Genomic DNA, 287,050 nt, shown 5'->3' with positions numbered 1-287,050 from the left:
CTGGTTTAGCCCTTGTTTAGCCCTTGTTTAGTCCTGGTTTAGACGTGGATGAGTCCTGGTTTAGACCTGGTTTAGACCTGGTTTAGACCTGGTTTAGACCTGGTTTAGTCCTGGTTTAGTCCTGGTTTAGTCCTGGTTTAGTCCTGGTTTAGTCCTGGTTTAGACCTGGTTTAGACCTGGTTTAGTCCTGGTTTAGTCCTGGTTTAGTCCTGGTTTAGTCCTGGTTTAGTCCTGGTTTAGACCTGGTTTAGACCTGGTTTAGTCCTGGTTTAGTCCTGGTTTAGTCCTGGTTTAGCCCTTGATTGGTCCTGGTTTTATCCAGACTGAATCCTAATATAGTCAAAATATTGATGTTTTTTTTTAAAGTTTGAATGCAGCCAACATGAACAAGATTTCCCACACATAATGTTTAAAATGCCATATATCTGTACGGTGTGTATTTATCTGATGCTACTTCCGAGTTTCTGCAGCACCCCTAAGCCTTTCTCCTCGTATTCTTCTCTGGTCAGCCAAAAGGAGTCCTTGTCCTTCATGATGTTGGCCAGAACTGCTCCTCCCATAAAAACCATGTGCTTTCTCCTCGGAGGATCTTCAATGCGGATCTTAAATTTCTACAAAAAGAAAGGTGATGTTATGGAAATATGTACCAGCTGATTCAAATTACTATTACTATGACGTATTATCTATTATTACAGCTAATTAGTTGGGTCTTTCCACATGGATAACCTGTCTACACTTCACTGTACAGCCATTATCTATATGTTATTCATATATGAATTAATCGTAGCAAATTACATAGTGTTTTTGGTTTCAATTACGTAGTGTTTTTGGGTTTCAATTTCCTGTTTATACCCAACATTTTGAGGCATTTTAAGCATTCATAAGATAGAATACTTGCTATGCCAACAGTGCTCATTTCTTATTATTCCGATTGTCTCCTAGACTGAGTAATTCATCAACTTAATCAAGTAAATCCTCTTTTAAACTGCTGCAATAATGAATAAACAATCGCCTGTTTGTGGCAGTAGTTAAAGTGTTATTACTAATCTCCGTTTCAAACTTACAGAAAGTTTCTCCGTGTCTCCGTTCAGGACTCTCTCCAGGTAAAGCTGCTTGATCTCTCGCTCCAGTCGAGATGGAAGTCCTGGGTACATGGTGCTCCCCCCGGACAAGACAATGTGCTTGTAGAAGTCTGACCTGCGAGACGGATAAAGCAAATGAATACAATCTTAAATAAGTTAGGTCGGTTTCTTGTGAGGAGAAGCTCAAGTGAGCCTCTTGGCCTTAAGGTGTTCGTTACCTTAGGTCGATATCTGCGGCCTGGATGGTGCTAAACAGTAGTTCGGCCACTCCTGCCCCCTCGATGTTGATGAGATGAGGCTGAAACAGAGCTTCTGGAGCCCCAAAGCGCTCTCCGCCCACGCGCACCTGCCGCCCGTCAGGAAGCTGTGGCGTGGACAGCAAATACATGCATCATCATTCGACACCAAGAGCGTCGACGTGAAAAGAGGGGATTTCAGTAAAGTGCAGACCCACCTCATAGGTCTCGACCAGAAAAGTGGTCTCATTGGCCAGTCTCTGCTCCTGCTCGACGTTGTATGCCACGTAACAGTACTTCTCCTTCAGCATCCTCACGGTCTCAAAGTCGGCCGTGTGGTTGAAGGCATAACCTCGCAGCAGCAGGAGCTAAACACACAGATTGTTAAGAAGTGTTTTATCTCTGAGGTTTTATCAGGCTAATCACAGAAAATAAACTCTTCCAAACCTACACCAGGCTCTGGAATGATGTCCCCCTTATCTGAGGACAAGCAGCTCTGATGTCCATTTGAAAAAGGCATAAACCTAGACTTATTTGGCTGAACTAGTCACTGACTGTGACGGCTTGAGTGCTTAGTTATTGTAATGATTGTGGTTGTCTGTTTTTCTGTCCTAATGCTATAGAACAGGAACATGCTGAAAAAATAGTTTTAACTGAGTCAGACCTGATAAATGTACAGCTGCTCAGCTGAAATACTTATCTTTGTATCTGTTTGTATTGTAATTTTAATGAATATTTTCCTGTTATGTAAAGCACTTTGAATGAAACAGATTGTGTTCTTCAAGTAAACGTGCCTAATCTTAACTATTTTTAAAGGTTTTTGTTTCAAATGCACTTAAAATAAATGCATCCCATCTTTAGGGTACTATTTTCTGTCTTGTGTAAGACAAAGAGCTAAGCAAAGCTACCTCTTAAATGTGCATTTTGTACCTTGATGAGATAGCGTGTGATGTCTCGTCCTGCGATGTCGAGCCGGCGAGTGAGGTGAGGCAAAGAGAATCCCTCATACACTGGACAAATGTGGGTCACTCCGTCTCCTGAGTCCACGACCACACCCGTCAGCAAACCTTCAGATTCCAGACAAGGAGAGGTAAGTACTCGCTTGTTTCATCAGCCACTGCACAGTCTGTTTATATTAACGGCACCTTGTGCATAGAGGGTGAGCACAGCCTGGATGGCCACATAAATCCCTTGAAACTGGTAATTTTCAAACATAATCTCTGTGATCTTCTCCCTGTTCTTGACTGGGTTCATTGGAGGCTCAGTCAGCAGGATCTAAAATGGTAAATCATCTCATTTAAAATGGCTCCTTTGTTCAACAAGGTTAGTGCAAAAACTAATGGAAATAGCAATGAATTTTTGTGGATTTTGTGGGTTCTTTTTGTACCTTGCAGTCTTTTGGGTTGACGTCCAAGCGCTCTGGTCCAAAAGTGTGGTCCCAAAGGTGCACCATGTCGTCCCAGTTGCGCACCATCCCATTCTCCATGGGATAAGTCACCTCTAGCATCGAACGGCAATCACTCGCCTCGTCTCCCACCATCAAGTCCTGACGAGTCAAACTACTTTTTATCATTGAGTTTTAGACAAGAGCAATAATAAAAATTAAAGCCGCGGTAGCGGCAATGATGGCTCTCGCCACCCGCGCGACCGTGTTTTGATGGCGATCGCCCCGACACTTCACTTACACTTTATTCTTTAGACTTTATTCTTTAGACCCCCTCCTCCCTGTACCTCCGTCACCTAGCAACAGAGACCCGCAGCTAATGCTGATGCTAACGCTAATGCTAAGACCACGGTACGAGAGGAAATGCTCCATCAAAATAAAAGAGGAAGAGGAAGTGAAGGCATTCATTGCGCCCCTACGGGCCAATTGTGAAAATACACAATATCTGCAATGCACTTTTTTCATGGCGTCTCGAGGAGAATATAATCCATGAGTTTCAATCAAAACAGACAATGTTGAGTTTTTCACACAATGGGTAGGGGGCGCTATAGAGTAAATTTGTTACATGGTATTAATTATTTCCACTCAGATCATAAAAGCTCATTAGTGAGTGAAATATGAGCTCCGTAGATCCATTCCATTAGGCGTGACTTGGAAATTAAGCCTTTTTTGAGGGCGTGTTACGCGGAGACAATAAAGAATATCAACATTCTTTTGAATATTTATTAAATTTCAATGTCTTTAGATGCAAAAGGTGTTGTTTTGAGCTCGATCGGACAAAAAACCTAGGACAAGTACGATTTTGAGAAAAAAAGCCACCTTTGACTTTTTTTTATAAACAGTAAGTCAACATGGCTGACTTCCTGTTTATCATACAGCGATGCTGCCAGGTGTGTTTTACTCGTCAAAGGTCAGAGGTCAAAGGTAGCTCTATCACTGTCCCAAGTCTCATGTTTTTTCTTTTTCTTTGTTTTTTTTTTAATTGGAGTTCGGGCCGTGCAGATCGCGTCTATGTCCCCATGTGTGACATTCATCAATGTTCAGGGGGTCAAAAATGCCCGAGTTGTGGCAAAATGACCATGAAAGAACAATAATAAGAATAAATTAAAGCCGCGGAAGCGGCGATGATGGCTCTCGCCTCCCACGCGACCGCCTTCCCGCCTGTCCAGAGGCAGGAAAATAAAGAGGAGGAACTACAAAAATGGAGTGAGACTACAAAATGACCCGGGCTAGAGTGGAAACGCGTCAAAAATCCTACAATCTCCCTCCCTCTCTCTCACTCCCTTTCTCCCTCTCCCCCTCTCTCTCTCCCCCTCTCCCTCTCGAGTTGTGGCAGAAAGAATAAAGTCTAAAGAATAAAGTCAAAAAAATTAAGTCTAAAGAATAAAGCCTAAAGAATAAAGTCTAAAGAATAAAGTCTAAAGAATAAAGTCAAAAAAATTAAGTCTAAAGAATAATAATTCTAATGCGACTTCCTGTTTATCATAGAGCGATGCTGCCAGGTGTGTTTTACCCCTCAAAGGTCAGAGGTCAAAGGTAGCTTTATCACTGTCCCAAGTCTCATGTGCCTAGGCCAAAGATTAAGCATTTCATGTTTTTTCTTTTTTGAACTAGTCGGCACTGCTGCGACGGGCGTTCTCACAACTTCCATTTTATTGGAGTTCAGGCCGAGCCGATCGGGTCTATGTCCCCATGTGGGACATTCATCAATGTTAGGGGGTCAAAAATGCCTCCTAAAAAGAATAATAAGGAGGAGAAGAAACCTGGCAAGAACAAAGACTCAACTATAGTCTTGCCTATGAAGTGAACCTATTTGGCTTTTTTAAAATTCCTTTTTTCAGTTTATTCAAGGTTGATGGGAAAAACATGTTTTATTATCACAATCAAAGTAGGTTTTTGATAGCATTACTTTATGACACTTTATTGTATTATTGTTTATTAAGGATTAATCAGTGGGAGAATACAGTTTTCTCAACATGCTGGTTTATTCAACTACAATATAAACTTGCAATGACTAAAACGTGTTAAAACAAACAGTAAGATTCAAATTGTATTATCTAACCCGCTATGAATAAAGTTGATTAATGCAATGGTATTTATTTATTTATTTGTCTATGGGAGTTTTTATTTATTTATAGGAGATCTTCTACTGAAAGTGTTTTTCAGACTTCCTATAAGTGATCTGTTCTTCTGTATCTACCTCTGTATCTACCTGCGTTGCACCAATGAAATTTCCCCATGTGGGACAATAAAGGAATATCTTATCTTATCTTATCTTAAAGGAAGATGGCTGGAAACGATGTATGAGCTAGAAATGACACACTAACAACACATACTTTACCTTTATTTCATGGTTGCCCACTTTAACACTGGATCGTATTATGGGCCGGCCGATCATAGCAGGAAATATGTGATCAGGGAAGTTGGACCCAGCAAAGCCGCACTTGACAAACTGTGAAGAAGATAAGACAAGTTAATCTTTCCCACTACAATGGCTATTTACTTACCGATCTTACTTTCATAATATGGCATTTGAATCAACCCCAACAGGCAAAACCAAGGTGTGATTTACCAGATTTCAAATTCAATGAACAATCTCATACTCATTTCCTTCCATACGCACGCTTCCTTGAGAAATCATTTGAATATGATGTCATTTTAGGTTTCTAAGAGCTTGATTTACACTCATTATTCCACTAAAGTACCAATTTTAAAGTACAATATCTGAATACTATCTCTCTTTCTGTTGACTGACTTAAAAAAATGTTCTCAAAGTCAAATTACCCTATTCAAACATTTACACAGCACTATCTCAAGTTACTGTTTACATGATTAATACTCCATCTTCCTGGGGTCACATCTTTGCAAACGTTCAAACTTTTGCAATAAAAGCTTTCACCACAATAACCAATGTCAGCAGCTGTATTATTCAGATTTTTAAGACTTGCTTGAGTCAGGGCTGCACCTCAAAAGCACTGTCCCAACATGCCCAGGTGACCACAGACACATTCCTTATCCTGAGGGCAACAGAGTCAAACCAGGAACAATCTACAAGCGTTTGGTAACAACAACAAAAAACACCCACAAAAGCAACCAATGGCCCCTTTAACTTTTTTTATAGCCTTCTCTATAATTGTGCACATTGCAAGCCACAAAACAGAAGTGTGCTCACGCGGGGGTTTCACTGTTGCACTTTCTTCCTGTTTTGTAACCAATGCGAGCGCAGTTCAAAGCATCACAACCATTTATGGCCGTGTGAGAGCAGAAAACATGCAATTGACAAGTTCAGACGCATGCACGGTGAGGCTGAGCACACCCAAAGTACTCCTGTGCAGCGTTAGTACGTGATAACAATAAAGTCACCGATTCAACGTGAAGACTGTGAAGACTGTAGTTGCACAAATGTCACTCCAAAAAAAAAAAAACTTGACTTAAAACAGGAAATGTCACTTTTTACTCACCCCAGTCCCATTGTCACACACCACCACCTTCCTGCCCTGGCTGTCCATGGTGAAAACGCCAGCAAAGTCCCCTCCGAATTAGGACAATGCTGCAGGTGAGCGGATGATCAAATATTGCGCATGCATTAGCTGTGTATGGACAGACAGAAGTGACAGGTATGTGTGTGTGTGAGCTGTTTGTGCTTGTCAGAGAGGGGGCGGGGCTACAGCCGGGGGAACGCCCATTGTTCCTTAAACTGAAGAAAGACGCGCAAAGAAAGCGGAAGATTAAATGGCAAGATTACCGCTAAATACACTTCTGACACACACATAATCAATCATAAATAACTGGATTTTGTTTGAAATACTTGAATCTCGTTTAAAAGTATCTCTCAAATAGAATTGTTTTACATAACTCCGGTCAAAACAACATAGTTCTACAAAGTTGTGTGTTTGTGTTGACTTTTTGTCCCTTTGGAAGATCCGTAACTCCCGTTTGTTTTGCTAGAAATGCTAAATTGGATTAGCATAGTGCAGTGGTTATTATGAAGTTCATCATATTTAGAATATTAATTTTAGATTATAATGTTTTTAAATCGTACGATACCTGTATTATTTGTGCCGATAAGACATAAATATATAAATACTGTGGAAATGTGTAATCGTAAGCAGGACAGGAAGTATTTTGCGAATTAGCTAAAAGTTAGCAATGAAGGTGTAACTAGCATAGCCACTTGGCCTTTATAAATGTTCTATTATGAAATGTAAGTGCTGTTTTTTAAATTAATATTCATTTTAGTGAACAGTGGACATATTAAAATGTAATACTAATGCTATAGGATTAGCTTACATAATATACAGTAACTTGATAACATTGCATTTCCAAATAAGTTAGCTAATATCTATCTGACTGTTGGCTAGCACGAATCTAACAGCTAGCTTGCTAACTAAGAGCAATGTATTTTCTTGTATACAAGTGAAAACATGTTTGGATAAAAAAATAGTTTTATTTATTTACAGATAACATGTACAAAATCAGAAACAAATGAAACACAGTAATGAATGTGATGATAAGAAAGCAAGGAGTAGGCCATTGTGAGTGTGTATTAGAAGTATAAGTTCAGATCTCAAATGTAAGAGGCACGTTGAGTCAATTATTGCTTCATTTTCTCTCTGTTTCAGCTTCAGCCGAGCCCATCTCCAAGGTGGGTAGTACATATACTTGAGATACTTGTACTGCATACTTTTACTCCTACTAAAGTAATATTTAGTTTGAAATAACAGTACTCTTACTTAATTTAAAGTTTTGGTTGCTCTTCCCACTGTGATTGAGTGACAAAAGGTTTATGTTGAGTGACAATATTAAATAATTAGATTTTTTGCATCCCTTCTTCAGATATGATTTCCTTTTCCTGAAATACCAGATTTTGTGCATAATTTAATGGTTTGTACTTCTATTTGGGTAACATTATTTAGAAGTAACGTCACTCTTATTTGAGTACAGTTTTTTTTGCTAAACTACCCACCTCTGCCCAAACAGCGGGCAAAATGTAAGTTAGATGAGAAGGTTTTAAGCAGCATAGTGTAACATGTACTTTGCATAATAAGCCTGGTGCCCTTCGTAGTGTCTTGTAAGGCAATTGCATATGTTCATAATCATCTTATTTCTTATTTTACTGTAATACCAGTATCACAGCAGCTCTACGCATGTCTATTGTATCTTTAACTACAGGCTTTTACAATTTATTTTGCATAACACTTGCTGCTTCTTGTATCACTGTGGCTTATTGCTACAAGTAATTGCAATAAAAGACAATAAAATACTTGTTTACGTAAAGGTACTGCTGCATTATTTTGTATAACAGTCAAGCTGATGTGTCATGGCGCATTTAAGTGCATTTTAAATTTGCATACAATTTTCTGCTTTGAAAATCTGCCCCGTCGCAGCTCTGTCCAGTGTCCACAGCTCTGTCCAGTGTCCACAGCTCTGTCCAGTGTCCACAGCTTTGTCCAGTGTCCACAGAGCCTCCGGTGTCCACGGGCAGTTCAAGTGTCTTTCCTCGTGTGTTTTTGTGTCAATAGTCTGTCGCCGAGCCGTCATTTCACGACTCAAACTCGCTGTCGCTGCTCACAGAAATCTCCGGAGTGGACGCCCCGGTGCCCCTGTGGTCAGCGCATGTGCTGGAGTCGCTGTTCCCCGGACTGCCCAGACGGTGGCGCGCTTGGACCGAGTTTTCAGGAGAGTTCTCTGACGGCAGTAGTGAGGAGTCCTGCTGTAGTCTGCGCACACAAGAGGTGGGGATTAGTTAACAAGGTACAGTACTATACACTCAAACTGCTATTACAAACAACTAAATCCTCTTTTATTTATGGTCGACTGCAAACGCCATAACCACTATGAAATGTAATAGAGTTGTGATATGTTTTTCTTTCATTACAACGCATTTTGACATTTTTTAATTGAAGCATTTATGGCTGTCTTTGCTTAACAAAAGAATACAGTATTTTCCGGACTATAAGTCACACCTTTTTTCATAGTTTTGGCCGGGGTGAGACTTAGACTTATATTTATACTTATATACTTATACTTAGACTCCGGAGCGACTTGTATGTGGTATTAGTTGTTATTTTCACATTTGCAACCACATTTCATAATTTTTTGGCTGGTGCGACTTATGCTCTGGTGCGACTTATAGTCCGGAAAATACATATATATATATAATTAAAAAACATTTACATTTAACAAAGACATTTCTTGCTGTCAGTATTTTTTTATTTACAGTAAAACAACAATGTAACTGCAAATTTTTCCAAATCTCAAACAGTCTTATTTGTTTTGCCGAACAATCAAGGCAAATCTGGTCAATCTGTATTTTGTTTTTGGTGGTCTATCACTTGCCTGGCTAAATATTGGTTGTTTTAATAATGATGTGGATGGATGGGAGAAGTTGAACACACCTGTTTTTAGCCGAGGCAGCGCGGTCTCTTTGGCGTCTGTTTTTGAACCAGTTTCCGACTTGTGTTGGGGTGAGTCCCGTGGCTTGGGCCAGGTGCCGTTTTCTGGACGGGTTCGGGTAAGGGTCCTGGAGATACCACTCCCTCAGTAAGCTGCGAGTCCGCTCCTGCAAAAAACGAGGCAACTTTTCAACACACACGGCCAAGTTTTGACATTCAAAACTCCACGAGACTCGCAAATGGCACGATCCCATTCCTGAATGTGTATAATCATATTAGGCTGGTTCTAAACATGTAATCAGATAAACGCCTAAGCCATGTTTGTATATGAAAGGATCATCTTAAGTGGATTAATATGGTGCTGCAAAATTAGTATCTATTGAGCAGTAACTAGCTGCAGCCACTAGAGGGCGCTTAAACACGTCAGTAAAAGCAGAAAGTTGTTGCTCTTTCACCTGTTGCGGTCTGGATGAACCATTTGTATTTTTACATATTTTGTATATTGAGTTAGCCTACCTTGTATATGTGTATTTGCCTATTTTTTTTAACAGTATTGACAATAAAAAAAGTGTGGATCAGGTTTACTCTTTGATATCCGTCAGAATAAGTAGACTTCTGTGGTATTTGCAAGCTGTCTTAAAGAGAAACCGCGGCATTTTCTGGAGGTGGCACTTCCCCTGCATGATTCATGGGATAGAAAGTGAAAACCGTACTTTGGGGGAGCTGTACGGTTTATTCTGTATAGCCAAAATAACATCATTTCTATGCAGAGAAGCAGAATGATGCTCCTCAAGGCCAAGTAAGAGCCAGGTTTGTGGAGTTGCAAGTTCTCTCACTGTAAGGACGTTTTCCAGTGCAATAATTAAAAGTTACATAGTGATGATTTAAGTGAAAGACCTATTGGGACAACTTATTAACTGATCAAAACTAAATGTGCCTTTGTTTTTTTTTTACCTTGAAGCAGTGCGTCTTCTGCTCCCCGTCCCAGATGGTCCGGGGCAGCGGGAACTTCTTGCGGATGCGGTACTTCTCCACGGGCCCCAGCGGCCGGCCCCGCAGCCTCTCCGCCTCCCGGTAGTGCGCGTCCAGCCACAGGTCCTGCAGCTTGGCGTGCGACTCGCGCGTGAACCGGTGGCTCTGCAGGATCTGGTAGAGCGCGTCGAAGTTGCCGCCGTGGAACGCGACGAGCGCCCGGGCCCGCATCACCGACTCGTGCCGGTTGAGCGCCTCGCCCGCGGAGCCCGGCACGGCGGCGGGCAGCGACCACAGGAACCGGCCCAGGCGCTCGATGTCCCCGGTCTCCTCCAGGTTCTCGCAGACGCGCGCCACCTGGTCCGGCGTGAACATCGGCAGCGGGAACATCGTGAAAAGTGACCCAAAGGTGACCAAAAAGTGACCAAAAGTGAACGATCAGCGCGTCCGGAGCATCGCCGGTTCCTCGTCCACGGGGCCCCGGTGCTTGTAGTGGGTCTGAGAGGAGGATCGAGTCACGGAGGGTGGACAAGTCAACTCGTATTTATAGCTTGATACAATTAGCATCTCTGTAGTTGTTTTGAGAAGGATTATACGTCCCCGGCCATTAGCTGCTTAGCGGGGGGCGGTATGTGCAGAGGTGACGGCTGATCAGCTTGTTTGGCTTAGCCCGGGGATACATTGACTGTTAAGAGTGGCTGCAGTGAGCAAACAAGCAAAGATAGCTTATTAAATAGGTCGGATCTGGAGACGTGCCTCAGGGGGATGCTGATGATGAGGAGGATGAGGAGGAGGAGGATGGTGATGGTGGTGATGATGGTGATGAGGAGGAGGAGAAATGGGGTAATACAGCAGGCAATTAGTCCATTTACAAGAAGAGCGCGATTATTGTCGTGCACAGAATAATGTAATCCTGAAGTGACATGTTCAAGCCATTTAAGACGTTTCGTTTGACCTACAGAAGGAGTCGTGGCGCAAGGTTAATCCGTTAGGTCTATATAATGACATATTGTGGTATCGTAAGTGGATTTTTCATTCTGATACCCGCCTTTTATTTTGTCATCGTGTTTGTTTTACTATTATCGTTCATCATTTCATGTTGCACTTATCGCCAAGTTAGTCCCTGTATCAATGATCAAGTTTACATATATTTATAGATAAAGTGTGCGATAAAAAGTATGTTTAAATCACAAATTAGGATCAGATTTTTATATTTTAAAAATCAAGACTTGTTTCAATCAATTTCTATCTGGTCCAAATTTAGACTTTGAAACAGACTTACTACATAAATAAGTTGATAACACAGAAGCACACACATTACAACATAAAAACAATGTGCAAAAATGTTCATAAATTTGCTAGAATTTCACCTGTTGAGGTAAACGTAGGCATATATTATCCTTATTCTATTGTGCAATTATATTTGCCTGATAATTGTTAATGTCTTATTGTAAATCTTAGGCTTATTTTGCCATATTATTATTTACAGTTTTTTCATAGTTTTGGCCGGGGTGCGACTTATACTTATATTTACACTTATACTTATACTCCGGAGCAACTTATGTGTAATTAGGCCCGAGCGCCACAAGCTGGCGAGAGGCCTATTAATCTCGTAAGGCCGTGCGAAGCACGGCTGCGAAAGTGCGCACGTAGTGCGCACGAAATCGAGCGCGAAGCGCTCGCCCACTTCCAAACACTCACTAACGCACTCCTTCACTCACGCACGCCCCGTGCATACTAATTAGTAGTAGGAAAAATGGAACATTACCGTTGTAAACGGGCGAAGCCCGTGCAAAAGTGCGCACTAAACGAGCACTTTACATTAAAGCGGTCGTCATCCCCATATAAAGCACTCATTTGCGCTAAGTAGCTCACGAATACGTTCCCCATCTCTTGCATGTTCCGTGCATATAAGCATGTAATGCAAAAATTGAACATTATTACTGTATAGAGGGCCAAAAACACAAAGTGGGCAGAGCCCACTCAAAATTAACGAAAGTACCCGTCAGTGACCAGGGACCCACACTATGAGGTAGGAAAGCACGAGCGCTTTTCGAAAATGTATAGTTTATGATATTTGAAAAATGGGAAACCTTGTTTTCGCATCAGAATATTATTCTTTCTTCTTTCTTTCTTCTTGGGACCAACCCCCCCCCCCCTATTTTTCACCCGGTGAACATTGACGAAAAGTCACAAAAATGTGCACACCTCTAAAAATCGTGCCTCTCTACATTCTGGCTATTTCCCTTTTCTAAAATAAAAAAATTGGCGCGTCAGCGCCCCCAAATGTATCAAAAATGCATTGAGAGATAGGAAATGACCCCAAAAAAATCTGATCGTAGAATCATGAAATTTGGCGCAGAGGTAGATGGTGACAAGAGAAGTAAAAAATATTATTACGGTAACGCCGTCCGCCCAACCAAATCTCGGCCATATTGGTTCAAAAATGGCTAAGCATGACTCGGGAGTTTTTCCAAACATCGTACTTTTACGAACTCCTCCCAGGGCGTTGGCTCTAAAAAGCTGAAATTTGGTGAAAATGGTACTGAGGAGTGGGACATCAAAAGTTATTAAAATTACATTGATACCTGTCACGGTCTCTGAGCGGCGAAGCCGCAAACTTTAGCTAGAATTTCAGAAATCTCCCAAATTTAACATTTCTGCCGTTTGCGCAGATAAAGTCCGAATTGCGTCAAATTAGAATCAGTTGTTAAACTCTTTGCCCTAAACCTACTTGAAGTGAAATTAATTAATTTGGCGCCACAGCGCCCCCTACAGATTTTATATGGAGGTTAAATGTTTAGTTTTGCAAAATTATATGAAATTTGACACACAACTCAATTTTAGCATCCCCATCAAAAAAGTAAATGAGACCCATGTCATAATTATTATGGCTTTGCCGTAGCGATGACCAAAACCTCCCATGTTATTCCAATGGGGAAATCACCAGAATATGTTTACACTTTATACTTTCACAAACTCCTCCCAGGGCGTTAGCCCTATTAACCTGAAATTTGGTGAGACTCATCTTCAGGGGTGGACCATCAAAAGGTATCCACATTTTTATTCGAAAAGTCACGGTCTCTGTGCGGCAAAGCCGCACATTTTGCCAAGAATTCGAAATAAAATTGCTTTTTGATGGTACAACAAAGGGGAGAAGATGTGACAGCGTCACAGATTCAGCAGTAGGCGTAATAAAAGGACAATTGGGGCGCGTTAGCGCCCCCTCCTCTTGCGGCGTGGCGGCGTAGCGGCGGCGGCGTGGCGAGGGCCGATCATTGCCGCTTGCGGCTTTAATATTATTTGTTATTTTCACTCTCTTGAAAGTAGCATTTCATACTCCAGAGCAACTTATAAATGTTTTTTTTCTTCTCTATTATGCATTTTTTTTCCAGTGCGACTTATACTCCGGAAAATACGGTACATATTTTGCTCATCCTCTATAAAAAATATTTGATTTGAAGTGTATTTAATGATTGTTATTTGTGAATCAATAGGTCTAATAGGAATGTGACTCTCAGCCGTCGTGCCCATTGTTACTTTTGCCACTCGTTGTTGATGTGTGGTGGAGCGATGCCAGCGCGCAGCATTAAGCATTAGTTCTATCCCTGTGATCTGCGCAGCTCATTAATCAGTCTTAGGATAATTTTCTTATTATAAATTAGGTTAAGGGTCCCGTCAGCATCTGTCAACTCGAATACAAACGCAATACGCTGAACGCTCCCTATAGTAGTGCGGTGTGTCACTTATTATACTGCCCTGCTCAATCAAACCGAGACAAGTTTGGAGGATAATCTGTGTAATTATATTGATTTATCCCTAAACAACGGCGGCCGCAGCAGATGTACAGATTTACATAAAGGTTGCAGTCAGGTGAAGGATGAGCTGGTTCAGAATGAGGTAAGGGGCTTTAATGACTGACTCCAAATCTGATTTTCAGACAATGAGCTGATCCAAAACATCGGAGATTTTTAATTTAATTCAAGTATAGTTCAAGTACAGTGATGGTTTTGTGAATGCCAACAATAACTAACATATAGTACATACCCATACAAACACAGAATGTTGTAGTTAAAATTGAGAATTTTCTGTTTTTATTGATTTCAGATTATTACTTGTTATTAGAATCACAATGTACTGTATTTTCCGGACTATAAGTCACTCCGGAGTATAAGTCGCATTTTTTAAGGAAAATGTATTTGATAAAATCCAAGACCAAGAACAGACATTTCATCTTGAAATGCAATGTAAGATAGTAACAGATTAGAGAACATGGTGAATAGGTGTACGTATGCTAACGCGAACACCTTCAGCAAACATCACCAACGACCAAGGACTGCACTGGACATAGTAACGAACATAAAACAAATGGAAAAAATAACAGTCAGACTTAATTTGGAAATGGACAATTTTCAAAGACTTTGGACTATTTGAGACAAGTACTTTAATTTAATTTAAATATGGCGTGATTTTGTTTTTGAATATTAAGTTGATGCTTATTTTTTATTTCAATTCTGCTCTTCAGTCAGTTTCTGTTTTCTGTTTGTTCTGTTTTTTTTATACATTAAAAAAAAAAGAAAAGAAATGCACATTGCTAAAAAATAAAAAAGGGGTTATAAAATGTATTTGTATTATTTATTTCAAAGGCGTTGACCATTGCGTCCACAGTAGTTAAATGCCTCTAGCTTTATAGTGTAATCGGCGGTGAATCGGTGTGATATAAGATAAGATAAGATATTCCTTTATTGTCACACAGGGGGAAATTTCATTGATGCAACGCAGGTAGATACAGAGGTAGATACAGAAGAAAAGAACAGATTACTTATAGGAAGTTTGAAAAAACACTTTCAGTAGAAGATCTTCTATAAACAAAAACTCCCATAGACAAAACCCAACAAGGGATGGAGGGGAAAAAATAATAAAGATAAAAATAAATAAATACATAAATACCATTGCATGTGATCACGACAGTAATTGCACATTAATATGTTTCACGACGGCACATGGACCCAGGCGGGTTTGGTTGTATAAAAGGCCGGCAGCAGGTCGGACCGTGCGGGGATCATACTCCAGGCTAATCCAACCACTCGCCATTATGAGTTTGAGGCATTTCCCGCCACTGCTTTAGTCACCTTCATTTTGCAAATCCTCCTCAAAATCTGTTTAACACTTTGAGGGCAGACTGAACCCAAATCTGCTTAAGCCTCTCCAAGCCGCGACTGCCCCGCGATAAGAATGAGACGGCCTCGGCAGACGACGGGTGCGTGTGAACAAGGGGTTTGTTGTAGTTTGTGCTTAGGTTTGTCAGCACCTGATCCGGCTGCCCCTGAACAACCGTCCCCACCCTTTAGGTTTGCTCAGGTAGGGCTGGGTCTGTGTGCGACGAAAAGATGCACTGAAGACAAGGCAAAGGTTGTAAGTATCAACCAACTGTGTAATAACAGCAAAACATTCCATTTCTCATTGTACTAAACTTATATTTTTGTACAATAATTTATCGAGAGTATCATTGACATTGAAAAGCTAGCATGTACCCACTCTTTATTAGGTAAAGAAGCCTATGTTAAGTTAAAATGTAAGTTTATTCTGTTTATAGAATATCAGATTCAGCTGATAAAAGATTAAATTAACAGAATTCACAAACATAGGAACTTTGGTGATTTAGTGCAACTTTAAACAATGAACAATGATAAAACAACCTATATAAGTCAAAAAGAAAAACAGACATTGTAGTATTTTATTCTTATTCTGTGATCGCATTATTTAATTTAAAAAATGTCTGTCTTAAATTGCTGGTCATGAATAAAAGAACTTTGAGGTGCACTTTGTAACTTTTCTGGGTGAAGATCCCCCACCCTTCTAATCTCCATGGAGATGCATGTTCAACAGTATGACAGCAAACTTAGCCATATCCATGAAGACAAGCTGGTGATGAGTGACAAGTCAGATCTGTGGAGAGGGGACTGCGCTCACAGTCAGAATCCATGTTTTCCGGATATTATTTACCCATTTAAACACCTGCTGTTAAATAAATGCAAAAAAGATAAGTTTCGTGCCATACTGTGAAATATTGTGAAACCTATAGCAAATCAGCTCGGTATTTACTACAATCTGGTCATCACATGATTGGCTGTACCACCCCCAGCAAAGTAGCAGTATTTGAATTTATTGCTAATTAAATGCTAGAATTAATTAACTTGTTATCCACTAATAAAGAAAAAAATCAGTCTGGCATTCATAAATATTGTGTTATTAATATATGGCCCCCTCTTGGCATAATTAATTAGTGTCCCGCGCCGATGCCCCCCATCATGCTTAGCGAAAAGACCTGTTGCTTTTGCCGACGTGCCGCTTCCCTGGGGGCAGGCGTGTGGAGGCGCCGGGGGGCGATTTGGGTATTAACATGTTGTATAAATCCACACTAAACGCAATTAACAAGCAATTGGGAGGAGAAGTAATTAGTATTATCTGCTTATCACTGACAACCCATTCGGAGGAAAATAGGTTAGAAAACACACAATGACACCCACACAGGCCGGGCCCCGCAGGCAAATGTGTCGCAGCTAATTACCAGCTCATTTGCAACTCAATAGCGGTATCCTCTCAGACAGGCCCGAGCCCCCTCCGCTCCAGTGTTAGCTTTAGCTCTCAGACACCATAAGAACAACTAAACAAACTACAGCGGTCACTTCCTCCTTTGCCACCGCTGCCGCCGCTGATAAGGGCAGATCTCCTCATCCAATAGACACAGCTGATAAAAAAGAAAAGCCCAGAGGAATGCAGCCGGCAAACACTCAAAGACACATTTTAAGTGCCGCCTGATAATCACGTGTTTGTCAATTGATTTTTAATTTCCCAGACGTCCTAAAAAACTGGGTAATATTTCTTTAATAGTTTAATGTTTTAATGCCGTATTTTCCAGACTATAAGTTTCACCTTTTTTCATAGTTTCGGCCGGGGTGCGACTTATACTTATACTCCGGAGCGACATGTGATATTATCTTTTATTTTCACACTTGCAACCTTATTTCATACTCCAGTGCAACTTATATATGTTTTTTTATTCGCTAAATAATGGAGAAATCAGTGCATTTGCATCATTAAAGAAATAATCAAAGCACTTAAATTTTGTACTGAAAGTGCTTAAACTCACGGGAAACATCAACATCTTGATCATTATGTTTTTTATTTATTTTATTTGATTTTTCATTAAGAATAAATCCCCATTACAATTGTTATCAGTAAAGCTATGTTTGATATGAATGTATTTATGTATTTGTATCTGCGGGTCGTTTTTGTGAAATCTGAATCTTAAACTGTTCCTTTAAACACAATTAACAATAGATGGAAAAAGGTGATATTTCTGGTTGTTGTTGGTGTCCCTTAACACAAATCCAGGCTATATTTACTTCACCTTTTGTGCCGCTATAAAAGCCCCAGCCTCCACAAACGCGCTGATGTTTCGTGGGAATCCGATCTTGCCAAGAACGGATCGGTCGAGATAATGACGCCGCCTTTGACAGTATCGCTGCTCTGTGTTTGAGGCATCGGCTTACACATTTAAGCCTTTTGCAAAACAACACTCAGAAAAAGAGATCCGACATGACGGCATGCCCTCAATTTGGTCATTCTAAAACAGATATCTGACCTCTAGTGTGCGAAACGGGCTCAGACAAAATGACCGATCCGAAAAGCATTTGGCTCGGAGCAAAGTTCAGCCGTTTGGAGGGATCCGCCTTTTAAAATGTTTGCGTTAAATGGCATTGACAACATACAATTTGTATTACAAGTCAGTATTTGTTTTAATAAGCTTACAATTCACAGATAAAGTTTGTGTTCCATGCGGATAGCTCAGATTAACTTCTATGTCTGAGCTACTGCCACTACTTCAAGTTCATAGTTACTCTTTGGCGACGCATTGGGCGAATGACATTCAACGTGACAAATGGGAAGAATCTTACGAAGCATATGCGTGTGTATTGCTCCTACATTAGCGGCTTAGTGTTATGCTAATCCCACCTGGCACTGGTTACAAAACGCCTCCATTATGTGGGAATATCCTCCCTGTGCTCCCTCGTTCATATGTAACAGGTGCTGCTGGAGTTGTTTAGGAATCCCCAGGGATTAAAGGTGGGACTTATTCTTACCTAATGCTCTAATGCTCATTAATTCCTGCTTTGGTGACTTACCTCCCCCTGATCCTCCCTGGACGTCCCAGCCCTGCCTCTGCTGCTCGAGGGCCTCCCCGCTCCTCGCTCATTGGCGGGAGCAAACAGACGATGGCTGAAATGTCATTGTCGGTGTATTGTTTGTAAAAGGCGGGAAGTGGTTGGCCCGCGATAGGGTTTAGACGAGATGTGTTTGACTGGTTATTAGAGCCGCCACCTGTTCGAGGATGTGTGTCGGAGACCGGGGTTAAACACATCCATGTTTTCAGTAAATAAAACTAACCGGGTTTGCTTTAGTGCGGCGGCGACGTGAATACTTGAAATGTTTGTCTGCTTTTCTTGAAATAGCAAGGATTGTTAGTTATTAATTCATTTTATGCAACATTATAAAGTAGGGCTATGCAATATGAGAAAACAATTCATTATTGTTTTTCTTTAAGTGATCATTCACAATTTTCGATTATATTTCATTTAAATTTATTAAACAAACTATAAAAATTGCTTTCTTTCTTAATGATTATAAACAAAATATCAACAAAAGCAAATATTTGCGTTTGTTCAATGCTTTTGAAACGAATGTAATAAAAGTACTTAATTTGAACTGAAACACAGACACTCTGAGAAAACGTCACTGTGAGTTCCAACACCTGCAAAAGGCCGAAGAAAATGTATCTTGAAATGTCTGCATAATCCTTTATATTTATTTCATGAAGATGCCGTATCACTGGAGCAGGGATGCTGTCTTCTGCTGCTTTCAAAAACTCCATTTGAGCTGATAAAGACCAATATGAAATTGACCTAAGGAGACACTGATCTATGATATGGCCTTGGAGCCAATGCATACAATGCATTAAATGTAATTGAAAAACACTTATGACTTATCCAGAGCAGCTACAGTCATAGAAAGGCTTACAAGTTTATTACTATTTTTTAAATATGTGTGTTATCTTAAATAAGTATAGTTTTCAGATTTATGTAAATCACAGCAATAATAGTTGTGAGCTAAAAATAGCAAAACAAATCAGACTTTGATTGATAAAAAGGTTTGGTCTTGTTGAGTTGGTTCGACTAAAAGCCAGTTCTCGAGAGCAGTGAAATCGGATATTGAAAGTAGTAGTAGTAGTACTTGTAGATTTGATTGATTTTGTTGAAAGTCTTGTAGTGTGATCCTTGATATAAAGTCTGACAATCGATCGGCCGACAGCTAAACTTTAATCCTCTTTATAAATCCCAATTAATCTAATCTTCAGCTGCTTTATTTAATTCATGAGGCAGCTGTTCTCTAGTCTACAAGTCAACCGAAATGTACTGGAAGAACTTATTTTAATTGAATTTCAAGCTTCATCAGATTTACATTGTGCCCAGCCCCCATCTCTGAATATTATCAGACCCCCCCACACCCTCATGTTAGTAGTTAGTGATATCATTTATCATTACATATACGTCAGACACAAACAATCTGACGATAGTTTGTGTGTTAAATGTCAACTTATCAGTCTTAGGACTAAACCCTGAAAATACTTTTACTTATTATTATGCAAAATCGACTTTTAGGAGTTTTGAATTATTACATATTATAATTAATTCCCTTCTAATGTACACACTGTGTGAGAACGACTCACAATGTACATTTGAATCATCGTTATTTTCCTGCATTCAAGACACCATTGCTCAAAAATGTTTTCCCCTTACCCCGCATACTATTTATTTATTTATTCTTTCTTTCTTTCTTTCATTCACGCACACATTTTTCAACTGCACGATCACCAATCACAATGATCAGGGATTATAAATAAATAGTAGAAAAACCATACAACAGTGTCATTTGGATTTCGTAATATTATATTATTCGGGTAAAGCGTTTTAATTTTCTACCTGTGTTTTTGTCAATGCAAAGTTCAACTTGCTTTCAGACTATTCAATTCAATCACTTTGCTTTTCTCCAAGGGGCATTATTCAACAGGCACGGAGAGATGCGGCATTACGAGAATAAAAGTAAAAGTAAAACATTCATGTGCATATAACTGATGAAAATAGAGTGTTTATTTTACCATTATTATTAGTATTATCTTGTCTTACACTAGCTGTTTTTTATTTATTTATTTTATTTTTATTTTATTCTTATCTTTATATATTTTTCCCCTCCATTCCTTATTACGGGAATAGGCAAGGCAAGGCAAGTTTATTTGTAGAGCACATTTCATACACAAGGCAATTCAAAGTGCTTCACACAGCAGGAAAAAGTGCATTCAAATCACAAAGAAATTACAGAAATACAATAAAATTAACTAAATTAAAAATTATCAATCCAACTGATTTTCTAAACTAATAAAATCACAAACAAAAGAGAAGAGTGCAAAGAAAAAATCCTTTCAGTCATATGCGCAGCTAAACAAAACTGTTTTTAGCTTAGATTTGAACATTGTCAGAGTAGAAGCCTGTCTCACATCTTCAGGAAGACTGTTCCAGATTTTAGCTGCATAAAACTGAAACGCAGATTCCCCATGTTTTGTCCTGACTCTGGGCACCAGCAGGAGGCCGGTCCCTGAGGTCCTCAGAGTCCGAGATGGTTCATATGGCACTAACATATCCAAGATGTACTTTGGTGCTAGGCCATGGAGAGACTTGTACACAAGCAGAGCTGCTTTAAAGTCTATTCTCTGAGCCACAGGGAGCCAGTGCAGGGACCTGAGAACAGGACTAATGTGCTCATTCTTCCTGGTTCTGGTCAGGACCCGAGCAGCAGCGTTCTGGATGTACTGCAGCTGTTTTACAACTCGTTTGGAGAGACCAGTGAGCAGGCCGTTACAGTAGTCTAATCTACTGGAGACAAACGCGTGGATAAGTCTCTCTAAATCTGGTTTTGACAGTATATTTTTGATTTTGGCAATGTTTTTTAGATGGTAAAAAGCTGCTGATGTTATTGATTTGACGTGGCTATTAAAGTTCAAGTCTGAGTCCATTATTACCCCCAGATTTCTAATTTGGTTTGTAGGTTTTAGAGCGAGACTCTGGAGGTGACCGCTAACACTTTCTCTTTGTTTCTGTGGGCCAAAAACGATTATTTCAGTCTTGTCTGAGTTCAGCTGGAGAAAGTTGTTTTGCATCCACACACTGATCTGTTGGATGCAGTGACAGAGTGAATCTACTGGTCCATAGTCACCTGCCGATAGTGAAACATAGATCTGAGTGTCGTCTGCATAATTGTGATAGGACACATTTTCACTGCGTATCAACTGACCCAACGGCAGCATGTAGAGGTTGAACAGAAGGGGACCCAGGACTGACCCTTGGGGCACTCCACAGGTCAGGGTCATGTGGTCTGAGACACAGCTACCAATTTCAACAAAGTACTTCCTGTCTTCCAGATAGGACCTTAACCAGTTTAGGGCAGTGCCAGTGATGCCCACCCAGTCCTCTAGTCTCTGTAAGAGGATCCCATGATCGACAGTGTCAAAAGCAGCACTCAGATCTAACAGAATTGAGACTGAGGCTTTGCCCGTGTCAGTGTTCAGGCGCATGTCATTTGTCACCTTGACAAGAGCAGTCTCAGTGCTGTGATGAGGTGTAAAACCTGACTGAAAAACATCAAATGAGTTGTTTATTAAGAGGAAATCTGTGAGCTGTTGGTAAACAACCTTTTCAAGGACTTTGCCCCAAAATGGTAGATTAGAGATGGGCCGGTAATTACTCAGTACTGCGGCATCAAGACTGCTCTTCTTTAGGAGAGGCTTTATGACCGCAGTTTTCAAAGACATTGGGAATGTTCCAGATTGAAGCGACATGTTAACTATGTGAGTGAATGGTGCTAACAAACTGTTCAGCACAGACTTTAGAAATCTGGTGGGTAACACATCAAGGCAGCATGTAGATGAACTTAGACTGGTGATGATCTCATGGACAGTTTTGTCAGTTACTGGTGCAAAGTGAGTTAGCTCTAAGTGTCTTGGTGGTTTTAGGGTATTTTTTTGCATTGTGGGATTTATAGCATTTTTAATGCCCTGAACTTTGTCATTAAAGAATAATGCAAACTCATTACACTTGGATGTGGAAATGAGTTCTAACGGCAGCTGAGCTGGAGGGTTTGTTAATCTGTTTACTGTGGCAAACAGGAGACGCGAGTTGTTACTGCAGCTTCCAATTATTTCAGAAAAATATCTTTCCCTAGTTCTACATAAGATTAGGTTGTACATGTTCAGCTTTTCTTTGTAAATCTCTTTTTGAACCTGGAGCTTTGACTTGCGCCATTTCCGTTCGGCCCTGCGGCACTCCCTTTTCTGTGCCCTGACCGAATCATCATTTCTCCACGGCGCCTTCTGCTTATTTTTAACCATTTTAGCCTTTATAGGGGCGATGGTGTCCAGAACATTCAAAACACTAGATGTAACAGAGTTCAACAAATCATTTACATTAGAACATGAGACATTTTCAAAGTTTATCATTTCCATAAACAGTGCACCTGTGCCATCACTTATGTGTCTCCTCTGAACAACTGCAGGACCAACCGGAGGTTTGGGAGAAACAGACAGGTCAAAGAAGACACAGAAATGATCAGACAGAGCAACATCGATCACATTAACATTTGAAATATTTACCCCCTTTGTAATTATGAGATCTAGAGTGTGTCCTTTGCTGTGGGTGGGGCCTCTCACATGCTGAGTAAGACTGAAGGTTTCAAGGACATCATCAAGCTCTTTAGCGTTTCTGTCACAAATATTATCAACATGCACATTGAAATCACCTGTAATGACCAAACCATCAAAGTCTGTGCATATGACTGAAAGCATCTCAGTAAAATCATCAATAAAACTTTGGCAGTGCTGGGGAGGCTTGTATAAAACAATGAAGAGAATGGATGGAGACCGTTTTAGCTCCATTTTAAAGGGTACATACTCAAATGATGAAAACACCCCAAAAGACAACCTGCGGGTAATTATTTCATCTCTAAAGACAGCACAGACTCCACCCCCTTTTTTGTTTTCTCGTGTTTCAGATTCAAACTTAAAGTTGGGTGGAGCAGATTCTATCAGAACTACATTTTCTGTGTTTTTGTCAAGCCATGTTTCAGTTAAAAACATAAAATCAAGATTATAAGAAGAAATAAAATTATTAATTAAGAGAGATTTGTTACATAAGGATCTGACATTTAGCACAGCAAGTTTCAGACTAGTTTCAGTGAGACTGGGCTTTATCTTTTCACAGGGAATATGAATCACATTTCTCAGATTGGGCCTGACTCGCATTTTGTTTTTCCATCTCTGTGATGATGTGACTACAGAAATAGCACTAGGGGGGGCTCTTTTTACATAGGGCCTCGGGTTGGTTTGATTTTTAATGTGACAATAAGTCCCGGCAACGCTGAGACCCAGTGCATCCTAGCTATGGGAGATACCAGGTGAAAGGCGAGGTTGGATGGGTGGTGGGGCTTTTGTAGCCAAGGAGAGTTTGGGACCAGGTGAGAGGCGAGGGGGGATGGGTGGTGGGGCTTTTGTTGGTGTAGTCGGCTTGTGCAGGGAAGACATAGCCCTTGCTATATTGGGCGTGAGTGGAGCCATCTTAATGCCTGATTTGATCAGACTTTCAAAATGGCTGGGAAGGCCCATGGGTGAGAGTGGAGATGAGAAGGAGAATGATGAATCTTTAGTGGGAGTAGATGTTGCAGGGGGCTGGTGTGAAGGCAGGGGCGATGACAGGGATGTGTTTGGGCTTGTCACAGATGGGTCCAAGGCCTTTGAAGATTGTTCCTTTGCTGGAGGCGGTGGAGGTGAATGCGGAGCAGCTGGAGCTGAATCCTTTGCTGGTGGTGGTGGAGCAGCTGCTGATGAATCCTTTGGTGGAGGCTGAGGTTGTGGTGCTTTTGATGTTGAAACATTGGCTCGGTCTCTGGTTGATGGAGCAGGAATTCTTCTCTCATTCCTCTCTTCTCTAACTATCTGCTCAGGACCCTGTCCAGGCCCAGTCCAATGCCTCAGAGCGTGGAGCAGGTTCTCTGTCAGCACCCTCACTCCACCTCTGCATAGGTGGGGGCCATTTCTCTTAAACAGGTCCTCTCGTTTCCAGAATAGATAGAAGTTCTCAATGTAGTGTAGTCCTCTTGGGGAACACTCTTTGGACAGCCATGTGTTCAGCTGAAGAAGCCGGCTAAACTTGTTTATCCTCCTGTCGATGTTTGGAAGAGGTCCACTTATGAATGTTTTGATTTCCATTTTATCAAGCACGTTGAATAACTTCAAGAAGTCTTTTTTCAAAACTTCAGTCTGTTCCCGCCGCATGTCCACTGCACCCACGTGCACAATCAGCTGTTTAGCTCCTCCATGCTTAGCCATAATATTTGGAAGGAGTGACGTTATCTCAGAAACAGTGGCGCTTGGAAAAGAATGTGTGTTTATCTTTTCATGCGTCACGTGACTTATAACGGGGAGCACTGGTTTCAGCTCAGTTGCAGAGACAAACCTGCAGCGCGCGCCTTGTATAAGCGGCGGGTCATTGTTTCATCAACAGTGTCACTCAATGATAGCGGTTTATGAGCCTTGCATTAGCGCACCCGTCCGCCCAGAATAAACGTACGGGACCAGTGCAGCTTGTGCTTTTGTGTAACCTCAACACGGTCAAAACATTGATCGCTGACGGTATAGAGGTGTGTTTTTGGCCTTGATGGTGGCTGTTGAGCCTTTTGCCGGGCTCATGTAACAGCCGGGCAGGAGGCTAAGAGGCGTTAGCGCTGGTGAGAAGGATTACCCCGATCTGATAGTCCTCCGATCAGCGGTGTCACGTCTCATTACCGCTGCCCTTTCCGCGTCGATCGCCTGACTTTTATTGAGATGCGTTTAAGGCCCGGGCGGTTCAGGCGTTCAGGAGTGCCAGATTTAGACGGGCGGTGATACGCGCGGGCCTTCTCCTGAGAGGCTTTTTGCCGCGAGCAGACAGGTAAACATCTCCCAAAGCTGGCTTCGATGGCCGCTAAGCCCTCATCGTTTAAGCGAAACGGGTGCCTACAATTCGAGAGCTGCTCGGGTCAGTCCCACTAAAATAGAGCAGACTGTAACCCGCTTTTAGGTGCGTTTCCACTAACATATGACGGCTGCGTGCACGGAAATGAGACAAACACGCTGCAGTCGAGGTGCCGCAAGGACAAGACTTACATGTGGGTGCTTTTTAGATTAACTTGAGAGGCAAGATTATTCGGGTTGAGCAATGATCATGATTATTCAGCTCAAAATATATGTGTATGTATATGTGTTAATACTCTTGAATAATTGTACTGTAAAATCCTGATGTTTCTTTGTAAGAATATGTTAAGATAAGATAAGATAAGATATTCCTTTATTGTCCCACATGGGGAAATTTCATTGGTGCAACGCAGGTAGATACAGAGGTAGATACAGAAGAACAGATCACTTATAGGAAGTCTGAAAAACACTTTCAGTAGAAGATCTCCTATAAATAAATACAAACTCCCATAGACAAATAAATAAATAAATACATAAATACATAAATACCATTGCATGTGATCACGACAGTAATTGCACATGAATATGTGTCACGACAGCACATAGATTGCACATGAATTCCAACAGCAATTGCACATATGACAGAATTGCACATCAGTATTAGGTTAGGTCAGTATTGCGCCGGGATAACGTGACGATCTCCGGGTAAGACGACTGTTCTCCGCAGTTTCATGAGTTCCTCCTTTGTGGAAACGCGGTACGGCGCCGGCCGGGGGGCGGGGCCGGAGCCGGGGGGCGGGGCCGGAGCCGGGGGACTCAGAGCCAAGGCACATCGCAACGACACGACGAAAACACTCAATCCAGCCGAATAAAGTCAAAACAAGTTAATTTAAAGCGATTCCAGTGCGTGTCCCGATCGTTCGTGAAGTTCCTCTTTCATATAAACGTGTACATAAACGTGTACCGACGACACGCCGTACTTTAGCGCGGCCGGAGGGCGCGGGGGGGGGGCTGGTGGGCTCGCTCGGAGCTAGCTCACGTCACAACAACACAACGAACGCAACGAAAAACGCTCAAATCCAGCCGAAAAAAGTCAAAAACAGTTGAATTAAAAAACTATTCCAGCGCGTGTCCCTATCGTACAGTAAAATAGAAAAAATATACTAACTATATTTACAAAATATAGGAGATAAAGCACAATAAGTGTGAGAAAGAAGAGAGAGCGTTTACACCGGGCTGCCAGCTGTACCAGCGCCTTAACATTATTGACATTCCTAATTCCATAAGAGTATTATTGCATCAGATTCACTTTTTTTTATTTTTACAAAGCATTATTCATTCACCCTCTGCACGCCCTGGGGCTGAGTGACTGAAACATGGCTGCCAAACTGCACCGACCACTCACACGCCACATGAGGCAAGGTGATGTCTTTCATTATTGACAGAACAATTCAAGATAAGATAAGCCTTTATTTGTCCCACGATGGGGAAATTCCAGTGTTGCAACACAGAGTAGGTACAGAAGTAAATAATAAAAAGCAGATGACTTATAAAAAACACTCTTGTAGATTTGTTTAAAAAGTTAAAATATACAACTTGATGTTTAATGAATTGACAGCAGTACTGTATTAAATGGTGTTTAATTGGAACATATACCATTTATCTATCGTTTCACATTAGGAATTCTACTGCCTTATTCATTGAAATATTTTTTATCACTTGATGGTACATAAAATAATGTTAACAATTTCATGGTTTGAATTAGAGGATGGGAAATTATTGAAATGCAGTGCATCCAGAAAGTTTACAGTTTTCCCTTTTATTATGTTTCATTCTTGTTCCAAAATGGATTAAATTAATTATTGAATAATGACAACGTGAAAGAAGCTTGTTTGAATTCTTTGCACATTTACATAAGTATTCACAGCCTTTGTGCAGTACTTTGTGACGTCTCAAATCTTTTGGATTATAATGCTATAAAATGGCACACCTATTTATGGGCAGTTTGTCCCATTCTTTGCAGAACCTCTCAAGCGCCATCAGTTTGGTTGGTGAGAGTCGGTTCACAGCCTTTTTCAGATCTCTCCAGAGATGTTCAATTGTTCAAGTCTGGCCTCTGGGCCACTCAAGGACCTTCACAGAGGTGTCCTGTGGCCACGCCTTTCTTCTCCTGGCTGTGTGCTTAGGGTCGTTGTCTTGTTGAAAGATGAACCTTGGCCCAGTCTGAGGTCCAGAGCTTCTGGAGCAGGTTTTCATCAGCATGTCTCTGTAACTGCTGCATTCATCTTTCTGTTGATCCTGACTAGTCTCCCAGTTCCTGCCAGTTTAGAATCGCTGCACGCTTCAAGGCAGATCTTTTGACCCAAGTTCGACAAAAATATCAGGAGAAGCAACCATTACATATCACAAGTATTTGGTGTACTTGTGACTGGGTAAATCCTCAGAGTTCTTGGTCACCTCCCTGACTAAGGCCCTTCTCCTCGGGTGCTCAGTTTGACCGGGGGGCCAGCTCTTCCATTTACAGATGATGGAGGTCACTGTGCTTAGAGGAACCTTCACTGCTGCAGATGTTTCTGTCCCTTCCCCAGATCTGTGCCTTGATACAATCCTGTCTCTGAGGTCTACAGACAGTTCCTTGGACTTCATGACTTGGTTTGTGCTCTGACTCTGTAAACTGTGGGACCTTATCTAGACCGATGTGTGCTTTTCCAAATCATGTCCAGTCACAGGTGGTTTACCACAGGTGGACTCCAGTCAAGGTGTAGAAGCATCTCAAGGATGAGCAGGAGAAAGCAAACGCTGTGAATACTTATGTACTTGGGCTTTTTGTGTGCAAATATTTCAAACAACCCTCTTTCATGTTGTCCTTATGGGGTACTGTTTGTAGAATTTTTAGGTAAATAGTTAATTTAATTCATTTTGGAATAAAGCTGTAACATAACAAAATGATGCACTGTAGATACTGTCATTAATGTCATTTATCCTGGAGTAAAAATCGTTAGTAATGTTAGTCATCTGGATGGAACAAATATCAAAATCTGGATGTTACTATTATTAATGTTGTCATGAAGTTATGCTAAATTTAAATATTGAGTTTATTGTGTATATAAACTTTATACATTTATATTACTGCACATTGTCTGTTACTTATTAACATTATTATCGGGACGCTCCCAATTTTTCGTCCATATTGCCCAGCCCTCATTTGAACCACAATCCAACCAGAAGAATTGTGAACACAGTTGCAGTCATAAGCCCTTGTGTTTTTACTGTTTGGAGTCGGCACTTGTGTTACAATCACACCTCATTGTAACAGCATTTCCTGGTTTATCCTTGTTTAGTCTTAAGTCAATTGTCCTTTTCACACACAGTTTTAAATACGTCGCCGCTCTTTAGTTCGGACGGCTCCACCGGCGGGTCCGTGAATGCGAGGCACTTGTCCCGATTGAGAGCTGGAGAGCCGGGGTCCCTTTTTTGTGCGAGTGGCTCATTAGAAAAATCACTGCTGTTAATCCAGGGAACACAAACACACGGACTATAGGCCTTTTCTTATGGAGCTAACAGTGCACAGCCAGCCATGCAGTCATTAGTCGAGTTCATTAGTTTTGTTGTAAAGTCCTCTCTTATATGGGTCAGTGGCTGCAGTGTCTCGAGTACGCCGCGCCACATTGACCCGTGTCTCCCTCCAGCTGGTGGACCGAAGCCGTGCAGCTCCCCTGGCCTTAGCGGGACGGGCTAATCTAGGTGGCGGGAGGTCTGCCCTCCTGCTAGCACACACTAGGGAGGACAGCCCTAATTGCTTATGTCGTAAAGCTCCCTGACCCAGATAAGCCGTCACTCCCCAAAGCTGCGGAGATAAACCCCACTTTACCTCACCAAACCTGGCTCGCCTGATCCGCACAGACACCCCCGCTGGACACTTCTGTACCTTCTGCCGTGCAAACACAGCCGGCAAAGAGCAGAGAGAAGAGAGAACGCTGTCAAACGGGTCTGCGGTCGAATCATCCGTTTTACAGAGTCACTACTGGAGGCAGGAGCATATGGTTTGTAACGTAAAATGACACGCAAATGAATTAAAGACAAGCCTAACTCAGGTTTTATAAATGTCATCTCTTATATACATGTTTTGAATGTATTTAGATATCTTACTTATATGTTTATTTCAAATTGCTTAACAACTGTTGGTATTGAAGAGTATTGAAAATGATGATTCAGACTTGGGTTCTCTGGGATATCGGATATTCGTGTTTTCGGTACCAATATCTTTTCTAGCCGTGTCATTCCCAGTTTGCACTCAAAGCATCAGATTTGTCTTTTTAAATAGATGATGTGTGAAAAAAAGATGAGGCTAAATTGATGGCTGTATGATCAACAAATGGTTTTATACCGCAGAAAAGTACAATTTGTCATTATTTCTGATGACTAAGAACTGGACCGACGCCATAACTGACATACAGGAAGTATGGGGGGTATTTGGGTTTTTTAAATTTGAAAAATTAAAAGTGCTTATAAACACTCATTGCGGTGAATAAATGCATTAGGAAAAGAGGGATTACCTTTGGACCACTTTAAAATGTACTAGTTCTGTTTTTCACCCATTTAAGAGATGAAAACTTCTTGCTTGGTATTTTTTTAATGATGTAACCCACATTTATGTAGAGAAGAAGCAAACCTGGGTAATGAGAGGAGCGTTTTAGTCTTTATAGTTAGATTAGTGCCGGTAATGAGCACGTGAACTGTCCTTTTCATTAAAGATCAGTCGACTGGAGTAGATTGAAAAGCAACAGTTTGGTTTGTGTTTGCCCGTTAGAGCGACAGTAATCGTGGCAATGATGAGGTGCCTTTAACCAAACCCGAAAGCTACACAGAAAAAAAAGGAAGCAGAGCGTGGCGTAGCGTGCGTTCCGTGTCTCGTGCCCGGATCGCCACTGAGCTGTGCATAAAGCAGGCTTAGCTTCAAACGCCGCTCGGGCAGTTGTGTCACACGTGGTGCATCACAAACATATGGCCTCGGCGGCAAAGCAGCACGGTGAACGTTTAAGCCGAGGCAAGTTCATATGTTTGTGATCTCTGTTCATCAGCAATGGCAATAAACCGTTTCCTATTCTGAATCTGAAACTGTATCAAACAAAAGATTGGCATTGATTAACACCCCAATATTGAGATATACTGTATTTTCCAGACTATAAATTGTTATTTTCACACTGGCAACCGCATGTCACACGTTGATTATTTTCACAAACCGCAAGAGGGCGCTCTAGGCTCTAAGTGACGCAGAAGAAGAATCAGCACTGCCTCTACCTCTGGAGTTTGTGGAGTTGTTTAGAAGTGACACAGAGGAAGAAGAATTCAATGGATTTAGTGATATGGGGTAAAACTGATGCTTTGGTAAACTTGTTAGCATGTTCTTTATGCTATAGTTATCTGAATAACTGTTAATATGTTACGTTAACATACCAGACACTTACCACAGTTCTGTCTGTGCGTCATGTAGCTGAAGGTGTTAGCGTTAGCATATGTACACCTATTCACCATGTTCTCTCATCTGTTATTATTTTAAATTGCATTTCAAGATTAAATGTCTGTTCTCGGTCTTGGATTTTATCAAATAAATGTCCCCCAGACTTATACTCCAGTACAAATTATATGTTTTTTTCTTCTCTTTTATGCATTTTTTGGCTGGTGCCACTTATACGTATAATACGGTATTTCAAAACAATGTCAACTACAGGTGGTAGATTTATCAAAGCATTTTCAATATTGCAATTATTGTTTTGGAAATATGCAGAATTTGTATGTATTTGTTTTGAATTAAAGCTATTAAATATTACTGCGAATAAATGTATAACCGCCCTAATAAGGGTATAAAGTGATATTTCTACCCTTTTGTAACATAATATTGACGTGTTTGAACACATTTCTGTTGGATTGACACAATATCTTCTGACTGATCATTATTGGGATACTTTCTTTGTAAATATTGCCTGCAGCCCGAGTCCATTCACGCTTTCTGTGGCACGTTTAAGCACTGACGCATTGTGGAAATATCGTCTAAATATAGTTATCAAGGTTTTGATGAATGTTGTAAATGAACTCGATGAAGATGTGAAATGTCGTTAGCTTTATCGTGGTCAAATGTAAAAACGACTGATTGATTAATCACAGGAATAACTGCCAGAATAAACTATGACCAGAATAATCTATTACCAGCAGAATAATCTATTACCGGTATAATCTATTACCAGAATAATCTATTACCAGGATAACCATTTGTTGCAGCCCTGATCCTAATGATTGATGATATAATGGCACTCAGTCAGAAATGTTCAGAAAAGTACATTGTATACGTTCAAATTATTTTCAATTCACTAATTTTGCAGGATATTGAGATTGTTTATTCCAATAAAACATTGACTATAAACCCCATATTCAAATAGCACTAAGTCCTACTTACTTGAAGGGATTTTTCAAATACCAATTTCATTTTATCAGTAAGAGTTCTTCTACCTTAAACTTCTTTTTGAAACACCATCTTTTACTCAAACTCGAGGTTGAATATATTTAGTAGACCTGACACCTTCCTGTACCGTGTTGAATTGATACCGTAATTGGATTTGCAAGTCGACACATCCTCCATATCGTCTTTAGGACCTTTTAATTGACAGTTGACCTTCGTCACCTGGTGATCAACATCACACGGACAGGGCAAAACGCCTTTAAAGCCCGACCTTAAGCCGCGTTACACCACAGCTTTACGCCGACCGTGTCAAGCACCTACCTACACCTACTGCTGCTGACACCGACGTGTACTACACAAGTACATTTGAAGACGTAAATACAGTGCTATCACTAGTTTGTCGTCTGGTCCCATTCATTAAATTGTTAGTAACTTTTCTTGTAGATTTGACAGTTTTGACCTGTAACTTGGCCCTTGTGGTGTGACTTGCTCGTCTCCATTAGATACACTACCTCCAAACTGACCCACCACCACAAAAGTTACATAGTGTACCTTTAAAAAATATTAATTTTCCTAAAAACTAGTTCACGTAATGATATTGAAGATTTTGGTGACGTTTATCATTTTACTTCCTGGTTGGACACGGGCAGAAAATGTGACATAAGTAAACAAGAGCCATTTAATTAGTTACCATAAGTCACTATTTGACAAATAATAATAAAATAATAAATAGTAAAGATAATTTACTTTGTGCTAAAACTGTCCCTCCATTTTGGATGGAATTTTATGTACTTATGTCATTAGAAATTCCTTTAATTTACAGCGTTTTTCTTCAATTTTTCTTCACATACAGCGACTTGACTAATGTAAAACTATGAGAGATATTTATCTTACCAAACAAAATCATAATTGGAATTTATAAAAAACGGTTATAAGTGATAAATTACATGTCTTTATAAATCCCACTGGGGAAGATATGCAATTGGATTTGTACATTTGACACTTTTTTGACGTTAAAAACAACTAGTGGTTATCAATAGAAGTCAATTTATTTATTAAAACTCACAACACAAGATTAAAACAGCTTTCAGTCACTTCTGTCAAAAAAAATAAAGAATTATTCAATGATATACAACCAAGTACCACTGATAAACAATAAATTTCAAAACGCTGTGTGCACATTGTATAGCAAAAACTAAATATTAACTCCAGAACGCGTTGTGCTACAGTTTTCCTGCTCGGAGACACGTCAGTCAACACAAAACATGACACGATAAATATTAATTATTTTAGAACGGAACGAATTAGCGAATACCTTCAGCAACACCACAGATAAAGAACACGTAGCACTCGAGATGTGATAAAACGTGCCGAACAGCGAACAAGCACTGTCGCCGTCGAAGAGGAGAAGCTTTATTTTCAGTCCGGTCAATGTGTCCGTGCTACAATTAAATGCTTGAAAAGAGCTGCCATTAAAACGGTTGATAAATGCCATAAAAGCAGTGTTGATTTGACTTTTCCCGTGTGAAAACTTCGGCCTGAAATGCTCATCCTCTTGTTAATTCCACTAAAAAAATAAAGAGTCAACACAAGCATAAAATCAACACGTCAAACTCCCAGCTACATACTGTGCAATACACTTTGGGGCGAGGTAATCTGTGTGGCCCTCTAGTGGCTACACGTCGTCACTGATCATCGTGGCAGTAGTTTTCAAGTGGTTTTGAGAATAACCTGAAACTTCTGATTGTGTTTTTGTCTGCATCTGCTCGAAGCCACGGTGAAAATGCTAAACACGTCGCTAAAGAAGCCGACAACTTCCAGGAAGTCTATTTGGACAAAAGGCTGAAAAATGACAACAAACGAGCTGAAATACTAAAATAAATACTGGCAACGTTTAGCTCTGAGGTTAGTGATGTCAAACTGAGTGGTCAAACTAAAAAAAGAACTTAAATAATCTGTCAGCAGCTTTGTTGAAGGCGTATGAAAGCTATTACCGTATTTTCCGGACTATAAGTCGCTTTTTCATAGTTTTGGCCGGGCTGCGACTTATACTTTTATACTTATACTCCGGAGCGACATATGTGTGATATTATTTGTTATTTTTACACTTGCATCCGCATTTCATACTCCAGTGCGACTTATATGTTTTTTTCTTCTCTATTATACATTTTTTGGCTGGTGCGACTTACACTCCAGTGCGACTTATAGTCTAGAAAATACGGTATGTTTTAATGTTCAGAAGTCGTAGTCTTTTCGATATTCTCCTTTTATGAAATGTTTTTTGATGACCGGATGACCTCAAATTGATCAATGTATAAATATTATGCAGAAAGTCTTAGTTGTTTTTGTTCTGTAGTATTTTTGCTCGATAAGAAGCGCTGATGAAAAATCCCTACGGCCCTATTTAATTAATTTAAACTCCTCCTTGTGGCGATACAGCCATTTAAAACTGGCACAAAATGTAGGCCAACGCTTGAATCCCGACTTGAAATCAGAATTTAGGCCTCGTTCTCAGCTTCATTTAAAAACTACAAAAACCCTTAAATTCGTTATCCCGGCAGGGTCGTTTCAGCATCTCCGCGTTGACGACGGATACTTGGTTTTCAGTCCCTCTTTGAAGCTACGGAACAGGACTCTATTTCGCTTGTTCTCCTCGTCTTTTTTGGCGTGGAACTCGCCTTGGATCTTGAATCCTCGGTGGACCACGAAGGCCGAATTCAAAACGGAGAATCTGTATCCGGCCACGTGTAATTCACAGGTCTATAAGAAACACAAGGATGAGAGGGATTAGAGAGAGATATATTCATGGGGAAAAGAGACGACATTCTGGCACTTTAGAATAGAACATCTGTTTGTTACAGCGGGTGAGAATACTAGAGCTTCAGAATGACAAATGTATTGCTACTGCTCGTTATTATATTGTAATTTGTATTTTCTAAGATACTGTGTTTAAGCTATTTCCTATGTGGATCAATGAACGTTGCACTTTTTCAGCCTTTAATGAGGTGGACCTGGAATTGCATTAATGTTGGGAACTGTTTATAAAAAGGGCAAAAAGGGCAATTGTAATTCTTGAGCTTTGCAAAATTATAGGATCGAGCTTATCATCTGTAATTAAACGTATTAAAAACAAGACAGACAGAGACAGAATCTGCCAAACAAGGGCATAAACAGGTGATATTTTGGGAGATTTGGACCTCAACCAAGGCATTCACAGCACTTTTTATTATTATTTTATTTTAGCACATAATAACCGAAAATTGTTATTGAGATAATGCGGAATAATCATAATTTAATAGTAATTTTTAGCATTTATTTTGTCCTTAAAATCTTATAAATTTCACACACTGGGAATATAAGGGTCGAAAATGTGCTATTTTTTATTTGTCTATACGTATAAAGCTTTAAAGGAGAAGCTTGGGTTTGTCTTGATCAAAATACACTAAATCTGCCTCCTGTCTGTCTCCTTTAAGATGTTATTACTTTACTTAACTCGGAATGTTCCACAGAATGACGAAAAACTTGTCTTATTTCTATGGAGACAAGTTACAGGTCAGATCTGCTGAGAGACACTTACTATTTAACTCTTAATAACACCACTTGAATAAATGCAAGATGCTGTAGATGTGTTTAATGCCATACTGTGGCACATTCCAGACAAAGGCATAACATCTTCACTGAGGCAAGCCGAAGTACACAGTAGAGCTTAAGATATTCCCTTTAGTATTATGAAACTGCCAAGATTAATAGCGGGTAGAATTGAGCTGCTATGAGATGGTCGTATGTAACTGCATTTAAAATGAGTTATGCATGTTTTAGTACTTCATTTGATCTGGGGCTGTGTTTCTAGATGGGAGTTGTACTATAATTTTCAATGAAAGGAAGCAATTAAATCACTTTAAAGTGCATATGACGGGTTGTTTTATTTGTTGTGATAGTCCTTGAGGTAAATATGCATCATAGTTTTACATCAGTCAAGTTGCAGTTTTTTGTGAGGAAAATTTTAAATGATAATAATAAAATTACAGGAACAAATAGTGCTGAGTTTTAAACGGAAACCCCCATCTATGTCATCAGTGAGCGACAATCCACCATAAATGCAGGCACAAACTACACAAACTACACTTTTATATTCTGACTGCTTTAACAAAATAAAAAAACTGTTATTGAGTATTATTATTTGTCAAATCAAGACAATTGTGTATGAATTTTGGCCCTTGTTTACAATAAGGTTGCTAGGTAAGAGTTGTGGTGACCTCTACATATGTCGCATCACATCTGTCCTAGCAAGAAGTACAATTATAAATGTGAACAAAATGGTCAAATGGGTTAAAAATAGACACAATCTTATAATGTTGTTATATGTAGTAAGTTTTCTAATCCATTTGATGCAATTTCTCATAATAACATTGTGCAATTCATGGCATCGTTCACATTTCTGCAGTTCAGCACCCACCTGACTGATGCAGCACCCACCTGACTGATGCACCACCCAACTGACTGATGCAGCACCCACCTGACTGATGCAGCACCCACCTGACTGATGCACCACCCAACTGACTGATGCAGCACCCACCTGACTGATTTAGCACCCCCCACCTGACTGATTCAGCACCCACCTGACTGATTCAGCACCCACCTGACTGATGCAGCACCCACCTGACTGATGCAGCACCCACCTGACTGATTTAGCACCCCCCACCTGACTGATGCAGCACCCACCTGACTGATGCAGCACCCACCTGACTGATGCAGCACCCACCTGACTGATGCAGCACCCACCTGACTGATGCAGCACCCACCTGACTGATGCAGCACCCACCTGACTGATGCAGCACCCACCTGACCGTGACTGATTCAGCACCCACCTGACCGTGACTGATTCAGCACCCACCTGACCGTGACTGATTCAGCACCCACCTGACCGATTCAGCACCCACCTGACCGATTCAGCACCCACCTGACTGATGCAGCACCCACCTGACTGATGCAGCACCCACCTGACTGATGCAGCACCCACCTGACTGATGCAGCACCCACCTGACTGATGCAGCACCCACCTGACTGATGCAGCACCCACCTGACTGATGCAGCACCCACCTGACTGATTCAGCACCCACCTGACTGATGCAGCACCCACCTGACTGATTTAGCACCCCCCACCTGACTGATGCAGCACCCACATGACTGATGCAGCACCCACCTGACTGATACAGCACCCACCTGACTGATGAACCACCCACCTGACTGATGCAGCACCCACCTGACTGATTTTGCAGCACCCACCTGACTGATGCAGCACCCACCTGACTGATGCAGCACCCACCTGACTGATTCAGCACCCACCTGACTGATGCAGCACCCACCTGACTGATGCAGCACCCACCTGACTGATGCAGCACCCACCTGACTGATGCAGCACCCACCTGACTGATGCAGCACCCACCTGACTGATGCAGCACCCACCTGACTGATGCAGCACCCACCTGACTGATGCAGCACCCACCTGACTGATTCAGCACCCACCTGACCGATTCAGCACCCACCTGACCGATTCAGCACCCACCTGACCGATTCAGCACCCACCTGACTGATTCAGCACCCACCTGACTGATGCAGCACCCACCTGACTGATGCAGCACCCACCTGACTGATTCAGCACCCACCTGACTGATGCAGCACCCACCTGACTGATTTAGCACCCCCCACCTGACTGATGCAGCACCCACCTGACTGATGCAGCACCCACCTGACTGATGCACCACCCAACTGACTGATGCACCACCCAACTGACTGATGCAGCACCCACCTGACTGATTTAGCACCCCCCACCTGACTGATGCAGCACCCACCTGACTGATGCAGCACCCACCTGACTGATTCAGCACCCACCTGACTGATTCAGCACCCACCTGACTGATGCACCACCCACCTGACTGATGCAGCACCCACCTGACTGATGCAGCACCCACCTGACTGATTCAGCACCCACCTGACTGATTCAGCACCCACCTGACTGATGCACCACCCACCTGACTGATGCAGCACCCACCTGACTGATGCAGCACCCACCTGATGCAGCACCCACCTGACTGATGCAGCACCCACCTGACTGATGCAGCACCCACCTGACTGATGCGATTAAAGCCGTACTGCTTGAAGCCCTCGTCGTACAGGGGCACGGCGCGGGGCCCGATGTAGAAGGGCTCCCAGGGGTCCGTCCACGTCAGCGTGTAGGACACCTCCAGAGGCACGCTGCCCCTCACGTGGCTGTTCACCCACTGCGAGTAGTTGGTGGGGGCCTGGCACCGCGGGCACAGCTCCTCGTAGAACGGCCGCACCTCCCCGACCTGGTACAGCTGCACCAGCTCCTGCTTCGTGGCGGGCATCTTGCGGTCGTGGCGGATCTCGAACGCGGGCAAGACAAACACCTCGTCGCTGGTCGGCTCGCGCGCTATGATCATGGCCACGAACTTTGGATGGAGGTCCGAACTTGGCATCATATCAATGTCAATGACCAGGACGTAGGCGGAATCGACGCCACCTCTGGCCACATTGCGAAGCAGGTTATTTGGATACGAGATATTCCCATTCATGGCGTAGTTTTTGGATTTATCCCTGTGATTTTCCAGTCTTTTGAACACAGAAGGGCAGTCCTCAAGTCCAACAAAATGCTCCCGATCTTGCTCAGGGAAGCTGGCCATCTCTCCGGAGAGGCAAACCAGGTGGAAGTCCACGAGTGCTTGGATTCTGGGGCAGAAAAAGCTGAGTGCATAAGCCAAAGCTGTAGCAAATTTAACATCTTGATCGTGTGCAAATATTGCCACGGACAGAGGGTTTTGCCACCTCTCCAGAAGCGACTCCAGGTGGTGCAGGTTGTTGAGGCTTGTGTGCGTGGCCAGAGACAGGACATTCGGGGCGTCCTGGGATCCCGGTTTCAGATTGGCCGTGAAATCGCTCTTGATCAGGTTCTTGTAGATCCTGTACTGGCCGCTGTTGTCGAAGATGCCGCCGGTCGACAGGGAGTACCGCAGCCGCTCCTTCCGCGCATTCTTCTCCGGCGGCGCGGCTTTCGCCTTGGACGCGGAGCCGCCGAAGAGCTCCGAGTACCGGTACCGCTGCTGTTTGCCGTGGAACTTGGACAGGAACGACAGGTAGATGAGCTGCAGCAGCGCCACGAGGAGCAGAGCACTCAGCACCACTTTGAAAACGGAGCATTTCTTTGACAGATGCATCACAGAACGGAGTACCGTAGTCGAACAACAGCGAGGCAGGCGCAAGCTATTTCTGTCCCAGGCGCACCAGCTACTACTATAACCGCCACCGTGCTAACGCTGCGGCTAAACACGCGGGAGATGTGGAGCGGACATGTCGTTTGTACCTCATGTGTCGTGACAGCGGCGAACACGTCGGTTTAGTGGCTTATAATTGTCTTCAATCGTTCATTCATCGCCATCGACGTACAGGTTTTTGCCATTTTGCAGCGAGTGCGACGGTGGCGGCGCACAATGACGCGTATTACCGTAACTGTGGTAGGAAAGGCGCATTTTGATCCACACCATGCACTCAAAATGAGTCAATACAGCTCATGTTTCAGGATTGTGAAAATACACCGATAATGAAAACATAACTATATTTATAACAGGCATATTTAAACAATTTTATTTCATCTGTGGCTGTTCTTAAGTAGGTGCGTGACGGCATCTAAGGACTCAGAGACGAGGTGGCCGAGTGGTTAAGGCGATGGACTGCTAATCCATTGTGCTCTGCACGCGTGGGTTCGAATCCCATCCTCGTCGACAAACATTTATGTTTTTGATTGTATTGGTATAAAATATATTTTTACAGTGAGCGGAGTCGCCTCTCCACAGATATGACCTGTAACTTGTCCTGTCTCCATGCAAACAGATAAGTTTAATGCTATACTGTGTGTAGGTGAAGCATCTCCAATGAGTTTTTTTGTATAAGAGTTTTTCTACAAGAGTGTTTTTTATAAGTTAACTGTTTTTTATTATTATACTTATATACCTACTCTGTGTTGCAACACTGGAATTTCTCCACTGTGGGACAAATAAAGGCTTATCTTATGAGTCAATCAGGTGGCGGACCTTCTACAAGAAAAGTGACATAGTGCTCCTTTAATCAGTTTGGAGCTATAAGTGTGTGTTTGGAACCATATGAAGTTGATCTGAAAAGTCAAGTCACCACTGCCAGTCTAGAGACACAAATGTGTATTCGATTGTATTGCCAGTGTTATTTGTAACGTTGTAGTTGGCGGTATGTCAGTGGATCATTTCAATTGAAAAATGCTGTGCTACAACTCAAAAGCTGAAAACACTTCATTAGACCTGTGTTTCCTTTCAGTAACATAAAAAGGCTCCTCCAAAGTGATACTGGATGTAAACTCATGTCTAATGATTTTATTATCAGGATATAGCCCTAGATAAATGACTTTGTTAAGCCAACAGACACTAATCTACATTTAATACTGCATTTGAAGGATGTCAAGCCCCGTCTTAAACTATTGTATACATTCCCCCATGAGGGTCCCGACCCCCAGGTTGAGACCCACTGCACCAGACAATATGAAACTGCTCCAAAAAAAGAAAAGAAAAAAAGGGACCACATTGAAACATTCTGAATCTATTTTAATACTTTAGATGACACTTCACCTGGTCAAGCTAAAATATAATGCAACATGAAGTGAACTGCAATTTCCACTCTGAACTTTAGCCTTGGTGAGAGTGAACGTGTATTACAGTCTCAGTACCAATATAAAATCTCAAGTTAAACTCAAATTAAAGTACAATAACAAGTCAACACTGCGTGGTTAGTTTCTCGTCTTTGAATTTATTCCAACATGCAGAGAGTAAATCTTCGGCTACACATTTGCATCAAAAGGCAGCTTCACTTAAATGGAGAAGCAAAGAAACACAATTGCTCTTACAAATGACATAAATACTAAAGTAGAAATGACTTGACATTTCCCAATACAGTTGCGTGATTGTGGAAAAGATGAAAAACTAAACTCAGATTTAGTGACCTGTAAGAGTACATCATTCAGATCTAGCCAATGCAAACTTTTATAACAAATTAAGACACTAAAACACCAGTCCCGCTTTTCGACCCGCCTCCGTCACTGTTCTGGGCTGCCGATTGGCCTTGGGATTCCGCCTCTCCTTCGCCGACCAATCGAATGTTGTACTTCTCCCTGTACTCCGTAAGGTCCCGCCCTTTTGTCTGCATCTGCGTGTTAATGGTCTCAATAATTTTGGAAATCTGTTTGAAGAGAAATGACACGGTTATTACACGCTTTACACGCAACAGAGAAACTCTTTTTTTTGTAGATGACCTGTTCTTTGTTGTTTTCCAAGGCTGGCAAAATTTCTTTTACCGTTCTTTCAACCAATACTCCTCCGACAAGGCGAAAGCATTTTCTAGAGGGGTCAACGTCTTTTAGGGTCTCTATTACTAAGCTGGAAAAAAGACAGAGGTTTTAGATGTTTGCAGGATTAGAGAACTTTCATGAAATATTAAAAAGGTTTCATTTTTAAACCTACCTGTGTTCATTGATCTCCATCTCCAGCTCTGCAGCTTTTGATGCCATACTGCGTTGTTCCTGCCGCATCCTCTGGAACGTGGCCACCACCTGAAGACGACAAAGAATTAGCTACATATTTTAAAGGTATAAGTCATCATGGGTCACGTTTAAAATCTACCAAAAGGCAGATGGGACACTCCACACTAAAGTGTACAAAAGTGTTACATAAAAAGTCAAAATTTAAAATAAGGATTTTTTTTTTCAACTCGCATCAGAAAGTACCACCTTTAGGCATCATAAAAATACCTCCACACTCGGGGCACCTCCACGGGCACCTCCACACTCGGGGCACCTGCATGGGCACCTCCACACTCGGGGCACCTCCACACTCGGGGCACCTCCACACTCGGGGCACCTCCACACTCGGGGCACCTCCACACTCGGGGCACCTCCACACTCGGGGCACCTCCACACTCGGGGCACCTCCACACTCGGGGGCACCTCCACACTCGGGGGCACCTCCACACTCGGGGGCACCTCCACACTCGGGGGCACCTCCACACTCGGGGGCAACTGCGAGTAGCGCTGGCATCCTTCACTGCATCCACTTTCACCTCTTTACCTGACACTTTCTTGGATATGCCTCGAGTCTTTAATTTTCTGCACCTCAGCAGCTCTTTTGCTAAACTTGCATCCCCCGTAGGCAGAACTATGTTCTTCCCCACAGTTACAGCACTTTTTATCACATCTTTGCTTCCCTCTGCAGACTGCTGCAATATGCCCAAAGTGCTGGCACTTGAAGCAACGCAGGGCAGAACATATGACGCCATAGCTCACGTATCCGAGGAACATCTTACTAGGCAGGCAAATTTACCTTCATGTTTTATCATTACCGACAGGCTGTCACATCTTTCTCCAAACCGGGCTGTTTTCAACCGCCTAGCATCCAAAACCTCAGCTCCAGTTAAATTCTCCTTTACTTCATCCACATTCACCATTGTAGGGACGCCTGTGAGAACTTCTCTGACCGTGTTTTTCTTTCAGCGTCCGAAACGAGAATGTTCTTTCCACCCAGACTTTTAATCTCAATCGCTTCAGCCGCTTCTTTGCACACAACCAGCAGCGAGCCATCTCTACGGACTATGGCATCCTTGACCTCTCCCCACTGCCTCATGTAGGCTCATCGTCAATGCCACTGGACTCCACTCCTTAAAGGACGCATTATCCTGTGCAAGCTTTATGATCACCTTACACTCTTTGCTCTCGTTCCCGATATTAGCAGCTTCACCTACTTCCCACTGCCAGAACCTTCCGACACGGCTGAGCTAAAGGAGAGTTTACGTTCCCGGGTACCAACAGCCAGAAAAGGTCCCCGCGCTGTCTAGATCGCTACTGACCATTGATCCACTCCCCTCCGCCATCTCCTGTCCCTCAAGACAGCGTATACCTGACTCTTCTTCTTCTTCTTGCCCATTTCCTTCGTAGTTGCACGTCGTCTTCCACTTCTAACTTCTATGGTGTTTTATGTTGTTGTTGTTGTTTTATGGAGGCTGGTATCCAAGTGTTACATTACCGCCAGACTTTATTCTTTAGACTTCATTTTTCAGCTCAAAGCCCACAAGTCCAAAGCACATGAGTTCCAAATCTCACCCTCTTCTTCTAAAGGATAAAGGATACAACAACAAAGACATCTCATGACCTCATGGGCTTTGTAACACCAAAGCAATGGAAGAAGTACTTTTAAGGACTACGACAATGTCTGAGGAATAAAGTCTGGCGGTAATGCAACACTCGGATGCCAACCGCCTTAAAACAACATCAAAAATAACAAAGGGCGCAAATGACGTCTAAAGTTGAAGATGTACAAATACAATGTCACACTTGGATACCAACCGCCATAAAACACCAAAGAAGATCGCTACAGGCTCTCGTGAGTAGACACAACCAAAACAGTTCCACAGTCGAGTACAGTAATAGATAAAGCGTCGATCTGCTCTTCTAATTTAATCTTATATGTATAATATACAAGGTTTAAAAAATAACAAAAACCTTGTCATTTTTGCTTTTGTAATTTTTGTAATGATGCCCTAGTTAAAGACAATGGTCATTGTACACTTTAGTGTGGAGTGACCCAGATACATTGTCAGATACATTGTATAGATCTTGCATATTTCAAGTACAGCTGAATCCTTCCTGAAACACTGTTTCCTATTATATTCTACAAGCTTGGTTACTATTATTTTAATGATAGAAATTATAATGCAAAAAGTGTTGTATTTTTAATAAATAAAGTGATATGGAATATTAACCCTCTTCCTTAGAATGAATACTGAGTTGGATGTTAGTACTCTAACACTAGGTAGATTCATTTACAGAAAAATAGAAGTGCCATTGTAATATATTTAGAAATGAGGGGTTATTGATCCCACTTCAGGGACAAGTAAAGTAGAAAATACAATGTCATACTTTCATCATAAAACAAAAGTTACCCGCAATAGTAAGTCTAAGGGCTCAGGTTGTGCATTGAAAAGAACGATTGGACGGATTAAAATATATTTAAAATGGTAAATTACTGTATTGCTGAGCTCATGTCCTAAAGCCAAATATGTCAAATGAGTAGAGATAAAAATAGCAACTCTAGCTGTCAAAACCCACTGAACAGACCCTACATGTCGTGGAATATGGCAAACTATGACCGACTTAATTGTGAACAGTGGCATGTAACACGCTTGAACGTGGCACAGTTAGTTTACAGAAGTGAAAGTGGTCTGTGTCCATTATGTTAAGTATCATGTGTTAGCCTGACGGTGGCGATAAAGAAGCTAATGCTAGCCTCGCTTAGCAACGTGACAACACCGGGGCACTTTTACGTGGCTCTGTTCGGACTTTAAGAGCAGATAATGGACAATACTGCTCATAAATCCTCACTATGGACTTATTGTACCTGTTCTGCGGTCAGGCCGGACTGTTTAGCGCCGCCGCTGCCGCTGGATTTGCTAACCGTGCTGCTGCTGTTGGCCGCCATCTTGGGAGGGTGTTTCTGCGAAGGACCCGAGCGCGAGTAATGAACTGCCCGCGGTGAATGCCTGACCGAAATAATCTTTTCACAAGATTGTTTTTAAATCTCGAAGCACATATTTTATTTCTGTTATTTTGAGATGCATTTCAGAAAGTTTTGTATGCTAGCACTTTGATTAAATGTGACAATTTTGATACCAAATGCATTGTAATATGTGTGTATTTAGAAACCATGTCCAGCAGGTGGAGACGTTGCATTTTAACAGGCAGACGAAACAAGAGAAGCAGGCAGGCTTAGTAGTAAACACTGGACAAGCATGTTAATATTGCACTAACCGCAAACTACTTCGGCTGGGTTCAATGTTCAGAAGCAGGTGTATTTTGACTGCTTCAAGTCATTTGTTTCTTTCATCAGTGTGGAGGACTCAGCTGCTAAACAGGTAAGATATGCTTAAGTTTATTACACTGTCAACAATTATGTTCTTTTATAACGATTCAGTCATGATGAGCACTTAACACAAGAATATCCTGCATTGTTTGAACTTAAATGGCACATAGGATGTAGTTAGATTTGTATTTGCATTAAATATTATTTCTTTTGCATGGGTTATGTAAACACTTGACTGTTTTTTCACTGCAGGATGTCCAGTTCTCCTCTTCCAGTGGCTGCTGTCTGTCAGATGACGGCCACTCCGGATAAAGAGGCAAATCTTTCTGTCTGTAATAACCTGGTGGAGGAAGCCAAACAGAAAGGGGCCAGCATGGTCTTTCTGCCAGAGGGGTTTGACTACATTGGATCAAGTCGAGAGGAAACGTTGTCACTGTCGGAGAGCCTCGAGGGAGAGACAGTTTCAAGATTCACTGATATAGCCAGGTACATTATGCAGATGTATGCAAGATTGTAGCAAATAGTTATGCAACAAGTTATGCATAAAAGATGAAAACGTTGTAAAAAATAAACCAAAAATAAGCAGTTCTGAACATAGGTGTTTTAATATTTTGATACCAGGCAGAAGTTGTATTAAAGAGGCACAATAAAGTCAAGGTAATCCCTCATTTGTCTAGGAGTGTTCCATGATATACTGTGTCCAGATGACAACCTTTGAAATCTTTCCTCCCTAAAAGAAAAACAGCTGTATTTATTTAAAAGTTGCAAACAATCTAGGAGTTGGCAGTGTTCCATCAAGGCCAGGGCAAACAACATTTTCTAACGGCTTTAGATACCAAGAAATATTTTGTAGAGTAACGTCTTTTCTATTTTTTTCTTGACCATACACATGTACATGCATGTATTTTACTGACATGATCTTTGTTTTAGGAAGTTGGAGGTTTGGCTATCGCTCGGTGGGTTTCATGAAAGAGGACCAAACTGGGAAACTGACAAGAGAATTTATAACAGTCACATCATAATAAATGATAAAGGTTATTCCTGTGCTACCATAATTATACTATAGTGAAGTTAGACCATGCTTTTTTGTATGCATTAATATTCATGTCTATTTTGTAGGGGATATCGTGTCAATCTACAGGAAAGCCCATTTGTTTGACGTGGAGCTGCCAGAAAAAGGAGTATCCCTCAAAGAAAGCGCTTCTACCATTCCTGGACCTTCACTCATTGCACCAGTTCAAACTCCCATTGGCAAGGTCTAGTGCAATGTTAATTCATCCACCATTAATAGACAAATGCTTTAAATATCATACCATAGTAGGCCATACCAAACCAGGTTAGTACTTGGAAGGGAGACCACTGGACTGGGAGCTGGAGTGCATACTGTTGTTGTGTCCTTGGGAAGACACTTCACCCACCTTGCCTCCAGTGCCCATGTACGCTGTGTATGACTCAGAGCGTTGTGAGTGTGGAAATTAGCCCATAGCTACAATCTAGCCTGTTGAACATGTGTATCATTATGTTCATTAACATGCACTATCCCCACCAAGTAAAAAACTGAATAATGATTATTATATTATTAATTAACCATTATGTTTACATCCAGGTTGGATTGGGCATCTGCTATGATCTGCGATTTCCCGAACTCTCATTGGCTTTGCAAAGACAGGGAGCAGAGATTCTGACCTATCCATCTGCTTTCACTGTAGCAACAGGAGCGGCTCACTGGGAGGTAAATGGAAAAATCTGTAATATTTATCTACCAATTAATACGCCATTATGACACCAGTTAAGGCCAATATCAGGCGGCAAAATAGATGTATAAATTAGAGTATTACAATATTGTAAATGTGTAAAATGAACCGTTTTTCAAGCAGGTTGGACTATGATGAATTTTTTATAGCTAAACGTTGTCAAATATTGATCAAAAGTGTTCCAAGGAAAGAACAGTCAAGGTCAAGGTTTATTTCTAGCACATTTAAAAACAGACTTTGCTTTCCCAAAAGTTCTGAAAATTGAAGAAGTTAATCTTTTGAAATGTTTTTGTTTGTTTTATGCTGTATTATAACTGCTGATGGTCATAAAAGATAGCATTTTAACCCCAAATATATATCAACAACGAGGACTTGCGTAGGTCAATGTCAAAATTAAATTGAACGTTTACTAAACAATAGCATTACCACATGTTCTCCTCAGACCCTGCTACGTGCCCGGGCCATAGAGACACAGTGTTTTGTGCTGGCAGCGGCTCAGGTCGGCCCGCATCACGACAAGCGCTCGTCGTACGGTCACGCTTTAGCCGTGGACCCTTGGGGAGAGGTGCTGGGCGACTGTGGAGCGGAGCAGCCGGGACTCATCATGGTGGAAATACATCTGGAGAAACTTAGAAACACAAGGAGAAACATGCCAGTTCAAGAGCATCGTAGGAACACTGACTTCTACCACAGTCTGGAGAAGACGTAGAGCCAATGTAGTCACAAAAGTCGGATGGATAGTATTAATTTACAATAGATTGAGACAGATTGTTGAGCTGAATGATGCTCCAAAATCCAAACAGTTGATTAAGTACATGCATTCTTACTTTCCAGCAGATGGCGCTGTTTAATCGTTTTATATTAAAGCAAAAGTTTTTGAAATGTTATTATCTTCTGCATCAACTAGTAAGAAAGTGATGATAGTTTTGATGATTGTGTAACAAAAATCCAAAAAATAAAATTGTATCTTGAGTTATAACTTATTCATAACTAAATGTTGTATCTGTTATTCATTCAAGTTAATATTGAGTGAATAACAGAAAGAAATCCTTTATTTTATTATTATCTTTTTTTTTTTTAACACAAGAAGCATTTTGAGCTGTTCCAAGACAAACCTTTAACAACAATGTCACAATAAATGCTCATGATTATTCCCTAGTGTCATCATCACCCTTTATTTTCTTATTTTTTTTGTATGAATGTATTTGTGTGTACGGCAAACATGAACATAAAACAAAAAGCACCTCCTTTTTTATGGCTTTAACTGACCATATACATTGCAATAAGGGAGTGTAATAAAGCCTAAAAGAGGAGCAAAAGGAAAAACTAACATTCTTTCCAGTCCTTGATTGCAGAGCCAGACCTGCCTGTCCTTAATACATTGTGTTATTACAGATGAATAATTGATCCATCCTCCTCTGATCTCTCACTACCACAAAGCACAGCGGACGGAGGAGGTGATGGAGGAGGAGGAGGAGGAGGGCAAGGAAACAGGAAGTGAACGTCACCGACACGGGAATGAAACCTAAAAGACACACAGCAGCATCGGGATGAGGGGAACGTCTGCTCCGAGCGCCTGAACGCCCCAGAAGCGGGCGGCGGAGGATGCGTCGATGTGCGCGCGTCAGATCTGAGGCTTCGGGAAGGTAAGCGAGACGCGCGCGCGCTTTTGTGTGTCGTGAATTAGCCAGTGGACCGCCCGTGTTCTCCCCCGTGGCACCGGTCACTCGGGACGCGCGCGTTGCCTCCCCCCCACACACACATCCCAAGGGCGTCCAACCCTCGTCTCTGCGCTGGCGAATTTGGCGAAGTTACGCGCATAAATTGAGCCACGTCCCGCCCCGTGGCAGATGAACAGGTGCTAGTTTGTTAGCCGCGGTGCTAACTCTGCAAAAAGGCCTCCGAAATCACGCTCACTTTTGGGGCACCACCACGGCCGATGTTGTGTCATCTGCCGCGGTTTGACGGTGGGCATCGGCCTGCTGCGCAAAGGGTGTCGTTTTGCCACGCGGTTTCACCCAAAAAGCATCAAAATGTGTTTAAAATGTAAGGCTAGTGCATCCAGATGTTTGGCTACTTCAAACCAGTGGATGCACAGAGAGAGAGAGAGACTTGTGGATGCAGTTGTCATCACTCATTAGCATTGTAAATTAGTGGGAGGCTCGTTTGAATCGTGCCCAATAATCATAATAATACTAATAATTATAAGATCTGTATGAAATGGAAAGCTTCTGTGCACTTGTTTTAGTGGAAAATACCCTTTTTAAAGTTCCTGCACCCCAAGCTGCTTTGAGAGTACTGTTTGTATATGTTAATAACTTGACCAATAATATTATTTCCTTGATTTTTTTTGTTTTGTTGTCTTTTTACTTCTCCTCATAGTGACAGGGGTTTGGAGAACGCGAGCTTGTGCATCACAGTATAATTATATTGTAATATGATCTAGGCAAGGTTTCCTGGTATTCATTGCTCCATATTGTCATCTTACACTCTTACACTTTACACCTGGGTAAACAAAGGTTAAATAAACGTTAACTACATGTTAAACCTTTATTATTATGTAAAATTCAACTTATCTATTCCACTGCCAATAACTGGCCATGAAATGAAAAAAGTCAATTCACCAGCGCTTTAGCATATCATTTAAGGATGCATACTAAAAGATTGTGATATGGCTGTTAGTAACTGTGATATCAATAGTATTCCAAAATTTGAATTAACCTTTTGACACACAGTTGTATTGAAACTAAATGTGCATAAAAAACAGTACATTTCTGTCAAATGGAGAACCTTGGTGTTATTATAAGATAAGATATCCTTTATTTGTCCGACAATTGTGATACATTTATTTTGTTGTAATATCAAATATAACATCAGCCAATACTGCAATGTCGATATTTTTGCAATATTTGCTGCCTTAATATGATTAATAGTTATTGAGGAATATGCATTTTAGAGTGTTGTTGAATATATACATTTTAAAGTTTGCTTGTTGACCAGTGTTTTGTGCATTCCAACATTTCCTAGTCTTACATTGACCGCAGCAGTCATTTTCTTTTTCTGAAGTTGTCTAACCTACTTTGACCAATTTTTTTTTTAGTTAAAGATAAATCAAGTTAATATGTATTCAGCCCTAAGCGTCCCATGTTGGATTTGTGGTTACCCGGACATGCTGTTGAACTGAGTCACAAAGACAATCTTTTATTGATTTGTGTTTGTTTTAATCACAGATCCCGATCCTATCAGACGTTTATGAGCAGTGGCACTATCATAAAACTATTGTAAAACTGAAATAATATTTGCTTTTTCACAAGTTTGTTTGCTACTTCATGTGTATGTAAGCACTTATTCTGACGGTTGTAGGCAATGTGGGTGTAAAAAGCATACACTTCAGGCAATCCTGTGTTTGAAGGGCAAATGTTGAGCTGTTGCTACTTTCCAAGAAACTAGTCTAGAAGTGCACTTTTAATTACACATTTATTTTCTGCAACACTTCCATAGAAAGTGTTGTGTTTTTGTTTTAAATGTGTAACTGTTTTTTTTTAAATCCAAAAATAAACTTTTAAACTAGGATTTCTTCAAACAGAGCACAATTTCTCCTAAATCAAAATCATCACGGCTGTTATTTATCTCTAATTCAATTGATTACTAAAATGTTGGTTTGTTAGAGTTATAAAACAACCAGTTTCACAATAATAGCATCGTCACAGGGATCGGATCATGATCAGATTATGGTCACATCATCCATAGAGATGTGATTATGCAGACGTGAAGTGCTGCTTTACTGAAGATGCTTTTATCTTCCTGGTTGCAGCTCGTGGCTGTAGCTTCTGTTGTTGTTGGTGCTGTTTATTTCACATGTATAAATCCATAGATTGAGCGCACATCGCTCTGTGATGGACGGTTGTCCGTCTCTGCTCCAGACGCTGACTCACAACCTGGCAACAGTCGCCCCGAGCAACTCCTCCATAGTGACCAGTGATAAAATAAACTGATGTTACACAGCTAAAAATAACTAAGTACTAGTTTATACACTATATAATCCATCATTTCATCAATTTAAGTGATTTGATGTGGGGCTAAATCACAACTATCCTACTGCACTATATGTACAATTTCGAAATAAAAATAAGAAAAATGACAAATTCCTCCCAAAATGCATTTCTTTTGTATTTATTGTATATTTTTATCTGGTGAAGACCATGACAACTCCTCCGTAGTGACCAGCCTTTCAGATCAGCTCTAACCTTGCCGCATGCGACATCAAAACAGATTTACTTTAGCCGTTGGTCACACTTTTATCTCTGCCCACAGCTCCTCTGCCCACCCACGTCCTTGAGGTAAAATGAACTCTAAATCTACTGCTGCTTCTTCACGTCCTTGAGACGGCTAATCACTGTTTTGACAGAGCTGAAAACACAAAGCCAAAGTTACACAATTACAGCTTATCGCGTTTCAACGAGGAACGGCTCAATATGTGACGGTTTATACAATCAAATCAACAGCGATAGTTGCTCTGCCGTTTCATTCTGTATTGCGTTATAGTTCTATAAATGTAAGAAGAAAACAATCTGAAATTACGGCCTCAAATTCCATGACATTGTTTAACTCCTTCAAACACTCATTGTTTAATAGTGACTAGCTCAAACCATTATTGTCTAAAGTGTGTTTACTGTACGTTTGTCATAGTTTATCATTCCCAAAGTACAGTATGGGACCAGTTTTTGTTGAAATCAGATATTAAATGATGTTTAAAGTTAATGTTACGCGAAAAAAGCACTATGATTATATTGTGATAAGTGGGTTTTGTCCTGAAATAGACGTGGTTTGGTCCTTTTAGTCAGATTAAACTCATGATTTAGTCAAAAATCTTGTGCAACTCACTCCGTATCTTCTCCTTTTTGAGACTGTCTCCTTTTAATCTAAATAAAATCATTACTAGTAAAAAAAAATGTGTCGACTAAAACACCATCGACCGATTAATCGACTAAACGTAGTGCGTTTGTGTTTATGCGCGTATATCTGTATCTGATTAATGGTTTAACTGGCTTGTTGTTGATCTGCAAACTGCAATAAAGAACATTTAAGTCAATTTCCCACGGACCATTGGACCGTTTCTCTCTCGCTGAATTGAATTTCCGGATGCAGCTGATTTGATATACATCATACAGGAAAAGCCGGTGAATAAGTGCGATTGTTTTGCACTGAAGCCGTTTCTCTTTCCTCTTTGTAAAGCTTTGATGCCAGCGTGGATTAGCCATTTTTCACTGTTGGCACGAGGCCGGTGTCTGTGGCCGGCCAAACTGTCAGCGCCAAAACAACACCCAGAAATCGATTTGTTGATGTTCTTACGCCACAGAAATGCCATTATTTTTTTGTGGGATTATAGACCACTAGAGAAACGAGACAAATGTGGTGAGAATGCTGTTTTCTCTTCATGCCCAAACTTTAATAAATTCAAATGTAAGAAAGCCTGAACCCTTGAAGCCTGATTTGAAAAGGAAAAAAAAAACAGTTATACATATACCGTATTTTCTGGACTAAAAGTCGCACATTTTTTCATAGTTTTGGCCGGGGTGCATCATATACTTTTATACTTATGCTCCGGAGAGACTTATATGTGATATTATTTGTTATTTTCACACTTGCAACCGCATTTCATACTCCAGTGCAACTTTTATATGTTTATGTTACATATATGCATTTTTTGTCTGGTGCGACTTATAGTCCAGAAAATACGGTATATATTATCTCTCTATATATTATCTCTTTCTTGTGTTTTTTACTTAAACTGTTTTCATGAGCCTTTCGTTCAGCTATTTGACAGCTTTTCCTTCACCATTTAATACCTGGCCATCATTTTCCGAGAGGATTGAATGAAATTTCACAGCGCCATCATTAAACATCATAATTTAGCAAAGCCAACTTTCCACTTTTGCTCTGCGACCGCATGACTTATCCGATCTGCACGGCCTACAAATATCTTAAAGTTATCTCCAATCTCCATGGTCACGTGTCGTCTTTTATGACTGTGCAGTTCCCTCGTCCACCCATAAGCGGCGTGCTCTGATCGACTTTAGCGTCGCTCTGGGTGATCCTGTGTTAATATCCTCGGCGTTATCGTTTTAATCTCCCCGTCTATAAATACACAGAGAGGCCGAGCGGCGTGCTGTAATGGTTTTGGTGCGCGTAATGAAAAAGGAGTCGTGATTTTCCAGTCAAAACAAAATGTTGAACTTGGGATTGAGGGAAAGCCATTGGCTGCCACACAAGCCTCAGAAATGAACATGTTTTGAGTGGAAATTATTATTGTCAAAGGTCGTGACGCACAGGGGGATATGTTAAGCTAGCTATATAAATGCATGTAATAAAGTGTAACAGTGTCATTAATAAAATATATTGCAGTGTTTCGCATTAATGGAGGAGGAGACTATGGTGGCCCCCACTGTCTAATTTCTACCTCCATAGTTTAAAAACAACATGATTTATTTTTTAAAATACAAATTATACTTCAGTATATAGTATCAATAAAATAAAAATGTTGAAATATGGATCGCTGGTGCCTCAATAGTCTCTGTATAAATGATATATTGTCATTAAATACACCAAAAGTGTTGTAGATACAAAGTCTTCACCACAATACAGTCATATTTCAAATGCCAGTAAACTTTTGTGCATAAAATATGGACACTTTATTCAAAACTGTATATGATTAAAGGGGCCATATGTAACTTTTGATCAGGGCCAAGTTACGTGTCAATTCTGTGGAGAGGCGCATCTGCTCAAAGCAAGAATGCATGTTTTTCAGGGTATTTTTTTAGCAATAAAACACCTATAATAAAAAGTGCAGATACTAGATGTGTTTAATGTCATCACATGCTTATTGCTTCTCCTGGAACATTCCAGGAGAAGCAATAACATCTCCATGGAGACGGGCGGCAGACCTCCTGCCTGAAAAAAAGACCCTAATCATGATGCAGTAATTTAGAAAATGCAATTCATTCACGTTTGTGCATTATGGACCCTTTGTTCCAAACTATATACATATACTATTCTATATATACTATATAGAATTGTGACTAGTTGACTATTAAAATATGTATGTATGTACGTATGTCTGTATTTATTTATTTGTTTATTTATTTATTTTATTTTGTTATTAAATCAAAATGTCAAAAAGTACTAAATATGCTCAGGTTTTCGTCATTAATACACTTTATTTGTAAATATTCAGTCTAAAATATTTCAGTCACCATAGTTCAACTCTTGTTAAAATTGTATTTAAAGAAAACATAATTTGACTAGTTGACTTCTAAAATAGTGGTTAGTTGTAGCCTCTACTGTCTATTTTCCTTTTCTATCCCATTCTAAAGTTCAGTCAGACCCTTTAACACGTCTGTAAGTTATGAAGTGTTTCCTCGTCCCTCCCGACCCTCTAACATCCTGCCTTGTCTCGTCAGGGTTGCTCTGGTTCACTGCTAAATGGAGTCGGAGCAGTTGTACCACAGAGGCTACTGCAGGAACAGCTACAACAGCATCGCCAGCGCCAGCAGCGACGAGGAGCTGCTGGATGGGGCCAGCGGCATCATGGACTTCCACACCACCGAGGACGACAACCTGCTGGACGGGGACGCTTCCTCTCCAGGTCAGATGAGAGAAGTGGTCAAACGGGGAGATAACTGCCACTTGAGTAGGTGCCACTATCACATCGCAATGTAATGATTTTCAGTTCTTGAATGTACCAGTACACAACAAAATATCCTGCTACTCAAAGGTTAACATGTCTTTTCTCAAATTTGCATGCTCCTGGACGTGTTTGAAATGAGCACTCTGACCAGAATCATACTTTTTATACTTTTATTCTATGTGTGCGGCGTCAAAACCGCTTTCACTACAGTTAAACTTAACGATCTTCTAGAAATTAAAACGATCAACATAGACAGCCACTGTATTGCAGTTTCTCATCGCAGTTTTCTCATAATACACCCAGAACATTACATACAGAACGCTATTCATGAATCTACTTACTACCGTATTTTCCGCACTATAAGGCGCACTTAAAAGCCTTTCATTTTCTCACAAACGACAGAGCGCCTCATAATCCTGTGCGCTTTATACATGGATCAATTCTGGTTGTGCTTACTTTTTGTGTGTTACACGTTTTGTTTCGCTTAATGCACCTTATAGTCCGGTGCACCTTATATATGAAAAATGATCGAAAATAGACCATTCAATGCCTTATAGTGCTGAAAATATGGTACTGCTAATACTTCTAAAGACATTTAAACTAACATAACAACATTAGCTTTTTGCACATGCAGGAGAAGTTAATTTCCATCACCTGGAGACATAAACCCGTAGACATTGCGACTGTGCGTTCCAGTCTGACGATGCTTCCGTTGTAAATAGCCACATACCACTCCGACCGTCGTAGATTCGCTCGGCTAAAAAGCTAATATTGTTGTACAGCCCATGCCGTTTTTAAGTGGTGTATTAGTCGGATTATGAATGACTTTTGAACATGGCTTGAACATTTGCGTCATTAGTCTCCTCCTCCTCGTCCGTTCACAAAAGCTCCGCGGCCTTCAACTAATAACTAACAAATGTAGTCCTAAATTTACCCAAAACACCACTTTATCTCATGGTAGAAGGTTTCATTGTCGTATTGTTGTGGGTGAATTACGGTAAATGTTGTACAAAGAAGTTATTTGACCCGGTAAATAACAAAGTACACCCATTTATCAAATACTAATTCCCTCATGTTCTGGGTCAGAAATAGCCACGCACAAGGCCGCATTGTTAAACGTCTGCGTCAACATGCGGTAGTCATGGAAGTTCATTCAACGTTTAGCTACAATGCTGTTGACATGGCAAATAATCATCAATCATCAACATTAATCATCTGTTATTTACCTTTAGACATATTTAGACCTGTTCCTACTTTCAATACGTTTTGTTAGAATCTGTTGAACACATTTGGACGTGAATCATTCGTTTGCTTCGTTACATCTGTGAAATGAAAAGTGCGTAATGACAGACAAATAGAAACCACGTGGCATTTTCAACTTCATTGCGTCATCGTGCAAGGCTATAAATAACACGCCTGGATCGCTGCTGGACAGTAAAATGCATTTGAAACTTGTGGCCAAAGAGCATTGTTGTTTATAGATTTGATGACTTGAGAGATCCTTTTTCGCTAATTAACATAAGAAAACCTTTAGTTGTCCCACAAAATGTAAATATTTCAGTGTTAAACATGCACAATTAAATATAATGATTAAAAATACAACTTCAATCCAACCATTTACTTTGAATGTACTTAAGGTACAAAAGTCATCATAGAACATGGGCTTTTTTCATAGTTTTGGCCGGGGTGCGACTTATACTTATATTTATACTTATATACTTATATGTGATATTATTTGTTATTTTCACACTTGCAACCGCATTTCATACAACAGTGCGACTATGTGTTTTTTTCTCTATTATGCATCTTTTGGCTGTTTGCGACTTATAGTCAGGAAAATACGGTATTTGTTGTGGCGTATATTATTATATTTACTTTGATATTTTGAAGAGTTGCAAAGACGTTCACACAATTTTCACTAACGGTACATCCAAAAAACTAAGTGAGGATGTAACAGTAATTCACCCTGGAGAGACTCAGAAGAGAATGATTAGCAAGCTTTCTTACAGAGGTTATTTGGCGCTCAGACCCCGGTGGAAGACAGTGATCATGGGCACTCCATAATCTAATTGAATTAGATGTCTCCCCCCGGAGCCTGGAGACTGGTGGTGGTAGATGTGGAGAGAAGGTAGAGGATGAGGGGAATGCAGAGGAGGAGAAGGGGATGCAGTGGGTTGCAGTACGGTTTGAGTGGTCGAGCCATCTGCCTGAGGGCTTAAATGCGACCGCCTGGGCGCTGATTGGAGCGGGGTGGAGTCACTTGAGAGCGTTGATTGGGGATGAGGAGCAGGTGCGGGGGCCATGATGCAGACGTCCCCTGTCCTTACCCCTTCCTTCTTGGCCGGGAAAAACATATCATGCATAACCTCTTTGGGATAAGCGCAGAAACCTGGAAGAGTCCATGGTGAAGTGAGGGATCTGACTCTCACAGACGGACAGGCGGACGCCGCTTGAGTGCGATGATGGCGCTGGGGAGACGGGTCCTTCCATGGTGGCCGACGCCGATTTAAGTTAGGTCTTCCAGGTGAATTTACGCAGGCTTCATCTCTGATGTCGTATTGTCAAACGTGTCATGGTGATAACGTTTGTTTGAATTACAATTTCCAAGCTCTTGTGCTGAAAATAATAGTTTGGAGCAGCAGAACTTGTTGCTCCTTTCCACTGTTAAGATACAGTTAAAGAAACGCTGTTAAGCTAAAGATCCTTTTTATACAATAGAAAGCCATTTTAAACACAAAATAACAACTTCAGTTTCTTCAGTATTACCATGTTATCTTATTCTAATTCAGATACTGATTATACTGTAAAACCATCAATGTAAAACTAGTCAGAAAAGGTCCAATTTATCCTATTTATGTAACTTTTGTTCCGTATCGATACCCCTACTGTAAAAGGTCCATTATTATTTTAAGTATCGAATAAAGCCGTATTCTTGTGTCTCATTAGTATTGCCCACAGCTGTTTCCATTCACCCTCATCCTCCTCTGCAACAGAATCTTCTCCTTCCTGTTTGTTCTTCCTTGTCGGGGGGCGAAATCTGCTGAGTATTTTATTGTTGCCTCATTTCACTTCTCAGTTTGGGGCTCACAGCTGCAACAACACGAGTCAAAACGGCTGGATCTGCTCTCTTCTGGTGTTTGCTACGTGTGGGGGAAAGCATCAGCGATTTGTATTGCTCAAGATATAAAGCGATTACAACTGCTCATACACAGACTATCCCCTCTTTTCTCGTCACTGAACACAATCCCAGTGACAGTGGACCTTGCAAATACCGATTTAAATAAACGCTAATGGACTGAATTTTCGGTTTGTAATCAATTGAAAGCGGCGTGTCGTGTTGGATGTGCACAAATGCAGTCACACCTCAAAATATGGACCCAAAAGCTATTTTAATTATTATTAATTTTTGTTTTTATTTGTATCTTTTTAATCTGATCAATCAGGTCAAACAATATGACATATTTCTTTTCTTTTTTTTTGGGATTTGCTGCATTTTAATCTGCTCATTCAAGTGAAATAATATAACTTATTACCTATGGCAAATGTGAGCACTGGCATTTCACTCTTTAATTTTCAGTAAGTCTGGTGTTGTCACGTGCCCGTTCTCACAGTTGAAGGTCTGCGGGTTATAAATGTTCTCAAGAGCGTCGCCACCTTTCAGTAAAATGTGATCGAGCAGTGAGATGAGAGCATCCAATGAATCACGCACGTGTCGTTGTAGATCAGATCATCAAGCTCTTATGAACTGACAAATACATCGTGACCAGACCAAATCATTACTTTACTCTGGGAATTATTGATTTATTTGGATCTTGCTTTTCACAAGGACACCATCTATCATACTTTGTTTGTCTTGTTTGATTTTAGAAGAGCCAGTCATTTCTTGCTACTACTTAATCGACTATGTTTGTGGTGGTTGATGATATTGGTTAGTCAAAGAACTGCATGCACGTAACATTATAAGTACCAGTATTTGGCTGCATGGTAAAGGTATACACGTTTTAGAAAGCCTTATTGTTTCTTATGGCGCTCAACAATGTGCAGAGGTTTTAAACTGTTAGTTGAAAGCTTGAAAAAGGCTACAAGTTTGTAAAATAATCAAACTTTGTTATTGACTATAAATGTGTTAGTCTCTGTCATGCCATTAAACTAGAGATGCAGGACATATGGAAAAGTGTATAGGCTATTGTTGAATATTGTCATTACCATATCTTCCGGACTATAAGTCATAGTTTTGGCCGGGGTGCGACTTATACTTATATTTATACTTATATACTTATATAGACTTATATGTGATATTATTTGTTATTTTCACACTTGCAACCGCATTTCATACTCCAGTGCGACTTAAAAAAGTTTTTTTGTTCTCTATTATGCATTTTTGGGCTGGTGCTACTTATAGTCCGGTGCGATTTATAGTCCGGAAAATAAGGTATTTGATATGATACAAACCCTTTTGGCGTAATTCTCACATCTGGACTTTAAAAAAAAACATTGTCCAACTTTTTCGACAAAGAATACTACATGTTGTCGATATCCCTCCTCCTTTAAACTCTCCTCCTTTAACTCCTCCTTTAACTCTCCTCCTTTAACCCTAATGTAAAAAATGAATGGGAATGTTACTCACGGCCCTGCCCACTATTGTCACCGGTCAGAGTAAAGGATAACTTGGCTCCACCTCCAACAGTTGCAGGAGTGACTCAGGAAATGTTGGGATTAGTGGTCTTCCTTTGCGCTGCTGTCCTGTTCCTTGCCTGTGTCTCGGGGCTATTTGTGTCCGGTTTGACTTGGAGGCGGGATCACAAAACCAGCTTGTCGGGGCTTCCACTTCTGCCAGAGTTCACCACCGGCTTGGCTCGCTACAGCGCGACATGGAGGCGTGGACGGCTAAAAGATCTGGCTCTGTTCGTCCTAAGCAGTAAAAGTATTTGAGAAATGCCTTTGAACTGAAGTAGATCGGCTTGGAAACTTTACACGTTGAAAATTTTGGGATTATGTTGCTTTTCGAGGTACAATTTTGGACCTAAGAGTGGGGGGGACATGGCTGATTTCACTGTTGCCTAACAACAAGAGCAACCCCAAAAGGTAAAATCAAGTTTTGTATGCGTTTTTTGTATTCATTTATGTATTGGTCGATTTGTTCAATGTTGTAGTGACTAATGCAACCACAAGGGGTCTCAAGAAAGCTATGAACTCTTTGTGACGGTCCCAAGCTTAGAAAACCGTTTTGTTTTTTTCTGGTACGGAAAGGCATATCTGTCTTTTAACCTGTATTTCAAATTCTTGCATGGACCTCATTTCACTTGACAGAATAGCAATCCCAACGTTTGTTTTGATAACATTAAAGCTCAAGTTTTGTCATAAATTAATACATATTTTCCTTCCCAGAAAGTGTATTGTAAAAGTAGAATTTTGGTACAAAAAATATACCATTTCATTGACCGTCCTCATCTAACTGGAAAATATTTTATCTATGGCAAACTTTTAAGATGAGATCTGCTTCACTTTGTCTGTAAAATCCGTTTTAAAGCTATGTTAGTGATCAGAAAATGCGCGTAAATGTGAATAATAGCGTTGTAAAAGCGTTTTTATGAGTCAAGAATGAGTTAAATACATTGAAAAATCTACTTCCCTTTGTCACACGGTATTTAGGCTTCGGGACAAGTTTAGAAACTGTCTTGGCAGAAATAAGTCGGGGAAAAGGACACTGATCATATCAATTCTTGCTTTAGTCATATCAGCGGCATTTATTCCGCGCTGTAGTTACAAAACCAACCCGAAGACGCCGGTGAACGTTTAATTGCAACCAATATGCTAAATTATTACTGAACTGCTACACACTCTGAGGCAGATGATTAACTTTAGCAACCTGTTAAGAGAAAATTAAAAAGACGAGAAACAAAGTTATTGTTGTAGTAATAACAAATGGAGAGTAGTACCAGAAACATTATACTTGTTTTGGGAAAAGAGGGACAGTAATGGACTTGTCTGGGCTGCATGAGCTGATATGAAAACACACAGACAAAACAGTCATTGTCCAGTAAAGCAGCGGTTTGTAGAGCAGGCTTAGAACAGCACGATGCATTAAGGTTTTGAGTGGATTTGTATCAGACTCTCTTTGATGTTGTGCGGCGGTTTTGCGTGTGTATGTTCCGGTTTGTTTTATACTCGCCAGCTTCTAGTCATATCAGTCACACGTATTTCACAATTCTTAAAAAAGTATCATTGATTATATAAAACTATAGCATCTTGGTAATACTGTGTAAATAAGTCCCTATAACTCGTGCAAAGATGTTAGTTACACTCAAAGGTCCTAGTGCCCCTTATTTGGGGCATATGTGTGGTTTAGTGTAGTGCTTTTCTAGTTTATAGTAGATTTCGGGGAGTTTCAATTATTTTTTTTCTTTTGCAATTAGTCTAAAAATATACTTGATGTATTTGCTTGACTTATGCAATACGCCATTTGTATAAGAAGGAATTGCATCTTCAAAACATACAAAACAGGTAGCACTTCAACATCTGTCTTGCCTTTCAAGCCTCATACAAACCGTGGCGGCCGTGTGGCAAGCAAATGTATACGCTAATAACCACTGCAAAATAAAGAGACGGTTAAATTTGCTCATGAAATGCCAGAGAGTCAATAGCCCAGACATTAAATGCCTCAAAGTTGATCCAAGTTCATGATAACTTTGCCATTAACTAAATTAAATAGACTCTTGTTCCACCGTTTCCCTGTAAGCTGTTCTTTGGTCTTTCCCATGCACCACAGAAACACAAAGCAAGCGACTTGGAAAAAGCACCCACGTACAGTATGTTTTTAATTTTATCAACAAACACACACATAACTTACATCTGTCACTTTAATTTTTACATACATCGATGGGAACACCATCCCAAAAAGATTATACCCCTACGTTATAGTGAATTAGCATATATTATTGCTATGCTGGAATCAAAATTTAAGTTTACCTCTTTTCATTAATTGCATAATTTTCAATGAACTTTGGGTATAATAGCATAAGCCTACATAAATACAATACATACAAATACAATACAAATAGTTAAAATTTATTTTTGAAGCTAGAAAATATATATTTTTGTGTATTTTGTAAAATCGGCTCGAAACAATGTACATCTTCACACTGAAAATATGTAGCTTTTTTAATCCTAGTCTTGGTTATATTATTACTCAAGTTAATGGCTGTTAACTGTAATTATTATTATTATTATTATTATTAACAGCAACAAGTATTATTTTGTACAAGTTTACACCCATACCCATCAGTACAATTAAGTAACAGGTCATGTAATTACTAGGAGATCTCCGTGTTCCCGTCACATTGCTGGGGGTGCATTTCTCTCCACTACACCTCCTTTCCCCCTCCGTCAGCTCCCGACGCAGCGCAGCGCCGTCACCGCACCGCAGCCAGTCACGTCCAAATACCCAAAGACCCGGGGCTAAAACCACCCGGGTAGGGGCGGGGGCTGTCGCTGTCGACTCGGATACCCTCGCGGAGCCGTTCGTCGTTGTCGTCCCGCGTCAAACATGGCAGACACGGGCGGAGAGACGCGCAGAAGCCGCCGCGGTGCGCGCTAGCAGCAAGCGTTAGCCTAGCGTTAGCATTAGCATCCCGACTGTCAACAACATGGAGGAGGAGGACCCAGCGGCCGATCCTTACCTGCCGTACGACGGGGGAGGCGACACCATCCCGCTGCATGAAATATCAGTCAATAACAGAGGTACGAGCGAATAACCTTTACAAAATAATAATAATAATAATAATAATAATAATAATAATAATCAACGCATTTGAACGAAAGGCCACGCGAGCTTAAAGGACTGACGTGCGTAATAATGAATTGGTCAAGGCTGCTCATGTCATGACTAACCCCCTGTCAGAACAGCCTTTTTCATTGAAACATGCGGATTAAAACATCTTTGCCAATCTCTTATGTGTTTTCTGTTAACACGCAGCATTTGTCCCTTTTTTAATAAAATGCTAAAACACTGACCTAAGGGAAGCCTACAGTGTGGCCTTATGACATTACAATATCCTTCACCAATCTTTCCATTTCCATACAGGCGCAACACACGTCTTGTTGTGGTGTTTTTGCGGTGTTTGGGTGCATCGTGTAAGTTATTGTTTGTTGTCAACTAATTTTGCAATCGAATAATCGCCATTTGGACTATAAAGGTCAGACTTCAAATCAATCCTTGAGTTGACAAAAGGAATAGTTGGTGGATTAATGATTTGTAAAATGCTTGTCACTGGCAGCCCCTGAGCACATGTCTTAAAATGTCACCTTTTTCCAGTTGTCTTGATTGTATTTCACATTTAACCCGTTTATCCAGTGTTTGTCACTGCTGTTATGTTCTCTGCTGCTGCTCCTTCAGGGCTTGTTACTTCATTAGGGTGAACCAGCCGAGACAAAAAGCCCCTGGTGAGTTTGAAGCACATTATGGTCGAAAGGAATCACCTCAAGTGGTTAAGTGTCTTTACTGTTCATGGGTTTTGATGTCCTGTTTGTAGGCAACATTTTGAGGACTTTTGAACCGTACAAAACATGATGTGATGTTATGTTTTGGTTTGTTAAATGTTGAGAGAAAAGTCTTGATTTGTTTTACCTGATTTTCTAGGTATTTTTGTTAGTTGTGTCTTAAGATGTTTGTTGGGAAAAGTAGGGACATTTTATTGAGGCAATATTTACAATGTGCATGGAATTTGCACCGAGCTGTTTGACTGCAAAGCCTATAATACAGATTTGGTTGAATTGGCTATTTTGATTTGTCACTGTGTTGTTAGATTTGTGATATAGGACTGTCCAGGGACGTCGAGATTGTTAGTTTGATCGATAATTATGATTATCACAATGTATACTGAATGTAAAGTGCTTTTATCACGCTGTTTCAAGTAAAATTGTTCTTTCAGAAAGTTTTATAAAGCGGGTCACATATTGAGGAGCGACGGGTAATGTGTTACGAAAACAAAGGAACAAGGACATTTAGAATATTGTTGTTTTGGTCGTGATGTTAAAATCGTTAAATTGGTCGTGATGTTAAAATCGTTAAATCGTTAAATGTTCATTCTCACAATAATCCTTAAACTGACATTTGAAATCGTGACACACCCTAGGCCTGTCACACTCACCCACATTGCAAAGTGCAATGCGGGACAGAAAATACCACAATAATATTGACTTAACCCAAAAGCAGGATAATTCCAGCCGACCTTTATACGAGCTGCAGTAGTAGTAGAATTTGTAGAATTAGTTTCATTATGTGTTATAGCTGTGACTTATTTGACCCTTTGCAGCTCAAATGTTGCAAAGAAAACATACGTACAATACATTGCAATCTACGAAAAATATTGTTCCAGCTTCATTAATGAAAGTGACGGTATTTTCGGGGATATAATGTGCCGTGCTGCTCATTTGCCTTTCATTGTTGGACCTGGCCGCAGTCAGTCTACTTTAAGTAATTGGAATTTGTATATTTATCACGGGAAAAAGCAGAGAGTTAAGTAACAATCTACTATCAGTCGTACATTTGATTCCGTAATAATTTCATTTATTTATATTTGTCTGTTGTCTCACCTTCTGCCTTTTTAATTGATGGCGACATCTGATTACTTGTAAATACATAAAGCTCTGATGATAAGACTTCAGTACATGGCTAAAGCTCCTGTCCCATCAGGCCACACACGGGGTCGTCAGGGTTTGGATCACATGACTGGTCACCTGACACAGAGCCGTCCTGCTGACCCACAGTAATCGGTGGTAAACCTCTGATCTGATTTACTTCCTGTAGAAGAGTCTAGGCCCCACATGAGCTACAGACACATGTAATCTGTGCGAGACATCACCCAGGAAATCTGCTTATTTTAATTGTATTATTTAAAAGTACACTCTGCCGACCCATTTCTAACGATGAAGCTTCACATGACTTGGACTGCAGGATTTTAGTCGTTTAGTCAATTAAACGCTCAATGGTGTTTAAGTCGACCATCATTTCATTTCATTAGTGGACTAAATATTTGTATTGGTTTTATAACATTAGATGGGGATTTGGGAATGATCTGAGGATCTATTATGTCTTTTTACATACCAACATGGTTGATTAATTATTTTATATAGTGCACTTTAGGTCAAATATTTGGTCGGATTATAAAGAGTTTTCAGAGCTTTCGTTCGACTGATTTAAGTTGACCAAAAAGGCCTTGAGTCGATTACAGCGCTACAAATCACATGTTGCCCTGATGAAAAATGTTTTAGCACTTTGAGAGGCTTCGACTAACTGCAGGTACAAAACAAGTTTAATTGAAAGCTAGTTTACCAGGCCAAGTCCTGCTATTATTGCTTTAAATGATAAGATTTGCTGTCATCATAAAACCTCATTTTATCTCATTAAGTTGAGAAATACATGTGTAGTTTAACAAGGCCAAAAACATTACCAAAATCAAAAGTATAGTGTCTAAACCAGATTTGGAGAGACTTATCCATGCGTTTGTCTTCAGTAGATTAGACTGTAACGGCCTGCTCACTGGCCTCTCCAAACGAGCTGTAAAACAGCTGCAGTACATCCAGAACGCTGCTGCTCGGGTCCTGACTAGAACCAGGAAGTATGATCACATTAGTCCTGTTCTCAGGTCTCTGCACTGGCCCCTGTGGCTCAGAGAATAGACTTTAAAGCAGCTCTGCTTGTGAACAAGTCTCTCCATGGCCTAGCACCAAAGTACATCTCGGACATGTTAGTGCCATATGAACCATCTCGCACTCTGAGGACCTCAGGGACCGGCCTCCTGCTGGTGCCAGAGTCAGGACTAAACATGGACCGGCCTCCTGCTGGTGCCAGAGTCAGGACTAAACATGGGGAATCTGCATTTCAGTTTTATGAATTGTGCTCTACAAATAAACATGCCTTTTAAATACAGTGAATATTGCCACTTGAAAGTCCGTTAGCATCAGTGTCTCGTCTCGTCGTCGTAGTGACAGTGTCTGTGGGCCTGGAGTGCGTCCGGCTCGACTCAGAGAAACCAAAGCCCTGCTCAGCTGTGTTGGTCTTTTGTGTTTGAACCATTCGACCGATCATGACGATGCTGTGGTCGTGTACACTTTCTGTTTCTTATTCTTCACTTATGCGGCTGGGAAATCCAATCCAGCTCAAATCATTTGCAGTATTTGCTCTGTGTTCTTAAATCGACAACATCAACACTGTGGCATTGAAAGCAGCTGGTTTGGCGAGAGGATGTCAGACTTTACTTACGTGTGTACATTTTAGTTAATTAAATGGCACTAGAGTGGGAAACATTCTTTGGCTAAAGTTTATTGAAAAAAATCTGCTTCGTCTTTGTTCATGAATCTTAAAAGTCATATTTATTTGATTCTTTAGAAAACAATGAATCATAATTTCAGGAAATATTTTGTGTTGCATTGGATTTTGTTTCGTTTTAATTTGATTCAACCACGTGCATATTATATATTTTGTTTATCTATAAGGATTTAATATAAGCTCTTCTGTTTGTTTAGCCTGTCCTTGCACATACTTCTGTTGCATGTTATCTCCGTGCAAATAAAAAATAAGCTTCAACTTTGATCAACATAAGGAAAATAGTTTTTTAAGTTTAAAAAAAGGAGCCGCTGCAGAGAAATGTATGAATGTTGAAAATATCAGCACATCAATCTCACACCACTGTCTTTTTCATAATGTCACATGGTAAAATACGTCCATTTGTCTTGTGCCGTGGCCAAGGTGGTCTCGGCTCAACCTCCCAGGCTCTGTGCCGACTCCAGTGGGTCAAATAAAGCTCTCGATTGAAAATAAAATGAAAATAAATATGTAGTTTGGGTTGCACTAGGTAGAGAAATGCAAGGACATGATCCCTTGCGTCATCAAACCTGTCGATCTGATTTACGTGGTCACTCGGATCGCTCTGTGCTCCTTCGGGCAGCAGCACATCTCAGTCGATAAAAGAAGAGAACATTTGATAAGACCTAGGAAAATGTCCTTCGCTTTTTACATGAGTCATCCAAAAGGGACAGAGTCAGCGAGACAGACGCTTGTGTTTGACAAGTGGACAAGAAAATACAGCAAGAAAATCTAAGCTCCACACTGACTGAAGAAGCAAGAATGTTACTTAATTTGAATCTAATCTAATGTTTAAATGTATCATCATTCTAAATTGGTCGTCTAGCCAAGTTGTATCTTAGTTTAAATCTTAATTGTATCTTAGTTCATCCTGGTTTAGTCGTCTTAGTTTATACATATAATTGTTTAGGCCTAGTTTGTTTAAAAGTTTGCTTCATTTGTTGCCAAAGTTAACACTTTGAAATCATTTAATTTGAATGCATAATTAAAGCTAGAGAGCTGTCGACCTTAGTCGTTGTGGTTCTCAAAGGGGGGGTCGCGGGGCATGAGCAGGAGGTCAAGGAGCAGGAGCTGGGGGTCGCGAGATGATGTAATGTAATGTTTAATCCTTTTTTTTTTATTTGAAAGTCAGTTTTAGTGAAACTTTGTCAGATAACTCCATAAACATCTATAATAAATCTAGTTCAATTCATTACAGACATCTCATGAATTTTGCTGTCGGTTTCATGGTTATTTTTTGGGGTCCCAGCCCAAAGTTTATGTACAAAAGACTCTGTAGAACCTGTTTGGTCTTGTTTGTTGCTGTGACTTCAGTTCAGTTGACATTTACATGCATTTGTAGCTCGTGGAGTGTCGTTCTGTGGTGTGTTATGGCAGTTTGTATCTGCTGTGTTACAGCCATTAAAACTTGTGGAGTGTCCAGTGGAGGGCGCTCCAGCCATTGCAGGATAGGGACTTTCACATGAAATGAATTCACATGCGTTCTATTCCTTTTCTGATGTCTTCATGTGCTTTTAACTCGTGCTTTGAAGATGGGGAAAACGGGCAGCGGTACGAGCCCAAAGGAAGTCTACTTTTGGAGAATCAGAGTAATCAAAGTAAAGAAATGGAGGTCGCGGATTGTGTCCTGACCCATTATCCAAACATCTTAAACATCACGTTATTACAGTCCTCACTACAGTCTAGCCCCTGCTTTAGTCCACCGAAATTTGTATTAGTTAATTTAGATTACAAGGATTTTGATTGACCTTATTTTTTAGATTTTGGAGTGAGTTTTAATCTTTCTTTTTACCCACTGTTTTCCAGCACTTCTCTGTACAAATAGTTGTTTTTGCGTGAACGTCTGTGCGTTATGGTCGCAGAGAAACTGACAGGTTTTGAAAGCTGTTGCGGGTTTCATGCGCTGCCTTTTTTAGTCAAGTAATCGATCAACAAGTATTGCTTTAGTCAACTACAGCCAAGGAAACGACACAAACTAGACCCTTCTCCTTTCTTTCCCTAGTGTCACTCTCAAACCTCAGCTGTTGTTTTGCTCGTATCAGTTTGTCTCTCTCACTCTCTCTCCCTCTCTCTGCTGACACTGTAAGACACCTTCTCTTCCTCCTTTACCAAACGTCCCGTCTTGTGAAATCATTGCAGTTTCTTTGCATCTGTGTTTGTTAAAGGGAGATTCGAGCTCATGAGCTGCTTGTGTTTTGTGTCTATGATCTGGATTTGTGGGGGGAAAAAACTTTACCTTTCCCTACTTTATAAAACAAATGATGTAAAAACAGAACAACAGAAAGTGTCAAATAATCTTGTCCCATCTGTTCCTGTAATTTGTGTTTAATATATGTTCTTTTTCCTGCTGACAAAATAATTTATGTAAATGTTTATTTCTATGGGAGTGTTAAGTGTGACGTCACGGGTCCAAATGTTCAGAGTTCCAGTTTGTCTGAGTCTCCTGATTATTTAAAGACTTAGGGAACAGAAACGGTAAATCACTATAAATAATATCAGTGGATTTAACTTGTGTATTTTAGATTTGTTAAAAAAAAAAAAAAAAAATCAGGCTCAGATTTTAAAGGGAAAATGATTTGATAATTTATGTCTAAAAATGCAGATTTAAAACCCTGGAGCGGGCAAAAATCACCAAACTGCCATAGTAAGAAATAAGAAAGATGACATAATTGCTTAACAACCCCAAATCTTTACAAATATTTTTCTTTTTAAGTATTATTGTTAGATATATAATAAATTGGAGCACAAATTTGACCACAGAAGCATGAAAATTGACAGACAATAAACTGTTAAAACTAATACAAGATTCACAGTGTCAGCAGCAGGTTTTATCTATATTTATACAGAATAAGAAGATATTTGTTCGCAAACGACATAAAATCAATTGCAGCCTTTTGTGCATGATTCAGTTTCTGTTTTCGCCGCCTGATCTGAGACGTAGTTGATGTTAAACTGTTGTAGGGACTCAACACAGAACAAAAACTAAACCAGGACGTATTAATGAGATCCTTTTGCGTGTGTCGTGTCCAGGGTCTAACTACGTCATGTCGAACGGGGGCGGGGCCAGCACCACCACCCACCTGCTGGACTTCCTGGAGGAGCCGATCCCCGGAGTGGGAACGTACGACGACTTCCACACCATCGACTGGGTCCGCGAGAAATGCAAGGACCGAGAGCGCCACCGCAAGGTCAGTCGCCGTGGTTACGTGACATGTAACCTGCTTTTGAACTTCGAAAATAGCACAACAAATGCTCTCATGTCATTTTGAACAGTATTTTTTTTTGCCTTTACTCAATATTTATATCTGTAGACTGAATTGTTTTATTTGGACTTTAACCTGTTCACATCCACCCGCCCGATTACCATACTTCAAAAGTTCTAGTACGTCATAACTTTTATTTTCGTGGTCAATACCAGCAAGTTATACATCATTTTAAAGATTATTTTCTCAACAAAACAAATATGTCATTGATTTACATTGAATAATACGCCCCAAGAAGCAATTACCAATAGTTTGTCATAAAGTCTCAACTTTTCATCAAAATGTTTTACCTGTTTTGCGAATTATGACGGCCTCATCAACGTTCAATCCTTCAGTAAGTGGACTTGTTCTGTCCGCAATAATCCACAGAAAAACAATATCCACTTGTATTTTTCCTGAAGTTATCCGATTTCGAGATATTGTCAAGTAAACAAAGTTTTCTTCTGTGAAAATATTCACGATGAACGCTCGTCCGGCGCATTTCTCCGTCCATAACAAATTACCTTTTTGACTTATAAGATGGTGTTTGGCATCGATCTTTTCTTCAGACTGTTAGCTACAGAATGAGACCACCCACAATTTTTTCTGTCGACGGGTTTGTTTTTTACAGCCTCCGCAAAAAAAAATGCGGCGCTTCTGACGCACGCGGTCTTCTTTGTTTACACCCAGATAGCGCGTGCTTAAGATGACGTAGAACACTTGACATATTATTCTAGCCAATAAAAATAGCTTTCTTCTTCACACAGAATCGTCTGTATTCACATGCGTAAAGACGGTCAAGAGCCAGACTTTTCGGCAGGAGGCGACTAGATTTTACGCATCACGTTTTCTCATTTTATTAGCCTTTTGGACGCGCATTTTGTTAGACATATGAATTATTATATCAATACAAAAATAAAAATAGATATATTTTTTACCTCTATATGGGAAATTCATGGGTAAAATCATATTTTCGAATACATTGTTTTTAGCAGTTATAATAGGTATTAGTTGTCTACAAAACATCAAAATGTATGTTTTATGATCATAGAGGAGCTAAAATTTTAATAACAGTTTGGCACAGTTGGCACATATTTGGATTACTAGTTCCGAATATACTTTTTGACACAAAAAGGTCAACAGCACCAAAATGCCTGTTCCTAGAGATCTGAAACTTTACACAGTTGTTGTCAACAAGATAAACATCATGTACAGTGAACAGCATATGCACACAATGAAGTATGTCATGCTCAGGACTTTTACAATATTCAGGCGAGACTAAAAAAATGATGTATTTTGTATGTTTGGGCTTCTGTAGTGTGAGTTGACAGTGTTCATGTGCACATCTGCAGAAACTAGAAGACCTAAGCTTTCTAACGATGCATCACACTCACATGTGGAACGTAAGATCCTCTTTTAATAAGCAATGGCATTTGGGTCCAACCATTGTGCACAGGGCCAAATAGGTGGATGTGAACAGGTTAAGGGTTTACCGTATTTTCCGGACTATAAGTCGCACCGGAGTATAAGTAGCAGCCAAAAAATGCATAAAAGAGAAGGAAAAAAAACATCTCGCACTGGAGTATGAAATGCGGTTGCAAGTGTGAAAATAACATAATATCTCATAAGTCGCTCCGGAGTATAAGTATATAAGTATAAATATAAATATAAGTCGCACCCCGGCCAAAACTATGAAAAAAGGTGCGACTTATAGTCCGGAAAATACGGTATATGGAAAAACAGAAAAAAGGAGATGTGGATTGAGCTAACTGAAGATTTGGGAGTGAATCATGTGTTTATCTGCCTGTTTCCATGTAAATAGAGTTTCCTAGTACTTTTCTGTTGTTGTTTTTACATAATCTCCTGTGCGGTTGTGGTCTTGTGAGAGCAGGAGAGCAGAGCGGGTCAGATCACAGAGATACAGAAATGTTTTGAGAGTTTAAGTCCGGGAATTTCTTTTGTCGACAACAGACCCAATATTTACACAATTTTAACTCCGGCAAAATGTTTACGTAGAACCATAGATAAAGCAACTGTGAAGGAATGTGTTAGTAATTGAGATGGAAAAGAGTTTCAATCCAGGTATACAGAATTAAAATATGAAATGTGGTCCCTATAATGAATAAATTAAGAAGAAATGTGAAAAGCTGTGCAAAGTTTATTGTGAAATGAAGGAAAGACTGTTCCATATTTCTTTCAAACAACTTATTAAAGTGACACTTAAGCACGTTTGTTTTCAATTTGACTGTCCATTCAGGCACGTTTTAGCACGCCTTTTGATATATTGTTAAGAATAATCTGATCGTTGTTATGAAATATTGGGACATCCATTTTTTGTCACGATTTCCCAGCTCTAGTTAATCATTTAAAACTCTTCTTGCTGCACAGGTTTTGTTGTGAACACTTTTCCAGGAGCAGATATTACTCCCCTGTCCAAATATTGACTTTAGTCTTTAGTGCTGCTTCAAAGGAACGTTATCTCTGAGAATTTTAATGTTGGTTGATTCAAAACGTGTCAACGACCTGGTCCCACTGACAAACTGTAAGTGTCTTTGTCGACATAAGTAAAGGAACATGCACAGAAGCTACAGGACAATATAAATCTGTCTTTAGATCGATTGTGGATGGATAAATATTAAATTCAGGGAACACGCAAAAAGCTATGTCAAAGTGCTAGAACATAAAAACATATGCAATAAAACCACACGTGAATCGAGCACACGTCATTTATTAAGAATGACCTTAAACAGAACCTTAAACAGCCTTCAGTGTGAATAATAAAGAGAAGTCCTTTGCTCAGAATGATTTGAGCATAATACCGTATTTTCTGGACAATAAGTCGCACTGGAGTATAAGTCGCACCAGCCAAAAAATGCATAATAGAGAAGAAGTCGCACTGGAGTATGAAATGAGATTGCAAGTGTGAAAATAACAAATAATATCACATATAAGTCGCTCCGGAGTATAAGTATATAAGTATAGATATAAGTATAAGTCGCACCCCGGACAAAACTATATAGTCCGGAAAATACTGTAATTACTTGATCAAAGAGTTGGAGAAGTTCATAGTTTCTCGGTTTCATAGTTTTGGCCGGGTTTTATACTCCAGTGCAACCTCTACATGTTTTTTTTTTCTTCTCTATTATGCATTTTTGGGCTGGTGCGACTTATTGTCCAGAAAATACGGTATTATGCTCAAATCATTCTGAGCAAAGGACTTCTCTTTATTATTCACACTGAAGGCTGTTTAAGGTGACGTTATCATAAAGTCAGATGTAATTACAACACAATTAGTGAATGTGTGAATGTTGTTGTTTCGTTCTCAGATCAACAGTAAGAAGAAGGAGTCGGCGTGGGAGTTCACCAAGAGTCTGTACGACGCGTGGTCCGGATGGCTCGTGGTGACGCTCACCGGTCTGGCCTCGGGTAAATGAATGAAAATACTCATTAAGTGATAACAATAAAGTCTTAGATAAAGTCTTCCTGCCGCAGAGCCTCACATGAGTCACCGGGGGGATTTTAATCTGGTTTAGCTCCAGTTTGTCTCTCAATTTCTCCATTTAAACGCTTGTGAATGATCATTGTGCAGCTAAAGACACACATTTCACAGTCGGTCAAAAACAGTTTTCTACATTCGTTCTTTTGTTTTGTTTTCTCAACATTTTGATAATAATTAGCAATAGAATCACTTCGTAAAGCAAAAATAAGTTGAAGTTCTTGTTCTAAAGCGCTTGAAAGAATGTACCGTAATTGTCTTTTTACCTTTTATATCTGACTTTTCTCTTTTTTTCCATTTTTGAACAAGAACAAATACAAACACAAAACAAGAGAGATAACACAAAGCAAAAAAAGTGTTGGAAATGAATCATCTAGAAAATGTCTCTTGACCTGAACCAGAGTGACAGTGAGTTATATACAGTGACAGTGATACAGTGTCTGTTCAGTGCGTCAGCCATTTCTTTGGGATTTTAACTTGTATCCATCTTTTGTTTACATTGCAGAGGCTTATGTCCTAGATACATAATTATTTTTTTAAACTCAAATGGGATGTTGTAAATAATTGAGATTTTCAACAGTAAATAATAGTATTTTCTTTATGTTATGTGGTCTTAAACTAGTTCTGATAAAACTCGATTAGTCAAAAACTGTTCAGGAAAAATCCAATTTATCCTGTTTATGTGATTGGAAAAAGAAAAAAAAAAACAACTTGTATTTATTTATTATTCATGCAATCGTTATTTGCTCAAGTGAATGTGTAGTTTTGATAATAATTTAGTATCCGATACTTTGACGACCGTATCCCAGACACAGGTATTTCTCTGATGTCTGTTCTCATCTCCTCTGTTCCCTCTCTTCTCTCTCTCCTCCTCAGGCGCTCTGGCCGGCCTGATCGACATCGCCGCAGACTGGTTGAACGACATAAAGGAGGGCGTGTGCCTCAGTGCCATGTGGTTTAACCATGAGCAGTGCTGCTGGACGTCCAACGAGACGACCTTCGCCGAGCGGGACAAGTGTCCACAGTGGAAGAGCTGGGCCGAGCTCATCCTGGGACAGGCCGAGGTGCGGTGACACTTTAAGGCCTTTTTGCACTGTTCTGCAGGGAAAATGAGCAACAGCAGTTTGGATTTAGAGAAGGTGGTTTAAGGAGTGGACAGTGTAAACAACCTCTGCTTGCAATTACCGTATTTTCCGTACTATAAGGCGCACTGTCATATATAAGGCACCGGACTATAAGGCGCACAAAGCTTTGACTCGAACGTTCCACTGTATATCATTCGTTATTGCTAAAGAAAAAGGGCCTTCAATTTAAAAAAAACAAGTACGCTTTTCTTTTACGGACAATCCTTATTTACACATGTGTTTTTTACAGTAGAATAATTTTCCCAGTTTTTTCTTGTCAATGTGACTGTCTTGATGTAACGCTTGACAGCTGTTTCACGTCTCTTCCTGCAGGGCCCGGGCTCCTACATCATGAACTACTTCATGTACATCTACTGGGCGCTGTCCTTCGCCTTTCTGGCCGTCTGCCTGGTCAAAGTGTTTGCCCCTTACGCCTGCGGCTCCGGGATCCCTGAGGTGAGAACTGCCACTGTCCTCAGATCTCCATCTTACCCACAATTACCCACGATCTTGCCTTACCCGTGAGTAAGTCTGCTGGCAAAACACTAATACCATACTCGCTTGTAACACAGATTAGACGAGCTTGTCCTTTTACGATGACATGACAATCGTAACATCATTATATTCTTGGGACTTGTGTGGCTTTTTATTCCTATTCATTTGTCAAGCAACAGTTTTAAACATTAATGAACTGCGCTGCCTTTGTTTTGCCTCTGCTCTGCATCGTTTCTGCAGACACTCGAAAACCTGTGCGTGAATTAGTTGTAAATTGGTTTCATTGAGCGCTTTCTCGGTGAGTCTGTGGTTTGTCTTGAAAGGCTTGAAGTGGCTCGGGGTTTAAACTCGGCAGGAGGCGCAGAGATGTGGGCGCGGCGCTGCCAAGGAAACATGTCGAAGTGTCCGACCTAAGCTTTAAAACCATTTCCGTTTGTTGCCATGACCACACAAGTCTTTCGGTTACGTAAAAGAATGAAAAGCTGAGGTGAATCTAGTGTTGCAATCAGCGTGTCTGGATTGACCGTTGATCAACATTTACCGTATTTTGTGTGAAAATATCAAATAATATCACGTATAAGTCGCTCCGGAGTATAAGTATATAAGTATAAATATAAGTATAAGTCGCAAAACTATGAAAAAAGGTGCGACTTATAGTCCTGAAAATACGGTATATGAATTGTTTATGATTTTAAGTTAAAATTTTCTGTCATTAAGAGCCGATTGGCAAAGGTGAATTGTTTTACCATGAATGTAAATTAAGTACACTATTAAACTTCAACAATTAAGTGGAATAATTGTGTTGGGATGTGCTAAAATATCGATATATTGCGATACTGAATTTGGTGGCGCACTTATTGATGTTGTGAGCTGCTGTATCGATAAAGTGCGTCAGTATTTTTTCTATATTTTACTTGGCAAAACAAAAATATGCGTTGAATGTGTTGCTTGTTTACAGAAAGAACATATTCACAATTTTTTTTCACGATTAAAATGTATGTTATTCATATCGGGTTGGTGCAGGTCACGCTTTAACAAAGAAATACTGTTGAGGACATGTAAGTTGTTCTTAAAAATAGTGATTTATCACAGAATATAACATGCGATTTAACGATTGTTGCCAAATAGTGACATGATCGTATTGTGAGCGACCCTGTGATTCTTTGTCTACTATTTTAAAAATCGTCTCTCATAATATCAAACTACAAACAGACTATAACTTCACACCATTTGCTCGGAAAATTATTGCAAAGACGGCACCATTATTAATAAAGAATGACATATATTGAACAATATATTGAACATTTTAACATATTTGAAGGTTAAACTAGTTGAATTGAATGAAAAAAGCTTGTCGACTCATCAAATAATTGTTAATTGCAGCCTTATACACTACTGTATTTTAGTGTTTTGCTATCAAACTTACAATTCACATTACACAAAACAATTATACAGCTAGAATACAAAAAGAAAATGCATCTTGTCTGTCTCAATCAATACCACACTGTCTGATGAACGCAGCAAAATCACACAAAAACTGAGTTGGAAACGATGTGTATTTCCCTTTTTGCAGATTAAGACCATCCTGAGCGGGTTCATTATCCGAGGTTACCTGGGGAAGTGGACGTTGATGATTAAAACCGTCACTCTGGTTCTGGCCGTGGCGTCGGGACTCAGTTTGGGGAAAGAGGGCCCCCTGGTGCACGTGGCCTGCTGCTGCGGGAACATCTTCTCCTATCTCTTCCCCAAATACAGCAAGAACGAGGCCAAGAAACGAGAGGTGAGGGCCGCAGTGTGAAGGAAAAATGGTTGAGTAATATGAATGTGAATGTGGTTTTCTGAGGTGCGTTTGATTGGCTCTGCAGGTTCTCTCGGCGGCCTCAGCTGCAGGCGTGTCGGTGGCGTTTGGAGCGCCCATCGGAGGAGTCCTCTTCAGTCTGGAGGAGGTACAAACCAGCACTAACTGAATGCATGATTTTGTTTTTGCTTGTTGAGGTTAAGAACAGCACAAAATATTTTAAAAACAAGAGGTTTTGTTGAACTTGTCGCACAGGAAAATCTGTACTTTTGATTCATGTCTTCATATCGTACGCACCGTCTTATTTTTCCTTCTTCCCATCATTTTATTACTATTCTTTCCTTCATAAAATGTGATGTTTAGCTTTTTGAAAATGGACAAAACTGAACTACTTTTCCCCCAGAGAGGAAACTGTAAACAAAGTACTCTGCTAAAAATGAGATTGCCGTTTGCATCCATCTAAGTATCTAAGTATTTATCTCTTGTAAACCCGGAAGTAAAAGCGCTCTGACTGTGCTTTGGTGGTTTGCTGTTTAAAAGACGTGTCTAAAGCAGTGCACACGCCTGAAAATGAAGCTACGTGAATATCAAAGTGTTTGTGAATGCTCGGGATGAGTTTTAACGTAAATACAAACATATCAGGTACACCAGCTTCGATACTTTTTGATTATTTTCTACCAAATAGCGATATATACTTCTTGTTTACAACTACTCCATCAGCACCTTTTCACTTGTTCTCTTTCCTCAGGTGAGTTACTACTTCCCCCTGAAGACGCTGTGGCGCTCCTTCTTCGCGGCCCTGGTCGCCGCCTTCGTGCTGCGCTCCATAAACCCGTTTGGGAACAGCCGCCTGGTGCTGTTCTACGTGGAGTACCACACGCCCTGGTACCTGTTCGAGCTCCTGCCCTTCATCCTGCTCGGGGTCTTCGGGGGGCTCTGGGGTGCCTTCTTCATCCGAGCCAACATCGCCTGGTGCAGACGCCGCAAGTCCACCAGATTTGGTACGTCACGTTTGACTTTAAACGTTTGTTTCCTGTTCTACATGTTTCCACACTGAAGAGAGCCATAATGAAACACTTCGGTTCACATTTAGTTTAGTACAGCGTTCTCGCTGAGGGGTTTTGAGCATGGCGGGTCGGTTTGTCCCACCGCCATCCTTCAACCTCAGCCCAGCGAGAACACTGTAGTATAGAAAAACATTTGTGTGGTGTTTATATAGAGCCCATGTTTTCTGAAAGCAGCTGTAACACAAGGTTAAAGGTCATATGAAAACACTTTTATGCATAACGTTATTTAGGACTGACAAGAAGATACTACTTGATGTGTTTACTTGACAGAGACTGACAGTGAGTCTAATTAGCTTTAAAATTAGCATGTAGAGTGTAGAACATTTAAATACTTCAGAAAGTGTGGATAGGAAAACGTTTATTTGATTTTTCTTACATTCTATTTCCATTTGTAGTGGAGTGAACGTCTTCCCAGTGATGACAGAGGCGATCGTCTTTGTTGTAACCTGCGGGTTACCGTTTATTATTGAACGGCTGCAACGCAGCACCGAACTTAGTTTCGTACCCTTTTTTTTTATTAGTCAAGATGGCGGACGACACACATTTCACATCCGGGTTTTTACTCTTCAAAATAAGATGTAGCGGTATTTCAAAATAAATGTAACATAAATAATAAATTGCACTATGCCATTTTCGGAACTCACAAATTAATGCATAGACACATAAATAGTTACAACATTCTCCCGCCCGATGAACAACTGTTCATCACCATTGGATCATATTACATCAACATATTTCAAGATTATACAATAACTGAACAGGCCTTCTCAACAAACTACCTGTAGAAGTGCGAATGATACATGAACGAATTAGACCATCCCTGCCTGGAAAAACCTCTGTAATTCTACCCATTTTCCAGGTCTGTCTTGGCATGTTATCCTCCCCTATCAGTACAATATCATCTACTTTGATCGCAGTAGGTGTAGGAGTCTGACATTTGTGAGCTGATTTCAAGTCCATCAAATAGTCTCTGCGCCAGCTGTTCCAAAAGCTGGTCAAAAGTCTCTGCCGGTATTTCCACCTTCGACCCAGTTCCTCACGGTTTGCAGTGACCGGAACAGGTGAAGGCACAGTCTTTGGTGGTAGTGATGTTAAGCGTTTACCAACCAGGAAGTGAGATGGGGTAAGTGGCTGTGGCTCTGAAGCCTCACTGTGTACATACGACAGAGGTCTGGAATTCAACACTGCCTCAACTTCAGTGAGAATAGTAGTTAGTTCTTCAAAGTTTAATGAAGATTTCCCCAGTACCTTCTTCAAACACGTTTTTACAGATCTCACAAGCCTCTCCCAAAACCCCCCCCACCAAGCTGCTCTCTCAGCAATGAATTTCCATGTGATTCCTTTGTCACTAAAGAACTCTGTAAGCTCTGACTCTTTAATGGTTTGCCATAGTTCTTTCAAGTCCTTGTCTGCTCTTTTGAATGTCTTAGCATTATCAGAGTAAATTGTCTTACATAGTCCTCGTCTTGCAATAAATCGTTTTAATGCTAAGAGAAAATTTTCAGTTGTCTGATCTGATACCAACTCCAAATGCACAGCTCTAGTTACTGCACATGTAAACAGAGCGATGTATGCCTTTGTGGGCTGTCCCTTAGTTTTTACATACAAGGGTCCTGCAAAATCTACCCCTGTAACTTCAAATGGAGGGGACTCAGTCACTCTGTCTCTTGGTAAAGGAGCAGTAATCTGCTGTGTCGCCTTTACCTTTAGTTTTCTGCAAATGTAACAACCTGCAACACTGCGTTTTACAAGCTGTCTCCCTCTCAAAACCCAATAATGTTCTCTGATTTGAATCAAAGTGTCTCTTACACCAGAATGCAGTACCTTTTCATGACATGACTGAACCAGTAACTCAGAATATTTGTGATTTGTAGGTAATACCCAGGGGTGTTGCTCTCTGAAACTGAAATCAGAGTTTTGTAATCTTCCCCCAACACACAATAGACCGTTTTCATCCAAGAAAGGTTTTAAATCTTTGATTTTAGAGTCTCTCTTCACATTTTGTTTTGACTTTAGCTGGGATATTTCAGGATGAAAACAACTCTCTTGTGTAACTTTTACCCAGTGAATTTCTGCTGCAGTTAGCTCTTCTGCAGTTAACTCTCCCCGACACTTCTGATTGGACCGTGCATTAGTTACAAACCGTTTGACCCATGCAGTTATTCTTAACACAGTCTTAAGTCTACTGTACCTTTCCAAATTCAACAGAGGTTCAGTTTGTTCAGTGCTGGTGAGTTGTACAACAGTCTGATGCTTTGATTTCAGTTCAGTGTTTACCTCCTTTAACACATAGTTTTCATCAACATTTGTTTTCCCTTCAGCTGTAGACAATGAAGTGGGTCCACTCCACCACAACTGATTACCAATAAGGTTCTGCGCATGCTGACCTCGTGTGGGCAAGTCAGCAGGGTTCATTTTGCCAGCACAGTGGGACCACAACTCCGGATTTGTGAGTCCTTGTATTTCAGTCACTCTGTTAGCCACAAAGGGCTTCCACCGCTGGGCTGTGCTGCAGATCCAGTGGAGAGTGATCATTGAGTCCGTCCACATGTTTAGCTGGTTCCTCTCCAAGTTCAGTGGTTTGAGAAGACTATGTCCTAGTCTCGCTCCAACAAGTGCTCCCATCAGCTCCAAACGAGGCAAAGTCATTTTCTTTAGTGGTGCAACTCGTGACTTTGAGGCCACAAAACTAGTAACAGTCTCTCCTAGTTTGTCTTGTCCTTGTAGATATGCCACAGCACTGTAAGCCTTTTCACTTGCATCACAGTAGACATGCAACTTTACAGCGTGTGAGTCTGGCTGGATCTCAATGTAGTACCACCTGGGAATGGCCACCAGGTGGAGCAGTGGTAACTCTGCACACCACTGTTCCCATTTTTCAGTCAAATCAGTGGGTAATGGCTCATCCCAACCAAGCCCTCTCTCCCACATCTCTTGAAAGAGGCACTTGACTCTCACAGTAAACGGAGTGAGAAACCCAATAGGGTCAAATATGCGGGCTGATGTCTGTAGTACACCTCTCTTTGTGTTTTCTTTGTCTTTTAAAATGTTCATTAGTCCCTTTTGATCAAACACAAAATCGTCCTTCTCTGGTCTCCACACAAGCCCAAGCACCTTGAGCACATTTCCACAGAATTCTGCATCTCCAGTGTCCTCTACACCTTTTTCTTCCCACAATGCTCTCAGATCAGGTGAGTTGGTTACCCATTTGCACAGGTTCATGCCTGCCTCAGAGAGAATGTTCTTTGCTGCTGTTGTTACATGTAGAGCCTCCTGCACATCTGGAGAGCTTGAAATAAAGTCATCCACATACAAAGAGTCACTTAGTGTCTGTACTGCCTTTGGTTGTTCTGCTTTGTATTGTTCGAGATGTTTTCTTATTGTGGCAGCGAGCAAAAATGGACTGGGAGACACTCCAAATACAACTCTGTTCATTCTCAGAACACGTACCTCCTCGTTACAGTCTTTGGTTGGAGGTCCGTGTAGCCACAGGAACCTAACAGCATCCTTGTCCCTTTCCGCAAGAGAGATCTGGAGAAAGGCTTTGGTTATATCTGCAGTGAAGGCTATCTTGTGCAGTCTGAACTGAATTAGTACATCCAGCAGATTTGGGTTTAGGTTAGGTCTAGTGTATAAACAGTCATTGAGTGATGGGCAACCTTCCTCATGTGATGATGCATCAAATACCACTCTAAGTTTCGTTGTGGTCTTGTCTTCTCGTACAACAGCGTGATGTGGCATGTAGTATTTCACTGTCTCTTGGTTCTCTGCCACTGTTGTGTCCTCTATAACATCCTCACAAATACCTTGCTGCAGATAGTCCTGTATAACATTGTTGTACCTGGCATACAGGGTTACATCAGTGTTCAGTTTTTTCAAAAGGCTCTCAAAACGCCTCTTTGCTACCCTGAAATTATCTGGAAGTTGCGCCTTATCTGATTGCCATGGCAACTCAACTTGGTAGCGACCATTTTCAAACGTGATTGTCCTTTCAAAGTCACGTAGGACTTCTGAGTCCTCTGGGCTCTCCGTCTGCTTGTTTACTATGCCCAAAGACTCCACTTCCCAGAATGCATGAAGCTCTTTAGAGATCTGGGTGTCTTCTGTCAAACTAATGTGCATGCAAGTGGTGTCTGTAATACTGGAGGTAGTCACTGGTCCCTGTAAAGCCCACCCAAAAATGCTTTCAACTGCTACTAGTGAGTTTGTAACCTTTTGGACTTTACCAGTAACTGCTTGCCAGTAGTAGTCTGCTCCAATTAACACTTGCAACTCTTGTTCATTAGCACCTTCTAGTGGAAAATCTGCAAGCTGAAGCCCTCTTTTCTTTATTTCTGTTTGAATCGTCTCGCATGGGACTTTAATCACAGCTGTACACACCTGAGGAGTCTCAACTGCTTCTATCTCAAGTCTCTTTTCAGTGTTCCACATGTTCTCAAGTTGAACTCTTACAATATTGCGTTTTTCTGTTACCGGACTGGTGGAACCAAAAACATGGAGGTTTAAAGTCTCTTGCCTAACAATTGGCAGTCCTAGCGCTCTAACAACATTTTTGTGAATGAAACTACGCTGGCTGCCTCCATCTAACAGGCATCGAGTTATCTTTCTCTCCCTGGGACCTACAGTCCATGCCTTAACCGTCTGAAACAGTACTGTGTTCTGTGTTTCAGCCTTAACTTTGACAGGACTGGTCACAGAAGACAACACAGCATCTGTAGTCCCACTGCTGGTGGAGTCAACATCTGTCTTAGCTTCTGGTTGTTCACAAACTGACTGGTGGTGTCTGCGGTTGCATAATCTACATGAAACTTTAACTCTGCAGTACTTTGCTATGTGTTTGGGCCCTAAACATACATAACATCTACCCAGCTTTTTCAGCTTTTCTCTGGGTGCACTTACGTTATAGTCTGGACAGTTCTCTGGTTTATGGTTACTACTGTCACAGTACACACAGGTCTGGGGTGTGCCGTTAGCTGTGTGTAAAGCAGACGCTGACGGGACGTTCCACTTTCTGTGTTTAACATCACCGGCGTAGGACGTCCTCCCTGTTGGCTTGTAGTTTGGAGTAGGGTCCTTCGTAGTGTGGCCGGGTCTGGTAAGCTGGAGCGCCCGTTCTCTGCTCTGCACCTCGTTCTGTAGAAACTGGATGAGCTCTAGCACTTTCCATTCATTAGTCGAGTCTGGTCTGCGGGTGTAGTCTAATGCTATGTCTTCAGGGATGAGCTGCATGAGCACTGGACATAGCAGGCAGCCATATGTGTCACTGTAAATTCCCAATGACTCCAAACTGCGTATTTGAATCTCACATTCATCATACAAGTTCCTCAGTGCAGCCACATCAGAAGATCTTTTCACAGGAGTCAAGTTCAATAGCTTTGACATGTGGGCACTTATCACAATGTCCTTTCTCCCAAAGCGGGTCCGGAGTAACTCTATTGCAGCATCATAGTTGTCTTCTGTTGTTGTTAGCCCTGCAACAGTTCGAGCTGCTGCTCCGGTCAGATAGGATCTGAGGTAGGTGAATTTGTCCGTCTTGCATAACGCTTCATTTTCGTGAATAGCTGTTTCATACTGAGACCAAAATTCCTGCCACTGGCTTATTTCACCATCATATTTGGCCATCATTAGCTTGGGAAGTTTAACAGTTTGTCTGGAGTGTGATACATTTGAGCTGGGACTTACATCACTGATTCGCTCACTCATGGTCTCTCTTGTAGCTTGTTGCGATCTTTCAATGATGCAAGAAGATCGAACCTTCCAAGTGAGAATGCGGTCCATGTAGTCCATAGTGCTCCCAATCTCCGCCTCCAGATCGTCTGTCGCCGTCTCATCTTCAATCCCTTTGTCCAAGTCTCTTAAACTTTCTTCCTTGGATGATAAAACTACCAGCAGTTCACGTATTTTACTTGTATCTGGTCTTTCTTTAACCACCTCCTCCTCGAGACGAGTTAACAGCCTCGTTGTAGCGGCACGCACGGTGGCGCGCTTCCTTCTCATCCGCTCTAGTCCCTCTGTCATCTCGGCTAGCTAGTTAGCAATAGCCGATAGATGTTCACTTCGCTTCACAAAAGTTCATAAAGTCCTTACTTCCCGGGTTTCGGCACCAAAATGTAGTGGAGTGAACGTCTTCCCAGTGATGACAGAGGCGATCGTCTTTGTTGTAACCTGCGGGTTACCGTTTATTATTGAACGGCTGCAACGCAGCACCGAACTTAGTTTCGTACCCTTTTTTTTTATTAGTCAAGATGGCGGACGACACACATTTCACATCCGGGTTTTTACTCTTCAAAATAAGATGTAGCGGTATTTCAAAATAAATGTAACATAAATAATAAATTGCACTATGCCATTTTCGGAACTCACAAATTAATGCATAGACACATAAATAGTTACAACACCATTAAAACACTGTAAAACATTCAAACATCACACATCAAAACTGATGCACAAAAAGCTCAAAACAGAATTACAAGTAGAATTTAATTATTTTAATGGGGCACAAATTTTCCCAACGAAGGCAGTGTTCATGTAGTTGTTACCTAAAGGTTCCTACTCTGTGAAAATGCATTAAATAAGGACTGTTACCAGGAACTGCAAACGTTCTAAAAACACAAAATTGTTAACTTGCTGTGTTTCATTGAGTTCAGCACATGAACATGGCATGTTGTATGTTTAGGGAAGTACCCGGTCCTGGAGGTCATCCTGGTGGCGGCCATCACGGCGGTGGTGGCTTTTCCAAACCCGTACACGCGTCAGAACACGAGTGAGCTGATCAAAGAGCTGTTCACTGACTGCGGGCCCCTGGAGTCGTCCCAGCTCTGTCAGTACAGGAGCCAGATGAACGGCAGCAGAGCCTTCACCGAAAACCTCAACCGACCGGCGGGACAGGGCGTGTACGCCGCCATCTGGCAGCTGTGCCTCGCACTCATCTTCAAGATCATCATGACCATCTTCACCTTCGGACTCAAGGTGAGAGGCGTGTCTTCTGGTCTTTACTTCAAACACACACGGAAAGATGCAGCGCTAAAACACAAACATAAATCAATGAAGTTATTTGTATACGATTACATGTACATTTATTTGACTTTTACACAAGTTGCACTGCCATTATGGGCCAAACTGACTTTATAGAATAATATAAACGCTATCAACATCTTCATCGTCTTTATTTTTAATGGACTGAACCGCATTTGTTGATATTTTTGGAAGACAATTTGATGAGGTCTTTGCTTTGAATCTATTAAAGTAGGTATGTTTGTTTAAAAAAAAAAAAAAGGACTTTTGTTTTTAAATGACATGTGGAAGCACTTTTCACTTTTTAAAAAGTTGTATTAGTTTCATTGTGCCTGTTGTGCTCCCTCAGGTTCCCTCTGGTCTGTTCATCCCCAGCATGGCCATAGGAGCCATAGCAGGGAGGATTGTGGGTATTGCGATGGAGCAGTTGGCCTATTACCATCACGACTGGTTCATGTTTAAAGAATGGTGTGAGGTCGGGGCCGACTGCATCACCCCCGGGCTCTACGCCATGGTGGGGGCCGCCGCCTGCCTGGGTGAGTCCAGACTGTGAGCTGTGTCTGTGCTCGGGCTGTTTACTATCATCAAGTCCTAATTCAAGAATTCACTCCACGTCCTAAACCGTTAAGCTGTAAAAATTGAGAGCATACCATACTTTATTTCAGTCAGGTGTTCCCTCACTGGGATTTAGTGTTTGCACTCCATCTACTGTTAGCAGAGGGAATTACCATGGGAAAGAAAAGCTAGCTTATCCCGGCATGCTGATACAAGCATATAGTTGTAATGAATGTGGAAACATACAAAGCTCTGACTTTGACATAAAAAACAGGGACATTTGAAGAGTGTATTTTTGAAGCTCAGAGAAGGTGAGCTCCCAAACAGGATGAATAAAGTTAAATACAACTCTAGGTTTGTGCATTAAGGGTTATGGCCTTTAAATCAGGTTCTGGTGTCTTACCAGTTGATTCTTTTTAGATCATTATTAAGTCTTTGTAACAACATTTTGTTTTAATTTTGAAATTAATTTGTTAGAGATTCATATGTTGTGTCAAATCCATAATTTAAGCTCTATCAATGCACAATGGTAGAACTTGTGGAGTACATTGATGTCTAATGAATGCACTTAAAATCTAAACATGTTCTCCTCTCTTCAGGGGGCGTGACCCGCATGACCGTGTCTCTGGTGGTCATCGTCTTCGAGCTGACCGGCGGCCTGGAGTACATCGTCCCGCTCATGGCCGCCGTCATGACCAGCAAATGGGTGGGCGACGCGTTCGGTCGCGCGGGCATTTACGAGTCGCACATCCGCCTCAACGGATACCCCTTTTTGGACGCCAAAGAGGAGTTCACGCACACGACTCTGGCCCGCGAGGTGATGCGGCCGCGGCGCAGCGACCCGCCGCTCGCCGTCCTGACGCAGGACGACCTCACGGTGGAGGAGCTGCAGGCCGTCATCAACGAGACCAGCTACAACGGGTTTCCTGTGATCGTCTCCAAGGAGTCGCAGAGGCTCGTGGGCTTCGCGCTGCGCAGGGACATCACCATCGCTATAGGTGAGAGCCCTGTGGTCCAAATCAATTATCATATTTTCTGGAGTATAAGTCGCACCAGCCAAAAAATGCATAATAGAGAAGAAAAAACATATATAAGTCGCACTGGAGTATGAAATGCGGTTGCAAGTGTGAAAATAACAAATAATATCACATGTAAGTCGCTCTGGAGTATAAGTATAAATATAAGTATAAGTCCCATCCCTGCCAAAACAATGAAAAAAGGTGCAACTTATAGTCCGGAAAATACGGTACTTAATAACAATTTGAGTGGATTAAAAGTAGAAAAGAGCTATATAATGTGACTGTTTCAGGTATTTTGTGAAAACATCTTGTTGTCTGCGTCTAACTGTAAAGGAAGTAATGCGTGTGCGCTGTTAGCATGCTAGTTGTTGTTACCTTTTACTGTGTTTGCGCTCTGGCCCCCGAAAGTTGTGACAAGCACTTATAAACTCATCACAGTGAATAATTGGGACGCTCAGAACGTGTTAGAAAAGTAAAGAATGATTTTGTCCCGCTGCAAACTTTATCTCATTAGATCCTACTCCTTAATCTTTCTGTAATTGAAGCGTATGCTTGATTATTTAAAATGTGTTTTAATTACTTTTACATTTGACTCTTTCTTACGGAAGCGCTCTGAATGTGCCGTCTCAACAAAAATCCCATGAAACGCTTATTTCCGACTATTATCTGATTTCTAGAGTTATCAGATTATTGAAATGCCTCAAACAGTTACGTATGATTGTGCAGGTTTTGACAAGGAACATTATATTATTAAAAAGGGCAAACTAATGTGACAAAGACGAGAGAAAACGTTAAATATTAAGAGTTATTTTAAAAATCATTGTACTTTTCAGAGTAAATGAAAGACACAAACTTGACACACGCCAAAAATTTGATGTACCGTATTTTCCGCACTATAAGTTGCATTTAAAAGCCTTTAATTTTCAGTGCGCCTTATAATCCAGTGCGTCTTATTTATGGATTAATTCTGGTTGTGCTTACTGACCTCGAAGTGATTTTATGTGGTACACGTTTTGTTTTTCGCTTATACATGAAAAAAGATCGAAAATAGATCATTCATTGCCTTTATAGTGCGGAAAATACGGTAATTATTGAGTCGACTGATTCTTCTCGTTCGGATCAGATGTTTCTCCCTCTGAAATAAAACTTGTCCGTGCAGAAAACGCTCGGCGCAAGCAGGAGGGCATCGTGCAGAACTCGAGGGTGTACTTCACGCAGCACGCGCCCACGCTGCCGGCCGACAGCCCGCGCCCGCTCAAGCTCCGCTCCATCCTGGACATGAGCCCGTTCACCGTCACCGACCACACGCCCATGGAGATCGTGGTGGACATCTTCAGGAAGCTGGGGCTGAGGCAGTGTCTCGTCACGCACAACGGGTGAGCGGCTCGTTATCCTCGCGTGATGAATGAACCTAAACCAGGACTGATCCGGGGCAAAACCGAGACTTAACCTGGACTGGGTTTTGTGTGGGGTGCTCCGGTCTAACCACTGTGCCACACTTTCTCCTCTGAAGTGTCCAAACTAATCACATCTAAACAAATACAACACTGGGATGGTGTTTTTAATTGGCTAACAAAAAGAAAAAGTGTTAGTTAAGTTGACATTAGCAGCAGCGAAGCTCCTTGGTGGCTGTAGCGGTGGTAGGTTTGTGCTAGTGCCCCCTGCTGGGTTCAAGGTCTTTCATTCAATCTTAAGTTTGCCGTGTTTTGCATGTTCTTCTGTACGTCACGCCTCCTGATGATGAAGTTGAATCTACTTCTAATGTTCAAGTCAGTGGTTCTCAAACAAAACTAATGCTGTAGATGTTTTGGGCCGAACACGCCTGTGTCATGTCTAATGAACTCATGTTGTTTTAAGTTGATTGCCTTTTTATTGTGTTTTTATTTCTGTTTTCCTCTTTTGTTTTGGTCGTGTTTGTTCGTGTGTGTGTGTGTGTTTGTGCGCGTGTGTGTGTTGTATGTGTGTTTGCGTGTGTGTTGTGTGTTGTGTGTTTTGTGTGTGTGCGTGCGCCCGCGTGTGTTTGCGTGTGTGTGTGTGTTGTATGTGTGTGTGTGGTATGTGTGTGTTTGCGTGTGTGTGTGTGTTGTATGTGTGTGTTTGCGTGTGTGTTGTGTGTTGTGTGTTGCGTGTGTTGTGTGTGTGCGTGCGCCCGCGTGTGTTTGCGTGTGTGTGTGTGTTGTATGTGTGTGTGTGGTATGTGTGTGTTTGCGTGTGTGTGTGTGTGTGTGTGTGTGTGTGTTGTATGTGTGTGTTTGCGTGTGTGTTGCAGGATTTTGTTGGGCATCATCACAAAGAAGAATATTTTAGAGCATCTGGAGGAAGTGAAGGAGCAAGCCGAGCCCCTGGTACTAAGCCCCACCCTCTCTCTTTTTAGCCCCTCCTCCTTCTTCTAACCCCCTCCCACTCTCTTCTCTCTCATACTGTCTGGGTAGAACGCTGATGTAGTGGAGTCTTTGCTCACTTTTCTCTTTGTTTGGGGCGTTTAGATGGTAAATGTGTTTTCAGACGTGGAACTGTCTCTTTTACATTCAGCTACAACTAAAGCCTCACGATATTGACCAAATTTAACATATTTATATATTAATATTTGTTTGCATGAACTCGACGACCATATCATAATGAGCTAAAATGTGACTTTGTTGAGGTTCAAGTTCTTCACTTGTTTGGGAGATTACACTGGACCTTTCTGTCTCTTTAGAGGGTATTTTTAATCGTTTTATTTCTAAACTATATTCTTGATTTCATAATTTAGCATAGGTCTAAAAGATTAATTGCTGTATTATAATTGTTTTGATAAATGTCCCGCCTCGAGCCACAACTGAAGATGGATTAAATAATGTTACTTGGACTATTTATTTTTAATATAATATAATATAAATAAGGATCTAAAGTGATATTTCTGCACTTTGTGGGTCATTTTACAGTAATTATAATATTGTAACTTAGTCTAATACTTATAATGACGAGATTTACTGTTCTGAATATCGTTATCGTGATATTTTATGCCTTTGAATCAAACTCCATGTTCATTGTCATTAAAGGTGGTATGGACGATTTTTTTCAGCAAATTTTTTAATCATATCTCCTCGTGGCGTGGATAAATCATTAGTCCTGCCACGTATCAATCATAAAACGCACCTACCGCTCACCTGCAGCCGCGTCAGGCTCGTCCCCACGTTTCCTCGTGCCTAAGCGCATGGATCTATCATAATATAGTTCCTCAGTGTACGGGGCAAAATGAAGACGGAGAAAGACAGTTCGAGCTGACGCAGAAGTGGACAGAAATCTACGGGAGACGAGAGATGCGATGCGCTCCGTTGCGCTAATAAACAAACGCACGTGTGTGTTGTATCAGTCCACACGGGGGAGTGCGCATGCGCACTTCCGCCTGCCTTCTCAAATCATCAAAAAATCGTCCATACCGCCTTTAATATATATATATATATATCCCTTTATTTATTCAGTGTCACAAAATCATGTCCAGGCTTTGTAATATTTCACGTTACTCGTTCCACTCCAAACGTGTCGTAATCTCTTGCATAGAATGACCCTAAAGCTGGAGCTGAGCAGACTAATAATAATAAGAATAATCCAGTCCGTGTCTGAAAACGGGGCTGTATATTTTTAGTATTTGGCCTCTTTTTTCCCCTGCGTCAGCTCGGGCGAGGCCCCGTTCTCTTAAAGTTCCCTCTGTCCTTCTGCAGTTTGCTCAGACTGTTCTCTGCATGTCCCGCTGTAGTGTCCTTTCCCCTCACAACCGCAGCACCTTTCACACCGCTCACTTCTTTGTCTCACAGTAACGTTTTCTCTTGTGTTTTGTGCGATTTCGCCGACGGCGCGACCTGCAGATCGAAGGACACTGACGCGCCGCCTTAAACCGCACGTGGCGCCTGTTTTAGAGGGTGATGCTTCATGACGTTGTAGCATTCCAGTGACGACGCCCATTTCCTTTTGCTCTGTTTGTAGTGAACAGTGAATAGTGGAGTGTTGTTGTTTGGTTTCCCCCTCGATGAGAGTACAAACCAGCCCAAACCGTTTACTGTGAACCGACGTGTGTCCAGTCCAGTGGTTTAACTCTGAGTTTTACCGTATTGTCCGGAGTATAAGTTGCACTAGCCAAAAAATGCATAATAGAGAAGAAAAAAACATATATAAGTCGCACTGGAGTATGAAATGTGGTTGCAAGTATGAAAATAACAAATAATATCACATATAAGTAGCTCCACAGTATAAGTAAGTATAAGTATATAAATATAATATGTATAAGTCGCCAAAATTATGAAAAAAGGTGCCACTTATAGTCCGGGAAATACGGTAATAGTTAATGGAGACGTAATTGTGCAAAATCAACTTTTTACACGCGCTCCCTCATCGTTCTACACACATTACTACTACTGCGCTGTACGATAATATCACAAAACGGTGATGCGTGCGATAATTGATGCATCGTACACGATACTCTACGAAGTCTCGCAGATTTAAAAGGGGCGAGTACACATTAATAACAGTTTTACTCAATCAGAAAGAGTGAATACAGCACCAGCGCCTGTGTAAATACTGCATTTTGTCAGCAAATGAAGTATCACGATGTATAAAAGTTGATTTTGTGTAATATATCCACGTTTGCACAGTTATAAGCCTGTTTTTTCCACACAGTCTACATTTCTTTGCATTTTCCTGATCTAGAAGTGATAAAAGTCGTGCACTGGCTCTTCATAGTCACAGATACGCTTCACTAAATTATCCTCTCAAGTGAAATGTAAGATTCACAGTTAAACCACGTGTGTTGGGCTGGTCCTCTTGGTGTTTCTCTCTTTTCCTCACTCACTTGTGTTTGGGGGTTTCAACATGATGAACCCGGTGCTTCAGTAGATTTAACGTAGTTCTCTAGTTTTCACGGCTCAGTTCGATCTAAAATGTTTGACAATCACCAAATCTGCCTCTTGTAATGACGTAATAACAGTCTGAACTGAATCAGCTCTTGTGCTTTCATGTTTTGGATGTTTTTTACTCTGAATACGTCCCAGGATTGGACTCGTTATGTTTGTACAAACACGTTTTCGCTCCTTTCACTGACGCAATGTGGTTTCCTCTGCTCTAGTCACTCCTCTAACTCTGACGGTTGCCATGACGATGCTTCATGTTTTTGTTGGGGTTTCGTTTTAAGTTGTCCCTAAACGACACAATCACAGACAGTAATTAAGAGAACATATGTTGTTTCAAACATTTGTGAGGGCCACGTTTTAAAAGGGTCGATTCATTACAATTAATTTATTTAATTAAATGTTAAATAATGTATTCATCCTTTTTTATCTGAAGATGGAGACAATAAACAGACTTTAAAACAAGAGGAACTAACTGTCCAAACTGGGACTAAACCTGGACTAAACCTGGGCTGGATCATGACTTGATCATGACTAGATGAGGACTAAACCTGGACCAGATTTGGACTAAATCAGGACTAGATGAGGAGTAAACCTGGACTAGATCAGGACTAAACCTGGACTAGATCAGGACTAAACCAGGACTAAACCCTACACATTAGTAAAAGTTTGTCTTATTGTCTCTTCAGAGCTCTAAACTCACCCACAAAAACATGAAGCTCTTTCTCACGCTCAAACCTTCGTCCGTTTCCACCTGCGTCCAACACTAACCTCGTGTCTTCATCGTTTGTCCCGTCCCTTCTGTCTCATTCCCAGGCGTCTTCTTGGTATCATCACAAAAAAAGACATCCTCCGTCACATGGCGCAGATGTCAAACCAAGACCCCGAGTCCATCATGTTCAACTGATCCGCTCTTTCCACGAGCGAGGAGGCCACGAGGAGGACGACGAGGAGGTTTTACTACTGGACGCCTCGGACTCCTGACGTTCGGAGGACCGGGCTGTGTTTTCCTGTGTGTTCGTAGCTCCGCGCTGCCCGCAAACCGCGGAAACCTTTCGTAACGGGGACCCCTGGTGGCCGCGAGAGGGACGGTGATCAGACGGGACCGTAAAAGGCACTTTCTCTCTGTAAAACACACTTTGTTTTTTTTGCACCTGGGTCTTGCATGAATCCTCAGTCCACTCGAGTCAAAACACAAGGGTGAAGCTTCATTTCCTAACACTTACTTCTCGATTCCTCTGCTTTTAAATGGAGAGAAACGCCTTCTAACTTCTACACAGGGATGTCAGTCACACGTGTCTTTTTGTATTTCACATTTATTGGACTGTAAAAGATCGATCTGGACTGTACAGACTGTAAAATGCGCGGGAAAAGACCTTTTATAACAAAAACGAAGCATTGTTATTCAATCAAAATGTCAGAAAAGAGTAAATAAATCCTCATTTTCATCTGTATCCGTAAATATTCTCCACCCGTAAGTCTTTTATGGCCATGTTTCGATCTAGAAAGTCGGTAAAAATTGAAATAATCATCTACGTACGAGTAGATTAGTAAAATAATCATTAATTGAATATGTATTTTGCATTAAACACTAAAAGAACATATTTTGCCATTAGTCAAAGCTGGTTTTGTAATTATTATTAGTATTAGAGGGTTTCCACTTAAAGAACTGTTCAAAACCCACTGTTTAATGTATTTGCTGCTCGTATAAATCATTTCTCTTCATTCGTCAGGATTAAAAGCAGAGGAATCTTTTTTTTTTTGTTCCATTTTGTTCTGCATAAATTGGGACTCGCCCGACCCACAGTTGCACTTTTCCTCGTGCCTCGCTCACTTTTTCCTGTCCCTGAAGTTCGACGGCGGCGCCTGGCAGGGGTCAAAGGTCACGATGAAACGCAGACAACAACAAAGAACACAAAAAAAAACCACACACAAAGCGATGAGAGACTGAGGAAACCCTCCAGGGACAGCGCTCAGAACGTTTCATTCAAATAAATCTCCGTCCGCCGCGGGCCACGGTCACAAAACGCTCCATCCATCGTCTTTTCTTCCATTTTGGATTATTTTTAAACTATTTTTTTATCACATTTCTTTTGATATTCTGTTTGTTTGATTTGACTTTGTCCCAAGAGAAACAAACACATTTATTACAATTTAAACCCCCTGAACAAATCATAGACTTCTAATAATTGCGATTTAAAACTAATGAATGGACATTTTATTGTATCTGGTATCGATTCCTTGTCTACCGATACTGATCCGATACTCCCAATTGGCAATACTGAGAACACAAACGTTCACAATTCAGTCGCAAACGTTATTTCACGAGGTTTCGCTGTGGTAAAGTGACTAAACCATAACTACGTACAACTAATACTATCACTACCGCGTACTTTTTGGGGACGTTTTGGGATACGTAAACTGGTATCGGTCGATATCGGAACTCGAAAAGGTGACATTTCTTCCTCCAAAGTCAGAACTCAGAACCACACACTTTCACTGACAGAGGATCGGATCATTAACGATTAGAAATGACTGAAGCTTCATTACATATCTCTTCCCACAAAAATGAATAAATCAAAAAAACAACATTATTACATATCGGGAATTTTTACAGCCGCGATTAATACGTTGAACTGTTGTTTTTTTCTGTAGACGTGATATTTCTGTTTTAAACTTGTCTAAAGCTTCGCTCCGGAACTTTTCGCGTGAGCCATCTTGTGAACGTGGCCCCCGAAACGGAAGATCCCATTGTTTACCTGTGAAATAATATAATCGTACATTTGTGTGTGTGTGAGAGAGAGAAAAAGAATCATGTGGTTCAGCGCTTACATTCCAGCCTGGTTACTACGGCAACAGAAGAAGAAAAAAAAACACTGACACGACCCCTTGACCCCTTTCGACCTTCGCCGCGGCCCTCGACTCGGCCGCCTGACGAGAACGGAAACTGCTTTAACAAACTGTGACTGAAAGTGTAAAAGTACATTTGGGATTTTGGAGTCTCGCTGTTTTTGTTGTGGTTTTGTTCTTGGTTTTTTTTGGGCAGAAAATGAATGATTTTTGTCAAATTTGGTGAATTCTTTTAAACTTTTAATACCAAGTAGAACCACTGAAAACGTGTGTCACAAGTACCGTCTTAAATGAACTAAATCTGAGCTAAAGGACTAAACGCAAGCAAAACCAGGACCTATTCTGAACCCAAGGACTAAGCTAAATCAAGCCAAATTCTAAGCCTAAATCAGGTTAAAATTGTGTCTAAATCAGGTCAAAATCTAGGTCTAAATCAGGTTAAAATTGTGTGTATACCAGGTTAAAATCTAGGCCTAAATCAGGTTAAAATCTAAGCCTAAATTAGGTTAAAATTGTGTCTAAACCAGGTCAAAATCTAGTCTTAATCTGGTGAAAATTGTGTCCAAACCAGGTCAAAATCAGGTTAAAATTGTGCCTAAACCAGCTCAAAATCGTGGTCTAAATCAGGTTAAATGTATGTGAAATATGTGTCTAAACCAGGTCTAAACCAGGCCACAATGACGTCCAAACCAGGTTTTAATCCAGGCCATAACGAGGTCCACTCGAGACAAGCGTCAGGTTCAGTGTCACGATACTAAAACTCCACAAGACTAATGCTAATTATCAACACAAAATAATAGTTATTTCTTTCATTTTAACACATGTTCTTGTGAAAACATCAGGTTTGTCTTGTTTATTTTTGTCTGTACATCAAATGAGTCTCAAATTTACATTTTACATAGTTTTAGTATTGAATCAATTACATCTGGGTCTCAAACCTCAACCCAAAAAACCGGGAAAACATTTTTATTAACACAAAAATACTCGATAAAGAAAGAGTTAATTCTGGCTTCTACATATTTTGCCTAAATAAATAATTTAACTGTCATTGCGCAGTTCTTGAACAAAACCAGCAAAACTTTTACTATTTGTGAATCTTGCTAAATACTTTATTTTCAACACTTAAAAACTGTCATCGCTTCATTCTGGCTTTGAAAATCCCAAACTTCTGCTTTTTACCAAGAACACATTTTCTTCCTGAAGTTTAAAACGTGAAGTATTTTTTGGGGAGAGTGAACTTTGAGCCGCACTGAGCCAAACCCCACGTCTAAACTGGAGCGACTGCGACGTTTGAGTGAGAAAGAAGGAAAACGTGAGAGATTTACTGTTACTTTCAATGTACGCGGGGAAAAACGGGAACTATATTTGAAAATGACTTTAAAATTACACTCCCATTTGTCTGAATATGTCAAACATCTAAAGATTTTCAAAAAAAAAAAACGTTTTGTCAAAAGTCAATATTTGGAGTTTAATTCATCTAAAAGCCATTTTATTGATTTCCTGTCCATTTAATTTAACGTTTTGTTGCAAATGATCAAGATAATGTATATTTTTTTCTTTAGATTTTGTTTTTCAAATTGTGTTTATTGCAATTCATGGAATATATTCACTAAAATCATTCTACAAAATTACCACTAAATCTACAACCACTTTAAACACTTCTAACAATCATTTATGATCAAATTGCATTTTCCGTGTGAGAATTTACCCCTGAAGTAATGTCTGAAAGTGCTAATAGTGAAAGGGAAAAGTGGCACTTTATTCCAGAGGCAGAAATGTGTGAAACCAACTGTCATTTCTTACAACTCGATGTTTTTTCCTTTTTTTTTTATTTATGGAAACTAGTGTCGATAAAGTTGTGCATTCAATATGAAGACTTTTACGTATGATTATTACATTGTTTGATTGTACATTTGAAAAACAAAATATGTAAAGATTAATTTTTGTTTTAAATTAAAAGTGAGAAGATGAATTTGTGATCTTTGTCATTTTTACTTGACTTTTGTGACTAATATCTCATTTGTCTTTTAAATTTTTTGCATGATTTTCTACATCCAATTAGTCAATATTTTCATTCAAAAGTAATAGTTTTATTGTTTTTCTATTAATTTAGCTCAATGCTGATGAATTCTTGAATTATTTGAAAAGAAAACATGTTAATGTCGTAAATTTGCTCAAATTTGACTTAAAAGTGCCTATTACAAGTTGAGCGACTCATTAAACTAAAATGCAGTTACTATATTTATTAATTTAGCTAAAAATTATAAGAATGTTATCCCAGAATTATAATAAAGCTAACTTTTTAGGGTTTATAATTTCACTTCCTGTTTCGTTGTTTCACTTCCTGATGTAATTGTCACATTAGGAAATTAGCCAACTTTTTTGTTTTTAATTTGATAAATAAAAATATGATCACACCTTTATTTAGTTGAATTCGTGTTTAGAATGTCAAAAACATTGCTTCTTTGTGTAAATTCTGCTTAAACGTTTGCCTGGAATGAGTGGTGTGATGTCACTTCCTGTCATTTTCTACAGATATTTTCAACGTTTTCTCCACAAATACCTCCTCGATTAATGTAAAACTAATGTATATGTACAAGAGGTATAAATACACAGAATAAAGTCAAAATTAGAGAATGGTAAAACCCCGTCATACGTCACTTTAAGTGCAAAATAAACTACTTTAAACAAAACGTTCAGTGACGTTTTGCTCATTATTTCACTCGCCACAGTTGAGTTTTCATCAACCACGACTTTAACTGACCTTGACCTTTTGCCTCGGCGTTTCAAAGTAAACTGAGTCGACGTCCCTCCGCCGCGGTGTCTTCTTTCGGCGCATGTATCATTCATGAATCTGACCGAGCGGGAACAAAACCAAGTCTGGGACAATTTATTCAACCTCATGAATCATTCAAACGGAGGCGATTTTCTGCGCGTTCAAATCTGTGTTCAAATCACGAGAGAACGCCCAGTCTTTTTTTGTTGTTGGACACAGCACTTTTTATTCCACTACAAAAGAGGCGTTTGAAGAGCACCGGTGAAAGCAGAGGAGGTTAAACCGCCCGGCGCAGAGAAGGCGACTGGTCTGAGTCACATGCAAAAGGAACGGGGGAGGCCTCTGCGGAAGTGTTCGGGAACTTAAATAATAATCATGGTAATAATCGCACACATTAGGAAAAGTAAAGCTCAAACTGAACACGCCACAAATGCAAAGAATATCAATAGAATAAAGACTTTTGCAAATCAAGTGTAACGTCTATCCTTATTTGACCTGGGTTATCGTTTCGTCGCTGTACAATCGTGAGAATGCGAGGTTTTCGACTCCAGCCCGTGGTTCTTTTGGAGTGAGATTGCAATGACGCTGGGACCGGTCAGTGTCCAGTCAGGCGGTCGAAGGCTTGGTCTGAAATGGCATCGACTTGAGGCAGGTTTAAATGTGTTAAAAACAATAAAAACGCACCAGTCGCACACAATATTTTGACCACAGACGAGTTGTAATTAGAGTTTAAATAACGCGTAAGAAATGTCCAATGACCAAAATAGAGACAAAATGATTGATTGTGAAGATATTACGTTAAAAACAACAATAAAAACATGTTTATGGGCAAATTGTGATTGTAATTTGAACTTTTGTTTACATTATGGCACTGGTTATACCAGTGTAATATGTCAAATGTATTTATTTACTAGCCCTGGATTGGTTTACTCGCCATGGTTCACTCGCCCTTGACCGGTTTACTCGCCCTGGACTGGTTCACTTGACCTGGTTTACTCGCCCTGGACTGGTTCACTTGCCCTGGTTCACTCGTCCTGGTTCACTCGCCATGGTTCACTCGCCCTGAACTGGTTTACTCGCCCTGGACTGGTTTACTCGCCCTGGTTAACTTGCCCTGGACTGGTTAACTTGCCCTAGTTTACTCGCCCTGGACTGGTTCACTCGCCCTGGACTGGTTCAATTGGCCTGGTTCACTCGGCCTGGTTCACTTGCCCTGGTTTACTCGCCCTGGTTTACTCGCCCTGGTTTACTCGCCCTGGACTGGTTCACTCGCCCAGGACTGGTTCACTCGCCCTGGACTGGTTTACTCGCCCTGGACTGGTTCACTCGCCCTGGTTCACTCGCCCTGGACTGGTTCACTTGCCCTGGTTCACTTGCCCTGGTTCACTTGCCCTGGTTCACTTGCCCTGGTTCACTCGCCCTGGTTCACTCGCCCTGGACTGGTTCACTCGCCGTGGTTCACTCGCCGTGGTTCACTCGGCCTGGTTCACTCGCCCTGGTTCACTCGCCCTGGTTCACTCGCCCTGGACTGGTTCACTCGCCCTGGACTGGTTCACTCGCCCTGGACTGGTTCACTCGCCCTGGACTGGTTCACTCGCCCTGGACTGGTTCACTCGCCCTGGACTGGTTCACTCGCCCTGGACTGGTTCACTCGCCCTGGTTCACTCGCCCTGGTTCACTCGCCCTGGTTCACTCGCCCTGGTTCACTCGCCCTGGACTGGTTCACTCGCCCTGGACTGGTTCACTCGCCCTGGACTGGTTCACTCGCCCTGGACTGGTTCACTCGCCCTGGTTCACTCGCCCTGGTTCACTCGCCCTGGTTCACTCGCCCTGGTTCACTCGCCCTGGACTGGTTCACTCGCCCAGGACTGGTTCACTCGCCCTGGTTCACTCGCCCTGGTTCACTCGCCCTGGTTCACTCGCCCTGGTTCACTCGCCCTGGTTCACTCGCCCTGGTTCACTCGCCCTGGTTCACTCGCCCTGGACTGGTTCACTCGCCCTGGACTGGTTCACTCGCCCTGGACTGGTTCACTCGCCCAGGACTGGTTCACTCGCCCAGGACTGGTTCACTCGCCCAGGACTGGTTCACTCGCCCAGGACTGGTTCACTCGCCCAGGACTGGTTCACTCGCCCAGGACTGGTTCACTCGCCCAGGACTGGTTCACTCGCCCAGGACTGGTTCACTCGCCCAGGACTGGTTCACTCGCCCAGGACTGGTTCACTCGCCCAGGACTGGTTCACTCGCCCAGGACTGGTTCACTCGCCCAGGACTGGTTCACTCGCCCAGGACTGGTTCACTCGCCCTGGACTGGTTCACTCGCCCTGGACTGGTTCACTCGCCCTGGACTGGTTCACTCGCCCTGGACTGGTTCACTCGCCCTGGACTGGTTCACTCGCCCTGGACTGGTTCACTCGCCCTGGACTGGTTCACTCGCCCTGGTTCACTCGCCCTGGACTGGTTCTTAGGACTTTAGGGCAGGACTACTTTAGCTCTCCTCCACTGGGGGAAAACTCGCACACAAAGTGGTCCAAAATATGAACAGTTCCAACATGTGAAATGTATTTCTCGTCGTTTTATGTTTCATGATTAGCAAAACATAAGCTAGTCGAGTGGCCACAATATTATGTGCGACTGGTTTATGTACTGTAGTCATCAACAGTTGTTACAATTCTTTGCTTATTATTATTATTACATGAATTTAACAGATGAAATGACTCTTTTTGAAATACATTCAAGATGGAAATGATTTAACTCAAATGTGATTGGACAAGAGGGTTTTTTTTTGCCGTCAGTGAAATGCATAGCAGGTTTAGACATGGCTCTCGTAGAAGACCTGGACTGGCTGAGGAGTTGGTTCGCATTCGGCCCCGCTCGCCTCGTCCTGCAGGAGCGGGGTGACGGGGGGGGTTTTGGGGTTATCGTCAGCGGCGGCCTGGGGCGGGGCTGGGGGCAGGTCTTGGGGCTGGGCTGGGGGCAGGTCCTGGGGCTGGGCTGGAGGCAGAGCTATTGGCAGGGGCAGGGCTTGGGGCGGGGCTGGGGGCAGGGCTTGGGGCAGGTCTTGGGGCTGGGCTGGGGGCAGAGCAATGGGCAGGGCTTGGGGTGGTTCTTGGGGCGGCTCCTGGGGCGGTTCTTGGGCCGGCTCCTGTTCGACGGCGCAGTACCCCCCTGACTCCAGCGGGGGGTGCACCGACACTTGTATGGCCATGTGCTGCGGCTGCTCGTGCATGGAGGAGTTGTCGGAGTCGCCGGCCGGGGACTCGCTCCGCTCCTGCTCCTGCGCCCGCGTCTCCCGGTCGTGGCGCTCCTGCCGCTCCTGGAGGATGCTGAAGACGTCGCGCGGCCCCATGGCAATCCGGCCCGCCGCGTGCCGCATCTCCTCCACGCCCACCACCTCCAGGATCTCCTCCATCAGCGTGCGGCAGTTCATGATGAGCGGCGGGAGGGGGATGCTGCGCGCCAGCTCCTCGATGTACCGCGCAAACTCCATGGTCTTGAACTGCGTCACCTTCGCCAGCTCCAAAGTCTTCGCCGACGTTATGATCGGGATGCGCTTGGCGATCTCGAAGGCTTTCTGCAGCTTCTCGGCCCCCTCTGTGCGGAAGAAATCGTTGATGGCTTTTTCGGTTTTCTTCAGGTGGCTGCTCATCATGCAGAGGCGCGTCACGTTCAGGATCATGATGATGGTGAAGGTGACCAGGCACACCACCATGTAGTACACGCCCATGTCGCCGTTGGTGAAGACCACGCGCAGGGTGACGGTGCAGTTCGAGCTGCCGAAGGCGTTGGCGGCGACGCACGTGTATTTGCCCCGGTCTGAAAACTTGATGTCGGTGATGTTCAGGACGGCGTCGTCCAGAAGCCACCACTTTTCACCTGAAAACACACAGTGGTCATTTTTTTTAGCTTATTGTACATTTGTGGCATTTACATTAGCAGTTAGCCTCCTAGCATTGGGAAAATAAACACAGGGAGATTTGGAAATGTTTAAAGATGCAAAGATACAAATTTAAGTGCAAGATGTTTTTGATTGCTGCAGTGGTAAGTGTTAAGTTTGTCTTGTCTTATGTTTTTGTAATTTCCACATTCTAATATTGAATGTGGCATGAATGTCAATTAGTTTGTCCTTAAAGACGTTATTTTGTCGGGAATGTCCCACAGTGCGCTATTAAATATGAACAGTTATATTTTTTCAGTTTTTCACTTTTTATTTCATGGTGGAAGCTGAGACGAGGCGAGTAGGTAAGAAAACTATTTAAGTTACTGCTGCTCACACTTGACTTTTAGAATAGCATTTGAACAACGTGACCCGGTGTAATATCCATTTCATTTATTTATGGTATTTTTTCTATATTATTAGTATTTACACTATTTACATCAACCTGCTCAGGGAATACAGGTGTTAATGCTATAACTTGGCACCAGCATCTTTCTGTTGTTGTTGTCGTTGTTGTTGCTGTTGTGCTGTCTCTGTACAAATAAAAGCATAAACTACCAACACGCTAACTAACCTAAACCATTTACCCAAATAAGCTTAACCATGACTCGTTTCTAACCTAAATTACAACCATGTTCCTAAACTTCATCACTTCTGAGTCAGATTGACCAATCAGTCTCTAGAATGAAGCTTTTTATGCAATTAAAACATCTATAATTGAATAATATGCCACTTATAAAACATGTTTGTGGCCTTCTAGTTTTACTCCACTTTTGTATCGTAATTTGAATCAAAGTATATTTAAATTTTGTAAATAGTTGTGCATCTTGATCATTTCTATCCTTCTGCTGTTCTTGAACTTGACGTTGCAACACTGACATGTCCTGCAAGAGCGACACGTTTAATACCATACTGTGGAACATTCCAGGCGCTGCAGTGACATCTCTATGGAAACAAACAAGTGGCACAGACCCTCCACCTTTTTTAGTAGTTTGTTCTTTGAATTTGGACGCTAATATGGTTCCAACTCAGTACAAAAAACAATGAAATTTACTCAGAAATAACATTAAGAAACTGTTACAAGATAAAGCGACTCATTGACTGAGGGGCAGAGAAACTGCTCTAACGAGGAGCCAAAATGGACGGACAAACTACACAATCGATATTCCATGAGAGCGTCAGGAGGTCATCGATCTCAGGGCCAAACTGCCTTCAAGTTGGAACACAAAGTACAAAAGTAAGAAATAGTGACCAAACTTGACGGAGGACTCATGCTGTAGCTGAAACGTGAAAGTAAATGTATTCAGAGTGTTTATGTGACGCCTGCAGAGCCAAGAAACTCAACTCAACTCAGTCTGCAGAGTGTAAACCAAGTCAAAGGTGAATCCTGAACAATCCCTGCACAAGCTTTCATCCCAAACGCCTGCTCTCTGTCTCAAACAAGCTCTTTTAATGCACGTTCTGCCGTCGCTTTCGTTCAGAATGTGCAGTTGAGGCTTCGTTCGTGCCACATTTGACTAGCAGGAGCCGCGCGCTGGATTCAAACTATTCAAACATACGCAAAACAAACGCGGCTTCAGATTGTCCAGTCGACGCACCACTTCACTCTCTTATATATGAACAATCGACGTAACACGGCACAATCTTTTATTTTGTAGTACGAGTACAACACAGGAAGTCATCCGAGAATCACTCCGTAACGTAAATGCAATCACACTATAGTAACAAACTACTACTGAAGTCATTAAGAGTCATTATGAGATCGCATCAACTCTAATCAACGCTTCAGATCTTTGCCACAGTCATTAACGTAAAGACAATTACTGATGGTGTGAAAGGAAATATCCATTATTATTGTTTAGAATGATGCTACAAACTCTGAGGTTGAATAGTGGCATTACTTTGTGAACTCAAAGAAATGCTTCCCTTTTGTTTATTTGTGCTGACAGTGAAAACTAATGCCAGTTTTTGTGTCATGTGAATAGCTTCAGTCATTAGAAATATAGTAATTAACCAGGACAAAAGATCTTCCTCTTATAAGAGACATTTTAGGACTTCTAATCATTGTTTTGAATTGGCAGCGAGTCTTACTTTTCATCACTCTGACCCGTGTGGATTTAATTAAAGATGTGTGATAAGCTTTAAGCAATTACAAAGCCCCGACACAGCAGAGGTAAACAACAACAATATCAGATCACACAGAAGGTCTGCGAGGAACAGGAAGTCCCGCCCATCCGCCTCCATTATGTCCGTGTGAGGAGGGGAAATGACACACACACACACACGCACGCACGCACGCACGCACGCACACACACTTTAGTGATTGTATTCAAGTAATTTCCCTTGTGGATTAATAACATTTGTCCAAGTACAAAGGCTGCTCAATTATGACAGTAACAATCACTTCAATTAAGAAACGTGGCTTTGCTGCAGGCTTTGCAGGGCAGAACAGTGGCACACACTGTTCCGTTCTGAGCCAACGTTGATTCATTTTACAGCCGTTATACAAAGCTTACAAAATGTCAGTTTTAATATAACGAATGACCTCAATTATTGGAAAATATATGTTAAGCACAAGTACAAACTATGCAAACTCATTGTACACAGTGACAAACAAAGCACTTTATTTGACTGGCTGTGCCAGCACCATGTCTTCGGCTCTGAAGTATAACCTTTGTTGAGTATGTACTTAAAGATCTGTACTATGAGAACGCTGCACAAACATGATGCTCCGTTTGAAACATGGAACCAGCTAAACTAACCGGAGTGAGAGAAGCTCAAAGTCAAAAGAACACATAAAACTAGCTCAAAGACAATGACGAGTTTCAACAGGCTTTACTCCAAAGGCTCTTCCTCCTGCATTCCTCCAGAGACCACAAACACAGCCTTGTTTTGAGGAGACGTTTCAGTGAATTCGTGAAAGGCCTGTTTTAAGTGTAAAGCCACAAAACTCAACCACAGCCTGTCCTAACCTATGTTCTTATTGTGAGAGCTGATGGCATGTTTAATATTGTGATCATACTGAACATTTAACATCGTAACACAACACGTCTGGTTCAATTGAAACTGTGTAACCGGAGAGTAAAGACCCAGAGCAAAGCGAGGCTCGACGGGGCATGGAAACTACTCCGTTTCATGTTTGCACTATTCAACGTGGAGAGGCAGACCTTTAAATCCCTTTCACGACTCACTTCATGTGCGGCCTTGACATTTCTGCACCTCGTTGTGTAAAGTCCCTCCGTTTCCTCCTGCACTAAAAACTGAGATGTACAACTTTCACTGGTGATGACTCAAAAGTCTCAAAAAAGCAACAACAAACTGACCTTGAACATCAGTGTCATCCAGATTTCAAGTCGGTAAACGTTACATGGAGCTTTTCACATCAAACATCTACCAAGTAACTACATAACAGATATATACATGAACAATGCTGTGATGTTTATCCATTATTGCTCATTTCATTGATTCACTTAATTCTGCGTCTGTGTGTTGTTCTGAACGTATTTCAATCATTGCTAGTTACTGCGATCCAAACCATCAAAAGTGTTGTTTGTTTATGTCAATAAATGCTATCTTTTCATGTGAAAAAGTGACGTCTGTCTGCTCTTAAGTGTCGCCTTTTATGTTACGCAAGCGTCGTTTTGTATTTGTATTGAACATGAATTGAATGAAAGGAAAACAACCATTGAATCTTGCTGAGAACTTAATGCAATAACAATAACCTTCAACAATATTAGTTTGACAGTGATGAATAGTGCATAAATATAGCTCAGCCTTAATTCAGGTTACCAGGTTAATAGTTATTGTAATTCAGGTTACCAGTCCCTTTCACGACTGAAAGAAAAGTGGTGAAAGGGACTGGTTACCTGAACACGGGTGGGACGTCCTATGCAGAGATATGGAATTCAGGTCACCAGGTTAATAGATATCTGATTTACCTGGTTAAGAGAGTTAAACAGTGAAGACAATATCTATGTCTTCACTGTTTAACTCTATTAACCAGGTAATTTAGGTTACCAGGTTAATAGATTTGTAAATCAGGTTACCAGGTTAATAGATATTGTAAATCAGGTTACCAGGTTAATAGATATTGTAAATCAGGTTACCAGGTTAATAGATATTGTCTTTAGTGTTTAACTTGACCCGTGTTTGGGCTTGTGTAATCCCGACCGTGTAAACCAGTGCCAGGTTTAGTGTGTCAGCGCCGTGTCTGTCGCTCTCACCGTTGTCAGTGTCCAGCCTCTCTCCGTGGGAATTGAACCACCGCACGCTGGGGAAGGGCTCTCCGGTGACATTACAATCAATCAGCACGCAGCTCCCCTCGCGGGCAATTATCTGGCTCACTTTGGTGTGCGCCGCTGGGACCAGCCCGTCGCTGGCATTCTGAGCCGCGCCGCTTTCCGTCCCGTTGGCGTCCGGGGCGATGGCGGCGGTTTGGGAGGTCGCGCGGGACGCCAAGACCAGAAAGAGTAGACAAACGACCCCCGCGTCACAAATAGACCGGCACATTTTCTCCAGTTATCAGCGTTTCAGGCCAAAGGGAACAGACTGTCATTGCCCCCGGGACGCCATTGACTCACTATCTCTTGGCGGAGGAAGGCAGCTCGGTCTTCTGACTTTGGTGCATGTCACTGGGGAAACACGAGAGATTTTTAAACATTCAGAACAGAAAAAAGACGTGAAATCCCGACAGGCGCTCGCCGATAAGTTGACGTGTTAATGCTGGTCATAAAAAGATAAGAAAGCTGTAAAAATGTCTAATCTCACATTACCGTTCAGCTGTTCCAAAGAAAACATCAACCTCAACGTTCAGTTATTTAGATAGCATGCATGTTTGAGATCAGATGCCCTTCCTGAAGTCATTTTACGATAATTTTTCCGATTATTTTATTGTTGTTGTTGTTGTTGTTTTATGGCGGTTGGCATCCGAGTGTTGCATTACCGCCAGACTTTATTCCTCAGACTTTTCGTAGTCCTCAGACTCTCGTATTTTATTTTTTAGTCATTATTATTACTGTATGATGTATTTCTTACGCCATAAACATGTATTCGTGTAAACTTACATTGAGAATTCCAAATTGCTTTAGATATACGCGCAAGTGCAGCTGTAAAAGCGCTAACAAGCTCAATATAACGGTGCAATATGGGCGCCGTCTAATCCCCGAAACCATCGGTCCATTTCTCCGCGTACCGAGCACACAAAACCACCCAGAACGAACACAAACGATGCAACATATCTGTCCAAAGTGTTTACGACAACAACTGCCTTTTGATGATGAAAGATGACGTGATAGAACGGCTAAAATAACGACAAATTATCAAACGCGACGCGTCTACCGCCTGGACGAAGGTTCTTTTTTTTTTATTATCGCGAGACACACGTCCGCCGCTGTTTACAAAAGGCTAAAAAACGTTAGCGTTTTTTCTGCATTTATTTACGCACACGACAGAAAGCTAGATTATTAAAGGTGAACGTTAGTACAATGTGCGTATTCATATTGTGGAAAATACGTCGCGTTTAGTCGGGGGAAATATGCTCCTCGACGGGGACAGTAACGCATAGCAACGCAATGCTAGCGGCTAATTCCGAGCTAAAAAAAAATGAAAAAATGCTGCAAAATGTCAAATCGTTCGGGTTTTTTTCCGCGCGTGACACTCACGTTATGGCGCGTGTCCGTGTCCGTGTCGGTGGCGTGCGGGGAGCTCCGGTGTCAGGGCGGGCTGTGGTTAGCTGTGTGTCCGCATCCTCGCCCTCCTCGCCCCGCTGTGTAATGATGAGCTCCGGGTCCTGGTTCTGCCGCTGCTGCAGGAGGCGCGCGCGCGGAGGAGAGCGGGAGGAGCGAGGCGCGCGCGGGGGAGAGCAGGAGGAGCGAGGCGCGCGCGGGGGAGATAGAGAACGTTCATTTAAAGTGTGTCAAAGGTGCAGCTCGCGCGGGACACGGTAAATATTTACTGTGGAGTCTGTTTGGTTTAGGTCAGAACAGGTACATTTAATTTGACCGGTAACATATAGTCTTATAATTCTGAAAACATCTCCTCTATTCCGTCCTGTTATTTATGTTGAGGACTTTGCACATTGCTATGACGACCGTCCTATTTTCCATCAACCTAAACCAAATGATAAAACAAAGACTAAATGGATACAATTAAAGATTTAACTCAGAAACTCAAAGACAAAGATGTGTGTCCAAAATGTACTGATGTTTTAAATGTTTATCTGAGCTCTGTGTTTTGTTTTGTGAACTATTTAAAATGGCGTTATTGTAAATTTTCTGGTGGGGAATCTGCCACCCGCTTGTCTCCATGGAGATGCTATTGCTTTTTCTGGAATGTTCCACCGCATGGCATTAAGCTTCTCTAGCGTGCTTTTTTGTTGTTGTTAAAATACCTGAACCATGCATTCTTACTTTGTGAGAGGAGCTTCTCCACAGATCTGACCTGTAAAAGCCTGTGTAGGTGCCATCAGCTCGTCTCCATGGTGATAAGGAACATTCAGGCAAACTGGCAAAGCAAAGCTATTTTGATGGAGACAAGCAGATGGCAGACTCTCCACCCAAAAATATACATTGTGCACCTTTAAAATACAATATTGTTTTGGGGAAAAAAGAATAAAGATGTGCTGGATATTTTTAATTCTAAACATGATGAAACAAGGACTGAAAACAGGGGGGATATATATATGTAAAACTTGGTGACTTTAACCACGCTTCTCCCTCTTCTGTTCTACCAACATACACCCAGTATGTTACCTGCCCCACCAGAGAGAATAGAACATTGGACTTGTTTTTTGCCAACACCAAGGAGGCTTATTCCTCTTCCCCCCTCCCTCCCCTGGGCAGCTCGGACCACAACCTTGTACATCTGAGGCCTGTGTATGAACCCATCGTGCGCAGGCAGCCTGTGGTGTCCCGTGAGGTGAGGATGTGGTCTGCTGAGAGCGAGGAGGCTCTGAGGGACTGCTTCAGCACCACTGTCTGGACTGAGCTTTATGACCCACATGGGGAGGACATCAACACTATCACAGAGTGCATCACAGACTACATCAACTTCTGTTTTGAGAACATTGTTCCCTCCCGGAATGTGCAGTGTTTTCCAAACAACAAGCCATGGATTAACCGTGAACTGAAGGCTCTGCTGAAGGAGAAGAAGAGAGCCTTCAGGTCAGGGAACAAGGAGGAGCTGAGGACTGTGCAGAAGGAGCTGAGGAGGAAGATCAGGCAGGCTGAGGCCGGCTACAAGAGGAGGATGGAGGAGCAGCTGCAGCAAAAGAACATTCAGGGAGTATGGAGGAGCCTGAAAACCATCTCGGGCTTCAAAATCCCCCCTGCCCAGACAGAGGGGGATCTACAGTGGGTGAATGATTTAAATGCTCACTTCTTGAGGTTTGATCGGTCACCCGCCCCTCCCCCTGCACAGCTGCATGCCCCCTCTTCCACAGCTGGACAATGCCCTGCATCTGTTCCTCTTCGCTTATCTGCCCCGGACCATCAGCTCCCCACTTCGCCTGGACTCACCCATCCCCCCAGCACACGGTCCCCCTGCCAACCACTGACTGTCACAGCAGCACAGGTGAGGAGTGAGCTGAAGAGGATTAAAGTGAGGAAGGCAGCAGGACCTGACGGCATCAGCCCCAGGCTCCTTAAGTCCTGCGCAGATGAGCTGTGTGGAGTTATGGAGCATGTCTTCAACATGAGCCGGAAGCTGAGGGTGGTACCACAGGTCTGGAAGACCTCCTGTCTGGTACCTGTGCCTAAGACACCGCGCCCCAAAGACCTCAACAGCTTCAGGCCAGTGGCTCTCACGTCCCACCTGATGAAGACACTGGAGCGGCTGGTCCTGGACCACCTCCGCTCCACCGTGAGCTCAGCCATGGACCCGCTGCAGTTTGCATGTTGGCCTGGCATCGGAGTGGAGGACGCCGTCATCTCCCTGCTGCACCGCTCTCTCTCTCACCTGGAAAAGCCTGGCAGCTCTGTGAGGATTCTGTTCTTCGATCTTTCTAGCGCCTTCAACACCATCCAGCCGCTGCTCCTGAGGGACAAGCTGGAGACGGCTGGTGTGGAGTATGACCTGGCAGAGTGGATCCTGGACTACCTCACAGACCGACCCCAGTTTGTGAGAGCCCGGAACTGTGTGTCTGACACTCGGACCTGCAGTGTGGGGGCGCCCCAGGGCACTGTCCTCCCCCCCTTTCTCTTCACCCTTTACACTGCAGACTTCAGACATGACACGGACAGCTGTGTCCTGCAGAAGTTCTCTGATGACTCTGCCATCATCGGACTCATCACGGACGACGATGACGAGGAGTACAGAGGACTGGCGCAGGACTTTGTGGACTGGTGTCAGCGGAACCACCTCCTCATCAACGCGGGGAAGACCAAGGAGATGGTGGTGGATTTCCGCAGACGCCACCCCACTGCCCCCTCGCCAGTGAACATCCAGGGACGGGACATTGAGAGAGTGGACTCATACAAGTACCTGGGTGTTCATCTGAACCACAAACTGGACTGGACTCATAACACAGACGCACTGTACAGGAAGAGCCAGAGTCGGCTCTACCTCCTGAGGAGACTCAGGTCTTTTGGAGTGACAGGGCCACTCCTGAAGACCTTCTACGACTCTGTGGTGGCATCAGCCCTCCTGTACGGTGTGGCCTGCTGGAGCAGCAGCATCACAGAGAGGGAGAGGAAGAGGCTGGACAGAGTCATCAAGAAGTCCAGCTCCGTCCTGGGCTGTGCTCTGGACTCGGTGCAGGAGGTGGGGGACAGGAGGGTCCTGGCTAGATTCACATCTATGCTGGACCATGAGTGTCACCCCCTGCAGGACACTCTCTCCGCTCTGGAGAGCAGCTTCAGTGAGAGACTGATCCACCCTCGATGTGTGAAGGAAAGGTTCCGTAGGTCTTTCCTTCCTGCTGCTGTCAGACTTTATAACAAAAACTGTTAGTACTGAACACTCGCAATACTGACCTAACCTAATACTGATGTGCAATTCTGTCGTATGTGCAATTGCTGTTGGAATTCATGTGCAATTCATGTGCAATTACTGTGAAATTCATGTGCAATCTATGTGCTGTCGTGACACATATTCATGTGTAATTACTGTCGTGATCACATGCAATGGTATTTATGTATTTATTTATTTGTCTATGGGAGTTTTTATTTATTTATAGGAGATCTTCTACTGAAAGTGTTTTTCAGACTTCCTATAAGTGATCTGTTCTTCTGTATCTACCTGCGTTGCACCAATGAAATTTCCCCATGTGGGACAATAAAGGAATATCTTATCTTATCTTATCTTATTTATTTTGACTTTTAGTTTTGCCTGGTTTAGACTTAAAGGTGGTATGGACGATTTTTTTCAGCAATTTTTTTATCATATTTCCTCCTGGCGTGGATAAATCATTAGTCCTGCCACGTATCAATCATAAAACGCACCTACCGCTCACCTGCAGCCGCGTCAGGCTCGTCCCCACGTTTCCGCGTGCCTAAGCGCATGGATCTATCATAATATAGTTCCCTCAGTGTACGGGGCAAAATGAAGACGGAGAAAGACAGTTCGAGCTGACGCAGAAGTGGACAGAAATCTACGGGAGACGAGCGATGCGATGCGCTAATAAACAAACGCACGTGTGTGTTGTATCAGTCCACACGGGGGAGTGCGCATGCGCACTTCCGCCTGCGTTCTCAAATCGCCGAAAAATCGTCCATACCACCTTTAAGTCACTGAAAAGGGTAAATTAGCCTACATTCTGGAATAATTAAAACGTTTAGGTTTCTGTGTCTGAATGTGATTTTTCCGTTCATGTACACATCTTGTCACCACAGCAACCGCCTCTTTTCTCAGTTACATATTAAACTTTATACAATCAATATAAGTTTATACAATAAAAGAAGTTGTTTACACAGTGATTGCCGTTTGTTGACACCACAAAAGTAGGACAGGTGTTTTAAGCTCACTTTAGGAAACGGGTTGTTCTGTTTACAGCTTTCAACCGTTTCTGTTTGCTGAAAATGTAATAACTTTACTTTTGTAGAAATGCAGCGAGCAGACTTTAACAGCTCATCTTGTCAGACGTGATCTCGGGTCTTCTGGTCGCTGTCACTCAGGCCATGACTTTCCTGCGGGTGATCTCTAGCACTCGGCTGTCGTGTGTGTTAAGTCGCCCGGGAAACTGTAAAAAGATCATCCGGGATCTATTTGGACCGTTTCTTGTCATTCCTGCTGTTCTTTACACAACAGTGTTGCAACAGTGTGTACTTTTAAGATAAATGACTACAAAACTAGTGAGGGAAAAAGCATATAGAAAATCCCACCAAACAGAACCATTTTCAGATTTGGCCTTATCCTCCGTTGTAAACTAGTAATGTGTTACCATGGTTACAGTCCTCCCTAAAAATGCAGTTTATTTAATGACACTGCAGGGAAATTTGAAAAAAATAATCAGAATCTGAATTGCTTTCTGTAGTTTATCATAATGTCATAATGTGGTGTTTTCAAATAAAAATAAGGCCTTAACACATTCAAACAACAGCGTGATGTCTGATTTAAAAACAAAAAAGTGAAACAGTAAAACATCTTTTGGCGCAGTTTGGAAGATGGTGTTGTTTCCAGGTGCTTATATTGAGATAAAAACTTCTTCTTTATAAAAGTTGTTTATTCACTCTATTTAACCGCAACCCAACCGTGCAGACCCGAGCTTGAGAGGGTTTATACAGTACAACTATGTAAACAAAATGTGTTTGTTTAGAAAATTGTGGTACATGATATTTAATTTCCTTTTAATTATTTTCATCCATACACTTCATCACACCAATAGGACTTCTATGGGGATTTTTATTCAAAAAAACAGGACAAACACTTCTGTATTATTCAGAATGCCTGTGTTGATGATTGACTTCACCTTTTACCAGAGTGAGAGGGATTTTGACACTAACAAGGCCAAAGCAAACGGGTCAATAATTCATTACAGCCGTTTCAAACTACACTGACCTGAAACGCAAACGAGCAAGTCCTGGATCAACTATTTCTCTTAAACATATGTATATTTTCAATAAACATTTAGCTTACAGTTTACACATTCAGGCTGTATGAAGCTATGGGCGATACTGTTCCAAAAGCACTCATGACTTCATAAAAAGGTAAAATTGTCCAGTAAACAATACAGGTTTGTTCCAATGCTAAATTCTGTAAAGCTATTTGAAAATTCTTCCATTTGTTTCTCTTTGACCTAAAAATCCACATAATTATACTAATATACAGATCAATATTTGAATAAAAAATAGCTTTACTTTTCTGTACAACACAATCCAGTTGTTACTTTACAATTCTTCATTCAGTAGTGTTACAGACATTCATTCTTCTTTTTACATAAAATAATAAAAACTAAGGCTGCCCCAAATAAATTGTCTGTTTGCTGTAACCCGAGCCAACATTTTTCAAGTGGGTCAGACGGTAGGCAAATTCTTATTTTTTTTACTTTGAAGGCAAAAAAAAAAGATTCAAATTTTGCAATTTTTTGACAGGGGTCAGGCTTCAACAGTCAATGACGGAAAACGTCTCGATCAACCCGATCGGGAGACTGAATCTCACAATTTTAAGATATTTCAAATCGACCTTTTGTACGCCACTATCCTTTACTTTGGTAGCTAAGGCGAGCGGGGGGAACATGCGGGGGACACGGGCGCCGCCATGTTTGTTGTGATGACGCTGCTGGGCGTGTTTCAATCTCAGAATGCATTGCGTAAGTCAAATTTCAATCAAGTCCACACCGTGATAGAGCGTGACATGTACTATGGCGCCGACAGAAGCAAACCAACTAATAAAAGGCAATATGATGACAGACATGCTTGATTTGTTTTGATACAGATGCATGTGGAGGCCCGAATATTTGGGATGAAAGACAGGTTTACCAGCGTGATAAAAATATTCGAAACGGCGGTTTAGGAAAGACCGGTCGGTGAGTCAGCGAAATAATTGAAAAATAAAAGATTTTTAAATTTTTTAACCAAATGTTGATTTTTTTTCCCAGTCGGTTAGTTTCATACCGGGTCGGTCGGGTTACGGCAAACAGACATATTGTTTTGCTCAGCCTAATAATAAATACAAAATCAAGTTTAGCTCTGAGCTTCTTTGATGAGCAACGACAGTCTCCTGAAAGCCTGAAACACAAAAAATCAACACAATTATCATTATTATTATCAACAACTAATAAGATTAATTGAGATGCATTGATTATTGAAATAAATGTATCTGCACAATAAATGTACTTTTAACAAAACCTTAAAGAAGAGATTGTATTACCAACAGAATATTAAGTTAAAGTCTCACATTACAGTGTTTGGTGAATAATATATATTTTTGATTGATTAATATAACCATTAGTTGCAGATAACTTGATCAATGATGTCAGTCGTGATCATGTTACACATTATTGTTGTATATTTCAAAAAACAACCTGTTCAAGCTAGCTTTTTCTGACTAATTTCACTTAGTTTTTTTCTGTACGCTTGTTTTAATGTTAGTGGTGGGCGATATTTGCAAAAATGAATATCCCGATGTGTTTTTTTATTATCTCAATGATGATATTCAGGTATTACGGCAGTTTATAAAAAATGTGCAAAAACATGCCTGAAAATGTCTTTAGCAGAGTTTAAATATAACCTAAAACACAAGAGGACTATCAATTAACCCGGAAAAGTACAGAAATATCACATTATATTCTTTCAATTTTGTTTCACTTTTACCTTACCCATTGTTAACGGCTTATTTTGTTTGGCTTATGATGTTTTTACTATTAGACGATGTACTCTATAGTCAAAATTTACATATATCTAAAACAACAATACCTTTATTATACCTTTTTTGATACATCTTCCACCGCTACTATAATGTGTTACAGCTTGCATTTGTGTCTGTCTTTAAACCCTTTGTAAAAATTTGAGTGTAAAGAATACATTCGTCATTATGTTAAGAGTGATAGTAGCACCTCATCCATTTGTTCTGGGGTCGAGAGGGAGAACGCAGCTCGGACGTAGGGACACGGCTCGCTGCTGTCAATCATAAAAACTCCTCCGGGAACGAGCAGCACCTGCGGCAACAAACAACCGGCGACGGGTCAAAAGGATATGCGACGGCCTCCACAAACGCAGCAGGTGGAGAGCACTCTGACGTAGCGCTAATTCACTTGTATTAGTCGTCAGTAATCAGACATGCATGGAATAAAGCTATTGTTCTATCTTCCAATTAGAAAAGTATCAGATTGAACACTAAACATTTGTTGGCATGTCACAAGTGAAATAAAAAAGGTTTTGGATCGAGGCTTGAACAACAGTTTGGTTTGTTAACACACAGAGTACATGTGCAATAAGCTCTATTACAGACTCATTGTTTACATGTGTTGAATAAATGAAGATTATTTGTTTAAGTAGTGAATATAATGCTTTAATATAAGGTTCCTTAGTAAATTATCTAAAAAGCATTAATAAGCACTAGTTATTTGTGTATGCATTAAACAAAGTGCTTGAAAACAAATAACTAGGGCTTATAAAACGCCTTATAAATAACGTTATTTTAAAGTGTTACCACTGCATTCATTGGTAACATTGGTAACTTAACATTAATTCAGAAAGCATCTCGACATTATTTGGACCGATCGAGATGAAAGTTAAAATAGCTGTGATTTTATGGGGTGTCGCCAATAGAGTTGATTTGGTTTTTGGGGGGAATTTCTAATGATGACTTTTATTTAGGGCAGCAACTAATGATTACTTTGCTATTCAATGAATCCAGCAATTATTCCTTTGATGATCAGTCAGTTGTTTAGATTGCAAAATATGATGATTAATACCGTTGCAAATACTGTATTTGGGTATTTTACCATTCATTTGAGCCTGAAGAGGTCAAAATCTACTTATATTTGAAATGCTTAAAATAAAATGACTACTACAGCTAGTATTGCCACCTCTTTCTCCAGTGCCTTTTCCTGGATCAGTTGTTGTGTGTCTGCGATTCCCTTTAGTTTGATCCACAGGAACATCCCAGCCTTCGGGGCGTGCCACTCTGCCACATCTGTGTAAACAGCAGGTTAGATTTAGGGATTATACTGCAAGTCAAAACATGCAATTCAATAAAACTGCCACAAGAGGGCAGAGTAGTCAAGTATTTTAGTCAAGAGAAATCTAAGGAAATACTAACTTTGTCAAATTAGTTGTTTTTTAATTGTGTATGTAAACATATACAACCAAAAAACAGGAATAAAAAACGGATTATACTGTGATTCGAAACATGTAAATTCATTAAACTGCTAACAATAAATCTAAAGTAAATTATTTAACAACAAATCTGTGGGTTAAATGTTTTCACATACACTATAACATTTTACCCAAAAAAACAAACAAACCTTTGAGCCATTTATCCGCCGAGCTGATCATGGCGTCTCGCTGTTTCCTGTAAAACTCAATGACCCTGGGGATTGTAGTAAAAAAAAATAAAGCATGCATTTTGGTTTCCTTTAAATAAAACGTTTGATAGGTGTATATTTTCAGAACAGAAAAACTCACCCCTCGATGTGTTGGAGGAAACCCTGTTCTCCCCAATTGTGCAGTAACTGAGACACCATCAACTGAAGGAGAAATGCTCATGTTACTTATGTTGTAGAAATCACTAATGAAAGGGGAAGGAAGGTAACATAATAATTAGCGTTTGGAAGTTCTGAATGATGCTTAAACATCTCTGAACAAGTGTGATAGAAGAACATGTAGGCCAGTCCTAGTTTAGCCTTGGTTTAGTCCTATAGTTGTCCTCGTTTAGCCCTATAGTTGTCCTAGTTTAGCCTTGGTTTAGTGCTATAGTTGTCCTCGTTTAGCCCTATAGTTGTCCTAGTTTAGCCTTGGTTTAGTGCTATAGTTGTCCTCGTTTAGCCTTGGTTTAGCCCTATAGTTGTCCTAGTTTAGCCCTATAGTTGTCCTAGTTTAGCCTTGGTTTAGCCCTATAGTTGTCCTAGTGTAGCCCTATAGTTGACCTAGTTTAGCCCTATAGTTGTCCTAGTTTAGCCTTGGTTTAGCCATATAGTTGTCCTCGTTTAGCCCTATAGTTGTCCTAGTTTAGCCTTGGTTTAGTCCTATAGTTGTCCTCGTTTAGCCCTATAGTTGTCCTAGTTTAGCTTTGGTTTAGTGCTATAGTTGTCCTAGTTTAGCCTTGGTTTAGCTCTATAGTTGTCCTAGTTTAGCCTTGTTTTTTAGCCCTATAGTTGTTCTCGTTTAGCCTTGGTTTAGCTCTATAGTTGTCATAGTATAGCCTTGGTTTAGCCCTATAGTTGTCCTCTTTTAGCCTTGGCTTAGCCCTATAGTTGTCATAGTTTAGACTTGGTTTAGCCCTATAGTTTTCCTCTTTTAGCCTTGGTTTAGCCCTATAGTGGTCCTCTTTTAGCCCTGGTTTAGTCCTTTAGTGCGTGTTTGTCACCTGGGTGAACGAGCTGGTGTGCATGGTGGAGGCCTGAATGTGCAGCACGACTCTGTCGACCAAGGGCTTCGGACCAGTGACAAAACCGAGTCTTAACCTGAAACGTAACACACAGTTATCCACCTGTCACCTCGGCTGGAACAGAACAGGGCGTGTAGCTCCGGGTAATGAGTTGGTAACTATGGACACCACACTAAAATGTGCACGGACTAGAACAAGAATGAGGACGTTTTTAAACCGCATTCGTCGCTACTACAAAATACAAAATGTAAGAGCACAGAGTGACATTTCACCATTCACAAAACCTTCCTTTCACTATTAATCACATTTTAAATCGAGATCCAGTCTTTTCTAAATCATTAATGATCAGATTTGGTATTTTTAACTATGAAATCTACAGCCAATTCTCAAAATGTAAATGCAAGAAAACATATTTTATTTCTTTTCCGTATGAATAAAATCGAATCTAAAATTGTGATCAATCGATGCACTTCTGTATTTTGAAGTACTAAACTAATAGGATGTCTGAGTCTGTCTCTCGTCTTTGTCTCACGTTTTAACTCCTGTCACATGTCACAAACGTCAAACTAAAATAGAAACAGTTTGGATTGACGAGAGGAGAACAGACAAACTCCGCACGGCAACAGAAAGGACTCACCCCGAGGAGAGGATTTTGGAGAAGGAGTCGGTCCGGATCACTCGCCCGTCCACGTCCATCGAGAGGAACGTCGGGGCCCAGGGCTGGACATAAGCATGAGAGTACCATGTTATTTGAATGGACTACTGCATATATGTATAACTTTAGGATTGATATTACTACACTGTACCTTGTCAAACTGTAGGAAATAGTACGGGTCGTCTTCAATGATGAGCATGTCGTACTGCCGGGCCAGCTGAAAGGAGAAATACTAGTTACCTTTATAAATCAAAGGGAAGGTTTTACGTGACGGTTAAAAAGTATTCAAAAAAATGTATTTGCTATTGTTTGTACAAGTTCAAACTGTAGTGTTTATTACTTGTTTTAAATTGTGTTTTAAACACTGTAAAGCACTTTGAATTGCAGTTTGTATGAATTGTGCTTTATAAATAAATTTGATTTGATAGTGTTGGCACGGTCCAATGCTTGTGTTACCGTTAAAGTGAGAAGAAACGTCACAATTTAACGATTATTCACCATTATTCAATTATTATGACCAAAGATTTGTGAAATCCTTAATTTTCTTTAATTATCAGGATGTAATACGGTTCCTTTCTTCAAGTTTTTCAAATCAAACTTAGTAAAAAGTTAATGTGACACAACCATCAAACATACACTTTACATTTTGGTTTACTTTTTTGGAGTTTAGACTGAATTTGTTTTCTAAAATTCTCACAATTTTTAGTTTTATATTATTTTAGCATAATATCACATATAAGTCGCTCCGGAGTATAAGTATAAGTATACAAGTATGAATATAAGTATAAGTCGCACCCCGGCCAAAACTATGAAAAAGGGTGCGACTTATAGTCCAGAAAATACGGTATGACAATTATACGCTGTGACTTGCATAAGCACAATTAACCGAATCATCTTGAAACTTGAACTGTTACTTTCTCTGAATAATATGCACAATCATTAGCATTTTAAGCGCTACACACAAGTGACTTATAATAAATGCCAATATTTAAGGAAAAACTATAATAAAAATAACCGTAACTGATACAACCTGCTATTTGTAAACGCTGAACATGCAGTTTTGATTGTAATCGTTCAGCTTTATTCATAAACCACACTCCTGGCTCACCTGGTAGACGTCCCTCTTGCGCTGCTCGCTCATGGAGGCTCCGGTGGGGTTTCCTCCGTTGGGGATGGTGTAGAGCACTCTGGGGGCGCGGCTGTCGGGTTTGTGGACCTCGGACGGGCACCAGCGCGACAGAACCTCCTTCAGCGCCTCTGGGATCATGCCGTGCTCGTCGCTCGAGACGTTCACGAGGTTACAACCCAGCGGCTGCAGCTGGAGCCAGAGGAGGAGAAGAGTCCGTTTAGACCACAAACAGTACAAAGAAGTCAAGGTTTATCACGTTATGGATTATGGAGGAGACACACATTTAACTTCAGAAACAGTCTTTTTAATAACGCCATTTTACAGATGTACAATTTGTCCTACCTCAACCACATGAAACAGATAGACAAGTGAGACGGAAAGACAGACAGACAAACAAGCAGACAGACAGACAGACAGATAAACAGACAGATAAGCAGACAAACAGACAGATAAACAGACAGACAAGCAGACAGACAGACAGACAGATGAACAGACAAACAAGCAGACAGAGAAGCAGACAGACAGACAGACAGACAGACAGATAAACAGACAAACAAGTAGACAGAGAAGCAGACAAGCAGACAGACAGACAGATAAACAGACAAACAAGCAGACAGAGAAGCAGACAAACAGACAGACAGACAGATAAACAGACAAACAAGCAGACAGAGAAGCAGACAAACAGACAGACAGACAGATAAACAGACAAACAAGCAGACAGAGAAGCAGACAAACAGACAGACAGACAGACAGATAAACAGACACACAAGCAGACAGACAGATAAACAGACAGACAGATAAACAGACAGACAGATAAACAGACAGACAAGCAGACAGACAGACAAACAGACAGATAAACAGACAGACAAGCAGACAGACAGTGTGACAGGACGATGACAGAACTGGCAGGATGGGATTGAGTAAAAAGGTCTGTAAGTCATGATCGGGTTGTGGGAAAGAGCTTTTGGTGTTGTGTTTGGGTGTTGCTGATGTGTCTATTTATATGTAGAATGGTAAATGTAGGGTGTAAAGAAAAATTGAAAAAAAAAGTAGATATATAAATAATTAGTTACCTTATTCAAATAAATAAGTCAAAGGGGGGAGGGGTTGATTATGTTTTTGTTGGGTTTAAAAATGATAGAAAAGGGGACCAGGTGTTTTCAAAGGCTTATTAACGTTTGCTTCTCTCTGTGTGCATGATGTTTTTCTATTGTAATATATTCTGTGGGTATGTTTTTCCAGTGGTTGATGTGGCATGATTTCTTGGACTTCCAGTTTTGGAGGACTACTTTCTTATTGACAGAGAGATTAGCAAGTTTTTTTTTTGTTGTGTCGCGTAATGAGGATGTGGAGTGTTTTGTTTCTCGTAAATATGGACAAACTGGAACAGTAAGAACATTCACAGGACAAGAAACATTGCAAAAGTAAAAGTAGTGCTATGTCCAAATGAAATTATTTTAATGAATCTATTTATTTGATTGGGACAAGTGTCTGTTTTTCCTTCTAATTACGCCTAATCATTGAAGAATATAAATAAACTAACAAACTAGAATGCACATGAAACACGTAACACACTACAACATTTATAGCCACGGTTTATTTGCAATGTCCGTCCCGAGAATGGCTTCTACAAACAAGATTTACAAATATTTCACATAAAAGTCAGACAAAATCTAGAGAATGAGACAAAGAAACGGCACCGTGCTTTTTCCTCAATAACTAAACACACGTGACACTTGTTCTTACCGTGGCTAAAGTGCCTGAATAAGTCGGAGCGTCGAGCAGAACGTTGTCTCCGGGATTCACCAACATCTCAAACACCTCCACAAAGAAGAAACAAATTAATATTGTACTACACACGAGAAAGACTTCAACAGAACAATCGCAAACATAGCAGTTGTAATAAACGCTGTAATAAATGGAGTGCTCTGATTTATTATTTATTGATTTTAAAATGAAATAGCTTTTGAAACAATGTTGTAGCTTTGCAAAAAATACAATAAATTACGTGTTAAATGAACAATGTGATACAGTTTAATAATGTATTTACCGGTTTATGACACATACAGTGAGATACTTGACCTGGATCACAGCGATAAATTCATGTGTTATGTGTTTGTTTATGTAGTTATGGAGTAAAACTAGAGTAACTTTACCTTGCAGAGCCCCTCCTGGCTGCCCGTGGTCACGCACATGTCCGTTTGTGGATTTGGAGTGTTGTGAAGACTCCTTTGCAAATCTTTCATCCACTTCACCAGCTCTGGGATCCTAACGACACAAAATATGCCTCAATCTTATCTCGTCAAACGATTCATTTCGGGCTTATCTCGCTGAGCAAACAATTAGAGCGACAGTGCAAACCGGTCAATGCAGTGAAGTGAGAGAAGAGGGTTGTAAAAGGGAGATAGTGTTTGGTCAAAGTGAACCGCAACATTGGACGTGGGAGATGTATCGACAAATTGATAATACTGCTATTGTCGTTATAGAGGTACGCAAAATTTGAATAGAGTAAAATGTCTACGTTTAAAACTATTCAAAGTGAGACCCAAACGTAATGTGCAATCTCCCACACAAATGATTAAAGTGACATTTTTGTGGTAACATGAGTCACGTTTTGTGCAATACTTGAAGCTCAACCAAGACGTTTACACATTTAGCACGTTCTTCATACTTAGTTATAATATTGTCTGAATATTATTATTGACATAATGCAAAGGAAATCACTGAGGTATTCATTTTGTCAATATCTACTGTACAACTACAAAACATTTTTAACACAACATAACATTAAAATTGTAATTATGGCACTAAACCAGGATTTGACTTGAACTAAACCAGGATTTAACCTGGACTAAACCATAACTAAAGCTGGATTTAACTATAACTAAACCAGGATTTAACTTGGACTAAACCATAACTAAAGCTGGATTTAACTATAACTAAACCAGGATTTAACTTGGACTAAACCATAACTAAAGCTGGATTTGACTATAACTAAACCAGGATGGACTAAACCATAACTAAAGCTGGATTTGACTATAACTAAACCAGGATTTAACTTGGACTAAACCATAACTAAAGCTGGATTTGACTATAACTAAACCAGGATGGACTAAACCATAACTAAAGCTGGATTTAACTATAACTAAACCAGGATTTAACTTGGACTAAACCATAACTAAAGCTGGATTTGACTATAACTAAACCAGGATGGACTAAACCATAACTAAAGCTGGATTTGACTATAACTAAACCAGGATTTAACTTGGACTAAACCATAACTAAAGCTGGATTTGACTATAACTAAACCAGGATGGACTAAACCATAACTAAAGCTGGATTTGACTATAACTAAACCAGGATTTAACTTGGACTAAACCCATAACTAAAACTGGATTTGACAAAAACAAAACAGGATTAAACTTGGACAGAACCCATAACTAAAGATGGATTTGACTATAACAAAACCAGTGTGAACCCGCAGCGGGTGTGATTCATAGGACAGCGAGAGCACACTTAATCCTTTAATAAGTTGAAGCAGAAAAACTGGGTAAAGATTTCAGTGATTTTTAAGGTCGTGTCATCTGATCCTGAAAGAGCCTTCACAGTCTCATAATGCACCTTATAATTACATATCACATTCTGTACGAGTTATGCATTAACAGACAAATCTTTCATCTTTGTATGCAAACGTTTAACCAGACAATACACTTGTTTAACTGTCTGTTTTGATTCACAGCATTACTTTTTGTACCAGAATAACAAACGATCAAATGTCAGGTTCATTCTGTCTGTGACTTTCCAGTTTGACAAATATAAAGCAGTAACGTATAAAGCTTGTGGCGTTAAATATTCGCTCACCCATTGGAAGCGGAGTACTGCAGCGCCCTCTTCATCGATGTCTCGTCAAACGTCACCGGCGGGCCATTTTTGACCTGTATGGAGGCGGACAGGAACGGGAAGGTGTCTGGGTTCGGGGATCCTCCGGCCAAAGAGATCAGAGACGGAGGCGAACGCTGCTGCAACTCCGCTGGAAAAGCACAAACAGAAAGACTGTGTGTGATGGTGCACGATAATGTCATAACTGAGACAATGCAACAACCGCAATAATCAGTACTGTGATCGTCTTCTTATAAATGTTGTTTAATTAATTTCTGCAATGAATGTTTTAGGTTTTATTATGTGTTGCATTTATTTCTGTTTATAACTTGCGTAAAATGGTATGGCAAGCAAAAAAATAATCACTGACAAGTCAATTATTACTTTGCGTATTATTATTATTTTTGTCTTATGCTATTTTTATTTTTTCTCTTATTTTTTTTTCTCTTATTAAGAATATGAGAGGTTTTGTTATAAGAGTTTTTCTATTAAGAGTGTTTTTTTTTTTTTAAAGCTTCCTATAAGTTATCTGTTCTTTTACTTCTGTATCTACTTGCGTTGCAACACGAAATTTCCCCATTGCGTGGACAAATAAAGGCTATCTTATTACTAAACTTATAATTAGTCAACTGGTCAAATGATTATTTCTATAGAACAATTAGCTTTTTACATACATTTTAAACCAAATATAATGAGTGAAGGTTTCAAGAAAGGATATTAACAAATAAAATGATGATATAATCGATGAAAATCTGCATTTTTGTGGTAATTTTGATGGTTGTATTTGGTCTCATCAGGTCTTTTTGTGTGCGTTTTATAGTCTGCATAGTCCAGATAACGATTAACACTCGACTAATCATACTTATTCCAATTAATCGCCACAACCTTATAAAATACAAAATAAATATGATTTTAGCAACATTTTACATAATGTCCATCTTTTTTTCTGAACAACTAAATTACGACAAATCACTTATTACCTTATAAAACGAGTACAAATTCTTCTACAAAGTTGTGTACATTGAAGCTTGTACTTACTGAGAATCCTGATGGGGGAAGGTTTCCTGGCTGCACTGACAGCTGTCAAAAACCGGGCGTAATTCATCGTTTTTCCTGCAAAACACGTTTAAAAAAAAGTGTTTACGCTACAAAAATATAAAGATGTCAATTCATGTGTGGTTGGTTGTGTAATATGCCTTAATATTAAGTAATAAAGCACCTGTTGGAGACTGCATTTTGCTTGCGTCCATTATATCAGCACAGTTATAATCAGATCACTAGTTTATTGCGTTAAATAGTCTGTGTGCACTGTCTGGTCTGTACTCCACGTGACAGACAGTGGACTTTATGTACACAAGCCAACTTTTAGAAGCACGGGCCTTTATTACTGGAACACCCACTTTCCGTTGCATCACACGTCGCCTTGGTTTGGTTTAATAATTACAAGATTTCGTGCACATTTACAGTAAACTCGCTTCACCGTTGACAGTGTTTGTAACTGACCTTGTGTATTTGGGATCCGCCCGTGGGATTGTGGTTCATGTCCGTCCCACGCGCTGGTCAGCAGCGACGTCCTTTTGCGTGAACTACAAATCCCAAGAGCTACGACCAAAAAAAAACAAAAAAACAAACACGTCAAACCCGAACCGAGTTTAGCCGTTTAACGTCATAAAGTCCAGATGGCGTCTTTCATTTTCGACCACAGGCATGCAAAAGCCGGCGGATGGAGCGTTCATTGCATGGATCTATTATCGTCGTGGTTTTATTCCTCTGTTTGTCCTCTAGAGAGCGGAACACTTGACAACGCCGGAAGTGTAATAGCAGAAACGGCGAGTGCACTTCCGGTATCGTTAGCTACATTTTAGCTCTGAGAAAAACATTCTAAAATATCGCTTTTTTTGCGTGAAGTGTTGCCTTTTAGGTGTTTGCTGCTATTCAATTACGTATTTCGCTAGCAACCAGACCCATCGTTAATGTTATTGTAAATCTGAAACGCATATTTATGTGGAAATACTGACAAGCTAACTAGCTGCTAGCTGCCTAATCCGTCGCATAACAAGATAAAAGGCAAAAATCCGGCACCTTTCCAGAACTTTAATGCATACATGGTACACATCGAAATGCATATCTACGACCATGTAACGCTGTAGTGTACTCTTTATTAAATTTGTATTTTCTTTTTAATTTTTTCCAATGGGTAAAAGGAAAGACATGATTCATCCCAGGTTCCTCAGTAAGTGTGCAATAGTATTATTATTATTATTATTAGTATATAAAATAGTTTAGCATACCTTTTTATAAATATATGTAGCCTATTTGTTTTAAATGGTAATTTGGTTTTATGTTGACTACCTAAATTCAGTTGTTTACGAGTGTGCAAAGTGTTGCTTGGCTTTGTTTGTGTTGTTTACATAGTGTCAATTGTATAAACTAATCGTGTTGTTAAATTGGTAAGCAAATTTCAGTATATCTTTAATAAAAAGTCACAAATTAAACTAAAAAATATAGAAATATTGTGTGTAGAAGAAGTTATGTTCAATTTGCTGCATTATTGTCATCTCTAGTTCACAAACCTGCCCTGATGTTGTCATTGATGTGATATTTAATTCAGATAAATGTATTGTTTTTCTCTGCTCTTCACAGGTGAGGCCAGCTCCTCTCTACACAGTGTACACAAACACAAGCACAAACACAAGAAGCAGAAAAAGCACAAAAAAAAGCACCACAGTGTCCCTGAAATCCCTGAACCAATGCCGATACCGCCTCCTCGACCTCCACCTCCACCTCAGCTTCGACTTAAAATCAAACTCGGGGGACAGACGCTCGGGACCAAAAGGTGACTTGTTTTGAATTACATTATTGCATCATAGAGGGATGTTTAGCGAGACAAAGCTGTTGCATGTAGATTATTCGATTGTCTTTTGTCTCCTGTAGTGTTCCCACGTTCACGGTCCATCCCGGTGTGGCCCGCCCTCCGTCTCCTCTGATGATCATTGATAACGACAGCGATGACGACGACGAGGAAGATGAAGACGAGCCCTCTGTGCCTCTGGAGCAGTACAGAGCCTGGCTGGGTATAAACCACACACTCAATGTTATAATGTGTCCAACTCAAATATGACGGGTGACTATACTAAATATTGAACAGCTACAGAGTTTTGACTAAAAGAAAAATGCCAAAAGACGGTACATAGGGTTAGGTGACATTCCTAATTAAAGACTTAGTTTTTATATAATATGTATCAGTTATTCTATTTGTTTAAAAGAGTTGTACCATTTTACAGCAAAACAAAGTAAATCGTTGTTTTTTTTTTGCAATGTGGTTGTCATTCTCCACTTTTTGATCCCGTCATTGATATCGTCTTGTGCTTCTCTCAGATGAGGACAGTAACATGGCATCATCACCGATGCCCAGCATGGACTCGGACTCTCCGCCTGTGGACGAAGAGGAGCGATGGCTCGACGCTCTGGAGAAAGGAGAGTTAGACGACAACGGAGACCTGAAGAAGGAGGTGGACGAGTCGCTGCTCACAGCCAGACAGGTCTGACTTTTAAAACTGTTTGAATTATTATTAGAGATACATATTCTGTGCAATTCTTAATCAAATAATTGAAAGCCTTGACAAACTATTAGGGATGAGACACAAGATTTAGGCATAATCTATCATGAAACTTTGGTTCGGTTTAGTTCAGTTTTTTATATTTTAATTATACATTTGTTGTCATTGTAGCACTGTTTTTGGAACTGCCGTTTCTCAAGAGGTGTAACTAATCAATGCTTAACCATTTTTCCTCCAAGCCAAATGTGAACACTTGGGAAAAAGTTCAAGAGATGATTCTCCACATGTGGCAATTTGATCTTGCTCTTGCAGCACAGGATATTGTCACATCCCTGCAAAACAATTAAATGTTTACCATCAGCTATTACATGTTGTATAAACCAGCAATTTATAAAGCTTTATGAGACACATTATACTGTTATAGTATAGAGGCCGTTACTTAGTGATGAACAAGATAAGTAGTTGAATAGTTATACACATTTAAAATAGAGACATTTAATAGAGAATATGCAGTTATTTGGTTTAATAACGTGAGAACCATTATATATAATATTTTATGTGATATTTTTGCTACATAGATGGACAACTATAAATAAGTAACAGTAGTCTTACTTTACTCATCATTGTAAAACATCTCTTAAGTGTGTTTCTCTCTGTGTTTCCAGAAAGCTTTGCTCCACAAGCAGCAGATCCAGCCTCTCCTGGAGCTTCCCATGGGCTACAAGGAGAAGGAGATGACTGCGGAGATGATGCAGAAACGAGAGGAGCGGGCCCGAAAACGACGCCTCCAGGCCCAGAAAAAGGCAGAGGAAAACAAAAACCAAACCATTGAGAGACTCACCAAAACCAGCAAGGCCAAGATCAAGAGCATGAGGGAGAGAAAGGCCAAGCTAAACCAGTGCCCCATGGTGAGATACTTGGACACAAAGGAGGGAGTGGCCATATCTTTTCCCTCCGGGGTTCAAGCGCCTTGTCCCGTCCCGCCCAGAGCCCCACCGCCCGGGCCGCCCAAGTGCGGGGTGAGTGGGTGCGCAAATGTGAAGAAATACGCCTGTTCAAAGACTGGGGTCCCGCTCTGCAGCCTGGAGTGCTACAAGAGGAATCTGCTACTGGTGCAAAGTGTCGCCTAGAACAGTGCTCTGCGAGAAAAAGACTGTATTTCCGTTTATTCCCAAAAGTCTCTATTTTAGACCAGTGTTTAATTTCTTCGCAAACATCACAGATCAAGGGGAAAGGAAGGAAACTGAGAAAAAGGTGTCACCAAACTCAAAGCGTTCAACAAAAACCCTGCTTATCAAGTTTATTCAACTAATGCAGATTTGAATGTACAGTCAAAATATTGTGTTAGAACAGAATTTGCCATTATGGGACATTAAGTGACATTTGTTATCTTGCACTAAATATGGAGACGCTGTCATTGACTGGAAAATATTCATGTCCAATCTTATCGTTTTTGTCAACCAAATAATGTTTTTGTTTGCATTTTGTCTCCGTCTGTCCCTCTCAAATACAATATAATAAATAATACAGTCCTTTTGGTACAACAAAGACATTGTCACACACTTAAGTCTTTAATTGATCATATGTTAAAAAAGGACAGGTCATTGGGGATGAATAAAAAAAACACAATTTGTTGCACATTTTTGTATTTATTTGTTGAAATTGTACAAAATCTTTAATTATGAAAATACAAAACGATACGAAACAAATGCCATTCACCACATTATTGCATTAAGGATTTCAGTACCAAATGTAGCTGCTTATTTTACATAATATTTTCCTTTTTTATTAGCAGCACTGATCATTAAATGCTTTGTAAGGCTTAAAAAAAACGTGGCTTATTCCCCTTATTCTTGCTTAATGCCACAAAATAATGAGGTATTAATTTATCCATATATTTGCATATTCTATATAAATAAGCACCCTCGTGTTCAACTTCCAACTGTTTTCTTTTGTTTGGTTTTTAGCTAAAAATGAGGTCATATATCGCAACTAAACAGTCCCAAAGTGATATTTCAAGTTCAGACCAGAGAAAAGTCCTTGTTGCTCAAAGATATGTAAAAAATAAAAGGCACAAGTTGTATTTTCTGTAAACTCGTCTCACAATTGAGCCACGTATTACTCAAACGTGTAAGTAACTATACATATAAATAAATGACATTAGTTCATCTACAACCTTCAGCATTTCCCACTGGACAGTTTAGAGTTTTGAAAGGAGGACAACGTTTCATCATTCAGTAGTAACAAACCAAAATAAGGCAACTATTCCCAACCATTTTCAGCACAAAAGTCAATGGCATTTTCCTGAGTGTTTCTGGAATGTAGTTAAGTCTCGTCGAAACTTGTTGGAACTCACAAATCGAGACCGAACGAGAGTCTGAAGGCCATCTCCACCGGGACCTCGGGGACGGAGTCGTGAAAACAGACGTAAAACTCCTGAGGAACCGGCTCCAGCAGCATCCGCCTGTGAACACACACAAACGGAGATGGTCAGGAACGTTTAAAGAGGGTATGTTCTAATGGACAGTAAAAATCTGATAAAAAAATATGAAATAAACCAATAATTAGATCAGATTTTGGTGTGTTTACATGCACAAGAAAAGACTGAATCAAAAACACCCGGTAACGTGTTAATTAATTAATTTCCGTTTATAACCTTTTCACTTTCATGCTTGTCTTTGCCACAGTAGTTCATTAGTTTTGATTTCAACAACAATCTGAAAGTATATAGACTACACACATCAGCTGTTGCGATTTGCATGTCATTTAAATAATCTTATAGCTTCTGTTTACATGACATTTCAATAATCTGACAACTCCAGACATCAGAAAATGATCAGATGTTTAGTTTGATTTTAAAAGACAAAGGGAGTGAATCTTAAATTTGTAATGTTTTAACAGTTGGGTGCTGTTATGTCTTTACTTTGCCCCAGTTTACCCTTGAAAAAATAATAATAAATAAAATGTCTTTGGAGAGACGTTATTAGCTAGACTGATCTTTTTGTATGGAGCCTTACTACAAACTATTGCAAAACAAAATGCAAAAGTCTGCATTTTAACATGTAGGCAGTGTATTAGCATACTGTATTACTGTTCAAATGTTAGAAAACCATGGGAAACATAAAAACTCTGCCACATTTGAAGTACAATTGTATTTCTGTTCCGTCTACAGTCTCAAACTCAGACCTACCCTATGACCCAGTACGTCATGGTGGGCGCGGGTTTCTTTTGGTCGGTCCAGTTTTGAGGTTTGCACTGGAACAGAACGCCGTGTTCCTTCACCGGGCCCAGGCCCCACGCGCCGCGCTGAGGTCGGCCGGGCGCTCGCCTGCCCTGGGACAGAAACACAAACACAGGCTCAGAGCGCACACTCAGCCCAGGCCCAGAACAAATACAGCTGATGGATCACGTCCGACGCGGAGTTAAACACGGAGAGAGGCTGTGGACGAGGATTTATGGACTTCCTTTTGCAGAATCGACCAAAACAGGCTGCTCGAAGCTCTCACGTGTTTAATGTTGAGCTTTTAGTGTTTTCAAAGGAGAAACCTGGAACTTAACACTGTGATTTGAACTTTATATGTCACTAACCTACTCTTCCATAAACTTGGGGCATTTTTTTGACACTACAATATAAAATTTGAGTCAGACTGATGCGTAATGTGGGGGAAATTGGCCCAAAAATACAGTGTCGGCATCGGCCATGAACAAAATGTCTATATGAAATCATGTCCATAGCCATAAACTGGAAGCAACAAATGTAACTACAGTGCCACGAATATCAGATGATTCCCAGAAGACGCTTAGTTTCTTTCCTTTTTTGATCAAAACATCTAAAACAGGCATGTCCAAACTACGGCCCGGGGGCCAAATGCAGCCCTCAGACAAATTTTTGTTGGCCCTCCGGCTTCCTCCTAAGTTGGTAACAACAAAAATTAAAACTTTTTCAAAAATTCAAGCATTCTGATGTTATACCAAGCTAATATTAGTGTTCCAAGCCTTATTAAAAGGTGTGGAGGCATCAAAACTATGTCAAATGTAAATGTATTTAGCAATTATTCACTTTGTCATTCAACAAATTCGACATTGTTGGGTTGTTTGTGGCCCTCTGCTCTGTATAAGTTTCAAAATGCGGCCCTCGGTGAAAAAGGTTTGGACACCCCTGATCTAAAAGAACAAAAACACTAGACTACGACAGGCACATTTCCTAATAAAAGGTCTCACTTTGGCCGGGAGGCTCTGTCTGAAGGCGTCGCGGATGGACATGCAGCAGTGGTGGAAGTTCCGGATGAGCTGAGGGTGAATGGAGCCGCTGAGCTGGGACACGTCTCTGTGAGAGGGAGCGATGAACACACCGCGGACGCTCTCCATCAGCAGGAAGTGAAACAGAGTGTTCTCAGCGCCACTGCTCAGCCTGAGGGAGACATTATGAAAACTCTAGAACTGAGATGTCAAAATAACTAACATTTCCAGGTTCATTTTTGTCTTTGCCACATTTTTATTTTTTATTTTTGTGCAATCAGATCAATGTGTGTATTTTCCGTCGCTCCGGAGTATAAGCATTTTTTTGAGGAAATGTATTTGATGAAATCTAAGACCAAGAACAGACATTTAATCTTGAAATGCAGTTTAAAATAATAACAGATGAGAGAACATGGTGAATAGGTGTACGTATGCTAACGCTAACACCTTCAGCTACATGAGGCACAGACAGAACTGTGGTAAGTGTCTGGTATGTTAACGTAACATATTAACAGTTATTCAGATAACTATAGCATAAAGAACATGCTAAAAAGTTTACCAAAGCATCAGTTTTACCCCAAATCACTAAATCCACTGAATTCTTCTTCCTCTGTGTCACTTCTAAACAACTCCACAAACTCCAGAGGTAGAGGAAGTGCAGATTCTTCTTCTGCATCGCTTAGAGCCTAGAGCGCCCTCTTGAGGTTGCCAGTGTGAAAATAATCAACAAAATTATATAATAATATCACATATAAGTCGCTCCGGAGTATAAGTCGCACGGCCAAACTATGAAAAAAGTGCGACTTATTGTCAGGAAAATACGGTACTTGTCATCACATCAGATGTAACCGTTTACGTGACTTTTCAGTAATCTGATAACTCCTGAAATCAGAGGTGGAACGATCGGATCAGTTGTTGCGGGCGTCACTCACTTCATGGTGTGGTACATTTCTTCTGTCTCTCGCTCCGTCAGAGTTTTCTTCAAAGTGCCGAGGTAAAACGGGTTCGGCTTCATCCTGGGGCTCTGGATGAAAAATAACACAAAATAAAAAAACAGATAAAATGATGTAAATAATAATAATCACATAAAAGTTAAAGATGTGTAAAAAAATAACTAATAATATGAGAATAATAAGGCTACCCCAAATAAATTGTCTGTTTGCTGTAACTCGAGTCAACATTTTTTAAGTGGCTCGGTCGGTAGGCAAATTCTTATTTTTTTTACTTTGAAGGCAAAAAAAAAAAGATCAAAATTTTGCCATTTTTTGAGTCGGAGTGACCACCAGGGGTCAGGCTTCAACAGTCAATGCCGGAAAACGTCTCTATCAACCTGATCGGGAGACTAAATCTCACGATTTAAGACATTTCAATCGACCTTTTGTATGCCGCTATCCTTTATTTTCGTAGCGAAGGCGAGCGGGGGGAACATGCGGGGGAAACGGGCGCCGCCATGTTTGTTGTGATAACGCTGCTGGGCGTGTGTCAATCCCAGAATGCATTGCGTAAAACACCCTGACAGAGCCTGGCATGTCCTATGGACACTTGAGTGGCGCCGACGTTGCGCAGTAGAATTTGACGTTTTCCAACAAAATGCTGATAAAAAAAATTTCAGTCGGCTTGTTTCACACTGGGTCGGTCGGGTTACGGCAAACAGACATATTATTTTGCTCAGCCTAAAAAGAAATTCCTATGAATAAATTAGTTTCCAATGCATGAATCCTTTCCGTTTTGACTTTTTGAGAACTTTTCTCCCTTAAAAGATATGATTTGACTTTTACAATGGCTGCGGTTCTCACTGAAACACTTCTCTCGCCTTAAACAAGTGTGTTCATAATGACACTTTTTGCTTCCTGTATCAATATAAACAGTAACGATCCAATAACTGACCTTGAACAGTCCCCCACTGCCTCCGCTGCCCTCGGACCCTCCGGACCCCAGAGAGTCACGCCTGGCCCAGAGTCGTCCGCCTGAGTCCGGGGTGGAGTGTGGACTGAGCCCTCGTGTCCTGGACGTCCCAAAACCCAAAGCGGCCTCCGGGCCCTCGCTGTCCGAGAGGCTCCGCTGGGGGCTCGGCTTACGAGACCTGTCCCCGAACAGACTGCGCCCCCTGGAGGTTTCAGACAGACAGGTCACTTCAGGAAATACAACACAATAATACTGAATACAACGTTTAGCAACTGACACACACAAAAAAACAATAAATCCTTTTCTAAATACACAACAGAAAACGATTATGTAACTGTGATTTTTATGAGATCATGATATAAAGTGTATTTTAGTTTATTGTGAGAAGAAACATTTCAAAATATTCACAATTATCAACACATCAAACAACAGTCAAGTGCTTAATTTACATTTTTATCACAAAGCTGCATCATTAGATCAAAATGTAATAAAAAGAAGATTCAAAAGTAATTTCTTTCCAGAATACACTTTCTTTGTAAATATTCTCCGTCTAGAAGCCTTCGTTCAGCATATTTATACTTTGATATGGTTATAAATGCATTTTAAAAACCTCGATTTACAATATAAAAAAATGGTTTGACAACAAAATAATTGCAGCTTTAGAATGCGACCAGTTTTTAGAATAGATTTAATTGAAATATTTGGCTTCTAAAATTCTCACAATCATTTTGTGTAATTACAATTCTAGATAATATCCCTTAATACCTGAATGAATAAATAGCATAAGTCAATTTCAGTACTGTGCTGTATAGAACTAACAACCATTTTTTAGTCGACTAGACAAACAATTATTTATTTTGAATATAAAGAATGTTAGGATATATTTTTAACCACATAAAGGTGAAGATATGCTCATTTAAGGCTCATAGCTGGAGAATAATTAGACATTTTCTGTACAAACTACAAATGGTTTAATCCGTTTTGTCGTTTTGATTTACTAATGCCACTGTCTTCATTATAAAAGGTGTTTAGAGCCTCTACCGTATTTTCTGGACTATAAGTCTCACCGGAATATAAGTCAAAGCCAAAAAATTCATAATAGAGAAAAATTGAGAAAAACATATATAAGTCGCACTGGAGTATGAAATGCGGTTGCAAGTGTGAAAATAACAAATAAAATCACATATAAATTGCTCCGGAGGTTAAGTATATGTATATAAGTATAAATATAAGTATAAGTATAAGTCGCACCCCGGCCAAAACTATGAAAAAAGGTGCGACTTATAGTCCGGAAAATACGGTATTTTTCAGATAACGATTACTAAGCTCGACAACAATCATTTTAACAGTTGATTCAGGTCCGGTTTGCAGACTGGACTCATAAGTGCAGTATGTTAATAATTCAACCCTCCACAGCTCAAAGGTCATTGTACTACAACAAACCACTGAAGCCTGTTTATCGCTCGCTGTGGCTGCTCTACCTGTGGCCCGACGAGGACGAGCCTTTGACGAGTTTGCTGAGCACGGGCGAGGAAGAGGCCAGGCTGTCGAGTCGATCCCGGGCGGAGGAAGAGGAGGAGGGAAGGAACCAGTCTGCGCAGGACAGACACGGAGCGGGCGGAGCACTGAGGCGCTCCTCGATGCCTCCCTCCAGCTCCTCCAGCTGCAGCAGCGTGGCCTTCACCTGAGAGACGACAATTCCAGATTAACCCTTAAGACATAGACAGCGAAAGGATCATGCCAAGGAGGAATTACTTTATGACAGTAAAAGAGTCTAAAAATATACCATATTTTCCAGACTATAAGTATAAATCGCACCAGCCAAAAAATGCATAATAGAGAAGAAAAAAACATATAAAAGTCGCTCTGGAGTATGATATGCGGTTGCAAGTGTGAAAATAACAAATAATATCATATATAAGTCGCTCAGGAGTATAAAGTATAAATGTATGAATATAAGTATAAGTCTGGCCTTATAGTCTGGAAAATACGGTAATTCATTTCAATTTATCCAAACAATGTTTCTACAAGAGCACAATCTTTATCTGAATCCCTTCATACAATACAATTTCTTGGTTAAATTCTAACTTACATGGCGATCTCTACTCTTTAAGCGGTCCTTTGTTTTTAACAGTATGGCTTTTTTTTTAACATAGCTACAGTCTCGTTATTCGTTATTCGTGAATGTGAATTTATTTATGATTCCTGAACGTAAAGGTCTAACCTGGTCGACGTAAACGGAGTCGGGTCCCGGAGATCCCACAGCAGGAGCGGCGCAGCCTCCAGCCTCCAGCAGCACACACTGCAGGAAGTGTCTCTGAGGAAAACCAACACACTTCCTGTCCAATCTTGTCATTGTAATATTAGAGACAAACAAATCTGAAATGCTTTGCTGCACCGGTCAGACACGGCTTTCCACCAAAACTCCCGTCAGAATAGTATCTGAACGTCTACTTTATGTGGCGTTCGAGCGCTAGAGATGCTATAACGCTCACTTCCGCGTTGCAATGTTCACGTCGCATCGCACTGTTGTTGTGTACACAGGCAAAGCACTTCACCCAACTTGACCAAAGACACAACAAGATGAGGCGGTGACAAAATGACATCTAAATAATGCATCTGTGTCCACGTGTCCAGCGCTCATGGACCTCGTCTCATGCAGCCATGTGAAGATTAATGTCAGGTTAATCAATAATCATGATTATTCAAGTCACAAATATAATCGTGAGAACCAAATAAGAACAATTTTGACAATTTTAGAAGCAAATTTACGTATTTCTTTCTTCAATATTCAGCCCAAAAACTGACATAGCGATAAATGGCTCTTTTTGTCACATTTAACTTTGTTTTTCAGATAGTTCAACTTTGTAAAGCATGTCACAAACTTGAGGAATAGACCTCATAGATCAGAATGACAGAAAATGAAAGATTTCCTCAATAACCGTGAATAATCGGTTAAATCGTGACGCATTTTCTCTCAATACCACCAGCATTTGATATCATAACGTCCCTAGTCTCTCGTACCAGTCCCACGATGAGCAGAAAGTATCGTCCCTGAGGCGCGCTGAACCCCGGGGCGGCGGCGGCTCTCTGCTGGGGAAACACCTCCCTCCAGACCACCAGCTGCCCCACCCGCTGCTCCCAGGACAGAGGCAGCAGGAGGTAATGCTGACAGTACAGGCTCACGTCCAGCAGATCCTCTTTGGGCAAGTGGTTAGCGATCAGGTACGACTGGAGAGAAGACAGGGAACAGTAACCGCATTTTAGAAATAACATCAGGGTTTGTCATCTCAATATTATTAGAAAAGCAGCTAAAACTACATATTATTTGCACTGTTCATCTTTAGTGAACTCATGTTCCCATGGTGATGGTATTGCTTTGTCTGGTTCCACAATATGGCATTCAACCTTTTTTTGTGTTTATACTCCAAAGTGATATCTTGCGGGATCAGCTCTCCACAGATCTGACCTGTAATTTGGCCTGGCGTCATCCGCAATAATCAATGTCAATTTAATTTAATAAATGAGAGATGCATCTATATTTTTGGGGCTCAATATTTATTTTGTGAACATGTTCTTTGCACACAAGGTTTTTTTTTTGTATTTTGAGCTAAAAACATTGATATAAGTAACTTTGTTGACTCATTATAGATACTAATTAACTACTTAAGTGTTACATAGTTTTCCACTGTTCATGTTTATAATATAGTCCATTTAGAAAAGGGTTTACAGGGATTATTCTGCTTTGGGGTTTATGTTTCAGTCATTTATTGTGATATGTTTCAGAAAATATCAGACTTCAAAACTTTGCTGCCATGATAGGTGTATAAATACATTTAATGTTTAATTGTGAAACATTTCAGTCAAAGCAATAACATCTAATAATGAAGACAAACAGATGGCGGCTCCTCCAGTAAATGTACATAATGCACATTGAACACTTTTTGAAATCTGATACCTTGGCATTCTGTCTGAGAGGTTAATAATGTAATGTGTCTCATCAAACCCCAGTTATTTACACAAAGACAACATAAATCTACTCCACCATTTATGATGTTTGAGCTCTGAATGTGACACTCACCTTATAAAACAAACAGGAGCCAAGGATCACATACATTCTCCGCAAACCAAAATAGTCTTCAGACTGTAAAAAAAAATGACACAGAAGTACAAACGGGATTGATTTGAATTCTACTTTCAACAGATTTAAATGGTATTCTAACATGTGATTGGGGTAAATTCTCACCATTTCACAAAAATCCGAGGATTCAAAGTCCGAGAGAACCGTGTCCACCTCCATCTGTTAAAACAACAATGAAACTGAGATGAAATGAAACAAAATATGAATCAAGTAATGCATTCTTGAGTGCATTATGTGCTGTATGTCTTTAAAAACAACAACACTAGAGGGCAACAGTGCTAGGACGGCTGCCAACAACCACAAACGGCTTAATGAACAAAATAAAACACGCAATATTGGACAATTCAGAGATTCACCAGTTCATCTATAAAGTCTACACTGTACAAAACAACAACAAAAAACTATATTTGTAAGTGAAAACACATTAAAAAATCAAGATTCACTCAAAAATCTTCAGCTCATTTACTTTTTCAATGAAAGGTTTGGTCACTTGAGACACCAAAAGGCAGATTAATCCGGATTTTGCTAAATTGTGTGACATGATCGAGCAGAGGAAAGACTCTGGGCATATCACAAGTATCTCAATAAAGCAAAGAATCAAATCAAAAACCCGACCTTGATTTCAAGCGGCAGAGTGAGCCACCGAACAGCAGGGAGCCCGTCCAAAAACAGTGTCCCGGAGGCGTCCTGGGGGGGAGCCGGATTCCCCTCCGCGAGTCGGGACGGCTGGATCAGCTGCTGGAAGAACAGGCAGAAGAAGTGGTCCAGGCGAGGAGCGTGGTCCGCCTCCAGGAACGCACTGTCAATCAACGTCAAACGGAATTACCACAAAGCAACACATAGACGTGCTTCTGTTATCCATGTTTAGTTATTGCTTTTATCTTTTTTTTTAAATTCAAACACACAAAACATGAAGGACGACACAAAGATTGAGCAAAAAACCCCAAAACAAAACAAATTTTGTCCAATGTCTGTCAAAGAGGTCCATTATCAAACTCATTCCAAATTTAACTTTTTAAATTTTTTTGAAGTCATCCATGTTTTCGTAACGGCCTTCTTTCCTGCCGCCAAAAGTATGCTCCAAAGGTATCCATTTACCGTATTTTCTGGACTATAATGCGCACTGGAGTATAAGTCGCACCAGCCAAAAAATGCATAATAGAAAAGAAAAAAACATATATAAGTTTCACTGGAGTATGAAATGCGGTTGCAGGTGTGAGTATAAGTATAAGTATAAGTATAAAAATTGAAATTGAAATTGAAATTGAAATTGAAATTGAAATTGAAATTGAAATTGAAATTGAAATTGAAATTGAAATTGAAATTAAAATTAAAATTAAAATACACAGAGTCGACACTGGCACTGACACTGGTGCTTTGTTGATATCCCAGTCCAGTGTTTATGAACAACAGGACAGTCCCAAACACATGATAATGATGAGCAACTTGTATTCATTAGTTTTAATGCAACTTGCACTTCATTTCCGATTCTCAAAAACATGTCCTGGGGGAAAAACTGTTGAAAACGGAAGAGGTCGAACCTGTTCAAAGAGCTGTACATCAACTTTAGAGTCCTCACGACGTCTCCGAGCACCGTCTGCAGATACAGCAGAGGAACCCTGGAAATGAACCAGAACATTACATTCACAGACTCAAATTGACATTTACCAAACCGCATTTTATTCATGATTTAGGGACAATGAGTGACTAGATGTATAATCATGGCTAAAGTGACTCATCTTAACCGCCACTAACGCAATAAAAACTCACAAAACCCAAATTGGTTTTACAGATTACCCTCTTTATCTGTGTTGAACTTAAAAAAACAACACACATTTAAATCTAAAAGTAATAATAAAATAATCCCCTAATCACATTTAGTCTGTTTATGTATTCAAAGACAAACTGAGCCAGAATACGCTTATTTTCATTTATTTAAAGTGTTTTGTAACAAATTTGTAGACAGAAATCAGACGAGTCGCTTTGCTGCAGGTTTAAAGGGGAAGAACACGCAGCTAAAATGATCAGAATCAATACATTCAATAAACTGAATTCAACGTTTTTGATTATTCTTTGTCATGGATCATGGAGTTAAAAATCCCATTCACAAAACACATTTGAAAGACTTGAAGAACACTAGAGGATCTGGCCTTGTATCTGACCCGAACTGCACCATTAATGCAGAAAAGCACTTAGAAAATAGTGTAATTAAGAGTAAAAAGCGGATTTAAGAGTCGCAGTTCACTCCCAAATCAATCAATTCAATCCAAGTAAAATAATTCGTCGACACCATCGGCTAAAGGACTAAAGCCCTGAATAATACATAACGCAAGGTCTTTAAAGGTAAATGTGAGCGTTTACCTCTCGGCGGGCAGCCCGATCACCAGCAGGTTGTTGTTCTCCTTCCAGTAGCCCACATGCACCAGGCGTTTCCCGAGGAGCAGAGACGAACTGGAAAACACAAAGAGTAAAAAAAAAACTTGACGACGAAGGTTCAAAACAACGGCTACGTGAACACAAGCCCAGTGCATGTAAATATAGGTCAAACTTTCACGGGAAATGCACCGATTGTCCCCTTTTATTCGGATCGTGGCTATAAAAACACACAGGAACAATGCGTCTGTGTCGCACCTGAGTATCTGTCCTCCCGTGACGTTCTGCAACATGTCGCACAGGGTCAGAAAGATGCCTCGGACGCCTTTGAGCTGACGAGACGCTTCGGACACCGGGTACTGGTACAAGATCTCCTCCTGCAACAAGAAAACAACCAGGTTTGAAGAAGTATCACGTTATTACAAGTTACACAATTAACATGGCGGTACTGGCGCATTTAGAGGATGCGGTTTCATCCCCGTTCTTTGCACGTTTGGAATATAATTCAAGCTAATCAACACAAATGCAGGTAGAGAAAGGTTTGGGTAAAAGTACCGGTTGAGCTTTTTCGCAAATTGTGCTTAAAAACGGTAAAATTACGATGTTTTATTTTCATCGTTATTATCGCGAATACAAACCGACTTGTGATGACATCCTGACTCGGAGCAGAGGCAGGAAAACATCTGGTTTAATCCACAGACTGAGCGGACCCCGAGCTCACGTCAAAATGATCCGGGACGCAACAAAAACGGATAAATGCGCCGGTAATTTAATATGCCACAAATGTGAAAGGCCAGTTTGACGGATGAAGATGTGAATAAAGTCTTAGTGGTGACAGTAAAATAGGAATAAGGACAATAATGACAAAGAAATGGGCCCCTGCCGCCTGTCAAAGTGAGGGCGGGACTTCAAGAAGAATATGAACAAAAAAGAAAACAAACGGAGTCACAGTAAATTATGACTGGTACAATTTATTTTTGCTCAAACAAATAACTAATGAATAAATACTGATTAAATAGTGTTTAATTCAACTTTTTATCTCTGAATTTGTTAATTCTATACATTTAGAAAAGGGTTATCGTATGTTATGTATATTGCAGTTATCGTGTCAGTGGCGTAAAGTACTGCAGTTTCTATATTATTGTTTATTGCAATATTTTCTGGAGTAATAATAATATATTTGTTATCATGACAACCATCTTCTAGTTCAGAGGTGAATGCGTTTTCTATTATCTTTAATATCCATCAATAAATGTTGTCTTCAAAGTCTCACCCGGAAAGTGATGATAATTTATTGGTTGGTTGGTCAGATTGGGCTAAAAATCAACCCATTTACTGACCGTTCATTCACGTCACTGCTGTGTTCACATGAAAACAGAATTGTATTAAAGCGCAAACATCTTCAACGTCCAAAACCCGCTGGCTTCACGCACGCACTGGCATTTCAGAGAGTCCATTTCAGAGAGTTCATTTCAGAGAGTCCATTTCAGAGAGTCCATTTCAGAGAGTCCAATTCAGAGAGTCCACCGAGAGCCGCCGTGGCTCCAGACCAATCCGGCTTTCTGTCTCGGCAGAAAAATGAACCGACAAAGGAAAAGACGGAAAGAGGAAAAACAGCCACGTCCAGATTGTGATTAAGTGACCGGTACAGGAGGTCGACGAAAGCAGAAAACACACATGTGGTTGGATACTAGATACAACATAGAGTAATGCACAGATTGTTAGGTTATTCCATTATTATTTGTGCTTTTTCAGGTTGCAATTTCATTGTAGAAAATAACAATCAGGAACATTTAAGAAGCAAAATCAAGGTTTGTGCAAACGTATTGCCAAGACCCTCGAGATACGATACGTATCCCGATACAGGGGTCATGATACGATACGTATCCCGATACAGGGGTCATGATACAATACGTATCCCGATACAGGGGTCATGATACGATACGTATCCCGATAAGGAGGTCATGATACGATAAATATCCCGATACAGAGGTCATGATACGATACGTATCCCGATACAGGGGTCATGATATGATACGTATCCCGATACAGGGGTCATGATATGATACGTATCTCGATACAGGGGTCACGATACGATACATATCCCAATACAGGGGTCATGATACGATACGTATCCCAATACAGGGGTCATGATATGATACGTATCCCAATACAGGGGTCATGATACGATACATATCCCAATACAGGGGTCACGATACGTATCCCGATACAGGGGTCACGATATGATTCGTATCTCGATACAGGGGTCACGATACGATACGTATCCCAATACAGGGGTCATGATACGATACGTATCTCGATACAGGGGTCATGATACGATACGTATCCCGATACAGGGGTCATGATATGATACGTATCCCAATACAGGGGTTATGATACGATACATTTCCCGATACAGGGGTCATGATATGATACGTATCCCAATACAGGAGTCATGATACGATACGTATCCCGATACAGGGGTCACAATACGATACATATCCCGATACAGGGGTCACGATACGTGTCCCGATACAGGGGTCACGATACGATACGTATCCCAATACTTGTATATTCCGATACAATCCCCTTATTACGATAGCGAAAAAAGGGTCTTAAAAATGTACCAAATGGGTAATTTTTTTACTCTGGATAAGAAAATGTATGAAACGTCATGTTTATCCACAAGTCACTTATTTATAAATCCATTCTGCTCTAATAACTTCATACATCCAACCAACTGATCCAAATAGAAATATAAGGAACAAATTCTAGTAAAGTATTGTATGTTTGGCCTGAACATGCTGCAGCAGAATCTTCTGCACAGATCAGCTTCTGATCAGGTCCACAACTCCTTCTCACCTTGACCGAGAGGAGCAGCACAAACAGCAGATCAAAAGTACTATTTCACCATGTTTAAAGCCTAAGGGCCAAAAAAAAAAATGTTTTAATTGTTTTTAAATCAAAAAACATATCGATGCGATACGCGTGACAATATATCACGATTGTTTTAATCGGTAAAACAATGCTATCCACCAGCAGATGAATAGCATATAGCAATAGTGATCCCTCGCTATATCGCGGTTCACTTTTCGCGGTCTCGCTGCTTTGCGGATTTTCATCATGCATTGTGTTCTGCATTCTGATTGGCTAAACAGTCTCTCCGCGTCTTCTCTACCTGTGTGTCAATAACGTTATGGATTAATATGTACACGTATGTAAAACCGCTTGCCAAATTGAAGTTTGCGAGGCCGGTGAGAGCGCGCGTGTGAGCTGCGGGAGAGGCCAGTGAGAGCGCGCGTGTGAGCTGCGGGACACGGCGGTGAGAGCGCGCGTGTGAGCTGCGGGAGAGGCCAGTGAGAGCGCGCGTGTGAGCTGCGGGACACGGCGGTGAGAGCGCGTGTGTGAGCTGCGGGACACGCGTGTGAGCTGCGGGACACGCCAGTGAGAGCGCGCGTGTGAGCTGCTGCGTACTTTTATTTGTTAAACAAATGCTTGGGCCTGTAAAAAGGTTTTGTTCCTTGCTTTCAATGTTTTATGGAGTATTTCATTGTATAATAACTGTAAAAAAATAAAGGTTTCTACTTTGCGGATTTCGACTCCCGCGGGTTCTTCTTGGAACGTAACCCCCGCGATAAACGAGGGATCACTGTACATAAAAATACGAGCAAACGCAAGAAAATTATGCAAAAATAATATCATTCTCAGTGGCGAAATTTGGATGTCCGGGAAGGAAATAAATGGAATAAAGATTTCCTTTTGCAGTTTTCCAGTTCTTCCTCTCAGTCTGCTCTTTGCATCACACTAGCTCGAGGATTCTGACGCCAAGGACACCGCAGTGGGACAAAAACCCATTTCTGTTTTCTTTCGGAAGCGGTTCGTTCAAGTTCGCTCGCCGGTCGCCGTGCAAAAATCCCGACGCTCATATTTAAATTACATCACTTTAACACACATTTTACAGCCACTTCAGGGATTCTCTTTTTTACTATTTACTATATTGCTAATATTTTAAGACCCAGACATTGCTCCTTCTTGTACTTCCCTTTTAAAATAACGTTTTATGAGGCTTCCTGGCCTTGAGCCCTCAGACCACAAACTATGATCGAGTTTCACCAAAAGCACTTACGTTTCCAAAGCGGTAGGAAAGAATATACGCTCAGTAGAGTTTGGACATCAGCAGCAGCTTTTTTAGCCTGGTCTATGAGTTATTCTACATTCACTTATGATATACTCTTTGTTTAGCTCTTCTTACATGTTATGCAGATGTTACTGTACATGTAAAGAGAGAATCAATGAGGGTTTTGCGTAGGTTAGACCATTAGGGTTGTGCCTTTTAAATGCCAAAGTGAATATAAAATTGATTTACGGTAAACTGTAGATCAACTGTAGAAATTCTTGGTCAACTTAAGTCATACCGTGTGCATTGATAGCTCTATAATGATGAGGGAGAAACAGGTCACAGGAGTTCATGCAATTAACAATTTTTAGACAAAAACGACCAGTAAGCAGTATATTTACCTGTAAAAAGGAGATTAAACTCACAGTTGACGCCCAAATCTACAACTAACTCACTCCAATCCTCCAATCATCATAATCCCAATGAGACTAAGACAAATCTTCACTCCATCGACTCATTAATTGACTAAACTACTAAAGTTCTAATGCCATAATTACCGAATTTTCCTAGTTTTGTGCGACTTATACTCCAGAGCGACTTATATGTGATATTATTCGTTATTTTCACATGTTGATTATTTCACATGTTGATTATTTTCACACCGACAGCCACAAGAGGGCGCTCTAGGCTCTGAGCGACACAGAAGAAGAATCTGCACTTCCTCTACCTCTGGAGTTTGTGGAGTTGTTTAGAAGTGATACAGAGGAAGAAGAATTCAGTGGATTTAGTGATTTGGGGTAAAACTGATGCTTTGGTAAACTTGTTAGCATGTTCTTTATGCTATAGTTATCTGAATAACTGTTCATATGTTACGTTAACATACCAGACACTTACCACAGTTCTGTCTGTGCCTCATGTAGCTGAAGGTGTTAGCGTTAGCATACGAACACCTATTCACCATGTTCTCTCATCTGTATCTCTAATATGTTTTTTTCTTCTCTATTATGCATTTTTTGGCTTGTGCGACTTATACTCCGGTGCAAAAAAAAAAAAGAGTTTAACAAAACAGGTTATGTTATGTTAGGTGATGTTTAGCGGCTGACCTCGTCCTGGGGAGACGCCGAGTCCAGTTTGAGCGACAGATACATGACGACGTGTGGGATGTGTTGGATGGACATCTGTAACTCGGCCGTGTCGTCGCCCCACAGCAGACGCACCAGCTGACTGACCGGGGGAGACGACTTCGGCCCGCGGGCCCCGAACGCATCGTCCGCTCCGGCGGCGTTGACGGGGATCAGCGTCTCCAAGGCCAACCTCACCTACGAAGCACAGAAAGAGAAGGGTTAAGGCGCGGTGTCCGAAACCTTCTCGTCTTCACACAGGTGTTATCGCTTTGACTGGAATGTTCCGCAGTACGGCATTAAACCTTTCTACCGCAACGGAGACAAGCAAGTGGCACCACCAGGCCAAGTTACAGGTCAGGTCTGTGGAGAAGCGACTCTGTTCACAGTAAGAAGGCATGTTTTTCAAGGAATTTAGAACAGGGAGAAAAAACTATGAGGTAAATATGTTTAATGCCCTACTGTGGAACATTCCAAGCAAAGTAATAACATCATTTATGAGACGAGAAGGTGGCAGCCTCTTTTTGGCTGTAAAACTGTCACATTACTGCCAATCTTTTATATACACTTTATGTAACTTTGTTGGTAAAAGATCCACTATGGAGATTATATGACTTTGCCTGGAATATTCCACAGTATGGCATTAGACTTATCTATGGAGGCAAATGCAGGATAGATCCAAGGTAATACTTTCGTAATCCAATGATCATTTCTTTAATAAACTGATATTTTTATGCATACATATTTGACCAAATAAAGGTTGACATATGGTGACTAAAGAATATTTACAAATAGTGTATGATTTTTTTGTCATTTTGATTTAATAATGCCACTGTTTCACTTTTTGTATGTGTTTTGAAGTATTATTATACAGTTGTTATTATTATACATGTTGGAAATAAATGGCAAAACCAAATACTTGAATAGTAGGTCATGCTTAAACAAAATGTGAAAAAATGTGAAACTATTCTCCAGGACAGAACAATCTTATGTCCGTTTTAGAGATCACGAGTAATGGGAAGCAACTTGGCACCGCGTCAGACTTGGGAGCCTTTTTTCGTGGACCGTAAAACGTGCTGCGCAAACAAAATGAGGACAACTTTACGCATTCCGAAATGAGAGAAGACACAGGGAGAGCCGAGGGGAAAGTGGCGTCCAAAACCACAAGTGCAGTGCAACAGAACAGCAGATCTGTGTCGAGTTAATGTGAACCAGACCGAACTGGACTGGAGCAGGCCCAAGAGAGGACTGCGGCTTCTCCGGAGTCCAATCCACTTACTAACTGCCATTTACACAGATACAGTTCATCCGCTGTGCAATTTACATTCAAAGATGTCAGAATTACACGATACGTTTGAATATAATGATTTGCTGCAAAGTCTCCTACTTCATCTTCACTTTACTATTTTAAAATGAATTCAAACTGTATTATCTATGCTTTTATTTTTTTGTATTGTGATTGTATATAGTGTTGTATTTTAATGTGTGCTTTATAGTGTTTTAAAGAACTTTGAATTACTTTTTGTATGGGAAAAACTATGGCAGTAACGTGCAAGTGATTAATGCTGGAATTATTTGGCAAATTTTAAAATAACTAATGCTCATGATCTCAGTTTAACATTACAGCTGCACAATACATTAAATTAGGGGCAATCTAACAAAAAAAAAGGTTTAGGTTACCGTATTTTCCGCACTATAAGGCGCACTGGATTATAAAGCGCACTGTCAATGAAGGGTCGATTTTCGATCATTTTTCATATATAAGGCACAACGGAATATAAGGAGCATTAAGCGAAATAAACGTGTACCACACTAAATCGCTTCGAGGTCATTAAGCACAACCAGAATTAATCCATATTTAAGGCACTGGATTATAAAGTGCACTGTCGTTTTGGGGGAAATTTAAGGCTTTATAGAGCGAAAAACACGGTAGATTTCAGATTTGATCACAGTTATCTGTTCGTTTTGTTTTACTTTTCACACTTGGTTGTGATTAGTCAAATCCATCCGTCACTCAAAACACTACAGAGGCTGACAAATTCCTCAATAGTGGGTTTAAGTGTTTGAGCATTGAATTCGAGCACATAATCTCTGCAATCTGTTCCGAGGTCAGATCACAATTGCACACTGCCACTTTCTTTGGGCCCCAGAAGCATCCACTCAAATCATTTACTGTAAGAAAGCTTATGATGTGTGTGTGTGGGGTGCGAGAGCTGAAAGTGTATATTTCTGATCTCATCGCTCTGAGAACGCGCCGTCAGCTCTAACCACAGTCCACCAGCCGCTGAACCGGGCGCCTCCATTTGGGCTCCGGGCCATTTTGGACCATTTCAAGGCTGTTATTAAAGATCTGGAGAGTGGGAAAACTGCCCTGGGACACACCATTCCGTGAAGAAGTCTGCTTTAATCTGGATGAATTCAATTTGTTGATGTAGCTTTGTTTAAGTACGAAACTCGTATAATTTAATCTGAAAATTGTAGTCTTTAAGGTTGTTGTAGAAAGGTGGTTTTGGTTATCACAGTGGAATTCCTCTCTTTTGGATTGTTGTTTTGAAGATATCAACATTTTAATATTGAGCATACCTTTAATAGTAAAAGAAAATGCAACAGAAAGAGCTGTTAAAAATAAAAGTGATGTAACTTCCAAATAAGGTGATTTTTCTGCACTCGTTTTAACACATTTCTGTTGGATTTACTTCATATTGTCTGAATATCTTTATTGGGATCCTTGAAAAAACTATCTAGATATTCATTTTTGTCACCCCTAGTTCCAATTTTAATGTTTTTTTGTAATGTATACCATAGTTGGTGCAGAAACTTTCACACATACACTGTTTTCAAATGTTTCTTGAGGTTACCGTTGTTGTTATGAATCAATGTGTGAATTGCTGGATTGCAGTTCATTTCATTAGCATTCAGGAACATTTAAAACTACTCTTTTATCATAGTGCATAAAAGCTTGACATCACCTTAACAAAACGAGAAGCAGAACGTGACACTGTCTGGAAAATGTATTTATGTTGCGGCCGAGGAATCGTTTGTTTAGCTCGAGTTTGTTTAACGGTTACTATAACACAGTTTCACACAACACGATAATTCTGTCAGTAAAGCGACGCCATTTCGGGATTTTGGAAAGTCTCAGTCGGACCTTGCTTATAAAACATTATACAATTCCAAAAACCTTCTGATTTCCTGATTGTTTAGTTCAACCGAGCGTCAATCCTCACAAATAAACTGCTTCCTGTGGCACGGAAGTCCTCTCAATCCACCTCAACTGCTCTCTTTCATTTGTAAATTCCTACTTTTGATGGTTGTTGGCGAAAGCGCACGGGCAGAGGACTATTTGCGTTGCCGATCAAAGAATCCGTTTTCGGTAATTGGAGGTTTTGGGAAGTTAGAGCGCTTTCTGGTCACGCGTTCAAGCGACGGAAAAGGAATGTGTTATGAAAAAGTCACTCGGACGGTGTTAAATGTCAGACTCCCGACGCCCGCAACGGCATTCGATTTGTACAAAAGAACAAAACGGAAATGTGATCGTGGAGGTTTGCCGCTGACCTGCGTGGGCCCCGGGATGCAGGACAAAACCCGCTCTATGTTCTCAGAGTTCACGTCGACATCGTCCACGGCAACGAGCACGTCGCCTGCAGAAAGAGAGCAGTGTCAGGGATGTACACAGCAATATCAGTGAATTATTTAAGTCAACTTTTCATTATTGATTCACATAGGTGGGTAGAGTAGACAAACATTGTATTTAAAAAAAAGACTACGTACTTTGGGGGACTACTACTCAAGTAAAAGTAACCGCAAGAGTTACTGTCTGGATGCAACACCTGATTTATAATTACAAGTTGATTTAATTCAAGGACAAAACATTAAACAATGCAAAGAAAATACTGCAACAATGAGTAATCAGATCTGAACGAGCGGTGCAAGCAACACTATTTAATATTTCATTATATTGTTGAATAATTACCATATTTTTCAGACTATATGTCGCACTATTTTCATAGTTTGGCCGGGGTGCAACTTATCTTCTGGAGCGACTTATAAGTGATATTATTAACACATTATTATACCATTTTGTTATTTTCACACTGAGAACCACAAGAGGGCGCTCTAGGCTCTGAGCGACGCAGAAGAAGAATCAGCACTTCCTCTACCTCTGGAGTTTGTGGAGTTGTTTAGAAGTGACACAGAGGAAGAAGAATTCAATGGATTTAGTGATTTGGGGTAAAACTGATGCTTTGGTAAACTTGTTAGCATGTTCTTTATGCTATAGTTATCTGAATAACTGTTCATATGTTACGTTAACATACCAGACACTTACCACAGTTCGTTGTCTATGGGTCAAAAAATGCAACTTATATATACGACTTATATGTTTTTTTCTTCTCTATTATGCATTTTTTGGCTCCGGAGCAACTTATAGTCCGGAAAATACGGTAAACATAAAGGTTTTGTCACTTGTAGACTTATTATTCACAGTGGGAAGATTTTATCTTTTATGCAAAAAGATATTTTTTTTACTTCATGCAAAAAATATGACTTTTTTTTAAGTTAATCGAGTAAATATAATTGAACCTCTGTTGATACATAAACAAAATCACTGCACTGACTAGAACAAACTATACTCGTACTGATAGCAATAGTTAGATGAAAGAGAGCATTATTCCCTTTTAGTCTATTATGATGTACGTCTATGTCAGTGTATAAAATGACAAGTATATAATTTAGTAGGTACAATATACAAGTACTAAATGTCTGTCTTAAAACCACTGCGGTCTTTGGTATTCAACCGCTTTAATTGTTTGAGCATGCGGTCCTCCTCCAATGTTTCTTTAAACAGTAACTCACGTGAAAAGCATTTTTAGAGTCATTAGTGGTAAAAAGCTCAATGTGCATTCCTGAGTCAGATGAGCTAAAAAAAAAGAAAGGGAAACCACTTTGTGTACTTAGTGTTGCCGCAATACTTCAATATTGAAAGCTCAATCTTTGCACTTAAGGGATTATTTGCCATTTAAATGTGTGGCTGAAAGTGATTTATTAATGAAATACTTTATTAACGCTGTTCAGTTTCTTTACTTTACCTCTGTCGTCATTGATAAAGTAGTTATTTCTATTAGTATCTGCGTAGAGCTTCTTTTTTTGACACTTTGGAATACAGGAGTAGGTCAAAAAGTAGCACCTGAATGACAGATGCTGCTGCCGATTTGCCAAACTTTTAAAGCATTTTCTTTAATTTTTTTTCCTTACCTGCCATTTTTTTTTTATTGAGGAGCCAAACATCTGTCGAGTCGCAATAAAAAGCTAAAACTGATAAATCCAGGACCAGAAGACACAGACAAAACAGAACTCGGTATAAATCAGGTTTTCGAAAGTTTGCATGTGGGAAAAATGTTGTTTTACGGCTGCATTTTATACTGCGATTGAAACGATCTTGTAAATTTGGTCGATCCAAATAAGTGTGTGTGATGTTCGCTTTACTGTGAATCATACACTCCATTTTCCATTAGTATCTATTCGGCCTGCCTCAAAATGTTACCATTCTTTATATCACACCTAACGACAAAGGCAGGTTTTGGTCATTCCAAAGTTAATCTGTTTAGAGCGACTGACCTTTTCAAAAACATTTTTTTTCTACATCTTTTGACCCAGTGAAGCCTTTCGGTCTTTTGCGAGAGAATTTACTCAGTTGTCGTTCCAAAATATAAGAAGCCATATTGTTGTTTTTGCAATATTCTCGATGTTCCTTTGCCGTTTGAACAAATTCCCTTCGAATTATTGGTAAATCAGTTGCCAGAAAAGGTCAAAAGTGGAACTCTGACAGAAAACGTTCATGTAACCTTGATTTTACGCCACTATCGCGGTCGTTTGCCCCTCGATCTGCGCGTCGTCTCTGATTTGTCAAGTCCAGGTTAAAGACTTTTCATTATGTATCGTGCTCGCTGTGTTTTTAGCCTTCCTTGCATCCAGTAAAACCCTTTGGCCTTCTCTGTGCTTTCTTGCTTTGTTCTCTGTAAAATAACTCTGATAAACCGATCGATTAACCGGCGCCCACAGTTATAGTTACCGATCAGAATATCTCCACACTTGGCCGCGGGAGTGTTTGGGACCAGCCCGTGCACTGTGAGCCTGTCTTCCCGTCTCATGCCCTCAGCGTCCCAGGACGGGCGGTGGATCACCCCCAGCAGCGCCTCCAGCAGCCCGCCGTCTTCGAACAGACGCACCGAGGAGGCGGAGAGGCGTTTCGGGTTGAGGTACACGCGCACTTCCTTGAGCCGCCTCTGCGCAGCGCCGCCGGGTCGCTGTCCGGGCTGGCTCTTCAAAATGGACGCCGGCGCCTCTTTGCCCTTTCTGAGAGTCGACCTGCGCTTTCTCCTCAGTATCTTGGCGAGCTTTTTGAGCGTGGCGGTCCCCGTAGCCCGAGAGCCGCCGCGTTTTTCTTTGGTTTGCTCCGTGATGATTTCGGCTTCCTTGTCGCTGAATCGGACATGGTTAGTGGACAATTGGTGATTGTTGGCACGGGTCAGCGCTAGCTCTTCTTCTCCTTCGCTCAGCTCCAGGTAGAAGAGCTCTCCGTTCTTCTGGATGTCGTCAAGCCATTCGGGCTCCAAGTCACTGCACGGACAAAAGAACATCATTATAAATAGCGAGAATATGCGATACATGTCATGCAGTAACAAAAACAACGTTTATAAAGTATTTTTCACCACTTACTGTGACTGTGTCGTGCAACGATATTACCAGCTTTATTGATCAACAAGAGAAAGTACTTGGGGCACTGGTGTCAATATTGGGGTGACTAGACGTCCCCATTTCCCCGGGACAGTCCCAGTTTTATCCCCTGTGTCCCATGTGCCAGCAGATGTATGTAAAACCATTGAATTGTCCCAGTTTGTCCTGTTTTTTGACCACTTTAATACCAGCCTACTATAAAGAAGGGAATATAACGTTTCTTAAGCAAAAATAGAGAAAATTTGGCTTTAAAATAACCAGAACACAAACGATACACTCTGATTGACTGATAAAAGTTTCTCTACTGACTCAAAAGTGTGCATAAACATGAACTTAAATAACCCACACTTTTTACTGTTATATCGTTATTCTAAACCAGTGTTTGTTCCAGTTTTTTACTTAAAAAACCTGGTCATCCTAGTCAACTTACAAATTCAAAATCCAATTGGAAGGAACTGAATGACTACTGTCAATTTTGCTCCCAGTTACAGTAAATTAAAACATACCGCGTAGTCAACTCCACAAACATAAATCACAGCCATTTCACCCACATCTTACTGTATTTTAATAACTTTAATAACAGCAAAGGCTTCAACACAACAAGCAGGCTTTCCATTTCTTTCAGAAGTGGAACACGTTTCTTCTACTTGCGCATTAAAATACATCTATCATATTACAACGCGATAGAAAACGTGCAATTATTTATTTAAAGATGAAGGCTGCAAACCTCCCAAATTGAAAACATGCCATAAAAGCGAAGTAAAGTGAAGGTTGCGGCTGTTCAATGGAAGACACTCCCTCCCTCCGCGGTTTAGCGAGACGCCTCTGTCCCAAAAAAACACGAGAAACAGCTCGTCTTTGCTGCACATCTGGGTTTATCGTGAAGTTTAACCTTGCATACATATATATCTCCCCAAAAGCGCTAATTCCCGTTACTCGCAGCTACTACAGCACCTTGACGACGATTCTCCATCGCCGTTGCCGTCTTCACTCTCATTTCCGCTTTTATTTTCTTCTTCTTCCTGTTTGCGCGTTACCGGACTTCGCGCGCCACTTCCCGGTATCATTTCGGACGCCGTCGGTCCCGTAGTATCCGTGATAAATCGTGATTAAAACTCCTAGCGCCCGAAATGTGCTAGCATGTTTTCTGAGAGCGCCGTGGAAGCGTCACGTGATCAAAAAAGCGCCCTGTGATTGGTCGAGTTGGACCGTTGCCCCTGACAACAACGACGCTTTACGAGCAGAGGCGACAGGGTGGTTAAAAATAAGGCATTTCATCCGCTTTGGGTGATAAATACGCACATTAACTGAACTTTTCCGCCGTTTACTGTGCCGAATCCGATAAACCCAACTACCTTTGAAACGCAAAAACAGATTCGTAACTTTTAATCCGCAAATTAGTGCGTTATGGCCCAAGTGCGTAAACGAAATGCCTTGAATTAAAAGGTCTCAGCGTCGTTAAGTGTTTAGTTTAATTCGGGTTAGGGATCAGGGCATATTTTAATATTTTTAAAAGGCATGGTACTCCGTTTTGAATCTGCTGAGTGAAAATGACCGATACAAACTAGTATTTAGCCACTGTAATAATCCTAGTGATTCAAATATTTACAGCAAATGCACATCGCTCAGGCCACCTGACAGTGTACACAAGGTGGTTAGATCCTCTCGAGTGTTCAAATCCCACGTGGTAACAATACTAAAACAAGAATATTAATAAGGAACATGAGATACTGACCTGTGCAGGAGAACGCTGCGAATAGAGTCGAAGTCGTCCAAGTTGTGAGAATATGAGCCTCCATCTACGTAAAGGTTGCACATGGTTTGCGATTCATGGCTTCTGCAAAACTGTCTTCGAGCGCAGACAAGGCTTCTCCAAAGAGGGAATCAAAATGTGAATAACGTGGCGCTCTCCGCGAGTTCCGTGGGTTTGAGGAGCAACGCCTCGACACGAGTTTAATAAGTGATGTGTTTTCCTCCAGGTCCAGTCTCGATCTGTCCGTGTGGTTTTCTCTTCTCGGCAGCTGGCGTCACTGAAGACGTCAAGCCTGCCCACAGTGCTCCATGCTGTTACAGAAGACAGGGAAAAGAAAGGTATTTGAGTGAGTAAACAACAACAACAACAACTACTACTACAACTACTACAAGTTGTTGTTGTTGTTGTTGTTGTTGTTGTTGTTGTAGTAACTAGTCTACAACTACAACATTTTGAATTTGTAACTAGTCTACAACTACAACAACAACTACAACAACTATAACAACAACAACAACAACTACAACAACTACTACCACTACAACTACAACAACTACAACAACTAGTCTACAACTACAACATTTTGAATTAGTAACTAGTCTACAACAACAACTACAACAACTACAACAACAACTACAACAACTACTACAACAACAACTACAACAACTACTACAACTACTACAACAACTACTACAACAACAACAACTACTACAACAACTACAACAACTACAACAACAACTACTACAACAACAACTACTACAACAACTACATTTACAACAACTACTACAACAACTACAACAACAACTACTACAACAACAACTACTACAACAACTATAACAACAACAACAACAACTACAACAACTACTACCACTACTACTACAACTACAACAACTACAACAACTAGTATACAACTACAACATTTTGAATTAGTAACTAGTCTACAACAACAACTACAACAACTACAACAACAACTACTACAACTACTACAACAACAACTACAACAACTACTACAACTACTACAACAACTACAACAACTACTACAACTACTACAACAACTACTACAACAACAACTACTACAACAACTACAACAACAACTACTACAACAACAACTACTACAACAACTACAACAACAACAACTACAACAACTACTACAACAACTACTACAACAACAACTACAACAACAACTACAACAACAACCACAACAACAACAACTACTACAACAACTACAACAACTACAACAACTACAACAACTACAACAACTACTACAACAACAACAACTACTATAACAACTACTACAACAACAACAACAACAACAACTACTACAACAACAACTACTACTACTACAACAACTACTACTACAACTACTACTACTACAACTACTACAGAGTAAAGTGTTTTGACAATTAAGTGTCAAATATAGTGATTGTTATAAAGAATGTTGTTGGGGTTTTTTGTAGCGAATTCAATTTCCTATAGTTTCTAGTATATTTAATTTGTGTATTTTTGGTTGCTCAAAGCTTGAAATTAAAACGTTTATAAAAACCTCAAACCATAAGAAATTATGTACTTTTTACTTTTCAGTACAGTTTAAAGTGTAGTAGAGTAGAAACCGTCAAACCGTTAAAAGTAAAAAGTAAAAAGTATCCACTGCAAAGTTGGCTTGAGCAGGACACATAGGCTATACGTTGTAACTGTTGTACTAAATAACAAATTAAATGCATGTATTAAAGGTTGTGGATGTGCCCGGTGATGCGCGGCTCGGGGCACGGGCAGCGGGTTACCTCACACTCACAAACGCCTGTTTGGCTTTCACTTTTTTAAATCAACCCAGTGACCACTCAGATCATACTCCTTCCCTTGCAGTCTCAGAGGAAACAGTGAACGGTCATCAAGAGCATGAGGAGTAAACCAGGTCTCTCGTCATCTTTTCTCAAGTCACAAACTATAGAAATGATCCCTGAAAGTATTGTCTTAATGTTCCATCTTCTCTTTATTTCTTGCTCATAACCTCTGACAGAAGTGATTAAGATACATGAGCTAGCCGTCAACAAGCTTTCAATGTAAAGAGCAGGCTCTGCACTAGAGATAATTTCAACCTGTTAATCACTGTAAAGGGAGAATCTGATTGGTCAGTGCCAGGTTAACAGATCATCTGTCTGTGATGGAGTGACGGAATGGGCTGCATCTACTTTGCAGTGTCGTAATATTGTGATAGCTTCTGCCAGTCACTCTGCACTGCAAAGCATTCAATCTGGAAAATCTAGTTATTGACAGTGATTACATAAACCGGTAGGATGTTTGCCTCTCCTATTCAGTGACCAATTCAGTCCAGTGTGGCCTAGTCCCATCTGCATGGACCAACACTACTTTGTATCTGATACAGATGCAATTCTGTATCACAAAGATTCCAATAATCCTGCCAAAGTTTATATACATGACTCTTAATAATACACTTGACTTTAAATTCACTTATCAAGTGTCACATCAATTGGTGGCAGTTTTAGGGAATTTCTCTTTCTCTCTCTTTCTCCATCTCCCTTTTTTTTTTCTCGGTATAGCATAAAACACATACTTTGAAGACGTACAACTAAAGTAGGTGGCGGTAAATGCACCTTCAGTTAACTAGCTGCCAACCACCATTAAAAGTAACACAACAACAACAACAGCTTTCTGCTTTCTGTCTGAAAGCCAGTTGAGTGGCCAGTTCTGAACGTGTAACCTGCAAAACAACACCAAATCTGATTGGACAGACACTGTAATTTTCTGTATTAAGAACATTATTTCTAATAATTTTCAACATATTGTATTATTGCATTACAAATGATTATTGACTAAATTAATGCAAACTAACAATAAAGAATTAAATATGTAATACGCCTCTGGTGTGACCCCTTCTTCTTCTTTGGTGTTTTATGGCAGTTGGTATCCAAGTGTTATTACCGCCACCCACTGTAGTTGTACGTCTTAAGGGGCTTCCACACCGCCGCGGCCGAAGCGTCCAGTTTACATTCAAAGTCTATAGTAAACGCGCGTCAAGCACGTAGTGCGTTATCCGCGGTGCGATTTCTTCGTTTTTGCGGCGCGATTGGTGCGTTTTCTTACGCTCTCGACGCTTTGAGCGCGCGTATGAGGCAGCCAAGGCGGCTAAAGCGGCTAGCGCGACGTGCTCAGATATGTTCAGGTACACGCGCTCAAATTCTGCGTCGGGCGGGATTAGGCCGCGGTGGTCTGTACGTAGCTTAAGACTTTAAACTTTATTCTTTAGACTTTATTGTTGTTAAAAAGGGAGAAGAGGGGGACGGGAGAAGAAGGTTTATGCTAAATACAAAACTCAGCGTTCTTTCATAAGTATTCTAACCTCTTTAGTGATAACTGTATTTAGCAGTAGTTGTTTATCAGGATTATCAGGATTGATCATTTATCAGAAGGTTCTATGGCTTTTTTGTCTTTTTTTTTCAATGTTGTGGGTAATGGGGCATAGTGGGACTAGCAAACTAGCAACAAACATTGCAGATTTTTGACATTCCATTGTTTTCAGAAATATGTCATACTCTCTAAATGCTACTTGGTCATAGAACATTTTGATATCATCTGAAACTCATGACATGTTGCTGTTGTTTTGTTGTTGTGGTGGTGTTAATTTTACCGGCGGTTCGCAGCCAACAGAAAAAGTGTAATTACCACCACCTACTGTAGTTGTACGTCTTCAAAGTATGTGTTTTATGCTGTGCTGTATCAAACATGTTGTTGTTGTTGTTGTTGTTTTATGGCGGTTGGCATCCAAGTGTTGCATTACCGCCAGACTTTATTCCTCAGACTTTGTCGTAGTCCTCAGACTCTGTCGTAGTCCGTAAAAGTACTCCTTCCATTGCTTTGGTGTTACAAAGCCCATGAGGTCATGATATGTCTTTGTGACTAGAATAGTTGTTGTTGTTGTTTCAGAGACCAACCGGCTTTATTCCAGGGAGACTCTTCTTCATCTTCCTCTCCTTCTTTGACGTTCGGTGCTTCCACCGTACAGCTTTATTCTTCAGGCTTCATTCTATAGGCTTTAATATGTCCACTGATGTCGCCGCTTGGTAGCCGTGCGTCTACGAGACTGGGCGAGGACAGGAGACCACCCCCACCCCCATCTCGTCACTCTGATCACTCTGACTCCCCACAAGCAGACCCCCATCACTCCGACTCCCATTTAGCGCCTTTAGCCTGTTTTCTATATCTGCCCAATCAAGCTCCTTTGTTCCAAGGAATCTCCCTGCAGCTTTAGCAATGATCCTGATCCTTTCAGTTCTGCTTTGAGTCTGAGCAGCACAGTTTACAACATCCACCATAAAGAGTACAAAATCCTCTCTATCCACAACCAGGGTATTCTCATTAATTCTGGAACCTGCACACTTGGGACCTCCACTCTTGAAACCTTCACACTTCTTGGGAGCCACGCTGGCCTTTCTCATTTCGCCCTGGCTGGGAGCAGCGCTGGCTCCTCTCTCTGTATTTACTCTAAACTCGTCACTTGAAACTTTCTTGACTGCATCTGCATAGGATATACCTTGAGAGACCTTTATTTTCTGCACCTCAGCAGCTCTTTTGCTAAACCTGCATCCCCCGTAGGCAGAGCTATGTTCTTCCCCACAGTTACAGCACTTCAGTTTTGCACCCACGTCACACTTCCCATACTCATGATCTCCTGCACATTTACCACACCTTTGCCTCCCTCTACAGACCGCTGCAATATGCCCAAAGCGCTGGCACTTAAAGCAACGCAGGGGCGGCGGAACATACGGCCTGACGCTATAGCACATGAACCCAATGAACACCTTACTAGGCAGGCACCTCCCTTCAAGTGTTACCATTACCGACAAGCTGTCACATCTTACCCCAAACCGGGTCACCTTCAAACGCCTAGCGTCCACCACCGTAACTCCCGTCAAATTCTCCTTAACTTCATCCACAGACGTCGCCGTAGGGACACCTACGATAACTCCTCTGACCGTGTTTCTTTCAGCATTAGACACAAGAATGTCCTTTCCACCCAGACGTTTAGTTCCAATCGCCTTCCGTTGCTGAGCCGCGTCCTTGCACACGACCAGCAGCGAGCCATCTCTAAGGACACTCGCACTCTTGATCACTCCCACAGCTACAGTTAGGCTCTTTGACAATGCCACTGAATTCCACTCCTTAAAGGATGCACTATCCTGTGCAAGCTTTATGATCACCTTACAGTCTCTGCTCTCACCCCGGATATCAATAGCTTCAGCTTCATCCTGCTGCTCATTCCCAGAACCCTCGGACGAGCTAAGGGACTTTTTACGTTTCCGGGCACGTGCAGGCAGAAAAGGCTGCTCCTCCACGCCGTCCAGAACGTCTTCCATCCCCGATCCACTCTCCTCCGCCATCTCCCGTCTCTCCAGACCGGGTGTTGAGCAAGGTCTCCTCACAGTTGTTTTTGTAGGTTGTTGTTGTTGTTGTTGTTGTTTTATGGCGGTTGGCATCCAAGTGTTGCATTACCGCCAGACTTTATTCCTCAGACTTTGTCGTAGTCCTCAGACTCTGTCGTAGTCCGTAAAAGTACTCCTTCCATTGCTTTGGTGTTACAAAGCCCATGAGGTCATGATATGTCTTTTTGACTAGAATAGTTGTTGTTGTTTCAGAGACCAACCGGCTTTATTCCAGGGAGACTCTTCTTCATCTTCCTCTCCTTCTTTGACGTTCGGTGCTTCCACCGTACAGCTTTATTCTTTAGGCTTCATTCTATAGGCTTTAATATGTCCACTGATGTCGCTGCTTGGTAGCCGTGCGTCTACGAGACCGGGCGAGGACAGGAGACCACCCCCATCTCGTCACTCTGACCACTCTGACTCCCCACAAGCAGACCCCCACCACTCCGACTCCCATTCAGCGCCTCCAGCCCGTTCTCTACATCTGCCCAACCAAGCTCCCCTGCTCCAAGGAATCCCCCTGCAGCTCCAGCAATGATCCTGATCCTTTCAGTCCTGCCCCGAGCCTGAGCAGCACAGCTCACAACATCCACCACAAAGAGTACAAAATCCTCTCCATCCACAACCAGGGCACTCTCACCAAGTCTGGAACCTGCACACCCGGGACCTCCACTCCCGAAACCCCCACACTTCCCGGGAGCCACGCCGGCCCCTCCCATCTCGCCCTGGCCGGGAGCAGCGCTGGCTCCTCTCCCTGCACTCACTCCAAACCCGTCACCCGAAACTCTCTCGACTGCATCTGCATAGGACACACCCCGAGAGACCCCCATTTTCTGCACCTCAGCAGCTCCTCCGCCAAACCCGCATCCCCCGAAGGCAGAGCCATGTTCCTCCCCACAGTGACAGCACCTCAGCCCTGCACCCACGTCACACCTCCCACACTCATGGTCTCCTGCACATCCACCACATCCCTGCCTCCCTCCACAGACCGCTGCAATATGCCCAAAGCGCTGGCACCCAAAGCAACGCAGGGGCGGCGGAACACACGGCCCGACGCTATAGCACATGCACCCAACGAACACCCCACTAGGCAGGCACCTCCCCTCAAGTGCCACCATTACCGACAAGCTGCCACATCCCACCCCAGACCGGGTCACCCTCAACCGCCCAGCGTCCACCACCGCAGCTCCAGTCAAATTCTCCTTAACTTCATCCACAGACGTCGCCGCAGGGACACCCACGACAACTCCCCTGACCGTGCCTCCTTCAGCATCAGACACAAGAATGTCCCCTCCACCCAGACGTCCAGTCCCAATCGCCTTCCGTTGCTGAGCCGCGTCCTTGCACACGACCAGCAGCGAGCCATCTCTAAGGACACTCGCACTCTTGATCACTCCCACAGCTACAGTTAGGCTCTTTGACAATGCCACTGAATTCCACTCCTTAAAGGATGCACTATCCTGTGCAAGCTTTATGATCACCTTACAGTCTCTGCTCTCACCCCGGATATCAATAGCTTCAGCCTCATCCTGCTGCTCATTCCCAGAACCCTCGGACGAGCTAAGGGACTTTTTACGTTTCCGGGCACGTGCAGGCAGAAAAGGCTGCTCCTCCACGCCGTCCAGAACGTCTTCCATCCCCGATCCACTCTCCTCCGTTGTTGTTGTTGTTGTTGTTTTATGGCGGTTGGCATCCGAGTGTTGCATTACCGCCAGACTTTATTCCTCAGACGTTTCGTAGTCCTCAGACTCTGTCGTAGTCCGTAACCGTGTTGTGTATCAAACATAATACTATGAAATTGGAGAGAGAGAAAGAGAGAACTAGAATGCCGCTTTGTGTCAAAGTGGTGATGTCACATGGCTTTCTGGAAATGGCACAATACAGTCCACTGTTGCAGTCTGAAGAAGACAAAGGAATAAAGCCGGTTGGTCTCTGACACAACAACTATTCTAGTCACAAAGACATATGATGACCTCATGGGCTTTGTAACACCAAAGCAATGGGAGGAGTACTTTTACGGACTACGACAGAGTCTGAGGACTACGAAAAGTCTGAGGAATAAAGTTTGGCGGTAATGCAACAATTGGATGCCAACTGCCATAAAACAACAACAACAACAACAACAACAACAAGAAGACCTAAGACATACAACTACAGTAGGTGGCGGTAATGTAACACTTGGATACCAACCGCCATAAAACACCAAAGAAGAAGAAGAGAATGACTAAAGTCTAAGGAATAAAGTAATGTTACACTTGGATACCAACCGCCATAAAACACAGAAGAAGAAGAAGAAGAATGTGAGACAGTGATTGTTTATTATCAACAGTTATCTACAACTGCTACAATGTTCAGTACAATTCGGAAGAAATTCAACAATGCCAAGAGAAAGGAAATCTGCTCTGGGACTGTTGATAACATGGGTTATCAACACAAAGATTGTGACCTTGAGGGAGTTCACAAGGCTGCAGCAGAGGGAGATTTGGACAAACTAAAAGAACTAGTGACCAAAAAGAAAACAGCCATCAATAGGCTGCATAAAATACACGGAACCGCTCTTCATATTGCATGTGCAGTTGGATATGACCAAGTGGTGCAGTTCCTTGTAGACAGAAATGCCAATCTTAAATGTCGTGACGATCAAGGTCAAACCGCCCTAATGAAGGCGGTGCAGGGGAATCATCAGACCTGTGTTTCCATCCTCTTGAAGAATTGTGCAGACTCCAAAATACCAGATTTTGAAGGCAACACAGCACTCCATATGGCAGCAAGCATCTCCATAGCTAGGCAGCTTCTGAACCATGGGGCTAACATAAATTCCCATACTAACAGTTTGACTCCGCTGATTGTGGCAGTCTGCAAAGACAATATAGAGATGGCAAGGTTTCTTCTAAAAGGAGGAGCAAATGTTAATGGTACTGATCATGATAAAAAGTCACCTTTAATGTTTGCTGCAGAAAAAGGCCAATCCAGCATGCTGAAGCTGCTTTTACAACATGATGCAGATACATCTCTACAAGATCTTAGTGGTTGGTCTGCAGTCGAGTACGCTATGAATAACGGACATTATTCTTGCGGTGATCTCATCAAACAGGCTAAACATAAAGATGATGCAGTTTATTTAGACCATGGAGAAAATGGAGAGGAAAGGTCCATTGCCTTCCAACGAGAAGCTCCTTCACAAACAGAGTGGGACTTCACAGACACCCCTTCATCTTCAGAAGTTTATGAAGTTGAGGAAAATAGAGAAGAGGAGGAGGACGCCAAGGACCAAAACGAAGAGCAGAAGGAGCATCTGGAAGATGAGGTCTACGGAGCTACACAGCAACACACTAAGAAGAAGCTCCTTCGACATGAACTTTCAAAACCAGAGTGGGACACGACAAACATTTTTTCAGAAGTTTTCGAGCAGCTCAATGAGAACATAGTCCTTCCAAAAGAAGTGGCAAAAGTATATGGAGAGGGGAGGGCCATTAGCTCCCAAAGTGAGGAGTGGGACTCCCCAGAAGAGGAATATAATGAAGAGAAGGAGGATCACATGAGCCCAGAGGGACAGGGGCGTGACCCAAAGGACAAGAATGAAGAGCAGGAGAGTCTGGAGGATGAGGTCCACAGAGTAATACCGCAGCAAAAAGAGAAGGACCTCCAAATGGACGTCCTGCAAAAGGAGGAGATGCTGACCGCACAGGTTAAAGAGCATGACAGAGCTCTTCAGAAAAAGTTAGCCACAGAGCGGGACAGAGTTCTTGTGGCTGAGAAAAAGTTGGCCACAGAGCGGGAGAGAGCTCTTCAGACTCAGAAAGAGTTGGCCAAAGTGCAACATGAGGCCACACAGGAGCAATTGGCCAAGGCCCAGAGTAAACAACGCTATCAAGCGCGAGTGGAAGAACAACAGCTCTTAAAAATTGAAAGACAAATTGTGGAGAAAACGAAGGTTGCTGACGCACTTCTGGAACAGGAGATGACTGGGAGAAGTCAGACAGAAGTGCACAAGCTGCACAGAGAAGAAACAGACCTTCTGCAAGGCTCACTTCAGAACAGACAGAGGACGGAGCACGAGCTGAGGACACAAATGGAGGCTCCACAGAGAGAGTGCAGACAGGTCAAGGAAAGGGCCAGGCAAGAGCTGCAGACCACAATGAGCCAGGAGGGAAAGCAGAAGATGGAGAGCCTGGAGAATGAGGTCCACAGAGTTACACAGCAGCTGAAAGAGAAAGAACTCCAAATGGACGTCCTGCGTAAAGAGAGAGAGGTGCTGACTGCACAGGTTAAAGAGCAGGACAGAGCTCTTTTGGCTCAGAAAGAGCTCACCACAGACCGGGACAGAGCTCTTCAGGCTCAGAAAGACTTAGCCACAGAGCAGAACAGAGCCCTTCAGGCTCAGAAAGACTTAGCCACAGAGCAGAACAGAGCCCTTCAGGCTCAGAAAGACTTAGCCACAGAGCAGAACAGAGCCCTTCAGGCTCAGAAAGACTTAGCCACAGAGCAGAACAGAGCCCTTCAGGCTCAGAAAGTGCAACATGAGGCTACACAGGAACGATTGGCCAAGGCACAGAGTGAATGTCAATTACTGCAGCAGCAGCAGCTGAAGGAGGTCAACGACAAAAGAGTCACTCAGAAGGTTGTGACAGACACACAGCAGTGCTTCAGTCACAGACTGTCAAAGCTGCCTTCTGACTGTGAGGAGCGGGTCCAGCTGGTAGAGGAGAGGAACAAGGAACTGCTCAGTAAGGCCACAGAACTTCAAGACAAAGTCTGCATGTTAGAAGATGAGAAGAACAAAAGAGAGGTCAGTATGAGGCAGCTGCAGCAGGAACTGTCCGAAACCCAGGAGAATCTGTCTAAGATGAAAGCCTCTCAGGAGGTGAACACTCAGTACTGCAATGACCTGGAGAAGGAGAAGACCCGGATCCTCAGGAATATGGACGGACTCAAAGAAAAGCTGGCAGATAGTGAAAATCAGCGCGTGCAGGCTGAAAAAGGCTATCAAGCTCTAAAGAGAGAAGCAGAACAACAGTCCTTAAAAATTGAGGCAATGGAAAAGGCAGCTCAGGAGTGTTATGTTGTTATGGTCAGGGGTCATCCAGAGGAGCTTTTCTCAAATCTCCAAAACAGGACCATATCCTTGGAAGACCAACTCAGTAGCGAAGAGCCGAAGCAGAACACAGTGTCACTCTTAGCCCAAGATTATAAGGCTTTATGGGAGAAAGAGGTGAAGAGCTGCTCAGAGTTAGGACTGCAAGTGTCAGAGCTCGAGAAGGAAAAGAGAAAATTCACCTTACATAATGAAATAGTAAAGAAGGAGTCAGAGAAAATTGTGGAGAAGAAGAAGGTTGCAGATGCACTTTTGGAAAGAGAGAAGACCAGGAACTTAGTGCTTCAGACAGAAGTGCGCAGGCTGCACACATTAGTTAAAACAGACAAGAACAAGCTCTGTGATAAGGAAATGGGAGGAGAGAAAATGAGGGGGGACGTAGGCTTGGACCTTCAAAAGATGAAGGATCTACAGGTGCAGCTGGACAAAGAAACTGTGTGGCGCTGTCAGCTGGAAAACGACAACTGTGACCTGCACAAGAAGCTGATGTCTCTGCAATGCTCACTTGAAAACAGACAGAGGACGGAGTACGAGCTGAGGACACAAATGGAGGCAACACAGAGAGAGTGCAGGCAGGTCAAGGAAAGTGCTAAGCAAGAGTTTCTGACCAAACTGGAGCAGGTAAATCAGTTCCTTCAGATTCGGAATGCCTCACAAGAAGCACTGGACTCACAGCAGGACCAGAGGATTAGGAAGATGGAGAGCGAAGTGTCCCGGGCCCGATTCAGTGAACAGGAGTGCCTCAGTAGACTGGACTCCCATCGAATGGAGCTGGATTGGTACAAGACCAAATACTCCGAGGAGAAACGCCTGCGGCAGTCTCTGGTTTCCAAACTCCAAAGGGCCGACAGTCATCACTTTGAAGCCAATGCCTGCGTCCGTATGTCCACATTATTCTCTGCATAGGGCACTATTTAGTGCTGTCCAAATGTCCAGCAAGTGAAAAACTAGTGTCCAGCGATGGTCACTAGCCTGGTCAATATAGACCACAATGCATTGCGAGAGTCAGAAAAACAACAGCGTCAGGTCTTTAACTTGACACAACACGACTAATTGAAGCAGAAGAGCTGTTAAAAAGGAACTATTGATTTGAGAATATTAACAAAATACTTGTTCTGCTGCAAATTTGCTAGTTTTAGCCACTTACCTTAGCTTGAGATTACACACCAAAAATAATCAATAATCAAGTCTGTTTGTTATTTAATGTGATATCCATGACTTGTATGGTGATTATTAGTCCATAAATGTGTACGTGTCAGACGGATTTGACCAATATTTTTACAGAAATCAATTTTTATCTGAGTTTTGATGACTGTTTTCACTCGGACGCCAAATCATGTGACCCGCGGGCAGCAGCTTGGAGAAAGTAGTGAACTCAGTGTCCAAATCGCTCCGTGACTGAGTGGACTATATACTGTAGTCTGCTAAATAGTGCAAGACTATGTAGTCAATGCGGGGTTAGGGGGCAAGTGTGGACATTCGGATGCAGTCCATGCCAAATTGCTTGGAGTCCCAACTCTACATTAGATTTGTCTACAGTCCTAACGACAAGGCCTTGTATTTGTCAAACCTGGGAATGAAGCAGAGTCAGGGTATTTCCCCAACAGCCCATTACAGGGATGTTAGGGTAACAAAGAATATTAGTTTAAGGGGAAACATAAAACAGCACTACAAATCGATAAACAGGGTCGAAGGTTGAACCTTATAAACTAAGGTTCAACCTGGTGGGAGGGCTTACTAAGACCAGACCCGCAGATTGAGCATGACTCTTGGATGAGAGTTGAAACATCTTGTTTTTCTAAAACAGTGTCCCGATGAGTACAACTGAATATTTCTCTACATTATGAGTAGTGAAGTTTCACATAAATAAAGTGTTTAAAATATGGCTCTTAACTCTTTTCAAAGTGTAAAGAGTGCGTTTGCATGTACGGGTGTGGGTGTATGCGTAGATGTGTGTGTTTTTGCGTGTGTGTATGTTTCTGCATAATGTGTGTGTGTATGTGTGTATGCATTCAAACAGTAAAAATGTGTTAGGGATCTCTCTGTTAAAAAGGTACATGACAAGAACTTGTGATCTTCAGGGCCTGGAGAGATCCTTGTGGTCATAGCCTTGTATCTGAGACTTCTGGGATGCCCCAGATGCTTTGTACATTCTCTATACTAATTTTAAACTGGCCTGATGTATACGTGTCATTGTTGTAAGAGCCATATTGAGGCCAATAAGAGGCTATTTTTAGTCTAATAATAAAATAGAAGGAATTTCACTCTTTGACTGTTTCTAAAGTACTTAAAAATGACATTTTTGACCTCACGGTAAACGCACACCGAGCGCGCACGCAAATCCTGGTGAACGAGCCTCGGAAGAACATGTGTCGGACGAAAACTAAACACAAGCAGAAGAAAGTGGACACAACGGGACCAACGATACATGTTATTGTTTTATGTCATTCCTCACGTTTTCACACATCATTCAATATGAAGTGTAAATTAACGATTACACAGTTAACACAAGCTAACGTTTAGCTACACAAAAAGATGTATTTGGAACGATACTCCGTGATTTCACGGCTCATGCCTTCTGCAAATAAATAACTCATTATTTCTCCCTACAAAATGTTATGAGAGACAAAAGGTTAAGTTTAACACAGACCAAGGAAAACAAGAGAAAGAATGGGGAAATAAAGTGATGTTTGTAGATACAAACATCACTTTATATGCAATCAAAAACTACCAATAATTCAAATATAACCTGCTGAAATGGGTAATATCTTACACATATAAATGTAAACGTATTGAAAAGTGACCGTTGTGTTCTCACAGGGGCAGAGACTAGGGTTAGAAAGTTGTTTAAGTGGGTAAGGAGTTTCTTGTCGGGCCGACATATTCAAACCAGAGTGGGCGCAGCTTACTCTGAGGTTTATGAGGTAGAAAATGGAATCCTGCAAGGATGTGTGTGCAGCCCTATCTTGTTCAATGTCATGATTAATGACATCTTTAAAGATGTGGATCGATCTTTTGGAAGGAGCCTTTATGCCGACGATGGCGCATTGTGGGTGAGAGGCAGAAATCTCGAGACGAGGCGAAACTGCAAAGAGCAATAAAGCAGGTTAAGCCGTGGACTCTGAAATGGGGATTTAAGCTGTCCTTACAGAAATCTCAAATTATTTGTTTCTTCAATGGGCATAGGGAAGTCTCCCTTAAACTGCATGGGCAAGTACTTGAACAGGTCAGCAAAGTGAGATTCTTGTGTGTCATCTTGGACAAGAGGCTTCGTTGTCGATAGCACATTGACAAGGGCAGTGATAAATGCAAAAAGGTGAATAATCGGCTGCGTTGTCTATCCGGCCAGGACTAGGGAGTTAGCAGAAGGTCGCTCTTGAATATTTATGGGGCTATCATTTTGGCAACTATTGATTATGGCTGTATTGCTTACATGACTGCAGCTGAGACTAACTTAAAGATAAGATAAGATAAGATAAGATATTCCTTTATTGTCCCACATGGGGAAATTTCATTGATGCAACGCAGGTAGATAAAAGGAGCTTGATGTTGAGCAAGCCCAAGCCTTGCATATCTGCTTTAGGGGTTTTAGGATCTCCCCTGTCTCTGCAATGCAGGTTGATTGGGAGAATTGCCGTTACGGATCCAGAGGTCAAAACTTCTCAGAGAAGATGGGGGACAGTATGAGGCTGACGATTGGAGCTTTAGCTGGTTGGAAGTTAGTGATCTTAGTGCGAGCCCTTCGGTGGCTTTGTCAATTATAGCTCCTTGGAAGTTTATTACGGCTCCTGTTGATATTAGCTTGCATCGCAAACTTAAAGCAGCCATTAGGGCGGCACTGCAGTTCGTTGTTCAAGAGCTCATTGATAAGCATTCAGATCCATCCATCCATCTTCTGCCGCTTTATCCGGGGCCGGGTCGCGGGGGCAGCAGTCTGAGCAGGGACTCCCAGACTTCCTACTCCCCAGACACTTCCTCTAACTCCTCCGGGGGGATCCCGAGGCGTTCCCAGGCCAGCCAAGAGACATAGTCTCTCCAGCGTGTCCTGGGTCTTCCCCGGGGCCTCTTCCCGGTGGGACATGCCTGAAACACCTCCCGAGGGAGGCGCCCAGGAGGCATCCGGAACAGATGCCCGAGCCACCTCAGCTGGCTCCTCTCGACGTGGAGGAGCAGCGGCTCTACTCCGAGCTCCCCCCGTGTGGCCGAGCTCCTCACCTTATCTCTAAGGGAGCGCCCAGCCACACGGCGGAGGAAACTCATTTCGACCGCTTGTATCCGCGATCTTGTTCTTTCGGTCACTACCCAAAGCTCATGACCATAGGTGAGGGTAGGAACGTAGACCGACCGGTAAATAGAGAGCTTTGCCTTTCGGCTCAGCTCCCTCCTTACCACAACGGTCCGATGCAGCGACTGCATCACTGCAGCCGCTGCACCGATCCGCCTGTCGATCTCACGCTCCATCCTTCCCTCACTCGTGAACAAGACCCCGAGATACTTGAACTCCTCCACTTGGGGCAAGGACACCTCACCCACCTGGAGAGGGCAAGCCACCTTTTTCCGGTCGAGAACCATGGCCTCGGATTTGGAGGTGCTGATTCTCATCCCAGCCGCTTCACACTCGGCTGCAAACCGTCCCAGTGCATGTTGCAGGTCCGGGTTTGATGGAGCCATCAGGACAACATCGTCTGCAAACAGCAGCGATGAGATCCTGTGGTCCCCAAACCGGACACCCTCCGACCCCTGACTGCGCCTAGAAATTCTGTCCATAAAAATTATGAGCAGAACCGGTGACAAAGGGCAGCCCTGGCGGAGTCCAACATGCACTGGGAACAGGTCTGACTTACTGCCGGCAATGCGAACACAGCTCCTGCTCCGGTCATACAGGGACCGGACAGCCCTGAGCAAAGGGCCCCGGACCCCGTACTCCCGGAGCACCCCCCAAAGGACACCCCGAGGGACACGGTCGAAAGCCTTCTCCAGATCCACAAAGCACATGTGGACTGGTTGGGCAAACTCCCATGAGCCCTCGAGCACCCGATGGAGGGTATAGAGCTGGTCCAATGTTCCACGACCGGGACGAAAACCACTCTGCTCCTCCTGAATCCGAGGTTCGACTATCAGTCGGATTCTCCTCTCCAGTACCTTGGAATAGACCTTACCCGGGAGGCTGAGGAGTGTGATCCCTCTGTAGTTGGAACACCGGTCCCCCTTCTTGAACAGAGGGACCACCACCCCGGTCTGCCAGTCCAGAGGCACGGTCCCCGAACGCCACGCGATGTTGCAGAGACGTGTCAACCAAGACAGTCCTACAACATCCAGATACTTTAGGTACTCAGGGCGGATCTCATCCACCCCCGGAGCCCTGCCACCGAGGAGTTTGCGAACAACCTCAGTGACTTCAGCTTGGGTGATGGATGAGCCAGCCTCCGAGTCCCCGGTCTCTACTTCCTCTTCGGAAGACGTGACTGAGGGATTAAGGAGATCCTCAAAGTATTCCTTCCACCGTCCGACAACATCCCCAGTCGAGGTCAGCAGGCCTCCACCCGCACCGTAAACGGTGTTGGTGAGACACTGCTTCCCCCTCCTGAGGCGCCGGACGGTTTGCCAGAATTTCTTTGGTCCCGACCGATACTCCTCCTCCATGGCCTCCCCGAACTCCTCCCAGGCCTGGGTTTTTGCCTCTGCGACAGCACGAGCCGCGGCTCGCTTGGCCTGCCGATACCCGTCGATGACCTCCGGAGACCTACAAGCCAGAGTGGCCTGAGAGGCCTCCTTCTTCAGTCTGACAGCATCCCTTACTTCCGGTGTCCACCACCGGGTTCGGGGGTTGCCGCCACGACAGGCACCAGAGACCTTGCGTCCACAACTCCGAGCAGCCGCATCAACAATGGAGGCGGAGAACATGGTCCACTCGGACTCAATGTCCCCAACCTCCCCCGGGACATGGGAGAAGCTCTCCCGGAGGTGCAAGTTGAATACCCTACTGACAGAGGGCTCCACTAGACGTTCCCAACAGACCCTCACAATGCGCTTGGGTCTGCCAAGTCTGTCCGGCTTCCTCCTCCGCCAGCGGATCCAACTCACCACCAGGTGGTGATCGGTTGACAACTCTGCCCCTCTCTTCACCCGAGTGTCCAAGACACGCGGCCGGAGGTCAGATGACACAACAACAAAGTCGATCATTGACCTCCGGCCTAGGGTGTCCTGGTGCCATGTGCACTGATGGACACCCTTGTGCTTGAACATGGTGTTCGTTATGGACAATCCGTGGCTAGCACAGAAGTCCAATAACTGAACACCGCTCGGGTTCAGATCGGGGAAGCCGTTCTTCCCGATCACCCCTCTCCAGCTGTCACTGTCATTGCCCACGTGGGCGTTGAAGTCCCCCAGTAGAACAACGGAGTCCCCGGTCGGTGCACTGTCCAGTACCCCTCCCAAGGACTCCAAGAAGGCCGGGTACTCTGCACTGCTGTTCGGCCCGTAGGCCGTCACAACAGTGAGAGACCTGTCCCCCACCCGAAGGCGGAGGGACGCGACCCTCTCGTTCACTGGGGTAAACTCCAACACGTGGCGGCTGAGCTGAGGGGCTATAAGCAAGCCCACACCAGCCCGCCGCCTCTCCCCGCGGGCAACACCAGAGAAGTGGAGCGTCCAGCCCCTCTCAAGGAGATGGGTTCCAGAGCCCAAACTGTGCGTGGAGGTGAGGCCGACTATATCTAGTCGGTATCGCTCAACCTCCCGCACAAGCTCAGGCTCTTTCCCCCCAGCGAGGTGACATTCCATGTCCCCAGAGTTAGTCTCTGTGTCTGGAGATCTGGTCGCCGAGGCCCCTGCCGTTGACTGCCGCCCAGATCTCTCTGCACCGGCCCCTTATGGATCCTCCTGCGGGTGGTGGGCCCACGGGAGGGCGGCCCCACGTCGCTCTTTCGGGCTGTGCCCGGCCGGGCCCCGTGGGGTAAGACCCAGCCACCAGGCGCTCGCCATGGAGCACCCATCCCAGGCCTGGCTCCAGGATGGGGCCCCGGTGACGCCGATCCGGGCGACGTAAACTGCCTTGTTCTTGTAGTCATCATGAAGCATGAAGTCCCCGACAACATAGCTCCCGGGATAATTCGGGCACTCAAACCCCTCCACCACGTTAAGGTGTCGGTTCAAGGAGAGGCATTCAGATGATTTGTTTATTTATACCGATGGGTCTAAGGATCCTGAGAGTGGGCGAACTGGCGCTGCTTATTTCGTGCTTGACCTGGAGGTAGCGGTCAAGAAGAGGCTAACAGATTGCCTTTCTGTCTTCACCGTGGAACTCATGGCGATACGGTTAGCGTTGGAATGGGCTGAATCTACTTTACACTGTTGCAGCGTTGTGGTGGCCTTTGACAGCCTTTCTGCATTGCAAAGCATTAAATCTGGGAAGTCGGATTGCAGACAAGTTGTTCTATATAGCATCTTTTGGCTGATACTCTGTCCAGGAAGGATGTGAGGGTTTCCTTCATTTGGTTTCCTGCAAATGTGGGGGTTGATGGTAACGAAGTGGCTGATTTGCTGTCTAAAAATTCCCTTAGGCGGCCATCAATTGATGTGATGGTTGAGGTAAACAAATCTGAAATCAAGCCCATTATTAATAGTCATGTGTATAAACTTTGGCAGGAATTTTGGAATTGTTGCGATACTGGATGGCATCTCTATCAGATACAAAGTTTGGGGTTCCACGGTGGCTGGCATCCAAGCGCCACCCACTCCTCTTTCCTCTTCGGTGCATCTCCCAGTCATCGCCGCCGCCCCACATGTCAGATCGTAGTGTAACACACCCTATGTTATGTTTGTCCATGGAGATCAATGGGCAGGAAGGCGGGGAAGGAAAGAGCCTTTGCTCGCATGAGAATGGGCCACACTGGACTCAATTGGTCACTGAGTAGGATAGGCAAACATCTGACCGGAGACTGTCGAGCATGTGCTGATTTGCTGTTTGGCTTATGAAAGAGAAAGAACCGGGTTGGCCTTAGGATTTCATAATAATCTGCAGGAATTCAATCTGCGGAATATTCTTATATTCCAGTCACAGGGATTGTGTAAGGCTGTAGTTACTTACTTATACTGTATAACACAGGATTAAGTGGAAGATTATAGAGTTAGGGTGTGTTACACTACGATCTGACAGGGCGGCGATGACGCATGATGCACCGAAGAGGAAGGTGGAGTGGGTGGTGGTGTAGTGGCACTTCCACCGTGGAACCCCAAAGAAGAAGAGGAAAGCTACTAAAACAGAAAAAGAGTGAGGTCTGAAGTCTGGGACGTGGGACTATAGTGGGTGGCGGTGGTGTGGCACTTGGATGCCGGCCGCCGTGGAGCGCCAAGAAGGAGGAAGAAGAAAAAGACCTCATGTGCTTTGAACTCGTGGGGTTAGAACTCTTGTGCTGTGCTTTGAACTCGTGGGCTTTGAACTCCTGTGCTTCTGAAGAATAAAGTTTAAAAAATAAAGTCTAAACTCCAAGACGTACAACTACAGTAGGTGGCGTTAATTTAACTTGGATACCAAAGTAGTAGAAGAAGAACTGAAGAATGGAGTCTATAGGATAAAGTCTAAAGAATACAGTCTGGCGGTAATGTAAAACTTGGATACCAACCGCCATGAAACGACAAAAACACATCATGACCTCATGGGCTTTGTAACGCCAAAGCAATGGGAGGAGTACTTTTACGGACTACGACAGAGTCTGAGGACTACGAAACGTCTGAGGAATAAAGTCTGGCGGTAATGCAACACTCGGATGCCAACCGCCATAAAACAACAACAACAACAACAACAACTAAAGAAGAAGAAGACATGCAGTGTTGCGATGAACACTAGAATGCTGCTTTGTGTCAAAGCGGTGAGGTCACATCGTTTTCTGGAATAGGAACAAGCGCCATGCAACTCTCTCTTTCGCTCTCTTTTTCTCTTTTTTTTTTAAACGGTAGAGCGTAAAACACATACTTTGAAGACATAAAACTACAGTAGGTGGCAGTAAATTTACCTTTTCAGTTGACTGCCAACCGTCATTCAAATTAACATAACAACAACACTGCTGCAGAGAACATCAGACAGACAGGTTCATATAAACAGATTGTTTATTATCAACAGTTATCTACAACTGCTACAATGTTCAGTACAATTAGGAACAAATTCAACAATGCCAAGAAAAAGGAAATCTGCTCTGGGACTGTTGATAACATGGGTTATCAACACAAAGATTGTGACTTTGAGGGAGTTCACAAGGCTGCAGCAGAGGGAGATTTGGTCAAATTAAAAGAACTGGTGACCAAAAAGAAAACAGCCATCAATAAGCTGGATAAAAAACACAGAACTGCTCTTCATATTGCATGTGCAGTTGGACATGACCAAGTGGTGCAGTTCCTTGTAGACAGAAATGCCAATCTTAAATGTCGTGACGATCAAGGTCAAACCGCCCTAATGAAGGCGGTGCAGGGGAATCATCAGACCTGTGTTTCCATCCTCTTGGAGAATCATGCAGACCCCAAAATGCGCGACTTTGAAGGCAACACATCGCTCCATATGGCAGCAAGCATCTCAGGTGTGTCCATAGCTAGGGAACTCCTGAACCATGAGGCTAACATAAATTCCTATACTAACATTGGTTTGACTCCGCTGATTGTGGCAGTCTGCAAAGACAATATAGATATGGCAAGGTTTCTTCTAAAAGAAGGAGCATATGTTAATGGTACTGATCATGATAACAAGTCACCTTTAATGTTTGCTGCAGAAAAAGGCCACTCCAGCATGCTGAAGCTGCTTTTACAACATGACGCATCTGCATCGCTACAAGATTTTAGAGGATGGTCTGCAGTCGAGTACGCTATGAATAACGGACATTGCCCTTGCAGCAATCTCATCAAACAGGCCACACATAAAGATGATGCGGTTAATTTAGACTATGGAGAAAATGGAGAGGAAACGTCCATGGAGTGGGACTTCACAGAAACCCCTTCATCTTCAGATGTTTATGAAGTTGAGGAAAATAGAGAAGAGGAGGAGGACCCACAGAACCAGAATCAAGAGCAGAAGGAAAATCTGGAGGATCAGGTCCGCAAAGATACACTGCAGCTCAGAGAGAAGGAGCTCCTACTACTTGAACTTTCACAATCAGAGTGGGACTCCACAGAAACTTCTTCAGAAATGTCTGAGAAGCTCAAAGACAAGGAAGTCCTTCCGATAGAAATAGCAAATGAATATGGAGAGGAAAGGGCCAATAGCTCCCAAAGTGAGGACTCACCCGAAATTTCTTCAGATGAGGAATACAGTGCAGTGAAGGAGGACCCAAAAAGCCAGGAGATAGAGGACCAGAATGAAGACCAGAAGACGGAGATCCTGGAGGAAGAGGTCCACAGAGTTACAAAGCTTCTCAAAGAGAATGAACTCAAAATGGATGACCTGCAAAAGGAGAAGGAGATGCTGACCGCACAGATTAAAAAGCAGGACAGAGCTCTTCAAGCTCAAAAACTGTTTGCCACCGAGCGGGACAGAGCTCTTTTGGCTCGGAAAAAGTTAGCCACAAGGCTAGACAGTGCTCTTGAGGCTCAGAGAGAGTTAGCCACAGAGCGGGACAGAGCTCTTGAGGCTCAGAAAGAGTTGGCCACAGAGCTAGACAGAGCTCTTCAGGCTCAGAAAGAGTTGGCCAAAGTGCAACATGAGGCCACACAGGAGCAATTGGCCAAGGCCCATAGTGAAAAACGCTATCGAGCTCGAGTGGAAGAACAACAGCTCTTAAAAATTGAAACACTGGAAAAAGCAGCTCAGGAGGCGGTTATGGTCAGGGGTCATTCAGAGGAACTTGTCTTAAATCTTCAAAACAGGACCATATCTTTGGAAGACCAACTCAATAGAGGAGAGCCGAAGCAGAACACAGCATCACTCTCAGCCCAAGAGTACCGAGCTTTATGGGAGAAAGAGGTGAAGACCTGCTCCAAGTTAGGACTGCAAGTGTCAGAACTTGAGAAGGAAAATAGAACACTCGCCTTACAGAATGAAATAGTAAAGCAGAGGGCTAGGAAAATTGTGGCGAAGAATAAGGTTGCAGACGTACTTCTGGAACAAGAGATGACCGTGAAAGGTCAGACAGAAGCGCGTAGGCTGCACACAGAAGGCTCATACCTTCTGAAGATGATGGATCTACAGGTGCAGCTGGACAAAGAAACTGTACGGCGCTGTCAGTTGGAAAAGGACAACTGTGACCTGCATGAGGAGCTGATGTCTCTGCAAAGCTCACTTGAGAACAGACAGAGGACGGAGCACGAGCTGCAGGAGCTAAGGACACAAATGGAGGCCACACAGATAGAGTGTAGACAGGTCAAGGAAAGGGCCAGGCAAGAGCTGCAGACCACAATGAGCCAGGAGGGAAAGGGGGATGGCTCAAAGGACCAGAATGAAGAGCAGAAGATCGAGAGCCTGGAAGATGAGGTCCAAAGAGTTACACAGCAGCTCAAAATGAAGAAGTTCCAAATAGATGTCCTGCGTAAAGAGAAGGAGATGTTAACCGCACAGGTTAAAAAGCAGGACAGAGCTCTTCAGGCTCAGAAAGAGTTAGTCACAGAGCGGGACACTGCTCTTTCGGCTCAGAAAGAGTTAGCCACAAGGCTGGACAAAGCTCTTCAGGTGCAGAAAGAGTTAGCCACAGAGCGAGACAGAGCTCTTCAGGCTCAGAAAGAGTTAGCCACAAAGCGGGACAGAGCTCTTCAGGCTCAGAAAGCGTTAGCCACAGAGCGGGACACTGCTCTTCAGTCTCAGAAAGAGTTAGCCACAGAGCGGGACAAAGCTCTTCAGGTTCAGAAAGAGTTGGAAGACATACAGGAACAATTGGCCGAGGCCCAGAGAGAATGTCAGTTACTGCGGCAGCAGTTGCAGGAGGTAAACAACAAAAGAGTCACTCAACAGAAGGTTGTGACTGACACACAGCAGTGCTTCAGTCACAGACTGTCAAAGCTGCCTTCTGACTGTGAGGAGCGGGTCCAACTTTTAGAGGAGAGGAACAAGGAACTGCTCAGTAAGGCCACAGAACTTCAAGACAAAGTCTGCATGTTAGAAGATGAGAACAAAAAAGAGGTCAGTATGAGGCAGCTGCATCCGGAACTGTCCGAAACCCAGGAGAAGCTGTCCAAGACTGAAGCCTCTCAGGAGGTGAACACTCAGTACCACAATGGCCTGGAGAAGGAGAAGCCCCGGATCCTCAGGAATGAGGACAGACTCAAAGAAAAGCTGGCAGAGAGTGAAAATCAATGTGTGCAGACTAAAAAACGCTATCGAGCTCGAGTGGCTGAAATACATTCCTTACAAATTGAGGCACTGGAAAAAGCAACTCAGGAGGCGGTTATGGTCAGGGGTCAATCAGAGGAGCTTGTCTCAAATCTCCAAAACAGGACCATATCTTTGGAAGACCAACTCAGTAGAGGAGAGCCAAAGCAGAACACAGTGTCGCTCTCAGCCCAAGAGTACCAAGCTTTATGGGAGCAAGAGGTGAAGACCTGCTCCAAGTTAGGACTGCAAGTGTCAGAGCTTGAGAAGGAAAATAGAACACTCACCTTACAGAATAAAATAGTAAAGCAGAGGGCTAGGAAAATTGTGGAGAAGAATAAGGTTGCAGACGCACTTCTGGAACAAGAGATGACCGGGAAAAGTCAGACAGAAGTGCGTAGGCTGCACACAGAAGGCTCTGACCTTCTGGCGATGATGGATCTACAGATGCAGCTGGACAAAGAAACTGCATGGCGCTGTCAGCTAGAAAAGGACAACTGTGACCTGCATGAGGAGCTGATGTCTCTGCAAAGCTCACTTGAGAACAGACAAAGGACGGATCACGAGCTGTGTAGACAGGTCAAGCAAAGGGCCAGGCAAGAGCTGCAGACCACAATGAGCCAGGAGGGAAAGGGGGATGGCTCAAAGGACCAGAATGAAGAGCAGAAGACTGAGAGCCTGGAGGATGAGGTCCAAAGAGTTACACCGCAGCTCAAAGAAAATAAGTTCCAAATAGATGTCCTGCGTAAAGAGAAGGAGATGTTAACCGCACAGGTTAAAGGGCAGTACAAAGCTTTTTCTGCTCAGAAGGAGTTAGCCACAGAGCGGAACAGGGTTCTTCGGCCTCATAAAGAGTTGGCCACAGAGCGAGACAGAGGACTTTTGGCTCAGAAAGAGCTAGCTACAGAGCGGGACAGAGCTCTTCGGGTTCAGAAAGAGTTAACCACAGAGCGGGACAAAGCCATTCGGGCTCAGAAAAGGTTAGCCACAGAGCGGGACAGAGCTATTTTGGCTCAGAAAGAGTTAGCCACAGAGCGGGACAGAGCTATTTTGGCTCAGAAAGAGTTAGCCACAGAGCGGGACAGAGTTCTTCGGGCTCAGAAAGAGTTAGCCACAGAGCGGGACAGAGCTGTTCGGGCTCAGAAAGAGTTAGCCACAGAGCGGGACACTGCTCTTCAGGCTCAGAAAGAATCAGTTACAAGGCTGGAAAGAGCTCTTCGGGCTCAGAAAGAATTAGCCACAGAGAGGGACAGAGCTCTTAGGCCTCAGAAAAAGTTAGCCACAGAGATGACCAGGAATTCTTTGAAGGATCTACAGGTAAAGCTGAGCAAAGAAACTGAGCGGCGCTGTCAGCTGGAAAGGGAGAACTGTGACCTGCAGGAGGAGCTGGTGTCTCTGCAACGCTCACTTGAGAGCAAACAGAGGACTGAGCACGAGTTGCAGGAGCTGAGGACACAAATGGAGGTCACAGAAAGAGAGTGCACACAGGTCAAGAAAAAAGCTAGGCAAGAGCATTGGAATAGACTGGAGGAGGTCAAACACTTTCTCCAAGTTAACTCACACCTGGAGAAAATGTTTAGACAGATGGAGAGCAAAGTGTCCCAGGCCCAGTCCAGTGAACAGGACACACTCAGTTGACTGGACTCCAACCAAAAGGAACTAGATTGGTACAAGACCAAGTACTTCGAGGAGCAACGCCTGCACCTCTGGTGGCCAAACTCTGGATTGAGAATTGTAGTTAATGATTTCTCACTGACTGAGGTTCAGGAGGTGGAGCCTTTCTCAACCTCCTACTCCTCCTCCTGCAACCCCTCCTCCTCACTTTCACCACACCTCTAATTACCCAGAAGCCCTACATATACCTCTCTCTCGACAGAGAGACAATGGCCCTTACTTTCTCAATAAGCGTTCTCGTGCATGCTTGTGTGCTCATGTGCTCGTGAAACGTCATCCACGGTGGAGCAAGTTTTGTTCCAAAGGACGACAGAGAACGGTTCTCATTACGCTCCTTTTTTTGAGTCTGCTTCAAAGCAGACTTGTTGCGTTCTCGGCCCTGGCCTTGTCTCAAAAGACTTTCCTGTGGAGCATCTCATGGATCTATTATAATAGAGGTGCATCTCATGTCAAAAATGTTTTTTCTTTAAAGTAAATTATATTTGTGTAATACATATTGTACATCTTATCCATGGAAATTGTTTATACATGCAAATTATAGCCAATTAACTAATCAATGTGTCCACTATTTTATACAAAAAAATATTCCTATTTAGTTTAGGCTGGTTTCACAACGGTTTTGTAAAAGGTTTTTGTCTGTGCCTCAACCTGGACTGTGAGTGTGAGCAGTGAAGAGAGGGGCTGCTCCAAACCAAATAATGGTCAAAGGTTTTTGTGGATGTCACTTCATCATTAGTGGTAGAAAAAAACAAACAAACAAACAAACAAACAAACAAACAAACAAACAAACAGATAAACTTAATTTTAGTAAATAAAAAACTAATAATAATAATATATATTGAATGAAAAGTGGTTATTTTCAGTACATTGCAATTTCTGATGTATCTGTATCATAATCCGTGATGAGACTTGGGCTCTATTGTCTTTAGAGTGGGCAAACATCCTAATTCGATCTGTGAGTGAGGGAGTCCTGAAACTGTAAATCATCTATGTTGACATGCAGCAGTCATACGGCAGAGAGAAGAGAGAAGAGTCAGCTCTTTAAGATGCTAGCTGACCTTTTTTTAATATAAGTCCATGTTTTTCTCGTATGCAAAGCTTGTATTCAAGCTTGCATCCTTATTTATTTCCCCCCTCCATTCCTTATTAGGAAATGAGAGGTTTTGTCTATAGGAGTTTTTGTTTATAAGAGTTTTGTTTATAAGAGTTCTTCTATTAAGAGTGTTTTTAAACTTCCTATAAGTTATATGTCCTTTTCCTCTGTATCTACCTGCGTTGCAACAATGAAATTTGCCCATGTGTGGACAATAAAGGATTATCTTATCTTATCTTAAGAATCTGATGGCATCTATTAATATCGGTGGAGCCTACTTGAAATAATTGGCCTGGCAACTAGCCGCTCATTAGCAACAATCAGGCATGTTGCATTTCTCCGTACTCGAGCTACATGCTCCCGTTCTCCCCAAGTCTGCACCTTCCGTGTCCTCAGCAAGAACGTAATTGCAGCGAACAGGATCTTGAGTTTAGAGAAAGGGCCATAATTTCTCTCATGCCGCTCTTAGCTGTGCACTCCATCCCCACACACATGCCTCCCTTCATCCCTCCTCTGCACCTACAGCAACAACAGCTGAAATCCAAGTCACCTAACTGCAGTTATGTTAGGTAACTTGTGCGTGTGCAGCCTTTGCTATCAGCACATACAACATAGAACAGGCTGTAAACCGCAGGGCCTTCTCATCCAACCCATTGCTATTCAGACAGTTGCTAATTGTTGCATCGTGGCAGAAATAAAGGAGAACATCTTGATTTAAGTTTTTATTTTTACTTCAACTTTGGTACAGGAACATGAGTCACATGAATTGCTCTGTTGAACTCTCGTTGAAAAGAGCGTTGACACTGTGTTCCAAATTGTTATGCTAAGGATCTCTGATTGGGCCAAATAGTCAATATAAATGAGTCGTCATAATTTTCAACCTTCCCTCAAGTCATCAACCTTTAGAGTACAATTTGAATGTAATTGAACAAACCTCCAATGATAACAGTAGGGCAGCATAGTCTCCCAAAGCTGCAGTTTCTATGTGAACTGCCTCCCGCCCTCATAGAACTATGCAGAAGTATTCCTTGCACCGTGTGGATTGTCACGTGGATGATTTTGTTACAGGAAGCAGGGTTCTTCTTTTTGTACCATGGAAGAAAGTGGTAAGTCCAACTTTACAGAGGTCATTTTCACACCTTCAGGGACCCTTTTGACCCTTTACACCTATGTCACATGATCACGTGGGTGCGCCATGATGGACGGCAAGAGTGAGTGAACAAAGCGTTGCAGGGAGCGCAAAACTGACCACAAATGTATAGCGATCGCAATTGCTTCTTCTAGAGTATGTTCAGTTCAGTTGTTGGTGGAAGTATTCACCAAAGCGCAATATTTGGAGAAACTTAAGATCGCTAGCTTAAAAACTGACCTGTACCTTCTCCTTCTGTCCATATTCACCGATTTAATCAACCTCGCCAACTTTACCCAAATTCACCCCCACGATTTGTGAATTATGTTGTAAACAATGTGTCCCCCTTACACTGGAGCAGATTTAAAGAGTCTGGACGCCTACCAGTTTATCTGTTACAGTGGAGGGACAAGATCTCTCATAATGGCAAAGGTAAGACGTTTTGAATCATCAAAGTAATTTTATATACAATTGATCGGTATAATTATAGTATCATAGTTCCATAGTTCAGAGTGATGAAAAGTTACCACTACTACTACCACTAAACCTTTATTATTGTAATGCTTTGTGTTGAACAGGTTCAGGCTTCACACACACACCTCATTCTTGCTCCATCTGCTTCTGATTACCATGTTTGGGTTTAACATTTAAAAAGTAAAAAAATAAAGTTTAATTTCCCTTATCACAACGTTGTGGTCAATGAAATCTAGCACTAGTCAAATACTAATATAAAACTGTAGATGTTTGTGTGACTGATGGAGGAGAATATGAGATCCAGGCCTGATCAGGCTGTGATGTTGTACCACGTGACACCATCTGTTGTTATGGAATAAATATACATGATTTGTGTTTTGTCTATGGGAGTGTCTGCAGAGCCGCGGCGCGCGGCTGAAACTGCCATGTTATTTTTGTGCCGGCCGCACGCCACAGCTCCTGAAACTGTGCCGCTATTTGACCGCGTTTTAGCGCCGTTTTAACTGCGCCGGGTTAAGGTTAGGGTTAGGGTCAGGGTTAGGGTTAAGGTTAAGGTTAAGGTTAGGGTTAAGGTTAGGGTTAAGGTTAGGGTTAGGGTTAGGGTTAGGGTTAGGGTTAGGGTTAAGGTTAAGGTTAGGGTTAAGGTTAGGGTTAAGGTTAGGGTTAGGGTTAGGGTTAAGGTTAGGGTTAAGGTTAAGGTTAAGATCAGGGTTAAGGTTAAGGTTAAGGTTAAGGTTAAGGTTAGGGTTAGGGTTAAGGTTAGGGTTAGGGTTAGGGTTAGCCATGAGGCTATAAGGGAAATGCCGCGGTCCCTGAAATTGTGCGGCCATTTGACCGCACCGCGGCTCTCCAGCCACGGCCTTTGTCTATTTGGTGGTTTTTTCCTCAATAAATTGGTTATTTAGTTAGTCACGCTTCACTATCTCACATGCGTTATTATTTTTAACCACAAGATGGCGCAGTGGAGCCAATGAAACGCCTTTTGAGGGATCGACTCATGTATCGATACAACTGACTAAAGCCGCTAATGGTTCATGAGGCTTCTACGGCCCGGGGCCAAATGCAGCCCACAGACCAGTTCTGTTGGTCCTCCAGCTTCTGTCTAAATTGGTCCAAACAACCATAACTAATACTTGTACTGTAATATTGAGGGCAACTAAACCCTTCAAGTTTACATTATTATTCTTTGACACATTTGCAGATCCACTCTGAACATGTTCTTTCCCTCGCTGTCTCCGGAGAAACAGAGAACGTTCATCAAGAGCGATAAACCAGAGATAAATCTCAGTTTTCCGCCTGTTTCGCGCTCAGGAAAGAGCATCATTGACTCTTCATCGTGGTTAGCGAGACTGAACTGTTTAGAAACACATTTCTTGAGTCAGAAACTATAGAAATGATCCCTGAAAGTATAGTCTTAATGAGAGGAGGCGGCACGCGACAACTCATACGTCACGCACGCGCTTCTGTGTCATGGTGACAAGTCAAATCACAATGTCATTCAAAATAATCACTAGATTTATTTTACTGAGACAAACATGAACCTAAACAAGCAGACATTAAATTCATGAAAATAAATAAGTCGTTTGACACCGATTTGGTTTACAATTAATAAGAATTAAAATGTTTTTTTTTTTTTTATGTATTTGAAACAGCTTTACGATAAAACATGTAACATTATCTAGCAATGTAATGGTCTATTCAATTCAAATTCCCTGCAAACTTATCAATTAACAGTATTTACTACAAAATATATTAACACTTCCGTTATCAAGCCTTGTGATTGGTGGCTCACAAACACGTGTCACCCTGTGCCAAACACAAAACCGCTTTGACAAGTATTTTTAAAGATTTACTATGGAGAAACATTAAAATACACGAGTCTGTTGATCTGCAGCGTCACGATGTAAAGGTCGAGACGCTAAAAGAGCATGTTATGTGGAATATGAAAAGAATTTGAACAAAAACCTTTGAAAAAGCTAATTAGCTTCTATTGTGCGCCGCCTAAAGCAACTCGTAAGAAACAAAAATGATTTTGAGTTCCTTTTCCAGACGGAGTGTTTCTTTTCCCCGCATAACAAATCTGTAATGAACACGGAGGTTTAAGTTGTTTAGCACTTACTCATATAAATCAAAAGATGTATTTGATTTCATATTCACTGAAACCATGTAAAAAAATAAAAAAAAACCTCCGTCGCTGGTCTCTATCCGTCCCCCTTTCAAGCTCGGGTCCTCTACCAGAGGCCCCTGGGAGCTTTAGGGTTCTTCAGTATCTTTGCTGTTCCTGCTCTGCACTTTTCTGGACCGACATGTCTGATGTTTTTCCTGGATCTGCTTAAGCCATTCATCCAGTTTCCGTGTCACTGCCTCAAGTGCTCCGATCACTACGGGCACCACCGACTTGATTACCAAAGCTTTTATACTGAATTTTTGTTATTGATTTTTTTGTATTTTAAATACGTTTTTTTTAAACATCCAAGTAAATAGAGTCATTGGCAAGACAAGTTTATTTGTAGAGCACATTTCATACACAAGGCAATTCAAAGTGCTTCACCCAACAGGGAAAATGCATTCAAATCACAAAGAAATTACAGAAATCACAAAACAGTTTAAGATATGAAAGAGAAGAGTGCAGAGAAAATCATTTCAGTCATATGCACAGCTAAATAAAACAGTTTTTAGCTTAGATTTGAACATTGTCAGAGTAGAACCTGTCTCACATCTTCAGGAAGACTGTTCCAGATTTCAGCTGCATAAAACTGAAACACAGATTCTCCATGTTTAGTCCTGACTCTGGCACCAGCAGGAGGCCGGTCCATGTTTAGTCCTGACTCTGGCACCAGCAGGAGGCCGGGCCATGTTTAGTCCTGACTCTGGCACCAGCAGGAGGCCGGTCCATGTTTAGTCCTGACTCTGGCACCAGCAGGAGGCTGGTCCATGTTTAGTCCTGACTCTGGCACCAGCAGGAGGCCGGTCCATGTTTAGTCCTGACTCTGGCACCAGCAGGAGGCCGGTCCATGTTTAGTCCTGACTCTGGCACCAGCAGGAGGCCGGGCCATGTTTAGTCCTGACTCTGGCACCAGCAGGAGGCCGGTCCATGTTTAGTCCTGACTCTGGCACCAGCAGGAGGCCGGTCCCTGAGGTCTCTTCTCTGAGCCACAGGGGGCAGTGCAGGACTAATGTGATCGTACTTTACACTGAATACATAAATTCAGTATAAAATAAAAGTGTTGATAATAAAAACACAAAATAACCTCCATATCAAACTTTCTCCCATTTACGTTATACATTTTTTGTTGGTGTTTACTGTCCTCTAGCGGCCACAATAACTATTGCAGTCTCCGGTCGTTTGTTTACTGTGGCGTCATCAACATGCGACACACACGTGACAGCGACCTGGGTTTATTCATCAAAATACTTCAAAATACTAGCTGTTTTGGCTGTATTTTTTGTCTAAACTACCACACGTTAACTGTCACAGACACATTTCCCTTGAGCTTGTGGTGCTCTGGTGCGCGTTCTGTTTTTGAAATGATTATTGTGAAGACAAACATGGCTCATTCATCGTTTGAATCGAGTTTGAGCGGGGCCTCTGAGGCTCTGGACCTGCTCCACATTGAGGTGGACACAGACTTAGCAGAGAACAGGCCTGACAGAGAAGATGCTGCTTGTTCTGTAAGTTAACTTGATTCATCTGCAAGTGAAAGTCTGTGTTTATAAAGTGCTTGTTGATATAAAGTGCTATACAAATAAACTGTGATTCATTCATTGCTAGTCTGGGGTTGTCATTTTGTTTTAATAATGGTCTGACAGTGGAGGAATGCATTTGTCATTGTGGTTTGAAACACAAATACAAAGATGATATAAACAAATTCTAATCATTTTCGATATCTGTTGATAGGTCAGTGGCGAAGTGGCTTAGTTACTGACACGTTGTGTGACTGTATTTTCAGAAAAATGTCTGGAGAAAGCAGCGACACTGGGAAAGACAACTGGCTGCGAAGAAGAGCAAAAGAAAAGAAGAGAAGCAACGGCGGAAGCTTCACAGAGAGCAACCTGGTAAACGTCAATCAGCTACGATTGTTTTAAATTTGAAACAGCAGATTAAATGTGTGTGTGTGTGTGTGTGTTTGCGTGTGTGTGTGTGTGTGTTTGCGTGTGTGTGTGTGTTTGTGTGTGTGTGTGTATAGATGGTGATGTAGACACTCCTCAGTTCACCAAACGGGTTTCGAAGGCCATCACTAAAGAGCGTTTGGCAGAAGCTCAGTCCACAGGCACCAGAGTGTGTGTGGACCTCAGTATGACCCACTTCATGTCCGACAAGGTACAGCTCAGTGTGTGTGTGTGTGTGTGTGTTTATGTGTGTGTGCTGCTATAAGAATGGCTGCTCAACACATCGCAGTATAATCGAAATCGCTATTTGAGTTGACAGAATTATATATACTATACTATATAAATATCCTCTGCAATGAACAAAATATCCTGTATTTAAATAAAACAAAGAAATCTTGTACATGTAGGTTTGACCTCTACAAACAAACAAACAAACAAACAAACAAACAAACACATAATCAATGAGGTTCTTCATAGTGTATTTCAGTCTTCTCACAACTGTTAAAGCTCTGAACAGAATCCTACTGATTAAACAGATAAGTCTACTATTTCAGTACTTCTCAGGGAAATTGTAATTCAGTTTTTCCCCTCAAATACGTGCAGCACTGTCATGTAATAGTACTTTATTTATTTGTATCTATTTATTTCAGAGGGACAGTGCATATTTTGTGAAGATCTGTCATTACAGTTGCTGCTTGATTATAGCATTTACAACAGTTACAGAACATTGTAAAAAGACAACGCGGTGTAGTAAGTAGCTACAATAAGTAGTAGTAAGAGTGTGGAGAGTGGATGAATAATGACTACAATATAAAAGAAGCGGATTCATCACTTTTATTCTCTTAATCTATTGTATTTCTTCTGCTCATCTCGATATTTGTTGTAATTCTTAGCACTTCTTTCTTTCAGGAGATCAGCAGACTGGCCGGGCAGCTCAGACGTCTGTACGGCGCAAACAAAAAGGCACCTCGACCGTTCCACCTGTTCCTGACCGACCTGAAAGAGGACGGCCGCCTGTACCGAGAGTGCGTGCGAATGAACGACGGCTTCACCAACTACACCGTGAGTACATTTTTCATCCGCAACATCTAAACAAAATGCTGTGAGTCCAAGTTCTCTGTGACTTCTTGTTTATTTTGTCAGATGGACTGCACAGAGCAAAGCTGTTTGGATCTTTTCCCAGCAGAGACCATTGTTTACCTCACGCCAGATGCTGAACAAGGTAAAGTACTGTCGTCGGTCAGCAGAGGGCGCCATAACCGCAGCAATGAATGATTCCTGCCGTTATTCCTGGTCAAATCTTATTGTCTGTGTCAAATCTTATCCGTATCAGGTCAAAAAGGTGCACTCTGTCACTTTTCTAGTGACCTGGTGACTTGGCCAGTCACAGTAACACATTTTTGAGTACGATAATAAGGTTAATATTCAAACTACTTCATGCCGTTAACACAATAATCCCAGAATAACGGTAAAACCCTTTTCTAAATGTGCAATAATGTTAAAAACCATGAATTTTCCATAAATATCAGACTAAAAAACACTTGCATATGTTTGTTTGTATCAATTAAGAGTGTCAAAAGTGACTTATTAGACCCTCTACAGCTAAAATATTATTGTATCGCGACTAAAAATACTAGTGCAAAGGAAAAGTACCTACGATAAATAAATAACCCAAAAAATACTGTTCCATCTCGCATTTATTGATCGATAAATGGAGCAATTATTGTGACACGCAGTTCACAGTAAGAATACAAGATTTATTAAAGGTTTTTAGTAAAAGAAAATCAGCTGTGATTGTGGCAGAAAAGTTACAAAATGCACCTTTAATATACATATTTATTATTATTATTATATGGTCATTTCTTTCCGTAGCTTTACAGTCTGTGGACCCTGACAAAGTCTATGTTCTTGGTGGACTTGTGGATGAAAGCGTTCAAAAGGTACAATCACTTTGCACGTTTCTCATCAAATGTAACAAATACTTAATACTTACTTAACACACATCAAAAGTACATGATGTGTTTGCGTGCAGAAGTTGAGCTTGGTCAGGGCCGGCGAGATGCGCGTGCTCACGGCCAGACTCCCCATAGACGAGCACATGGTCAAGAAAAGCAACTCCAAAAACTTTCACTCCAAAATACTGGCGATAAACCAGGGTGAGGCGCGTGAACTCACAGTGTAACGTTCACAGTTTTTTTAATTTTTACGGTTCCAATGTCATTTTCTGTTGTATTTGTTGTAGTTTTGGACATCCTGTTGACGTTCTGCGACGTGGGCAGCTGGACAGACGCCTTCAGACTCTGCTTTCCGTTGGGGAAGGGGTACGTCGTGGACCCGGATGCCACAAACTGTCAACATCACACCTCTTTGACTCAGAACTGTTTGTTTCGTTCGTAGGATTCATCGTTAGTTTAGCTGTTAATGTTTTACGCACAATAACGACGTCTTTATACTTTATGCCTGTGTTTTTGTTGAAAAGTCTCTGTGAGATTGAGGTGGGAGGAATTAATATCTGAGTATTTTTGTTGTTAACAATGCATCAAGAATATGCCAATAAATGTCTTGTTTGAGGTTCAAATCGTGCATAAAACATAAATGGACCATAAAGTTTGATATTTCTCCCACTCTAGATGAATTATGATGTTATGCGAAGACAAAACAAGCTCTACTTTCTTTTAAATGTGATTTTACCTCATTGTATTTTGTCTTAATGCACTGCAAACAATCCAACTGTTTTTAAATATACAAATTTAATAGAATGAACCCTATATTCTATGTCAAGATGAAGGTTAATGGATAATCGGGATTATTCAGGACACAATATAATCGTGACGACATTTTAGAAGCAAAAATATATATATATATATGTAAAAAGCAGAAAAATGAATTAAAGATACTTAATTCATGTTTTCAAACTTAAAAAAGACAACAGTAGCACATGAACAAGACCAGAGTGAGAGCAAAAACAAAAATAGTAGGCAGACATCCAAAAGGTGAGAAAAGAACACGTTTTCCTGACCAAACGTCCCACTTTGTCCTTCAAATTTGTCCATTTTCAGTTCAATCCCGAATGTGAGTTTTTCCGTCAGTCCAGTCCTTTATTGTTTGGTGCAGTTTGTATCATCCATGTTTTGCGATGGCCTTTTTCGCCGCTGCCAAGAGAACGCTCCAGAGGAAACTCCATCGTGTCCACGGCAGGAGTCTTCAGGCCCAAGGACATAGTTCCAAAATCAAGAGGAATGGCAATGTCAAAAAGTGTCTGCAGAGCATCCTTCATTTCAGTCCAAAGCTTTTGAACCACAGATCAGTCCCAGAACATGTGATAAAGGTTTGACTCCTGCTGCCACATCCTCTCCAACAGTCACTTTGACATAGTGTTAGGAAAATGTTATTTCAAAAAACATACGTAAATGTAAAGAACTTTTTTTTGGTCATATCTTGTCTCTTTCCATTTCATAAGGCCGGGCACAGACTTGAGGAATAGTACATGTTCCCACGGGAATGAAAGAAAATTTGAAGTTACGTGAATGAGACCCATCAATACAAACATGAATTACTGCAACTTATACTTATATTTATACTTATATACTTATACTTATACTCTGGAGCGATTTAAATGTGATATTATTTGTTATTTTCACACTTGCAACCGCATTTCATACTCCAGTGCAACTTTTATGTTTTTTTCTTCTCTATTATGCATTTTTTGGCGACTTATACTCCAAAAAATACGGTACATCAATACTTTGTGATACGTTTACTTACATAACAACATTTACTATATTCTTCTAGCACTGGTTTAGTAAGTCAGTAAGTAAAAGATAAACATTTAAATCCACCTACGACAAAGAAAGTATTTGATCAAACAGTTTATTAAAAATGACAGACGCTCGGCCTTTTCTGATCGCCAAACAAAAGTACAAAACAGATCCAAAAGTAAAGTTGACGATGTGCATGATAAACGTGAACATATAAACGAGACGTATCAAAGTGCATGTGTAAAAGGAAAACACACAGATTGTAGTTTTCAGGGCTGATTTCACGCTCTTGTCTTGGCCGGTCTTTGCAGCTGTTTGTCCAGCACGAACTTCACCAGCTTCTTGACCCAGGTGGACCGAGGATTCAGACACACTTTCTCCCCGCTGGACAGTCCGGCGCTGAAGACGACAAGGGAACGTGGTTTTACTGGCACGGATTGGGAAAGATTTGAGTTTTGAATTGAGAAGCGAGTCACCTGATCTCAGACTCTCTCATGTCACTGTGAATCGACTTTGAGGCCTTCTGAGTCACAGCTTGTCACACACTTAAATCTTACTGTGATCAGGCGGAGGGTTAAATAGCTGACTAATCGTGAGAAAATCAACATAATATTAACAAAAAGGGAGGGAATGTTTAGAAATAAGAATGTTATAAAAATATGAACGAAAACATTGAAAAAACTGTAATATTTTGACTTAGTTTGTCTTGGTTAAGAGTTAAAACTAAAACAAAACCTCAAATACACTCACTTTATATACACTTTTACATTTAAAATACACACATATTCACTACGGTCTGAGCTCTCTCACCTAAATTCTAAAGTATATTCATTTCTTCACTGGACGTTGCTTTTTAAGGGTGCATTCACGCTCATGTTTGAGCCTAAATTGAGCTGATTTTGCTCCTGACGTAAACATGATTTTGTCCTTTTTTTGGTCTATTTTTCCCCCCGACGCAATGACATTAAATATAAGATAAGATAAGGTAACCTTTATTTGTCTCACAATGGGGAAATTCCAATGTTGCAACACAGATCAGGCACAAAAGAAAAACAAACTTAATAACAAAACTCTTTTAAAAAAGTCTTATAAAAAAACGCTAAAAAAAATCTTATAAAAAACTCATTAAAAAAAAAAAACGCTTATAAAAAAACTCTTAGAAAAAACTCTTATACTAATAAAAATAACACTCGCCTAAAACATGGCTGACGGTTTGACTGACTTTGTGGTTTAAAACATTTCAGAAATAAACGGTGAATAAAAGGGCGTGTCTTGTGTTCATTAGATACAGCGTCCACTCGCCTGGTTCAAACATTCAAACTCTTTTTAAGTTTTATTTTTTTATTCCTGAACGAACTGTAATACTTCACCAACAGCTACAACAGTTACACAAAAGTACTCACTGGCGTCGGCGTCTGCAACGTCGCTTTTGCTTCTGCTCCTTCTGTGCGTTTCTCTTACACCGACTCTGGTTTTTAACGCTATAAATGTGTCTAATCGTCTCTCACACACTCAGCGACTCACATGACTTCTGTGCGGGGGCATTGAGGGCCCTCGGGCACCAGTTTGATGCTCCTCAGGCTGTGGGGGGGGATGATCCTGGACTCCACCTGAACACAGCGGCAGTGGCTGTTGTACTCCCTGTTGATCGGGGGCATTCCTGTGCAACACACACACATGACACTGCACAGTCATCACAAACATATAGCTGCTTATATAATGTACATTTAACTGCACTTCAATTTAAGATATTTTAAAAGCATGTGCAAAATGACTCACAATCTTTAACATTTTCTCTTTCATTTTTGCCAAAACACAAGTAGAAGTAAATAGAGCAGTAAAGAAACCGTGTGAATATGTGTTTTTCCAAATTACATTGAACTTTATATCAGAAAAAATATGATTGTATTGTATTTTTGTTTCAGTTTTACATAAATTAAAAAAATACATAAAAGCACTAACGTTTTCAACTTGACTTTGGTGAAAATAAGGTTTTGCCTGGTGAAATAATCAAATGGGTAAAAAATATGTAATTCAACGTCACAAGTTCAGTACTTAGAGCAGGGAGAATACATCTGACATATTTGAAGTATCAGCACTTCCCAAGCGCAGGCCGAGTTTCATTTCTGTCGTGTTTTTAAGAAAAGTGAAGATCATTAGACTTCCTCTGACGCAACGAGGTTTGGGGAAAGTGAAAGTTCCTCATTTACTGAGACTGTTTTCTGCTGCGTTTCCTTCGTGTGATTCTGTGGTTTATTTCTTAGACCTGAAACAATTATTCGATTAATTGCAACGTATCATATTCTCAGGCCTTTTGTGATGCAACTTCTCCATTATTGGAAAGCAATAATCCACAGTTTAATTTTTTTTTTTTTTTTAAGTCTTTAGTCCACTGTAAAATTTGTGTACATAGTATAAGCCTATTTTTATTTTATCCCATAGTAGATTTAAATGTTTTTACTTTTTCATTTTCTTTACCGTATTTTCCGGAGTATAAGTCGCACCAGCCAAAAAAATGCATAATAGAGAAGAAAAAAACATATATTAGTTGCACTGGAGTATGAAATGCGATTGCAAGTGTGAAAATAACAAATAATATCACATATAAGTTGCTCCGGAGTATAAGTATACAAGTATAAATATAAGTATAAGTCGCACCCCGGCCAAAACTATGAAAAAAGGTGCCACTTATAGTTAGGAAAATACGGTATGTTGTTTTAAAATTGTTGTCACCAAAGCAAGTTCCTATGTTTGGGAATTCTGTTCATTGGGGATGGCAATAATCCTTTTCTGATTCTGATTCTGATGCTTGTCTCCATGGAGATGCTATTACTTGGCCTGGATGGCACTAAACGCATCTGTCTTGCATGTTATTTATTCCACGTGTTTTTATTCATTATGATTTCTTTGGCCCGAAGGCTCTGTTTGACATGACAGCTGAAGTGTGCAGTGGGCCTAACCACTACACCACCGGCAAACACTATTTCCAAGGTTTTTAGTTTCTCTTTAAATGGAATAAAACCTGTCTCCTGCTTGAGTTTAATACACAAGCAGGTGGCAGACCCTGCAGAAACGTTCCACAGTAAATTCTATTGAAATAAATGAATAACGCTGTATTTATAAGCGCAATATCGGCCCAATTTCAGAGCCAAAAAGTCAAATTATACTTTAGGTGAAGGTAAATTATGAATGAGTTTTCTGCGTCGCATTGTAGAGGACGATTCGCACACAGTCCCCCGTCGGCTCGGACCCCAGTCCCGGAACATTGCCAGGTTTGCCCTGTTCACACCTAACCTATGTCTCTCTGCGTTCCATCGCCATGACAATGAGCTGCGTCATTACATTTAGCCTAAAAAGCCATTTTATCTGCAATTTACAATTTTAAATGCATTTCAAAGTGATTATTATGCTTTTATTTTTGTTTTGTCACCTATTTTGTATGATTTTAATGTGTTTGAGTTAATACTTTTGTATGAACTCTGCTCCATCTATACATTTTGATTGATTTTTGACTGATTGTTAATTGAAATGAAAGGAAAATGGAACTTAACCGCATATCGTGACCAGGTATACGTGTAACCAGCATTGTGTGTTGGCCTTCAATATTGTGTCGACGCTTTTGTCCGCTCGATTCAACGGCGAATGAACCAAAACGCCATAAATATCGTTTCGTCCGTGTCATTTCTTACCATTAGCGAGGACGCAGAGGGTCCCGAGCATCACCACGAGGAGCAGCTTCATTGTCCCGTTGATGTGTTTCTCTCCAAAAGTCAAGGACAAATCGAGCTTCTGAAGCGGCTGCTGTTGTACTGAGAGTATTTATACGTTCAGAGTGGATCATGTGGTGCGGATTTAGCCGTAGATTTGGCTGTGATTGTGGGTGTGATCGCTGCTGTCAGGTTTCTTCACGTGTACAGCAGCAGCAGACAGTCATGGGACAGAGGGGCCCACAGAGAAGTGACTCAGGGTTGTGCTCGTAATATTCATAACAGAACTGAAGGTGCTTTTAAAGATTGCTTAATTTAAAAGGAAAATGAAAACATATTAGTCTGTTGTTTGTATACTTGATGACATGGATAACAACAGTTTACTTGATTTCATGTTCAAACACTTGACCGGGGTTGTCAAAAATAGTAAATACTAAAAGTAGCATCAGAACAAGACAAAAATCTAAATCAAACACATGCATAGTTTTTGTTCTTTTTCAGGAGACCACATGGTAATATTAAAATAAACAATTTTGTGTTGAAAATTTAATTTATTTTTATCATCATCATCATCATCATCATCATCATCATCATCATCATCATCATCATTATTATTATTATTATTATTATTATTATTATTGTTATTATTATTATTATTATTATTAATATTTTTATCATTATCATTATTATTATTATTATTATTATTATTATTATTATTATTATACAAGCATAAAGAGAATGAGTGTGTGTGTGTGTGTGTGTGTGTATGTGTGTGTGTGTATGTGTGTGTGTGTGTGTATATGTATGTACGTGAATATAAATATGTGCCCACATTATATATACGCATGTTTTTTCTTCTCTATTTCTTTATATAGGTTAGTTTGTGTTATGTAAGTTTTGTTGCTGTGTGTTTAAAAAATTATAAATAGAAAAAAAGACAGAAAATTACATTCTGCTCTGAAATACATTGCTCAAGATTGTGTGAAAATCGAGTGTGAAATGAAAATCGAGTGTGAAATGCACCGTCACAAAACGACACTGGACTCATTCTGCTTGAGACTGAGAAGCTGCTGCAATCGTGGCAGGCATATCTCGGTTCGTTTGCCCCGAGGCGGCTGTGCCCAGCATTAGCTTACCATCATTATGTGTCTAAAGAGAGAAAACATACATAATAAGTCCTATATTACTCTTATTAAATACATTTTGGAAATTCACTGTGAAGGCAAACGCTCCATAGCTTAAAAAGGTGCACTGTGTAACTTTTCATGGTCTGCCACCTTCGCTTCTCCATGGAGACGTGCATTGCCCACGATGTTCCACAGTATGGCATCAAACGTATCCATCTCCCTGGAGACGGGCTTACAGATCTGCGGAAAGGCGAGTCAGCTCAGAGTAAGACTGCACGTACTTCAAGATAACGATTAGTATGAGTAAGAAACTGTAACTGAAATGATTTATTCTTCATTTTGGCGGCTCCATGAGAACGTTGATATTTAACATATAATTATATAAATTAGGTTGGTACCCAAAATAAGTGGGCAGAAGTATTAGCCTACTGCCATTCTTCAAGAAACACATAATCAATAAACAAAACATGAGGATTTGTATATTATTTATTCATATCATATTTTTTATTTAATTTATTTTCATTTAATTAATTTAATTAATTTAATTAATTTAATTAATTTAATTAATTTAATTAATTTAATTAATTTAATTAATTTTATTTATTTTATTTATTTTATTTATTTATTTAATCTAACTTATCTTTTTTATTTTTTTATTTATTTATTTATTTATTATTTAGATCTTTCTACGGTGTCGCCCTGAAGAGATCTACTCCATTCTGCACATTAAACCCGCTTGTTAGAGTAGTGTTTTTTAAAAAAAAATAATTTGTCCACACATGTCTCACACATATCTCGAGCTGTAATGCTCTACTGCGGAACATTCCCAGGTCACACACATCAGCGCACTGTACTGTACTTACCAGAAATAACTCTAGTCATAAGATGTTTTTGTTTACAATGGCCCTTTGTCCTGAGCCGAGTTACAGTTACAGTTACTGTAGCCGAGTTGTTTTCTGAAGGGGAAGAACCCACGCCCCATGATTACACCGAGAATAATGTGACTTAGCATATGTTCTAATGTTTAAAAATATCACTGTGGTCCGAAGCACAAGAGTTCACCAAAGTCATGTTTTAGCCTTATGATGCAGCGGTTTAATATGTACAAATGCATTCTGTATATTTGGCTCATTTTGTGTCATGTAATTGGATTTTTTGTACTTTATCTACGCACAAAATACTATGACTTTTGTTATTGAGGTCATGTTTTTGAGGAAATGAAAGCACAAGGACTCAGGAAGTTCAAACCAGTGCATTAAATAACAGTGCAAAGTGCATTATTGCAGTATTAAACGGGGTTAAAACGGACTAAAAACTACTGTAAACATGTAAACAGAGAGCTGTGTATTTGTATGTGTTGTACCACAGCTTAACGTACACTTAAATCCTTTACAATAATCCTGATGAAATAATTAGTTGAGCAATAATTATTTTAAATTAATCATAAGAAAGATCAACATGAATCCATTATTACAAACAATGTCATTTATTTCCTTTAGAAAAAGAAAGAACAGAACTTTATCAACACTTTATACAGTACAATGACCCACATTGAACACAAATCGTACAAAAGGATCTGAAATACAAATTAATATTGTCATTTGTGTCTAAATAACAGTGCAAATTGTAGAAATCACAGTTTTTAGATTCAAAAATTTGCTGTATAATTTGATGTTTGATTAAGCCGACGTCGTATCTTTGAAATGATAAATACACAAATAAATACACTATAAGGAAGAAAAACAATATTGAACCCTGTTATAGAAAAATATATGTATAAAAAACAACAACATGATAAATTGTAGTTGGTAAAATGTGGTTGAAATGTTTGATTCATGTACAAATACAATAATAGCTCTATTCTGGTTTTGCAGTGGCAGAGGTCAAAGTCCATGACGTCTGGAGGGTTTTGGCAGACGCAGTGGAATATTCTGCAGGTGGAGGTCCAGTACTCGTTGCCAGGGGAAACGCTCTGCCCTGACGCCGTTGCCCTGACTTTGACCTGTGGAAGTTGAACAATCTTTTATTTCACGAATGCAGTGGTTTTCAACACAATAAAACCCCACGATAATTACAAAGCCTGAAATTACTCCAGGAAGAAGTACTGGTCATTAGTAGTATTTGTATTTGCATTTAGAGGGACAATGAATATTAGTAGTAGCGTAAGTAGTACTTTTAGTCGTGGTAAGTAGTGGTACAAGTAGTAATAGTATTAATAGTAGTAGTAGCAGAAATGGTGGAAGTAAATGTAATAGTAGTGGTAGTAGTAATTTTACTAGCAGTAGTAGTAGTAGTAGTAGTAATAGTTAATAGTAGTAAATTGTAATGAAGTAGTGGTAGTAGCAGCAGTAAAGGTGGAAAGAATAGAAGTTGTAGTAATGTAACTAGTATTAGTAGTAATAGTTAACAGTAGTAAATAGTAGTATAGTTTTTGTAGTGAGTAGTAGTAAAAGTTGTTGTGGTAGAAATAGTAAGAAGTAGTGTAAGTACTAGTAGAAGTTTTAGTAGAAGTAGTAGAAGTAGTAGTAGTAGTAGTAGTAGTAGTAGTAGTAGTAGTAGTAGTAGTAGTAGTAGTAGTAGTAGTAGTAGTTGTAGTTTTCATTCAGCCCCAAGTTATAGCTGCAGTAATAGAGGTGATAGTAGCTGTGGTAAAATGTATCTATTTATTGTGCAGTAAAGTCATAAATAAACTAAATAATAATACAAATATTTGAAGGCACACCAGGTAACCTTCCCTGCTGGTTGCCATGGAGATTACATTGCTTTGCCCAGTATGTTCCACTGTACATAATTAAACATATCGCTCTGTATTCGTTCACTCAAAAAAAAACAGAACTAAAAACTGAACTCGTCCTTTCGCAGATCTGACCTGTATCTCCATGACACCAGATGCGTTCAATGCCACACTGCGGGACATTCCAGGTGAAGCCATCCCAGACACACACTGCTGATAAATGGAACTCACCTCTTTCTCTCATTAAGAAAGTTGTAGAATTGTCCGTTGGGATCGATACACACTGGCTCTGCTTTGTTCTTCACGGTGAGTCTGTCAAACACAACGACGTTCGAGTTTTAGCGTTTTCATTTGGAGATTGTGAAGCTGCTTTTCTCACGATACTCACAGGACTTCTTTCTTGGCGCAGCGCGAGCTTGGCTTCGTGACTTTCATCGACACAATGGTGCTGGCGTTCACCGATTTGGCCATTTGCAAGCATCTGCAGCGAGGCTCCAGCGCTGAAATGGACAGGCACAGATTAGACTACCGTATTTTCTGGACTATAAGACGCACCGGAGTTTACGTCGCACCAGCCAAAAAAATGCATCATTGAGAAGAAAAAAACATATATAAGTCGCACTGGAGTATGAAATGCGGTTGGAAGTGTGAAAATAAATAATATCAATGAAGGACTGCACCGAAATCATAATGGACATACGGAAAATCACATATGGACTGAACTTAGAAATGGACAAATTCGACATAAACTGGACGAAATGGGACTCACATTATGGATCATTATGGAAAAACTTAGTATTTTTTTTTCATTTGGATGCATTATTCTAAAAACGGTCATCTCAAACAATACACACTTTGTATTTTCTCTGGTTTCTCTCGCATTTTCTTTTCTTTTTCCCCCCTTCTTTTCTTTTTTTCTTTTTTCTCTCTTTTTTTTTCTTTTTTTTCTTTTTTTTCTTTTTTGACAATATTACTGGACTGTATCTTTATTTACACACACGTTTTGATTGTTTGATTGGTCTGTGTTTATTCTTTCAATAAAAAAATAATTTAAAAAAAAGAAAATAATATCACATATAAGTCGCTCCGGAGTATAAGTATACAAGTACAAATATAAGATTAAGTCAAAACTATGAAAAAAGGTGCAACTTATAGAAATTACGGTATACAAAAAACAAACTGGTAAAACCTCTTCTGTACTTACGTTTTGACGCACACGTGGCAACGCCGATGACGACCACCGCGACGGCCAAAAGGATCTTCATCTTATCTGCGGTCGTCAGGAGCCTTCTGGTCGTCAGGAGCCTTCTGGTCGTCAGGAGCCTTCTGGTCGTCAGGAGTCTTCTGGTCGTCAGAAGCCTTCTGGTCGTCAGGAGCCTTCTGGTCGTCAGGAGTCTTCTGGTCGTCAGGAGCCTTCTGGTCGTCAGAAGCCTTCTGGTCGTCAGGAGTCTTCTGGTCGTCAGGAGTCTTCTGGTCGTCAGGAGCCTTCTGGTCGTCAGGAGTCTTCTGGTCGTCAGGAGCCTTCTGGTCGTCAGGAGTCTTCTGGTCGTCAGGAGCCTTCTGGTCGTCAGGAGCCTTCTGGTCGTCAGGAGCCTTCTGGTCGTCAGAAGCCTTCTGGTCGTCAGGAGCCTTCTGGTCGTCAGGAGTCTTCTGGTCGTCAGGAGCCTTCTGGTCGTCAGGAGCCTTCTGGTCGTCAGGAGCCTTCTGGTCGTCAGGAGCCTTCTGGTCGTCAGGAGCCTTCTGGTCGTCAGGAGCCTTCTGGTCGTCAGGAGCCTTCTGGTCGTCAGGAGTCTTCTGGTCGTCAGGAGCCTTCTGGTCGTCAGGAGTCTTCTGGTCGTCAGGAGCCTTCTGGTCGTCAGGAGTCTTCTGGTCGTCAGGAGTCTTCTGGTCGTCAGGAGCCTTCTGGTCGTCAGGAGCCTTCTGGTCGTCAGGAGCCTTCTGGTCGTCAGGAGCCTTCTGGTCGTCAGGAGCCTTCTGGTCGTCAGGAGCCTTCTGGTCGTCAGGAGTCTTCTGGTCGTCAGGAGCCTTCTGGTCGTCAGGAGCCTTCTGCAGTAGAAGCTCGTCCACTTGTGATGGTCCTCAGACGTCTGGACTCAGATTTATACTCTCCAAAAGACGAAGGATCAAGCATTTCTAGAAAACACAGTTCCCCAGCGACACTTGCTCTCCTCTGAATCTGTAATCTCACTTCTCATATTGGGCTCCGGGAAATGTTCATGTCGAGACCTGCCACGATGTCCTCAGAATGAAAAACCGTCTCATTGTCATTGCACAACTTCTACGTACAATTTAATGAATGAAGCGACAAAGTGCATGAAGATTCCCATTTTTCATGTAGAAATATATTGTTTATTTTTTACCATAAACTGTATTTAAGTTACAGCATAATAGTTTAGGCGTTATGGTAAGCTTTTAAGTTCTGAAAACACAAATCATGCATGTAAAAAAGAAGGGGAAATATGTCAAACGCCTGCATTTTTGCACCAGGTGTTCTCAACTTGTCTGAACTGAATTTGAATGACTATTTTTTTGTGCCCCAACTGGGGCACAAAAAAATACTTCATGCTGATTGGCTGAAGCGTCACAAGAGTCAGTTCAGACAAGTTGAGAACAACTGGTGCAAAAATGCAGGCGTTTGACATATTTCCCCTTCTTTTTTACATGCATGATTTGTGATTGGCCAAACTTTTGTGAATTTTAATGTTTATTACTTCTATATATTCTATAATCATTACTGTGCTGTAACATCTTTATTAACCAGAAAATACTTATATTTGTCCTCATAAGACACTTTCCAGGTAGAAATAAGGATATTAGTGTCACCAACGTGTAAAATAGAGGCTAGATAGATAGAGTATATACTAGAGTAAGAGAGTATTCACTTCTGAATACACCCCGACTATAGAGCCGCTGCTAACATTACTCTACTCATTGATAAATCTGTAAATATTTTTTTTAAATAATTGATTGTTTTATCAAAATGTACATATGGAAACAGTTCAGTTTAGTGCTATCCTCAAAACTGGCCCTTTAATTAATTTAATTAATTTAATTAATTTAATTAATTTAATTAATTTAATTAATTTAATTAATTTAATTGTATTTATTTATTTATTTTATTTATTTTATTTATTTTATTTATTTATTGGACTGGATTATCTATTTTTGGCTTGTACTATGTATTAATTTATTTTATAATATTTAAACAGTCGGGTCAAACTGTAATGCAAGACTGTTTGGTTTGATTGATAATTCAATAAAAAGCAAAACATACATTTCAGTAATTTTCTAAGAAACACAACACTGCCATCTACTGTCCAGGGAGGGATCAGCAGCAGGTCTGGGAAAGGGCTGAAGTGCAGAGGCCCAGTCATTTATGCTACAATCCCCACAACAAAAGGACCAATAACAAGTGTAAAGTATCAATACACTTTATCTCTTAATCTGAAAATATATGTTGATTTCCGTTTCCAGAGTTTACGGGAAAGATCTGATTGGACCGATGTGGAAACAAAGGTAAACAATTGAACACATGTGCCTCTTTTCCATTGTATATTAAATTAGAAAATGAATTTAACCTTTTTAAGTCCCTCTTTGTACATGGGACATAACACACTTAATCACTCGCCCTCGCATGTCTCTGTGGCGCAATTGGTTAGCGCGTTCGGCTGTTAACCGAAAGGTTGGTGGTTCAATCCCACCCAGGGACGGACAATTTTTTCTCAGTTTTTTACAGAAGTGTGTCAACAGTGGGTCCATTATTAATTTTAATGAGTGAAAATAATAAGATGCAAAGACCCCTAGTGGTAACAAGTGGTACAACATGAATGAATCAATGAATGGAAATAATTACTTTTATCATTCTGCAATTATTCCCGCGGATACGGAACATAGTGAGTGTGAGGCCGAGTACAGATGGACCAGAGAAGATGACACCATCAGAGGAGACAATACAGACTGACCACAATAAAAAAAACGTTTGATTTTCAATGTTTTCACTTAAAACTCTGGCAGGAATAGTACTAATCACTTCATATTACCACCAGAAAGACAGGACCAACAAAAAGTAGGATTGTAGCAATTAATTTAGGCTATGATATGTTATGACGCTGTTTTCTACGTAATTCTGACTATCTTACAGGCCTGTCAATCATCTGCAGGAGTAAATAGGGGGTAGAATAGGCCGAGGGTCAGAGCTGGCCTCATGTGGTCAGAGGAGCCGCTCCTGCCTCTGGTCTGCACAGCGTGGGTCAACATTTATTAGAACCGAATAAAGAACCCTGCAATACAATTTAATGTCATAAAACTGCAATTAAAAAAATCCAATAATTGATTTATGCTTCCTATTATTGACAACATTTTCAGTATTTTGAATATTGAATAGGCCCTCACTCCAGATGAACCCATGGATATATCTTTAGTATAAAATATGCTACATTTCCTGCATTACTAGAGAGTACTTTACTATAAGTAGTGTAAGTAGGACATCTAGTGGCTGGCAATGGTACTATAACAACGTGCTCATTAAGTTTGTCAAATCTAGCAATTTATTCAGGCAACAAATGTCTATTAATTTTGATAATTTTGAATTAATTTTGAATTATCTCTATTTCAGAGAACAGCGAACTCTGTTTAAGTTGGTGCCATTACGGCTCTCAGTCGGAGACATGAAAGAGGAAGTCACTAAGAGAACCTAAAAAGAAAAACAAACAAAAAAAATAATTTTGCTCTATAATAAAACCTCCACATTATGATTCAATTGTCTCACGATCCTTCTTTTATTGTTTTACGTAACCATCCGGGAAAACGTCACTTTATTTCCCGTAAACACGTACATAATATAAATAGACCTGAAAGTGAAAGTGTCCCGTCAGACCTCTCGAGACAAACAGAGAGAGAGCAGCAGCAAAAGGTCAAATGGATCCAAAATACCCGCTGTTTTTCGAGGTTGAAGAAATCCTCGAAGTTCAAGCGAGAAAGAAAATCGGCCGATATTTCAAGATCAGGCGCGACTCCGGCGGCGGCGACTGCGGAGAGATCCAGCAGGTCACGGAGAGACTTTACCGAGTGTGTTTCGAGCAGGAAGAAGGTGATGCCGCACTTTAACACCCTTTTTTTTTTTAATCAAACACGGTCTAATGGTGGGTTTTTAAATGTTTTGCAGATCAAGAAAGGGTTTTGACAAGGAAAACGCACTTAATTCCACTCCCGTCCGGACCTTTACACCTGACCGTGTCCAGAACGGAGCAAGAAGCAACAAGTTCACAGGTAACAGTGTCTTATAATGACACGCAATTATGTTTTATTCAACATTCAGTGTATTTATCACGAGACTTTTTGAATAATTTGATCAAACGTGTCAGCGCTTTTCATCTGATTACTTGGATTTATTACTTTTGGGTGCGTCCTCAGTTTTTTTTAATTTGACTGGGACTGCTTTGCTCCTTCATGAAATCAATAAAATAACACGAAGTAATAAGGATGTTTGCCTACTACTTAGTTTTAATCACAGAACACAGGATATAAACTGCAGTTCGGCCTCTTACTGCATTTATGAAGTGGCAGTTTGCATTTTAAAGGACATTTTTCAGAACATATCAGGATTCAGGATGTTGATTTTGCATAAAACATATCCTATAGTTCTATATTCACATTTAAATGAACACACCGCATCCACATGACTTCTTTCTCCAAACTTAGAGCTGATTTTGAAGTATGATGTTGTTAAAATGTCTACGTTTGTACTGGAATTGAGGTTGACTACGTGCTTGAATCACTATGAGAGGATTCCCAACTGGCAGGACGAGCTTGTATGTTAGTTTGTTTTATTATGTGGTGCCACAAGTGAAAAATGTACTGTAACGTGTAAGAATAAAGAATACAACTCGAACACATAGAGCATATTTATAAGCCTGTGTATGTTAAAGTGCAGTTAAAGTACAGTGTAAGAATACCAAAAGCTCATGTACATTATAATTATGACCTCTGGGCCCTAAGACCATTTATAATTGCAGTTTTTTGAGGGTAATATTTTATTGGACTGGGAATCACAGGGTCCTCACAAATCATGATTCGATACACGGCTCACAATACCATAATATCCCGACTCTGCCATAAATGCCTTAATCGTTGTATTGCACATGGTATTCTGCAATTTCTCACTATTTTTTAATCAAATACATGAAACAGTATTTCTTTGTTAAACCTGCACACGCTTCTTATGAAATGCACTCGTTTTAATCATCAAAACAGTGAATGTGTCAAATTTATCGCATCAATTCTCTAAACAAGCAACATAATTCTAGCTCTGTCACAAAATAATTTGCTTTAAAGCATGAACAAAGACTCATATTCTAATTGAAGTTAAATAAGTTGGATTCAGGCTTAGTAACTACTAAATTAAGGAGTTATTGTATTAATCAAGAAGTTACTAAGCCTGAATCGTTTTTAATAAACTATTTGTTCATTATGAATTAGGTCTTAGCTCATGCTTTATAAAATTGCCATTAAAAGTGTATTTTTATTTAGTTATTATATATTGTTACCATTCATTTTGAAAATAAACATTGAAATACACAATATAGAAACTGTTTCAACCAAACTGAGTATCACAATATTGGTATTTTGATATTTAAACCACCAATATTTCAAATGTTTGTCTCTATTTCAGATTTAAATATAGTATTTTATTGATTTTATTTGATTAGTTTCATAGTGACGTTCAGAGCAAGTCAACAACCTTGATTTATTTCTATTTAAATATCAAATGCAGCGAATATTTTCTCCATGACATTAGTCAGTCGTGGTAATCCCCGCGCATGCCTCAACGTTTTTATCACACGTTCCCCTCACTTCACGAGTTGTCACTTACTGGAAACAAACAAACACAATATTCCGGGTTATGTGGACGAACTGGTTTTCCATGACTCCCTCTGACTGTATGCGTGCTTCTTCTCTCTTACAGCAAACGCAGTCGCTGGTATCGCCAAAACCGAATGCCCCCAACGCCCCAAATGCCCCCAACGCCCCAAATGCCCCGAACGCCCTGAACGCCCCGAACGCCCCGAACGGCCTGGAGACGACTTTCCCCTTGGACGATTTCTTACTGAAATACATACACGACTGTACAAACGCCTTGAAACTCTTGCAGAAGCAGTTCGCGTGCGTCGGCTGCACCGCGGAGCTCGACTGTGATCGGGAGGTGGTCGTGGTGCGAGCCGACGCGGCCATGGGACTGGGCGGCGCCTTCAGCGGCGTCCCGGAAAACTGGGAAGTCCAAGTCGGCCGCGTTTGGCGTAGTTTTCACGAAAGCTACGTCTGCCACCACGAGGTCGACGCCGCGGTCATAGAAAGCATTTTGCAAGACGAGGATTTTGAAAGTGACAACGTGAAAGTGTACAGGGAATTTGGATACACTGTAGTTGTTGGAGAAGCGAGCGTCGTCAGTGAAAAAATACAAAATGTCAAGAAAAATGTGCAGACCAAAACAGAATTGTCAATAGATAAAGGGCAGTTTAGCTTGATCGAAGATGAATTCATAAGAAAGATGCGGACAAACTTGCCAAATGTCAAAACTGCAATGCGCAATGACGCCGTCGTCCTGGAAGGTCGTGTTGCTGAGGTGCAGTCGGGCTCGTCTCTGTGCGACGAGTTACTCAAGCGAATCCAACACAAGCGCGTGCAGTTCTCGCCCGAGCTGCGCCACTTCTTCACCTCCAGCGGCGCCATGGCCAAGTACCAAACCAGATTCAGGCAATGTCTAAGAAACCCCGTGTGTTTAGAGACGTCCGACGCCGACGTGGTCCTGTCGAGTTTGTCCACGGAGGCTGTCGACGAGGCGGCGGTCATTTTGGAACGAGATTTCAGCGTGGCCCGCGTGCGTTTGGATGGAAGCGCTGCGCTCCCGCCCGATGTGGATGGAATTAGGGAACTGATCGTGAACGGGAAAATTGACGCAAATGCCCGGGAATATCGACTTGATGTTAGTTTAGTCCAGGGACCAAATAGTACAGCCCAAGTCCAACTCGCCGGCTACAGCGACTCAGTGAGCAAGTTACAAAAGGATTTAGAAGACTATCTATCGAATGCTGTGACTGTAGAAGACACGCTAAACCTGTCGAGTGCGGAAGTGGTCGAACATTTTGATAAAATTCTGACTATAATCGCTCCGAAAGACAGTAGAGTGTCCATGAAGACGTCCTCAGTCCCTGGTCCGTGCGTGACGGTTTCAGGGCCAAGGCAACTAGTCCTGCAAACGGTATTGGAACTAACCAAAGAACTTGAAAGTTTGAATTCGGACACGTTGGTTCTTGAGGGGCCAGGGGCCAGCCAGTACTTTAACAAAGAGGGGAAAGCGAGTAAAGAATTGATCGAAAGTTCAAACCAGGTTTTCATACAAGAAATGAAAGAAGAGGAGGAACCTGCATATGCAGTGCCCACGAGTCTGCCAGTGTCAAGTCAGGCTGAAGCTGAAGAAGTGTACGCTCCGAGTAATGTCGCTGAAGTACAGGCTCCAGCCAGCGACATCAGCGTCCAGATCAAGATGGGATGTTTAGCCGACGAACAGGTGAGGAATGTGAAGAGACAAAGGGTATTTATGATTGTAGTTTATGAACAAAGCGCTCGACAGGAACAAAAAAAAAGATAAAGTTGAGACATTTACAGAACAAGACGGTGTAATCCAGGGGTGTCCGAACCTTTTTCACCGAGGGCCAGAAAAAAAACATTGAATTTGTCGAATGTATTTGACAGTTTCCATGAGCCTCACCACCTTTAATAAGACTTAGAACATTAATATTAGCTTGGTACAACATCAACATCTTAGAATGTCTCCATTTTTTTTAACTACTTTTTGCTGTTTGGACAAACTTAGTAGGAAGCCGGAGGACCAACAAAAAATTGGTCTGCATTTGGCCCCTGGGCCGTAGTTTTGACATGTCAGTTTTGACATGGTGTAATCCTTCATCCGCACTAAAATGGTCGATGGTAGAGAAACATTTCAAAGGACAATATTTTTGAAATCTGTACCTTTCAACTACAAACTAGCTTCTGAGTCTGAAAATTACGAAACGTCTCAATTTGTAAAAACATGGTCCAAACCTTTTGTTACAAGACTCTTAATAGTAGTTTGAGTGACTAATTTGGACAATAACAAAATATGATTTGTTTTGAATTATCATTAAGTCCTCAAAATGGCATCTATAACAGGAAAAGAGTTGCTGAAACTGACCTCGGACACTTGTATAACCGATTAGCTTCAACATGAATGGATTAGTGAACTTAAAGACTGCTGGAATCAAACATTTTACCCATCATGCACTGAAATACACAACTCTCAGGCCACCCGTGTTTGTTTGTCTTAAAGCTCTAAAGAAAGAGTGCAAATGTGTTGTGATTGACAGGTGAACGCTCTGCTCGTGCCGATGCTGAAGAAGAAACTGTCGTCCACTCGGGTCGGTAAAAGCCTGTCGAGGAAAGGAGGGCTGCCGATGAAGATGAGGTTCTCCATGCCGGTGAAGCGGTCGCTGAAACCCGGGGAAGTCGCTGAGGTGGCGGCTCCTCCCTCTTTGGGCTGCTCCAAGCTGTTCTTCATCGAGTGCCTGCCCTGGGACGGACTGGGCGGGGAGAGCCTGAAGGTACGGGTCCGACGGGGCCCGGCTTTTGTCAAGTTACACTGTAGTGATCGTTTGTAAAGGACACATGGAGTATTTGTCATTAGCGTCCGTTAGCTTAACTACTTTATCATTATTTAAATAGACGAAAACTGTAAAAATGTCAGTTGTCGCCTTAGTTTGACTGTTATGTAAGAAAAGTGAAATAGAATCAGCTTAGAAGTGTCTATTTTTAGAAAAAGACGCAATCTGAAGTGGGCAGTATTCAGTCACTTTTACTTGAGTCACTTTTTAAAGAATCTGTACTTCTTGGAGTAACTTTTTGACACCATATGTTTACTTTTACTTGAGCAACATTTTTATTGAAGTGCTCTTACTTGTGTGAACGTCTTAGTTTGCTTTCCCGCTGAGAGTAATTCGACATGTGACTAAAGCGTTTGCATTTCTTGCGCCGCTTCTTCAGATATGATTTAGCATTCTTCATTTTTGTGTCCGTCCTTTGAAAATACCAGATTGTGCGTTTAATTTAATACTTTGTCCTTCCAATTGCATCAACTTCAATTTATAAGTACGATGTTACGGCCAGACAGTTGCTCTTAAAGTTCCCCAAATACCGTTTTACTCTTAGTATTTTCTTGCCCCTCTACCGTATTCTCCGGACTATAAGTTGCACCTTTTTTCATAGTTTTGGCCGGGGTGCGACTTATACTTATATTTATACTTATATACTTATACTCTGAAACAACCTATCTGTGATATTATTTGTTATTTTCACACTTGCAACCGCATTTCATACTCCAGTGCGACTTATATATGTTTTTTCCTTCTCTATTATGCATTTTTTGAATGGTGCGACTTATACTCCGGTGCAACTTAATAGTCCAGATAATACGGTACTTTTATTAATTGTTTAGAAGTTACTTTACTCTTACTTGAGTACACTTTTTGGCTACTCTACCACCTCTGGCTGTAATCACCAAACACGTCAAAGATTACACTACAGTCAGTCAGTTAGCCTCATGCACCCTGCTGGTCTTGTACGTTACACATTTGTGAATGGAGTGATTTGTGAATGGAGTGGTTTGTTGCTAGGCGCTGCGCTCCGGCCTGCAGCGCTGCCTGGAGAAGTGCGTGGAGCAGGGCCACAGCTCGGTCGCCCTCCCGGTGGTCGGTCACGGGAAAGCGCTGCAGTATCCGCTCAAAGAGGCCGTCCTGCTGCTGACGGAGGAGCTCCAGCGGTTTGGAAGGACGGCCGCGGCGCCCTCTGCTGTCCGGACCATCCACGTCGTCGTTAAACCCGACGAGGACGCGGCTGAGGAGGTGAGGAACACTGAAGCAAATATAAGTACTTAGAATATATACAAACATGCTGATGACGTGTCGTGAATGTTGTTTTGACGATACACAACATTTTAACATTGTGTATATCATTTATAGGAAAATAATGCTACAAAAAGAGCTGATTGAAAATAAAAATGAAAAAGTTTATGCTCTTTACATTTTAAAATAAGGTTATATGTTGATATGTTCGCATTTTTATTGACAATTACACCTCAACCAACACCTTTAAAGACACGTTTATTATTATTGTTACTGAGGTGCTTCAAAAAATACTGATACATTCTTTTTTATATTGATTTTTGTCAATATTGCCCTGCCCTAACTTGTAATAGAAAGCATAAGTAAAAAATAATATCAGTAATATATATAGAAGTAAGTTTAGAAAAATTGAAAAATATTGATGCTTGGGATATTACAATGATTTGTATGCATTTGATTATTTGAATATCATTGATTATTGTTTCCCACAGATGTACAATGAGGTCCACAAACAGCTCACCCTGAACATGAACCAGGGACGACACGGTAAAGCAAATTTAAGACACTTTTATGTTCACAATTGTCCTGGTTTTATCCTGTTCTAGTCTGGATATGATTCTGGGTTTAGTCCCAAATGTGCACGCAGCCTTTAGTGACTCATTCAAAGGTGTTTTATTTTCAGTGTTTCAACAGTTTGCAAACCTTTTTGTGTGATGTGCCAGGGCTGCAATGATTAATTGAATAGTTGTGACCAGGCAACTATGAATAAAATAATCATAGATGTATTTTGATGATCATAACCATTATCTGGACCAAGAAAACACTCTTTATTAAATAACAAAAACAGTGACATTATTAAATCAAAATGTCAAAAAATAATAAAAAAAAATTTCTTCCAATAATGCACTTTATTGGCCAGAGCGCCACAAGCTGGCGAGAGGCCTATTAGTTCCGTAAGGCCGTGCGAAGCACGGCTGCGAAAGTGCGCGAAAGTGCGCTCGCCCACTTCCAAACACTCACTAACGCACTCCTCCACTCATGCACGCCCCGTGCATACTAATTAGTAGTAGAGAAATGGAACATTACCTCAAAAATGCGCACTAAACAAGCGCTTTACATGGGGATGATGACCGCGAAGCGAAGCGGTCGTCATCCCCATATAAAGCACTCGTTTGCACTAAGTAGCTCACGAATACGTTCCCCATCTCTTGCATGTTCCGTGCATATAAGCATGTAATGCAAAAATTGAACATTATTACTGTATAGAGGGCCAAAAACACAAAGTGGGCGGAGCCCACTCAAAATTAACAAGTACCCGTCAGTGACCAGGGACCCACACCATAGGTCCCTGGTCAGCGAGCGCTTTCCAAAAATGTATAGTTTATGATATTTGAAAAATGGGAAACATTGTTTTCGCATCGGAATATTATTCTTTCTTCTTTCTTTCTTCTCGGGACCAACCCCCCTATTTTTCACCCAGTGAACATTGACGAAAAGTCACAAATATTTGCACACCTCTAAAAATCGTGCCTCTCTACATTCTGGCTATCTCCCTTTTCTAAAATGTGTGCGTCTGCGCCCTGAAATGTACCAAAAATGCATTGAGAGATAGGAACGGACCAAAAAAAAATCTGATTGTAGAATCACGAAATTTGGTGCAGAGGTAGATGGTGACAAGAGAAGTAAAAAATATTATTTCGGCAACTAAATGTCGGCCATATTGGTTCAAAAATGGCTAAGCATGACTCGGGAGTGTTTCCAAATGTCGTACTTTTACGCCCTAAAGAGCTGAAATTTGGTGAAAATGGTGCTGAGGAGTGGGACATCAAAAGTTATTCAAATCACTTTGAATGTCACGGTCTCTGAGCGGCGAAGCCGCAAACTGTAGCTAGAATTTCAGAAATTTCCCAAATTTAAAATTTGCTGCCATTTGCGCAGATAAAGTCCAAATTGTGTGAAATTAGAATCTGCGACAGCGCCCCCTACAGATTTTATATGGAAGATAGAATGTTTAGTTTTGCGAAATTTTACGAAATTTGACGCAAAATTCCATTTTGGCATCCCAATCAAAAAAGTCAATGAGACCCATGTCATAATTGTTACGGCTTTGCCGTAGTGATGACAGAAACGCGCAATGTTATTCCAAAGGGGAAATTGCTAGATTCTGCCAAGAATTCAAAATAAAATTGCTTTTTGATGGTAAAAAAAGGGGAGAAGATGTGACAGCGTCACGGATTCAGCAGTCGGTGTAATAAAAGGACAATTGGGGCGCGTTAGCGCCCCTGTCTCTTGCGGCGTGGCGGCGGCGGCGTGGTGAGGGCCGATCATTGCCGCTTGCGGCTATATTTATTCTTATTCTTATTTACTTCCTACGTTACTATTATTTACTGATTATTATTCAGTTACAATACAATGTATCACCCTTTATTTGGTGGATAATGTATTTAAAAAGTCTCAAAGTACAATAGATGTAATTGTTTAATTGTAGTCGACTAATCTCAAAAATAATAGCTGAATAACTGACTGTTAAAATATTTGACCACCCTACAGTGTACATGTTTAAATTGATCAGACATAACTTAAAGGACACAAAATTGCAATATATTTTCTTTCTCAAGATACAAATTTGTCCATGTTAATTTAAAAGTCTTGCATCCTTTTCAACCAAAGCCAGTTGTTTTGTTATTTAGCAATAAAAGAAAAGTCTGAGACTAAAAATGTAATAAAAAGTCTTGCTGAAAATTGTATTGCCCTAAATGTCTGGTGTGTTCATAGCGGTCTTCGGGTCGGTCAGCAGTGAACTGGACGACCTGAGCATATCGGTGGGAAACGGGATTCAGCTGGAACTCGTCTTTGGAGACATCACAAAGGAGACCACGGACGCTGTGGTCAACTCCACCAACTTTATCAACCTCAACAGTGAGACACAGATCAGATTTATAATGACACTAATACATCATTAGATATTACTTGTTGCTAATTTCATGTTCTTATTCTTCTGAAGCTGGAGTGTGCAAAGCAATCTTGGCTGTAGCCGGACCAGAAGTGGAAGCTGAAGTCAAATCAGGTAAAATAAAAAAAAAAATGCAAATAATTTGATGTATTAATTTTATCCAAACTGTTTTTTAGCTTTAATATAAGGGGCATATTCTGCAAAATCAACTTTAATGAGTCATCATTAGTTTACAGGAAGTGTCGTTGTATCCTTAGGTAAAACACAGCGCTTTGAGTGACAAAGGTGGAAAAGAGCTACACTAATACAAATACAAATAATAAAATAATAATAATAATAAACATTTGCAGGACGACACTGGATTGACTCAAACGTGCATGAATCAATAAAAACACATCTTTGAGTAAGATAATGATGAGGAAACATCGTTGTAACAAGGTTAAAAGCGGATTCTATTGATTTTTCATGTCCCCTTTAACAATGTTTTGTAAATATCTTGCTTATTTCTCTAGCTCTGCCGTTTTCAGCGAAATCGAGGGAGGAGGTTGTGTTTGTGACGCAGCCCGGACAGTTTCCCTGTCAGGGCTTGTTACACGTCTCTGGACTCGGCGACGCGGGCGTCGTCCAACAGTTAATGGACAGCATCGTAGAATACTGTGAGGCTTATGAATGGACGTCTGTGGCTTTGCCTGCAATCTGCGCCGGTAAATATGTGTTTTTTATTGATGAAAAGAAGGATTTAACTCTAGATTTAGCAGGGAATGATCAGACAATATCAAAGCATTGTCTCTCCCAGATTTAACTACTGTTTTGGGCTTATTTACTCAAAAACAGGAGACGTTTACATTCAGATTTGAGGAGTGACATTTGACGTTAAATAAACTCTACATTATGTTGTCAGGAGCCGGTGGTCTGTCTGCTGGAGATGTGGCCGGTGCGATGCTTCGGGGGCTGCAAGAGACTCTGTCCCTGCCTTCGCTTTCTCTGGTCAGAGTACGAGTCGTTCTCAACAAAATAAACGTCTTCTTGGCCTTTAAAGAGGAAGCGACTCAGATGTTTTCTCCTGCCGTCATACAAAGAGGTAAACGGAATACTGCTCTAATACTTGTACTATGGGGAACACAAGTCACAATTGTATCAATCAAATGAAACATACATCAGACTATAGTCATTGGTAAACACATGAATGGTTTGTAGAACAAGAGCTGAAATTTCCTACAAAAATATGTATCTAAATCGAATTAATATGCTAATATGTTTCATATTTTATCCATATTTATATCTTGAGCTAAACACACTTTAGTAAAAACATTTGTCCGACATATGATTCACTTTTTAAACTTTTTGATGATCTGTCTGAACATTTACACGGTCCCATCAGTCATTCCTAACCTTTAAATGAATAAGTCATATTTATTTAGCGTTTCACACACATTGCTGACACTAGAGTAGCATAAATCCTTATATGACTCAGTCATTTACTCCAAATGGCGCTGCATTTTCCTGACAACGGGCTTCAAGCATCACCACATCGATAAAGCTGCCTCGGATCGGCCGTTTACTGTGTCCAGAAAGTAGCTGCTGTTCACACTGTTTTCACACTGTTTTCACACTGTTTCCACACTGTTTCCACACTGTTTTCACACTGTTTCCACACTGTTTCCACACTGTTTCCACACTGTTTTCACACCGTTTTCATACAGAAAGCTCTCTAACATCAGCCTAAATAATGGCACTGTCTTAATCTTAGCAGATCTTTCTATCAATATTGTTATTTTCTATCAGTAGCCCTATATTATTGCCCAAGATTTCAAATTGCAAAGGCCACTATATTGTTAATCTACCAAATAATTGTATTCAAACCTTTTTGCAGTGGCCAATGGTCCAGCTCCTCTTCCTGTGCCCGAGCAAGCTCCTCCTCCTCCTGTGCCTGTGTCAGCTCCTCCTCCTCTTCCTCCTGCCATCACTGACCCACCCACGCCTCCTACGAGCTCCTCCAATCAGAACTCTATTTTCAAAGTCACTGGTCTCTCTCAAACCAACATCTCCAACGCGATGACACAGATGAAAGTAGTTTACCAAGGACAAATCTCCTCCCAAATATTCAGAAAAGCAGAACTAGACGCTTTAACGGCTGAAGATTTATCCACGTTGAAAGCCCAAATCGACTTGTTGGGTTTACAAGTACAGTACGGGGAAGACGACTGGACTGTGAGCGGTCTGACCGTCAACATGAACCAAGTGATGCTTTTGTTGCAAAGCGCCGTATACGGGACGCTGACCAGAGAGATGAAGACGAGGGATGAGGAAGAACTGTACAGACGAGTGATGTGGTGCGTTCGAGGACCTGATGGAACGTGGGAACGGCTGCCCAAAGAGGCTAATTACCAGCTGGAGATGGAGGAGATCGAGGATGGGATTCTGGACGCACAGGGGACGGAGTGGAAGGTTAATCTGCAAAATATGGAGGTGACCAACAATTTGTCATTTGCAAAAGCCCTGAAAAGACTGGAAAATCTGCCAGGTGAGTCCAAACTGAAACATTCTAAACTCAGGAATGGAGGTGAATTTCATTGTTAAAACTGGGATTAGCCTCAGAATATCGCAATGTATGAAATATTCAGGTGGTTTTGGCAAATGAAAACCACTCAGACACATGTGAGTGGTATCAGAGCCTGGTTTGAAGACATTTACTATTGGATTTTACTGTATTTATTTATTTTATGGGAGATTGTGACGCACACTTCATTTCTGACAAAGGAAAATCTTGATTTTTAGGTTTTACTGGGCAAATACCGGAGCCCACAATAGTTTTTCATTTTATCTTCTATCATTTTTTACACTTCTTCCTACTCCTTTTAGAGCACAAATGCACTACTGCAGCACAATGTAAAGGATACTCAAATAAAACAAATAAATCAATCTACACATATGACAAATTATGCTTTTTATACAATTTCCAGGCTAGAAAAGAGTTAATTTTAATCCTTTGTAATAGAAAAGAAAACTAACTGACATTTATACCCTGGAAATTCAATAAAAGGTGGTTTATTTTGTGTGACAAAGACTTCACTTTGTCTCCATTCGGTAACTTTGAACACTCTGATGACGGAGCATTTAAAAGGGTCTAGGGACTTGTTCATAACCTTAAATAAACTAGGCTATACGTTGCTGTGTCTGCAGACTTCATCTTCCCTCTGTACTGGGACGACATGGCGCCCGATGAAACGCTCAAAGTCGTCCAGTTGTCGCCGTTGTGTGCAGAGTACCAGAAAGTGAAGCAGGGATTTCAGCTGACCTGCCCCAAAACTGTGCTTAAGGTGGGCACTGTGAAATGACACTCCTGTAGTGACCGATAGACACGAACATTAAAATCCTGTTTGCAATTTAAGTCAAATGATACGGTTGTTTTAAATGTAAATAATAGTTGACATCACACTACATCTCCATCCAAACTTTATGCATAATTTACACAAAAGAAACAACCTTTTCATCCTCTAAACAATAATTCAACAACATTGAGTTGCTCTTATATATTTTTATTTGTCAAATTATTTAAAAAAAAGGTTTTAGACCATTGGTTGCAAGCTAATTTGCTAGTTTGATGCCATAAATTACAATGATACACAAAAAATATATATATTCTGTATATATACATATATTCTGTGGTGAAATTTTTTTTTTGTGCAAAATGTTAAATAACATTTAACATTTTACAAAAGATTATTTTTTAACGTGATGTTAATTATTCAGCAAGTAGTCACATTAAGCCCGTATTTATAATGTAGAGTGCACTGAAGCAGCATGTTAGCTTAGTATTGCTCCGTCTCTGCTCAGGTGCCCAGGCAAAAGTGAGATCACGAGATCACCTTAAAACACAGCGTTAAAGCAATACTTTAGAGTAAAAGTACCTCAGTTCCGTTGCAATGCAGTCCAGGGAATGTAAGCTCTGAAGACAGTCTGGACAAATGAATAATGTCTCTGAGGAGACCGCTGCTGCTGCTGAAACAGTAGCCATGTGGTTCGCAGCTGATTGGTGGAAAAATATAAACAATGCGCTGGCTAGAAAAAGGTGACGCGCCTGAGGAGCACTGGAAAACTAAACATTTTTAACAGCTTAATGTATACGTTTAAGACAACCAATAGTGTTATCTGAAGCACACAGGGGCTTATTCATAACTTCAACTAGCACATTCTGCAAAAAAACGAAAATCACACATTTGAAAAAAAAAATCTTATTTTCGTTTTATCTCTGTTTGGTCCGGGCCGACTTGTGGCGGTTTTTCCCGTGGTCGATCACATATATTTATCTCAACTTCATTTTAGTTCAATGATCTGTCATAGGCATTTTAAGTTATAACCTGAAATCTGTTATCAGATGAAAACAGTCAATTCGTCCCCAAAATATCTCCCCATTACATTTTGCATTTAGTCTTAGAATCTTTGTTTTGTCAGATTGAGCGCGTGCAGAACATTCACCTGCGCAGGAGTTATGAGGCTCAGCTGAAGCACATCTCGGATAAAAACAAACTGACCGGAGGCGCCAATGAGAAACTGCTTTGTCACGGGACGACCCAGCAAAACGCCAAGTCCATCATGAGCACAGGGTTCGACAGACGCTTCTCGGGACAAAACGGTAACAATATCATACAAGAATTGACCATAAACCTTTTACTGTCAAAGTAAGAGTCAATTACAATCTGTACAATCATAGACACAGCCTGCAACTATGGTTCATGTTTAGATTCTGCTTAAAAACTGGTCAAGCTTTTCAAATTTGCATTCACACTTTTGTCATTCATTTCTGAGCGGTTTCACAATTCACAATATCCACTGTTAACACTATCAATTTAAATAAACATATATATACAAACATATATATATATATATATATATATATATATATATATATATATATATATATATGTACTTGCATTATTACTGTATTTTTCGTATTACATCGTTTTGGCCGGGGTGCGACTTATACTCCAGATAATACGGTAATAATGCAGGTATATATAAATATATGTTTTAATTGATGGACTTATCATCTTATGATACAAAAATACGGTGATATACACCACTAGAATCCTCATTTTTGGAGCTCTGTATCGAACATAATAAATATTACTAGAAGATTTTCAAGTGCATCTTTTGAGCAGTTTTAAATTAGTGCTGACCTTTGGGAAACAAAGTAAATCCTCAAAAAATATGGCAAAAAAATTGGCGTCCATTTAATAAAGGACTTGAATAACTGCATTTCTCTGCCTCCCGTTTGCTCGTGTTTGTGAAAAGGCAAGTCTTGGTCATTTTAGTTTGAACTCCACCTTCTGTCTGATCTTCTGTCGCCGTTCTGTCTTTTACACTGTAATAAATACGTTTTTGTCCTCCATTTCCTGTTACAGCCACTTGCTATGGTCAAGGCTCCTACTTCGCCCTGAACTCCAGTTACTCCGCGCACACCCTGTACTCCAAGCCGGCTGCAGACGGGACCCAGCTGATGTTCCTGGCCCGGGTCCTGACCGGTCGCCATGCTCTGGGGACGAGGGACATGAGAGTCCCTCCGCCGCTCGACCCCCTCAACCCGGACGAGCGCTTCGACAGTACGGTGGACAACGTGACCCAGCCCTCCATGTTTGTGGTGTTTCATGACAACCAGGCCTATCCGGACTACCTCGTCTCCTTCAGATGAACGTGCAGGGAAAATACTCTTTATTATATTATATCTCGTGGCAATATTCAGGCGTTATTTCTGCCATCGATCAAAAGTATGGCCGGATGTGCCTGTAATGTGGTGAAATTACACACATTATCATCACTTTATGCCATCATTGTAAAGATGTTTTATTATTATGCTACTATTTTGCAGCCTTTTGAAATATTTCTATTAAAGACAATATATATTCATAGTTAAATTTCGCAAATCTCCTAAAAATAAGTGTTTTGTCCATTTTTCCATAGACATCGCGCCTCTATTCATGGGTTTCAGCTTCCTGTAAGATGCACCATTTTGAGGACATGAGGAAGATGTTTGTTTACATTTTAAATCGCCATGGCAACAGTCATCATTCCTCAATTTAATTTGAATCATTCTGAGGCCAATGGATACAGGAAATACTCACCCAACCTCACTGTTGCTGCTGTATATTTATCAATGTGACGAAACGTATAAAGATTGATATTAATATGTATTTAATTTCTTGGATAACTTGTAACGATGGTGGTGGTAAAATGGCCGCAGTCGCAGAATCACTGCCACATCTCTGTCAGTCTGCCTCAGGACAAAGCTTTGCTCTGTTTGTGTGGAAAAGTGACTGAAAATGCAACGTCACTTTGAGCGTCTGAAAAGCACAACCACAAAACACACGTGTCGATGTCTGTTCTCTCTTGTTTCTTCATCAGCATTTTTACTCACAAGTGGCACTTTTTAGCACGTGGGGCCCCGTTTTTCTGCTGTAATAAATGAATTTGACCCTGTGAACATGAATTGCACTTTAAAAACTTTAATAAATTCACTTCTACTAAAAGAGAGAAAGGGCTTTATTTTTTAATTCAGTTTTGATATTTGCATTTGTTTGAAAATGGACCAATTTGACAGAATTTGGACTAAATGGGACGTTTTTTTGAGGTTTCAAGTGCCTTGATTTTCTCTCTTTTTCTTGCTTTATTATTTGCTGTCTTCTTTTTTCATTGTGTTTGTTTATATGTTGTTAAATTATACATAAAAAAACAGCCATGCACAAAAATCTTATTGCACAAAATAAAAGGCTGTAACTACTGATTCTATTGGCAAAAATGTGACTATTTAAATAAAGATTACATTTTTAAATCAAGCTATTTTATTTATTTAGATCAGAGATTTTTCAGCCATGTTTTTTGTGTTAAAACATTGCATTGACGCTCATTTACAGAGGCTGAAAACACGGCCCGCGCGCTTGTGCTGCGCTTGTGCCCACCTGTAGTATCTGAAGCGGGGCAGCATGGCGCCCGGACCCTCCATCCTCAGGTAAATGCCCTCCAGGTTAAAGGTGAACGGGTTTGTGAACTGCACCGTGGCCAACATGTCCTCGTTCACTTTGGCCACACCGGAAACCTGCACGAAGAGTCAGAAAAGGTGCATTTCCATTGAACCAGGAACTTTCTTCAGTGAAAAGGTGCAACATGAAGCAACAAATATGATTAAAACATATAAAAAAGTAAAATAAATGTTTAAATAAGATAAAAAAAATTAACTAAATACTTTGATACAACAGCGGAAATGCCTTAGCGTGTTTAACAGGAGTTAGTTTTACAGTAATAGCTTGTGTTTACTTATTTACATATTGTCAAGAAATTACACATAAATCAATGCTATTACTTAACAGTCAGAGAACATAATTCAACTTAGAATATTAAACGGCACAGAAACGTCAGTCTTTTGTGTGGCTTGCAAGGGAGAGGAAGGCTTAGCCGAGTCAAGATGTTGTAAGCAACCTGAACGACTTTCCAAAATCACTCTCAGCGTTCCTCCCTCTTACAAGTCATTTTATTAAAATCACACATTAAAAAGGCGGGTCACATTTCTCATTGGTCAGCTTCACATCAAGGCACTTGTCTTTTACGACTCTTTGGTTTTTATCTTTAGAGATAAAAACCTTGGTGAATGTTCTACCCATCTGGTCCCCAGGATGGGAGGAACATTCCTCACGGCTGCTTCTACAACATCTTCACAAATGTTATTAGAAATACATGCCTTTCCCTCCCCTCAGGCTAATGATGCAGATAACTTTTAACACACAAATATAATCATATATTTACATTTTATCACACAAATTTTTGAAAGTCATCGTCAAACAGCAAATCACTTAAAACACAGAATAGTACTAATCACTTCATATTACCACCTAGAAAGACAAGACCCACAAACAGTAGGATTCTAGAAATTAATTTAAGCTATGTTTTGTTATGAGGCCGTTTTCTATATAATTCTGACAATCTTACAGGCCTGTCAATCATCTGCAGGAGTAAATCGGGGGTAGAATAGGCAGAGGGTCAGAGCTGGCCTCATGTGGTCAGAGGAGCCGCTCCTGCCTCTGGTCTGTACAGCGTGGGTCAACATTTATTAGAACCCATCACTCCAGATGAACCCATGGATATATCTTTAGTATAAAATATGCTACATTTCCTGCATTACTATAAGAGAGTACTTTACTATAAGTAGTGTAAGTAGGACATCTAGTGGCTGGCAATGGTACTATAACAACGTGCTCATTAAGTTTGTCAAATCTAGCAATTTATTCAGGCAACAAATGTCTATTAATTTCACTCTATAATAAAACCCCTACATTATGATTCAATTGTCTCACGATCACTCTTTTTTTTTACTTAACCACCCGGGAAAACTTCACTTTATTTCCTGTAAAAACGTACATATTATAAATAGACCTGATAGTGAAAGCGTCATCAGACCTCCCGAGACCAACAAAGAGAGAACAACAGCAAGTGTCAAATGGATCCAAAATACCCGCTGTTTTTGTGACTGAAAAAAAAACTCAAGCGAAAGTTCAAGCGAAAAAGAAAATATATTTTCAGGATCAGGCGCGACTCCGGCGGCGGCGACTGCGGAGAGATCCAGCAGGTCACAGAGACTTTACAGAATGTTTCCAGCTGCAGGTGAGGCCGCACTTTTACTCACTTTTTAACTAAACGGGCCTAATTGTTGGTTTGAAACATTTGGTTATTGTAACGGGTGAAATCGATAAAACAACACGACTAAACTAATAAGGATGTTTGCCTACTACATGGTTATAAGCACAGAACACAGGCTTTAAACTGCAGGTAGGCCTATTATTGTTATTATTATCATTATTATTATTACACATACGTAAAAAGTAATATAAGTAATACATATAGAAGTAAGTTTGGGATTTCACTCAGCCATTTAGAATATGATTTGTGTACATTTGATTCAGTGATTATTGTTTCCCACAGATGTACAATGAGGTCCACAAACAGCTCACCCTGAACATGAATCAGGGAGGAAATAAAACACTTTTATTTTCACAATTCTCCTGGTTTGATTAGTGCAGAAGTCCTGATATGATTCTGGTTTAGTCCCTTAATGTGCACGCAGCCTTTAGCGACTCATGCAAATCTGTTTCATTTACATAGGCAAGGCAGGTTTATTTGTAGAGCACCTTTCATACACAAGGCAATTCAAAGTGCTTCACACAGCAGGAAAAATGCATTAAAATCACTAAGAAATTACAGAAATCACAAAACTGTTTAAGACATGAAAGAGAAGAGTGCAGAGAAAATCCTTTCAGTCATATGCACAGCTAAACAAAACTGTTTTAACTTAGATTTGAACATTGTCAGAGTAGAACCGGTCTCTCATCTTCAGAAAGACTGTTCTGGATTTTAGCTGCATAAAACTGAAACACAGATTCCAGGTTCATATGGCACTAATTGTTAGTGCCATATGAACCTATTTGATTTTGGCAATGTTTTTTAGATGGTAAAAAGCTGCTGATGTTATAGATTTGATGTGGCTGTTAAAGTTCAAGTCTGAGTCCGTTATTACCCCTAGATTTTTAACTTGGTTTGTAGGTTTTAGAGCGAGACTCTGGAGGTGACCGCTAACACTTTCTCTTTGTTTATGTGGGTCAAAGACGATTATTTCAGTCTTGTCTGAGTTCAGCTGGAAAAGTTGTTTTGCATCCACAAACTGATCTGTATCTATGTAAAACTGTTAGGTTTGGGCACTTTTCCTCCCTATTTGTTATAATAATATTTTGTCTGTTCAGTTTTTGTCTAATGATCTGTTTAGTTTTTTTCATTAGATTGGCTCCCGGCCGCGGGTGCGCGCCCTGGAGCCTTTAAATGGAGACCGGATGGGCTCATCTCGCTCTCAGCTCGGCTCCGCCCATCCCGCTACGGTCCCGCTAGTAGACGCACTCGGCTCGCCTGCTCCCAGCTGGCTCTCACTAGCAGTAGCACTAGCCTGTTTTGTTTGGCCTGGTGGGACCGGTAGTCCCATTTTCGCTTGCGTTTGGGGCTAGATAGGGGTTTGGTGTGTCCTTATTTTTGTGCTCTAGTTAGAGGTGTCGGCACCGGCTTCGACGGCCCTATACGGGGCTGGCCCGGTGTCGCTCCTATTTTTTCTGTTTGGCTGGCCCACCAGGTCCATCTTTCTTTTTATAACTTTGGGGTGATTTTTAGGGCACGGGGGTTCGGGAGTTAGCATTTATTTTGGGTGAAAAACCTAATAAACATGTTGAAACTTGACTTCGTCTCCGTGTCCGTAATATGTTAAACCTCCCTTCGGGGTCATAACATATTTATGGGGGCTCGTCTAAAAAATTTAAAGCCCTAGAACGTAGGGTTTTTTTTGGTGCCCGTAAATTCCCATTTGGTATTTTTGAAGGTAATTTTTGTGGATCATGTCATATTTTTGACATAATTGGGCATTTGTTTTGTGGTAGCTTTGCTGTGTTTAAGAGCGTCCTTAGTGATATTTTTGAGTTGTGTGCGGGTTGAGTAGGTTTTCGGCTGTAAGTTATTTGTGTGGTGGTTTTCGTTGTGCAGTTGCCTTCGTCTTTGCGGTAGACTAAGATTCTGGGTCAAACATGGAGTTTGTTAACGCACCCACTTTAGAAGCTTTTTACAGTTGTACGAGCACTATAAAGTCCTTGTCACTAAGCAAGCAAAAAAGGCGGTGATAAAAGGAATTATTATCCGCATTAGGTGAGCGGGGAGTGTTGCTTTCGGCAGGTTGGCCTAAAAGTCCACGTTTGTCCTCGCCTGGGGCGCCAGATGAGGCGGTTCGTTTGAAGGAGCTAGAACTCGAGTTAGGACGGCTTTCTTTGAGAGAAAAGGAGGTGCAGTTGGAGCAGAGGAGATTGGAAACGCAAACAGAAATCAGACTTCGCGAGTTGGACTTTGAGCATCGCTCTTGGGAACCCAGAGCAACGGAGTTTGATGTGAGTAAAAATATTCGTTTGGTTCCCAAATTTAATGAGAAGGATGTGGATAAATATTTCACAATTTTTGAAAGGGTGGCTGAAACGTTAAAATGGCCAAAAGAAATGTGGACATTATTGTTGCAGTGCACATTAAGTGGGAAGGCGCAAGAGGCCTATGCGGCGCTCTCCGCGGAAGATAGCTTAGATTTTAATGAAGTTAAATCTGCTATCCTTAGGGCTTACGAACTTGTGCCAGAAGCTTACAGACAGAAGTTTCGTAGTTTGAGGAAGAACTACAGTCAGACTTATGTGGATTTCATTCGGGAAAAGGAGATCTTGTTTGATAGGTGGTGTTCTTCCCAAAAGATCAGTGATTTTAACCATCTTAAACATTTAATTTTACTCGAGGATTTTAAAAATCTTCCTGAGAAAGTTGCCGTTTATTTAAACGAAAATAAAGTCACTGATGTGTTTAAGGCCGCGGTGTTAGCGGAGGAATGTGCGCTCACACACAAAGCAGCGTTTGTGGAGCGTCCTTTGAGTTTTGGAAAGTTTGACAAAAGTAATGCATCTCAAAATGTTTCTGCGACTTCAGAACCTGGTGCGAGCGCTACGTCCAACGGGGAGGTTAAATCTGCAGTGTCCACAGCTAAAGAGGACGTAATGTGTTTTTATTGTAGAAAGAAAGGACATATTATTTCTGGTTGCCCAGTGTTGAAAAATAAAAATGCGAAACCTGTGGCTTTAATTAAATCTATCGGTGCGAACCAAGCACACGAGTCGGAGAAAAGTTGTGGTTATGCAGACTTTAAGCCATTTGTTATGGACGGGTCAGTGTCCATCTCTGTTCACGGTGAGAAAGTCCCTGTGAAGACATTGCGTGATACTGCTGCCGCGCAATCATTTATCCTGGAAGGAGTTTTACCGCTGTCTGACAGCACCGCTGTTGGCTCTGACGTTCCTGTGCGCGGTTTTAATATGCAGGACATCAGTGTTCCTTTGCACAAGATTTTGGTCAACTCTGATTTGTGGTCCGGGGACGCGGTAGTTGGAGTGCGTCCCGAGTTTCCAATAGAGGGGGTTTCTATCATCATGGGGAACGATTTAGCTGGAGGCAAAGTCTTAGTTACACCCGACGTTACACCTATCTCTATTGTGAGCACGCGCCCCGATAAACTGGCCCGTGAGTATCCTGAAGTTTTCACGTCCTGTGCTGTTACACCTGCAGCGGCGAAACGCCAGATTGAACAGGACAGGGATGAAATGGTTTTGAGTGACAGTTTTTTGGGTGTTCCGAATATTGTCTCTGACCAGGATCGCAGTGAGCCTAAGGTAACGTTTGTGGGTGTTAAACCTGATTTGAGTACTCTATCTGTGTCCAGGGAAAAGCTGATAGCTGATCAGAAATGTGATCGATCCTTGGCACGTTTGTTTGAAGTAGCTGTGACCAGTGACGAGGCTGAAGCGATGTCCACTGGTTGTTTTATGAATGACGGGTTATTGATGCGTAAGTGGACGCCTTTAAATGTCTCCTAGTGAAGAGTGGAATGTGGGCACGCAAATTGTACTCCCGGCACTCTATCGTTCAGAGATACTAAAGGTGGCTCATGATAATCCGCTATCCGGTCATCTTGGTGTGAGGAAATCATACGAGCGCATTTTGCGTCATTTTTTTTTGGCCCGGTTTGAAAGCGCATGTTGCGCGCTACTGTAGATCTGAGTCGTCTGCATAATTGTGATAGGACACATTTTCACTCTGTATCAACTGACCCAACGGCAGAGGTTGAACAGAAGGGGTCCCAGGACTGACCCTTGGGGCACCCCACAGGTTAGGGGCATGTGGTCTGAGACACAGTTACCAATTTCAACAAAGTACTTCCTGTAGTCCAGATAGGACCTTAAAGGAATAGTAGAGGATTTTTGCTGATTTGAAAACTCAAGCGACTGTTAGTCCCTTTTTTGAAAATGCACATGCGCAGTGTGCCGCACACTCACCCCCCTACCCTCCTGTTCTTTCCGAGAGGCCGCCTACAATCAAGCCTCGTGCTCTGCTGCTGCACGTGAGTTAGTTTATTAGCGACAGACGGATCGCATCGCATCTCCTGTCTGCGCAGATATCCGTCTCTTCTGCGCTCGAACACAGTCTTTCCCTGTCATCCCTCGGCCTTTTTTGTACTGTACACTGAAGGAACTCGCTGCTCACTTCGTTAAACACACACCGACATATCAACCACGCATGCGCAGCCAGGGAAACCTGCTGCTATGCGGGGAACGAGGCTGCAGGTGTGCAGTAGGACGCAGGGAACGATTGACATGTGGGAGAACTACTCGGCTGTCCACGCCATGAGGAAATGAGACTCAGATTTGGCGCCAAAAATCCTTTATTATTCCTATAAACCAATTTAGGGCAGTGCCATTGATGCCCACCCAGTCCTCTAGTCTCTGTAAGAGGATCCCATGATCGACAGTGTCAAAAGCAGCACTCAGATCTAACAGAATTAAGACTGAGGCTTTGCCGGTGTCAGTGTTCAGGCTGATGTCATTTGTCACCTTGACAAGAGCAGTCTCAGTGCTGTGATGAGGTCTAAAACCTGACTGAAAAACATCAAATGAGTTGTTTATTAAGAGGAAATCTGTGAGCTGTTGTAAACGACCTTTTCAAGGACTTTGCCACAAAATGTCAGATTAGAGATGGGTTACTCAGTACTGCGGCATCAAGACTGCTCTTCTTTAGGAGAGGCTTTATGACCGCCGTTTTCAAAGACATTGGGAATGTTCCAGATTGAAGCGATATGTTAATAATGTGAGTGAGTGGTGTGGTGTAATTTTTCTTTTAAAGATCATCAAGAAATAAAGTAAAACAATAGAGCAGAGTAGTCTTGTCTCAAAAGTGAATGTTTAATCCTGTTCAATCAGAAATAAACTCTCCCTCGTGTTTGGCCACACGTCTGTCTGCTCCTGCATTGCCCATCCCACCCAGGAATTGAAGTTAATTTTATAGTTTACAGGTTAGCCAGGTGGTCACATGACCCACCTCAACAGAAACATTTACAATTCTTCACAGGAAGACAGGCAAATGGCGCAGGTACAAAGGCCCCAGGAAAGAGACAGTTGATAATTTGCATCAATCCAAAAACAGTAGTGTGAAACCAAAACTGGGCCTGGCCTGGGAGATCCTGTGCACCCCAGGATGTCCCAGACATGTAAGTATCAGTTCTATGTTAAAGGTTGAATGGATTTTTTTGGCCCAAATCTAAGTCTTATTTCCTCGTGGGGTGGTCTGCCGATTTGTCCTGCCACGTATCAATCATAAAACGCACCTATCGCTCACCTGCAGCCGCGTGCGGTTCGTCCCCACGTTTCCGCGTGCCTAAGCGCATGGATCTATCATAATATAGTTCCCTCAGTGTACGGGACAAAATGAAGACAGAGAAAGACAGTTTGAGCTGACGCAGAAGTGGACAGAAATCTCCGGGAGACGAGAGATACGATGCGCTCCGTTGCGCTAACAAACAAACGCACGTGTGTGTTGTATCAGTCCGCACGGGGGAGTGCGCAAGCGCACTTCCGCCTGCGTTCTCAAATCGCCGAAAAATCGTCCATTGCGCCTTTAACAGAAGTTTCCAAGAGAGTCCAGGCACCGACGAGTCTATGATGTCACAAAGCAAAAGGGCCAAATTATATTTTTCCATAACAGTGGTGCTGACAAACTGTTCAGCACAGACTTTAGTAAATCTGGTGGGTAAACACATTGAGGCAGCATGTAGATGAACTCAGACTGGTGATGATCTCCTGGACAGTTTTGTCAGTTACAGGTGCAAAATCAGTCAGCTCTGAGTAGGTGGTTTAAGGGTTATTTTTTGCATTGTGGGATTCATAGTATTTTTAATGCCTTGAACTTTGGCATTAAAGAATAATGCAAACTTATTACACTTGGATGTGGAAATTAGTTCCAACGGCAGCTGAGCTGGAGGGTTTGTTAATTTGTTTATTGTGGCAAACAGAACACGCAAGTTGTTACTGCAGCTTCCAATTATTTCAGAAAAATATCTTTCCCTAGTTCTACATGAAAGGAGGTTGTACATGTGCAACTTCTCTCTGTAAATCTCTTTTTGAACCTGGAGCTTTGACTTGCGCCATTTCATTCGGCCCGGCGGCACTCCCTTTTCTGTGCCCTGACCTAATCATCATTTCTCCATGGCGCCCAATTGTATTGCCCTAAATGTGTCTGGTGTGTTCATAGCGGTCTTCGGGTCGGTCAGCAGTGAACTGGACGACCTGAGCATATCGGTGGGAAACGGGATTCAGCTGGAACTCGTCTTTGGAGACATCACAAAGGAGACCACGGACGCTGTGGTCAACTCCACCAACTTTATCAACCTCAACAGTGAGACACAGATCAGATTTATAATGACACTAATACATAATTTGAGATTACCTGTTGCTAATTTGTTCATTTTCTTTTTCTTCTAAAGCTGCCGTGTGCAAAGCAATCTTGTCTGTAGCCGGACCAGAAGTGGCAGCTGAAGTCCAATCAGGTAAATAAAATAAAAATACAAATAATTTTGTCAAAACTATCTTTTAGCTTTAATGAGTCATCAACCCTAGCCCCCCCCTACCTGTCTGACCTCCTCATCCCCCACCGCCCCTCCCGAGCCCTCCGCCGCTCCTCCTCTCTCACCCTGACTGCACCAACATCCCGACTAAAAACTTTTGGTGACAGAGCGTTCTCCCGAACAGCACCCCGACTCTGGAACTCCCTCCCCCAACCTGTTCGCCACTCTCCCTCACTCACAACATTCAAATCCCGCCTAAAAACATACCTCTTCACCCAAGCCTATGACCTCCCCTACCCCTAGCCTCCTCTACCCCACTGACTACACTTCTACCCCCTGTTACATCCACATCATTTTCTTTCTACTTCTGTCTTGTTTATTTTACCTGTACATTATTGTGTATTGTACATGCTGCCCCCCCCCGTCTGTAAATACCCCCCCCCCTTTTTTTGTATGTCAAGCGCCTTTGGGTCCCTGAAAAGCGCTATATAAATAAAATATTTATTATTATTATTATTATTATTATTATTATCATTAGTTCACAGGAAGTGTCAGTGTGTTCTTAGGTAAAACACAGTGCTTTGAGTTACTTGAGGGTGGAAAAGAGCTATATAAATGCACAAATTATAATAGTAATATTTATAATTTGCAGGACAACATAGGATTAACTCAAACGTGCATGAATCAATAAAAACACAACTTTGAGTAAGATAAGATAAACTTTAACAAGGTTAAAAGTGTATTTTGATGATTTTGCATGTCCCCTTTAGCACTTTTTTGTCTACATCATGCTTATTTCTCTGTCTTCTCCAGCGAAATCGAGGGAGGAGGTTGTGTTTGTGACGCAGCCCGGACAGTTTCCCTGTCAGGGCTTGTTACACGTCTCTGGACTCGGCGACGCAGGTATCGTCCAACAGTTAATGGACAGTATCGTAGAATACTGTGAGGCTTATGAATGGACGTCTGTGGCTTTGCCTGCAATCTGCGCCGGTAAATATGTGTTTTTTTATTGATTTAGCAGTGAATGCTATTGCTCTTTCTAGTTTATCTGGGAACAAACTGAAACAACACATGGTTAACAAATGATCAGACAATATCAAAGCATTGTCTCTCCCAGATTTAACTACTGTTTTTGGCTTATTTACTCAAAAACAGGTGACGTTTACATTCAGATTTGAGGAGTGACATTTGACGTTAAATAAACTCTACATTATGTTGTCAGGAGCCGGTGGTCTGTCTGCTGGAGATGTGGCCGGTGCGATGCTTCGGGGGCTGCAAGAGGCTCTGACCAGAGAAAGCGAAGGCAGGGACAGAGTACGAGTCGTTCTCAACACAATAGACGTCTTCTTGGCCTTTAAAGAGGAAGCGACTCAGACGTTTTCTCCTGCCGTCATACAAAGAGGTAAACGGAATACTGCTCTAATACTTGTACTATGGGGAACACAAGTCACAATTGTATCAATCAAATGAAACATACATAGACTATAGTCATTGGATGAATGGTTTGTAGAACAAGAGCTGAAGTTTCCTACAAAAATATGTATCCAAATCTAATTAATATGCTAATTTGTTTAATATTTTATCCGTATTTATATCTTGAGCTTAACAAACTTTAGTAAAATCATTTGTCAAACATATGATTCACTTTTTAAACTTTTTGATGATCTGCCTGAGCATTTACACAGTCACATCAGTCGTTTCTAACCATTAAATGAATAAGTCATATTTACTCCAAACGGCGCTGCATTTTCCTGATAACGGGCTTCACCACATTGATAAAGCTGCCTCGGATCGGCCGTTTACTGTGTCCAGAAAGTAGCTGCTGTTTACACTGGCCAAAGCACACTGTTTCCACACTGTTTTCATACAGAAAGCTCTCTAACATCAGCCTAAATAATGGCACTGTCGTAAACTTAGCAGATCTTTCCATCAATATTGTTATTTTCTATCAGTAGCCCTATATTATTGCCCAGGATTTCAGATTCTACCAAATTATTTTATTAAAATCTTTTTGCAGTGGCCAATGGTCCAGCTCCTCCTTCTCTGCCTGTGCCCGGGCCAGCTCCTCTTCCTCCTGCCATCACTGACCTACCCACGCCTCCTACGAGCTCCTCCAATCAGAACTCTATTTTTTATTTTGGTTTCCCTCAAACAGACAACTCCAATGCAATGACTCAAATGAAAGGAGTTTACCAAGGCCAAATTTCCTCCCAAAGATTCAGAAAAGTAGAACTAGACGAAGAACTGTACAGACGAGTGATGTGGTGCATTCGAGGACCTGATGGAACGTGGGAACGGCTGCCCAAAGAGGCTAATTACCAGCTGGAGAACGAGGAGATCGAGGATGGGATTCTGGACGCACAGGGGACGGAGTGGAAGGTTAATCTGCAAAATATGGAGGTGACCAACATTTTGTCAACCACAAAAGCCCTGAAAAGACTGGAAAATCTGCCAGGTGAGTCCAAACTGAAACATTCTAAACTCAGGAATGGAGGTGAAGTGAAGTGGAACATAATGTGATTTCATTGTTAAAACTGGGATTAGCTTCAGAATATTGCAATGTATGAAATATCCAGGTGGTTTTGGCAAATGAAAACCTCTCAGACTCCATCCATCCATCTTCCTGTTGGGACATGCCCGAAACACCTCCCTAGGGAGGCGCCCCGGAGGCATCCGGAACAGATGCCCGAGCCACCTCAGCTGGCTCCTCTCGACGTGGAGAAGCAGCAGCTCTACTCCAAGCTCCTCCTGTGCGACTGAGCTCCTCACCCTATCTCTAAGGGAGTGCCCAGCCACCCTGCGGAAGAAACTCATTTCGCTTGTATCCGCGATCTTGTCCTTTCGGTCGAAACATGGCCTCGGATTTGGAGGTGTTCATTCTCATCCCAGCTGCTTCACACTCGGCTGCAAACCGTCCCAGTGCATGTTGCAGGTCCAGGTTTGATGGAACCATCAGGAAAAGACAATGTGCAAACAGCAGCAATGAGATCCTATGGTCCCCAAACCGGACACCCTCTGACCCCTGACTGCGCCTAGAAATTCTGTCCATAAAAACTATGAACAGAACCGGTGACAAAGGGCAGCCCTGGCAGAGTCCAACATGCACTGGGAACAGGTCTGACTTACTGCCGGCAATGCGAACACAGCTCCTGCTCCGGTCATACAGGGACTGGACAGCCCTGAGCAAAGGGCCCCGGACCCCATACTCCCGGAGCACCTCACAAAAGACACAGTCGAAAGCCTTCTCCAGATCCACAAAGCACATGTGGACTGGTTGGGCAAACTCCCATGAACCCTCGAGCACCCGATGGAGGGTATAGAGCTGGTCCAGTGTTCCACGACCGGAACGAAAACCACTCTGCTCCTCCTGAATCCCAGGTTCGACAATCGGTCGGATTTTCCTCTCCAGTACCTTGGAATAGACCTTACCCGGGAGGCTGAGGAGTGTGATCCCTCTGTAGTTGGAACACACCCTCCGGTCTTCCAGTCCAGAGGCGCTGTCCCCGACCGCTGCGTGATGTTGCAGAGACGTGTCAGCCAAGACAGTCCTACAACATCCAGAGACTTTAGCTACTCAGGGCAGATCTCATCCACACCCGGAACCCTGCCACCGAGGAGTTTGCCAACAACCTCAGTAACAACCGCCTCCAAGTCCCCAGTCTCTGCTTCCTCCTCGGAAGACGTGGTAGTGGGATTAAGGAGGTCCTCAAAGTATTGCTTCCAACGTCTGACGACATCCCCAGTTGAGGTCAGCAGGCCTCCACCCGCACCGTAAACAGTGTTGGTGAAGCACTGCTTCCCCCTCCTGAGGCGCCGGACGGTTTGCCAGAATTTCTTTGGGGCCAACCGTTAGTCCTCCTCCATGGTCTTCTCAAACTCCTCCCAGCCCCAGGTTTTTGCCTATGCGACAGCAAAAGCTGCGGCTCGCCTGGCCTGCTGATACCTATCAACGGCCTCAGGAGTCCTACAAGCCAAAGAGGCCTGATAGGCCTCCTTCAGCCTCACGACATCCTTTACTTCCAGTGTCCACCACGACAGGCACCGGAGACCTATCGACCACAGCTCCGAGCAGCCACATCAACAATGGAGGTCGAGAACATGGTCCACTCGGACTCAATGTCCCCAACCTCCCCCGGGACATGGGAGAAGCTCTCCCGGAGGTGCGGGCTGAAGACCCTGCTGACAGAGGGCTCCGCAAGATGTTGCCAACAGACCCTCACAATGCACTTGGGTCTGCCAAGTCTGTCCGGCTTCCTCCTCCGCCAGCGGATCCAACTCACCACCAGGTGGTGATCGGTTGACAGGTCTGCCACTCTCTCCACCCGAGTGTCCAAGACATGTGGCCGGAGGTCAGATGACAAAGTCGATCATTGACCTCCGGCCTAGGGTGTCCTGGTGCCATGTGCACTGATGGCCACCCTTGTGTTTAAACATGTTGTTCGTTATGGACAATCCGTGGCTAGCACAGAAGTCCAATAACTGAACACTGCTCGGGTTCAGATCGGGGAAGCAGTTCTTCCCGATCACAACTCTCCAGGTGTCACTGACACTGACATTGCCCACGTGGGCGTTGAAGTTTACCAGTAGAACAACAGAGTCCCCGGTCGGTGCACTGTCCAGTACCCCGTCCAAGGACTCCAAGAAGTACTCTGCAGTGCAATGTAAAGGATACTCAAATAAAACACAACAATCTTCAGATATGACAAAATATGCTTTTTTTTTTTCCTGAAGCCTAAATACAATTTAAAGGCTAGAAAATAGAAATAGTTAATTTTAATCCTTTGTAATAGAAAAGAAAACTAACTGACATTTATACCCTGGAAATTCAATAAAAGGTGGTTTATTTTGTGTGACAAAGACTTCACTTTGTCTCCATTCGGTAACTTTGAACACTCTGATGACGGAGCATTTAAAAGGGTCTAGGGACTTGTTTATAACCTTAAATAAACTAGGCTATACGTTGCTGTGCCTGCAGACTTCATCTTCCCTCTGTACTGGGACGACATGGCGCCCGATGAAACGCTCAAAGTCGTCCAGTTGTCGCCGTTGTGTGCAGAGTACCAGAAAGTGAAGCAGGGATTTCAGCTGACCTGCCCCAAAACTGTGCTTAAGGTGGGCACTGTGAAATGACACTCCTGTAGTGACCGATAGACACGAACATTAAAATCCTGTTTGCAATTTAAGTCAGAATATTAATACAAATGTCCCGGATGGACATTCAAGCGCGCTCAGGCCGTCAGGGAAATAACATGGGGAAAATGGCAGAACAACAGCGACTACGACAGCTAATCTCACTCAAATTGACGAAAGATGACGTCCCAAGAGCGAAGCTGAAACAGCATAAAGTAGAGGACCATTCTGAACTAGTTGAAGCGATGTTTACGGTGCAGAGGACGTCGTATTAGCGGAAAGAAGGCTGAACTTGTATAAAAGTATATCCGGGCTACACAAGATTTTTGAACATTACGACATGGCATTTGTAAGGGTTTACTGAATGAAACTAGTGCTATTTCTGTAGTCACATCATCACACAGATGGAAAAACAAAATGCGAGTCAGGCCCAATCTGAGAAATGTGATTCATATTCCCTGTGAAAAGATAAAGCCCAGTCCCACTGAAACTAGTCTGAAACTTGCTGTGCTAAATGTCAGATCCTTATGTAACAAATCTCTCTTAATTAATAATTTTATTTCTTCTTATAATCTTGATTTTAGTTTTTAACTGAAACATGGCTTGACAAAAACACAGGAAATGTAGTTCTGATAGAATCTGCTCCACCCAACTTTAAGTTTGAATCTGAAACACGAGAAAACAAAAAAGGGGGTGGAGTCTGTGCTGTCTTTAGAGATGAAATAATTACCCGCAGGTTGTCTTTTGGGGTGTTTTCATCATTTGAGTATGTATCCTTTAAAATGGAGCTAAAACTGTCTCCATCCATTCTCTTCATTGTTTTATACAAGCCTCCCCAGCACTGCCAAAGTTTTATTGATGATTTTACTGAGATGCTTTCAGTCATATGCACAGACTTTGATGGTTTGGTCATTACAGGTGATTTCAACGTGCATGTTGATAATATTTGTGACAGAAACGCTAAAGAGCTTGATGCTGTCCTTGAAACCTTCAGTCTTACTCAGCATGTGAGAGGCCCCACCCACAGCAAAAGACACACTCTAGATCTCATAATTACAAAAGGGGTAAATATTTCAAATGTTAATGTGATCGATGTTGCTCTGTCTGATCATTTCTGTGTCTTCTTTGACCTGTCTGTTTCTCCCAAACCTCCGGTTGGTCCTGCAGTTGTTCAGAGGAGACACATAAGTGATGGCACAGGTGCACTGTTTATGGAAATGATAAACTTTGAAAATGTCTCATGTTCTAATGTAAATGATTTGTTGAACTCTGTTACATCTAGTGTTTTGAATGTTCTGGACACCATCGCCCCTATAACGGCTAAAATGGTTAAAAATAAGCAGAAGGCGCCGTGGAGAAATGATGATTCGGTCAGGGCACAGAAAAGGGAGTGCCGCAGGGCCGAACGGAAATGGCGCAAGTCAAAGCTCCAGGTTCAAAAAGAGATTTACAAAGAAAAGCTGAACATGTAGAACTAGGGAAAGATATTTTTCTGAAATAATTGGAAGCTGCAGTAACAACTCGCGTCTCCTGTTTGCCACATTAAACAGATTAACAAACCCTCCAGCTCAGCTGCTGTTGGAACTAATTTCCACATCCAAGTGTAATGAGTTTGCATTATTCTTTAATGACAAAGTTCAGGGCATTATAAATGCTATAAATCCCACAATGCAAAAAATTACCCTAAAACCACCAAGACACTTACAGCTAACTCACTTTGCACCAGTAACTGACAAAACTGTCCATGAGATCATCACCAGTCTAAGTTCATCTACATGCTGCCTTGATGTGTTACCCACCAGATTTCTAAAGTCTGTGCTGAACAGTTTGTTAGCACCATTCACTCACATAGTTAACATGTCGCTTCAATCTGGAACATTCCCAATGTCTTTGAAAACTGCGGTCATAAAGCCTCTCCTAAAGAGCAGTCTTGATGCCGCAGTACTGAGTAATTACCGGCCCATCTCTAATCTGCCATTTTGGGGCAAAGTCCTTGAAAAGGTTGTTTACCAACAGCTCACAGATTTCCTCTTAATAAACAACTCATTTGATGTTTTTCAGTCAGGTTTTAGACCTCATCACAGCACTGAGACTGCTCTTGTCAAGGTGACAAATGACATCCGCCTGAACACTGACACGGGCAAAGCCTCAGTCTCAATTCTGTTAGATCTGAGTGCTGCTTTTGACACTGTCGATCATGGGATCCTCTTACAGAGACTAGAGGACTGGGTGGGCATCACTGGCACTGCCCTAAACTGGTTAAGGTCCTATCTGGAAGACAGGAAGTACTTTGTTGAAATTGGTAGCTGTGTCTCAGACCACATGACCCTGACCTGTGGAGTGCCCCAAGGGTCAGTCCTGGGTCCCCTTCTGTTCAACCTCTACATGCTACCGTTAGGTCAGTTGATACGCAGTGAAAATGTGTCCTATCACAATTATGCAGACGACACTCAGATCTATGTTTCACTATCGGCAGGTGACTATGGACCAGTAGATTCACTCTGTCACTGCATCCAACAGATCAGTTTGTGGATGCAAAACAACTTTCTCCAGCTGAACTCAGACAAGACTGAAATAATCGTTTTTGGCCCACAGAAACAAAGAGAAAGTGTTAGCGGTCACCTCCAGAGTCTCGCTCTAAAACCTACAAACCAAATTAGAAATCTGGGGGTAATAATGGACTCAGACTTGAACTTTAATAGCCACGTCAAATCAATAACATCAGCAGCTTTTTACCATCTAAAAAACATTGTCAAAATCAAAAATATAGTGTCAAAACCAGATTTAGAGAGACTTATCCATGCGTTTGTCTCCAGTAGATTAGACTACTGTAACGGCCTGCTCACTGGTCTCTCCAAACGAGTTGTAAAACAGCTGCAGTACATCCAGAACGCTGCTGCTCGGGTCCTGACTAGAACCAGGAAGTACCATCACATTAGTCCTGTTCTCAGGTCTCTGCACTGGCTCCTGTGGCTCAGAGAATAGACTTTAAAGCAGCTCTGCTTGTGTACAAGTCTCTCCATGGCCTAGAACCAAAGTACATCTTGGATATGTTAGTGCCATATGAACCATCTCGGACTCTGAGGACCTCAGGGACCGGCCTCCTGCTGGTGCCCAGAGTCAGGACAAAACATGGGGAATCTGCGTTTCAGTTTTATGCAGCTAAAATCTGGAACAGTCTTCCTGAAGATGTGAGACAGGCTTCTACTCTGACAATGTTCAAATCTAAGCTAAAAACTGTTTTGTTTAGCTGCGCATATGACTGAAAGGATTTTATCTTTGCACTCTTCTCTTCTGTTTGTGATTTTATTAGTTTAGAAAATCAGTTGGATTGATTTTTAATTTAGTTAATTTTATTGTATTTGTTTCTGTAATTTCTTTGTGATTTGAATGCATTTTTCCTGCTGTGAAGCACTTTGAATTGCCTTGTGTATGAAATGTGCTCTACAAATAAACTTGCCTTGCCTTGCCTTAATTCTACAGCGTTTGCGGAACACGGTAAACTTGTATCCCGGAGCTCCAGACGCAGGCAGCGGCGAGCGACAACCTGCGTCTCCGGGGCCCGCCCACCCCCACGGGCAGAACGATGATTTTTTTTTTTAATAATAGATAGTGGGCCCCGTGGTTGCAAGCAGTTTGGTGTCATAAATTACAATTATACACCGAAATATATAGCAAGTTTGTTACACTAGCACTTTACGCTTTTCACTATTTGCACTTTAAACTACATTTCACTTTTATTGCACACAACATTTGAAGCATCTACTTGCACTTTAAAAAGACAATTGCACAAATTGATTTTAAATATTTATTGAAGCAATGTCTCTTTTTATCCCATTTTTAGATCTGGGGCACAGGGGCACTTTAATTGAAGCCGTCTGTCCTGGAGGGAAAAGGGAGACAGAATAAATTGTTAAGTTAATTGGTTATGTGCAAGATGTAGTGCAAGATTTGTTAAAGATGTTTAGGTGTTTGTGTGTTAATGTGGTTTGTGTTTTTAGTGAATTGTGCATGTTACTCACTTCCTCTGTTCTTGTGTCCAGGAGTCAAAGGCTTCCCTCCAGAAACAAGCTCCTTTATAAGGGTTCCCGGCTGGACCAAGGCAGAGGAGGTGTAGGGGAGCACGATGGGGTTGGCACAGGGGTTTAAGGTGTTTTTATCATTATTAGGTGTTGGGTTTTAGGTATATATTTATGTATAGTTAAATATGTATGTGTTTATTTATTTTTATGGAGGTTTTAGTACATTTGCTCATCATGAGCCAATGATAACATCCCTGTCAATTATTTATAGTTTGACCCATAGGTGTCAAACTCTGGCCCACGGGCCAAATCCGGCCCGCCAGCCATTTTAATCCGGCCCGCCGAACATTTCAAACTATATATATATATATATATATATATATATATATATATATATATATATATATATATATATATATATATATATATATATATATATATATATATATATATATATATATATATATATATATATATATATATATATATATATATATATATATATATATATATATATTTGAAAATAAATAAATCGAGTCATAGAACCGTAATTTCATCCGTAACCGTTTTTATCGCTACAATGCCGCCGGTGGCCACCCCTCCCCCCTATGGAACATTCCATAGGGGGAATGTTCCATATCTGCTGCACTGCATTTTAAATCTGCTGTGTGAGCTGCCGAGGGAGAAGTGCACTTTAAGCCCTTATGAGCAGAAGTTTAGTGGTGGGTCAGTTCAGGTGTACAGAGAACTACACAGACGTGGAAATGTTAGTTAGTACATTTAAAAGTTTTTTTAGATCTTGAGAAGTTTATTTTGTTATAAAGTCAAATGTTTATCTCTGTGTAGAACTGTAGATCAACTCTGAAGTTGTAATGCACATAAACTGAAGCACAGTATTGGTGAAATTACATTTGTTTTTCTAAATACATTTCAGTTTATGAGAAGAAACGTTTTGTAATTTTTTTTATCGATCCATGTGATAAAATGTAAATATATGATTATATTTGTGTGTTAAAAGTTATCTGCATCATTAGCCTGGGGGGAGGGAAAGGCATGTTTTTCTAATAACATGTGTGAAGATGTTGTAGAAGCAGCCGTGAGGAATGTTCCTCCCATCCTGGGGACCAGATGGGTAGAACATTCACCAAGGTTTTTATCTCTAAAGATAATACCAAAGAGTCGTAAAAGACAAGTGCCTTAATGTGAAGCTGACCAATGAGAAATGTGACCCACCTCCTTTTTATGTGTGATTTTAATAAAATGACTTGTAAGAGGGAGGAACGCTGAGAGTGATTTTGGAAAGTCGTTCAGGTTGCTTACAACATCTTGACTCGGCTAAGCCTTCCTCTCCCTTGCAAGCCACACAAAAGACTGACGTTTCTGTGTCGTTTAATATTCTAAGTTGAATTATGTTCTCTGACTGTTAAGTAATAGCATTGATTCATGTGTAATTTCTTGACAATCCAGTAATTGCTTCAAAACAGCGTAGGCTGTATAAAGCTATTCATTTCTTATATTTTTAACAGTTTTATGTTTTACGTTATATTCGACCCAGCCTGAGCGTCAAAATTCGGCCCGCGGCCCAAATGAGTTTGACACCCCTGGTTTGACCCAATTGGTGTGGACAAGATAAAAGGCGCCTGAACCATCAGTTCTTGTTCTGCTGCTGGAGAAGACACAGCTCTTTGCCTCCATGCCACATCCCACTTTTGCCACAATTTTTTTTATTGTAAATTAAAAATGTGGACGACAATAACTTCTCGTCTCACTTGACTCCAACTGCTCAAGGCCATCCTATGTTACAATAATATATATATTCTGGGTCACATTTTGAAAATAATCTTTAGAAAAATGTTAAATAAAAAATCTGTTATCGGATGAAAACAGTCAATTCGTCCCCAAAATCTCTCCCCATTACATTTTGCATTTGGTCTAATAATCTTTGTTTTGTGACAGATTGAGCGCGTGCAGAACATTCACCTGCGCAGGAGTTATGAGGCTCAGCGGAAGCACATCTCGGATAAAAACAAACTGACCGGAGGCGCCAACGAGAAACTGCTTTATCACGGGACGACCCAGCAAAACGCCAAGTCCATCATGAGCACAGGGTTTGACAGACGCTTCTCGGGACAAAACGGTAACAATATCATACAAGAATTGACCATATATACTTGCATTATTACTGTATTTTCCGTAGTACATATTTTTGGCCGGGGTGCGACTTATACTCCAGATAATACGGTAATAATGCAGGTATATATAAATATATGTTTTAATTGATAGACTTATCATCTTATAATACAAAAATACGGTGATATACACCACTGGAATCCTCATTTTTGGAGCTCTGTATCGAACATAATAAATATTACTAGAAGATTTTCAAGTGCATCTTTTGAGCAGTTTTAAATTAGTGCTGACCTTTGGGAAACAAAGTAAATCCTCAAAAAATTAGGCAAAAAAAATTGGCGTCCATTTAATAAAGGACTTGAATAACTGCATTTCTCTGCCTCCCGTTTGCTCGTGTTTGTGAAAAGGCAAGTCTTGGTCATTTTAGTTTGAACTCCACCTTCTGTCTGATCTTCTGTCGCCATTCTGTCTTTTACACTGTAATAAATACGTTTTTGTCCTCCATTTCCTGTTACAGCCACTTGCTATGGTCAAGGCTCCTACTTCGCCCTGAACTCCAGTTACTCCGCGCACACCCTGTACTCCAAGCCGGCTGCAGACGGGACCCAGCTGATGTTCCTGGCCCGGGTCCTGACCGGTCGCCATGCTCTGGGGACGAGGGACATGAGAGTCCCTCCGCCGCTCGACCCCCTCAACCCGGACGAGCGCTTCGACAGTACGGTGGACAACGTGACCCAGCCCTCCATGTTTGTGGTGTTTCATGACAACCAGGCCTATCCGGACTACCTCGTCTCCTTCAGATGAACGTGCAGGGAAAATACTCTTTATTATATTATATCTCGTGGCAATATTCAGGCGTTATTTCTGCCATCGATCAAAAGTATGGCCGGATGTGCCTGTAATGTGGTGAAATTACACACATTATCATCACTTTATGCCATCATTGTAAAGATGTTTTATTATTATGCTACTATTTTGCAGCCTTTTGAAATATTTCTATTAAAGACAATATATATTCATAGTTAAATTTCGCAAATCTCCTAAAAATAAGTGTTTTGTCCATTTTTCCATAGACATCGCGCCTCTATTCATGGGTTTCAGCTTCCTGTAAGATGCACCATTTTGAGGACATGAGGAAGATGTTTGTTTACATTTTAAATCGCCATGGCAACAGTCATCATTCCTCAATTTAATTTGAATCATTCTGAGGCCAATGGATACAGGAAATACTCACCCAACCTCACTGTTGCTGCTGTATATTTATCAATGTGACGAAACGTATAAAGATTGATATTAATATGTATTTAATTTCTTGGATAACTTGTAACGATGGTGGTGGTAAAATGGCCGCAGTCGCAGAATCACTGCCACATCTCTGTCAGTCTGCCTCAGGACAAAGCTTTGCTCTGTTTGTGTGGAAAAGTGACTGAAAATGCAACGTCACTTTGAGCGTCTGAAAAGCACAACCACAAAACACACGTGTCGATGTCTGTTCTCTCTTGTTTCTTCATCAGCATTTTTACTCACAAGTGGCACTTTTTAGCACGTGGGGCCCCGTTTTTCTGCTGTAATAAATGAACTTGACCCTGTGAACTTGAAGTGCACTTTAACACTGAATAAAGAAAAAAAAACTTTAATGAATTCACTTCTACTGAAAGAGAGAGAGAGAGCGCTTTATTTTTTTTTTAATTCAGTTTTGATATTTGCATTTATTTGCAGAAGACAAAACAGTTTAATTTCTGAAATGAAAAAGTTGCAAGCGAGATGTTACTGTCCCTATTTTAATCTGTCTGTCAGTTAAAAAAAGGTAAAGATTAAGAAATCATACTTTATTCATTATCTCTGTCGAAACGTTTTTAGCTGTCTTTTGGCAACAGTGCAATTTTAGTTAAACAATTTATGCCTTAATAAGTCATTTACAAAACAACTTAAAATTCAGGCAGAGCTAAATGTTCATGTCTATGTTGTTCAGTAAATGTTTTTTCTTTCATAACTGTATAAAAGTGTAGTACTAACGTCATATAACGTAAATGTGAGGATTTTCCCGTGTTTACTGTCGGCGCAGAAAAGCCGTGACTTTCTCTCCTCACGGCTCCACGTCGATGGACTCCTCTCCGTAGACCTGCCTCAGCGCCGGACAGTCCAGGCTGGCGATGATCCTGGTGGTCCCGGCTCTCTGGGGACTGAAGCGCTCGGACAAAACCACAGACGAGTTTGGAGTCAGCAGGCTGAGCGGGACAGAGAGGGGGAAAGGCACGGGTGAACTAAGTCAGATGGATTGTTCGATTTGCTATAAAAGTCCGAAGAAGAATCATAATATTCAGCCGTAACATTATGTCATATTAAATACAGCCTTTACATTTCACAACTCTGTATTTGGACACAAAATGCTCCGACGATCGAGGACTGGACTGACCTTATACTGGACATTTGTCACACATTTGTCACAAAAGTACATTTGAAAATGGACAAATTTGACAGACTTTGGACTAAATGGGACGTTTTCTTTGGGTTTCATGTGCCTTGATTTGATCTTTTTCTTGCTTTATTATTTGCTGGATGTCCACTGTTTTATACTCTTCTTTTTTCATTGTGTTTGTTTGTATGTTAAATTATACATGAACCAAAAAAAAATTGTTATTGGAATTATTGGAAATGAGTTAAGGATGTGCAGCAAAATTTAAAATAAAATCATAGTTTGTAGTCAATATCTATATCTATATCGATATCGATATCTATCTATCTATCTATATATATATATATATATATATATATATATATATATATATATATATATATATATGTCTTCATTGCACAGTATTGGTAACACAAAAAATAAGACTTCAACTATTATTTTTTTTTGGTCATTATTTTAGTCATTATATTTTACTTATTATATTCTATTTTTACTTTTTTAATGCACTTTTAACCAAATCCAGGTTGAACTGACGACTTCTAGGTAGAGAATATTTACACATAAAGTGAATTTTTGATGAAAACCAGAAATTGTTCATTCATTCTTTTATATTCTGATCTTCTAATGTCGCTGTCTTTGTTCTGAAACACGTTTTGCTTGTGTTTTAGTGTCAGATTAGTCCAGGTAACAATAACTGTTAACAAAATACAATAACGACTATGTTAATAGTCGACAATTATTCCAATTACTCGCTGCAGCCTTGCACAAAAATCTTATTGCACAAAATAAAAGGCTGTAACTACTGATTCTATTGGCAAAAATGTGACTATTTAAATAAAGATTACATTTTTAAATCAAGCTATTTTATTTATTTAGATCAGAGATTTTTCAGCCATGTTTTTTGTGTTAAAACATTGCATTGACGCTCATTTACAGAGGCTGAAAACACGGCCCGCGCGCTTGTGCCGCGCTTGTGCCCACCTGTAGTATCTGAAGCGGGGCAGCATGGCGCCCGGACCCTCCATCCTCAGGTAAATGCCCTCCAGGTTAAAGGTGAACGGGTTTGTGAACTGCACCGTGGCCAACATGTCCTCGTTCACTTTGGCCACACCGGAAACCTGCACGAAGAGTCAGAAAAGGTGCATTTCCATTGAACCAGGAACTTTCTTCAGTGAAAAGGTGCAACATGAAGCAACAAATATAATTAAAACATATACAAATCATAATATTCATAATAAGGCATGAATAAAATAAGATAAAAAATAAACTTATACTAAATACTTTTGATACAACAGCGGAATTGCCTCAGCGTGTTTAACAGGAGTTAGTTTTACATTAATAGCTTGTGTTTACTTCATATTTTAGAAAGTAATCGTCAAACAGCAAATATGCAAATGTCAAATCTTATTTTTTAATCTACGTATTTTCCGTATTAGTCACGTGGCTTTAAATCCTCTGACAGCAATTGTTTTTTTCCCTTTTTTGTTGTTTAATTCTTTTCACATTCTTTGTTAAACCTTTTTTTCCTGGTATTTTTAGTGTACAATGGAAAGTAGTGGAAAAAAATACTTCATGAAAAATGTGATAACTAGTAAGAATAATGAAAACATTATAAATAATCATCATAAAAACAGCAGTAAGGGAGCAGCAATGATATTAAGCATAAATTAGTATTTTCATGTGACATCATAACATTTGTTTAATATACCGTATTTTCCGGGGTATAAGTCGCACCAGCCAAACAATGCATAATAGAGAATTAAAAAAACACATATAAGTCGCACTGGAGTATGAAATGCGGTCGCTCCGGAGTATAAGTATAAGTATAAATATAAGTCGCACCCCGGCCAAAACTATGAAAAAAGGTGCGGCTTATAGTCCGGAAAATACGGTAACGAGCTGGAGGAGACAGATTTCCTCCTTTAATTGCCAAACTACACATGTTTTGTCTGTGAATATCTCTGCCATGACTTGACATTTGCTCTTGTAAGTTCTGGTGTACTGCGCCTCCAGAACGTGGTGACTCTCTGGTTGTGTGGCGCTCGTCCCGCACCTCCACGATGAGCTTGGGGTTGTGCAGCGTCACCACTTTCATGGCGGTGACGATCTGGCCCGTCTCCTTCACTTTCCCCGTCACCATGAAGTTGAGGTTGGCCTGTTCCACCAGGTGCTTCATGTAGCTCCGAGCCTCCACGTCCACCGGCTCCTTCACACCTGAGCAGACGTCACACTTATATATAACCTCACATATATCACACATATATATATCGAATACAGGCGACAGCAAACGCACATGAGGCGGGACACAACGAGCAGGAACCAGCAGTTTTCTAAGTGAATCCATGAAATGCAGAAGGTATTGTAGAAGTTTTGTGCAAGTACTTGTAATCGACATGAATTAATATCTCAGTATATCGATTTTCTTAGTTTCTCAGTGGTGATATTCTTATAATATTATGGCAATACGTGAGAAATGTCAAATGTCGTGGTTGAGGTTCAGTTATCAAGTTAGTTTTTTTTATTTTTGTAGTAGTTTTTGTAGTCTCTAAACAGTTTTATTACAGATGTTTTATGTACTGAGAGATAATACATTTTGTTATCTCCAATCTCTAGTAGTACTTTGAGTATTTTTAGTAGTATCTCTTCTAGTGTATATCTATACATTTAAGTGCTTGTTAAGTGGTTTTAAGAGCTTTAATTAAGATTGTAAAACACACTAGAGTGTGTCCTCAGTGTATCACAGCCAATGGCATCCCAGGATCAAACCAGGTTTAAACCAGAACAAACATCATTTTTTAAGAGTTTTAATTAAGATTGTAAAATGTAGTTTGAATGTGTTTGAAATGTGTAGGCCAAAGACTAGTTTCTGCCATATGATAATGATATAAGACAATAGAGTTATTCTATTCTATAAACTCGTCTATTCTATGTCTGTCAAATTAATCACAAAAAAGCAGAGATATCCCCTTATTTGAAAGTTTACAACATAACAGTTTTTCACTTTTAATCAGTGCTTTTTGCAATTAAAAAAAAGCACCTTTAACCGCATACTCGATCTGCAGAATTTTGCATATCTTCCCAATATCATAAACATTCTGATACATTGCCCAGCTCTAAACACAAGTGGTCAGACTGAACTTTAACTAATGAAGCATCTAAACCTTCACAAACAGTCTTGACTCACTGTCGTTGGGGCCGATAGTGACCGACGGCGTCCTGAAGAGGAACTCTGAGCTGGTCACTCCGGTGTAGTAGACCACGCTGCCGCTCACGTACGCCTCCACCGTGCGGCGCTGTTGGCTGCGGTTCACAAACTCCACGCTGAGCTCCAGGTCCTGCCCCACGGTCAGCTCCACCGCGGGCAGCACCAGGTCCACGTCGGCGGGCGGAGGCTCCGACTTCTCGCGCTTGCACCCGAACTCCTCCGCCTTCTCCAGGACGGTGCGCTCCTCCGTGCTGCCTGCAATTTACATCAAACACCTCAAAGATTCGTTTTATCCTAGATGCATGACTATTATTGTATTGACATCATTGACATTGTTTCTGAATTTTGCACATATTTTGTATTTTCTGTAATTGTTGAAATTATTACAATATTAGTAGTTATTAAAAGGTAGTATAAAGTACACTCTGAGTAATAAAAATACACTTTTATACTCTTATAAAAGTGTACTTACTTTTACTCTTACTGTTATTATTATTTTCTGGTAGGTTACTGTCAATCATGCCCTGAGTCTCAAGAAATCAGATTACTCTCATCAGATTTTGCTGTTTACATCTCATTTTAGTAATCTGATTACTCCATCTCTGTTAAATTACCAGATTTTTTTGTGTGTATATAACAGCAAATATTTGGACAAATGGGGTACAAATGTGGTCTTTTGAGGTTACTGCCCCAGTGAAGAGCAGTTGCACCCCGAGAGTGAAGGTAGGATTTCTCTTAAATATTTAATAAACTACATGGTGATTTCTAATGTAATGTGTTAATGTTAAAATTAGAGCGCTTTGATTGATAGTGAGTGGACATTTGGATGTATTTTTATTGAATTTGTTAACCTGTCATGATGACTGCAGATGGAAACTAATTTTAGGTAAATCTGGTGAAAAGCGTCTCTTCTTTCACAAGACTGTATGTTTATATCTAAATGGTCCTAACTACTACCAACAAACTAAACTAGATATAAAGCAAACATTTTAATATTGATCATACCAGTGAATATATAACATTTTACTGATCACACAAGTTCTGTGTTTTATAGGATGTAAAAGAGTGAACGCCTCATTTTAAGTTGCCAGACCAAACGACAAAAAAACTGTTTGCAATAAAAATAAATATAAAAAAATAAAATAAAATAAAGTAATATAATGTAATATAATATAATATAATATAATATAATATAATATAATATAATACAATATAATATAATATAATATAATATAATATAATATAATATAATATAATATAATATAGTGTGTCCCAGCATCGAACCAGGTTTAAACCAGAAAAAAATGAATTTAGTAAAATAATCAAAACAATTTTTAACTGCAGTGGAGAAAAAGCAATATTTTTTGAGGGAGAAAATCTGAATTTATTCTCGGTTAATGTGGCTGAAGGTTTTTGGCTCAAAGTGAACCAGGATGACTCACAGTGGCAAACACATGGCACTGCAGTTCAGTCAAACCCGTGATCCATTTGGCAGTAATCAAACAACTTGTACTGCGTTTATTTTACTGAACTGACTTTGGCGGTGACTCCAAATCACTGAAGGGCCGCTAGAACCTCTGTTTTGGAAAATTAGCAAACATGATTCACCGAAACCACCGCCGCCAGTGCCAGAGAACATTCTGGGGCCGCTCGTGCCAATGTGACCAACCACAACCGGCCGCTAAACCCCTCATCACAGTAAATAACATGCTCGCAAATTCAGTGTTTTTCTTTTACTTTTGAAAACGAATAATTATGTTAATTCAGCAGCCTCCTTGTTTTTCGAATCCTCGCCTCATTAAGAACAGAAAGGAAAGAAATAAATACAATACATTCTGCGTCGTATCGGTCACAATGGCAGTTCAGCCTGTATGTTTGCTTCTTGTTACAGACAAAGAAGGTTCTGACAGCTTGATACGTCTACAAATTGAATGATTAAATGATCTAAAATGAATTAAAAATCTCATATACGTTGGAAAGTATTATAAATATTGGAGAAATCCCAAACATTACAGCCGATTCTAAAGATTCAGATATTGTGACAAGAGCCGAGTAGAATCTATCTTTTTCCTTTGGTGTATGAAATACTGTCATATTCATGTGCAATACTGACTTAACCATGTGCAATACCGTCATATTCATGTGCAATACTGACTTAACCATGTGCAATACCGTCATATTCATGTGCAATTACTGTCATACTCACAAGCAATTAAGGCCATATTCATGTGCATATAACTGATGTAAATAAGAGTGTTTTATTATGTTTACTTACTTACTATTAGTATTATCTAGTCTTATGCTAGCTATTTTTACTTTATTTTATTTCATTATTCTATTATTATTTCATTATTATCTTATTTTTATCTTTATTTATCTATTTTTTATTTTTATTTCCCCCCCTTCCATTCCCTATTAAGATAGGAAAGGAGTTTTGTTAATAAGAGTTTTTTGTTTTGTTCATAAGAGTTCTTCTATTAAGAGAAACTTCCTATAAGTTATCTGTCCTTTCCTCTGTATCTACTGCGTTGTAACAACCAAATTTCCTCATGTGTGGACAATAAAGGAATATCTTATCTTATCTTAATTAGTTGACGTCTGTAAGGAATAATTAAATAAAACAGCAAAATCACCCTCAGCGAACTTGTACTGGTCGGTGATTTCCTTGCGGCTCAGCTCGCCGGGCTCTTTGGTGAAAATGCCCCGCCCCACGTGGGTACGGTTCACATTCACCGGCTCCATGGTCCCGTCCTTCCCGCGCATGTAGAAAATCACGTCGCTGTTCACCTGGGGCGAAAGAGAAGTGAAAAATGATTTTAAAATGTCATCCTCACGCGGAAATTCGATGACAACGACGACGGGAGCTCGAACGCCACCTCAGCGAAGACGAAGGGGGCGTCGTACGGGTAACACATCTGCCCGTGTTTGATGGCGTTGACGGAGGCGGGTCCACAGCGATACATGCCTTCAGGTCACATAAAATAACATAAATTAAAAACTGTTCAACTATTCAGCACACAAATACTATGTAGAGGATTTGGACGTGATATTTGACTGTTTGTGTTGCAATAGAAGCTCCAGAAAGTCCATTTACCGTCGCTGGTCTCCTGGGGCGTGGCGTCGACGACCTGCCAGCCTCCGAAACCTGGGGGGAGGTCTTTTCTGGCCATGAAGCACTCGTTCCAGCAGTGGTAGTTCCTGTTGGTCCAAGAATGAACATCAGCGAGCTTCGTAACGGGATTTACAAAGAGTAGATGGTTTCGTCACCAGATGGAGTCCTTTGTGCGCCCGCGATCGATTCTGCCGTTTTCGTCCAAAATGATGTCCGTTTTCAGGTTTCCGTTGTTGTCGTGGGCGGAGAAGAAGTTTGTCACCACTCGCGCCGGGATCCCGAGGCAACGCAGGACTGAAGCAGACACAGAAATGTGGACGGGTTAACTGAAGGCTTGTCCTGATGCTGATTACATGTCTTTATAATCGAATTGTATTTGTTTGTGAAAGAAAAAAAAAAGAGATTCACTCACAATTCACAACTAAAAACTCCAGGTAGCTCTCATTTACTATAAGCCTCTGTTGAATTCTCATCATCCCAATGACTACCGTATTTTCCGGACTATAAGGTTTCATAGTTTGGCCGGGGTGCGACTTATATGTAATATTATTAACACATTATTATATAGTTTTGTTCATTATTTTCACACTGATAACCACAAGAGGGCGCTCTAGGCTCTAAGCGACGCAGAAGAAGAATCTGCACTTCCTTCCAGTTTGTGGAGTTGTTTAGAAGTGACACAGAGGAAGAAGAATTCAATGGATTTAGTGATTTTTTGGTAATACTGATGCTTTGGTAAACTTGTTAGCATGTTCTTTATGCTATAGTTATCTGAATAACTGTTAATATGTTACGTTAACATACCAGACACTTACCACAGTTCTGTCTGTGCGTCACGTAGCTGAAGGTGTTAGCGTTAGCATACGTACACCTATTCACTTATTTTAAATTGCATTTCAAGATGAAATTTGTTGTTTTTTTCTTATCTATTAAGCATTTTTGGCTCGTGCGACATATTAGACTTATACTACGGAAAATACGGGAATACAAATTTCACAAAAATACAAAAAAAAGCTTATACAACGCTGAAGAAAATGTGCAGAAATTGGGCTTCAATCTAGTGTAACAATTTTAGAATATAGCTGCTAAACACTGCAAAACGGCGCACAAAGCATCTCCTCTCACAGGTGTTGAAGACGGCGGCGTAGACCCAGCACTGGGCGTAGCAGACGGGGCTCCGGCTGTTGGCGTAGCTGAGCAGGATGTCCGTGCTGCCGGTCCAGGAGGTCGGGGCCACGCCGTACGTGTAGTCGCCGCTCCAGTTCCCCACCAGCACCCCATCGTCATCCCGGGAGTTCAGCTGCGGAGGAAGGAGCGCCACAGGGGGAGGGTTAAGCACGATGGAAAAGGACGATCTTGTGCGGGTTGAAACGGCTCGAGTTGTGAGTTTTAGGGAGTTTTGACTAAGATTGGAGATCTGTTCACACATTTATTATTGTTATTTGGTCATTAATTGAGCCGTGATGGTCTGGATTTAGATCGGTCCAGTTCCGGTCCTTGTTTAGTCCTGATCCAGTCCCAGCAGCTTATTTTGTAAATTGTTATATTTTTGGGTTTAGTCCACGTTTAGTGCCAGTTCTGATGTGTTGACTGTGCAAATGTGAAGCCTAGTTCGCCCGTGAGACTTACAGAGTGACGGGTGGATCGATACCAAATATCAAACGTATACTGACAGAGGCGTCCTTTTGAGCGCTCAGTTCAATGTATTTTGTGACGATAAATGTTGCAAATTGCTGCATGCAAACTGAGAAAAAATTGATTATAACAGGTATTTTTCCTGTGTAAATTACAACCTGTCGTCGCCATTCGATACCAGACTGAGACACTGACATGAAAACTTAATCCGCATGGAAGTGAAGTCTATAATATTACTACCTTTTACAGAATAACTGAGCATTTGGCAGCACTCCCTAAACCTACGCTCTAAGATGCATTGTCAAAGCCACACAACACAAAAAATCCTAAAAATATCAAGCATTATGTATGTTTTTTAGCTCAAAGTGACTGACCATAGCAGAGGCCTGGCGCACCACTTTGACCGCGTCTCCTCTGTTGGCGATGGGCATCTCCGAGCGGTCCAGGATGTACAGACAGGCGTCCAGGATCCCAAAGTTAAACTGCACACAATGACAAGGTGAACACAGTGAAGTTAGAGCGGCAGGATGGACGGATTAGACGGGGTTTAGTTTGTGGCGAGTACTTGTCCGAAGTTCCAGGTCCTCTCGGCGATGTCGTCGTAGGAGCCGTGGTAAATGATGCCCATCTCGTTCATCACGCACTCCTGTCGCTCCGTCTCGTCGCTCAGAAACACCTCGTCATCTGAGGGAAGGAGGAGGGACGCGTAAGGCTCAGGCCACACGTTTATATGACATTAAAATGATAATCCGAGAGTGATTTTTTTTAAAATTATGATTACGCTTCAATTGTTTTTTGGCGGGATTCTTATTTATATCACTTTTGTTTCCAATTTTAACACATAAAACCAAAAACACGGACCACGACACACAGAGAGAGAGATAAAGAGAGTGCACAAAAACATCGAATGAAGTAAAATTAAATTAAAATGTGTCATTTTGTGGTTGGATTCTGTTCAAATTTCAAATTTTAAACACAGAGAAAATGGAAATATGAACTGCTAAACAAATACAAGAATCACAAGCACTTTCAAACATGTTTTATTTTTTCCCCTTTTACTTTTAAGACAAGATAATTTGTAGTTTAATTTAATAATTGCAGTCCGATTTGCTAATTGTGACTATTTAGATTGCAGTTTGAGTCAATTGCGATAAACCTTGCAACACTTACAGTAAATTACAGGCCTACAGTGTAATAATCCTGGTGAAGGGTAAAACACCTTCTTGACTCATAGGGGATGTTCCACAGTTGGCCTTTAACTTGTCCGTCTCTACAACTTTCTATTCTAGTCCACTTATTGGCTGAAAAACACTGGGGATTTCAAAACAAGTGTCAAATCAATCAATAAACGATCTTAGTGCTAACCTGCGGTCCATGGGTTGAACAGGACGTAGAGGTCTCGGCTCTTCTCTCTTTTGGTTCTGCGGATGCCGTAGGGCGTTACCACGGCGACATACATGTGGTATTTACCCACGATGCAGCCGGGGTCCGGGGTGATGCTCATGGTGACGGTGTTCTCGGAGGTGTCGGTGACGTGACCTTTCCAAGATGTCTGCCGCTCTTTGGTGGGGAACACCGGCATGTACGTGCCTTTACTGAACTGAGGACTGGAGCCTAGAGACAGGAGCAACGAGCCATAAAAACTACAGTACCCACAATCCCCTTCAACGCCCACAACAGCAACGACACGTGCAATGATTGTGTGTACCGTATTTTCCAGATTATAAATCGAACTTTCTCCCATAGTTTGCGATTTATACTCCGGAGCGACTTATATGTGATATAATTCGTTATTTTCACTCTGACGACCACAAGAGGGCGCTCTAGGCTCTAAGCGACGCAGAAGAAGAATCTGCACTTCCTCTACCTCTGGAGTTTGTGGAGTTGTTTAGAAGTGACACAGAGGAAGAATAATTCAATGGATTGAGTGATTTGGGGTAAAACTGATGCTTTGGTAAACTTGTTAGCATGTTCTTTATGCTATAGTTATCTGAATAACTGTTAATATGTTACGTTAACATACCAGACACTTACCACAGTTCTGTCTGTGCGTCATGTAGCTGAAGGCGTTAGCGTTAGCATACGTACACCTATTCACCATGTTCTCTCATCTGTTATTATTTTAAACTGTATTTCAAGATACACATTTCCCCAAATATATACAATATATATATATTTCAAGATGAAATGTCTGTTCTTGGTCTTGGATTTTATCAAAAAGTGCGACTTATATGTTTTTTCTTCTCTATTAAGCATTTTTTGGCTGGTGCGATTTGTACTCTGGAGCGATTTATAGTTTGGAAAATAAGGTAGTTCATTACAACAGCTATTTTCTGCATTTGTTGAAAAGTGAGTGAAGATTAGAGAATAAAAAAGGAAATCATTGTTGTTGTTTTGGAGAAAAAAATCTAATATTGATAGTATTGTCTATAATTAAACACATTAAAAATTACATCAAAAAGAGAATGGAACGTCTAGTGTAATCTCCCAAACAAGGACATACAGTGATATTTCTGCCCTTTTTGTGGTTAAGTTTATGGTAGATTTGTATTTTATGTATATTACACTCGAACCTCAACCAAGACTTTTACAGCCACATTTTAGCACATTCCTGATGCATTGTTAATCAAAATACCGCATATGAATATCATTCATGAGATATCCATACTGTCCACCCCTAGATTAAAGCCTGGCTCAAAGACACAAGGCCAGAATGCAGGCGATAAAACCATAAAAACTACCACAACGTAAATATTAATACATATTTTACAACGTACAATTACATGTTTATCATTCAAATGGTGGAATACATTTTGGAATATTCAAAAATGTTCCTAAATTAAGGGTCAGGGGTTAAAAAGTTCACTGATATATATTTTTGTAACCCTTGCCTTGTATTTAAGTCTTATTAAAACTGAAATTTAAAGCAAAGATCCTGTTCTAATCTCCATATTACATTATAACACTAATATAACTCATCATCTATTTCGGCGTCGGTCCGGTCTAATTCTCACCAATGACAAACTCCACGGCGAACTTGTCCTCAGAGGGTTTGTAGGGGCGGTTGAAGGCGATGGTGATCTCAAACTCTTGTCCGCGCCTCACGACCAGAGAGTCCAGGTTGAACAGATGCGTGTTGTGACGGACCCTGTTCTTGTCTTCGGGACGATGCTTCATGTCCACACTATAGATGTCCAAATACTCTAGACGAAAGAACATTTGAAGGACAATAAAACTACCATTTCAAATAAGTGTCAAATGTATCACTTAGTTTGGAGTGTATATTTATTATCTGTGAATTTAGAGACTCACAAATACTAATAATATCTATAATATCATAACTAAGTATAATATTTTATTATCAAATGAGGAAAAAATGTGAAGACAGAGTTTTTTGTATATTTTAAAATGAACGCTACAACTGATGAAAGGTAATCAAACCTCAGTATATTTATGTTTCTTTTTTATATGGGTAAAGTCCAGTGCTGCAACGCATAGTTCAAGAACAGTGGGAGAATAGGAACATGCAATGAAATAAGATAAATAACTGAGAGATGACCACAGTTATTAGATCAAAAATATTGAAAAGTTTTTTATTTATTTATAATTGTAATTATTGGTGTTGAATTTAGAGAACTGTCAATATCTATTCTCTAATATCATAAGTAGGTATGTAATGTTTAATTATCAAATTAGTCAGTTTTTTCTGCAATAAAACTGATGAAAAGTTCAAAGTAATTAAACATCAATATGTCGTAATGCTTATTTTGTGGATAAACTTGTACAATATAAATGAGTCTGTATCTGTCTCATAAAGTAAAAACATAAAGAGTGAAAATTACTTAAATTTAGACTTTTCTTTACACAGTAAACAATGTACAGCTTGTGCTTTGCCTCACCGCTCAGAGGCGGGTATCCTCTGGGCCCCGGGGCCACAAAGTACTCGTACTCTGGGATGTCCGAAGTGTCCGAGTTGGAGTTGGCGGCCGGAGCAGCAGTGCGCCCTCTGCTGGTGGTTTTGGGCCGTGGCCCGGAGGGTGGAATGGGCGGGGCAGAGGAGCGAGTGGAGTCCGACATCGTGACGGTCGATTAGAATCACTGGAAACAAGAGAAATAAAAAGAAAGTGTTAAGGACACGTGATAAGTGCTTAACTTCTTGCTTTTATACAACCAACTGAAGTTAGTGTTCATTTTAAAGTATTTTGACACCGTGCTTAAAAAGTAAACATACTTTTTAACATTGTTTTGACTAATTCATCTTTATGGACGTATTGCACTGCTGCACTACTGTTGTGAGGTCATCTAAACCCAGCAACCCAGTGTATTGTCTCTTATAATTCTAAATAGTATATTATTTTTTCGAATGTATGAAAAAAAAAAAAAAAAAAAAAAATATTAAATACTACATCTTTAATAGGCTTAATAAAACATTAACAAATACTTTGTTTATCTAGATTGATATACCCAAACTAATAACCCTTAATAATCTATTTGTTCATTATGAGTTACGTTTTTGTTCATGTTTTATTAAGTCTAATTAAGGTGTAGTAATTATAACGTGGTTCTGATTGTGGAACCTTCCTTACAAGCTTTAGACTGTGCACACTATGTAAACAAATAACGGCACACACTAAATAAACATGTTTTGTCAAACTCTTTTTTCAATCGATGAATTCCAAATGATAGAATGTAATGATGTCATATTCTACACATGTTTAACTAAGCTTTATTCTCTCATTTTCTTCCAGACTTGATCCATTTGTCTAACGATCTGGTGTGCAGTCTCATCGAACTATTACTTTGCTCCATCTGATTTAAATTTACAGATAATCCCTGCTTTTCCGGTAAAACATCTCCACAGCCCCGCAAACACATCGAAACGTGGATTTGATCATTGGGACTCTGGTTTGCACATGTGCCACTTTCTTGGGTTATTCTGATTTGTTTCTGAAACGCTGCAATGGAAAGTTCTCACACTGCAGACAAAGTAAACATGTAAAATGCACACGTTACATCATGAATATAGGCTCTGTTTGGAAAGTCTGACTAATGACAGGTTGTAGTCGCCTCATGCGTAAAATAAACACGCATCGTTGACTTAAATAAACCTCATTAAAAACAACATTGCTAAAGTGACATTTTGACATTAAACACAGCGGTCTTGAAAAAAGTATGACATCATAAGCCGTTAATTACGTTCTTTTTATTTTTCATGTGAACTACTGCTAAAGCAGGACTTGTAAACCTTTCATTGTCTACGTTTAGTGTCAACTTGATTCCATTAATTCGGCAGATTACAATTTTATTAGTGAACATTTTTTGATTCAACATGTTTTTCCAATTCAGAATGATTATTTAATATTATTCAGAGTGGTGTCTCCATAGGTTTAGCTAGAATACAAAAGACAATGCACATCTTAACATGAATTTCTGTATTTCTTGTACTAAATATTTGCTGTTGCGGCTGGTTTAGACCTCCAGGCTATTGTTGCACATTAAAACTATTCTTAAAATGATAGAAAAACATAATAATATAGTGTATATAAATAATCAGTAGATGTGGAAGGTGGAACTAATTACAAATAACCATGTTACTGTAGGTTAATTAGTGGATTATTTGGGGCAATTGTACTTCTTTGAGTAGATTTTATTCTTGTACATGAGTTTAATTCGAGACATGTAATTGTAATTAGCTATATTTAAAATCACAGGAGGAGGATAACTCTTATACATGTATTGCACATTGAGGACAAAATACTTGAACTTGATGTCCAACTCAAGCGAGACCTAAATTATATAAGAGAAAACTAGAGCGCTGCATGTATTTCATATTTAGAAAAGTAATTGTGTGCTAAATGTAACATGTAGCACTTGTGGCTGACCAAAGCCAATGAACATATTTTGAGTGGAAACGTGCCGTGGTAGAGACAAACTCGGCTCCAAACTGCATGTCAACAAAGCCCCCGTTGTCCTGCTCCGAATGAGTCACTAAATCCACCCAAACTGAAATGAGGGTTAAGTGTGCGACCACATGATGATTATTATTTATGTGGAGAGTTTGGTCGGTGTTTTGTTGGTTTTGTGCACGGCTCTGACACCTGCTCACCTCAGAGTTACATAATGTGGGCGTCTGGGCACTGCTGTCTGCCACCCCCACGCATTATTCACACAGAGACTGAAAGGACGCACTGTTTACAGGTAACGTCTGTGCTGAGGGGGCCCGCCACCTGCTCGAGATGTTTGCCTTGTGCCTGGAATGTTCAATAGTACGGGAATAAACGTGTCCATCCTGAAGTGATTCGATTACACGTGTTTTATATTGTCCACAGATCTGACCTTTAAAGGGACTGGACCCGATATTTTTTGATGTAATAAAGTAATACAATTGATGTCTCATTAGTCCACTGTGCGCTATCTGCATCTAATTATATCCAAGCAGGAAAAGCGCTAGTTGTTGCTAGCTTTACCATCAGGTTCTAATTTCTTATCGTTCATTAAACCAAAGTACCAGGACGACCAAGAGATAATTATGCTTATAAAAAATATTGGTATTATTTATTTTTTTATTATTATTTTTATTATTATTAAGCCCTGTTTGGTATTATTTATTTATATTTATATTTTCATTTATTTTATTTATTTATAATTACTAAGCCCTGTCTGGTCCAGGACCCTATTGTGAAAGTCTTGGTGCCAGTAATTTAGTGTAAAGAAGAAGAAGAATGTATTGTGCAAGGGAGGTTTCACAGCCACATTTCAAATACCCAACTTGTGACATGACCCATTGGTGGCACAGATTTCAAAGCGTACATTTTATTCCCTTGTTGTACTCGCAGTATAATGACAACCACATGTTGTGTCTCATTCAAGCTGTTTCTAATACAGCTTCAGACATCTTTGTTCACGTTACTGAAATATTTGTACAGACTTAAACAAATGCATGTGGCTAGAGCTAGTAGTAGTAGTAGAAGTAGTAGAAGTAGAAGTAGTAGTAGTAGTAGTAGTAGTAGTAGTAGTAGTAGTAGTAGTAGTAGTAGTAGTAGTAGTAGTAGTAGTAGCAGCAGCAGTAGCAGTAGCAGTACTAGTATTATCTTGAAGTTGCAATAGAAGTGGCAACACAAATACTAGAAGCAACAGTACAAGAAGTAGTAGAGGTAGAAATTGTAGTAGTAGTAGTTTAGTAGTAGAAGCACATATTCTTGCAGTAGCATTTGAAGAAGTTGTAGTAGATGTAGAAATGATAGTAGTAGTAGCCACAAAAGTTGGATTAGTAAGCGTAGAAACATAAAAACAAGTACCAGCAACATAAGTATTAGTAGTTGTAGCAGCAGCAGCAGCACTGGTAGACATTCTAGAAGTAGTATCAAAAATACTTTTATGAGCAGTAGAAGTAGTAGTTGTACCTGTGCGCAGCAGAGAAGCAGCTGTCCTCAGAGCTGGAGCCTGGTCTGTCGCGCTCTGGGACACTGCAGTTCTGCTTTTAAACTCAGGAGGAGGCTTCAGGGGGGTTGACATGTGCACGCGTTGTGTTCTGTGCAGTTTTTGTGTACTTTTTGTACTTTTCGTGAGTGCAGCCGGTCCAAGGTGGGAGCAGGATGTTGAATCTACCGTCTGGCTTCAAACCGCGGGAGAGGACACGGAGGCGAGACGACGACGTGCAGAGATGTGGAATCGAACCAACTGCAGTTACGGTCGAATACAAGCAGAACATTTAAAATACTGTCATAAATATTGACTTTTCAGCAATGCTATAGAACAAGACGACGAAGTCAAGGGGTATTAAGAATCAATTCAAACTGAAAACGAGGGAAATACTACATAATAGAACATACTGTACATAAATATATGATTAGAATGAAAGGTTTTGAAGACATTACTGCGTCGTAAACAACACAATGCAGCTGCGATAACTCTTTATGTAAATATATAACAACAGTTGGTCTTTTTGAGGATGTATTTGTGGTTTTCTATGACAAGTTTTGCCAATGTAACGTTTACATTGAGCAAAAAAGACCAGTTCAAAGTTGCGATGCGCGAAAACACTTTATTTTGCCAGCGCTTTGACTTGGTTTGTGGTTGTAGCAGTGATTTATGACATTCCCAGGTACAAAATAAAAGCTGATACAAGTGGTATTTGTCTTTCCACAGTGAGTTTTCCTGTGCGCTGTTTGTAGACTTCTTTCTACAGTGTTAAATGTAGACTGCCCAGGTTAAGCAAATGATTTATTCACAATTTTTGACATTCATTTCTCGAATCCCAAACCAAGACCATCTTTTAAGGGGAAAAAATGAAACCAACCGTATTCTAATCCACATATTTACTGACAACGCTCTTGGACACAGCAAGACATTATTAACCTGGTGTAATTTTGTGTTATTTTGTCCTCATTTTGACTCGTAGTATAGTTTTAAGTTTATAATTAGAGCAATGGACAGAAGTCATAAGTAGAATCACAAAACTAACATTTCAATACTTTTTTAGTATCAATACAAATGAGTACTAGTTCCAGTGCTAGTTTCAGTATCGATTAGTAGCTGAGTTTCTGTATTTTTGTGAACCATAGTAAAGAGTGAAAATAAACACACTCATCAGTCGACACTATAACGGCCTGTGATATTTGTAATGTGACTTAAAGCAATGGATATAAAGCTATTCAGAGTGATGACAAATCTTTTGAATGGTCAAACGTCCTCAAAATGTCACCTATAAACAGGAAACACGTGAAAAAGGAAAAGTTACCAGGTCTGAAACGAGCAATAATGACTGAACTCATCTGATCACGACATTTTTGGCAATCAGTAAATTAACGAGATGACAGAAACGCCATTCGACTCTCCACACACTTAATACAGTGTTGCCAAGTGTACTTTATTTAGCAAAAATAGCAGTTGTAACTAATATAATATATATTGAAAGTAAGTGTAAAATCCTTTTCCGTACAGAACCTTTAAATGGAGTGAATTAACGTGATTTCAAAGGAGAAACTTAAAACCTGAAAATCCAGACAGTTTGGGCAAATGAAAACTGCTCAGCTTCTGGGGAATAACATTAGTATAACACATTTATAGATATGTTTTAATGTTATTTGTTTATTTAATAGGTGATCAGCATACACATTTAGCATTTTAGGTTTTACTGGACAAAGTGTACGTGTAAATGTGTTTTCATGAATTGGTTAATTTCATTGAATGTTTTATTTGTGTGTGTTTTTTACACGGACCCCCCAAAAAAAAAGAGAGAAAGAGGGGTTTTCCCTGTATAAATAAATCAAATGAATGAAAGAATGAATGAATTTATGAAAATACATAGTTATTCATTTCATCCACATACATATTACACACTTTATAGATGATTCTGTTCATTAAATAAAATTGTGAGTCTAGAGAATAGTGTTTTTCCACCCTTTGTTTAAATAGAGAAGCAAAGTAATTGACTTTTCCCCACTCAAAATAGTAGTTAATTTATTAAAAATAACTACAAATGTAGACAATTAGATGTGTTGTCAGTCAACTAATGAAAAAGCATTATCATCCACTTTGACTTAAAGAATCTTGATCGTTCTGAAGACATTTTAAAGTGTCCACGGAGCGGATAGTTTTGTCGTCTTATAGTGACAATACTCTTAATTGAATTGGACATAACATTGTGCGCCACAAAAACCTTGTCCAAGCCCACGTACTATAGCTCAAGAAGAAATCAATAAGAAATAAAAAAGTTCATTCAACAAGTTTTCTCAGAGGGCCATTTGTCCAAAAACTAATTTACTCAGAGATTGTGCTGCTGCTATTTCCCACCGCGGCCGGTCCACTTCATTCAATCGGTCCCGCCGCGTCTTTTCTTCATCACAATCTCCTCTTTTAGTAACGCCGCCAAGGCCAAAGACAAAAAATGTGCTCCAGGATAAACGTTTTCTTTTTTAATCAATGTCAATAAAAGAAATACACTCACGTACCGACACGATAATCACAAAGGGCCGTGTTGACTTTGTGGAAACAACTTAAAGCTTTAATCTTCTATAAGTTGGTCACATTTGATGAGCCGAACATCGATTCTCAGCGATTTTCAAGAATTCCAACAAATGCAGATAGAGGAATGTACAAAACCAGGGCTGATGAACAAGTTCTAAGCCAGGACTACTAAACCAACACATGAACTAGTAGAAAAACAACTAATTATATGAACAAATGAAGCTCTGAACCAGATTCAGGCGACTTTGTTAATACCACCAGGGGCAATTCGGTGGTACAAAAACACAACTGAACATAAATACACAACATCCTGAGGTCAATAAATAGTACCCGATAAAAGACATTATATATTACAATTAATAGTTTGCCGGTATATGTAAAAGGCGTATAGAAGCAGGAATAAAATAAACCTAAAACTAAAGGTTAGGTTTCTTTATTCATACCCTTGGGTAAATGGGTTTGCTATGATTAAGAGACATCACACATTCTGTATAAAAAACACAGACATAATGGATTAATACGTATAAAAAATGCATGATCTTGTTTAAATTTAACACAAAGTCTGGTTTTAACAAAAAAATTATGAATTCTGGCCTAAAAGAAAAACAGAAAGACAAACCATATTTGAGGTTATGACATTAATAAAACTCAAAATTGACATAAATCTCGATAAAATCAAGTCTAAATCAGGATTAAACTAAAGCTGGGTCCGGAATCAGACTTGATTTGGTTGTAGTCCTGGTTTAGTCATGGCTTAGACCAGGTTTAGTTCCATGTTTAGTCTTAATTTGAATGTGGCGTGTGAGTTTAGTTAAATCAAACCCTAGATAGTACACTAATCTAAAAAAAAAAAATCTCATGTTTTCTGAATAGTTTTAGGAAAGTCTTAATCTGTTTGGAACGGGTTTTTATATCTATAGAATATTTTATCTACAGAACACAAGAAACAAGAAACTACTATTAATTTAAGTTGAAAATTACATTATATATTGTCTAAAAAAAGATGTTTCGTGGTATCAAAATCAAGTTGCAAATTGATATATGAGTATTTTGACACTAGCACTAGCATGTCTAACTCCTATACACATATACGTAAATAGAGGACCTGCACTAAAACCACAGACATCTTAATAACATACAGGAAACATTAACTTCATTCACGGACGATCTAATCAATAAAATGTACATTGACATCGCGCAGAGGAAGAAACAGAAGATATTTCCATACATGGAAAAGTGCCAGCGCCGCAGGGAGCCCGATGTGGAGCGATTCATGTGACATAAACAGTCCATCACGGTAATAAGCGGGGAACATTACACAGTCCAAATGGCTAAATGGGTTTGAATCATTACGGGCCGCTCAATAAACAATGACGGCCTTTATGAAACTCAGAGGAAAGAGTGAATCATGGTGTTAAGTTTATGTGGAGAAACGGACAGGTTGCACTCTGTGACTGTTACCGCAGCGACCGCAGCGACCGCAGCGACGGAGAGACCCACAACAAGTCCATTCAAAGCAGTTTGTAGGGTGGTTTTAGTCCTTTTTTTAACTGTTTTTAACGATTACGATAAGATATTATAAGCACAGTTGTATTTGTCCCACGATTTGAAAGACTCTTGGTTGTTATTTTTTGCCGTTGTAACATTTAAAAAAGAAGAAATGGTCCAATTCATAAATGTATGTAAACAGTTTGTAGGAAATACGTGCAAGTGGCAAATACTGATTACTAGACCGTTTAGTCGATGCAACTAGAGCGCTGTAAATAAGCCGTACATTACAGTAGTTCTTAAATAATTAGCTGGGGCGTGGGACCTTGAATTTAATGTTTGCACTCAAATGTCTAAATTTGGAGACAGGAAGTACATGGGTAAAGGAAACGGTCGCACCGCAGTTTGAACGTCACAGCAGTTATGTAAGTCTATATATTCACATTTTCCCACGTAATTATACACAGTAAATTCACCTTATATTTTCACTGCTGTAAAGGCATCTGCATTTTCCAAGGTTTCCCACGTAAAGCTTTTTTGTGCCACAGAACTGAATATAAAACTTTACTTTACACGTTGAAAGTTATTAGTCATTTATAAGTATACTCTTTATTATGTTGATATGCACATTATACTAGATTTGATTGCTATTTGAAAGTATGAGAAAGAAATTAACGGAAAATAACATCTGCTTCTAAAGTAGGAATGTCAAAAATATTGATACCCAGATATTTATCAATACTAAAACCAGTATCTTAACAAAGTATTGAAACAGAAAAATAGGCTTTTATTATTTGGTGCTGAAAATGCCATTGTATTGTATAAAAAGAGTGTTTTTTGTCATCAGCAACGTGTCAAAATAGGAACTGAGCATCAACTTTCTCTGAGTTTTACATTTCAAACAGAATTCTAAAGTATTGGGCTTGATTTGTATTTGAAGTAGAAGTATTAGTAGTAAGTATACACCCACAGGGATAATATTAGTCTATAATACAACTGTTAAATCCAGTATTTGCCTTGTCATGTCTCATGCACTTCCTGTAAAATGAAATGAGGAACACCGCGGTCGATCACGTGTCTTACAACGACATTAATTCACACACGTTTTGAATTTGTCCGTGCTGTCGAAAGAGTTCACGTTCAAAGAGAAACAGGAAGTAGAAAGAGGAAGGTTAAGAAAGGAGGAAGAGCGGACAGAGGTGATGGAGGCAGACATTGGCCGCACTGGTCACGGCGCGGACACAAATGAAGGTACGTTTTAGACATTTGAAACAGTTGATTTCTTATCTTTAAAGTCTGAACATGCTTTAAATTTGACCAAGCGTGTACAGGAAGCGTGTCATTAACCTGCGCAACCTTAACCGTTTTGCTTTGTCGCATTGTTTCACTCATTTTATCATTTATGCGGCATCTTTGTGTGTTTAGAAAAGCGCTATATGAATAAATGGTATTGTTGTTATTTTCATTGTTGTTCATTGAGGTTGTTCAATATGTGAAATATCCTCAGATTTTCCCGTTTTGAATCATGTAGTTGTTGCGGTGGTGCTACAAGTATTCAAGTGGTCTGATCAGATATTATAATGAGACTCGATTATTATTGCAGTTCAGGGGTGAAAAAAAGGAATATTCTGATTAATTTCCTTTATCCTGATAACAATAATCAGACAATAATATTATAGCAATCAAACAGAAAAGTGTTAAAACATGTCTTTAAATGTATTAGTTAGTTGATCAGACAAATGGGAAATGCCAGTCAAATTAATCACAAAAGTGCAGAAATATCATGTTATGCTCATATTTGAAAGTTTATCACATACATTTTATATTTTTAATCTGTCTCTTTTTGCATTTTTCACTATAAACGATGTACTCGATGTTCAAATTTAGCATATCTTCAACAACAACATTCACAATACTCTATTCTCAAAAATGCATTCAAAATTCTATATATTGCTCATCACTGCTATAGATTACTACAAATTAAAATACACTATTGACAGATTAATTGCCCAGCTAAAGTAGCCCTTTCTGACCAAACTTATCTTAAGATCTGGAGATAGTTGTCCCCGTTGTATTGAAGGATGGGTCAAATGCACATGATGAATTTCGCTACAATAACAAGTACACATGGTCAGTTATTTATATAGATTTTAGGCATTTCTTGCAAGGTACGTGTAGTATCCTTATGAAGCAGGATATGCTCATGCTCATGTCGCTAAGTGTTAAAAAACTGAAATAAAAGCAGAAGTTGTGCTCACCAATTTCATTTTATTTGCCAAAAAATCCACAAAAGTACCAACCTTGGTTTTTCAGTCTTTTAAAAGTGTATTTAATGTTTCAATAAATGTTGGATATGACATTTGCTACATTTATGCCATTTGACCCTCAAGTGGCATTGCACCTTGGACATGTCGATAATGTAACAAAGATTATAATACATGTGTGGCCTTTTAGAAGTCAAGAGTTTACAGATAAACAAGTTATTGAACAGTCCTTGCTCTTTTATTAAAAAACTTTGCTGTACCAAAAACACCACACACAAAATGCAGTTTTCCACGTCCTTCCACATCAGTGTATCCTTGTCACTGAATTATAGTTAGTTTAGTTATTCATTTTCTCTTTTATTTTTAAAATTGTTTGACCTGAAGGCTTTTTTTAAACAGGACAGCATAATGGGAATCGAACCCACGACACAACGACGGCAGCAACACATCAAACCACTCAGTTACTCTATTTATCCAAGACAAACATCATTGTAAAAAACAATAATCCTTTTAAACTCTGATTTAGTCTTGAGGTGGCTCATCATTCATCTGAAGAAATGGCAAAATAGCTGTTTTTAAGAGAAGCAAAATCAAAATATCAAGTGTATTGTCTTTGAAACTGTGAATAAGCTGCAAAAGAGAACAAAAAATGTCAGAGGCAATCTTTGAAACAATTATATTTCTGTACATTTACTTTTTACCAATACCACGTTCACCCAAATTGTGAGAGCACAGACTAAAAATCATCAAATCAAACTTAAATCTTATCTCTTATATTCTGAATGGTCAAAATGACGCCTATAATCAGGAAACTGAAATACAGGCCTTGCTGTTTGAACCCGGTTGTATATAGTACTTCATTGAAGTGGTGATATTTGCTTCTGTTTTGTCTTTCTCAGCTTACCCAGTCCACTGCTCTGAGGACCTCCTGCTCCCTTTCTTCACAGACTTCAGTTTACGCCCCATCATGACCTCCTCTAACTCTCCTTCGCCTCCTACCGGAACAGACCGCACCCCTCTTTCCCCCGCGCCCGATCTCCGCCTGGTCTTACTGGGCAGAAAAGGCGCCGGCAAAAGTGCGGCGGGGAACACCATTCTGGGGGCGGGCTTCGAGTCCGGGAAGCCGACCGAGGAATGCATCAGACGACGGGCGGATGCGAATGGGACGAAGGTGACGGTGGTCGACACCCCTGGGTGGGATTGGTACTATCCGCTCAACAGCACCCCCAACTGGGTCAAACGAGAAACTCTGCGAAGCGTGACACTGTGCCCTCCCGGACCCCATGCTGTCCTGCTCGTCATCAGATCGTGCGCTTCGGTCAATGACGATTACATCGCGGAGATAGAGGAGCATCTCTCGCCGCTCGGGACGCGCGTTTGGGAGCACGCGATGGTGCTTTTCACGAGAGGAGACGAACTGGGATTCGTGTCGATGGAGCAACGCGTTCAGGCGAGTCCCGGGCTGCAGACGCTACTTCAGAAATGTGATGGCAGATATCACGTGATGGACAGCAGGGGCAAAGGAGAGGGGACGCAGGGGAAAGAGTTGATCAGGAAGCTGAAAGAAATGGTGGAGGAAAAGGAGGAGAAGGGCAAACACCTGGAGATGGACGAGGCGGCGCTGTCGGAGCTGGAGGTGGACGCGACGAGGAGAGCGAGAGAACGGAGGAAGAGGCAGAGGCAGATGGAGGCCCAGGCACAAAGAGGGGCCATAAAGACTGCCCTGATGAGTGAGTACTTCTACACACTATTCAGTCATTATACTGTATGTAGTACTGCATTACTTATAGAACATAGACCAGCATTACAGTGGTTGTAGCTATATTGCATTGTTCCTTGGAAATTTCAGAAAAGTTATGTTGATTAGGCAGTATAAGTGCTGTTAATTGATTAGGCCAACTAGTTTTTAATGCGGCCTAATGTTAACATAATAGTCCCATTGAATAGCAGCTGTTTACTTTTTATTTCCTATTCACTTTTGCAGAAAGGATAGATGTATAATGCATATTTAAAGAACTTTAAGATACCAATATTTACCATTTTGTTCATTTTTAACAGCAATATTGATCAGAAACTTCTTTATAATAAAACAGGTCGATTGACTTGAACTACATAACATTTTTAACCCTGAATGTATGACCAAGAGTAAGATTTTGTTTAAAAATCTATAATCGCGACTGTGCTTTGAGCAGAGATAGGGGGTAGGTGAAAGTATGTTTTTTGAATCAATCAAAATACAAGATTGAGTTAGATGATAATGAGGGAACACCGTTATAAGATGGTGATTAGTTACATAATAAGTAAATAAATTAATACATATTTTTGTCACTTGTTCTTTTGAATTGTTTGCGTGTAGTATATATTGTATTATTTATTGTTTTGAAAAGAACCGTTTTATGCACAAATTGCCTTTATCTGTAGGTGACAATCTTCAGTCCTCGGAACCCGACGCACGACACTCCCTCTCCAAAACCCCTCGCCGCCTCCCCGAGATCCGGCTCGTTCTTTTGGGAGAGCGCGAGACCGGGAAGAGCTCCGCCGCCAACGCGATCCTGGGTCAGTCGGGCCTTTTCCAATCCGGGACGGTCACAGAAGAGTGCGTCCGGCGGCAGGCCAACATCTCCCAGCGCCACGTGACGGTAGTGGACACACCCGGATGGGACGGCGGCGTCATGGGCTCCACCCCCGAACGGGTGAAGCGGGAGATAGCCATGAGCGTGGCGTTAAGTCCGCCCGGTCCTCACGCCTTCTTGCTGACGCTGCGAGTCGATACAGCGATCCGGGAAAGCCACGTCAGCAAGCATTTAGAGTTACTCGGAGAAGACATTTGGAGGTACACCATGTTGCTGTTTACTCACTGCGACCAGCTGCGGGAGGGAGTCGGCATAGAGCAACATATTCAAAAAGGCGGCAAAGACTTACAGCTGCTACTGGGGAAGTGCGACGGGCGATACCACGCGCTGAGCAACGCCAACGGGGCGCAGGACGTGACGCGGGTGACGGAACTGCTGGAAGGCGTGGAGAAAATGGCGACGGCGAACAGATGCGAGGCGTTTTCGGGGCTCGTTCGGGAGGTCGCGAGCTTGAGCCGGCGAAAGAACGAGAGACACGATCAACGCCTCAGAGAGCTGCAGGAGAAGATGTCGCGGCTGGAGGCGGAGCTTAAGAAACTGAGGGACAGGGAGATGAAAAGCTTGAGGTGGTTTTTCGAACGGAAGAAAAAGTCCAAATCGGGCGGGAATTTGAAAAAGCACGAAGAGGAGGAGGAGGATGAGGAGAAGAGAACTATCGATCAGAACGTGGAAGAGTTGGAAGAAAGGATGCGATTGATGATAGAGGATAAAGACAGGGAAATAATCGATTTGAACGTGGAGCAGGAGCGGATCCTGGCCGCGCTGCACCGCCACAAACGAGACGCAGACGACGCGGCGCTTCACGTGGAAATGAAAGCGAGAGAGATCGAAGAATTGAACGAACGCATCGACGAGCAGCAGTCGAAAATACTCGCTCTCGAACGCGGCGCGGTCGGGCGCGAACAAGAGAGGCGGCGCTACGCGGAGGCTTTCGGCGAGTGCGAGAAAGCGGTACGGACGTTGCAGCAAAACGGCAGAACGGCGATGAGTGAGCGCGCAGAGTGGGAGGAAAGGGCGGGCAAGTTAAAGGGAGATTTAGAAGAAGCGAAAAGGCGTTACGATGAGGAAGTAGAGAAAGTAGAACACGAAAAAGAAACGGCGCTTAAAGATTTTGAGGTTAAAATGTCACGATTTGAAATGTTGTTGAGTGAAAAGGAAAAAGAGTTTGAACAAAATAGAAAGCTAGCCCATGAAGAAAAGCAGAAAGCGTTGGAAAGTCTTGAGGAAAATAGACAGAAAATGCTAAAGGAAATGGATGAGATTACGCGTCGACACAGGGAAGAGTTAGATGACGTTAAGCTAATGTTGAACAGCGAGATGCGGGACAAAATTAGCGACACGGACGGCAGACTCGAGACGGAGAGGGTGCGGCATTTTGAAGAGCTCGAGCACATTTTGAAGCAGCACCAAAGCGAGTTGAACGCAAAACTGTCGGAGAGCGAGAGCTTAAGAGAGCAGCTCGCGAAAGAAGCTAGCGCTAACGAGGAAGTCAGGCGGCGAGAATTGGCCGCGATGCAACAGAAATATCTTGAAATGGTGAAAGAAAAATCGGCCGAATATGACAGTGAAATGCGAACGATCGCGGAAAATCATCAACAAGAAATATTTCAGAAAGATGAAGAAATGACAAAGATGAGTGAGCAAGTTCAAGTCGATATGGCGAGACAAAATATAGAAATGGAAAAAAATAGGGAGGAATTTCTTGAGAAGTTAGAGGAAGAAGAGAATGAGATAGCGACGCTGCAAATGAAACACAAAGAAGATTTGAAAGCAAAGATGACAATGTTTGAAAAATACAACAAAGAACTTATCGTAGAGAGAGAAAAGGAGATTGAAGGTCTGAGATGCAAGTATTTGGATGAGATCAACGGGAAGAATAAAGAAATTGAGATCATTTTGAAGGAAAAAGGTGAGGAAATTGAGAAGCTAATTGTCGTAGTTGAGGAGTTAAAGCAAAAACAAATGGAGGAGTTGGAGGGTATGGCAGGTGAGCAAGTAAAAGTGATGGAAAGAGAACAAGAAATATTGAAGTTGAAGGAGAGTTTGAAGGAAAACGAAACAAAACTACAAGAATTCGAAGCCAAAAAAGACCGAGAATGGAAACAGATTGAGCTAAAACTGGTTGCGAAAGAAAAACTAACAGAAACGCTCAAAGAGAAATTAAAAGATATTGAAGGTGTGTTGCAAAAGAAAGAGGATGAGAGAGGCAAACTTTTGTTAACTCAGAAAAAGGAGGTGGAGCTTGAGCTGGAATTTAGAGACAAGCAAATAGATGAGATGAAACGACAACTTTTGAACACGATTGAGGAAAAAACGGGAAATGAGAAATTAGTGGAAAAACTAACGAATGAAATTGGACAGATACGAAAGTTGAAAGAGGAGGAGAATATGGAAGCAGTGACGAGTTATGTCCTAGAAATCTCCAAGCTGAAAGATTGCATCCAAAATCTGGAAGAGGCTGAGGAAGGTTACAGGAATAAAGAAAGAGAAATGGTGGAGAAATTGCTGGAGAAGGAGAAAGACGTCGATCAAATGCGACTTATAATTGAACAAACAAAAGCAGAGTTAAATGAATTGACACGAAAAATGGAAAGAGAGATGACCAATTTGATCCACGAGTACGAAAGACGTATAGAAGTAAGAAATCGGGAATTAGAGACGATCGTGACGGAGAAAAACGAAGTTATCGAGTGTTTGCGGGAAGAGAAGCAAAAAAAGTTATTGGAAGTTATGGACAATTTTGAAAATAGTCAAAAGAAAGTTGAGGAAATAGAAGGGAAATTGGCGGAGGAGATTCAAAAGCTTGAAACAAAATGTCAAACTTTGAACGAAGAGTGCGATGGAAAAGATAAGCAATTACAAGTTAAACAATCAGAATTCGATGAAATTTGCAAAAACTATAAACAAGAAGTTTTGGAGTTAGGACGAATCAACAGCCAACAACTAAAGGAAAAAGAAAAGATGAAAGACGACATTGAGAGGCAGGTTAGGGAGTTGGCAGAGAAACAAGAGGAATATAATGAGCTAAAACAACATTTAGAACAAAAATGTAAAGAAACTGAAATTTGGAAACAAGAAAAGCTGAATTATGAACACAAACAGGAAGAATTAGTCCAATGGGAAGTAGCTTTGATGGCAAAACAAAGCCAGCTTGACGAAAAAGATCAAGAGAGACAAAAATCGATCGAACAAAAAGAAGAAGAATTGGAAAATTTGCTTAAAATTCTCGAAACGAAGCAAAAAGAGTTAAACTTTCACGGTCAGGATTTGCAAAGGAAAGTCATAGGTTTGAAAGGCCAGGGAAAAGAGTTGAAGGACAAAGAGTTTAGTTTGAGGAATCAAGAACGGGAGCTGATGAGTTGGACGTCCGAGCTGAGCGCGCAGAACGAACAGGTCAGCTTCACCACGCAACAGCTGGACGAAATGGGCCGAGAATTAGCGTCGCTCAAGCGAGAGCTGGAGCGCAAAGACCAAAAGTATAGGCTGACGTTTGACAATTTAAGTAAATGGGAAGTCAGTCTGCAAGAACGAGAGGCAGAGCTGAGCGCGGAGCAAAACCAGGTGGATTACACACATAAGGAAGGAGACACTGAATTTATGTACCAGGATATAGACGGCTTTCGGAAAACGGCTGCATTAGCATGTCCAAGAGGCAATAACTGTCATTTTGAAACACTGCAAGAGATAGCGGGACAAGACGACAGCGCGGAAAGGTGGAACAAACAGGAAGCAGATGACGTTAAGGTTATCGCCGGCTCTAAACGGCTTTCCAAATGTCCCCAAAACTACAAAGAGACAAACGATTTGACTATCTTGGTGTTAAGGGAAGCCTGGTCAGCTCGTTCGCCATCTGCGGTCGGCATCCTGGGGGTAGAAGGAGGAAATGCGTCCGAATCCAGTGAGCTAAACTTTACGTCTTGGCGCGGGGAGATATCAGGGAGGCCGGCGTCGATCGTCGAACCGCGGGGATTGAAATGGCGAGATCGCGCCAACGCGTCGAGCGAAAAGATACGCCGAGCCGTAACTTGGTGCGAATCGGAGCCGAATATCGTGCTCTTGGTGTGGCCCGTCTTTCTGACATGCGCAAACAGAGAGGCGATAGAAAGTACCGTGAGTTTGGTCGACAGTGACGTTTGGGAGCGTACGATGGTGCTGTTCACGTGGGGAGAGACTTTAGGCGTAAGCGTAGAACGGCACATCCAGAGAAGTGCGGAACAGAGGAAACTAGTCGAGAAATGTAAGGGGAGATATCACGTGTTGACGAGCGGGAGAAACGACTCGGGCCTCCAAAGATTGTTCGAGAAAATGAACGAAATCGTGGCCATAAACAACAGAAGATTTGGAAGCACTGTGAATTAAGACGTGCAAATGTTTAAAGTCAATAGCAGTAAAGTGCACACAATTACAAGCGGCTTTATCCAAACAGCTATTTTGAAAAGCTAGAAAGACAAAAATGCTACTTTAACGTCACTTGACTAGGATCTTGCTAATCCGTGACTGTCAAAATCCAATAATTAATTTGACAATATTTCAAATGAAGCAAGTCAAAATCACCAGCATCTTTGTTCCCAGATAAAATTATTGTTTTTGTCGACCGCTGCAGATTGGGTTGGGCTTACGCGCGCTATTCAGTTGATTAGAGGGTGCTAGCTTTCATTTTAAATAAGAATTTCATGATCAGAGTGACATACAAAAGCAGTGGTGCGGTGGAGTTAGATATTAAAGGGTCTTTTCTGAGATTTCCACGCATGAAATGAAAAAATGTTAAATTGTACATGTCATATTGATATGTATAACAACTGTAGAAACATATTATTTACTTTAAAGTGTGTTTGGCTGCGTGGCTTCGTTTTAAATATGTAAAAAGATGTCTTTATAAAGGAAATGTCTATGAATAAAATTACGTGGCCTCAATGCATCATTCATTTTTGTTATCTTTTACAGAGCAAATAATACAAGGAATAAGCAGCAATGATTTCAATCACATACTTGGACCACACATGCCATAAACACACTGACAAACAGAATCTTTTCAAAACTGTGAACAAACCAAGCCAAGGGGAAAAGTTAGTTTGTATTTTTGGTCTTTTTGCTGGTGTTTTTATATTGAAATGTTACTGATACATTTAAATCCAAATATGTACATTACAGATAAGGACATGTTTTCTGTTTGTTGGTGCAAACCTTTACAAAACTAAATCACTCACTCAATAACAAACTAACAAAGAACTAACCTGACCATTCAAACGTAATCCAATCCAAATTGTTTGCAGACATTTGTCAAAAATAAATACTAAAGGTGAGTGAACCTTTTACTAAGGCCGAGATTCCTGAAATAGAAGACAGTTTTTAAAATGTTCTGTTCTGGCTTGATCCTGGTTTGATCCCAGTTTAGCCCCGATGCAGGTGGGAAATATATCAAAATGTAGATAATATTATAATATCGTATAAGATATGCAACATTTGAATATACAGTATTTATAGTAAAAAGAAAATGCTATAAAATGTAAAAAAGTTATGTTGTCAACTTGAAGGCATTTTTGTGATTCATTTACAGACATTATTTTCACATTTGTCTGATAATCAAACCTCAACTAATACATTTAAAGACACGTTTTAACACATTTCTGTCAATCCAACTGAAATAAAAAATTGTCTGAATCCTAATATTATTACTGTATCGGGCAGCACTTTCTCGGCATAGACTTGGTTTGGTGCTGCTCTCGTCTTTGTCTAGTCCAGGTCTCGTTCCACATTGAGTCCCAGTGTCTTCCAGATTCGTTAAAGCGGCGTCTGCGTCTTCCTCGGCCTCTCCACCAGATGGCGACCTTGCGTCAGCCACGAGACGACGCCGAGAGGCAATCGAGAGAAGTCCCTGACAGGGAGTTGATGGCAAAATAGTCAAGTCAAATATTCCTTTAATTATGTTTTACAATTTTCCGCGCAAATGGCTATACTTTTTAAAAAGAAAGGAGCGTGCGCGGCACAAAGAATGACTATCGCGCCCGTTGCTCCTTCTTGACTAGAGGCATTTCAGGAGAGGCAAAAACCGTCTCGCAATTATAACCCCGGGGTGCCTCCCACATGCGGCGCGGACCCCTGCTTTGACAAGTAAATTATGACTCTTGATGAGAGGAGTACAGCTTTTTCTGAGCGCAATTTTTTCGACAGCCGGGGAAAATGCACGTTTGGATATATACAACAAGTTTCCATCAACCCCTTTTCGAGGCCAGATGCAACATCCAAAAACACTCATGTGCAATCATCGGGCTAATAATTATGGAGTGTGTGAGTGCTGGTCTCTATCTCCAACATGGCAGCAATGTTTTTTTAATCTGTCCATTCATTCAGTAGAAGAGAAGAAGGGGGGAGAAGAGAAAAAAAAGTAATAATAAAAGAAAGAGAGGAGCGTTTTGCCTTTTGGAGCGCGGCTGAGATGAGATGAGAGGGTGTTGCATGTCAAGATGGATCCAGGCGTCTTTGATCATCTCTGCGGGGTGGGCGCAGTGTTTCTAAAGGCGAGGAAAAGAAGAAGAAGAAGAAGAAGAAGAAGAAGAAGAAGAAGAAGCCCCGGGAAAAGTTGGCAAATTATGGCTGTTGATGCACACATAATTTTCATACATTTGAGGCGTAATGTTTTTAAGATACCTGACCGAAAAAAGCAGAAAAAAGCCCATAAAGTGTCATTTAAGATACGCCCTGTTGCACTTTTAAGTCCATAGATTTATCCAGCGCGTCGCTCATTTGCACCGGCACAATTGATTATAAGCCTGGGTTGATTACACACCGCGGCAGCTATCCATTAGTGATTTCGCGTCTTTCCTTCCAACAAATCTCCCAACTTGGTTCATTATTCGCCAACAAGTTAATTTAACTTTCTTATCCTCCGCATGATTTCTTCATTCGAATGGACTTTACGTGCATCATTATTGACAGGCGATGGTGGGAAGATAGCAATTCTGCCCACACGGGAGGCGCTAGGATGTCTTTGCGTCGTGGAATATTCGATTAATGTCGTTTTAAATGGGAATTGCGGGTTAAAGCGGTACTTCCTGCGCACAAAGTGATGTTTTAGCGAGGAAACTTTTACTTGTAAATGTGTTAAGGCGATGTAGAATGAGCGGGGTCAAGGAAGACGGCCTTTTAAGATTCTCAGGTTCAAAGCAAATGTATTTTCGATCAGTATAAATTGACTGGTGGCGTCGGTGGTTGGCGCCAGGGTCAAGAATAATACAAAAGCATTTGAATGAGGCAAGGAGGACAAGTTAGTTAGAAATCACATTTGCGCTTTGTATCGAAAATATAAAGAAATGTGAAGATCAAAACAGCTTATTATCCGTCATGTTACAGACAAAAGACTTCAATTTACTAATTATAAATTACTTTTCTATTCATTTTCTGAATTTATCAAAGTAAACGCAAGACATGTGGACAGTTGCTCTTGCCCATCCAGTTACATCAATAGTATTTCTTGCACAAAGGCAATATTTTAACCTTTGTGGCATTCGGGCAGATATATGCAGATATAAAGAGATGGAAAAATGCAAAGTGACTTTTGACCTTACAAGCCAAACCGTACTTTCTCTTTTTTTTCCCTCGTCGAAGGCCATAAAGCGTCTATTCAGGAAGCCAAACTGAACCGGCAAATAGCAAAAAGTTCATAGGTCAGCGCGTGCCGATCTCCGCAGCGGCGAATGGCAGTGATTAAACCGTCCCTGGGCACTCTCGCGCTGGTTTTAGCCAGGATTAACGGCACATGCTAACCCTAATTTATCTTTATTCTGAGCCTTTTAGCACTTTTGGACACATTTACATGCACCGCGGCGAGCGCTTACAGTCAATCACAAATGTTAGACACAAAATTATGAGGCGACGTCGAAAACACAAGTTAATGGTTCATGGCTGATTTCTATTAAGGTGCGTGCACTCTCATTTGAATAATGGTCTTTCTAGCAATGTTGTGTCTTTTTTCCCTTGCCTGTACTTGACCCGAGAAAGCAACAGACGTGATTCACCTCATTAATATTCAAGTGGGCCGTAATACCCCACGTTTATTTTGAGCTCTCTGTAATTAGCGCAGGGCTCTGATAAATCATGTTTTGATTGTGGAGAATGTGAGGGTTTTTGTTACAAAGAACACACGTCTCTCGCGGCAGAGACAGATGGTCCAAGGCCTGTGTTTAAAAAAAAAAAGAACAATAATTTAATACGCAGCTCATAAACGATTTGGAAGACTGTATTTGATAGAATATCAAACAAGGGCGGGTTTTGCAGAATGTAAATTGAGCGGAGAAGGGCGCTCTGACTGTTAAGTGTGTTATGAGCGTGCATGAACAGCCAACAAAGTCACAGTTTATCCCATAGTGGTGGTCCCAAGCACGGATAAATGTAAAGACTTGTGAGAATGGCAACAAACAAGTCGATATTAAACATTCTGCAACTAGTCTTTCTCAGCCGGTCGCCACCTGCTGCCGCCTTGGCCTCTCGACCAATCAGCTCTCATGACGTTCACGAGCAAAGGTCTGCTTTCAGTTGCTGTGAGAGCCTCCGCAGCAGCAGCACAACTGTCAGCCACCTCGACCTCATCAATTCTTCACCAAATGTAGTCGTGTTCTCATGATACTGAACTTTCATTTGATAGCAAGAAAAAGGCTTGTGTTTTACTTTGTTTTTTCCACTATTATTGATACTTGTTCAGATCTATTATTGATTAGTGCCTTTTTTATTATTATTTTTACGCTGGGTTACAAATATTTTAATTAAAAAGCACCTAATTTGTCAATGCCTGTCTTTTTTTTTTCTTTTTTTAATGTAAATAAAGTTAGCCCTTACTTTTGGCTAGTTAAATCCGTATAGCTCTAAACACAGGTGCATATTTCTACTATAATCAAATGAACTTTTATGCCATAACTTTTCCACATATAAGTGCTCACGTCCTTGCCTTTTCCGGGACCTTTCCAAAGTGGACGTTTCAGAAAAGTTAATGTTCTTTTCCAGCAGCATCTCTCGGGGAGCTTGTGAGAAAGGCCAAAGATTCGACCAGTGCTCCGCTCAGGTCTGGACTGCAAAGGTCAGGCTCGGTCCCTGTGAGCGGTGGATTTATATTGGAGCTGATGGAGCATGCGGTCAGTGAGGAGAGAACCTGCATCGCCTATGGAGAACATTTACACAACCTTTTAGAGGCGGGAAGAGGCTGAAGCACTGCTGCAAACAGACCAACGGAGCAAGTGTGTCCCAATGCAAGGTACTAATGGGACACAAATGCCAGCCATGGTTTGCCGTGGCCATAAACTTGACATATTATGCATTCTTGTGGCTTTACCTGTCTTTTAAACATGCTTTTTGGTCATATTGGCATAGGTATTTCACATTTTCTAAGTCAAAATCTGGTCTACTTTGGAGAACACACTTTAAATACTACATCTCATTTTCCCATAAGTTGTGCAGGTGACGGAGCGCCCTCTGCTGTAGGGATCAGTGGAAATTAACAAAGAAAAGATAAATAAATGAAGCCACGCGACACAATTTGACTGTGGAATGAGTCTGGTGATGGTTTATAGATTTAAAAACCAGCGCAGGAGACGCAACAATCCAGGAAAATTCAAACAGAGAGATTATTGAGGCTCAGAGAAGACGAGCTTGTAAAAACAGGAACGATGAAACAAATGTGAATGTAGCAACTTAAAAAAAGTTACTATTGCATAATGTGTGTCCTTTTTTAAGTTAATTTGTAAAATATGTTGTTATCGCAGCTTTATTACATAACCTGGACACGTCGCAGTCATTTTACAAGTTTAAAGAAGGAAATCGAGATGTATTATTGTCAGGATGGATGTAATGCAACTGCTGAGCCTTTAATGGCACACTATGTTACTTTTCTGATGGAGGTCCGCCATGGAGAGGTTTGTTTTGCCTGGAATGTTCCACAGTATGGCATTAACGTTTACTCAATTACAGGTGTCGCCTCGCCACAGATTTGACCTGTAACTTTGTCTAAGTCGTTTAATGTCGGGCAAAACCGTAACAGCTTCATGGAGACGAGTATGTGGCGGACCCTCCATCAGAAAAGTTACATAGTGCATCTTTAAGGAGCTTGTAATCCACAACTATGAGAGGATTTGATTAATTGTCCCATTTACGGCACAATTCTGGCTCAAAATCAGATTCTGTGATAGCAAAACGAGACCAACGGGCCAGAAAACTAATCTTTTCTTTTTTTTAAAGACATTTTTCTAAATAACAGAAGTTAAAAACATTGTGATCCACTCCAAAATGGGTAGTGCTTAAAATAATCACCTAAAAGATCCATATAATATTATTTCAAGCCATAATGTTTACCTATGCTCATTGCTTATGACATATAATCTATATTTGTGGTATTACTTTAGCAGTTAGCTTGGATTAGCAGTTAGCTTGGATCAACACTGCAGCTGCCCTGGACCGAAAGAGTCAAAAGTACAACATGTTCTTTGTCTTTTTGGACTTCGAGGGATGTGCTTCCCTTCTGCAAACCAGGCATCATCACATAAATATGATTTTTATGTAATTCTGTCAGTTTTATGTGTGTGGTTGCTCCTCTTTGGTAAAGGGCTTTGAAAAGGCACACACGGGCGGCGGAGCAGGCGATGCTTTTGGATGACGAATGCCCCTCCGGACGGCATCACTTCTGGCTGAGTGCGTCCAGTGGGCCAGAGCCAGGTCCTGGAATCTAGCTAATGAGAAACACCCCCCTGAGGCTGCGGCCAATCTGACTGGCTGAGAGACCCGAGAGCGGCGTCGTGATTGGCTGACTGAGTCGGGGGCGGGCAGCTGTCAGAATAAATGGGCTGCGCTCATATTTGCCCTGCAAAAAATGCAAAATGAACATCCCAAAAAGGACTGAATAAACATGTGATCATCAAGTGGCTATATTTTGACTTTAAACCACAAAACTGACAAGAAATATAACTAATCTATTTAATTTAATTAATCTATATAATCTATTTATACCATTTGAACATATTTAACTGAAGTCAAGCTCAGACCAGACTGAAAATAGCAGCTGAAAGAACAAAAGTGAATAACTAACCGCAGTAGAGGTTTATGCTTTAATACACACTGTCCTCGGTCATAAAAATATATTACAAAACATTGCTATTTAAAAGAGTAATATTTGAGCGTTCTAGTTTCTACCATGTTAAAATGTTGTTATGTCATCAACATGGATTTGTTTTGTTCCATATCCACCTAAACTGCCCCAGAAATGACAGACAAATCAAATAAAAACAAGTCTGCACAACTATTTTTCATTACAAATACCGGTTTATTCATCGGTGTGAACAGAACTCAAAATAATGCTTTTGATTAAACATCATACAGCTTTTTGGAAACTCAAAGGCATTTTATAGTGCACTATTAAGTACATGAATACACTTGGTGGTGAGCAACTTCTGAACGAAAGATGTGGCTGCCAATCTGCTCCAATGTATATATAGTATTATTTACTGATACAAAAGCAATCTTTCCATGGAGATTCCTTTAACCTCCATCTTAATGTCCCTGAAGCAATCGAAATATAAAAAAAACACATTCAACCCACAACTAAAGTCAACCTGTGTCAATCATCACAATTCTCCTGCACATCAACGTATCCTGAAAACATTGTGTGTGCAGAATCTAAAACATGCTTAAAAAGGGCAAAGAATGTAAACTTTTTGCCGGATCAAGCTAGCGTGTAGCAGGCCGTGTTCTCTTTCGCCTCTGCTCTATGTTGCACACTCTTTGACACAGCACATTTAACTCTGTGCACCCTGTTTGCCAACTGTATATGATCTTTTCATCTCCTTCTGGTTGAATGACTTATGAAGCCTCCATAGAGAAGGCCACTCTGTCTGCCTTTCATCTCAAAAGGCTATATTCAACTCAACACAAACAAGCCGCGCTTCCTATATAGCGAGACTAGTGCTGCAAAGTAAATAAATATATATATATATACAAGGATGGCAGCTTTTATTAATTCAGTGCGAGATCTGAAGCGGGGACAATAAAAGCGACACGCAATGGACTAGTGGTATGAATAAAATATTGTTTTTTTTAACAACATGTTAAAGGGATACTACATCTGCTGTGTGCATCACATGTGTTTTAAGGGAGTCCTTAGTTCACTGGTTTAACACATCATTTGGACAAGTATTTTAATGAAACTAAAGTAGATGTGTTATAAATTTATGTCCGAGAAAGAATTTACTGTTGAAATCCAATGTACCGTATTTTCCAGATTATTAGTCGCTCTGAAGTATAAGTTGCACGAGCCAAAAAACGCATAATAGAGAAGAAAACACACTTATAAGTTGCACTGGAGTATAAGTCGCACCAGTCAAAAAAAGCATAATGGAGAAGAAAAAACGTGTCATTTCTAAACGACTCTGGAGGAAGAGGAAGTGCAGATTCTTCTTCTGCGTTGCTTAGAGCCTAGAGCGCCCTCTTGCGGTTGTCAGTGTGAAATAATAATGTAATAATGATATCACATACAAGTCACTCTGGAGTACAAGTCGCACCCCGGATAAAACTATGAAAAACTTATAGTCCGGAAAATACAGTATGTACAATTTTGGGAGATTATTTTTCAACATAATTGTACGTAAAGCTGCCGTAAATGATTTTCAAACCATGAAAGGAGGAAGTACGTATTCAGATCTATCTACCTCGTTCCTAGCGCTAACAAACCTTTTGCCACGTCATTAATAATCATCATGTGTTCATTTAACCAGCTTTACAGTTTGTTTGTTTGTTTTTCAGACGGCAAAGTGAAACTAGCACAGACTTCCAAAATGCAGCCAATCAGAGCGCTGCGTTGGCAGATATAAAGATAAAATACATCAATATACGATGCAGACAGCGTGCAGCCTTCTCATTTTGTCACAAAATACTGTCCTGCTTCTACCGTTCACTCTCTGGTGGGAAACATCATTTAAAAGAATAAAGTTGGACACACCAGCTTTAATGTAATTTATGTTGTGTTTTTATTCATCTACCAGTGCAAATACACCATCAAAAATATATCTAAACTATTCAAACAAGATGAACATTGTGGATTCACTCATTATCTGTGTATTATTGTCACTGCAGGTCTTTTTATTGCTCAACATGCATTCTCACGCAGAGCTGACCTGTAACCTGGCTGGTTGCGTCATAGCAATAATATATAATAATAATGACAATTCATATCCAATAGAAAAGTTAACTAAAGCATAGACCTAACTCAATCATAATAATAATAATCATAATACACCTTAAATAGATGAATGTTTGGCCTATTTTATTTGATAGGATCTTGCATTCCGTTCACCGCAGCCCGTGTTCCGTGTCCTCAGTTTATCCCCAACTTGAACCCTGATTTGCCAGTTTGTCATGTTGTTTCTGTCTCCGCGGCTCAGTTGTTGCTGGCGGCGCGGTTCAGAAGGAGGTCGGGTGAAGACGGGGCACGAGGAGCGCTCCGTTCAAACCAGTGTTTTTTTCGGGCCGCTCTCGGCTGGAGGCACGTGTCTCTGAGACTGCTCCGTGGATCAAGACGAGGAACAGAAACACAACAGGGAGACAGGGGAGGGGGGCCTTTTGCTTTGCTTATTCTGTTTACACGTAAGCTGCATGATACTAGAATCAGGAAAGTTTGATTGTCAACGTGCACGAATCAGGAACTTATCCCGGCGATATCGTGCAAAAAAAAACAAATAAACCATGCTAAAATATTATTACAACAGTCTTTTTTGGCCAATCTTACTATGTTTCAGTGCTGATTCATGACGTTTATCTCCTCATAAAGCCCAGTGTTCTCCCATACTTCCCAATTCATCTATCATCCCAGGGGGGAGATAATGCATAAAAAAGCGGGAGATTGCTTCCCTAAGAGGGAGATTTCAAATTTCATCAGAATTAAGAGATAAAAACAAATACAAATGAACGAAAACACTGAAATGCGAGCCACATGACTTGCAGAACGCATATCCGTCCCCCTTTTCGCTCCTCAATATGTTTCTGTATTGAACAGACCATGCAGTGTTGAACCTGTATTTCTTTTTTTCGTCGGTTTGTCATTGTTGGCATCACTAGTTACGTCACCACTCACGTCGTTCATCATCATGATGTCGATTTGATATTGAATACCACCGGCCCACTTCAACTTAGCGATTTGCATTCTGGGACGGAAATACCCCCAGCATTAGCGTAATCACAACAAACATGGCGGCGCCCGTGTCAGCTGTTGAATGTCGCTACCAAAATAAAGGCTAACGGCGTAGAATAGGTAGATTTTTAATTTTTCTATTGAAATATCTTCAAGTCGGGAGATTTAGTCTCCCTATCGGGTTGATTGGGAGGAAGATTTGGGGACAGGCCTCAAATCGGGAGACTCCCGACTAAATCGGGAGGGCTGGGAAGTATGTTTTCCTTGACATCTCTGTGCGGTGTTGCTCTCCTTCGCTTCACGTTCATACACATCAGACGCCGTGTATTTACATGGCGCCCCTGTCAAATGGAGAACCTTAAAGCGTTATTATTGTGCAATATGGATGAAGCAATAAAGATAATGCCACCTTATCTACAAGCCAAGTATCCCTCATCGAATAGAGCATTGAACTGTGCATCAAATAGGTCACTATAATTAAACGCTCAGGGTTAGTCTGCATGTAACGTGGCAATAGGCAGCATATTTCAACATTCATTTAATATCTTCCTGTAAGTACCTTTCAATTGGATAAATGTAAGTTCTCCTATTCCCACATGGCACATATACACACGTGTGTCATTCAAAATGGGTCGACTCAGAGTGACATGTTGCCGTGAAATCGTGAATTACTGTCGAGTAGTTGCAGTTTCACAGTAATTTACCGTCATGTACTCGGCACACTCTGTCCGCGCTGGAAGAGAGGACACAACGTAAACGCGCAAACACAGGCTCAAGGCTGCTGCATCTGTCTCCACGGACACGAGCCTTTAACACCAGAACGGCACTGGACCAAAGCTCATTCGCATCTGTGTCCACGGCTGTCAGCTCCGCTTTCCTTTATCTTCTCTTCTCACCACTCTCTCTCTCTCTCTCTTCCTCCTCTCTAGGAAGAAAGACATTGTAGTCAACTAAAGAGCAAAGATTAGTTGCCTAAAGGAGGCGTGGCATTAAGAGCTCTCAAAACTAGTATTTGTCTATGACCTGAGAATGTACTGTATCAGAGTTTGAAGAGGTTAAACTCACGCCTTCTCCTTTCTGGCACTGTCACTGTAAATCTGAATAAACCGTATCGAATAATTGGTCAACTAATAAACAGTTTGGTCGACTCTCTTTTAGGATTGTTGCAGTATCAATAAAAAACATCTCAGCTTGAAAGATACAGTAATGCTAATGATATAGCCAGAACAACAACAATAACAACAACAACAACAACAACACACTTTAAAGTTATTTTTTTCTTTATTTGGAGTCAAGATAGAATTACTTTAGCTTCTCCTCCTCATCTCCTCTCTATCTCTTCCCTCGCTCCTGGACTCTTCTCTCCTCTCATCTCCTCCTCATCTCCTCTCCTCACTCCTGCTCTCTACTCTCCTCTCATCGCTCATCTCCCTCCTCATCTCCTCTCTATCCCTCCCTTCCATCGCTCCTGCTCTCTTCTCTCCCATCATCTGATCTCCTCTCTATCCCTCCCTTCCATCGCTCCTGCTCTCTTCTCTCCCATCATCTGATCTCCTCTCTATCCCTTCCATCGCTCCTGCTCTCTTCTCTCCCATCATCTGATCTCCTCTCTATCCCTTCCATCGCTCCTGCTCTCTTCTCTCCCATCATCTGATCTCCTCTCTATCCCTTCCATCACTCCTGCTCTCTTCTCTCCCATCATCTGATCTCCTCTCTATCCCTTCCATCGCTCCTGCTCTCTTCTCTCCCATCATCTGATCTCCTCTCTATCCCTTCCATCGCTCCTGCTCTCTTCTCTCCCATCATCTGATCTCCTCTCTATCCCTTCCATCGCTCCTGCTCTCTTCTCTCCCATCATCTGATCTCCTCTCTATCCCTTCCATCACTCCTGCTCTCTTCTCTCCCATCATCTGATCTCCTCTCTATCCCTTCCATCGCTCCTGCTCTCTTCTCTCCCATCATCTGATCTCCTCTCTATCCCTTCCATCGCTCCTGCTCTCTTCTCTCCTATCATCTGATCTCTTCTCTATCCCTTCCATCGCTCCTGCTCTCTTCTCTCCCATCATCTGATCTCCTCTCTATCCCTTCCATCACTCCTGCTCTCTTCTCTCCCATCATCTGATCTCCTCTCTATCCCTTCCATCGCTCGTGCTCTCTTCTCTCCCATCATCTGATCTCCTCTCTATCCCTTCCATCGCTCCTGCTCTCTTCTCTCTTTCACCTCTCGCCGTGGCTCTCCTCTTTCCTCTCGCCCACCAGCTCTATTTCCAGTTTCACAGGGTCCATCTGCATCACTTCACCCACTGCATTTACTCAGTGCTTCTGTCTAATAGTCTGGAGTGGGCTCTGAGGCTCTCTCTTTTCTATTGTGACTATGGACCAGCATGACGACCACACTCCAGTAAATGCAGCTACAGCATAAAAGTAATCACAAATAAAAAGCTATAATAGAAACAACGTGAATGTGGTATACAAAAGGGTGAGCAAAAATATGGCTTCAAAAAGTTATGTTTTTATTACTATTTCTTCTACAAGCATCTACTATTACTACTTACATTAGCAGTAAAGCTTTTACTTCTACTAGTTACAACAAGTCAGGCTTATTCAATCACTACAATTTGTATTCATTTATTTTACCAGGTTGTTTTAGCTCTCTTTTACACAAGTGACTGGGACAATTACAATTACAATCACACAAATCTGTTATTTCAAAAATTAAATGCTGCAACTAATGATTAGACTAGATTAAGTCGATTAATCAAATTATTATTATCATATTATTATATCTATTGAGACTTTAAAAAAACAAATGAAGGTTGAAATATGGTGATTGAAGATTTCTGGATAGAGAAGACAAATAAAGTGTATTATTGATAAAAATCAAAAATTGTTTATCATTTTTTGACATTTTGATGTAATAATGCTGCAGTCTTTCTTCAGCAGTAAGTACTTCTGTTTTTAACCATTACTACTACTGCCTTCTGCCTTAGACTACTACTATTACTGCAAATATTTGAATTGATAGCATGCTTAGTACCTACTCGTTTAGTGAAAATAAAAGCCACGTATGAAAGAAGCCATATTTTATAAGATTAGAATCCATTGAGACTATGACAGACAACATTTCCTTGTTGAGTGTCTGCGAGATGTCTCGCAGACACTATATGTTCTAGTGTTTTTTATTATTATATTTTCCATTCGGCGCGTTTCAACTCCTTAACGCTTTAACCGATTTCAACAAGTTATACCTTATTACGATCGCTTTCGCAGTATTACGTGTGCTATTACTTTTGACATTGGTACTACTTGTACTTTTTGCAGTATTTGCAAAAGTATAATATTTAACCCGTTCCAGTCAAAACCTTTGGCGCGTTTCAACTCCTTAACGCTTTCACCGATTTCAACAAGTGATACCTCATTACGATCGCTTTCACTGTCTCATTACTGGTATTACTTTTGACATTTGTAATACTTGTACTTTTTGCAGTATTTACAAAAGTATAAGTATTTTGACACTTTTCCACCTTCGGTAAGTTTCAGCTCCTTGACGCTTTCACCGATTTCAACAAGTGATACCTCATTACGATCGCTTTCACAGTCTTACGTTTGCTATTACTTTTGACATTTGTACTACCTGTACTTTTTACAGTATTTACAAAAGTACTCATTGTAATAAATGTGGCATTGAACACAAGTCATGTTTTCAACAAATATTAACACTTCCACACTTCCAAACACTTTCAACACATCCAGAATTCAACACATTAGTATTTAAACACATGTAGTACTTTTACACACATGTAGTACTTTTACACACATGCAGTACTTTTACAAAAAAAGTACTTTTACATAAAAAAAATACTTTTACACCAAAAATACTTTTAACACAAAAAATACTTTTAACACAAAAAGTACTTTTACACAAAAAGTACTTTTACACAAAAAAAGTACTTTTACACAAAAAAGTACTTTTACAAAAAAAGCACTTTTAACACAAAAAATACTTTTAACACAAAAAATACTTTTAACACAAAAAGTACTTTTAACACAAAAAATACTTTTAACACAAAAAATACTTTTAACACAAAAAATACTTTTAACACAAAAAAGTACTTTTACAAAAAAAGCACTTTTAACACAAAAAATACTTTGAACACAAAAAATACTTTTAACACAAAAAATACTTTTAACACAAAAAATACTTTTAACACAAAAAGTACTTTTAACACAAAAAATACTTTTAACACAAAAAGTACTTTTAACACAAAAAGTACTTTTAACACAAAAAATACTTGTAACACAAAAAATACTTGTAACACAAAAAATACTTTTAACACAAAAAGTACTTTTAACACAAAAAAAACTTTTAACACAAAAAATACTTTTAACAAAAAATACTTTTAACACAAAAAATACTTTTAACACAAAAAGTACTTTTAACACAAAAAATACTTTTAACACAAAAAATACTTTTAACACAAAAAAACTTTTAACACAAAAATACTTTTAACACAAAAAATACTTTTAACACAAAAAGTACTTTTAACACAAAAAAAACTTTTAACACAAAAAATACCTTTAACACAATTAAACAACTTCAAACAACTTCACACTTCAACAAATTTGTACTTACACACATGTATACTTTCAGCAAGAATGCAGACACTCAAGCAATGGCTTCAGCCATTGCAAAATCTAGTTTGAATATTTCATACAAATACATGTTTTCAAAAAAAGAAAGAAGAAAAGACATTGTTATTTTTAACTTAATGTGATTCGTGGATTAGTTTAGCAGTTCAGATTTCACTCTTCTCTCAGATGATCCACGCAGAACAACAATGAGCTATTTTGCCCTATGTATCCATCCATCCATCCATCTTCTGCCGCTTTATCCGGGGCCGGGTTGCGGGGGCAGCAGTCTGAGCAGGGACTCCCAGACTTCCTTCTCCCCAGACACTTCCTCTAACTCCTCCGGGGGGATCCCGAGGCGTTCCCAGGCCAGCCGAGAGACATAGTCTCTCCAGCGTGTCCTGGGTCTTCCCCGGGGCCTCTTCCCGGTGGGACATGCCTGAAACACCTCCCGAGGGAGGCGCCCAGGTTTTGCCCTATGTAGATTTAGGTAATAGACCTGTTTACACACATGTAATGAAATCCCGTATCACAGCAGCAGATCCGGCAATTGTGCGGATGCCCGGCAGCGCGGGGGTCAAAAGTTCAAAAGGGGATGAGCGCTCTATAGTGGAAAAGTCACACGGCCCATCTGCACGGCGCACGCATTGCACTCGGCTCATTATTCAAGGTACATGTACAAAGACGCACACATGCATGAAACAACCCCTGGGCCACGCTTATTTTTTTCCCCCCGTTGTGATATTTACCATAGCTTGCCTTTATAGACGCGCCACATCTAGCTCAAAGGATCCTCAGATGAACCCTGTGAGCCATTATATAAGCTACAAAACATAAATACGGCTGCGTAGATATGTCAAACCAGCAGGGAATCGGCCTGTGGGCTTAACGGCGACGTATAGCCTCTTGGGTAATCTGCAGCAGCCTAATAAGTCCGTAATGATGTTGTTTATGGAAAGAGATACTAAGCTTTAAAACATGCAAATATAGCGCTCTGTAATTAATTGGATATAAGATAAGATAAGATATTCCTTTATTGTCCCACATGGGGAAATTTCATTGGTGCAACGCAGGTAGATACAGAAGAACAGATCACTTATAGGAAGTCTGAAAAACACTTTCAGTAAAAGATCTCCTATAAATAAATAAAAACTCCCATAGACAAATAAATAAATAAATACATAAATACCATTGCATGTGATCACGACAGTAATTGCACATGAATATGTGTCACGACAGCACATAGATTGCACATGAATTTCACAGTAATTGCACATATGACAGAATTGCACATCAGTATTAGGTTAGGTCAGTATTGCGAGTGTTCAGTACTAACAGTTTTTGTTATAAAGTCTGACAGCAGCAGGAAGGAAAGACCTACGGAACCTTTCCTTCACACAGCGAGGGTGGATCAGTCTCTCACTGAAGCTGCTCTCCAGAGCGGAGAGAGTGTCCTGCAGGGGGTGACACTCACATGATATAAATGATCATGTGAATCTATATGTTGAAAAAGACTTGAAGTGCCGTATGTCGTGGAGGTATTATAGTGTTACGTGTGGTCAATTTGGTAATGCATCTCCCACCAAGATCACCGACTGGACTAGTTATTGAGTTCAAGCTTGTTTTTGTCTAGTTTTACATGACATAGGTTTCCATTCATGCATTTATTGATTTAAACTTAACATTATGTAACTTTCTGGAGGTAGAAAGTCGCCTGGTTGATTGGAAAATAGATGGAAATAGAAAGTTAAAACCATATTTCTGCACAGTTGCCATGGAAATAGAAAAGTTGCATGCCAGACTGTGGAATATTACTGTCAAAGAGGCTCCTCCAGGACACGACGAGTCAGGTTTGTGGAGATGGGAGCAAGCTCACAATAACAACACATGTTTTTTATGATTTTCAAGAGCAATAAAAACAACCAAAATGAAAAAAGAAGCTTTATTTTTTCAAGTTAGTGTTTGAAACTTTTGTGTTATTCTTATCAGAGAAGCATGTTTTAGACCTGATTACGTTTATAATATAATATAATATTAATGTAGGAAGATTAAGATAAATAATACATATCTAAACGTTACCGTCATATAATTTAAGTTAAAAATACATTTAAATCTGCTATGTCGTGTTGACCCTTTAACATTTTTCCTTTAACTGCATCTTCTTTTAAATGCTGTTGCTATGCCATTAAAACTCATAGTGCTTTAACTGTGTGTACTCACAGTAAAAGGTCTGTCACTTCCGCACACCTCAGGCATGTTTTCTCCACCTTCTCCGCCGAGGTTTGGAGAAAAGGCGCCGCTCCTCCATTTTGGGTTTATCTCGATTACCCTCATGAAAGTTTGATGGTCCGGCTTTCACGGCTCTGCGGCGAGGTGAGCGAAAGAGCAAAGATTCATTCAGTTGGTAAAATCCAGTCAAAGTTGGAAAGACTGTTTTTGCCTTTTTTAGGTTTGCTTTGGAACAACATTCGGCGTGGGATGTGTAACGTAAGACGATGGAGGGTACGAAGGAGACAGAAAAGTCAAATAAGGACCAAACCTACAGTGTATGTACCACTGAATCTGTCAACTTCACACTAAAATAGTAATCAAAGTGTTGGCACGGTTACACTTTTTATTTTTTTTTCAGCTCGGCCTCATTTAACCACTAAATTAAATGACTTTTCACCCCATAGTGTAAATTAAACTGCTTAATTAACTGCTAATGCTAACCACTGACTTCATGACTACATTCGATTTTAAATAAACTGTTTTTAATCGTGAACAACAATCACAGTGGCACTGTTAACTAGATTATTGAAATGATTACTTTCAGGTGCCTTTTTGTTCAATATTTTGATCACCTTTTTCCACACAAAGGATATAATATTTGGTTTTAGATTATGAATCGCTCTCATTCTGAAACCAATGGATAAACTCTCATTTACTCTGAAGTTACATTTTCACAATACTCAATACCAGTTCCTAAACCACACAGAAAGCAAAAAAAACCTGATTATAGAATATAATTTTCAACACAAATTAATAGTATTTTCTTTATGTTACCACGGTGCCTCATGCAAGATAAGATAAGATATTCCTTTTTTGTCCCACATGGGGAAATTTCATTGGTGCAACGCAGGTAGATACAGAGATCAAATAAGGTTCAAGATCTTTCCAAAATCGTTCAGGAAAAGTATCGATATTTGTGTCCCGCTTTAACTCTTGTTTTAGTCTTGCTTTAGTCCCGCTTTAGTCTTGTTTTAGTCTTGCTTTAGTCCTGCTTTAAATTCCCGTTTTACTCTTGTTTTAGTCTTGTTTTAGTCTTGTTTTAGTCCCGCTTTAGTCTTGTTTTAGTCTTGATTTAGTCTTGCTTTAGTCTTGCTTTAGTCCCGCTTTAAGTTCCCGTTTTAGTCTTGTTTTAGTCCTGTTTTAGTCCCGTTTTATTCCAGGGCTGACTCTTCTTCATTTTCCTCTCCTTTGATGTACAGCGTTATTCTTTAGGCTTTATTCTTTAGGCTTTGATTTGTCATTGCACCTGCTTCTCTGTGTGTATATAAGCTCTGTCGCCCCTTTGTTCTGGATTAGTTCGTCATTTGATGTCTGTCCAAAAGGCAGGTCTCTCCTGCCCTGCCCCTGCTCGTTCGACGCCTGCCCAGGAGACGTCTCTCCTGCCCTGCCCCTGCTCGTTCGACGCCTGCCCAGGAGACGTCTCTCCTGCCCTGCCCCTGCTCGTTCGACGTCTGCCCAGGAGACGTCTCTCCTGCCCTGCCCCTGCTCGTTTGACGTCTGCACAGGAGACTGCTAGTGTCTCCTGTCCTGCTCCTGCCTTGTTTTTCCTGCCTGTCTACCTGAGCTAAGTTGGTGCTTTCCTGTTTTGACTTTTTGGAATTGTTAATCTTTGTTAAATAAACTCTACTTTGCCTTTATCCGGACTGCGTTTGGGTTTTTGCTCACCGGGATCATAACAGTACGAACTGACCAAGATGAACCCAGCAGATCCGAATCAGGTGAAGGCAGGCCTTCAAACCTTTTTCTCCACTCCTGCCGCCCAGCCAGCGTTCCTGTCTGCCTCTGCCTCCTCTGCGCTGGAACTCATGCAGGTTGACTGCACCCGGTTCGGGCGCTCCTGTCCCTGTTTGGCGCTCCTGTTCGGGCGCTCCTGTTCCTGTTTGGTGCTCCTGTTCCTGTTTGGCGCTCCTGTTCCTGTTCGGGCGCTCCTGTTCGGCTCTCCCAGTCTGCGTTCGGCTGTCTGCCTGCGCTCTCTGGTCCACGCTCGGCCGTCTGCCGACGCTTTCCCGTACACGCTCAGCTCTTCTCCGCTCCTCCGCCAAGGTGAAGGTCCAAGCAGACAAGCATCGCTCCAAACCACCCCCTTATCATCAGGGACAGCACGTACGGCTCTCCACCCAAGACCTCCCTCTCAAGACGGAATCCCGTAAGCTCACCCCCCGCTTCATCGGACCCTTCCTCATCAGCAGGGTCATCAGCCCCACTGCTGTCCGCCTCAACCTCCCTGGTCCCTGTATGTCCTGAAGATGAGTGTGTCATGGTCGCTGTCTGATCTGGTGATGTGTGTTTTGTCATGTTCTACACAGTCTTTTATCTCTGCTCCTCTTCGTTTCCCTTGGTTTTCCTCTGTTCTGTGCGAGATTGTCCGCGAAGTCCCGTCGGCCCCAGCATTCAAGCGTTTTGAGATTTTGATTACTATTCTGACTCTGATCTTTTTGCCTGCTCCTCGTGATTCCTGTTCGCCGTCGTCGACCCTGGACCGTCCTGGGTTTTTCCCTTCTGCCTGACCTCTGGTATTCCTCTCTCTTCTTTCTCACACTTATTGTGCTTTATCTCCTATATTTTGTAAATATAGTTAGTATATTTTTTCTATTTTACTGTACGATAGGGACACGCGCTGGAATAGTTTTTTAATTCAACTGTTTTTGACTTTTTTCGGCTGGATTTGAGCGTTTTTCGTTGCGTTCGTTGTGTTGTTGTGACGTGAGCTAGCTCCGAGCGAGCCCACCAGCCCCCCCGCGCCCTCCGGCCGCGCTAAAGTACGGCGTGTCGTCGGTACACGTTTATATACACGTTTATATGAAAGAGGAACTTCACGAACGATCGGGACATGCACTGGAATCGCTTTAAACTAACTTGTTTTGACTTTATTCGGCTGGATTGAGTGTTTTCGTCGTGTCGTGGCGATGTGTTTTGGCTCTGAGTCCCCCGGCTCCGGCCCCGCCCCCCGCCCGGCGCCGTACCGCGTTTACACAAAGGAGGAACTCATGAAACTGCGGAGAACAGTCGTCTTACCCGGAGATCGTCACGTTATCCCGGCGGACATCCTAAGGAAAACGCAACGAGGCAGACGGGCTGGACGTAAACTCCGAGAGAAGAGAGGGACAAACAGGAAGTCGGTTCCCGCCGTAGTCATGGGTAACGTGAGGTCCCTTCAAAATAAAATGACGGAAATAGCGAGCCTCATGCGGTCCCAGAGGATTTATAGGGACAGCAGCGTCTTGATTTTCACAGAGACCTGGTTAACAGCAGAAATGCCAGACTCTATTGTAGGTTTGGACAATTTTCATCTGCTGCGGGCGGACAGAACGAGATAATCCGGGAAGAAAAGAGGTGGAGGTCTGGCGGTGTATGTGAACACGAGCTGGTCCAAACCCGAACACTGCACAGTGAGGGAGCAGCTATGTGACAAGGATATTGAACTATTGGCTATTGGCATGAGGCCATATTATCTGCCCCGGGAGTTCGCACATGTGATTTTGATAGCAGTCTATGTGGCCCCGTCTGCCAATGCTGAAGATGCTTGTGAAGCACTGCTCTCCTGCACTTGTAGGCTGCAAACACAGCATCCACAGGCTCTCTTCCTCATCTCTGGTGACTTTAACCACGCTTCTCCCTCTTCTGTTCTACCAACATACACCCAGTATGTTACCTGCTCCACCAGAGAGAATAGAACATTGGACTTGTTTTTTGCCAATACCAAGGAGGCTTATTCTTCTTCCCCCCTCCCTCCCCTGGGCAGCTCGGACCACAACCTTGTACATCTGAGGCCTGTGTATGAACCCATCGTGCGCAGGCAGCCTGTGGTGTCCCGTGAGGTGAGGATGTGGTCTGCTGAGAGCGAGGAGGCTCTGAGGGACTGCTTCAGCACCACTGTCTGGACTGAGCTTTATGACCTACATGGGGAGGACATCAACACCATCACAGAGTGCATCACGGACTACATCAACTTCTGTTTTGAGAACATTGTTCCCTCCCGGACGGTGCAGTGTTTTCCAAACAACAAGCCATGGATTAACCTGAACTGAAGGCTCTGTTGAAGGAGAAGAAGAGAGCCTTCAGGTCAGGGAACAAGGAGGAGCTGAGGACTGTGCAGAAGGAGCTGAGGAGGAAGATCAGGCAGGCTGAGGCCGGCTACAAGAGGAGGATGGAGGAGCAGCTGCAGCAAAAGAACATTCAGGGAGTGTGGAGGAGCCTGAAAACCATCTCGGGCTTCAAAATCCCCCCTGCCCAGACAGAGGGGGAACTACAGTGGGTGAATGATTTAAATGCTCACTTCTTGAGGTTTGATCGGTCACCCGCCCCTCCCCCTGCACAGCTGCACGTTCCCTCTTCTACAGCTGGACAATGCCCTGCATCTGTTCCTCTTCGCTTATCTGCCCCGGACCATCAGCTCCCCACTTCGCATGGATTCACCCATCCCCCCAGCACACGGTCCCCCCCTGCCAACCACTGACTGTCACAGCAGCACAGGTGAGGAGTGAGCTGAAGAGGATTAAAGTGAGGAAGGCAGCAGGACCTGATGGCATCAGCCCCAGGCTCCTTAAGTCCTGCGCAGATGAACTGTGTGGAGTTATGGAGCATGTTGTTGTTGTTTTTGTTGTTGTTTTATGGCGGTTGGCATCCGAGTGTTGCATTACCGCCAGACTTTATTCCTCAGACGTTTCGTAGTCCTCAGACTCTGTCGTAGTCCGTAAAAGTACTCCTCCCATTGCTTTGGCGTTACAAAGCCCATGAGGTCATGATGTGTTTTTGTGACTAGAATAGTTGTTGTGTCAGAGACCAACCGGCCTTATTCCAGGGAGACTCTTCTTCACCTTCCTCGCCCTCTTTGACGTTCGGTGCTTTGGAAGTACAAAGCCCATGAGATCATGGGACGTCTTTGTTGTTTTACAAAGCCCATGAGGTCATGGGACGTCTTTGTCGTTTTATCCTTTAGAAGTCCTTCTTCCATCACTTTGGCGTTTCTAGGCCCATGAAGTCCAAGCGCGTTAGAACATCCTCTTGCTCCTCATCCTCGGCTCAGTCTCCAACACCCCCCACCTCTATAAACGTTTACCCAGCCCTGTGCTACATAAGTAAGCAACCACAGCCTGACACAAACCCTGTGACTGGATCGCCAGAACGTTCCGCAGATTGAACTCCCGCCCATTTGGCCCTTTCCCTATCATAAGCCTCA

The 287,050-nt window shown here is 41.2% G+C and overlaps 18 protein-coding genes, 3 non-coding genes and 1 pseudogene across 30 annotated transcripts in view; 11 read left to right on the top strand and 11 right to left on the bottom strand.

Annotated features, from left to right (window-relative positions):
• Positions 1 to 6,378, bottom strand: part of LOC140371399 (actin-related protein 2-B) — a 7,486-nt gene extending 1,108 nt beyond the window's left edge. Inside the window, exons 1-9 of the mRNA XM_072458511.1 lie at positions 6,224 to 6,378; positions 5,104 to 5,214; positions 2,706 to 2,864; positions 2,464 to 2,593; positions 2,249 to 2,385; positions 1,537 to 1,686; positions 1,301 to 1,446; positions 1,065 to 1,197; positions 1 to 611 (exon numbers count right to left, since the gene is read on the bottom strand). The exon at positions 1 to 611 is cut by the window's left edge and continues 1,108 nt beyond it. Of these exons, the coding sequence (XP_072314612.1) occupies positions 441 to 611; positions 1,065 to 1,197; positions 1,301 to 1,446; positions 1,537 to 1,686; positions 2,249 to 2,385; positions 2,464 to 2,593; positions 2,706 to 2,864; positions 5,104 to 5,214; positions 6,224 to 6,271 (1,185 nt within the window). The 5' untranslated portion in view covers positions 6,272 to 6,378 and the 3' untranslated portion in view covers positions 1 to 440. The remainder of the gene's footprint in view (positions 612 to 1,064; positions 1,198 to 1,300; positions 1,447 to 1,536; positions 1,687 to 2,248; positions 2,386 to 2,463; positions 2,594 to 2,705; positions 2,865 to 5,103; positions 5,215 to 6,223) is intronic.
• A 1,891-nt stretch (positions 6,379 to 8,269) lies between these two features.
• On the bottom strand, positions 8,270 to 10,519 carry six7 (SIX homeobox 7). The gene is made up of 3 exons (XM_072459227.1): positions 10,112 to 10,519; positions 9,161 to 9,324; positions 8,270 to 8,482 (listed from the first exon to the last, which is right to left on the bottom strand). The coding sequence occupies exons 1-3, from the start codon at positions 10,517 to 10,519 to the stop codon at positions 8,305 to 8,307; spliced, it is 750 nt and encodes a 249-aa protein (XP_072315328.1). The 3' UTR covers positions 8,270 to 8,304.
• A 23,457-nt stretch (positions 10,520 to 33,976) lies between these two features.
• On the bottom strand, positions 33,977 to 38,946 carry b4gat1 (beta-1,4-glucuronyltransferase 1). The gene is made up of 2 exons (XM_072459264.1): positions 37,833 to 38,946; positions 33,977 to 34,464 (listed from the first exon to the last, which is right to left on the bottom strand). The coding sequence occupies exons 1-2, from the start codon at positions 38,937 to 38,939 to the stop codon at positions 34,273 to 34,275; spliced, it is 1,299 nt and encodes a 432-aa protein (XP_072315365.1). The 5' UTR covers positions 38,940 to 38,946; the 3' UTR covers positions 33,977 to 34,272.
• Positions 38,947 to 39,421: 475 nt separating this feature from the next.
• Positions 39,422 to 39,503, top strand: trnas-gcu (transfer RNA serine (anticodon GCU)). Its single transcript has one exon. It is a non-coding gene; the product is annotated as a tRNA-Ser (tRNA).
• Positions 39,504 to 40,534: 1,031 nt separating this feature from the next.
• Positions 40,535 to 44,339, bottom strand: pfdn2 (prefoldin subunit 2). The gene is made up of 4 exons (XM_072458948.1): positions 44,190 to 44,339; positions 41,265 to 41,353; positions 41,057 to 41,180; positions 40,535 to 40,983 (listed from the first exon to the last, which is right to left on the bottom strand). Exons 1-4 carry the CDS (start codon positions 44,268 to 44,270, stop codon positions 40,798 to 40,800), a joined length of 480 nt encoding a protein of 159 aa, XP_072315049.1. The 5' UTR covers positions 44,271 to 44,339; the 3' UTR covers positions 40,535 to 40,797.
• A 174-nt stretch (positions 44,340 to 44,513) lies between these two features.
• On the top strand, positions 44,514 to 47,120 carry nit1 (nitrilase 1). Its single transcript, XM_072458946.1, has 6 exons — positions 44,514 to 44,703; positions 44,904 to 45,137; positions 45,582 to 45,685; positions 45,771 to 45,907; positions 46,258 to 46,383; positions 46,848 to 47,120. The coding sequence occupies exons 1-6, from the start codon at positions 44,624 to 44,626 to the stop codon at positions 47,112 to 47,114; spliced, it is 948 nt and encodes a 315-aa protein (XP_072315047.1). The 5' UTR covers positions 44,514 to 44,623; the 3' UTR covers positions 47,115 to 47,120.
• An 831-nt stretch (positions 47,121 to 47,951) lies between these two features.
• Positions 47,952 to 94,972, top strand: clcn3 (chloride channel 3). 8 transcript variants are annotated; one of them, XM_072459119.1, is made up of 16 exons: positions 47,953 to 48,051; positions 53,866 to 54,095; positions 68,488 to 68,645; positions 72,026 to 72,125; positions 73,072 to 73,259; positions 73,653 to 73,775; positions 75,388 to 75,594; positions 75,680 to 75,760; positions 76,361 to 76,613; positions 83,356 to 83,648; positions 84,043 to 84,229; positions 84,848 to 85,246; positions 86,427 to 86,643; positions 87,537 to 87,612; positions 89,116 to 89,169; positions 90,967 to 91,158. In XM_072459119.1, exons 2-15 carry the CDS (start codon positions 53,888 to 53,890, stop codon positions 89,128 to 89,130), a joined length of 2,505 nt encoding a protein of 834 aa, XP_072315220.1. In that variant the 5' UTR covers positions 47,953 to 48,051; positions 53,866 to 53,887; the 3' UTR covers positions 89,131 to 89,169; positions 90,967 to 91,158. The 8 variants fall into 8 exon arrangements, with proteins under 8 accessions (XP_072315217.1, XP_072315216.1, XP_072315220.1 ...); XM_072459116.1 differs by lacking the exon at positions 89,116 to 89,169 and having other exon boundaries at positions 47,952 to 48,051; positions 53,866 to 54,050; positions 90,967 to 94,972; XM_072459115.1 differs by lacking the exon at positions 89,116 to 89,169 and having other exon boundaries at positions 47,952 to 48,051; positions 90,967 to 94,972.
• On the bottom strand, positions 94,564 to 105,482 carry mfap3l (microfibril associated protein 3 like). Its single transcript, XM_072459123.1, has 3 exons — positions 105,372 to 105,482; positions 103,935 to 104,342; positions 94,564 to 99,650 (listed from the first exon to the last, which is right to left on the bottom strand). The coding sequence occupies exons 2-3, from the start codon at positions 104,218 to 104,220 to the stop codon at positions 98,587 to 98,589; spliced, it is 1,350 nt and encodes a 449-aa protein (XP_072315224.1). The 5' UTR covers positions 104,221 to 104,342; positions 105,372 to 105,482; the 3' UTR covers positions 94,564 to 98,586.
• A 4,990-nt stretch (positions 105,483 to 110,472) lies between these two features.
• Positions 110,473 to 193,497, bottom strand: aadat (aminoadipate aminotransferase). 3 transcript variants are annotated; one of them, XM_072458871.1, is made up of 14 exons: positions 193,494 to 193,497; positions 121,896 to 121,972; positions 120,840 to 121,008; positions 119,135 to 119,246; positions 118,725 to 118,799; positions 116,958 to 117,167; positions 116,001 to 116,066; positions 115,832 to 115,914; positions 115,174 to 115,270; positions 114,273 to 114,334; positions 114,113 to 114,177; positions 113,675 to 113,781; positions 112,700 to 112,801; positions 110,473 to 111,872 (listed from the first exon to the last, which is right to left on the bottom strand). In XM_072458871.1, exons 2-14 carry the CDS (start codon positions 121,960 to 121,962, stop codon positions 111,828 to 111,830), a joined length of 1,260 nt encoding a protein of 419 aa, XP_072314972.1. In that variant the 5' UTR covers positions 121,963 to 121,972; positions 193,494 to 193,497; the 3' UTR covers positions 110,473 to 111,827. The 3 variants fall into 3 exon arrangements, with proteins under 3 accessions (XP_072314972.1, XP_072314973.1, XP_072314971.1); XM_072458872.1 differs by lacking the exon at positions 193,494 to 193,497 and adding an exon at positions 122,361 to 122,434 and having other exon boundaries at positions 121,896 to 121,970; XM_072458870.1 differs by lacking the exon at positions 193,494 to 193,497 and adding an exon at positions 122,077 to 122,180 and having other exon boundaries at positions 110,475 to 111,872; positions 121,896 to 121,970.
• Positions 122,667 to 125,899, top strand: ino80b (INO80 complex subunit B). Its single transcript, XM_072458873.1, has 5 exons — positions 122,667 to 123,090; positions 123,501 to 123,693; positions 123,792 to 123,931; positions 124,236 to 124,399; positions 125,083 to 125,899. Exons 1-5 carry the CDS (start codon positions 123,051 to 123,053, stop codon positions 125,545 to 125,547), a joined length of 1,002 nt encoding a protein of 333 aa, XP_072314974.1. The 5' UTR covers positions 122,667 to 123,050; the 3' UTR covers positions 125,548 to 125,899.
• intu (inturned planar cell polarity protein) lies at positions 126,049 to 150,903 on the bottom strand. Its single transcript, XM_072458867.1, has 18 exons — positions 150,784 to 150,903; positions 148,384 to 148,931; positions 145,869 to 145,954; positions 142,296 to 142,511; positions 137,334 to 137,452; positions 137,064 to 137,153; positions 136,244 to 136,321; positions 135,318 to 135,501; positions 134,808 to 134,861; positions 134,643 to 134,705; positions 133,586 to 133,792; positions 132,786 to 132,878; positions 132,043 to 132,245; positions 130,544 to 130,763; positions 129,589 to 129,680; positions 128,639 to 128,828; positions 127,608 to 127,750; positions 126,049 to 126,881 (listed from the first exon to the last, which is right to left on the bottom strand). Exons 1-18 carry the CDS (start codon positions 150,864 to 150,866, stop codon positions 126,770 to 126,772), a joined length of 2,781 nt encoding a protein of 926 aa, XP_072314968.1. The 5' UTR covers positions 150,867 to 150,903; the 3' UTR covers positions 126,049 to 126,769.
• LOC140372278 (small nucleolar RNA U3) lies at positions 152,632 to 152,771 on the bottom strand (annotated as a pseudogene).
• On the top strand, positions 158,606 to 162,237 carry LOC140371506 (uncharacterized). The gene is made up of 2 exons (XM_072458679.1): positions 158,606 to 160,541; positions 160,731 to 162,237. Exons 1-2 carry the CDS (start codon positions 158,656 to 158,658, stop codon positions 162,235 to 162,237), a joined length of 3,393 nt encoding a protein of 1,130 aa, XP_072314780.1. The 5' UTR covers positions 158,606 to 158,655.
• trmt10b (tRNA methyltransferase 10B) lies at positions 170,472 to 184,510 on the top strand. Its single transcript, XM_072458678.1, has 9 exons — positions 170,472 to 175,232; positions 181,466 to 181,659; positions 181,938 to 182,043; positions 182,175 to 182,308; positions 183,007 to 183,159; positions 183,241 to 183,319; positions 183,970 to 184,037; positions 184,130 to 184,253; positions 184,340 to 184,510. Exons 1-9 carry the CDS (start codon positions 170,543 to 170,545, stop codon positions 184,492 to 184,494), a joined length of 5,703 nt encoding a protein of 1,900 aa, XP_072314779.1. The 5' UTR covers positions 170,472 to 170,542; the 3' UTR covers positions 184,495 to 184,510.
• Positions 179,190 to 179,403, bottom strand: LOC140372232 (small nucleolar RNA U3). Its single transcript, XR_011928567.1, has one exon. It is a non-coding gene; the product is annotated as a small nucleolar RNA U3 (small nucleolar RNA).
• Positions 185,950 to 189,643, bottom strand: cxcl19 (chemokine (C-X-C motif) ligand 19). Its single transcript, XM_072458875.1, has 3 exons — positions 189,545 to 189,643; positions 187,380 to 187,515; positions 185,950 to 186,254 (listed from the first exon to the last, which is right to left on the bottom strand). The coding sequence occupies exons 1-3, from the start codon at positions 189,594 to 189,596 to the stop codon at positions 186,137 to 186,139; spliced, it is 306 nt and encodes a 101-aa protein (XP_072314976.1). The 5' UTR covers positions 189,597 to 189,643; the 3' UTR covers positions 185,950 to 186,136.
• A 3,562-nt stretch (positions 193,498 to 197,059) lies between the features above and the next one.
• trnan-guu (transfer RNA asparagine (anticodon GUU)) lies at positions 197,060 to 197,133 on the top strand. Its single transcript has one exon. It is a non-coding gene; the product is annotated as a tRNA-Asn (tRNA).
• A 1,185-nt stretch (positions 197,134 to 198,318) lies between these two features.
• On the top strand, positions 198,319 to 207,453 carry LOC140371504 (uncharacterized). Its single transcript, XM_072458677.1, has 8 exons — positions 198,319 to 198,512; positions 198,588 to 198,691; positions 200,388 to 201,989; positions 202,825 to 203,058; positions 204,127 to 204,354; positions 204,846 to 204,900; positions 207,130 to 207,273; positions 207,359 to 207,453. The coding sequence occupies exons 1-8, from the start codon at positions 198,341 to 198,343 to the stop codon at positions 207,451 to 207,453; spliced, it is 2,634 nt and encodes an 877-aa protein (XP_072314778.1). The 5' UTR covers positions 198,319 to 198,340.
• Positions 207,454 to 208,489: 1,036 nt separating this feature from the next.
• On the top strand, positions 208,490 to 213,938 carry LOC140371503 (protein mono-ADP-ribosyltransferase PARP15-like). The gene is made up of 5 exons (XM_072458676.1): positions 208,490 to 208,496; positions 209,181 to 209,831; positions 210,491 to 210,627; positions 211,763 to 211,943; positions 212,713 to 213,938. Exons 1-5 carry the CDS (start codon positions 208,490 to 208,492, stop codon positions 212,997 to 212,999), a joined length of 1,263 nt encoding a protein of 420 aa, XP_072314777.1. The 3' UTR covers positions 213,000 to 213,938.
• An 11,020-nt stretch (positions 213,939 to 224,958) lies between these two features.
• LOC140371689 (protein mono-ADP-ribosyltransferase PARP15-like) lies at positions 224,959 to 235,639 on the top strand. The gene is made up of 4 exons (XM_072458874.1): positions 224,959 to 225,261; positions 227,782 to 227,918; positions 233,915 to 234,095; positions 234,606 to 235,639. Exons 1-4 carry the CDS (start codon positions 224,976 to 224,978, stop codon positions 234,890 to 234,892), a joined length of 891 nt encoding a protein of 296 aa, XP_072314975.1. The 5' UTR covers positions 224,959 to 224,975; the 3' UTR covers positions 234,893 to 235,639.
• Positions 235,640 to 236,090: 451 nt separating this feature from the next.
• On the bottom strand, positions 236,091 to 248,548 carry f13a1b (coagulation factor XIII, A1 polypeptide b). The gene is made up of 14 exons (XM_072458869.1): positions 248,356 to 248,548; positions 247,471 to 247,659; positions 245,822 to 246,070; positions 245,022 to 245,140; positions 244,831 to 244,938; positions 243,947 to 244,121; positions 242,977 to 243,115; positions 242,804 to 242,907; positions 242,586 to 242,674; positions 242,343 to 242,496; positions 239,689 to 239,964; positions 238,558 to 238,718; positions 237,486 to 237,622; positions 236,091 to 236,316 (listed from the first exon to the last, which is right to left on the bottom strand). The coding sequence occupies exons 1-14, from the start codon at positions 248,531 to 248,533 to the stop codon at positions 236,175 to 236,177; spliced, it is 2,220 nt and encodes a 739-aa protein (XP_072314970.1). The 5' UTR covers positions 248,534 to 248,548; the 3' UTR covers positions 236,091 to 236,174.
• Positions 248,549 to 255,847: 7,299 nt separating this feature from the next.
• LOC140371502 (uncharacterized) lies at positions 255,848 to 265,846 on the top strand. The gene is made up of 4 exons (XM_072458675.1): positions 255,848 to 255,944; positions 257,045 to 257,164; positions 259,077 to 259,907; positions 260,599 to 265,846. Exons 1-4 carry the CDS (start codon positions 255,848 to 255,850, stop codon positions 265,167 to 265,169), a joined length of 5,619 nt encoding a protein of 1,872 aa, XP_072314776.1. The 3' UTR covers positions 265,170 to 265,846.
• Positions 265,847 to 287,050: the final 21,204 nt, after the last annotated feature.

Source organism: Eucyclogobius newberryi, unplaced genomic scaffold, assembly GCF_026437365.1.
Source record: "Eucyclogobius newberryi isolate DKJ021-1_F unplaced genomic scaffold, fEucNew1.0.hap1 SCAF_22, whole genome shotgun sequence".
NCBI lineage: Eukaryota > Metazoa > Chordata > Actinopteri > Gobiiformes > Gobiidae > Eucyclogobius > Eucyclogobius newberryi.
The sequence above is the reverse complement of the archived record's forward strand: the minus strand, read 5'-3'. Positions and strand labels throughout refer to the sequence as shown.

Bases quoted from the DNA above. Each gene is read 5' to 3' on its own strand.
- six7 (XM_072459227.1), bottom strand. From the start codon at position 10,519: ATGTTCCCGCTGCCGATGTTCACGCCGGACCAGGTGGCGCGCGTCTGC. The intron at 9,325-10,111 runs GTAAAAAAAAAA...CGTTTTTTGCAG, and splicing joins AGAAGACGCACTGCTTCAAG to GAGCGGACTCGCAGCTTACT. The intron at 8,483-9,160 runs GTGTGTTCAACT...TTGTGTGCGCAG, and splicing joins GCTGCCTCGGCTAAAAACAG to ACTACAGCAGGACTCCTCAC.
- b4gat1 (XM_072459264.1), bottom strand. From the start codon at position 38,939: ATGCATCTGTCAAAGAAATGCTCCGTTTTCAAAGTGGTGCTGAGTGCT. The intron at 34,465-37,832 runs GTGGGTGCTGCA...TGTTTCTTATAG, and splicing joins GCTTTAATCGCATCAGTCAG to ACCTGTGAATTACACGTGGC.
- pfdn2 (XM_072458948.1), bottom strand. From the start codon at position 44,270: ATGGCGGCCAACAGCAGCAGCACGGTTAGCAAATCCAGCGGCAGCGGC. The intron at 41,354-44,189 runs GTACAATAAGTC...TGTCGTCTTCAG, and splicing joins CCGGCCTGACCGCAGAACAG to GTGGTGGCCACGTTCCAGAG. The intron at 40,984-41,056 runs GTCATCTACAAA...CTCTTCAAACAG, and splicing joins TGGAAAACAACAAAGAACAG to ATTTCCAAAATTATTGAGAC.
- nit1 (XM_072458946.1), top strand. From the start codon at position 44,624: ATGTTCAGAAGCAGGTGTATTTTGACTGCTTCAAGTCATTTGTTTCTT. The intron at 45,686-45,770 runs GTTATTCCTGTG...TCTATTTTGTAG, and splicing joins CATCATAATAAATGATAAAG to GGGATATCGTGTCAATCTAC. The intron at 46,384-46,847 runs GTAAATGGAAAA...TGTTCTCCTCAG, and splicing joins CAGGAGCGGCTCACTGGGAG to ACCCTGCTACGTGCCCGGGC.
- clcn3 (XM_072459115.1), top strand. From the start codon at position 53,888: ATGGAGTCGGAGCAGTTGTACCACAGAGGCTACTGCAGGAACAGCTAC. The intron at 68,646-72,025 runs GTCAGTCGCCGT...TTTCGTTCTCAG, and splicing joins ACCGAGAGCGCCACCGCAAG to ATCAACAGTAAGAAGAAGGA. The intron at 75,761-76,360 runs GTACAAACCAGC...CTCTTTCCTCAG, and splicing joins TCCTCTTCAGTCTGGAGGAG to GTGAGTTACTACTTCCCCCT.
- mfap3l (XM_072459123.1), bottom strand. From the start codon at position 104,220: ATGTGCCGGTCTATTTGTGACGCGGGGGTCGTTTGTCTACTCTTTCTG. The intron at 99,651-103,934 runs GTGAGAGCGACA...GTGTGTTTTCAG, and splicing joins GAGGCTGGACACTGACAACG to GTGAAAAGTGGTGGCTTCTG.
- aadat (XM_072458870.1), bottom strand. From the start codon at position 122,107: ATGGACGCAAGCAAAATGCAGTCTCCAACAG. The intron at 114,335-115,173 runs GTGACAAACACG...TTTCTCCTTCAG, and splicing joins ACACCAGCTCGTTCACCCAG to TTGATGGTGTCTCAGTTACT. The intron at 111,873-112,699 runs GTGCTACTATCA...TTTGTGTTTCAG, and splicing joins CCCCAGAACAAATGGATGAG to GCTTTCAGGAGACTGTCGTT.
- ino80b (XM_072458873.1), top strand. From the start codon at position 123,051: ATGGGTAAAAGGAAAGACATGATTCATCCCAGGTTCCTCA. The intron at 123,091-123,500 runs GTAAGTGTGCAA...TGCTCTTCACAG, and splicing joins GATTCATCCCAGGTTCCTCA to GTGAGGCCAGCTCCTCTCTA. The intron at 124,400-125,082 runs GTCTGACTTTTA...CTGTGTTTCCAG, and splicing joins CGCTGCTCACAGCCAGACAG to AAAGCTTTGCTCCACAAGCA.
- intu (XM_072458867.1), bottom strand. From the start codon at position 150,866: ATGTGCAACCTTTACGTAGATGGAGGCTCATATTCTCACAACTTGGAC. The intron at 132,879-133,585 runs GTACGAGAGACT...GGTTTTCCTCAG, and splicing joins TTCTGCTCATCGTGGGACTG to AGACACTTCCTGCAGTGTGT. The intron at 132,246-132,785 runs GTTAGACCTTTA...GTCGTCTCTCAG, and splicing joins ACTCCGTTTACGTCGACCAG to GTGAAGGCCACGCTGCTGCA.
- LOC140371506 (XM_072458679.1), top strand. From the start codon at position 158,656: ATGGGTTATCAACACAAAGATTGTGACCTTGAGGGAGTTCACAAGGCT. The intron at 160,542-160,730 runs GCTCACCACAGA...AGAGCAGAACAG, and splicing joins GCTCTTTTGGCTCAGAAAGA to AGCCCTTCAGGCTCAGAAAG.
- trmt10b (XM_072458678.1), top strand. From the start codon at position 170,543: ATGGGTTATCAACACAAAGATTGTGACTTTGAGGGAGTTCACAAGGCT. The intron at 181,660-181,937 runs GTAAGTTAACTT...CTGTATTTTCAG, and splicing joins GAGAAGATGCTGCTTGTTCT to AAAAATGTCTGGAGAAAGCA. The intron at 182,044-182,174 runs GTAAACGTCAAT...GTGTGTGTATAG, and splicing joins GCTTCACAGAGAGCAACCTG to ATGGTGATGTAGACACTCCT.
- cxcl19 (XM_072458875.1), bottom strand. From the start codon at position 189,596: ATGAAGCTGCTCCTCGTGGTGATGCTCGGGACCCTCTGCGTCCTCGCT. The intron at 187,516-189,544 runs GTAAGAAATGAC...TGTGTTGCACAG, and splicing joins CCTCTGCGTCCTCGCTAATG to GAATGCCCCCGATCAACAGG. The intron at 186,255-187,379 runs GTGAGTCGCTGA...TGTCGTCTTCAG, and splicing joins TGCCCCCGCACAGAAGTCAT to CGCCGGACTGTCCAGCGGGG.
- LOC140371504 (XM_072458677.1), top strand. From the start codon at position 198,341: ATGGATCCAAAATACCCGCTGTTTTTCGAGGTTGAAGAAATCCTCGAA. The intron at 204,901-207,129 runs GTAAAGCAAATT...GTGTGTTCATAG, and splicing joins CATGAACCAGGGACGACACG to CGGTCTTCGGGTCGGTCAGC. The intron at 207,274-207,358 runs GTGAGACACAGA...ATTCTTCTGAAG, and splicing joins CAACTTTATCAACCTCAACA to CTGGAGTGTGCAAAGCAATC.
- LOC140371503 (XM_072458676.1), top strand. The intron at 209,832-210,490 runs GTGAGTCCAAAC...CTGTGTCTGCAG, and splicing joins AAGACTGGAAAATCTGCCAG to ACTTCATCTTCCCTCTGTAC. The intron at 210,628-211,762 runs GTGGGCACTGTG...TTGTTTTGTCAG, and splicing joins GCCCCAAAACTGTGCTTAAG to ATTGAGCGCGTGCAGAACAT.
- LOC140371689 (XM_072458874.1), top strand. From the start codon at position 224,976: ATGACTCAAATGAAAGGAGTTTACCAAGGCCAAATTTCCTCCCAAAGA. The intron at 227,919-233,914 runs GTGGGCACTGTG...GTTTTGTGACAG, and splicing joins GCCCCAAAACTGTGCTTAAG to ATTGAGCGCGTGCAGAACAT. The intron at 234,096-234,605 runs GTAACAATATCA...TTCCTGTTACAG, and splicing joins ACGCTTCTCGGGACAAAACG to CCACTTGCTATGGTCAAGGC.
- f13a1b (XM_072458869.1), bottom strand. From the start codon at position 248,533: ATGTCGGACTCCACTCGCTCCTCTGCCCCGCCCATTCCACCCTCCGGG. The intron at 242,908-242,976 runs GTGACGAAACCA...TTGGACCAACAG, and splicing joins CGCACAAAGGACTCCATCTG to GAACTACCACTGCTGGAACG. The intron at 239,965-242,342 runs GTGATTTTGCTG...TGTAAATTGCAG, and splicing joins CCAGTACAAGTTCGCTGAGG to GCAGCACGGAGGAGCGCACC.
- LOC140371502 (XM_072458675.1), top strand. From the start codon at position 255,848: ATGTGGAGAAACGGACAGGTTGCACTCTGTGACTGTTACCGCAGCGAC. The intron at 255,945-257,044 runs GTTTGTAGGGTG...TGCTGTCGAAAG, and splicing joins CAACAAGTCCATTCAAAGCA to AGTTCACGTTCAAAGAGAAA. The intron at 259,908-260,598 runs GTGAGTACTTCT...CTTTATCTGTAG, and splicing joins CATAAAGACTGCCCTGATGA to GTGACAATCTTCAGTCCTCG.